The sequence below is a fragment of the Oncorhynchus kisutch genome, linkage group LG10 (genome assembly GCF_002021735.2).
Source record: "Oncorhynchus kisutch isolate 150728-3 linkage group LG10, Okis_V2, whole genome shotgun sequence".
Taxonomy (NCBI): domain Eukaryota; kingdom Metazoa; phylum Chordata; class Actinopteri; order Salmoniformes; family Salmonidae; genus Oncorhynchus; species Oncorhynchus kisutch.
In genome coordinates this window covers 15,437,101-15,725,458 of record NC_034183.2, presented here as the reverse complement: position 1 = coordinate 15,725,458, position 288,358 = coordinate 15,437,101, and the positions used below count along the sequence as shown (strand labels likewise).

The following is a 288,358-nucleotide window of genomic DNA, read 5'->3' as shown; positions in this document are numbered from 1 at the left end:
CGGACGTGACGGCCAAACGCATCAGACACCTTTGGGTGACACCAAACCACAGGAGTTAAAAGAACCTGCGATCCACGGAGGGCGCAACGGAGGTTGCAGCTGTAACCACACTGAGGGACAGGCTTCAAATAACCCTGACCACACTGAGGGACAGGCTTCAAATAACCCTGACCACACTGAGGGACAGGCTTCAAATAACCCTCACCACACTGAGGGACAGGCTTCAAATAACCCTGACCACACTGAGGGACAGGCTTCAAATAACCCTGACCACACTGAGGGACAGGCTTCAAATAACCCTCACCACACTGAGGGACAGGCTTCAAATAACTCCCACCACACTGAGGGACAGGCTTCAAATAACCCTGACCACACTGAGGGACAGGTTTCAAATAACCCTCACCACACTGAGGGACAGGCTTCAAATAACCCTGACCACACTGAGGGACAGGCTTCAAATAACCCTGACCACACTGAGGGACAGGCTTCAAATAATCCTCACCACACTGAGGGACAGGCTTCAAATAACCCTCACCACACTGAGGGACAGGCTTCAAATAACTCTCACCACACTGAGGGACAGGCTTCAAATAACCCTGACCACACTGAGGGACAGGCTTCAAATAACCCTCACCACACTGACAGACAGGCTTCAAATAACCCTGACCACACTGACAGACAGGCTTCAAATAACCCTGACCACACTGAGGGACAGGCTTCAAATAACCCTGACCACACTGAGGGACAGGCTTCAAATAACCCTCACCACACTGACAGACAGGCTTGAAATAACCCGGACCACACTGACAGACAGGCTTGAAATAACCCTGACCACACTGAGGGACAGGCTTGAAATAACCCTGACCACACTGAGGGACAGGCTTGAAATAACCCTGGCCACACTGAGGGACAGGCTTGAAATAACCCCGGCCACACTGAGGGACAGGCTTGAAATAACCCCGGCCACACTGAGGGACAGGCTTGAAATAACCCCGGCCACACTGAGGGACAGGCTTGAAATAACCCTGGCCACACTGAGGGACAGGCTTGAAATAACCCTGGCCACACTGAGGGTCAGGCTTGCATCCCAAATGGCACCCTACAGTGCCATTTGTATTCACAACTCTTGACTTTTACAACATGTTGTTGTGTTACAGCCTGAATGTAAAATTGATTACATTTAGATTTTTTTGTCACTGGCCTACACACAATTCCTTATAATGTCAAAGAGGAAATCTGTTTTTTATTTTATTTTCATTTTTACAAATTCATAAAAATGAAAAGCTGTTTTGAGATAATAAATATTCAGCACCTATGTTATGGCAAACCTAAATAAGACCAGAAGTAAAAATGTGCTTTAACAAGTCACATAATAAACCTAGTAGCCTAGCGTAGCCTAGTGGTTAGAGCGTTAGACTAGGAACCGGGAGGTTGCGAGTTCAAACCCCTGAGCTGACAAGGTACAAATCTGTCGTTCTGCCCCTGAACAGGCAGTTAACCCACTGTTCCCAGGCCGTCATTGAAAATAAGAATGTGTTCTTAACTAACTTGCCTGGTTAAATAAAGGTTTAAAAAAAATATTTAAAAAAAAAATGCATGGACTCTGTGTGCAATAATAGTGTTCAACAGTGTTTTACTGACTACCTCCTCTCTGTACCCCACACGTACAATTAAATGTAAGGTCCCTTGGTCGAGCAGTGAATTCCAACCACAAAGACAAGGGAGTTTTTCCAACGCCTTGCAAAGAAGTGCACCTATTGGTAGATGGATGATTTAAAAAATGCAGACAATGAATATCCCTTTGAACATGGTGAAGTTATTACAGTTTTGTACAATCACTTTGGCACTAATTTCGGAACCTTGATGTCATTTTTCAAAACTCTAGGCACAAAAACCACAACCAATGATCAAAATGCAAATTTTTCAAAACTCTTAACACTTTTTCCAATTGCTTGGATACAATACACATAAAGCTAAGATTACCATATTACCATTTCAAAATTAAATTCACACATTACATCTGAGATGACTGCCTATTCATTTCATTAAAATGATCTAACTATCAATTGATACAACTGATCAAAATTATATGTAACTGTTGCATTACTCTTAAAGCATAGTTTTATGGAAACTGACGAACAATATTCCATGATAAGATCATGAAAGTTTCAGGATAACGAGATCTATTGACACCAATTACCGTGGAATATGAACCAATTGGACTACATTATCTATGGATGTAATATTTCATCATCATTCTTTATCAGACACTGTTTCTATGGTCCCATGTACCACTTTCCCATGTCAGATTTGACATTACTGTACACTCACCGGCCACTTTATAAGGTTCACCTATCTATTACTGGGTAGGACCCCCTCCACAACAACCTGAATTATTCACGGTGTTGTACGTTAAGAGATGCCCTTCTGCACACCACTGTTTTAAACAGCTGTTATTTGAGCATTTGTGGCATTTCTGTTAGCTTGAACAAGTCTGGACATTCTCCTCTGACCTCTCTCATTAACCAGGTGTTTTGTCCCACAGAACTGCCGCTCACTGAATGTGTTTTGTTTATCGCACCATTCTGGGTCAATTCTAGAGACTGTAGTGCATAAAAATCCCAGGAAGGCAGCTGTTTCTGAGATGCTGGAATCACCATGTGTGGCAGCAACAATCATACCACGGTCAAAGTTGCAAGCATGGTTTCAGGCCCATCTACAATTTGCCACCCTGTACTTACCCCCGTACTCTCCTTTCTTAAAACCCGATTGAGGAATTTTTCTCCACATGGAGGTGGAAGGTATATGATAGGCGCCATGGACGAAGCATGCAATGACATCATGGCAGACCAGTGTCAGGCCTAGATTCGCCATGCCTGAAGATTCTTCCCAAGATGTATGTCTAATGAAAACATCCATTGTGATGTGGATGAGAACCTATGGCCAAATCCACAAGACAGGGTTGAGGGAAATATAGAAGTACAGTAGATTTTTTCTTTTTTTGTAGCTAATTATTTTTGCTTTGATTCAAAGAAACCTATGAGTGATTTTATTGTATTTCATCAATAAATTTCAGATTTTGTTCAATGATTCCACTGTGTCTGTAGTGTTCTCTTTACTAGTCCTTTTACAGTGATGTATTTACGTTTAGTAGTATAATGAAACATGTATCACATATTTTGTACTACAATATTTAATGATTGTACGAACAACTACACAGTGAAACTATCGGTATCTTGTGTGTGGGTGATCTAAATGAATGTTCCTATGGTATTTCATGATAAATGAGTTATTTGAACCAATGATTCTGCAAGTGCAAGGTTTCTTTAAAGATATGAATGCACAATGCAATGTTATGAACATTGGACAGCCCGTGTTACAAGTGATGACCGTTTTGAGTTTTGTGTCTAGAGTTTTGAAAAATGACCACAAGATTCCGAAATTAGTGCCAAAGGAATTGTAAAAACTGTAATTACACATTAGATGGTGTATCATTAAACCCAGTCACTACAAAGACACAGGCGTCCTTCCTAACCCATTTGCCAGAAAGGAATGAAACCACTCAGGTATTTCATCATGAGGCAAATCGGGACTTTAAAACAGTTACAGAGTTCAATGGCTGTGGATGGATCAACAATGTTATAGTTACTCCATAATACTAACCTAACTGACAGAGTGAAAAGAAGGAAGCCTGTTCAGAATACAAATGTTCCAAAACAGTGCATCTTGCTGTGGAAAAGCAATGTGGCAAAGCAATTCACTTTTTGTCCTAAATACAAAGTGTTATGTTTGTGGCAAATCAAATACTGAATACCACTCTCCATATTTTCAAGCATTATGGTGGCTACATCATGTTATGGGTATGCTTGTAATAGTAGATAGGTGAGACATTTTTTGGGTTTGAATTTTGAATAAAACAACAAAATATCAAGGGTTATGAAGGAGTATGAATACTTTCTGAAGGTACTGTATACCCTATTTACCCACAAGGCTCTGGTCAAAAGCAGTGCACTATGTAGGGAATACAGTGCCATTTGGGACGCAGACCGAGGCACTTAGCTCTGCACACACCATCTCTATCTCCCCACGGCCTGCAGGGAGCTACACGACTATACATCACACTTTAAATACAAGACATAAAAGAGTCTCAGAGCTCCATAGCTGCTGAGAGTTTCACAATGGATCCACATCCAGACCATATTTCAATATCAACAGGGTCTTAACTGGCATTAAAATACCCATATTCCCGCACAGGGAGAGGGGAAAACAGACGTTATTAATGGTTACTCTGCCAAATAAGATGGGGTGTTCAAAAGAAATGGAACCCACATAGTATTGTGTAAAGATTTCTTTTAACATCAGTTTGCCACGCCATTCTCTTGGAAATAACTCAACTGAACTATATGAAGAAACTGCCACTTGCGATCGGTTAATAATTATAGGCCCTGACTTTAAGCCCGATTTTACAGCGTTTTGCAATGTTATTCCAATGAATATGAGGTTTTTTACTTACAGTATTTCATCATCAAAACCATACCACAAACAATATTTCTTTAACCTATAAAAAACGTATGAATCTGTTCCATCAAATATAGATTTTGTAAACGTAAGACTATATTATCAATATACAAAAGCCATGTGTAGCAGGTAATAGAAGGCTTGATGGGATAAGGGAAAAGCCCGAGGACTCATAGAGGGGATTCTATTTTAGGCTCCAACCTCTCCAAGTTCAAATCAGCCCAAAACCATCGGAAACAGAATTTGGAGGCCTAAGTCTCCATCTATTTAAATGATCATATCCTGGAGCTCAAAACATAAGGTTTAACATGGGTCTCTGGTCTCTTGGAATTGTCACTTGTTTCTCTCTTTGTCCTTCTGGTCCAAATGTTCAGACTTTTTCCAAGCTGAACAAGACTCAGAGACAATTCAAAATGCCCTTAAAGTGACAAAGTCTGCTAACTGAGAATATCCTTTTTCCCCCCAGAAGTATGTTTCTTGTTTTGATGTTTTGAGACTAGAAATGAATAATTGTAAAGTTATGCAGTACTGTGGTTAGTGAAATGAATGTTGAATGTTTGAATATTTGTTTATTTCACCTTTATTTAACCAGGTAGGCTGGTTGAGAACACCTTTATTTAACCAGGTAGGCTAGTTGAGAACACCTTTATTTAACCAGGTAGGCTAGTTGAGAACACCTTTATTTAACCAGGTAGGCTGGTTGAGAACACCTTTATTTAACCAGGTAGGCTGGTTGAGAACACCTTTATTTAACCAGGTAGGCTGGTTGAGAACACCTTTATTTAACCAGGTAGGCTGGTTGAGAACACCTTTATTTAACCAGGTAGGCTGGTTGAGAACACCTTTATTTAACCAGGTAGGCTGGTTGAGAACACCTTTATTTAACCAGGTAGGCTGGTTGAGAACACCTTTATTTAACCAGGTAGGCTGGTTGAGAACACCTTTATTTAACCAGGTAGGCTGGTTGAGAACACCTTTATTTAACCAGGTAGGCTGGTTGAGAACACCTTTATTTAACCAGGTAGGCTGGTTGAGAACACCTTTATTTAACCAGGTAGGCTGGTTGAGAACACCTTTATTTAACCAGGTAGGCTGGTTGAGAACACCTTTATTTAACCAGGTAGGCTGGTTGAGAACACCTTTATTTAGCCAGGTAGGCTGGTTGAGAACACCTTTATTTAACCAGGTAGGCTGGTTGAGTACACCTTTATTTAACCAGGTAGGCTGGTTGAGAACACCTTTATTTAACCAGGTAGGCTGGTTGAGAACACCTTTATTTAACCAGGTAGGCTGGTTGAGAACACCTTTATTTAACCAGGTAGGCTGGTTGAGAACACCTTTATTTAACCAGGTAGGCTGGTTGAGAACACCTTTATTTAACCAGGTAGGCTGGTTGAGAACACCTTTATTTAACCAGGTAGGCTGGTTGAGAACACCTTTATTTAACCAGGTAGGCTGGTTGAGAACACCTTTATTTAACCAGGTAGGCTGGTTGAGAACACCTTTATTTAACCAGGTAGGCTGGTTGAGAACACCTTTATTTAACCAGGTAGGCTGGTTGAGAACACCTTTATTTAACCAGGTAGGCTGGTTGAGAACACCTTATTTAACCAGGTAGGCTGGTTGAGAACACCTTTATTTAACCAGGTAGGCTGGTTGAGAACACCTTTATTTAACCAGGTAGGCTGGTTGAGAACACCTTTATTTAACCAGGTAGGCTGGTTGAGAACACCTTTATTTAACCAGGTAGGCTGGTTGAGAACACCTTTATTTAACCAGGTAGGCTGGTTGAGAACACCTTTATTTAACCAGGTAGGCTGGTTGAGAACACCTTTATTTAACCAGGTAGGCTGGTTGAGAACACCTTTATTTAACCAGGTAGGCTGGTTGAGAACACCTTTATTTAACCAGGTAGGCTGGTTGAGAACACCTTTATTTAACCAGGTAGGCTGGTTGAGAACACCTTTATTTAACCAGGTAGGCTGGTTGAGAACACCTTTATTTAACCAGGTAGGCTGGTTGAGAACAAGTTCTCATTTACAACTGCGACCTGGCCAAGATAAAGCAAAGCAGTGCAACAAAACAAACAACACAGAGTTACACATAAACAAACGTACAGTCAATAACACAATAGAGAAATCTATGTACAGTGTGTGCAAATGTAGAAGATAAGATTAATCATTAAGACATATCACCCATTGGTCCTCAACTAGTGGTACTGCCTACATCTGTTAATTTAGAACTAGAGCTCTGAAACGGTCCTCATGAAGCTACACTACATAACAATGTATTATACAAAATTGAAATAAAAGCTCAATGACCATTTCCAAACAAGGTGATTGTGGACGTTATAGATCACCTGGTCAGCTTCCCCATCACCCAGACATGGGTTCAAAAAGTATTTATATTCCTGCATATTCTATAGCCACGCTGAATTGAGCTTGTTTAGAGCAGTGGAACCAATTCAAAAGTGCCAACACTGAGAAGCACTCTCCACATGGCACCACACAGGCTGAACCAAACCAAATTTAAAATATGTAAAATACTATATGAACCCATGTCTGTCCTCAACATGCATACACAAACTCTCAAGGGATGTCCAAGGATTCATTTTTCAGAATAAAAAGATGGGCAATTATAGAAAAGGCAAAAAGCTTTCTCTCACACTAACGTCATTCATACTGACAGGAAAACAATGACAGTGTGGTTGCGTCACAAACAAGCGGAAATCACAAATGTGTTTGTTTGTGGAAAGCCACAATCTCAATATGTCACATCTTTACTGTCACCGGCACAACACACCACATGTCCTTGACCTGCTGCTGTGGGGTTGCCAGTATGAATGTCCATGTACAGTTTACATGGAGAAACTACTGTATCCAAGTCTCAGCTCATCATTTCCTATAAAAATGTATTACTTCCTATTCCATCAACCATTTGGAACATGCTACAGTGACACACACACACACACACACACACACACACACACACACACACACCCTTAACCTAACCCTAATTCTAACCCTAATTCTAACCCTAACCCTAAACCTAACCACATAGCCTAAAATAGCCTTTGTCCTCATGGGGACCTGGGAAATGTCCCCACGAGGGAGAATTGTCCTTGTTTTACTATCCTCGTGGAGACTTTTGGGGATTTCCTGTACCCACGAGGATAGCAATATACACCAAATGAGAAAATGATACAGTAAACAGGAAACATGGGCGTAAGAACTCCAAATACATTCTGCCATTTCAGCTCTAGTCTGGCGTATGTCTGGGGGAATTGTCCTCTGTGCAATGGCATCTATTTCTGGGAAAGAATGAGAATCAAGCCAGAACTATATCGCAGCAGCAACATCAATGTAAGATGAGTGACTGAGAAGCAAGCAAGAGCTCTATCACAGCAGCAAGTGTAAGATATTAAGAATAAAAAACACTCCATAAAATTTGGTAAATAGGATGATAAAGGATAAGGTAAGAACACAGCCTGTACCGGACAGTTTCACATGCCGTTGTCATGTGCTGCCTAGTCTGTTGGAAGGAGGTAGCCTAATGTTAGGGACAGAGAACGTCTCAACCAGAACGTTCTATTCATTCTATTTCTATGGGTTGGGAGGCTTTCGCAGCTTGCAAAAGTGGTCTGCCTGCCAGCTTTTGTCCCCTTTATTATCCATGCTTTGTGTCTTAGTGATGTCTTTTGCAAGTCTTGAATAGGCAACTATTTTCCATTAAAATAATACCCTCATCAAGAGGGCTCATGCCCACACAGCCCTCTATGTGCCAAGCCAAGTTTTTTTTGCATCAAGACAGCCTGTGGGGTGCTCGCCAATGAGCAGAATTGTAATTGTTATTTGGGAATCAACTAGTTAGCCATTCAAATAGGCTGGCTAAAGACAGTTTTCCAATGAAAGATGAGGCAAGAATAGAGGAGTGAGGGGATTCAGGAAAGTTTGTTATAAATGAGTCCTCTCCAAACTAAAGCTTTGAAAAATGCAGCCTTCTTGACAAATGTAGGAGGAGAGGAAAGAACCAAGAGACATAAGCCTACTCCTTGAGGAGGGGGGAACCTTGTGATGTGAACAAAGGGAGAGATGGATCCTTTCGAGTCTCAGGGAGATTACACATTTTTACTGTCACAATACCTTATTAGCCTCTCCATGACCTTTGGGGATTGGCCTTTGACTTTTAGCCTGACACTGTTGGGCTTTACCCCCTTTGTGGGACACTGCGATGAGTCTTTTCAGGACTAGGCTACTAATGGTCTGACCGGGATGCCTCTCTTTCTGTGTGTGTGTGTTCACACCTTTGGGGGCATGATGGAGGGATAGGGGATGAGAAAGATAAAGAGGAGAGAGAAGGGTTTAATTAGAGACACAGGCACCACCGGTAAGCCACTCTCTGCCCATCCATAAAGAAAACAGGGGGAGGGGTGTCAGGGAGAGATGCAAAGTTTTATAACAAGAGGTCAGAAAAACTTTGTCCAGGAACACAGGCCTTTATCAAATCCAGTGGTAAATCGGCAGATTAGTCCATTCCATTGTTTTCAGGAAGTCCGCTCCCATCGGCCCAAAAGGCAGGAGATGGATTTAGGAACAGAGTGAGGGATCCAAGCCACTGGGCTAGAGCGAGACTGAGTTGGAGGGCTGTGTGTGTGTGTGTGTGTGTGTGTGTGTGTGTGTGTGTGTGTGTGTGTGTGTGTGTGTGTGTGTGTGTGTGTGTGTGTGTGTGTGTGTGTGTGTGTGTGTGTGTGTGTGTGTGTGTGTGTGTGTGTGTGTGCGTGTGCGTGTGTGTGTGTGCTCGCCTGTGTGTTTCAGGGGGATGACACGCCGAGGTAGAAGGTTCACGCTCATACACAGAGCTCTAACCAGAACATTCCAATGGTCACTTCTGACTTCCTGGCCACCAGGCTCAGCGTGGACAGATAGAGGGCCAGCTTCCCACTATGACCCCTCCATGGATAATATGGATCTTGGACACTGTCATCCCTCATGGTTTCATTAATACTTTTTTGACATTTGTAGCCCTGCCAATTTTGGTAAAAATATGAAATTCCTCCTTATGTAAACATCACACTATTCTTCCCAGAATGTAACACAACCAAAGTCATCATCCTTGGCGTATGATTTACATGCAATGGCCAAAAGAAGTTGTGGACATTAACTTAAAATCAACATTTGCTTCTCAATTTGTTCTATAGCATGTTCTAGCAACCTAAACACTGCTTGCCTCCTAGGAGAAAAGCCAAGGATCCATAAAGCCTCTGTTGAGCCCTGGGCAGAACCATTGTTAGCTGGCTGTACCTGCTCCCTGTGTCGCCAGTACTCTGCTTTCCATTCAGATGAGGGAAATGGGGCATTGGGGTGATGACAGGGTGTGAGAATTACTAAGCAGTGCTGAAACTGGCCGGGTCCACTCCTTCTCCTCTAAAAGTAGACTTCTGTCAACTCCAGAATGAGCTCGGAGGGGAGACAACACATTAGCAACAGGGACACAAAAGCCCAATGATTTATTATAGCTTTCAGCAGAAATACCTGTCTTCAGGTGTTTCTCCGTAGGATGAGAATGTTGGTGCTGAGAGACATGGTGGTATGAGACGACTCAGCCTGCTGTTGTTTTAGAAGAGCGTGGCTGGGTGCCCGTGGCAGTAGTGCATGCACAGGTGGGGAGGTAGGAGGGGGATGGGAGCGAGAGAGAAGGAGAGAGAGAGAGAGAAGGAGAGAGCGAGAGAGAGGAGAGATGGAGAAGTAGAGAGAGCGAGAGCTGCTGGAAGGGGGGGTGACATGTCTCTCTCTCTTGTTTTCATAAACATCTCACATTTACAGCTCACCCCACATGCTGGTGGGTCTTGCCCCTGTCTGTTCTTCCTGATGTCTATCTTAACCTAAGCATGGAGCCTTCAACTTCTCTGAATCAGAGGTGAAAAACATAGAAATAAATATTGTTTTCATGTTAGGCAGGGAAATAATTGTGGTCACATTGTCTGACAAAATGTACACAAAGCCAAAGATGAATTCTGCATGGTAGTTTGTTCAGGCAGAGGATTGGAATGGGCACTCACTTAGACAATGGAGTGAGAACAATAATCATTTCCTGCATTTACTGATTAACATTCTTGCATTTAGCATCACTGCTTCTTTCACCATAGAGACACCTTCACTGGTCTGCTCCTAAATGTGTGCCTCTCTACTCAGTTGTGTAGCCTACTATACAGTGTATGAAAGTTCCCATACACACCATCAATTATGAATTGGCCTCCGTTGGGCCTTAACGTGCCATTGTCTTCCGCCATGCTATGTGCCGAATAAATTCCTAACCATGTCACGGCGCCAAGCCCGGTTCTGCAACCTCTAACAGAAATAACTCTTGGTTGCGGGCAACTCGCTGTGTTCTGTTTATCAACTAGTCTCAAGCCATTACAGTCAGGGTAGCATACATTTGAACTTCTGTTGCCACATGGAAAAAACACAATTTGTTTCATTTCCTCCTGTATGTAAACGAGTCAGGAAGCTTCAGGTAGGACAACAGGGAAGCAGACAAAAACCATACTGCATTGTGGGATTGACCTCTGTTGATTGGTCAACCCTGCATGCTGTGTGGTGCATCACTTCCTTAATGAGTGTGGAAGACCAGAGACAGCAGAACCTTGTGTGAGTATGAAACCCAGCAACACAGAACACAGAACAAATAGCAGCAAACAATGAACTGGCATGCAGGTTTATTAAATGGATCTGAGATTGGTTTGGGTTTGGCTCTGACACCATGTTTTGTCTGTGTCTGTGTGTTTGTCAGGGGTGATTTCACCTAGTCTGGAAAGGGGGGATTTAAATTCTTATTTACCAAAAATAGACTTTTAGGTTTTGAGCTCAATGAAGTGCTTCTGCAAGAAAAAGAACCGGTGTCACGCTGGTCAAAATGATTGGAGCAAAGTGCAGCGTGCGTAGAGTTCCACCGAAACTCACCAAACAAGCACAAACCAAACGTGAAGCTACTGCTGTGCACACAGGCAACTATCTGTAGACAAGATCCCACAAATCACAATGGGGAAATGGCTACCTAAATATGATCCCCAATCAGAGACGACGATAGGTGGTTCCGGACTGTGAAATGTCGCCAGAAGCACTGGACTGGGAACTTCGCCGGAAGCTCTGGACTGTGGAGGCGCACTGGAGGCCTGATGCGTGGGACCGGTACAGGTGGCACCAAGCTGATGACACGCACCTCAGGGTGAGTGCTGGGAAGAGGCACAGGACTTACTGGACTGTGGAGGCGCACTGGAGGCCTGATGCGTGGGACCGGTACAGGTGGCACCGGGCTGATGACACGCACCTCAGGGCGAATGTGGGGAAGAGGCACAGGACGTACTGGACTGTGGAGGCGCACTGGAGGCCTGATGCGTGGGACCGGTACAGGTGGCACCGGGCTGATGACACGCACCTCAGGGAGAGTGTGAGGAGCAGGAACAGGACACACCTGACTGGGAAAGCGCACTTGAGGGAGAGTGCGAGGAGTTGGCACAGGATGCAGTGGGTTGTGAAGGTGCACTGGAAACCTGGTGTGTATAGCCGGCATCAATTGTTCCAGAACTTTAACACACTTCTTAGGACGAATGCAGGGAGCTGACTCAGGTGGCACCAAACTGACAACACGTTATTTTATTCCAAATCCGTGCATCCTCCACCAACTCAACAACTCTCCCATTTCTCTCTCCTCCAAATTCTCCTTCTTCTCCCAGACTGGCTCTGATTCACTCCTCGGCTCCGCCGACTGCTCCATGTGCCCCCCCAAAAACATTTCTTGGGGTCTCTGTGGCCTACCTCCCCGACTTCGTCGCTGTCCCTCCTTCGCTGCTTCCACCTGCCTCCATGGCAGGCTCTTCTCTCCTGCTATAATGTCATCCCAAGTTCAGGATGTTCTCTCTCTAAACTCCTCCACAGACCAGGATGCCATTATCTCCCGGGCACGCTGCTTGGTCCGTTGTTGGTGGGATCTTCTGTCACGATCGTCATAATGATTGGACCAAGGCGCAGCGTGCATAGAGTTCCACATATTTTAATAAACCGAAACCGAAACTTTGAGCTCAATGAAGTGCTTCTGCAAGAAAAAGAACCGGTGTCACGCTGGTCAAAATGAATGGAGCAAAGTGCAGCGTGCGTAGAGTTCCACCGAAACTCACAAAACAAGCACAAACCAAACGTGAAGCTACTGCTGTGCACACAGGTAACTATCTGTAGATAAGATCACACAAATTACAATGGGGAAAGGGCTACCTAAATATGATCCCCAATCAGAGACGACGATAAACAGCTGTCTCTGATTGGGAACCATACCAGGCCAACATAAACCATTAATCACCTAGATGACCCACCCTAGTCACTATCACGCCCCAACCAACATAGAGAATAAACAGCTCTCCATGGTCAGGGCGTGACAACAGGTCCAATATAAAACATAGGCTCCCGCTATGCCAAAGCGAGATTGTGTATTGTTTGTGAAAAAAAGATTAATTCATATTCTTTCAAATAAGATTATATAATGACTACTCTTACTTAAGCAATAAGGCACAAGAGGCAGGGCTATTTCATGAATATAGTCACAGGTAAATGGCGTTGTTCGGCCCGACGTGATAGTGGATGGCCAGTCAACCCGTTTACTTGTGACTGCATAGCCGCAGGAAGTAGGGGTGCTGAGGGTGCACTTGGCCTTTACTTGTTCTGTATTAGCGGACCAATATAACCGTCTGTAGCGCGGGCAAAAAAAAAAAAATTCCGACCCTGGAATGCCAGTTCACTAGCTGCATTTTAATTTGTTTGAGTTTTTTTTCTATTGCCATTTACTTGGATATGTCCGTGATAATGCCGTTGATGTGTGATTTCAACTGACTTGTGGTCTCGTATTTTCTGGGCACCGTTCACTCTGTGTGGTACTGCAGAGATCGAAATTCAAAAGTGAAACATTGTTTTCGAGGTCAGACAGGCAGACAGCAAGGCTTATATTAACCCCTGCTGTAACAAACTAAATGCTAGGCTGGAAGAAAGGAGAAATTATGTGCGAGTTGAGATAAATACAAGAGATGATTGGGACAGCAACATGAACATGATATTCTTATGTAGATGCAGTGATAATTTTGAGATGGAACTGTTAGCAGGCGTACAGTAGGTGTGTCTGTGATGGCCAATACAGCATGGCTTGGGATGCTGCTCATCCAATCAGCATCCAGAATCCAAACAACCAGTTGTATAATGCTAATGCTGGAACTCTACTCCCTCACCTGGTCCTGAAGTGGGATAGGTTTGTCTCGTGGCATAATATTACACGTTCATCCACTTTTGGTTTTAATTTCACACAATTCCCACCCGTGTCATGACAGGTTTAAACCTTTCTTACTAAAAATGTCATTGGCAACCCAAAGGAAAAGCAAATATTGAACTAAAACCCTAAAATATAAATCATTTTCCACTCTACTAACAGGACCACACACTCACACTCTCTCTCACTCTGGCTCTCACACACCCATGAATGCACACACACACACACAGAGTGACCTTCATAGCCACATTCTGAATCTCCTATCGTAGGAGTGTAGGTTTAATCTCTCTGTGGTCCTGGTAGGTGAAGCATGAGGGCACTGTGCTCTACTGTATTTACCCCCGTTTCCCCATTGCATTGTGCTCTCCTCACCACTCTCCATCATCCTTACCTTAGTCAAATATTACTGATTTCAAAGGCAAGTTGCTTTATGAAAATAAATTTTTCCACATCATATAATATCATACTGCACAAATATACAATTCATTGTGGTACGGCCTAAGGAATGTCTGAGTCTGCCTTACCCGGAGGTTAAGAGAGCATCTACATTCCCTTCACAGAGGCACAGAGAGACATAGGCTAACAACCGCAACGGAGAGGGAACGTAGAGTAGCACGGTCCAAGGTCCATTTCTGCACATTGTCTTGGCCGGGTTCCATGGGGGCTGAAGTGGAGGGTGGAGGTTAGGGTTAGGAGGGGTGCTTCACAAGGCCAGCCCAAGGCCAGGATGAGCTGGCATGGGATCCAGGTAAATTATACTCTCCCTCTCCGTCATTATGAATGAAATCAGTTGAGCCAACAGAAACGTGCTGCTGTAAACTAAGGGAGTGTTTATCGAGAGAGTCATCTCTGAAGTTAGAATGGCGTATTTGACATCTCCATGTCTTTGATTCATTTTCAAAGCAAAGAAAATCCATCTCTATTAATGGATGGTAAGTGGTCACTTAAACGGTTTAGAGATACATTGTGCACCCAGATACAGGAGGCCTCTATCGGGGAGGGGGGATTGTTATTGCGATAACAATGGCTATGAACTAAAAATAAAGATGTGCAAAGAGGCCTGAAATGCAAGACGTGAAATACTGCTTTAAAACATTTGACTATTTCCCTTTCAATATGATTGGAGGGCCCCACCTTTCCCAATAGCCACCAAACTGAACTGTAATTACTACTAAAACCCTCAAACTTAACTCTGGACCTCGAAGCCTGTTCCACCTCGTTTTTTCATTGTTCCCCTCTAATCAGGGACTGATTTAGACCTGCGACACCAGGTGGGAGCAGTTAATTATCAGGTAGAAGAGAGAACCAGCAGGCTCCGGACCTCATAAGGTAAGAATACCCCTGGTTTAGCTCCTTGCATGCAGCCAGCACTGAATCAGCTTGCACATCTTCAGCATGCATTCCTGAAGCCCTGCCCAGTGCAAAGGTCTGTTTACACTGCCATAATAACACAATTGTTACAATGGCCCGTATGAAATATGAAATGAAATATGAGAGGTACGGAATCCACTCTGATATGCTTGGTTTCATAGAGGAAGGAATCAGCTGTCTTGCTTTGTTTACCATAGGCATACAAAGAAAATCATAAATCGGACAAATGTACATTTTTCCTCCAATCTATGGGCATATAATGACCCGGTGTGGTTTCTTGCCACGTAATGACCTGGTGTGGTTTCTTGCCACGTAATGACCTGGTGTGGTTTCTTGCCATATATAATGAGCTGTTGTGGTTTCTTGACATATAATGACCCGGTGTGGTTTCTTGACATATAATGACCCGGTGTGGTTTCTTGACATATAATGACCCGGTGTGGTTTCTTGCCATATGTGACCCGATTCAGGAAACTAGGCGTATGTTGCAAGGCACAACTTCACAGGAATGCAATTTGAACATAAAAAATATATTTTTTAATCAAAATGTGTTTTTGGGCAGAAATGCCTTCTCGAACATGTAAACTTTTATGTGCCTTAATAACAAACGTGCATGCCATCTGTAAATACGAATAAAACTGTTAAATTATGAGCCTTGTTGGTTAAGCCACAGAAAAGTGAAAAAAAAGTCCTTCCCACTAGCCATGATTGGCTGAGATAATGAGTGGGCTGGACAAGCCAAGAGATGAGTTTGGATTGGTCTGCCATATAGAAGGTTTCTGTCTATTTGAGCTTGTCAGTCTGTGTTGGTAATCCTGTCGAACGTGGCTGTTTTATGTATTGTGTAGTGGAGCTGCGTACGTGTTGCTCTCTACTTTCTGGAGGATCAAGTTGTGAAGTATCTGGATTACATCTTCAAACTAAAGGCAATGGTGGTATGGCATTCCTGACAGGGAGATGCGTCCATCATGCATGATGATGTATAAAGGTAAGATAGTCTAGCATCAGCTAGCTACATTTTCAGATATTACGCATTTCTAATTTTGACAGAAAGTGGTTTAATTTCAAGCTAAAGTGTACTGTTAGCTAGCTAGCTAATACTATCTGGCTGGCTCGTTAGCTAACGTTACGTGATATGTGTGATCTTACACTTTGTTTACCTAGTTAGGTTAATTGTTTACCTAGCTAGCTAGCTACATGTATTAAGCTAAAGTATACTGTTAGCTCCCTAGCTGACGTTATTATTTGTGTGTACAACACCCATTGAATATGGCTGGTGTCAGTAAATGTCTGCAAAAAAGCGTAATGTAATTGTTGCCAGCAGAGCTGGCTAGGCTGTTTTCATCTTATCCAAAGGTAAACTTATCATCGGCCAAAGCGAAACGAGATGGTTGGGGCTAAAGCGTTAGAGGGTGTGAACGATGCTGAATGGCTGTAGTCAAAGAAGAGCTCTTCACTAGATACCAAAACATTCAAAGGCCATTTTCTCAAAAGTGAGTTAACAAGTTGATCAACTTTCAAAAAATAATTCCTTTCCCATTGTTCCTCAAATGCAGTGTATGATATACCATTTTATAGCTCTTAGTCTCTACTTTTATCCAATGTAATAAACACAATTTCAAATTTTGCTACATAAGACGCAGTTATGTACAGCAAACCTTATTCTTTGAAATAAGCACAACACAATACTGGTAACAGTGCACTTAGTGTCAAATTGGTGCCTTTTGGATAACTTTGAATATTGCTATCTGAGATATGCTGAATTTGGTATGTGTAGGTTACAATAATAATTCCTATTGATTCTGAGGATTTAAGACCTTGGAAGACCTTGAAGTATCATATAGAACCTCCTAGTGCTCTATAGAATAGACAGCACACGCATGCTTACATCTCTCTTCAACCAACTGGTACATAACTGACAAGAACCCACACAACTGGAGCACAGTGTGTATAAGACATGGGAAAAACCTAAATAGTAAATAAATATGCAATAAAAATAAGTATGTCCATTAAGAGGTATGGGGTGTATTTCTGTCTCCTTCTCATAGGAGACCTCTGTTGAAGAACCTCCTAGTGTAGTCCTGTGCAGCTGGACTCCTCTCAGTGAATACTTCAATAAAGGTTTTTAAAAAACATGACAAGAATAGACTTGAAAGGGGTCTTAAACATAAACACTTACAACAGGGAGATGTGGAAAACTAGGATTCCAGGTGTCATCTGTAGCGAAGAAGCAAGGTTTCCAGCGAATAGGATCCCACAGTACAGGGTTGGAAGCAGCAAAAACTAAAAAACATAATGGGGGATGGGTGACTTATTGAGTCACCCATCCAATACTTCAGTTATAACAACAACAACCAAAACAACTGCCTATTGTACAAAATGTAACTATTGCTGCGTTTTTCCACTCCTTTGTATTTTGACTAATCACATCAGATCTTTTCACATCAGATGTTTTTCAGAGCTGATCTGATTTTCCAAAGACCAATTAGTGAAAAAAGATCCGAATTTGGCTGCCTGTGTAAACGCAGCCTGTGCTAGACCTATATCGTAGTCATCAACAGCTAAACCAAGCCCATGCATGTGAGACACACAAAAGACCAAAGCGTGCCAATAAGCAGTCATCATGTTATAGGAAACCATTTGATTAGACTGTTTGCTCACAATGGAATGAGTCGAATGACACTCCAGGAGCCAGTGGTTTCTGGGCTGTGGCTGGTGGCTGGGGATAAACTGCAGTCAGGCCCTGTGACTGGGGACACTCTGCAGTCAGTCTGGCCCATGGACATGTCACACATCTCTCCAGCTGGGTCCCTGGTAGAGAAGGAACAGTGTGTCCAGAACCTGGCCTCCTAAAGGCTAATAAGGGAAACATCCTGGGGGGTCAGGCACTATGACCCACTGACTGGCCTTGTCCTCCAGAAAGAAGGATCTACGTTTCTTTTCCCTGAGGAAACTGTGGCTTTGGGATCTGTTTAGCTCACTAACCCACCACCCACTCCTCTCATTTGTATTACAATGGAAGTCCGGCTGGGGTGTGTGTACGCAGTGCATGATGTCGTTTTGCATTCAACAACACGTAGTGAACAGCAGAAAACCTGTTTCACCCTGAGCTGGAGATTAGGTTTGGCCCACACAGATGTCAGCTGGGTAGCTAGCCTAGTTAAATAAAGGTTCAATAAAATACAAAATGAAAAGTTTAGCCGTTGGATGGAAGTTCTTCTGACTCACATCAATGCCTTTAGAGTTCTACGACGTAGTGTCTTTGTCAAAGAGGGTCAATGTTTTAGACCAAATAATGGAACTAGGGGGCGAATCTCCACATTGACAGTATCTAGACAAACTTATTTGTATTTAGTTATCCTTTATTTCATTAGGTAAGTCAGTTAAGAAATTGTTTTTATTTACAATGACGGTCTATCCCAGCCAAACCCTAACCCGGACACCAAACCGGAACCCAGACGACACTGGGCCAGTTGTGCGCCGCCCTATGGGACTCCTAATCACAGCCAGTTGTGTGTGATACAGCCTGGAATCGAACCAGGGTCTGTAGTGACACCTCTAGCACTGAGATGCAGTGCCTTAGACCGGTTTGCCACTTGGGAGACCAATGTATGTGTCACGTGTTTCTTGTTTTGTTTTATTTTATGTTGCGTTTATTTATTAAAACACTCACTCCCTGAACTTGCTTCCTGACTCTCAGCTCACATCATTACAGAATATCGTCTCACCAAAGGGAAGCATCGGGGAGGTATTTTATTTTTTGTGTTGGAGGTGATGTCGGGTCCGGGTGTCCGACCCGGAGCTACCTGGGAGGCCTCAGCCGGTTTGTTGGGTTCCCCTGCCTCAGCTGGCTCTGCTGGTTTCCATACCTCAGCTGGCTCGACAGGCTGCCATGCCTCAGCGAGCCCGATAGGCTCCCATGCCTCAGCTGGCTCGATAGGCTCCTATGCCTCAGCTGGTGAACAGGTTCCCATGAACAGGTTCCCACAAAGGCAACCGGGGAGGTCTCAGCCGGCTCATCAGGTGCTCACGCCTCAGCTGGTTCGTCAGGTTTCTGTACCTCAGCAGAGGTGACCGGTCCACTCCTGATCCCCGGGATCGTCATTTTGGTTGGTATCCTGCGGCTAGAGCCGTGTGTCGCGGAGGGGGTACTGTCACGTGTGCTCCCTCTCCCTGGCATTTAGGTCCCCAAGTCTGTTTGTTATGGCGCACAGCTGTCACCATCGTTACGAGCACCTGCGCATCATCAGACTCACCTGGACTCCATCACTTCCCTGATTACCTTCTCTATATATGTCCCTCCCTTTGGTTCCTTCCCCAGGTGTTGTTTCTGTTCCAGTGTTAAGTCTGTGCATTGTTATTGTTTATTTTTTTGTTTTATGTTGCGTTTATTTATTAAAACATTCACTCCCTGAACGTGCTTCCTGACTATCAGCTCACATCGTTACAGTATGGTAAAATAGTGTTTGAGTCTGACTTTAAGTCGCTGTTTTAAATGTTTTCCTCTAGGACATAGCGTTCATGAATGAAAATACAGCATTTACCGTGTAAATTGAACACTATGATTCTGAGAAAAGGGTCAGTGTTCTTCTCTTAACAAGTTATGGCAAGCAAATGCAGTGCAGTAATCGTCAACCACTGAAAAATAATAAAAATAACCATTTTCATCCTTCATAAACGATATCATGGAAAGTAAGTCGGATGAATCCTTTAGCTACAAGCAGGGATTGCTAGAGAGAAGACTCAATTCATGAGGCTATAAAAGGAGAAAATTCTGGTTTGTTTTTCTAAGTCAGTTGCTTGCAACATAGAGCTCATAAAAACAACATAAAATACAATGACAGTAGAACATAATTCAGAAACTGTCAGAAAATACTTTGACTTGGTCGTCTCCATTAACATAATTCCCTAAATGTACTGGTTGTGAGCTAATAGGGCAGAGGACTGGTCCAGAATACTGACTGGACATTGGCTGTAATGGTCAGTAATAGCTGGTGGTTTGGCTGACTCTACTCGTCGTTACCCAGCTCTTCCTGTCCACACACACTCTGTATAGTGAAGGCTTCCTTACTGTGCTGAAAAGAGCTCACCATTCACCTCACTGCTATGTGAGGTTTCTCTCTCTCCCTCTCTGTCTCTTTCTCTCCCTCTCTCTCTTTCTCCCTTTCTCTCTCTTCTCTGACCTTCCCAGGCCGGCCTAGCTGTGTCTTTATATTTAAGGCATTGAGGCTACATCTGAAACAAAAGCTAAATTATGGGTATGGCTTGGCTCTTGGAGAGCACAGTGACCCCGGCGTGTGGTTTCCTCAGGCCAGACCAGAGAGAGGTGAGGTGGGGAGAAGAATCTGCATGAATCTAACTGTGTATTTGAAGAAATCCTGACCGCAGCTAATTTGAATGTGTCATTAGCAGGAGGGGGAGATCTAAACTTGGGCTGGCGGACGATGGAGCGAAAACCACATATTCTTGAAGACACCACTTGTTTTCCCTGGGTTGTTGGGAGATTTTAGGGGGAGCAGCATGGGTCCGACGGCCTCAGGGGTAAGCACTGTACTTGTCCCCTCATCAATAACAACCCTCCCCTTCTTCAAGGCATGAAGCTATTGTGTTCTAACCCAATAGGTTGGAGCTCACACAACCGTTGTCGCTTCTGGCTCGAAGGCCTGTGCACTGATGGGCTAGCCGATAGTCAGGCAGCACATTATCTTAAGCCAAGCTGAGGTAAATGTATTTTGTCTGAGGCACACAAGACAAGAAGTCAATCAAACCACAAGTCACGTCCTCATGAAAAAGTGGAATGCAGATCATCTGCTAATATTCAGGTTATTGTAAATGTCAATGGAATCCTGACAAACTTGCTACTTTGCTTGACAACAGTCAGGGAACTGTTACGTGTCAACACTGCCACCACAAGGGTACATACTGTGTGCTTCAATGTGCATGAGATGACGTCCCTTTTATTTCACTAAATGCATAGAGACACAGAGAGAAAGGGAAGCAGAGTCAGCTAGAGAAATTAAAGGAGAAGACATGGATGGGACCAAAAAAATATGGACGACTCCAAAGTAAAACAATCAGTGATAAAGGCTCAGTAGTCTCTTTCTTTGTCTCTGAGCGTTTCCTCCTGTCGCGTTGCTGTCCTACTCTATTTAGACCTGGTGGGTGACCACCGCACAAGTACACCATGTATCATTGCTGAAGCAGAGTGTCTACGTTCCAAATGGCACCCTATTCCCTACATAGTGCACTCCTTTTGACCAGAGCCCTTTGGTCACTGGTCTAACGTAGTGCACCATCAAATGAACAGGGTACCATTTGGGATGCAGAGAGTGAAATTCCTGCCAGAGCAGCAGCCCTCTGCATGTTTACCTCTCACAGAGTCTCCTCACCAGTTGTGGCAGGCACAGCACCCGGCCCCGGCATATGGTGATTGTATGATTCAGTATTAAAAAACACAATTATAACCCCATATAAGACAACCATGTTTATGGACAAATGTTGGGAGTTTAGATCCTCTAAAGGAAAAACTTACAGCTAAATTGAAAGCCGATGCCCAGATCAGACCGTTTTCAGAGGACAGACCTCACCAGTGGTGCATGCCTTCTGGTTAAGACTTGTTTGATCCAGTGACAACTTGAGGCTGTACTGTAACAGTTTGGCCATTAACTTCTCAGCCGACGGTTAGCCTCCAGTACAGTATCAGGCCCTGTATTTGTGCCGTATGTGATTATGAGCTGTGCTTACTGTATGTGGATTGTATGTATGTATCCATTGTCGAGATTGTCTTGTTTTGGTCACAGTTGTAAGCACCACAGAAGAACCACGGTCTGGTACTTCTGACGACAATGTAAGATAACTGCATTTCGTTGACACATAACGTTGAGTGAGGCTCTGACTTCAAATGTCTCAAACACAATACACTTAATCCTCTTTCTTTTGTCATAGGGGCGGGTATTGCTCAGTAAATTCCACAAAATGTCATGGCACTTGTCCCCCAAGCATCATGGTGCCACAACTCATTCAAAATCCGGGAAAGTAGACAGCTAATTATCAAAGGGCAAGACGAGAGTTCTTACATCTTACATCCACGTCTGGGTTGAGGGGAACCAACGAAAAGCCACAACGTTGCTGGAATCATGTTTAAGCCATTACAGTTACACAATGAAGACCCTCACTGCTCCTAGCTGGTCTTATAGGAGAAATCTATCATTGTAGTTCTGAGTGAGTGCTGATGGTGGGTGGGCTTGGTGAAGGCTGGGTGACATAGCTCTTGGAGTTGTGCTGCTATTGCCTCATCTGCCGGCCTCCAGACGAATGGCACATCCTGAGACTAAGCTGTAGAAACCACAATGGCCACTTAAAACCTGGCCAAACAAAAGCATTGATTTCTAAAAATTCACAAGGTGTCTTAGACCAGTTCTCCTCTCCCTCTCCTGCAATTACTAGTACCACACACAGTTCAATTGAAAATACATCCATAGAGTGCTGAAATCATCCACTAGTAGATCTATTGGTAAACCAGTCATGATTGCCAATATGCACTTTTTCAAATGATGGGTTTTGTTAAATCTACTACCTACTTCTGCTATAAAATTACCAATGTTCCCCAAGCTGAGATCTATGGTTGACCAGTGGAAAGGTTGCAGATGCTGTGATTTCTGTCTTGTAAAACATGGCTGTAAGAACACCTTACTGTAAGACCTCCATAGGTTATTATGAGCTACAGGATCTGGAACATGTAGCCACGGTACCGCTGGCTGAACTGTCTGTATTGTCAGGAAAACACAACCGGAGTGACCACTGGCTATATACAGCTGTATAACCAGACCACTTGATATATAAAGGTGTATAACCAGACCACTGGCTATATAAAGCTGTATAACCCAACCACTGGCTATATAAAGCTGTATAACCAGACCACTGGCTATAAAAACTGTATAACCAGACCACTGGCTATATAAAACTGTATAACCAGACCACTGGCTATATAAAGCTGTATTACCAGACCACTGGCTATATAAAGCTGTATAACCAGACCACTGGCTATATAAAACTGTATAACCAGACCACTGGCTATATAAAACTGTATAACCAGACCACTGGCTATATACAACTGTATAACCAGACCACTGGCTATATAAAGCTGTATAACCAGACCACTGGCTATATACAACTGTATAACCAGACCACTGGCTATATAAAGCTGTATAACCAGACCACTGGCTATATACAACTGTATAACCAGACCACTGGCTATATAAAGCTGTATAACCAGACCACTGGCTATATAAAACTGTATATCCTTCCTGTTTGGCCCTGTCCGGGGGTGTCCTCGGATGGGGCCACAGTGTCTCCTGACCCCTCCTGTCTCAGCCTCCAGTATTTATGCTGCAGTCATTTATGTGTCAGGGGCTAGGGTCAGTTTGTTATACTGGAGTACTTCTCCTGTCCTATTCGGTGTCCTGTGTGAATCTAAGTGTGCGTTCTCTAATTCTCTCCTTCTCTCTTTCTTTCTCTCTCTCGGAGGACCTGAGCCCTAGGACCATGCCCCAGGACTACCTGACATGATGACTCCTTGCTGTCCCTAGTCCACCTGGCCGTGCTGCTGCTCCAGTTTCAACTGTTCTGCCTTATTATTATTCGACCATGCTGGTCATTTATGAACATTTGAACATCTTGGCCATGTTCTGTTATAATCTCCACCCGGCACAGCCAGAAGAGGACTGGCCACCCCACATAGCCTGGTTCCTCTCTAGGTTTCTTCCTAGGTTTTGGCCTTTCTAGGGAGTTTTTCCTAGCCACCGTGCTTCTACACCTGCATTGCTTGCTGTTTGGGGTTTTAGGCTGGGTTTCTGTACAGCACTTTGAGATATCAGCTGATGTACGAAGGGCTATATAAATACATTTGATTTGATTGGATTTGATTTGATAACCAGACCACTGGCTATATAAAGCTGCAGAACCAGACCACTGGCTATATAAAGCTGTATAACAAGACCACTGGCTATATAAAGCTATAGAACCAGACCACTGGCTATATAAAGCTGTATAACCAGACCACTGGCTATATAAAGCTGTATAACCAGACCACTGTCTATATAAAACTGTATAACCAGGCCACTGTCTATATAAAGCTGTATAACCAGACCACTGGCTATATACAGCTGTATAACCAGACCACTGGCTATATAAAGCTGTATAACCAGACCACATATGGGCAGCAGGTAGCCTAGTGGTTAGCCTTGGACCTGTAACCGTAAGGTTGCTAGATCGAATCCTCGAGCTGACAAGGTAAAAAATCTGCCGTTCTGCCCCTGAACAAGGCAGTTAACTGTTCCTAGGCTGTCATTGTAAAATAAGAATTTGTTCATAACTGACTTGCCTGTTTAAATATAACAATTTAAATAAAGCTGTATAACCAAACCAGTTGCCATATAATGCTGTATAACCAAACCTGTGGCCATATTAAGCTGTGTATCCAAACCAGTGGCCATATAAAGCTGTATAACCAAACCAGTGGCTATATAAAGCTGTATGAGCAAACCAATGGTCATGTGACCAGTGTCTTCCCACACTCAGTGCACTGGTCAGAACGTGCCTGGTGCTGTGTGTGGTCCTTTGGTGCTCCCAGGACAGTGCAGTTGTCCAATGGAAACCAGTGGCCAAATACACAACGTACACAGATATGTAATAACACCTTCTCAAGTTCAGAAATCATATTTTGAGGAGTATATAGACACACTACAATACATCAACATTTTAATTTAAAGTTTGTACCTGTTTCCATGTCCTTGTTAGAACAGTAATGTTGCTAGTGTAGTCATATGTAATAACACTAATGCACATTATTTACGACATAGTAATTGCTAGGATATGACAAGTTTGTTAGATAACCCTTAAATAGATACTCGATTAATGTCTTTCACCGATGTTAAATATGTCTTATAAACTTGTATTACTAGTTATATTGCTACAATGAAAAATGTGAAATAATAAAGCAGTCAATGTTATGGATGGTTTTGCTGTTTTCTAGTCTGAAACCCAGGAGAGTTTGGCAGGGGATCTGCCTCTAGTCATTTTCTCAGAGGAGAGGAGGAGAGGGCAAGGTACGGGTTGTTTCATCTTGTGCGTTCTCCAACCCTGCGACGCACAGCGAGTCTGCTTTTAATTGTGGTGTAGAAAACATCAATGAGACTCATTCTATTCTTAATTTTGTCCCCACAGACAGACACAAAACGGGTACAGTAGTTTGTGCAGACTGCATTTTCCACGAGAAACCAGACACGAGATGAAAAAAGCTATGTACAATGTCATCACACAGGCATTTGAGAAATACCAAAAAGTCTGAGTTTTATAAAAAAAAACACATCTGTGAGCACAAACAAATGTGGAGCACAAACATGCCTTTTAAATGGAGATGGCAGATGTCTCCGGTGGGTCGTTAGGTGGTGCATCCAAGCCAGGCTCAGCCAGGAGGCCAGGGAGTGGGTCTGCTGTGGAAAACAAATCTGTGTCTGGAGCGACCACGACCCTTCATCTCTGTCGCTGCGTCTCACAGACTGGGTCTGGGGTTTGAACCCACAAGACTCAAACAGAAATCACTTGGGTTTTGGGGGGGATGTTGTTTACCCAGTTCATCATGGTTGTTGTGTTTGTCTGCCGCTGTCTGAGTTGTAGACACCCAAGGAGGAGTTTCTGGTGACTTTGAAAGTAAGGCCCCTGTAGAACCCAACCTGTAATCCCAAATGTATTGAAATGAACCAGGAGTAGATGGGAAAGTGCATTCATTATGAAAAGGAATAAACAAGGGAAACAACTTCAGGAAGTAACTTCATCATGATCTAGGCCTAGTAGCTTAAAGAACCACAGTGGCTTGAGGAATTTCCCTGGGCGTAATGGATATAGGCTATAAGTAAGAAAATAAAGTCAGTTGGTTTCGGACTGTTGTGCTTAATTCAGCCAGGGGTGAAAGAAAGGATCCAAGTCTGCCTTGAAGTTCCGGGCTCGCCGTGGTAACGTCGTGGTAATAGGATCTCCTGTTTAATCGTTTACTGCAGCGGGGGAACTGAGCGAGCGGTTTCCATTCTCCAGCACTGCTGGTAAACGTTTGTCCCAGTGACCACAACAAAGGAAAGACAAGTTGGGTGGGGGGCCCGGCCCAGCGTTGCCCCCAGTGTGACTGTGGATAGGGGCTGAGGGTTCCCCCCAGTGTGACTGTAGATAGGGGCCCAGAGTTCCCCCAAGTGTGACTGTGTATAGGGGCCCAGAGTTCCCCCAAGTGTGACTGTGGATAGGGGCCCAGAGTTCCCCCTAGTTTGACTGTGGATGGGGGCCCAGAGTTTCCCCCAGTGTGACTGTGAATTGGGGCCCAGAGTTAACCCAGTATGGATGGGGATCTCAGGAGATGATGGTTCATTGGGTCCCACAGAGTCCAATAAATCCTTGCTACCCACAACCCTTCACCCCTATCAACTATCCTAGTTTAGACTAGACATCCCTCAGCCCGCTACAAACCAAGCCCTGACCTCTGGGTAGTGTTCTAACATACTAGTAGTCTGGTGGTTATAATGTTTGAGGACTTCCCAGGTTTCACCAAGTTTACAAGCTTAGGCCATAATGTTAGCTATTTTGATGGTCAGATTGACGTCGACAGGTATTCCACACAATTCATTGTCGTCTCTCTAAAACATACTCTTACATTGTTGAAAGAGATAAAGTGTTTTGTTTATGTGGCCTGAAAAGGATAGAGCAAAAAAGGATCAGTACATTCAATCACACTGGCAGCAGCATTCATGCTCCCCACTTCAATGCTACTAAAGATTATAAGAGCCATTTCCTTCCCTTTGTTCTCACAACGAACAAACAGCTCAGCTCAGAACACTGTGACATATATTTCATCATGAACCGGCAATGGAGGCCACTGCACACTTGAGGTAGGAAACTTTGTTCCTTTGTTGAAAGGTGGTGTGTAGGGGGATCGGGGTGAGGCTGAGCTATTAGAGTCCCTAAATCAACAGGGGGGTTAGAATCCCCAGATGGACCGACAGATGGCAGCCAACGTTTGGGTGATGGAGTGGCATGGACTGCACCGTTCCCTGGCCGGCGGCCACCTTTTGACTGTAAAGGTTAACCATTAACCACGCTCACTTTGTGCAAACTGATACCAAAACAAAAACATATTGATGGATTTCCCTTGCTCCCATTATGAACAAAGAACAGACAGACATGCTTTTCAAAAGCAAATGTGGCGCATTAATAATTATGCAGCAATAGTGGGCCATGTTTTTGTTTTCAGCTTTTGTGTAGAAATTCCTCATGCCTATTTGCCAACTTCAAAGACCCTGCATTCATTAATATCAGAGACGACCTCATCCTCTGTCTCTGTGTGGTTGCCGAGGAGCTTAATAAAGACATTCTGATGCACGGAGTGAAACTAAATGTTAAGCAGTCAAAGATCTAACAATTGCAAAAGAAAAGATGGAGCGATGGGAACTCTGACTGTCATTAATGCTAAATATTTAGTTTCTGACGCCCTAAAACCCTTCCCCTAGGGATATTACTGTTGATGCCTGTGAACTATTGAGTAACACTTTGAGTCTTGATTCAGAAAATGAGGGTCTATTCGGGTGTATACTGAGACAGTGGTTTGGAACAATAGCATACAGATGTGTTGTTATGATCAGAAACTTCGCCTTAGGATACACCCTTACACTCTTAGAAAAAAAGGGTTCCAAAAGGGTTCTTCAGCTGTCCCCATAGGACAACCCTTTTTTGGCTCCAGAACCCTTTTGGTTCCTGGCAGAACCCTTTTGGGTTCTGGGTTCTGGGTTCTGCGTAAAGGGTTCTACATTGAACCCAAAAGGGTTCTGCCAGGAACCAAAAGGGTTCTACCTGGAACCAAAAAATGGTTATTCAAAGGGTTCTACTATGGGGACAACAGAAGAACCCTTTTTAGGTTGTAGATTTTCTAAGAGAGAAGATATAATGGATTTGTTCATATTACTTTGCTGGATATAAGATATTAGATTCTTAGAAATTGCTGCTTATGATGTGTGTGTGTGTAACAGCCCTACCGTGGATAGATTTCCTCTCCTATGCAGTGGGATCCTGCGTCATTAGGCCTATGTTGACAATAATAAAGATAACCTTGCTTTTTGTAACCCCTCTATTAGAGAGAACTCACAACAGTAAATCACAACATTACAAAATCTTGATAGATGTGAGAAATGTATATGTAATAAAAATCATCAAATCACGACACTGTCTTTTCTCACAACCAAAACCTTGGTGTGAAGCACAGTGTGTCCACCGGTGACCGTCACCCGTCATCGTCCTCTCTCTGTATACAAAACAGGTCATTCATTCTGCCATCCCCTAGCTTTAGCTGAAATGACACCCCTGTTAACTTCCATGGGTATAAACAGAGTGTGTGTTTGAATGTTTGAAGCGTGGCTGAAATGAAGTCTTCCCTCTTATCGTACTACCTCGTCAGTTCAAGTGCAGGTTATTATTACCGCAGCCATAGGTCTGGTGAGTGATTCGGTAAAGAATTACTGTGATTCCAGTCCGTCAGTTTAAAGTGCTGATTGCCAGTGTCAGGCGCTGTGGGCAGGTGCTGTAAATTGTAGTTCAAGACAATGACACGCCTGAGGCCAGTTATCAAAACATACAGTGTGTAATGGTTTCCTTGTAACCAGATGCCAAAATAGGACCTGCATGGTGACTCCCAGAGTGTGATGGAAATGGCACCATTTTTTAAATCCGAACCCCATAGGTCCTGACCAGAATTAGTGAACTATATAGTATACAGGATAGGGTATCATTTCAGACACAGCCCAAGTGTTCCAGGGTCAAAGGTTGACGACGCCAGCCCTATCCCTACATGGCGGACCTTCTGAGGCATGAGGACATGTTAGAGAGTACAGTGGGTCCGCAGTGGGAGGACAGTAGGGTGTGTGTATGCAGTCTCAGACAAAACAACACACTGACAGACATAGCAAACTCTCCAGTTGTTTTCACTACACAGAAAACTTAAACTTTTAGGATCAAGAGGTCAGTGATGTCAGGGGATTCTTAGTAGAGGCATGGCAGGGTGTCGCCATAGCGTCAGGGTTTACAAGCACTATTCTCATAGGATTCCTCAATGGACAAAGTGCAAATACTTACATTGCTCTCTGCTGTAGTGGGGCTAATGCTTTATTTTCCTGTCCAAAGATTACAGTTGATCAAAACCTATTCAATATAATGAACCTTGACCTTTGACTCAGCAGTCTTGTAAGATGACGCCTTGTTATCCAGCAACTCACAGTATCCTTGGCGATAACTCTGCAGTTGTGAAACTGTAAATGTTTTCTGTATCACAGATGAATTGAACCAAATATGAATATTTACATAATGTATAGTCGATTTCATTTAAATTCATAATTTTAAAAGTTTACAATGTGACCTTTATTTGACTGTCAACCTTGGAATGGGCCTCTATGCTGCTTTCATGAATGCTGTTGATACAACCCCACACACACACACACACACACACACACACACACACACACACACACACACACACACACACACACACACACACACACACACACACACACACACACACACACATACGAATAGGCCTTTTACATTTTAAGAACCCAGGCTACAGAGAGAGAAAAAAGGCTTTGGAGGAATTTTTATAATTTTCAACAGACAGCCCTTTTGAAGTGGCATTTCCCATTATTGGCTATTTACAAACCTCACAGCCAGTATGTCATTTGGCATATGGTTATTTTCTTCAATAAACAATGTGCTTTTATTCTTATGAAGAACACATTTGTTTTAAATGTCACAGCGGGCAATAAAAGCAGAATAAATCTGCATCCGTAATAAATAAAGTCATGCTAAAGCCATCCATCCTCTCACTCCATCATCCCATATGAAAAGAGCCACTTTACAACCTGATGTCACTATCTATGTTAGGGTTGCTCACAACACTATGAACCACACAGACCATCTTCCATCCATCCCTCCCTCCATATGATGTGCGTCTAGTTAAGCCCAGCGAACGTCACTGTGCGTCTCTCCTCACAAAATAAGGAGCAGCGATATTCTTTTCAGGAGCTACAACAACAGAGAGACTGTGCTCTGATTTCTCATGAGTCCGGCACAACTCCCTACTCCCCGATGTGATTGATCCAGTGTGTACTCTGGCATCAGGGTGAGTTCAAGGCTGGTTGTAGGATGGTTAAGTCAGGAGCAGTAAGTTATGGAGGGTCACAACACGGGTATTTTATGTTGTTCTTTGGGGTCAAGGTGGATCCCAGTGGCTAATTGATTAACTGTCTATAACTCAAAACCACAAAGCATTTCATTGATCATATGAGAAGCGATATTGGGAGTGCCACGGCCGGGCTCCATAAAGGCCTAAAGAAGGAATTAGCTCCATTTGTATTGAGTTGGTTTACCACCATGGTAAAACAGTTCATTCCTGGTGAAAGCAGAAGACTGGGGTCCAGTGTGGCTCAGTTGGTAGAGCATGGCGCTTGCAACGCCAGGGTAGTGGGTTTGATTGACAAGTATGACAAACGTATGCACTCACTGCTGTAAGTTGCTCTGGATAAGAGTGTCTGCTAAAGGACTGAAATGTAGACAGTGTGTTGTGTTGTATATGTCTGCCATCTATTGGACGACTGTAGAAAACCCATGAGAAGATGGATGAATTGCATGTGCTGTACTGTTTAGTTAGATTGAAATTGATCTGTTGGGGGATTTTTACTCCAATCGGTCAACTCAGGTGTTATACTTACTGTAAATTAATTCAGGTTTACAAAACTACATTTCGTATTAGATACAACCACAGGGAATTAGGGCATCATATCACTGGGTGTCAGTCACTACGCAAAAGTGTCCAAAGTTGCAAGGAATATATCTGAATGAGCTGTCAACCAAATGTCTTATTTTTTAAATCATAACAATTAACCTGTCATCTTCAGAACGGATGAAAAACTACTGTAAGGTCTAGTAACTCAAATATAGATGAGGGCAGGACATTGGCATTCTGGTAGTATCCATCTAACAGCAACATTTTTGTGTTTTCTGTAATGAGAAACAGTGGTTTGCAATCTTGAGAAAAAATAAAGAAATACCCCAACATTTATTAAAAGAACTCACTTATATCCTATAACATGTGTTGCTGTGGTGGCCAGGGTCGGTCGCCAGGAAAAAGCGGGATCAGGCGAGTGCAGGAGTCAGCCCTAGCACGTGTCTCCCTGGGCTCTTGTGTCTGTCCTGGCTCCTGCCTCCGCCTTTCTTCCTACACTGAGTCCTCCAGACCGGGCATCAGGTCACATCAGCCCCCGCACCTCTTCCTCTCTCCTCCATGAGCCAGACACCACCATGACCACACACAGAAAGCCCTGACCACCACAGTGCCACAGCAGAGTACACAAACAAACAGGCCAAACCAGTCCAGTCCACACAGGTCTTCCCTGCTGCTCTGCTCCCCTGCCATTATGTCAACTCATCAGGCCCATGGCCCATGCTAGCTGGTTAGTCATAGGAGCTTCGTCTTGGCTTCGCAGAGGGAATCTGGCAAGAGATGTTTGCTCATTTGTCCCCACACATGTGTGTGGTTTTGTAGTGCAGCAGTACAGGGAGTAGGGACTGCTGCCCCAGCCTTTCTTACTGTCCAGACTATTCAGCTTGTTGGAATCTATCCTGTCCTCCTCCTCCACGTTATACTCTGTCCAGTACAAGCTGTACAGCCTATCATACTGTACATGTTCGGATATACTCTCTCGCAGTCCATCTTCAAATAGTCCCCACGACCTTTAAATAGTCCCCACGTCAGACGGTTTGTAATGTCCTTCCAGATTGGCTAAATGCCTCTACCTCTGTGGGCACGTCTTTATAGCTTCTTGTGTCAACCATTTTGTTTCACTGTGAACCCGCTGGTCCAGGGGAGAGGGAAAGTTACACACACACACCTTGGCTGCGGTCCAAACATGTAAAAGACACACCCTCCTCCACTTACCCTTGCCTTATCCCCTTGGGGGAATCCCCGTGGCCATCTTTGCTGCTTGTCCAAACCATTAACCAAACAAGGGAGATTGGCAGCGTAAAGCCCTCGTTTTTGATCGAGAGGGCGAGTGTACTATTCTGTTCACTCCGGGGGCTGAAACGGCCAGTAATTCAATTTGCAATGATTGTACATCCGCTAAGAAAAGTCAGCCAAAACTTAATACCAACATCAAGAAATCAACATACAAGTGTGAGTAAAAACGAATGTAAATAAGTTGGAAATTGTGGTACTAATGCACGAGTGCACAAACACATCTCGTAAAAGTAATGTGATGTTTTTGTTTGGTTAACTTTTGGAAAATGTAGAAATAACCAATTTTCCTTCAGATGATCCAGCTAGGCAGGCTAACGTCAGCTAGCTAGCTATTTCATTTACTAGCTATCATAGAGCAGATGTATATATGAATAATTATATAGCTAATTTAAGTAGACATATAAGCATATTATAATTAGATAGATTGGTACTGTCAAATTAACACCCAAGGTTAATTGTATTGTGTTCTGTGTACAACATGGTCAGGAGAGGAGACCAAAACCCGCATTAACCTTCAAGCAGCAAATGAGGAGTTGTTCACAGGGAAAAGGAATGCTGAAAAGCTGGGCTGGGAGTTAGTGGAACAGTGGGATGGGAGTCAATACTAATAACTTCAAATTAAACTTTTAACACAATAACTAATAAGTAATGGATTAGCAGTGCGTTATAGTAAATGTATTATATTGGTAACAATATGGCGTATAAGGAAAAGGGTGTGTGCCTTTCACACCAGCGGCCCGGTTTCGCTTCCCTGCCCTGCCTTGTCATTTGCTACATTGGTGTCTGAAGTGGGATGGTAGCCGTGAGCCACGTTACAATTTTCACCGATTGGTGCGATGCGGAGGGTGTTAGCCTTTTATGCCAATCGACCCGGATTCGCTACCCTGCCTCGAAGTTCCCTAAAATATAATATTTGTGCTGTCTGTTTGTTAATATGTATGATTAATTCATATGTGCAAATGCTTTGTCATTATTTATAGGACAATTGTTCAGAGGATGGTGCTGGAGGGAAGGCTCAAAGGTGGGCAGGCCTCAAAGAAGTGGGAGAATTTAAAGAATAAGTACAACGTAATAAACATTGGATGGGTCATGGAAACCTTGGTGTAATTGTAATGTCATTGTTGTTTTATAATCTGCTAACTCATTGCTTTTGTTCTCCAATATTATTGTTTCAATTAATAAAATATTGAACCCAACTAAGATTATTACTGTAAGTTACAAAGTTACATTTTAAGAGAGGCCACTGCTGAGAACTGGAGGTGGTTTAAACTACTGCATGAGACTATTTGAGCAAGGGCCTCAATTTCACCACCTGTCCTGATTGCCTAGTGCATTGTAGGTCCCTCCAACTCAGCAGCAACAGAGGTAAAGCAGCCCCCCCTGGCCCTCCACCCCAGGCCCCAGGGAGATCCCAGCAAACCCTCCCAATCTACCCCAGTGCAGCACGACAAAGCATCAGATGATGCAGACAGCCCCAGCACCTCAACCTCCAAGCACGGAGCCCACATAATAACCATTACGGTTAGGGAGAGTGAAAAGGATGAAGCCAGGTTCGCATGCCAGGAGCCCAAACAGAGAGGCTCATAGGTGTCCTAGACAAAATGGCATATAAAATGTAATGCAAAATGTAATGTAAAGTGTTGGTTCCATGTTTCATGAGCTGAAATAAAAGATCCCAGAAATGTTCCATATGTACGTATAAAAAGCTTATTTCTCTCAAATTGTGTGCACAAATCTGTTTACATCCCTGTTAATGAGCATTTCTCCTTGCCAAGATAATCCATCCACCTGACAGCTGTGGCATATCAAGAAGCTGATTAAACAGCATAATCTTGTGCTGGGGACAATATAAGGTCACTCTAAAATGTGCAGTTTTGTCACACAACACAACGCCACAGATGTCTCAAATTTTGAGGTAGCGTGGCATTCTGACTGCAGGAATGTCCACCGGAGCTGTTACCAGAGAATGTAATGTTAATTTCTACCATAAGCCGCGTGCAACATTGTTTTTGAGAATTTGGCAGTACATCAAGCCAGCCCAGGACCTCTGCATCCCGCTTCTTCACCTGCGGGATCATCTGAGATCAGCCACCCAGACAGCTGATGAAACTTTGCACAACCAAAACATTTCTGCACAAACTGTCAGAAAGTTTCAGGGAAGCTCATCTGTGTGCTTGTCGTCCTCACCAGAATCTTGACCTGACTGCAGTTCAGCGTCACAACTGACTTCAGTGTGCAAATCCTCACTTTCTATGGCCACTGGCATGCTGGAGAAGTGTGCTCTTCACAGATGAAGCCCTGTTTCAGCTGTACCGGGCAGATGGCAGACAACGTGTATGGCGTCGTATGGGCAAACGGTTTGCTGACGTCAACGTTGTAAACAGAGTATCCCATGTTGGTGGTGGGATTATGGTATGGGCAGGCATAACTACAGACAACAAACACAATTGAATTTTATCGATGGCAATTTGAATGCACAGGGATGTCGTGACGAGATCCTGAGGCCAATTGTCATGCTTTTCATCCTCCACCATCACCACATGTTACGGCATTATAATGGACGGCCCCGTGTTGCAAGGATCTGTACACAATTTCCGGAAGCTGAAAATCATCTTCATGGCAATCAATAGCCTGATCAACTCTATGCGAAGGAGATGTGTCGCGCTGCATGAGGCAAATGGTGTACACACCAGACACTAACTGGTTTTCAGATTTTTTTTTAAGGTATCTGTGACCATCATCTGTTTTCCTAGTCTTGTGAAATCCATATATTTATTTACATTGACTGATTTCCATATATGAACTGTAACTCAGTCAAATCTTTTAAAATGTTTAATGTTGCATTTATATTTTTGTTCAGTGTGATTAATGCCATTATCAATCAATCAATCAAATCAAATATCACAAAGTGCTGTACAGAAACCCAGCCTAAAACTCCAAACAGCAAGCAATGCAGATGTAAAGCACAGTGGCTAGGAAAAATTCCCTAGAAAGGGAGGAACCTAGGAAGAAACCTAGAGAGGAACCAGACTGAGGGGTGGTCAGTCCTCTTCTGGCTCTGCCGGGTGGGGATTATAAGAGTACATGGCCATTAAGGCCTGATTGTTCTTCAAGATGTTTAAACATTCATAGATGACCAGTAGGGTCAAATAATAATCACAGTGCTTGTAGAGGGTACAACAGGTCAGTATCTTAGGAATCAATGTCAGGTGGCTTTTCATAGCCGACCATTCAGAGGTCGAAACAGCTGGTGCGGTAGAGAGAAAGTCGAAAACAGCAGGTCCGGGACAAGGTAGCACGTCCGGGACAAGGTAGCACGTCCGGGACAAGGTAGCACGTCCGGGACAAGGTAGCACGTCCGGTGATGCAGGGCTGTTCTGTTCACTATTTTCAGTTTTCTGTCCTGCAAACACACACACAATTGACTGTATACATACAGTACATGAAAAATATTTTTTATATATAATTGTTAATAACACGTTAAAGTGTTTAATAGGAAGTCTGCATGTACATTTTTTTGACATGTTTAAACAACTAGAATAGTTTCCTTATACTTTCTGTAAATCAAGTTTTGCATACTGTTTAGGGAAAGACTTTTGCTGTTTCAGCATGACAATGCCCCTGTGCACAAAGTGAGGTCCATACAGAAATGGTTTTTCGAGATCGGTGTGGAAGAACTTGACTGGCTTGCACAGAGCCCTGACCTCAACCCAATCGAACACTTTTGGGATGAATTGGAATGCCGACTGCGAGCCAGAACTCATCGCCCAACATCAGTGTCGGACCTCACTAATGCTCTTGTGCTGAGTGGAAGCAAGTCCCCGCAGCAATATTCCAACATCTAGTGGAAAGCCTTCCCAGAAGAGTGGAGGCTGTTATAGCAGCAAAGGGGGGACCAACTCCATATTAATGCTCATGATTTTGTAATGAAATATAGCAGGTGTCCACATACTTTGGTCATGTAGTACTACATGGTCCATACCTTTCTGTATGGACCTTGGTTTGTGAACGTGGGCATTGTCATGCTGAAAAAGGAAAGCGCCTTCGATCAAACTGTTGCCACAAGGTTGGAAGCACAGAATGCTCTGGAATATAATTATATGCTGTAGCATTAACATTTCCCTTCACTAGAACAAAGGGGCCTAGCCCGAACCATGAAAAACAGCACCAGATCATTATTCCTCCTCCACCAAACTTTAAAGTTGGTGCTATGCATCGGGGCAGGTATCGTTCTACTAGCATCCGCCAAACCCAGATTCGTCCATCAAACTACTAGATGGGGAAGTGTGAGTCATCACTCTAGAGAATGTGTTTCCTACTGCTCCAGAGTCCAATGGCAGCAAGCTTTACACCACTCCAGCCAATGCTTGGCATTGCGCATGGTTAACTTATGCTTGTGTGCGGCTGCTCGGCCATGGAAACCCATTTCATGAAGCTCCCGACGAACAGTTATTTTGCTGACTTTGCTTCCAGAGGCAGTTTGGAACTCGGTAGTGAGTGTTTTATGGGGTACACTTTCAGCACTCAGAGGTCCCGTTCTGTGAGCCCTATCACTTCGCAGCTGAGCCGTTGTGGCTCCTAGACGTTCCCACAATAACAGCACTTCCAGTTGACTGACTTGTTGGAAAGGTGGCATCCTATGACAGTGCCACATTGAAAGTCACTGAGCACTTCAGTAAGGCCATTCTACTGCTAATGTTTGTCCTTGTAGATTGCATGGCTGTGTGCTTGATTTTATACACCTGTCAGCAATAGGTTTTGCTGAAATAGTCAAGTCCACTAATTTGAAGTTGTGCCCACATATTTTTGTATATATACTGTATCTCCCCCCTCCTCCTCAGTACCTTTAGAGCTGTCAGTGTAAACAGGCACTGTCCTGTAGACGGGCTGGGATCCAGTAGAGGCTTTTATCCTGTAGATGGGCTGGGATCCAGTAGATGGGCTGGGATCCAGTAGATGGGCTGGGATCCAGTAGATGGGCTGGGATCCAGTAGACAGGCTTTTATCCTGTAGATGGGCTGGGATCCAGTAGACGGGCTGAGATCCTGTAGATGGGCTGGGATCCAGTAGACAGGCTTTTATCCTGTAGATGGGCTGGGATCCAGTAGACGGGCTGGGATCCAGTAGACGGGCTGAGATCCTGTAGACGGGCTGGGATCCAGTAGACGGGCTGGGATCCAGTAGACGGGCTGAGATCCTGTAGACGGGCTGGGATCCAGTAGACAGGATTTTATCCTATAGATGGGCTGTGATCATGTAGACGGGCTGGGATGCTGTAGACGGGCTGGGATCCAGTAGACAGGATTTTATCCTATAGATGGGCTGTGATCATGTAGACAGGCTTTTATCCTGTAGATGGGCTGGGATCCTGTAGACGGACTGAGATCCTGTAGATGGACTGAGATCCTGTAGACGGGCTGGGATCCTGTAGACGGACTGAGATCCTGTAGACGGGCTGGGATCCTGTAGACGGACTGAGATCCTGTAGACGGACTGAGATCCTGTAGACGGACTGAGATCCAGTAGACAGGCTTTTATCCTGTAGATGGGCTGTGATCCAGAATACGGGCTGGGGTCCAGTAGATGGGCTGGGATCCAGTAGACAGGCTTTTATCCTGTAGATGGGCTGGGATCCAGTAAACGGGCTGGGATCCAGTAGACGGGCTGAGATCCTGTAGACGGGCTGGGATCCAGTAGACGGGCTGGGATCCAGTAGACGGGCTGAGATCCTGTAGACGGGCTGGGATCCAGTAGACAGGATTTTATCCTATAGATGGGCTGTGATCATGTAGACGGGCTGGGATGCTGTAGACGGGCTGGGATCCAGTAGACAGGATTTTATCCTATAGATGGGCTGTGATCATGTAGACGGGCCGGGATGCTGTAGACGGGCTGGGATCCAGTAGACAGGATTCTATCCTATAGATGGGCTGTGATCATGTAGACGGGCTGGGATGTTGTAGACAGGCTGGGATCCAGTAGACAGGATTTTATCCTATAGATGGGCTGTGATCATGTAGACGGGCTGGGATGCTGTAGACGGGCTGGGATCCAGTAGACGGGCTGAGATCCTGTAGACGGGCTGGGATCCAGTAGACGGGCTGGGATCCAGTAGACGGGCTAGGATCCAGTAGACGGGCTGGGATCCAGTAGACGGGCTGAGATCCTGTAGACGGGCTGGGATCCAGTAGACAGGATTTATCCTATAGATGGGCTGTGATCATGTAGACGGGCTGGGATCCAGTAGACGGGCTGAGATCCTGTAGACGGGCTGGGATCCAGTAGACAGGATTTTATCCTATAGATGGGCTGTGATCATGTAGACGGGCTGGGATGCTGTAGACGGGCTGGGATCCAGTAGACAGGATTTTATCCTGTAGATGGGCTGTGATCATGTAGACGGGCTGGGATGCTGTAGACGGGCTGGGATCCAGTAGACAGGATTTTATCCTATAGATGGGCTGTGATCATGTAGACGGGCCGGGATGCTGTAGACGGGCTGGGATCCAGTAGACAGGATTTTATCCTATAGATGGGCTGTGATCATGTAGACGGGCTGGGATGTTGTAGACAGGCTGGGATCCAGTAGACAGGATTTTATCCTATAGATGGGCTGTGATCATGTAGACGGGCTGGGATGCTGTAGACGGGCTGGGATCCAGTAAACGGGCTGGGATCCAGTAGACGGGCTGAGATCCTGTAGACGGGCTGGGATCCAGTAGACGGGCTGGGATCCAGTAGACGGGCTGAGATCCTGTAGATGGGCTGGGATCCAGTAGACAGGATTTTATCCTATAGATGGGCTGTGATCATGTAGACGGGCTGGGATCCAGTAGACGGGCTGAGATCCTGTAGACGGGCTGAGATCCAGTAGACAGGATTTTATCCTATAGATGGGCTGTGATCATGTAGACGGGCTGGGATGCTGTAGACGGGCTGGGATCCAGTAGACAGGATTTTATCCTATAGATGGGCTGTGATCATGTAGACGGGCTGGGATGTTGTAGACAGGCTGGGATCCAGTAGACAGGATTTTATCCTATAGATGGGCTGTGATCATGTAGACGGGCTGGGATGCTGTAGACGGGCTGGGATCCAGTAGACAGGATTTTATCCTATAGATGGGCTGTGATCATGTAGACGGGCTGGGATGTTGTAGACAGGCTGGGATCCAGTAGACAGGATTTTATCCTATAGATGGGCTTCGATCATGTAGACGGGCTGGGATGCTGTAGACGGGCTGGGATCCAGTAGACAGGATTTTATCCTATAGATGGGCTGTGATCATGTAGACGGGCTGGGATGTTGTAGACAGGCTGGGATCCAGTAGACAGGATTTTATCCTATAGATGGGCTGTGATCATGTAGACGGGCTGGGATGCTGTAGACGGGATGGGATCCAGTAGACAGGATTTTATCCTATAGATGGACTGTGATCATGTAGACGGGCTGGGATGCTGTAGACGGGCTGGGATCCAGTAGACAGGATTTTATCCTATAGATGGGCTGTGATCATGTAGACGGGCTGGGATGTTGTAGACAGGCTGGGATCCAGTAGACAGGATTTTATCCTATAGATGGGCTGTGATCATGTAGACGGGCTGGGATGCTGTAGACGGGCTGGGATCCAGTAGACAGGATTTTATCCTATAGATGGGCTGTGATCATGTAGACGGGCTGGGATGTTGTAGACAGGCTGGGATCCAGTAGACAGGATTTTATCCTATAGATGGGCTGTGATCATGTAGACGGGCTGGGATGCTGTAGACGGGCTGGGATCCAGTAGACAGGATTTTATCCTATAGATGGGCTGTGATCATGTAGACGGGCTGGGATGCTGTAGACGGGCTGGGATCCAGTAGACAGGATTTTATCCTATAGATGGGCTGTGATCATGTAGACGGGCTGGGATGCTGTAGACGGGATGGGATCCAGTAGACAGGATTTTATCCTATAGATGGACTGTGATCCTGTAGACAGGCTTTTATCCTGTAGATGGGCTGAGATCCTGTAGACGGACTGAGATCCTGTAGACGGGCTGGGATCCTGTAGACGGGCTGGGATCCTGTAGACGGGCTGAGATCATGTAGACGGGCTGGGATCATGTAGACGGGCTGGGATCCTGTAGACGGGCTGGGATCATGTAGACGGACTGAGATCCTGTAGACGGGCTGGGATCCTGTAGATGGGCTGGGATCCTGTAGACAGGCTTTTATCCTGTAGATGGGCTGGGATCCAGTAGACGGGCTGAGATCCTGTAGATGGCCTGGGATCCAGTAGACAGTCTTTTATCCTGTAGATGGGCTGGGATCCAGTAGACGGGCTGGGATCCAGTAGATGGGCTGGGATCCAGTAGATGGGCTGGGATCCAGTAGACAGGCTTTTATCCTGTAGATGGGCTGGGATCCAGTAGACGGGCTGGGATCCAGTAGACGGGCTGAGATCCTGTAGACGGGCTGGGATCCAGTAGACAGGATTTTATCCTATAGATGGGCTGTCATCATGTAGACGGGCTGGGATGCTGTAGATGGGATGGGATCCAGTAGACAGGATTTTATCCTATAGATGGGCTGTGATCCTGTAGACAGGCTTTTATCCTGTAGATGGGCTGGGATCCTGTAGACAGACTGAGATCCTGTAGACGGACTGAGATCCAGTAGACAGGCTTTTATCCTGTAGATGGGCTGGGATCCAGAATACGGGCTGGGATCCAGTAGATGGGCTGAAATCCTGTAGACGGGCTGGGATCCAGTAGACAGGATTTTATCCTATAGATGGGCTGTGATCATATAGACGGGCTGGGATGCTGTAGACGGGCTGGGATCCAGTAGACAGGATTTTATCCTATAGATGGGCTGTGATCATATAGACGGGCTGGGATGCTGTAGATGGGCTGGGATCCAGTAGACAGGATTTTATCCTATAGATGGGCTGTGATCATGTAGACGGGCTGGGATGCTGTAGACAGGCTGGGATCCAGTAGACAGGATTTTATCCTATAGATGGGCTGTGATCATGTACACGGGCTGGGATGCTGTAGACGGGCTGGGATCCAGTAAACGGGCTGGGATCCAGTAGACGGGCTGAGATCCTGTAGACGGGCTGGGATCCAGTAGACGGGCTGGGATCCAGTAGACGGGCTGGGATGCTGTAGACGGGCTTGGATCCAGTAGACAGGATTTTATCCTATAGATGGACTGTGATCCTGTAGACAGGCTTTTATCCTGTAGATGGGCTGGGATCCTGTAGACGGACTGAGATCCTGTAGACGGACTGAGATCCTGTAGACGGGCTGGGATCCCGTAGACGGACTGAGATCCTGTAGACGGACTGAGATCCTGTAGACGGACTGAGATTCTGTAGACGGGCTGGGATCTTGTAGACGGACTGAGATCCTGTAGACGGACTGAGATCCTGTAGACGGACTGAGATCCTGTAGACGGGCTGGGATCCTGTAGACGGGCTGGGATCCTGTAGACGGGCTGGGATCCTGTAGACGGGCTGAGATCATGTAGAAGGGCTGGGATCCTGTAGACGGGCTGGGATCCTGTAGATGGGCTGGGATCCTGATGGATGGCCCTCCTTCCTCCATTGTCTTTGAAGCATTTGGAGGCTCTGCCAGGGCCTCAGCCAAACTGATGAGTACAGCCTCATCGTTAGACAATTATCTGCTCTGTTCCACTGCTCTGTGTTATGTCCATTAGCCTGACTTAGAGGGAATAGAGTAGAGACCCCTTCTGGTTCAGTGAAAAACCTAATTGGGGATGTGGTCCCTGGTTCCTATGTACCCCTCCTCTCTCCACCGACTCCCCCTTTTTCAACCAATGTACCCATAATGAATTCTGTCCCACTTCTCCTTCAAACGTACACAAGTTAAATTCATCAACCAATCTGAAGCCTTCACTTAAAAACACACAAATAAAATGCTTCAAAGAAAAAAACAAGATGGTTTATTTAGTACCGAAACACCTTTCGCAATGTATACAGTAAGATAATGAAATGTAATGCACATCATTACTCATGGGTTAGTGTTACATTCAACTGTTGAATCCTCCAATGGTTTTTCACATCTCCATGTCTACGCATGCACTTTCAATTCACAATCACATTCTATAGTCTTGGGCATGACAGCATGCTTACATTATATGATACAGTTTATGAGTCTTCACGTCAAGTTCCGTAGGCCAGATGCATGCATCCACTCATGGCTTGGCTTGTTACATCTACTTATATTACAGGTAAACTTACTGGGAAGTGCTTTAGTTTCATACAATAACAAAAGCAACTAAGCAGCTAGTGGTCTGTTTATCTTCATCGAAAAGGAATGAAAGTTAAAAGTTATGTGTGTTGGTTGTATCAGGATATCCCTTTATTGGACCCTCCAATGGTATTCATATCCTTTTAGTTATACACCTAAATAATCTTCATGTTCTCCTCCATGCACTCAGCAATCTCCTTTCTCTTCATGCTAGGAGGGTAAAGTTATAGGACTGTGGTTGTACTGTGTGGTAGTAGTGTGTAAGTGGTAATACTTTATGGCTATGTGTGGTGGTGTTGGTAGTACTGTGGTAGAACTGTATGGCTATGTGTGGTGGTGTGGGTAGTACTGTGGTAGAACAGTATGGCTATGTGTGGTGGTGTGGGTAGTACTGTGGTAGAACTGTATGGTTATGTGTGGTTGTGTTGGTAGTACTTTGGTAGAACAGTATGGCTATGTGAGGTGGTGTTGGTGTGTGTCCTGTACTCAGAACCAGAACTCGGAGACGAAGATGTGGACGCTGACGATGTTCCGATGAGACACCACCCCAGAGGTGACGTAGTTCATAGCCAGCTTCAATACCATGTTCAGCGGGCCAATCAGAGGCTTCACTTGTCGGACCACACCTAAGGGAGACAGAGGGATAGTCAGAGAGAGAAGTGTACCAAAGGTATTGAAGGAGGATGTAAAGAGTGATGGCTCACCATCAAATTAGAATAATTTGGGGGTAGGAAACATTTTACAGGGAGTAGGAATGACAAGTGGTGGCAGGGATGGATAGATATTGTTTTCTTCTCATCATGTGCAGCAGTACTATTATTGGAATCTAGTGACGTGCTGCGCTCGTATACCATGATTTCTACAAGCATAGGTGACATTCAGGTCCAACATCTGTGACATGGGATGTTTGAAAAAATCTGTTTGACAAATATTTTGTTTGATTTCCATCCCCTCACGTGCAGGCTTTGATGTTATTGATCATAAATTGTTACTGAAGAAACTCACTTGCTATGGCTTTACATCACCTGCCATCACATGGTTGGAGAGTTATTTATCCAATAGAACCCAGAAAACGTTCTTCAATGGAAGCTTCACTAACATCAGATATGTACAGTGCGGTGTCCTTCACTGGTTTTCCTGGTTTTCACACATGATTTGCCACTGGTCTAACATAAAAGCTAGAATGACTATGTATGAGGATGATTCCACACTCTACATTTCAACACCCAAAGCCAGTGAGCTCAGTGAAATAAGGAGTTACAGTCAGTATCAGAATGGGTGATTAAAAATAAACTGGTCATAAATACATTAAAACTAAAAGCATTGTATTTGGTTCAAAACATTCTCTAAGACCTAAACCTCAACTGGAGTTGTACATAAAGGGTGTGACCATTGAGCAATTTGAGAAAGCTATACTCGTAGGAGTGACATTGCATGGTCAATTATCATGGTCAAATCATATTGACAAAGTTGTTGTGAAGATGGGGAGAGGTATGTCTGTTATAAAAAAATATGCTCTGTGTTTTTGACACCAAATTAACTGTACTAGTTGTTCAGGTTATGGTCTTCCATCTTGATTATTGTCCAGTAATATGGTCAAGTGCAGCACAGAAAGACCTAGCAAAGCAGCAGCTGGTTCAACACAGAGCAGCACACCTTGCATTTAACTGCACATACAGACCAACATCAACAACATACATGCCAGTCTTTCCTGGTTGATGGTTTACAAGAGATTAACTGCTTCTCTTCTAGTTTGTATGATAAGTATTACTGTGACAAAAATTCCAGATTGTCTGCATAATGAAATAACATTCAGCTCAGACACCCATACATACCCCACAAGACATGCCACCAGGGGTCTCTTCAGACACCCATACATACCCCACAAGACATGCCACCAGGGGTCTCTTCAGACACCCATACATACCCCACAAGACATGCCACCAGGGGTCTCTTCAGACACCCATACATACCCCACAAGACAGTCTTCAAGTCCAAAACGAATTCATGGCAAAGCGCAGTATTATACAGAGCCATGATCGCATGGAACTCCCTTACATCTCTAATTACTCAAGAAAAACAGCTAAATTACCGTTAAAAAAAAGAGTTAACAACATTTCATGGACTGGCAAGGACTGTAAGGGGATGCACAGAGACACTCTAACACACACATGATTTGTTAAGTTGTTTGTATATCAGTGTTTTTTGTTACTTGTCATGTTGTGTTTTTTGTGTACTCCAGAAAGAATAGCTGCTGCTTCTGCAAAAGCTAATCGGGATCCAAATAAACCAATAAACCAATAAACCTCATATGATGAGAGGAATGTCAAACCTCTTCATGTGAATCTGGCTTTTAATTCTCTCCTCCATCCTTCTCTCCCTCCATCCATCCACCCGTCCCCACCTTCCTCCTTCCACCCTTCCCTGGAGGACAAGAGAGAGAGCGAGAGACTCTCCTGTCACCGTAACAACGTGGGGAAAACACACCATGACCACTGCTGACTGAGACCCAAGAATGACCGAATGCACATGGAATTTGTTGGAAGCTCTTTTTAAGTGAACATGCGATTACAGGGTGAAAGAACGACACTGTTTATCCAGGCTGTCAGCGGGCCCTTTTCTCTGTAGAGGGCTGGTGACATTTCAGCTCAGTCTTGTTTGAACAGCCATCGTCCAGCGTGCAGCCAGGCAGCACAATCACTGCACTGTCCATTCCCTGTTTTCACTGTTGTCTTTCTCTCTCTTGTTCTCTCTCTCTTGTTCTCTTCTTTCTGTTTCTCACACACAGGGAGACAGGTATTAAATTAAGTAGGTATTGGTCTCAAAGTACTAAATGATATTGAATGCTATAAAGTCCATCAAAACTACAGCACAATGAATCATCTTAAATGAAATCAACAAGATGTCACGGCATCATTCAATGTGATCCATGGAATGCCTTTGTCCACAATTGTCATAAACCAGTGATATTTTGTTATGTTCACCATGCATGTTCATGCAAACTATACTAGCTGGTTTCTGCAAAATGTCCTCTGGGATGGACACTGACATGGTTTGATGCTAGAATCAAGATCCTCTCTCCCATTCTTTTCTCTTCTCCTCTCTTCCCTTCTCCCTGTCTCCTCTTCCCTTCTCTTCTCTTCCTGAGGGGGCCTGCCTGATGTTTGTGGCACCATCTTTGTGGCCCGTGAGGGTAAATTAGTCCCATGTGTTGGATGATGGGAAGCGGAGCAGTCTCAGTCACGCAATACAGCCATGGAGGCAGGCAGGCATTTTTTCAGGGATCCATCTTTAGGATTCAGTTAGAGGAGCTCAACCAGAGTCAGTCTCACTGAGCCTCCCCTCTCATTCCTTCTTCCCTCACCCGTCTCCCAGTCAGTCTGGATCCCTGTGGCCACACAGAAGATTCCAGAAGATTCCAAGAGATAAACGCCTGAAGAGTGTGGAATAGGACCCTTTTTAATAGGGTTGCCCCCTTGTTTTGGTGTTTTGGGACTCTGTTGCATAGTGACACAGGGCTGAAGGGCTGAGGGGAGGGGGACGAGGGTTTTATTGTTTCCTAACCGTCAGCACCATCAGAGGAGAAACCTATACATGAACTCAATGGCAGTAATGTTCAGAAAAGTAAAGGACATGGAAAAACAGATTGGGGCTTGCGTATGAAAAAACAATATCATCATCACTAGCAAATGAAGGTGTCATGCTGATCGGTAATATGGCGCCATATATTCACTCAATACAGAGAGATCATTCAGACATAAAGTTGACTGAGTTTGGAGTTGTGGTCCACTGCATGTGAGTAGTTGACATGCAACAAGATATACTACCAATGCAATATATGCACTGCGTGAGATGCCTGTGAAGCAACAGTTCATAAAGTTCAAATTCGTTCATGTAACTTCGAAGTAAATCAGTTCACAGAAGACCCAATGAAGATGAGCGAGGCGAACAAAATGAAACATATCATTATAAATACAGTATGGAGTACCACAATACGGCCTGGATCTCCCAATAGCCCTGTTTTATTGGGAATGGAGTGATGGTTTCAGATCATAAATGTGACCCGAATCCAATCGAGGCTCTAGATGTTTTCCATTACAGGGGTCAGCTGGGGCCAAGTTCGCCACTGACGCAAACAAAGTCTCACGAGGACAACGTTTAAATTCAAATCAGAGGGACAAACAAGCAAAAATGTTTCATAATTTTTACATTTCCATTATATAAAGATATACAGTTGAAGTCTGAAGTTTACACCTTAGCCAAATACATTTAAACTCAGTTTTTCACAATTCCTGACATTTAATCCTCGATAAAATCGCTGTCTTAGGTCAGTTAGGATCACCACTTTATTTTAAGAATGTGAAATGTCAGAATAATAGTAGAGGGAATGATTTATTTCAGCTTTTATTTCCTTCATCACATTCCCAGTGGGTCAGACGTTTACATACACTCAATTAGTGTTTGGTAGCATTGCCTTTAAATTGTTTAAGTTGGGTCAAACGCAGCCCCCCACAAGCTTCCCACAATAAGTTGGGTGAATTTTGGCCCATTCCTCCTGACTGATTCAGGTTTGTAGGCCTCCTTGCTCGCACATGCTTTTTCAGTTCTGCCCACAAATTTCTGCCCACGGGGCTTTGTGATGGCCACTCCAATACCTTGACTTTGTTGTCCTTAAGCCATTTTGCCACAACTTTGGAAATACGCCTGGGGTCATTGTCCATTTGGAAGACCCATTTGCGACCAAGCTTTAACTTCCTGACTGATGCCTTGAGATGTTGCTTCAATATATCCACATAATTTTCCTCCCTCATGATGCCATCTATTTTGTGAAGTGCACCAGTCCCTCCTGCAGCACAGCACCCCCATAACATGATGCTGCCACCCCCGTGCTTCCCGGTTGGGATGGTGTTCTTCGGCTTGCAAGCTTCCCACTTTTTCCTTCAAACATAACAATGGTCATTATGGCCAAACAGTTCTATTTTTGTTTCATCAGACCGGAGGACATGAAAAAAGTACGATCTTTGTCCCCATGTGCAGTTGCAAACCGCAGTCTGGCTTTTTTATGGTGGTTTTGGAGCAGTGGCTTCTTCCTTGCTGAGTGGCCTTTCAGGTTATGTCAATATAGGGCTCGTTTTACTGTGGATATAGATACTTTTCTACCTGTTTCCTCCAGCATCTTCACAAGGTCCTTTGTTGTTGTTCTGGGATTGATTTGCACTTTTCGCACCAAAGTACATTAATCTCTAGGAGACAGAACGCATCTCCTTCCTGAGCGGTATGACGGCGGTGTGGTCACATGGTGTTTATACTTGCATACTATTGCTTGTACAGATGAACGTGGTACCTTCAGGCATTTGGAAATTGCTCCCAAGGATGAACCAGACTTGTGGAGGTCTACCATTTTTTTCAGAGATTTTGGCTGATTTCTTTTGATTTTCCCAAGATGTCAAGCAAAGAGGCATTGAGTTTGAAGGTAGGCCTTGAAATACATCCACAGGTACACCTTCAATTGACTCAAATTATGTAAATTAGTATAACAGAAGCTTCTAAAGCCATGACATCATTATCTGGAATTTTCCAAGCTGTTTAAAGGCACAGTCAACTTAGCCTATGTAAACTTCTGACCCACTGGAATTGTGATACAGTGAATGATGAAAGTGAAATAATCTGTATGTAAACAATTGTTGGAAAATGTACTTGTGTTATGCACAAAGTAGATGTCCTAACCGACTTGCCAAAACAATAGTTTGTTAACAAGAAATTTGTGGAGTGGTTGAAAAACGAGTTTTAATGACACCAACCTAAGTGTATGTAAACTTCCGACTTCAACTGTACAGTGGCAAGAAAAATAATGTGAACCCTTTGGAATTACCTGGATTTCTGCATAAAATCGTCATCAAATTTGATCTGATCTTCATCGGGGCGGCAGGTTGCCTAGTGGTTAGAGCGTTGGGCCAGTAACTGAAAGGTTGCTAGATTGAATCCCCGAGCTGACAAGGTAAAAATCTGTCGTTCTTCCCCTGAACAAGGCAGTTAGCCCACTGTTCCTAGGCCATCATTGTAAATAAGACGGTTGAGCTAACGTAGGCTAATGCAATTAGCATGAGGTTGTACGTAACAAGAACATTTCCCAGGAGATAGACATATCTGATATTGGCAGAAAGCTTAAATTCTTGTTAATCTAACTGCACTATCCAATTTACAGTCGCTATTACAGTGAAACAATACCATGCTATTGTTTGAGGAGAGTGCACAATTTTTAACATAAAAAGTTATTAATAATCAAATTAGGCATATTTGGGCAGTCTTGATACAACATTTCGAACAGAAATGCAATAGTTCATTGGATCAGTCTAAAATTGTGCACATACGCTGCTGCGTTCTAGTGGCCAAAATGTACATTGCACCTAGGCTCTATTGCACATACATTATTGCATTTCAAAGATGATGGTACAAAAAAATACAAAAGAACAGTCGATTTTTTTTTGTATTATCTTTTACCAGATCTATTGTGTTATATTCTCCTACATATCTTTCACATTTCCACAAACGTCAAAGTGTTCCTTTCAAATGGTACCAAGAATATGCATATCCTTGCTTCAGGGCTGAGCTACAGGCAGATTGATTTGAGTATGTAATTTCAGGCAAAAATGTTTTTTTTTAAAGGGGCGGATCCTTATTAACTGACTTGCATAGTTAAACTAAGGTTCAAATAGAAGAAATCTAAGTCACAACAATAGACAAACACAGTGTGCTTAAACTAATATTTTTCTTGTCTGTATTGAATACATCTTGTAAACATTCACAGTGTAGGTTGGAAAAAGTAGGTGAACCCCTAGGCTAATGACTTCTCCAAAAGCTAAGAGCTTGGAGTCAGGAGTCAGCTAACCTTGAGACCAATCAATGAGACGAGATTGGAGAGGTAGGTTTGAGCTGCCTTGCCCTATAAAAAACACTTATAAAATTTGAGTTTGCTATTCACAAGAAGCATTGCCTGATGAGAACCATGCCTCAAACAAAAGAGATATCAGAAGACCTAAGATTAAGAATTGTTGACTTGCATAAAGCTGGAAAGGGTTACAAAAGTATCTCTAAAAGCCTTGATGTTCATCAGTCCACGGTAAGACAATTTGTCTATAAATTGAGAAAGTTCAGCACTGTTGCTACTCTCCCTAGGAGTGGCTGTCCTGTAAAGATGACTGCAAAAGCACAGTGAGTGCTCAATGAGGTTTAGAAAAATCCTAGAGTGTCAGCTAAAGACTTAAAGAAATCTCTGGAATATGCTAACATCTCTGTTGACAAGTCTATGATACGTAAAACACTAAACAAGAATGGTGTTCATGGGACGACACCACGGAAGAAGCCACTGCTTTCTAAAAAAAACATTGCCGCACGTCTGTGGTTCGCAAAAGAGCACCTGGATGTTCCACCTGGATGTTCTACTGGCAAAATATTCTGTGGACAGATGAAACTACAGTTGAGTTGTTTGGAAGGAACACGCAACACTATGTGTGGAGAAAAAAGGCACAGCACACCAACATCAAAACCTCATCCCAACTGTAAAGTATGGTGGAGGGAGCATCATGGTTTGGGGCTGCTTTGCTGCCTCAGGGCCTGGACAGCTTGCTATCATCAACGGGAAAATGTATTCCCAAGTTTATCAAGACATTTTGCAGGAGAACGTTAGGCTATCTGTCCGACAATTGAATCTCAACAAAAGTTGGGTGATGCAACATGACAACGACCTAAAACACAGAAGTAAATCAACAACAGTTTCACGGATCCCTCCGGAACTCTCATTGCGCACACCTGGCCCCAATTCCCACTGATTTTATTTGTATATATGTGCCCTTTGTTCACCATGGTGGTGTTGATTATTGTTACTATGTCCGTTGGTGCGTGTGAGTACCTGTGCTGTGTGTTTTGGGCTTTTGTGCCCTTGTGGATTGCGCAGATGATTATGGGACTCGGCCCGTGTGATAATCATTGTGCGCTTGTGTTATTTATTCGAGGTACTCCTCGCTCTTTTGTTTGGGTTTCAACCCTGTGTTTTGTTACATGTGTGTTTGGTCTTCGTCCCCTTGCCTTTACACGGCATGCCGTCATTAGGGCTGAATAAAAAACATTACACATTACTGTGCTTGTCTCCCGAATCTTCTCATACCAGCGTGACAGAATAATCTAATATTCAGGGAGACCGCGCAAATGACCCGTCCAACGACGCTGCGACTGGTCCGTCCGGCACCGCTGCAATTTCGGCAGCTGCAACTGTGTCGTCTGACTTCACCACAATGGGTCCGTTCGATGGCACAACTTCAGCAGCTACAACTGGTCCGTCCGACGATGCCACAACTGGGGCGTCCGACGCCACTGCTACTGGTCCGAACTACGCCGCCACAACTTTGGCAGCAACAACTAGCCCGTCCAATGACGACGCAACTTCGGCAGCTGCAACGGGTCCTGATTGACCCGCACTGCGTTCCTGTGAATGTCCTCGAGGCCGGTGTCATTGCATTGCTTGTGCAGTGCGTCGGGGGGGTACTGTCACGGGGGTACTGTTAATGCAAATAGTCTGGTTAGCCATTTGAGTAGCTGTTCAGGAGTCATATGGCTTGGAGGTTAAAGCTGTTTAGAAACCTCTTGGACCTAGACTTGACGCTCAGGTACCACTTTCCCTGCGGTAGCAGAGAGAACAGTCTACGACTAGGGTGGCTGGAGTCTTTGACCATTTTTAGGGCCTTCCTCTGACACTGCCTGGTATAGAGTTTCTGAATGGCAGGAAGCTTGGCCTACTAGGCAGTACGCATTACCCTCTGTAGTGCCTTGCGGTCGGAGGCCGAGCAGTTGCCATACCAGGCAGTGATGCAACCCGTCAGGATGCTCTCGATGGTGCAGTTGTAAAACCTTTTGAGGATCTGAGGACCCATTCCAAATCTTTTCAGTCTCCTTCAGGGGAATAGGTTTTGTCGTGCCCTCTTGACGACTGGCTTGGTGTGCTTGGACCATGTTAGTTTGTTGGTGATGTGGACGCCAAGGAACTTGAAGCTCTCAACCTGTTCCGCTACAGCCCAATCGATGAGAATGGGTGTGTGCTCGGTCCTCCTTTTCCTGTAGTCTACAATCATCCCCTTTGTCTTGATCACGTTGAGGGAGAGGTTATTGTCCTTGCACCACACAGTCAGGTCTCTGACCTCCTCCCTATAGGCTGTCTCATCGTTGTCTGTGTTGTGTCATCGGCAAACTTAATTATGGTGTTGGAGTCGTCCCCGGCTATGCAGTCATGAGTGAACAGGGAGTACAGGAGGGGACTGAGCACGCTTCCCTGAGGGGTCTCCGTGTTGAGGATCAGCGTGGCAGATGGGGTGTTACCTACCCTTACCACCTGGGGGCGGCTCGTCAGGAAGTCCAGGATCCAGTTAAAGAGGTGTTTAGTCCCAGGGTCTTTAGCTTAGTGATGAGCTTTGAGGGCACTATGGTGTTGAACGCTGAGCTGTAGTCAATGAATAGCATTCCAACATAAGCATTCCTATTGTCCAGTTGGGAAAGGCAGTGTGGAGTGCAATAGAGATTGTATCATCTGTGGATCTGTTGGTGTGGTATGGAAATTGGAATGAGTGGGATGGGGTTTCTGGGATAATGGTGTTGTGAGCCATGACCAGCCTTTCAAAGCATTTCATGGCTACAGACGTGAGTGCTATGGGTCGGTAGACATTTAGGCAGGTTACCTTAGTGTTCTTGGGCACAGGGACTATGGTGTTCTGCTCGAAACATGTTGGTATTGCAGACTCAGACAGGGAGAGGTTGAACATGTCAGTGAAGACAATTGACAGTTGGTCAGCGCATGCTCGGAGTACACGTCCTGGTAATCCATCTGGTCCAGCGGCCTTGTGAATGTTGACCTGTTTAAAGGGCTTACTCACATCGACTGCATAGAGCGCCATAACACAGACGTCTGGAACAGCTGATGCTTTCATGCATGTTTCAGTGTTACTTGCCTCGAAGCGAGCATAGCAGTTATTTAGCTCGTCTGGTAGGCTTGTGTCACTGGGCAGCTCTCAGCTGTGCTTCCCTTTGTAGTGTGTAATAGTTTGCAAGCCCTGCCACATCCGACAAGCGTAGGAGCCGGTGTAGTACGATTCGATCTTAGTCCTGTAATGACGCTTTGCCTGTTTGATGGTTCATCAGAGGGCATAGCGGGATTGCTATTAGAGTCCAGCTCCTTGAAAGCGGCAGCTAAACCCTTACCTCAGTGTGAATGTGGCCTGTAATCCATGGCTTCTGGTTGGGGTATGTACGTACAGTCACTGTGGGGACGACATCCTCGATGCACTTATTCATAAAGTCAGTGGCTGGTGTACTCCTCAATGCCATCGGAAGAATCCAGGAACATATTCCAGTCTGTGATAGCAAAACAGTCATGTAGTTTAGCATCTGCTTCATCTGACCACTTTTTTTATAGACCGAGTCACTGGTGCATCCTGCTTTAATTTTTGCTTGTAAGCAGGAATCAGGAGGATATAGTTATGGTCATATTTGCCAAATGGAGGGCGTAGACAGCTACGAAAAATACAGAGGAAAACTCTCTAGATAGATAGTGTGGTCGACAGCATATCATGAGATACTCTACCTCAGGCAGCAAAACCTTGAGGCTTCCTTAGATATTGTGCACCAGCTATTGTTTACAAATATGCACAGGCCCCCGCCCTGTGTCTTACCAGAGGCTGCTGTTTTGTCCTGCCGATAGAGTGTATAACCCGCGAGCTGTATGTTCTTAATGTCGTCGTTCATCCACGACTCGGTGAAACATATTACAGTTGTTGGTAAGATATACATGCTTTCAGTTCGTCCCATTTATTTTCCAGCGATTGAACGTTAGCTGGTAGAACGGAAGGCCAGGGCAGATTAGCCACTCGTCCCCTGATCCTCACAAGACATCCTGATCTCTTTCCACAAAACCTTTTCCAGCGAATCATAGGGATCTGGGCCTGGTTGGGTGTCTGTATTATATCCATCCCACCCAACTCATTGAAGAAGAATCGTCCAATTTGAGGTGAGCAATTTCAGTTCTGATGTCCAGAAGCTCTTTTCGGTCATAAGAGACGGTAGCAGCAACATTATGTACAAAACAAGTTATGAACAACACGAAAAAACAATCAAAAGTGCATGGTTGGTTAAGAGCGGATAAGACGGCAGCCCTCCCCTCCGGCGTCATTATGTGACATCGGAAGAACAGTTGAGTCTAGAAACACAACTCATGTATGGGATCGTTCAGCAGAAGCACACGATGAACGCAAGCCTACACGTGACCATGTGAAATTAACTCTTCACAGTGAAAACTTCACAGAGAACAAGGCCTTCTTCCATAGAAAGTTTTACATACAACCCTCACATAACCTTGAACCCCCAAAAGACTGCGATTGTGCTAGCCAACTGTCCTTCCGAACAACCCATTGGGACCTTATAGGTATGCCCTCTGTTTAGGTTCAGCTTCCTGTGGCTATGGGAAGTGGCTTAATTCATTCTCAACATGGTCCTTCATTTTCTCCCTGCAGTTACACAAAAACACTTGATTCAACCCTCTGTAGAACAGTAAATTCAGGGTATTGTTGAAGAATGTACATTGTGGGCCTTGCATTGTATTTCCGCTTCCTATGAATAAATGAAGGGACTTAAATGGCGGTGAAAGGGGCATTTCTGAAGGGTTAAAAAGGTTGCATATTGCTAAGTATTACATATTTGTTACCAGAGGATGGTCATGACCCGACATATGAAATATGAATTCAATTGGCCCAAAAGCACTTGAAAATGTAGAGACTAAGAGCCTTATAAAGAGGATATCATTCACAATATTTTAGATTGACTTGGTGAAACTGTTTGCCTGCCTGCTTGTCTATGAGTGTGTCCGTCTGTCAACCCTGTGACACTCATCTTTTCAAATGGAATGCAATGCATGAACAAAAACGTCAACTCGGTGACACTCATTTCTTCCCAGTGAATGCAATGCATGAACAAAAACGTCAACTCGGTGACACTCATTTCTTCCCAGTGAATGCAATGCATGAACAAAAACGTCAACTCGGTGACACTCATTTCTTCCCAGTGAATGCAATGCATTGACAAAAACATATTGTATATTGTGATGTTTTAATTTTTGCAAAAACGTGACAAGATTGTGTTTTGAAGCTGATGCTGCTCAGTCCTTTCTCAGGTACTGTGCTCAGTTCTACTGTCAGCAGCTTACTTGTAGTCATTTATCAGTGACGTGCAGCAGCTCTCGGAGCTGTAGATTCTAGTTGTTCCTCTCAATCATCCCATGTTTTAATTGCGCAATCAGAGCAGTTCAGATTTGACACTCTGAAGTAGGAGCCTCATAAGGGCTCTGTCCATCGGCATGTTTCACATCCACAGCACACAGACTAATGTATCCTCCATGAAGGCAAGGCATCTACAGTGACAACTGGAGCTCAACATACTAGCTATGAACCTGATGTGAAACCAAACCACCAGAGCCACATAATCATTGCAAATATTTCACTCAGTCACGAGCTGTGGTGAGGTGAAAGCCTGACCACAACGCTAACAGGTTTCACTTTGATGCAATCCTATCGTCATTAATTGAGGTGCAGGCCTGTACAAGTTTTAAAAAATGAAAATACCAAATCGCTCACTGATATCATCTCTCCTCTACTTTGTGTATGTAGTTCATTCCAGGATCTGATAGTAGGCTTACAGTATGTCTGAAAGCACTCTGCTCCGGTATCCCTGGGAGTCGGGATTGCGTCGTTCTGTTGCTGAGGTAGTTTATCTGCAGCAGGGTGCAGAGGTGACCCCACCATGTTCCAACCTCCATCAAACACACAGCCGCTCAAACTCCCTGTTCCCCAGAACATTCCACCACACCATAAAATAGCCCGTAATTAGAAAATAACCTTAAATACATGGTAGAAGCGCGAGACAACACTGCCACAAAACAAAATGAAGCAAATGCCAGGAGGCATTTGTCATCCTCTATGGCTGCGAGAGCTACAATATTGAAGGGTTACATGTAAACAGTACAATTTCAGGGTTTTCTGGTTTCTACAACTCGGCGAGGAAGTGTATGTTTCTACAACTCGGCGAGGAAGTGTATGACAAAATCCTAAATGAACGGGTTTAACACCAGAAAACAAAGTATGCGTCGGCCTCGCCACATTATTGTATAATCACACGCTGGCCGTGGTGTGATGCATGCTCAGTGCTGTAAAACCATTGGAAAGGGGCCAGGCAGAGCACAGCTTTTCCCAGGCCCAGGCCCAGTCCGCTCTGAGGGAAGCCTAGGATTAGCATACAGGCTCCTTGGGGACCGGACTATAGGGCACGGGCCTGACTGGCCTTTCTTGTGTGTTTGGTATAGCTCCTGACCACTCCAAAGGGGACGTGAGAGCTGCACAACCCCGGTCTGAAAAGCGAGCTTGTGTGGTTTGGTATTTCAAGGTCAATTAGCGATGACTGAGTCATAGTTACAGATCTCTCCCAAATGAACCGTGGGACCGTGCTGGACGCATGTAGTCCTTCTCCACTGTTGTGACATCATTGAAAAAGTTGCTAGCTGGAAGGAAAAGAATTGAGCTTTTCTTGGACTTTCTATTTTCCGTGGTTGTTTGATGAATGAGTAACATTGATGATATAGTAGCATATAGGCAAATTTCAAGGTAACAGAATGATGCTGAGACAGATGCAAAGTTCGGTAACAGAATGACAGAACAAACCGCACAAACTGTCATTCTGTTACCAAACTTTACCAAACCAATCTGCACTGTTCTTCAAGTAAATGTGTTTTTGTACATTATTATTGTTATTATTATTCACTCCGTTTCCGTGGAATTGCCCATGTAGCATTATCTCCATCGTGACCTTCACATCGTAATAAAAGTGACCTTATACAGTAACCTAACCACCGGACACAGTAGACGATAGCACTCAATCTACATCTCAAAACATGGCATTAAAACATCCAATGTCAAAGATGATGCTGGATTTGGTAGACTTGGAAACAGATTCCTCAACACGCGTATATCCTTTTTTGGATCCATTTTTGATAAACAGATACGTTATGCCAGAATCTCCTGATACCTTTTATCTGTATTAGTCAAAAAGACATAAAGTTTAGATAAAGTGATAATAAATTACTCAAATATAAATATTCACAATAAAACTGAAAATGTAGCAGCGTGGCTGTGGAGATACTTGGGAGGGATGATGAACAAGTCAATACAAATCAAGTGGAAAGCAAAGGGGAGGAAGAAAAGTACATAGCTAGCTATGTATGGCAAATTATTTGTATACACTTACAGCAAGAATCAATGGTGTGTCAATGTGTGTGTACAGGTTCTCGGTCAACTGTGTGTGTGTGTGGGGGGGGGGGGGGGGGGGTGTAGGCACACAGTGTATGTGCAGGTGTTTTCAGAGGAGTGCAAATATACATGCAGTATATTCGGAAAGTATTCAGACCCCTTGACTTTTTCCACATTTTGTTACGTTACAGCCTTATTCTAAAATGCATTAAATACGTTTTCTTCCTCATCAATCTACACACAATACCCCATAATGACAAAGCAAAAACAGGTTTTTAGAAATGTTTGCAAACTTATAAAAAATAAAAAACCTTATTTACATAAGTATTCAGACCCTTTTCTATGAGACATCCTGTTTGCATTGATCATCCTTGAGATGTTTCTACAACTTGATTGGAGTCCACCTGATGTAAATTCAATTGATTGGACATGATTTGGAAAGGCACACACCTGTCTATATAAGGTCCCACAGTTGACAGTTGTCCGTAGAGCTCCGAGACAGGATTGTGTCGAGGCACAGATCTGGGGAAGGGTACCAAAAAATGTCTGCAGCATTGAAGGTCCCCAAGAACACAGTGGCCTCCATCATTCTTAAATGGAAGAAGTTTGGAACCACCAAGACTCTTCCTACAGCTGACCGCCCGGCCAAACCTGAGCAATCAGGGAGAAGGACCTTGTTCAGGGAGTTGACCAAGAACCTGATGGTCACTCAGACAGAGCTCCAGAGTTCCTTCCAGAAGGACAAGTATCTCTGCAGCACTCCACCAATCAGGCCTTTATGGTAGTGGCCAGACGGAAGCCACTCCTCAGTAACAGGCACATGACAGCCCACTTGGAGTTTGCCACAAGTCACCTAAAGGACTCTCAGACCTTGAGAAAGAAGATTCTCTGGTCTGATGATACCAAGATTGAACTCTTTGGCCTGAATGCCAAGCATCACATCTGGAAGAAACCTGGCATAATCACTACGGTGAAGCATGGTGGTGGCAGCATCATGCCGTGGGGATGTTTTTTCAGCAGCAGGGACTGGGAGACTTGTCAGGATCGAGAGAAAGATGAAAGGAGCGAAGTACAGAGAGATCCTTGATGAAAACCTGCTCCAGAGTGCTCGGTACCTCAGAATGGGGCGAAGGTTCACCTTCCAACAGGATAACAACCCTAAGCAGACAGTCAAGACAACACAGGAGTGACTTCGGGACAAGTCTCTGAATGTCCTTGAGTGGCCCAGCCAGAGCCCAGACTTGAACCCGATCTCTGGAGAGACCTGAAAATAGCTGAGCAGCCATGCTCCCCATCCAATCTGACAGAGCTTGAGAGGATCTGCAGAGAAGAATGGGAGAAACTCCCCAAATACAGATGAGCTAAGCTTGCAGCATCATACCCAAGAAGGCTCGAGGCTGTAATCGCTGCCAAAGGTGCTTCAACAAAGTACTGAGTAAAGGGTCTGAATACTTATGTAAAAAAATACGTTATGTGGTATTGTAGTTAGATTGATGAGGGGGGGGATATAATTTCATATATTTTAGAATAAGGTTATAACGTAACATAATGTGGAAAAAGTCAAGGGGTCTGACTACTTTCCGAATGCACTGTACATTCTGTGTGTGCATGTGACGTGTAACACTATCAAACATCAGTGTAGACCACCCCGGGAAGAGAAGGCCTTGTGTGTTTTGCTATGCTGTGGGGTTGTCGGGTGGAGAAGACACTGTTTTGATTAGCTGTACTAATCCCCTCAGTGACAGGCAGGCAGGGATTCCTCATGGGCTTGGCCCGCTCTGGTGGGCCTGCTGATTCCATGTCATAATTCATGATCATCCCCTGACAGACAGATAACCTCTCTCTCTCTCTCTCTCTCTCTCTGTCTCTCTCTCTCTCTGCCGCGAGGAGGCTTTCTCTGCTTATCACACTATATAATCTGCAGATTTCTGTCCTTAGCTCCCTTCATTCTAATACACTCAACCACAAGCTAGAGTTCGTCTGAAATGTCACCCTATTCCCTATATAGAGCATTACTTGTCTTTCGACCAGGTAACTAATAGGGTGCCCTTTAGGAAGCACACCTAGACTAGAGCCTCAAGCCCCACTGTGTCCTTAACACCTGCTCTGACACACCAGGCCCAAATTCCACTAGCTGCTGTGAACGGCTCCATTGACCGCCACCAGCACAAAGTACCTGACCAGACACAGACAGTGAGCTCACTCCTTCATTCATGGAGCTAATGGACATGGTGAGCCTGTCACCTCTGTGCCAATGACATCGTAAATAGGCCTTTCATATTATCTGTGTATAACTCAGAACCACAGAGGCATATTTCTACCTGCGTTCTAGAATGGTTGGAATCTTGCTGTGGCGTCTCAGTCTTCAGTCCAGTAAGTGGCCCATTGACGGAAGGTTTGATTTACTAACGGAACATACCAGATTCACCAAAGGATGAGGTTTAGGAACTTGCCTGTGATGGTTTGCTCACTTCCCCACTCTCACGGTGGCCAGAGGAAAAATTGTTGCCCTTCTGTGAAGAAGATGCTACTTCTTCTAGCATCCATCCTTATCCTTATTCTTCTCCCACATATTTCACACGATGCTACATTAGCCTCAGCCCCATTCCCACCCACAGTCACAGCCTCAGCCCAAGTCCCACCCACAGACCCATTCAAACCATAGCTACCTCTGCCTGCTAACAGGAGCATGACGTGAGCTCAGTCCATCCACACCATGCGTTCACTGGGAGTGTTGTTAAGACAATATTAATCCCACTGTGAAAGCGTGGCTGGGCAGACAAAGTCAAACAGGGGGAACCACCAACACCATGGAGACAAATGGAGAGACCACCACCAATCTGTAGCACGCCACACACACACACACTACCACCACCGCATGCTGCATCACAGGAAAGCCCCTGATTCCGGACCACCTGCTCCTCGTGCTGTAGACCACAGAACTGTTGTTTTTAAAGGGAGTAGCTCTGCAGTTCTGGCTGGCTGCCAGAATCAATCATCCTATTATCATCATGTCCCTTCAAACAGACGTCGTCATCAAACAGTCTGCCCTAATCAGATGACAGTGCAAGAGAGTCTGAGTAATGCATACCTTTTCCCTCACTGTTTGTCTTTCCCAATATGCATCATCTGATGTGCCAGAGATGTTGTCTTAGTGATGACATACCACCAAGCTGGATCTACTTCAGCTCTACCTGGAGGGCTGTAGACTCAGTAAGACATCTGCTGTGTGGTCCTGGCTGTACGTGGTGCTAGGCTAGTTACTGGGCTCCAGGACACTGGATTCTGTGAGTGTATGATTGGTTGTGATCATGTTTTTCCCAAGCGTTGACGGGCTGTTGTGTTTGCACAGATGCGGCTGGCTGTCAAGGCTGTCACCCAGACGTGACAGAGCTGGGAAAACCTCTCGCGTGACACTGATGGATGACTAGGGAAGAGTTGTGCGGCTCTCTCGCAGTGTGTGAGTCGTTGTATATCCAGTGTGTGTGTGTGCATGGGTGAGACTGTGCATCAGTGTGTGTGTGTGTGTGTGTATGGGTGAGACTGTGCGTCAGTGTGTGTGTGTTTATGGGTGAGACTGTGCGTCAGTGTGTGTGTGTGTGTATGGGTGAGACTGTGCGTCAGTGTGTGTGTGTTTATGGGTGAGACTGTGCGTCAGTGTGTGTGTGTGTGTATTGGTGAGACTGTTCATCAGTGTGTGTGTGTGTGTGTGTGTGTGTGTGTGTGTATTGGTGAGACTGTGCATCAGTGTGTGTGTGTATGGGTGAGACTGTGCGTCAGTGTGTGTGTATGGGTGAGACTGTGCGTCAGTGTTTGTGTGTGTGTATGGGTAAGACTGTGCATCAGCGTGTGAAACAGAGAACAAACTCAATCATTCTCCCAAAGTAGCAGTGTACCAAACTTAAACGGCTTACCCTGGTCAAAGTGGTCAGTCTATTAAAAGCGCTATTGGTGAATATAAAGGAGGATTTTCCTCTTGTTCATAAAGTAGATTCATATGCAACTCTTACAGATAGTTTACACGTCAGCTAGCTACAGAGCTAAGCCACAGCCACCAGCCAAAGGAACCAGCGCGGAGCACCACCACTGAGTTGAATAAAACAAACCCTATAGCTGATCACGACATGGACACCAGACTTCACAGCAGACCGTTATTGACCAAAGCCTCGTCAGCAGAGCCACTCAACATGGACGACTATGGCTAACATGCAAGAGCTGCATCCAATAAGCACCCCAAGGGTTTGGGAGAGAAGAGCCTCCTCACAAACAAGGCAGCGAAGCCTTTCATGTGGTAGCCATTTAAAGCGTTCTAATGCTCGACGAGACACTGAGGGCTGGTGTGGGGAAATGGAACAATACATTTAACCACATGAATCACTAGGGCCCAGGATTACTTCTGCACATATTCGTACACACACTCTCTTGCACATGCACGAACACACACAAACACAGAGAGAGAGAGAGGGAGAGAGGTCGAGAGGGAGAGAGAGAGACAGAGAGAGAGACACAGAGAGAAAGAGACAGAGAGAGAGAGAGAGACACAGAGAGAGAGAGACACAGAGAGAGAGAGAGAGAGTCACACACATTCTCTCACAAACATGCACACACGTTAAACCTCTGAGGATGGGTGACGTAAGTCCCAAGTACCAAAGTACCAAAGGGTAGCTCAATTATACCCCCGCCACCCCCCACCCCAATTATACCCCTTCCCCGTTACCCCAGTAACAAAATGATAACCACAAAACTCAAAAGATGGTATCTGTACTCTACCCACTGGGCACACACTGGTTGAATCAACGTTGTTTCCACGTCAGGTCAATGTAATTACATTGAACCAATGTGTAATAGACATTGAGGGTTGACATCTGTGCCCAGTGGGTATTGTATGGTTGTTAGACTAATAATCTTTGTGTACACTCACCACTCTGTTTACTCTCTCTTTCTCCCTCTCCATTCTGGGAAGAGACAGATGTACGTAGCACAAGAGGTTGGTGGCACCTTATTTGGGGAGGACCGGTTTGTGGTAATGGCTGGTACAGCAATTAGTGAAATGGTATCAAGTACATCAAAAACATGGTTTCCATGTGTTTGGATGCCATTCCATTGACTCCGTTCCTGCCATTATCATGAGCCGTCCTCCCCTCAGCAGCCTTGTGTGGTACGTAGTGACAGGCCATCCTTTCATCCATCAGCACAGTATGTATCTCTCACTCTCTCCTTCCACTGCCCGCATCCCTCCATCCTCCCATCGCAGAGCCAAAACAATAACATCCAGGCAGGCCCAACTATGCGTCATCCCCGGGCCGAGTACACCCCCATCCTCCTGGAGCCAGGCTTCGGTTCATCTCCCTCAGACACAGTGAGCAGCGCTGGATCCTCACCAGACCAGTGGAGGCTAAAGGGATGTGCTCCTACACTACAGAGGCTCCACATGCAGTCACACCCACCAAGGCTCCTCTCTTCTCTGTTCTACAGCAACAGACTGGATCTGATCCTTGATTGTCGGGTTAAGTAGGGTACCATTACTATCTCAAAGTCTGTATAAGGAGTAGCGTTGCACAGCTACCGGTAATTTACCAAAGTTTCCGGAATATTCAAGAATTTTGGTCATTAACAGAAAATCTGTCACTCTATCGTAACTTTGGTAATTTATACTTGAATAACTTTTAAAAACGTTATTCATATATAGTATTAATTTGTTCTGTGTCCATATTGTCCATGAGTTTCTAATATATAGACCATATGGTTCAAGAATAAATAGCCTAATTAATGAAAAAAGCATCTAATCAATAAGGCATTATTTTCAATCAACTCTGCAACTCTTCCAACTATTGACTGTGTTCACAACTGCCACCAGTTTGACGGCAAAACACTGACAACAAATACATATTGACACGGTGAAATAGATAAGTGTGTCAAAAGGATATTTCATGCTGAAACCCTCATCTCAAACGTCAATGGTTTTCACTAAATTGATTGTTTGTAAATTTAGGATAATGTTTTACAGCTCTGTCATTATATATATATATTTTTTTAAATAATATTATTTCATTATTTCATATATTTTGCATGTGATAAGGCAACACAGAGGGCCAGAGATTATTACAGACACCAGTAATAAATCCTCATTTTGCAACCCTAAAAAGGACAGATATTCATCATATAAATTTACATACGCACATGAAAATATATTATGCCCATCCAGACTTCTTCATATGCAAAAATATAAGCCATCTCTGTACATCGTAGCCACAATAATCTGTTGAGGAGAAGAAGGGCTTTGTTGCTTAAGGAATGGAAAAACATGGCGGTCAGTAAGTGAATTAAATGGTGCAGAACAGTGGAACAAACTGATGCCAAAATGTTTGGTGGAGAAAGAAGAGAAAGTCGTCCTTCATTGGTCTCCGAGGACAACCCAAAGGACAGCTTAAGGTGCAAATGGCATTGGAAGTGATTGTCAGATGTACTTGTGTCACGGGAGCATCCTTATGATGGAGAATTTCATGCTTCTCAAACCAAAGCTTCTCTTTCTTCTTCTTCTTCTTCTTCTCTCCACTCAGCTCTCACATGGACACACACACATGCGTTTGGTTTGTATATATAAAAAACGCAATGCAAAATTAGGTCAGAAAACCGCTTGTTTGAAAGTCTATCCAGGGAGGCCTCGGGACTAGTGATTGCCTGCTATTGTTATTTGACCCTTGTGACTTGATGAGTTACTCAGATCTCAACTCAAGTCAAATGGCATATGGCTTAGCTAGCTGCATCCCTTCGCTCCTTCTTTCTTTCCACTCACCCACGATTATGCCGTGCTCCTCACGTTTGACGATGTCGAAGGAATTCTGGACATTTCCCTCCAGGATGTCGAACACGATGTCGGAGCTGATGTGGGGGGAGGAGTGCGCCATCGACATGGTTCTCAGGAAAACTATCTCTGTTGGAAGAAGATAACAATTAGAGACAAAAGAGCTTTACAGGGCTTTAAACCCTTATAATCAGGCTGGGATTGAATCGGCCAGGCTCGTGCCAACTTCTCCTCGGAGGAAGACAATAAAATGGGAGGCAGCTAAGCTCTGGGTTTATTGTGTGCAGAGGGGGTCATGACAGGGATGATGGGTGTTCAGTGCTGTTGTTCAGTTAAAGGCCTGCAAGTCCTAAACACCCCGACGAGGAGCTTATGAGAAACAACAAGGACTTAACTTCCCATGAAGTTGAGAATGAGGACTAAGGACTAAGTTTGTCTCGGTTTGTATGGGTGTGATTACAGTGGTCAGTCAGTCAGATCCATCCTAAGTGACACTTAGACATTGGTTTTGGTCTAGCGGCTAGGCAACACTTAACGGTGTTACCAGCACACCAACCTTGTCCCCCAGGGTTTGAATGCACACAGCTCATATATATATATTGAATGTTAAGGAGGAAGTGTCTGATGCACGAATTACCACTACACTGTCAACAACACACTTAAAGAGCCACTAATGTTGCCCATTAGAGAAACGAGATTTCAGTCTTGGAGGTTTGTTTTCTGACCGATTCCACATTTGGTGTAATGATGTTGGGGAGGCAGGGTAGCCTAGTGGTTAGAGCGTTGGACTAGTAACCGGAAGGTTGCAAGTTCAAACCCCCGAGCTGACAAGGTACAAATCTGTCATTCTTCCCCTGAACAGGCAGTTAACCCACTGTTCCTAGGCTGTCATTGAAAATAAGAATTTGTTCTTAACTGACGTGCCTAGTTAAATAAAGGTTAAAAAAATGCCTGTAGATGAGGAAGCCTAATTCACTTTCTCAGAAGAAATCTGTTTTGCTGAGGATGTTCTAGTTGTGCAATTTTACATCTAACTAAGGTGTTTGGTGCAGTATTTCTCAATTTTACATCTAACTAAGGTGTTTGGTGCAGTATTTCTCAATTTTACATCTAACTAAGGTGTTTGGTACAATAACTGTTTCTGACTCATAATGATGCCACATAGGTTGTTTTCAAAGGAATTAGTTCATTAGCTGATTTTTGGCAAGTAAGTAAGTAGCCTTGCAAGAGCCTTGGATTTCAGCTCATGGGAGCAGGAGCATAACTCCTCATTATGTAGTGCGAGGCAGCTTGATGTATAAGCACACCCCCTGGACAGGAGGCTAGTCTATCACAGGCTTTTTTGGTCAACAGGTTTTGGACAACAAGATAATATAAAAAGGAATATGTATGTTTTCACGTAACATGCTGTCAGTGAAAAAAAATGTGCTGTAATCTAAATAAGTGCATGAGAGATCACCCCTACCTTCAGGCCTGGTGAACTCCCTGAAGGTAGGCATGGAGATGACAGTGTGGGAGACGGAGTGTACAGGGTCCAGGACACAGCTGATGTCATTGGGCTGGCACGACTTCACACAGCGGACGGTGTCTGAGCGCTCGACCCTTGCCCTGGTGAGAGAGGACACACACAAATGCACACACACAACTTCTGACCTTTAGGGAGAGATTATAAAAAGGCACAAACCGCCTTCGGTTCCTCCCCTGAAGCTCAAATGACAGGGCATCCTATTCCAAGGGAGAAGTGCACTGCACAATCAAGAACTCAGCAGACCCTGTGGAACAACCGCTACACAAACACGATCTGTCCAACTACAGCGGGGATGCTGGATAAAGTATTCTACATAAAAAACATTGGTACTGTATGTGGCTAGCAAGAATGATAAAACAACGACAGCCAAAGATCACACAGTAGCCAGAGTGTAGCTGGCTAGTGGAGGCTCTGGTAGCCATTGATGGTTTGGTTTCTGATGCACTGGTTGTGTTGTGTGGGGAGAAGAGAAGTGAAATATGAAATACTATGAGGAGAGAATGATGCATGAGTTGCTCGCAGCAAAATATTTGGATTTGTTGAGCGTGTCCCCGGCTTCATATCAGATAATCTCTTGAGGAGAATTTATGGGACAAGGGGGGTTCTAAAATTCTCCTAAATTGTGAAGAACATGACTAGACAACTCCCCAAGCGCTCCGAGCTGCTCTCATCCCATTATTTAAGACTCTGTTTATTTCACAATCTAATCAGTGGCAGCTTAGGGTGAGGGGAGACCTCTCTGAAACAAATGCCACCCACCCACATGCCTACAGCAACAGGGCTGCTATGCTGCCAGGAACCTGTCCTGCAATCTGAGAGGAACTGTTTCTCAGCAGGCTTTCACCCACAAGCACCAGGGACAGAGACCTCTATTTAAATCATCAATGCCCTGGGGAGGTCCTGGTTACGAAACATATCAAGACAAATTCTACAACTCAACGTCAGCCATAATCTCCTCTGCTTGGTGGGGATGTGCCATGCTCTACCGAACGAACTCTGCTTCTCCATGAGCCTATTCTAAACAGACAAAATACCATACCTGCAGCTTATACAGTTGATAATGTCTGGTGTGGATGGGATTCAAAAGGAAGGTAATACCAACAGACAAGTAGCTGGCCAGTGCATACATGATTTGGCTCTGGTTCCCAAGAGTACCATGTATAGGGTCCAATGAACGTCCACCACTGCTCCAGTGTAGTGTATAATATAGCTACATCATGGCTCTCTGTCTCTCCTCGTGGGGCCTATAGGCTGCAGCTCACCCCCAGCCAGAACCCCAGGCCAGAACCCGGCTCGGGTTGCACAGCTCCTTTCATGGAGAGAGTGGAAAAGCCCCTGACAAAAAGTCAGGGGCTTGTAATTAGCAATTAACGCCAGGGTACAAGTTTTGCTTTGGTTCAGGCCAAAGCCGCAAATGTTCTTCTAGTTTATAATACCTCAGCCTGCAGCAACAGCAGCAAGAGGAGAGAGCAGGCCCTGGAGGATGGGGTGAACGCTCTGCTCCACTAGGCCACAAAGTGAATTTACAAGATTATAATGACCCAGGGTGAATGGGCCCTCACACAGAGCAGGGTACATCAAAGACTAGACAGCAAGTAGAGAGAAGGGCTAATTATGCCCTTTGTGTGTGTGTGTGTGGGGGGGGGGGGGGGGGGGGGGGGGGGGGGGGGCACAGGAGGGCCCTTGTATTCTCCTGTCCTCTCATCACCTCACGTGGCCCAGAGAGACCCAGCCCTACAGAAAAAAACAATACTTCAAGACCAGAAAGGAAAACAGACTGTTGGATGGAATGGAAGTCCTCTGGTCAAGCGCTGCAAAGTCCTTTTATTTTTGGGGTAATTATTATTTATAGTCAGTAGATTGATAACGCCCCAACACAAACACTGCAGGGCATCATTCATTCTCCAAGCGGTGATGTTGCTCCGCCACAAATTGTTCAGACCACCAGCCAGAACCCAGATCCCCATAACTCACTGTCAGAGTAGAGAAAAAAAACGAATTGTGCTTTACAGATGTATGATCTTCATTTGAGCCAGTTTGCTACAGAAGGAAACTAATCTTGCAGCAACAGGAAATGTGAATTATTTTGTGGATTATAATTAATAGACATTTTTGAAGAGGTTGATGCATTTTTCATGAGGAAAAATCAAGTCTGAAATCTCAAAGTGGAAATTACAAACTTCAGAAGCCTTTTTAAACCTCAAATACACTACAGGTTTTACATTTCCTGAGTTACAGGAATGTTGTCCTGCAACAGGGTGATCAAATTAAGATACTATATCTGTAGCTGTGCACAGACCACCATGTTTTATTTTATGGATTTCCCGACTAGACAGGTGCATCCTTACTGCCCTGACAGGTCGGGAGGAACCTGGGACCCATGGTTGAATTTACAGTTATTGTAAGCCGCAGCCCAGGCAGGCTCTGACTAGTGGCCTAACAGCATGTTTCGGCCTTGCATATTTCCTAGTCTTCCACGACTGCATCCCATTGCCTGTCACTTACTCTGGCTTGCCTTTGAGTCACTGTCTGCTTGATTTTACACCCGCAGTATGCAGTGCAATATGTGCATTTCACATTATTCCTAAAATATCAAGTGGGCTAGGTCAGGATGTGAGACCACATTAGAAGGATGTGGATCCACCAATGAACTGCTTCAACCAAATCAACTATGACTTGGCAGTGCTAATATGCTGTTTAAAATGCTATTTACTATGCTATTTAAAACACTGATACTCACCTACTGGAATATCACAGTTCTATTCAAGAGATGTACCTATGTCACTGAAAATATGTTTTCACCAACCACATAAACTTACCCCAAACATGAAGTGCATACATGCTTTACAGGTCATAGTTCCCCCAGCGATGTAATATTCTAATAAAAAATGAGATCTCTGGTACTGTCCAGTAAACATATGTTAAAAGAATATATATCCGGATTGAACGTCTATTGTGTCTAGTCCAATTTTAATAGAAAACATTTCATTAAACAAATCAACCATAAGATCCTGTAGGACTCCAGACTACACCATTACATACAGTAATCAATAGGCATCCCCAGGCCACTACCTCAATACCCTGCCCTAGAGTGCCACCTAGCTGCTATTCAAATGCTGTACCTCCAAGTGAGTACATTACATTTGGCCTATTTTGCAGACCTATACTTAGCTACAGTAATCACAAAAACTACAATAAGACCAAAAACAAGGAGACAAATGACAGAATGCTGCTTCTGGTCTATGTCAACTGTGTTTGTGCTTGCTTATCATGGCAGTGTTTGCTCTTTTTTGGCTGTCATTGTTGTTGCCGTATTCTTGTTGCTATATGCTACTACCCTCTACTCAGGGATAGCGTTATATGGTAGGATGGGCTGCTCCTGGACAACAAACACCAGGACTTTGGCTAGGTAGGTGCTGGTGGTGCCGTAACGCAGAAGTCTCATCTCCAGAGACAGTTCAAAGTCCTGCGGCTCCGTGATGGGCCGCGTCACAGCCATCTCGCCACCAGAGGGCACTCTCTGCATGCCGAAGAAGTCGCCCTTGTTGCCGCCGACGATGGCAATCTGAACATGGTCTCCGGGCACGGTGTTGGACGGGCCCATGCGGAAGACGTTGGTGGGCACGGGGATGTTGGTGGGGAAGGTGAGGTGGTAGTAGGTTATTCTCAGAGGCAAGGCCAGGCACTCGCTAGTCTGATTGCAAAGCAAGCGTTCACAACGACTGTAAAGAGAGACAGGGGCCAGAGACAGGACAGGACAGGACAAGACAAAGACGGACAGATAGAACAAACAGAGAACAAAAGAGAGGTATAAGTTTGATTTGCCGTGCATGGCATGCTGCTAGCTGGGTGGGGCTAGGTGGGTAGGGACAAAGTCAGCCTCATGTGTTTCTGTGGACCAGCATGTGTCACACTGCCCCCTGTAGGGTCATGCAAGAACATCTCAAGGAAAATATTAAATTTCGTCATTCGACTGCCTTCACAGAACATGCCTTTGACTGAACCCTAAAACTGAAGCCATTAAGAGTCCACATTGGGGGGCATGCACAGCTTCAATAGAGAGGTAGGGGTTGGAGTTGGGGTTGTGTATACACTGTAGAGCAGGGGCCATAAAATAACTTGTGCCTGATCCACACTTTAGGACCGACCTGACCATACTGTGCTGGCTGGGATATTTTTCCTTTCACATTGCGGAGCCAGACCAGCCCAGTAATACTCGGCTTGACTGCACTCGGTTTGGCTCAGTAGTGTGAAAAGAGTTCTTCTCCTGATTAACAAGGAGTTACATAAAGTCATCCGCCTTGGTCAATGACAACTTAACTGAGAACACCATACCTGGCGACCTTGGGATACTGTGAACTAAAAACCGGTATACTGTATAGCCCCAGTACTTGAGAGAGAGTCCTCGGGTAGGTAGGTAGGTAGGTACTCACTTCTCTCCTGCTCGGCGATAGTTTGGCGGACACTCAAAGGACAAGCATCTGAATCCACCCTGTACATTGAAGCAGCTCTCTGTCTCAGAGCAGGTGTGTGTCCCTGTCACACACTCATCAACATCTGGACAGGAAGAGAAATTAATCAATTCAGAACCATAAACATTTTAAATATGAAACCTAGGTTCAAACCTCGTCCGCTGCGTGTCACGAGACCGCTGAGCTAAAGCCTATAGGCATTAGCTCGGGGAGATAATGCAAGTCTTCAGGTATCAGGCAAGGTTACTCATTACGGAAGTTTGGTTCACAGAATCATCAGTGTTACGTTTTATTCACTCCCGCAGACGCTCTTATCCAGAGCAACTTACAGGAGCAATTAGGGTTATGTTGCTTGCTCAAGGGTACATCGACATATTTTTCACCTCAGGGATTCAAACCAGCAAACTTTCAGTTTCTGGCCCAATGCTCTTAACCGCTAGGCTACCTGCCATCTTTACTGGTATTTGTCTTCTGATCTGAAGAATGACCACAACCCCCCTGCTGAGGACCCCTACATCCCCATAAGGAGCGAGGACTTACCCTGGCAGCTGCGTCCATTGGGGGCCAGAGTATAGCCGGTGGCGGGGCAGTTGCAGTGGAAGCTCCCGGGGGTGTTGTGGCAGCGGTAGGAGCAGATGTGACCCCCGGTGGGCAAGGCACACTCATCAATGTCTGGAGATAAGGTGAAAGATCAAACAATAGAGGATGTAAAGGGTACAGGAAGTCGAATCAAATAATACCTGGGTAATGGGGCTCCTGATTAGGTTACACCATAGGCTATGGCTCATTAGATGTGTTTTAGCATCTCCTACCTTCACAGTTGATGCCATCCCTGTCACTGAGCTGGTAGCCACGGCGACAGTAGCACTGGTAGGAGCCGTACACGTTGGCACACTCTTGACTGCAAGGGCTGCTCTCACATTCGTTTAGATCTACACACAACAATATAACTCAGTTAGATAAAACTAGTCATCTATAGCCAGGAGAGAGACAGAGAAAGAGAGAGAGAGAGAGCGAGAGAGTAAGAGAGACAAAGAGAGAGAGACTAAGAGAGAGTGAGAGAGAGAGTGTGAGAGAGAGACAAAGAGAGAGAGAGAGACAAAAAGAGAGAGAGACAAAGAGAGAGAGAGAAATACATCTATAAAACACATGACCACAAACTTCAGTAAGGCAAAACAAGAGATGGCCAATGAGGGAAGCTCAGATTTAAACAACTCTTAACATTGGAAGACTGCCTTACCATCACAGTTCCTGCCGTCGCTGGCCAGCTTGAAGCCTTGGGTGCAGCTGCACTTATAGGACCCCACGGCATTCTCACACTTGTGGGCACAGAGGCGCCCAGGGTAGTGCCTGCACTCATTGATATCTAAGACACAGAAGAAAAGGACACTAAGTTGAATATCTACAGCAGGGTTCCCCAACTGGCAGTTCATTTTTTAAATATATTTTTTAACCCTTTGTCATAAGACCTACATAACGCTGTGATTACGATGACATACCAGATGTCATAAACAGTCAAGACTGTTGGTGTCCTGCTTATGTCAACTAACACGACACTGTAACTACTAGGTAACTACAAGGAGTAAGAAGTCAGTATGTACCTTCGCAGACGCGGCTGATGCTGTTGAAGATGAAGCCAATCTTACACTCACAACGGAACGATCCTACCAGGTTGATACAGCCGTGGCCTGCACACTCTCCATCAGGACCTTTACACTCATCAATATCTACACCAGGGCAAAGAGAGAGAGAGCACAAGATATTACAGGAAGAAAAAAACCGCATCGGTATGCAGAGAGATAGCGAGGCCACGAGAAACACATGGAAATGTAGGCTACAGTGTAAGATTCCTAATGCTAAGCAAAGGAAGTGAACGTGGTAGAGAAGCACGTCTATCAGTGCTGCGGTGGTTCCAGGGGATGTTGAGGTTGTCTACTATAGCACAGGACAGAGACCTTGAGGGGGCCTTATGCCCAGACTGGAGCGATGAGGCCTCAGTACGTAAGTGAGGCAGCCGTACGTACCCACGCAGCGGTTGCCGTTGTCGTTTAGGTGGTATCCCCGGCCACAGTTGACAGAGTTCCTCTGGCAGGTGAAGGAGCCCACCGTGTTCACACACGACTGGCCAGGGTGGCAAGGCCCAGTCTGGGCCAGACACTCATTGATGTCTAGGGTAGAGGTCAGAGGTTATACATATGTCATGTACAGTTGAAGTCGGAAGTTTACATACACCTTAGCCAAGTACATTTAAACTCAGTTTTTCACATATCCTGACATTTAATCAGAGTAAAATATTCCTGTCTTAGGTCAGTTAGGATCACTACTTTACTTTAAGAATGTGAACTGTCAGAATAATAGTGGAGAGAGTGAATTATTTCAGCATTTCTTTCTTTCATCACATTCACAGTGAGTCAGAAGTTTACATACACTCAATTAGTATTTGGTAGCATTGCCTTTAAATTGTTTAACTTGGGTCAAATGTTTTGGGTAGCCTTCCACAAGCTTCCACAATAATTTGGGTGAATTTTGCCCCATTCCTCCTGACAGAGCTCCAATACCTTGACTTTGTTGTCCTTAAGCCATTTTGCCACAACTTTGGAAGTATGATTGGGGTCATTGTCCATTTGGAAGACCCATTTGCGACCAACCTTTAACTGATGTGATGTCTTGAGATGTTGCTTCAATATATCCACATCATTTTCCATCCTCATGATGCCAACTATTTTGTGAAGTGCACCAGTCCCTCCTGCAGCAAAGCACCTCCACAACATGATGCTGCCACCCCCGTGCTTCCCGGGTGGGATGGTGTTCTTCGGCTTGCAAGCCTCCCCCTTTTTCCTCCAAACATAACGATGGTCATTATGGCCAAACAGTGCCATTTTTGTTTCATCATACCAGAGGACATTTCTCCAAAAAGTACGATCTTTGTCCCCATGTGCAGTTGCAAACCGTAGTCTGGCTTTTTTATGGCGGTTTTGGAGCAGTGGCTTCTTCCTTACTGAGCGGCCTTTTAGGTTATGTCAATATAGGACTCGTTTTAATGTGGATATAGATACTTTTCTACCTGTTTCCTCCAGCATCTTCACAGGGTTCTTTGCTGTTGTTCTGGGATTGATTTGCACTTTTCGCACCAAAGTACGTTCATTTCCAGGAGGAAGAACGCGTCTCCTTCCTGAGCGGTATGACGGCTGCGTGGTCCCATGGTGTTTATACTTGCATACTATTGTTTGTACAGATGAACGTGGAACCTTCAGGCGTTTGGAAATTGCTCCCAAGCATGAACCAGACTTGTGGTCTACAATATGTTTCTGAGGCTGATATCTTCAGATGTTCCCATGATGTCAAGCAAAGAGACACTGAGTTAAAAGGTAGGCCTTGAAGTACATCCACAGGTACACCTCCAATTTACTGAAATGATGTCAATTAGCCTATGAGAAGCTTCTAAATCCATGACATAATTTTCAGGATTTTTCCAAGCTGTTTAAAGGCACAATCAAATTAGTGTATGTACACTTCTGACCCACTGGAATTGTGATTCAGTGAATTATAAGTGAAATAATCTGTTTGTTAACAATTGTTGGAAACATTACTCGTGTCATGCACAAAGTAGAATTCCTAACTGACTTGCCAAAACTATAGTTTGTTAACAAGAAATTTGTGGAGTGGTTGAAAAACTAGTTTTCCGTCCTCATGACCCCAACCTAAGTGTATGTAAACTTCCGACTTCAACTGTATGTATGTATGTATGTCGGAGGGCCCTGTGGACTGTACTTTGAAGTTACTGTGTTTTGGGGTATATGTGGGATGGATGGGGTGATGTACTGTCCTGGTGATGTGTTGCCATGGTAACATGATTCTGATGCTCACCGATGCAGCTGCCCAGGGCATCCTGGATGTATCCATCACCACACTGGTTCTTGGGCCGACAGCGGAATGACCCCTGAGTGTTCTGACACATAAAGTCCGGGGCGCAGTTGTGGGTGCCCGACTCACACTCGTCAATGTCTGGGGGAAGAAGACATGTTGTACGAAAGCATCAGCAGATTTACATGATATTAAAATGTATGTGATTCAAATGTACTCTTATAAATACTCAACAATAGCTACATTGTCAAAGTCAGACATACTGTAAATCTGACAGACAGGCAGACGGACAGACGGACAGACGGATAGACGGATAGATGATTAATGGATGGATGTTTATCAGTTTATCATGGATTTGTTTTACAGTTTATCATGGATGTATGAATCATACATATTGATCTTTACATATTCCCTCTCCCCTGTAGGAGGTGTTGTGTTGTGACCTCTGACCTTTACAATTGTTGCTGTCGGTAAGCTCGTAACCGGTACCACAGCTGACCTCTCTTTGGCAACGAAATGACCCCAGCGTGTTGATGCAACGCTCACCTCCTCGGCAGTTACTGGCACCCAGCAGGCACTCATTTATATCTGAGAGAGAGAGAGGGAGAGAGGAAGAGGAGAGGATAATATGGAAGGCGTATCTAAGAAGTAAGATATCCTAGTCCTGTGGAGATACTAGATGGATAGTGATTTATTCCACCTCATTTACTATTCAACAAGATATGACTGCTGCCTCCTGTCCACTCACCTTCACAGTTCTTCCCATCTGGTTTGAGTTTGTAGCCTTTGAAGCAGGCACAGGTGCCGTTGCCCACACATTCCTGTGCACACTTCGCTAATCCGGTTGAGAACAGAAAATGTGCACATTAAAGTAAATGATTTTTGTTTCTGTTAGAGTACCTATGTTTCTGACTTTCTCTGTGAGGACAGTCAGCTAATAACATGTGACAGTGATGTGAAGAGGGGAAGTTAGTACCATTACTGCACTCATTCAGTAACGGATTATCCTTGCCAGTGAGGGCCTCGTTGTCTTTGTCAGGAACTGTGGGGGATAAGAATTCAAATATTCACCAGTACAGGCAAAAACTGAGAGTGTTGAAACTATTCGTCATGACAATGGAGGTCTTTACTAAAACTACAGCAAGAGCCAAGGCTCCTGATGACCACCAGAGGGCAGTGTAGAACTAGATTAAAAATAGTCCATATATCCTCTCCACTCTACTCCATCTTTCCCCTTCTCCCTCCTCCCTGCCCTCTCTATTACAACACCTCCCATTCCCCTCTCTCTCCACCCTTTCCTCTCCCTCCACCCTCCTCTCCTTCTACCCTCCTCTCTTACCCAGAGTGTTGGTCTTCACATCGGGGGCTCCGTCATCGCAGCAGGCCCGGGACACCAGGCCACACTGGTAGCCCAGAGACAGGCTGTGGTCACAGGGCAGACCCTTCTCCTGAGCAGCCCGGCCCAGCAGACAACAGTCACAGCACATCTGGAGGAGTCAGACCATAGACATAATTACTCAATGTGTTAATATGCATCATTTGGCCAGACGGACATACAGAGGGAAATTACACCACCACTTCACAACTTCACCAATCACCATCGTCTGAAAGGGAACAGTCTGGGCTTGACTCGGGGGAGGGGTCAGGTTTCCACCAGTTACCACAGCCACAAAGTCAGAATTCGCTATATCATAAAAATTAATGAAATCAAAACTTAGCTTTTTGGTCTTAATTTAAGTTTAGGGTTAGGTATGAGGTTAGCAGTGTTGTTGTGGTTAGGTTTAAAATCACAAATAGGCAGGGTTTATCACTTTGTGGCTGTGGTAACTAGTGACGACCGAGGAGTCTAGTCTAAGTGTGTCTGTATCTTCTGTGTGTGCATGTCTTGAGGATGTCATAACGTGGGTGGTGGGGTTGTAGTCTGGTAGTGTACTGAGAGATTTTAGAGGGAGCTAGAAAATGAGCATGCTATGGTTTATCCCCCATTCTAAACTCATCCTGTACCTCTTTTATCCCATTCATAAATGCAGCACACCTTAATGCAATCAGCCAACACCTGCATTTCACGGAGGTGGAGGTTCAAGTTAAGACATGTTGCTGGCTGCACTAACAACGATCTCATTCTTCTGGGCAAATGTACTGTGGATCCCTTGGCAAAGCTCTGCAAGGGTCTTGACTGCCGCCTTGATGTGCTGTGGTATGTTGTAGTGATATGGTGGTGTAGGATCCTGAGGAAGAAGACAGCCGGGTGTAGAGCACCTATCTTGGCAGAGAGCCTGTAGTAGACAGTATCTTATGTGAATGTATAATCTACCTGACAGCAACAAGCTCCATTCCTCATTTCTCCCCAGAGTGACATGTTTCATCCTGCTCAACAGGATCGCACACACATACGTCCACACACACACACACACACACACACACACACACACAATCACATTCACTCTCCTGCAGAAATTGCACATTGATGCTCAACATAAGGTTTTTGAAGCAGACAATGAATTATTCTCTGACATTCACACTTTTGATACACACACACACACACACCTGCAAACACAAGTATTTGTGCAATGTATGCACATATGCACAAACACACACACACACACATACTCTCTCACAGACACACACACCTTTGCGGTCTTGGTCTCGCAGGTGCTTCCAGGAAACTGGGTGTCACAGCCCCCCTGGTCTTTGGCCATGTTGATGCCGTTTGTGCAGATGGAGTCCTCCAGTACTGTCGCACAGCACTGCTCCTGTACTATCCTGTCAGACAGGAACAGGAAAGACACAGGGAACACAGTTTATTCTGAACTCCATCACTGGGCTCCTTAGTGGAATAGAGAGCTGTCTCAAAGTGCTTCCTGTTAAGAAGAGCCCTGGGCATGCCTAATAGGGATCTATTCATAGTCCTGCCTGCTGCAGCTGCTGTACGTGGTTGAGTGATAAAGGAAAACCCTGTGTGAGCTCAAGGTGGATAAAAAGTTGTCTATGTATAAAATCTTCAATTTAACTGTTGTGTAAATTCACCACTGCCTTCATTTGGCTTACCACACCCACTGTTATGGGTACAGTGAAGCCAACTTAACAATCGATTATTTACCGTAACTATTGTAACCCACCCACCTCCCCATTGGATGTTCCCCCCCTGATTGTCACAGAGGGGTGCAGAGCTGCAACACTTCCTGGATAAGGTTTGAACATTTTTACTTTCCCCAAATTCCCAGGTTTTCCAGAAATCCTGGTTGGATTTTGCATCCCTATTTCCTGGACAACATTACTGGAATTACATTCCTCTGGGGGAAGGCCAGGCTGAGTCTGGATTGGAACCAGCCTATCTAGGATGCCTGAGCACTTCCAGGCAGTTGGAGAACCAGTGATATCCACCTCTCTGACCAGTCTGTCCAGTTGGAGAGGCTTGATTAGCTGTTTTACAGTAAAACCAGAAACGGTTGTAGTACTGTAGACAAAAAGCTTGCTGTAAATAATCAGATCTGAAATGAGAGTGAGTGCAGGCAGCAAATCAAATCAAATCAAATCAAATTTATTTATATAGCCCTTCGTACATCAGCTGATATCTCAAAGTGCTGTACAGAAACCCAGCCTAAAACCCCAAACAGCAAGCAATGCAGGTGGAGAAGCACACCTCTTTACTGTAGACAAGCTTTATCAGACCATCAACAGTCGGGTTGCTGTGCTTTGCCTCCAATGGTCTGCTCCTCTGAGGGACTTTAATAAGTTAAGGGCTGTTTGTGTTTGTCTGCCTCTCTGTCTGGTCTGTTTCTGGTCTGTCTCTCTGTCTGGTCTATTTCTGGTCTGTCTCTCTGTCTGGTCTGTTTCTGGTCTGTCTCTCTGTCTGGTCTGTTTCTGGTCTGTCTCTCTGTCTGGTCTGTTTCTGGTCTGTCTCTCTGTCTAGTCTGTTTCTGGTCTGTCTCTCTGTCTGGTCTGTCTCTCTGTCTAGTCTGTTTCTGGTCTGTCTCTCTGTCTGGTCTGTCTGTCTCTGTCTTTGGTCTGTCTGTCTGATCTGTCTCTCTGTCTCTGTTTTTGGTCTGTCTGTCTTTCTGTCTGGTTGTCTCTGGTCTGTCTGGTCTGTTTCTGGTCTGTCTTTGGTCTGTCTGGTCTGTCTCTGCTCCGTCTGTCTGTCTATCCGGTCTGTCTGCTCCGTCTGTCTGTCTATCCGGTCTGTCTGGTCTGTCTCTCTGTCTGGTCTGTCTGTCTCTGTCTTTGGTCTGTCTGCCTGTCTCTCTGTCTGGTCTGTCTGTCTCTGGTCTGTCTGTCTTTCTGCCTGGTTGTCTCTGGTCTGTCTGGTCTGTTTCTGGTCTGTCTCTGGTCTGTCTGGTCTGTCTGGCCTGTCTCTGGTCTGTCTGTCTGTCTGGTCCGTCTGTCTGTCTATCCGGTCTGTCTGCTCCGTCTGTCTGTCTATCCGGTCTGTCTGGTCTGTCTCTCTGTCTGGTCTGTCTGTCTCTGTCTTTGGTCTGTCTGCCTGTCTCTCTGTCTGGTCTGTCTGTCTCTGGTCTGTCTGTCTTTCTGCCTGGTTGTCTCTGGTCTGTCTGGTCTGTTTCTGGTCTGTCTCTGGTCTGTCTGGTCTGTCTGGCCTGTCTCTGGTCTGTCTGTCTGTCTGGTCCGTCTGTCTGTCTATCCGGTCTGTCTCTGTTCTGTCTGGTTTCTGTCTGTCTGTCTGTCTGTCTGTCTGTTTGGTCTGTCTGTTTGGTCTGTAGGGAGGGAGTGAAATCCATTGTCTGTTTTACGAGTTTGAGTGTATATAGAGTACTGTACAGCACTTAGATCCCCTCTCCACTCCACTCCTGTAACTTGCTCCAAAAAGCCTCTGTCTTTATCAACCCTCTTACCAGAAATTATCTCTTTTTCCTTATAAACTACAACCACACTCACGCCGCCTCCGCAGGTCCTTTTAAGGGCACAACCGGGCTCCTGTTTTTCTTTTCTCTTCTTCTCTTTTTTCAGTGTCTGAAATAATCCCTCTGATTTCCTGTTCTTCCCCCTCTCCAGTCCTCTCTTTGAGTATAGTTTCACCTCAGTGGTATTTCCTGGATTTGGCAATACCCCTCTCTCTAAACCCTAAACCCAACCCCCCACTCAACCAAAAACCCTCACCCTTCCCCCCTCACTCTATAATTTGAACAAATTCTCTATCACTTGGGTAGCCAATGTAAATACATGTGCCACCAGAGAGCAGATTGAGCAACAGATCTCCTCCTTATTGGCCTTGAACCTGTGGCAACACACCTTCTAATATTACTACCAGAGCTGTTATTACTGTCATTATTATTAGTGTAATGTACCCTGCTCTCACATCAAGTCAATAATGTGGCTGGGGATTTATGACCGGGGGTAAGGTAAAGTCATCTCACATTATGGCCACGATACATATTGCCCTATAGTCTATCTTTACAGCATTAAATGAACCCATGGGACTAATACTGAGGTAAGCACTTCCTACTATGGGCACAGAGGTAAGACCATAGAAATACAATCCATGTTCTATCTATTGTAATCATGACATTTCTATGGATACGAGAGCCCAGTAAGTCCAGTAGTGGGGCCTCAGTCACCTGCATGTGGTGGACTCGGAGATGAGAGGGAGGGCAGTGCAGTCCTGGTTATCAATGCCCCGGTCCCGACCATCCTTACAGCACTCATCTATTGACATCTGATTTCCACCTGTGGTTGGACAAAACCACAAACAAACACTGGGTTATAGGCTTATGTTGTATGCTGTGACTGGCCCTACTGAAGAGTGGGGTGGCAGGTAGCCGAGGATTGGGTCAGTAACCGAAAGGTTGCTGGTTTGAATCCCCGAGCAGACTCGGTGAAAAATCTGCCCTTGAGCAAGGCACTTAACCCTAATTGCTCATGTAAGTTCTTCTGGACAAGAGTGTCTGTTAAAATGTAATGTAACAGATTGCTTCAGTGTGGTAGAGATCGAGAGACCCCAAAAGGGGTGTGACTATAGCAGTTGTATTTATATGGCTTTAGCCTGCTGAGAGCTAACGTTAGACTTCAGGGCCCAGGCAAGATAGCTCATAAAGCACAGAACCACCTTCCATGTTACATAAGGTAACAGTCAATCTGAGGGATAAGAAACTCTCTAACATTACTTAGGACTACACTGATAGAGCAGAATGGAGTCTATTCTCTTGCAGGAACAATACAACATGATTTAGAATGATTATGCAACGCATGTTTACCAAATGTGCAAAACTCTTAGCCAAACAAAATCTATTGTTTTACCCAATGCCACTCACACTCCCCAACTATTAACAACGTGTCTTCCAAGTGATTGAAAATGAAATTCAGAGCTGTAATAGGAATGTGTTTAAATGCCCATAAGCATTTTGCCAGCGATACTGAATGATGGATATGTTGTGTAGAAATAAGAGAGGCTTTACGACTGGAGCTGGACCAACTCTGTGGCGCTCTGTCTGGCTTTTCATGTGGATTAAAGAGCTCGGAATGCCTCAACTCTGTAAACAATTCAGCCATCGCAATCAGATCAAATACATTCATTTCCTTGTGGTTACTGTGATTTGCCAAACGTGAAAGAACTCTGGCAGGTTGGCTGGTCCTTTCTTGCCTTAGGCATAAACAAAGCTCTGCCTGCCAAATTGGTACTATGGATATAAATCCTCCAGAAGAACACTCAAAGTCATCTTAGTTCATCCAATAAACCTGATGTTGATTCGTAGCCTAGTCGGAGACTAGAGGAATAATAGTGAATACAACAACTGAAAATAATAACAGACATTGTAGAGGATCATAGGCATGTCTAACTTCAAATTCTAGCTTGGCAGACGAGTCAACAAAATAGGATCAGAGGTTTCAACTAAGGCAAGATGTGTCACCTTTAATTTATAGTTCCAATTATTTCTGCCAGAGGAGCTATGGAACTTGTTTTATATCTTTTAATATGGGAAGTACAGATAGGGGCCAAAGGTGTGAATAAATTAACTTAAAAAGAATATGGTCATTTATGCGAAGGAAATCACATAACTGTCAACATTGACCTTGAGAGATACAGATATGAAAGTTAATTTGGGCAGATTCATAAAAAGTAGTTAAATTATGTAGCAACCATGCAGATAACTTATGCTGAAAATCAAGAGTAAAGTGTATCATCAAACAAACACAGACTAGGTAGTCAAGATGGATTACCATGCCAACAAACACAATTTTTACATTTTTAACTTTACCCCCTTTTCTCCCCAATTTCGTGGTATCCAATTGTTAGTAATTACTATCTTGTCTCATCGCTACAACTCCCGTACGGGGCTCGGGAGAGACGATGGTCGAAAACCATGCGTCCTCTGAAACACAACCCAAACAAGACGCACTGCTTCTAATCACAGCGCGGCTCCAACCCGGAAGCCAGCCGACCCACTGCGCCCGGCCCGCCACAGGAGTCGCTGGTGACCAGCTAGACTAACAACTGCAGCAGTCGAGCTCCTCGTTCCACCATGTCCTAACTGAGTCATAACCCACTGGTCACAGACGTCAGTCCAGAGTTTGGATTTACATTCACTAAGGTGAATTCAACACGAAATCAAATCAAAATGTCACCATGTCATTGGATTTAGGTTAAAAAGTAGGTGAAAAAAAGTCTAAATTCTCTTATGTTGATGACTTTTTTCAAATTCAATCAGTTTTCCCACGTTGATTCAATGTCACCACAGAATTTTGGGGTTGAAATTTCGTGAAATCAACGTTGATTCAAACAGTTCTTGTCCGGTGGGAAAGCTTTTAGTAAAATACTTCACATGGGCCTCTGACTAGACTAGTGCCACTCTCTTCAACAGTGATAAAGTCTATCTCAGCTTTCATCTGAGGGCTGAATCCAACACCAGGATGCTCTTGGAGAGTGACAAAAGTGTTGCTTGGAGGGAGAACTTAGTTACGCATGTAAAAGTGAAGACAATACATTAGCTGGAAGAGCGGGGAATAGTAGGAATGGTCAAAACCTCCTGTGGTGAATAATTCTCCCTACTCGGCTGTCCCACAGGCCAGTTTTGGCCGGTCTGGCCTTTCTTCTTTTTCTTGACCATTACCCCTGGCATTAACTGACGTCTACTTGCCAAAACACCCTGGGAGCTGGGGCCCTCACTATGTCTTTAGAAAGAGCAGACAAACCCCCAGAATGCATCTCACCAGCTCCCACAAAGCTCCATGAGGCTCCCTTCCCAGCTCAGAGGAGGCATAGCATGAGAATATCATAGAATCTCAGTTTCATCTGATGGTCACATGACTCACGTCCTGCAGTTCTGGTGTATTCTCCCTCCACTCTATACTGATAACTAATCCTAACCCACAGTGCATGACAGGACCATTCCATAACCACCATAGTCCACAGCCTGCCCCCTTTCCCAACTAATTGAATGAGCAGAGCGTCTTAAATCTACCCTCTACTATTGTATCAAACGAGTCTACCCGCCTGCCTGTCCGTATGATGCATTGTCTGTCTACATAAAAAGCTGATTTCCATCTTGGAATGTGGTGCTGGTGGTGAGGGCTGTCATGCCTCCTGTCTGGGTCTGGGCAGAGAGAGAGAGAGAGAGAGAGAGAGAGAGAGAGAGAGAGAGAGAGAGAGAGACAGAGAGAGAGAGAGAGAGAGAGACAGAGAGAGAGAGACAGAGAGAGAGACAGAGAGAGAGACAGAGAGAGAGAGACAGAGAGAGAGACAGAGAGAGAGACAGAGAGAGAGACAGAGAGAGAGACAGAGAGAGGGACAGAGAGAGAGACAGAGAGAGAGACAGAGAGAGAGAGAGAGAGAGAGAGAGAGACAGAGAGACAGAGAGAGAGACAGAGAGAGAGACAGAGAGAGAGACAGAGAGAGAGACAGAGAGAGAGAGAGACAGAGAGAGAGAGAGAGACAGAGAGAGAGAGAGAGAGAGAGACAGAGAGAGAGACAGAGAGAGAGAGAGAGACAGAGAGAGAGAGACAGAGAGACAGAGAGAGAGAGAGAGACAGAGAGAGAGAGAGAGAGAGACTAGACTCCTCCTGTAAACAGTGCTTAATGAGCTCAGTGGTGCCCCAGTCCCTCAGCCCACAACAATGGCCCATCAGACAAAGCCAGACATTGTAGCAGAACAGTCCACTTCCATGGGCCACATCCTTTAACTAACACACTTTAGTCAGTTTACCTAATGGCATCGAAGTTACACAAATGATCTTGCTGAGAACATGTCACAAAAGTCTGTCATTGACACATTTCACTCAACCTAATACGTATTTGGCTGATGGTTGAGTCTATGATGGTTGAGCTGATACAAAAATGTCTGAATGAGTGATTAATGTACATGGATGTTCCATAACCTGGTCGGATGGGGCCATCTTCAGATCTTCAGTCAGTCTACTCTGACACCATACCAGGATTCTCTCCCGTGGAGCATGGAATCTGAGAAGAGGAGCTAGGGGTGCTGATAGGTGTTGGGGGAGGGTATAGCTCCCGTGTGACATGCCCAATGACATTGGATTCAATGGATATGGGGTGATGTCAACTTCTTTCCTAGGCACACCACTGTCAGGAGCACGGCAGGCTGTGAAAGTGGCCCCATGTGTGTCCAGTGGACCCTAATCTGGGGTATATGGGTTGTCCCAAGCTTCTGTGACCCCTGGAGGGGCCCTTAAAGGTCTAAATCAGAGCTCCTCCCCCCTGACCAGCAAACGCTCAGTGGGGTACTGCTTAAGTGCCTCCAGACTCATTTGACACACCATCATAGAGTAAGGAGAAACCTGGCCTGCGTCTGGCTGGCTGTCTGAGCATCAAACCTCATGAACACATCTCTGTACTGCATATTTTAAACGGTAAAGCCTTGTTACTGTTAGCTGTTGGGCAATCATTTCCATCTGTAATATTGTAATCGGCAGGTAGTCTAGAGGTAAAGAGCATTGGGCCAGATACCGGAAAGTTGCTGGTTTGAATCCCTGAGCCAGCCAAATCTGTCAATGTGCCCTTGAGCAAGGCACTTAACCCTAATTGCTCCTCTAAGTCCCTCTGGATAAGAGGGATGTAAAATGTAAATAGCATAATGACCGCTCACTGATTACAAATATCAGTCCTGGCAGTAGTCTGACCAATCTCTACCAATGAAATTAGTCCATATTAAAAACTACGCACAATGCATTTCATCACTGTCAAATCACCTTAGGACAAGTTGAGAATGTTGAAACCATCCTTTAAGCTAGTAAACATGGGCAGATGTTTTACTGGCAAGATACACACAAACACACATGGCACACACACTCACAAATCAAATCAAAATCAAATGACACACACTGAACAGCATGTGACACAATAGGCTACATGTTTGTTCTGTAATATAACTGACAGAGTGTTCATAAAATGACATCTAAAACTTATTGGTTTGTTATCTCTAGTGGTACCCGACCTAATCTCTGCCCACACAGTGATAGTGCAGTAAACTGGTAAACTTGAAATATCTACCATGCCTATGTGTACTTACAGGAGTATTTTGTCTACTGTATGTCTATACCAGTGGAGGCTGCTGAGGGGAGGACAGTTTATAATAATGGCTGGAATGGAGAGGATGGAATGGTATCAAAAACATTCCATTCCATCCATTATACTCCATTCCAGCCATTATTATGAGCCGTTCTCCCCTCATCAGCCTCCTTTGCGTCTATACAGTACGCGGTACATCACGCATGGGCATGGATTGATTCTCATGGTTAGAATTACATCAGTAGGCTACTATCCTGAAGCAGAAAGGTAACTTACCTTGTCCGTTGAGAACTCCGAACAGAGAGAAAAGTATAACTATACCGGGACCCATTGGAAGGAGGAGAGATTCTTGCTAAACTAAAGAAAGTGTACAACAGTCAGATCTGTAATATTCTGCCTTAGGTGTGAAACAACAGCACAGTTTCTCACGGACACGCAGATTTTCAAGCGAAAGGTAGACAGACTGTGAGCTCACGCTGGGCAGGAGTATGCGTGTGGGTGATGTGGCTGAATGAATCGCAGCGTGACTGTCTCAGAACGAGCGTCTAATTATCTCGCTCAGAGGGGCGGGCGGGGGCCATCGCAAGTGACGAGTAAAACATTTTTAAATCAAAAGTTCAGAAACCTTAAATGGAGTGTATTGATTTTGACATTACATTATTATACTTCCTCTTATTAACTACCAGGTTCTTATATGACACAATTACATTTAATTCAAGTCGTTTTAATGACTTCCATTATCTAGGCCTACTGACAGATTTAAAGTAGCCCTAAATATCATTTTCTTCTTCTGACTGAAGAATACGACACGTAATGGCGACATTGATTAACTTTCATTCAGACGTCTGTCTGTGGCAGAATGATCACACTGATTACTTAAGACCTGGACTCCACTCCTTAGAGATTCTCTGGTTATCTAAAAAAATATGTTGTGGCCATTTCCAGACTGCAATACATAAAATCTTTAGAATTTGTATGTTTATTTTTTTGTATACTTTTTTTGATCTAATGCATATTCCATATTTTGCAACATTTACGACCATACTCCTCCACGACCATACTCCTCCGCAGACATACTTGATATTGGAGGTTGACAAAATTGTTCCTCAGGAAAATGATTGATTTCATTGAAGCGTATGTTTTTTCATCCTCAGACTGTCACAGACGTGGGGTTTCTTTTTCACCAAGTGGAAGAGATACTGTATATGGACCATTTCCTCTCGATCTGAACTGCCAGTGTTAGCCTACTGTTCTATAACAGCCAAGTGTTGCGTAAATGTGGTTAACTCAATGCATGGATTGCCAATTAGCTTATAAGGGGGAAAATGCGTTAAATGATTAGTTGATTAGTTTACACGCTAAAAATCATAACATGTAATTGCGGCAGAGGCTTTTTATAAGTGTGTTCACCACACATTTTCTGAATGACTAATTATTTTATTTTCCACATAATGCCTCTGGACAGCTTGCCATGGGCACTTGATTAACCACTCATTAGGTTTCTCAAACTGTTAGAGGGCACAATCCCTTTGAAAGCTACTCACACGCGCGTGCGTGCGCGCGAACATACACACACCCTCTGCCATGTGCCAAAATTTGCAAGGAGGTAAATAATTGATAGATGGCATTATAAACCTTTTATACCAAACTAAGTCTTTCTGCAAATTCAATCAGTCATCTGGCGTTGGGTATGCATGGTGAGAGAGCCAAGAGTAAACAATCATCTAATCAGAGCCATGTGTGTCCCCCCTCCCCCTCACACACACCACATCACACAGCCCCTCTAGAAACATCTCGAGTGGCCATGCATGGCTAATACTAGCACTCTTCTGGATGGGCCTCCCTGTGCTGCTAAGGCTAGTTACCATCGAAATTCTCTGTACCCTTGCTGAAATGAGGAGAGTTGGAAGTGTCAACTAAGTGCATCCTGGCAACCTTTTTTTGGTGGGGGGGGGGGGGGGGTACTGTCGTCTTGTAGAACAATTAGTTCTAAACAAGAATCTTAGACAGCAGTGGCAAAATATAGAGGCAAGTTTATGGTGCACTGTTACACAATAAGAGTATCACGTTTCCACAGACTGAATTCACATCACTCAGGAAAGTAGAGCACAAACTCAATTCATCTTTAGATATCAACCAGAAGGTAACACTTATACTGCTGGTATATCTCCTTATCTCCTCTCTGGGTTCATGTGTGTGGGGTGGTGGGGGTAGGATCACAGGACCAGTGTAAAGATATGGCCATAAAAGGCCCAAGAGGATGCCTTGTGATGAGGACCAGACTCAAACCCAGATCAGTGGGATTTCTTTGAGATACTATTCAAACAGGTAGGGTTTCATACGTTTTCGGAAGATGAGCAGGGACTCCACTGTCCTGACATTATGGGGAAGCTTGTTCCAACATTGGGAGCTTTGACTGGGCTGCGTGGGAGCTGCCCTCCGGTAGGGGTGGGAGGGCCAAGAGACCAGAGGTCACACACACACACCACTTTCCCCTCCCCTCTCCTTTTCACCCTTTAACGAGAAACAGCAGCTCAGGACAAACTCAGATCTCTTAGGTAGAGGAAATTAGAGTGGCTGAGGTCACTTTTAAATGGTGCTAATCTTCTAGAGGGCACTGAAGTTCTTTTGAACCACAACCAGACTTGTCTTACACTCTCCATGTCACCCAGCATCAGGCCACTAACATGTACAGTACTGTTGGTTATCTGGACCTGCCCTTTGGGGCCCCATGTCATGATGAATTACTAGTAAACTTAAAGAGGATGAGCTATTATTTAACTATTCCAACTGTGATAGACATTTCCTCACCCTATAAAACATGTCTTACTGTAAATGCTGAATGAATACCACACAGACCCCAAACAGCAATAAGAATCATAAGGTAAGATATTGGATGTTGTTTATTTTACCCTGTAAACAGCTGCAAGTAAACTTGCATGCAAGAAGTCTTTTTTATTGACACAATATTTGGGTTTTCATAAGTAGCGATGGTATGAAGTCATGAGAAAACATAGCAAATGAGGTTATTTGGGACTGCATTTTGTTGAAGATTTACTTGCCTGGTTTAAGTTAATGATCATTGTAAATATTTACATACACTGCATAAAAACCACTACAACAATGTCAAATATAAATACATGACACATTGAATGGCTCAATGACAAAACAATGAGGGAACAAAGATGAAGTTCTATTGTTGCGATTAATAAAGTAGGCCTCGTGTCATGCTACCAGCCATCACACTGTAAACTAGAGTCAAGGCTACCGTAGGCCTGAACAACTAGACCTCGCACAGCTGACATGTTCATGAAACTAACACTTCATACAGTCTTGCAATAACAACTGAAATAGTCTTCTGTTTTATCAGGCTGGTTTGATACCTTTGATGTGTTTTCACTTTATTAACCTTGTAACAGTTCCTATTCCCCAAAATGATTCGATCACAGAACATTATTTTGGCACATTTAGAAAATCAGACTTTCTCAGAGAATCAGATGAATTACTAGTATAGGCTAGTACTGGCAGTGTTATTGACTGATACAAGTTGATGAGACGACGATGTGCACGCTTATACGGCCTCTTCCTCTCCCTTTGGTGAGCTTAGCTGAGCAGGAGTACACAACTCCTGGGTCTCAGAGCACCTGCGCTGATGCTTTGCATGCTGGGAGCTCTCCTCATCAGGGGTTGTGGGAGGGGGAGGAGAGACGGGAGGGGTCACAGAACTGATGACCTCGGACTTGACCTTTGGAAAAATCCGTTCAGGGTAGAGGAACTTCAACTGCTCCTCAAAGAACCTCTCCAGGTTTCTCCCTGCAGTGGCAACCTCAGTGTCAGCCTGGCATGGGAGGAAAGAGACAAGATGTATGTGGTTGTTTTACCTACCTTAGTTGAATGCACTGACTGTAACTAATTCTGGATAAGAGCATCTGCTAAAACTAACATGTAAATGACAAACATTGTAAAAACTGTCCATCCACACACATTAAGAGCTTAATTAACACATCTGTGTAAACTAAGATAAAGGACTCTTCTGGAAAACGTTAGTGCTGTCTAGTCTACCTCATTGAATGCTGCACAGTTCCTGAAGATGAGTCGGATGTCTGATACAAACTCAGACGGTGTCTGGTAGCAGGGGCTCTGCCTGGATTCCAGCTTGCTCTTCACAATGGACAGAACCATCGGTGTCTTTTGGGTCTCCTGGTTCTCTGGTAATATCTACAGCAAAAGACAGAGGCTATCACAATATACAAAACAACAAAAAGTGTTTCTCTCAATGTCCCTCATTATGGCTATACAGTGGATGATAAACCAAGGAGACAATTCAATCCAAAAACAGACCCCTCATAACCTCTCTATATTGATCCATAGACATCATTTGGTACAGTAATGGTAAGCCAATGTCAATGTTTCTCCTATATTCATTTAGCAGCGCCACAAAAATATGATTACAAAAAATATTGTCATATTTCTACCCAGATACGCTTTTAAGATCACAGTGACAACATATATTTGTAGCATTTGAGGCATTCAATGTCTTTTCGAGTTTTCAATGAGGTAAATGCAGATGGGAAACACTGACTCAGCAGATTTACTTAAAGCCACTATGCTGCATTAGTTGAGCAACTGGTTTTAATGCTTTAAAAAAGGGAAAATTCTATTTCAGATGGCGTCAACATAAATAATTTTGGTGTAGAGTGCCTATTTAAAAAGTCACCAGAAACGAGCTTCTCACAGTTTTTGTACAAACATTCCCCGGGGGGGGGCGTACCTCCTAGCCTATGCACTGAGAGACTTTTATCGGTATAAGAGGCCAAAGAGCAAGGTGGAGATATTACAATACCAATACCATATTGTTTTTACAGATGTTGGATCTTAATTCGACCTATAATTGTCGCAGCAAAATAATCCTGCAGCAACACAATTTAAAAGTTTAGTCCATAATGTTGCTTGATAGATAGGTGGTTAGGTAATTAGCTGGCCAAAAGTAGACTACATGAAAAGTACATGAATACTGTGAATATAACCATATGTAAGTGTGGGTTTTCAGTGAATTTATGTAAATCAAAGCTCATCTGCATTTCATGCGGTGCAGGGAAATTATTAGCAACAAAAGTGTGATCAAATTAAGATCCTCATCTGTACCTATTAAATTCTGTTTATCACCACATGGACGTAAAGGTAAGGAGTTAATTTTTGCGATTGAGCGTTAGTCTCTCCACTCACCAAGGAGGATCCAGCCTGGGATTGGGCATTAGTCTCTCCACTCACCAAGGAGGATCCAGCCTGGGATTGGGCATTAGTCTCTCCACTCACCAAGGAGGATCCAGCCTGGGATTGGGCATTAGTCTCTCCACTCACCAAGGAGGATCCAGCCTGGGATTGGGCATTAGTCTCTCCACTCACCAAGGAGGATCCAGCCTGGGATTGGGCATTAGTCTCTCCACTCACCAAGGAGGATCCAGCCTGGGATTGGGCATTAGTCTCTCCACTCACCAAGGAGGATCCAGCCTGGGATTGGGCATTAGTCTCTCCACTCACCAAGGAGGATCCAGCCTGGGATTGGGCATTAGTCTCTCCACTCACCAAGGGGGATCAAGCCTGGGATTGGGCATTAGTCTCTCCACTCACCAAGGGGGATCTAGCCTGGGATTGGGCATTAGTCTCTCCACTCACCAAGGGGGATCTAGCCTGGGATTGGGCATTCCTCTCCACTCACCAAGGGGGATCTAGCCTGGGATCGGGCATTCCTCTCCACTCACCAAGGGGGATCTAGCTTCCTGGAAGTCAGCACTGAGCTCACTGCAGTACATCTTCAGCAACAGTCGCTCACATTTCTGCAGAGAGAGAGAAATACAACACACCTTTACATTATATCAACCCCAGAGATGATGTATTGTAATAAGATAAAACTAACACCTTAAACACCTCAGGTAGGCCAAGTACAGTACAGTACAATACTGACCCGTTTGTCCACAGGGCAGAATCCTCCCTCAGAGTCTGGTTCCTCCTTCACTGTTCTGGGCTCTAATCTGCTGATGTCACAGTCATACACCACCTCAGGCACTGACAGGTCACGGCAGAATGAGCAGAACCACTCCCCACTGAAATAAAAACGACAGCAAACCAATAGATCCATTTCATTTAATCCCATTTTAGGGCAGTGCATTAGATACAGTAGGCAATCTGACCCGGTGAGGGCCGATGTGAGTGCAGGCTTTTGCTCCAACCAAGCAGAAACACACCTGATTCTAATTACCATAGTATTTACAATCATGTGTGTTTCTGCATGGATGGAGAAAAAGCCTGCACCCACTCAGGCCCACCAAGGGTAAGATTGTCCACCTCTCTCCTAGGGCCTATAGTACCTGGGTAATCTGAAGAGGGTGGGGATGTGGCAAGAGAGGTGGAAGACTTTGGGACACTTGTCACAACACAGCAGCAGCTCTCCTCCATTCTGACACACAGCACACCAATCCTCATTAGGGTCCTCTTCTGGAGCTGGGACCTGACTGCCTAGCTGCTGCTCTGCCCCCAGAGAGTGGCTCTGCTGTGGGGCTTGACTCAGGTCCCCTGAAGGCCCTGGAGGCTGTGGTGGGGCCTGGGCCTTTTCCTCTGTGCTCTGACGAGAAATCTGGACTTGTGGTTCCCCTCCATCTTGCTGACAGGGTTGGGCCTGGACCCCCGTGCTACTGTCTGGGAGGTTGGCTCTCAGGTTACCCTGTACCTGAAACACACACAAACACACTTACTTAACAGAACACTCAAAAACAGATCAGTGACCTCTCAGGGACCACCCAACAGCAATCCTGGTATTGAACACTATTACGACATCACAGTATATCATTACTGTGCTGTTACCATCTATAAATACTGTGGCTCAAAGACAAATAAATCACCCATACCATTTCAAGTAACATGCAATAGGATGTACATGTAATCATTATTATAACATTGTAATGATCAGTTATGAACATTTGTCTATTTCCAGTCCATCCGTCCTCTTACACAGCTGATGTCGTCCTCTGGCTCATCTTTGATGATGATGATGGGTCCAGGCGATGCCCTTCGTCTCCTCTTGGCAGCTGATCCCCCAGCTCCATATGCCTTCTGCTGTGTCTCCAGAGGTTTCCAGGAAACAGTCCTTCAATCAGCCAATCAGAAGGAAGGTGAGAGAAAGAGAAATATAAAGATTTATTTTTATATATCAAAACGTCATGCCTGTATAGAATTCACAAAGAATGTGAAATCATTATCTTACCCTGGTTTCTCTTCACAGGATATAGCAGTTAGTCCTGCATGATGGTGTCCTTGTGCTAAAGGAAGATAAATTGTATTCCTCATACATTTTACGGGGATGGAAATTAATCTAGCCTGCTTGACCGTGACTAGTACTTTTCAGACCGGGCTAGTAGAAAATGTGCCAATCTAGCCTGCTGACTGATGTTTTGTATTTTCAAATATGCCATAGAACAGATTTTGAACCCGGGCTAGTAAACATTGACGTCTACTAGCCTGGCTGGACACTGTCCAAAATCCTGAACTTCGATCCCTGGTCATATATACACGAAGCATTGGATTTGTTTTCTTATATTTTGTTGTGTAGTATTAGTAGAGTAGTACACAACACCAATACATACCAGTTCTGTATGGGAGGGAAGCTGGTAGGGTCTGAGGGAAGTTGGGTCTTATTATCTGGACAGGGCCTCCAGGGTGCTTGTTGTGATATGCAGACTCCATCTAAAAGGTTTCACAACATCAATTAAGCTGCTAACAATCTGATTCTGAACAACATCATGCTACAGAGTGATATGTGGATGTGAAATAGAGCTACAGTTGTGATGAAGTATACTGCCACCCTTGCACGAGTCACTATTTCATCTTAAATAAGTTGACGTTTAGAAAATGTTTAGTGTACTTCACATGTATATTTTTGATTTTCACCTGCACAGGGCCCCCCCAAAAAGTATCTAAACTGGCTTTTAGATTTTTCAATTCAAAGTTTTTATTTTATTGCCTGGACTAAATGATTCAGAATTCAAATGGATTGGTTGGAGGCAGGTGATTGTCCTTTATTGTGTGAATTTATATCACCTGTGGTAAGTGGCAGGTGCCTACAGGGTAGAAAATAGCCATTCAACTCCGTTTTGAAGAGAGAAAACAGAACATTCTGCTCCATTACACTCCATTGTGAAGTGCAAGGGTGCCTGTTTATTTGAGCGCAGCTGTATGTACCTGTTGCTGTCGCAAGTGAGGAGAACTGAGGCTGCCGTTGCTAGACAGTGGTGCATTGTGGGAGAAGTGAGGCATTGGGTTGAATATGTCCATGTGTTTGAGTGCATAGCTGCTGGGGCTGCTCACCAGGCCTCTCAGTGATTGGACAGCCTGTGAGTGAGAGAGACAGACAGACAGTTGGAGACAGAGTCAGACAGAGCTATGCCATCAACAATCAATGTCATATCTATTCTTATGAGTCAATGGTAGTAACAGACATATTAAATGCTGTATCGTCAGTCTGTAATTGGTTTTGTCTGGGAAAGTAGCCTGTGATAGGTTATGTCTAGGATAGGAGCCCCTGGCTTAACACAGCACAGAGCAAAACAGAAGACAGAACACAAACAAGCCACTTGTAAATGTTCCAGAATGCTTTACTTAAGCACTTTCTTTTGAAACGGCCTTCTTTGTTTGGTCTAGATCCAAGCATGCAGGTTCAACAGTCAATGGCGAACAGTTTTTACATCAGGGGAAAAATGCATAGAAACTTGAATTTTGAGTTCCACAGACAATATGATAAGGGGTTATATAACTAAAGATGTTATACACTGTTTTGTCAGAAATGTACTCATGAAATAATGAGACTAGACATTGCCCTGACCAACCATTCCCTCCTGAAACTGTATATAATTCAAAACAGTGATGACACATTATAAAGTCAAACTGAACACAAGGCCTAGCGTATTAATGATCTATAACGTGGCTGTTAAAAAGAACAGTGCTTCCAGGCTCCACCTCAACAGCTTGTTCACATCAGCCGTGACGCAACTCTTGTCTGAAATCTACAGGCCAGTGGATTGTCCTCTTGATCTGCCTGTATTTTAGAGCTCGTGTAAAACAGCCTCAGACTAAACACTGTAGACCATACATATCTATCATCATCTCTGGAGGCTTTGGGTCTGTTCTGTATCACACGTGAGCAGCTGCACTGAGATTTAGACTATTTTTTTCTATACATGTAGTTTTTTTTTTAATGGTACCTTATGACTCAAAATGATCTTGACAAGTCAAGACATAAATTGCCCAGGATGTGAAGGCTGTCTGCTCCATTTGGGAAGACGTCATCCACTGTCTGCGCCTGTTAAGAATCCCTGTCAATCAAACTGACACACACACACACACACGAGCGTGCACACTCTTTCCCACCTGGGGAGGATATCCAGGACTTGGCAGGGTGCTGGTGGGACTGAGATGGATTGCAGGGGGGGCAATGAACCTCCGGCCCTGCTGGGGCATGGGGGGGAGACTCTGGGAGGGAGAGCCACCCTGGAGGGGCCCTGGAGGGGGTCTCTGGAGCCGCATGCTCTGGTACCAGGCCCAGGGTGGGGTCTGGGGCTGCCAGTGAGGCTGTTGGGCTAGTTTCTCCACCTGCATCTGGAGCTGAGCCAGGGTGTTGTGGTTGTGGGGGGCCAGGCGGGGCTGGGAGAGGCCTGGGGGCAGGCTGTTGGGGGAGCCTGAGGGGCCCTGCCCAGGATGGGGGAGTTGATGAGGGATGCCCTGGAAGCTGCCCAGCTGGGGGCCTGGGACATTCTCCACCACTAATGAGCCTGAGGGAACAGGAAGAGAGACGGCTTCAGCATAACGGAAGAGGTAATACACTGACCTGGTACAGATCTTTTATTTCAGAAACAAACTGCACCATACCAAACACATCCAGTATAACTAAGATTATTACAATGCTACAACCTCAATTAGTGCAAACTGCAACTGCTAATTTAAAACCACTACAAGAATAACTACTACTCCTTGTCCAACAGATCATTTTCTCCGCCAACATAAAACACTATTTTAAATTTTTCAATGAAATAGAATTGTAAGATATCAGTGTAGCCACTCTCATTGTGCTTTCTCTCTTACCCAGATCGACATTTGAAGACCAGAAGCCTGACCGACACTGGAAACGCACAGTGCTCTGCGGTACAAACGAGGTATTGCATTTAGCCCGCAGGAGGTTTCCGATCTGAAACAGAATCTGCAGCAGAAGGGATGTTATTAATAATTTGGAGAAACTGAGAAAACACAAGGCATATGTTCTGCATTTCATCTATGCTTTACACCATGGGCTCCTGTCTGGCTTTAGGGATAGGGGATGCCTGGGAGTCAGTGGACCGAGGGAGAGTCTGGGAGGGAGGTCTTACCAAACGTTTGCAGTACAGGAGAGCTGTGCCGCCGTTCCTAGCTGTCGCCCATTTTGTGAAGTTGATCACGTGATCCAGGTGTCTGGACAGATAGCCAATATCCTCCTTCTGCTTCTTCAGACCGCTCTCATGATCCTTTGTCAGGCCCTTCGGGGGATAGGAAATAGATGGAGAAGTCAGAATCTGGAGAGAGGCTATAAGGACACTCCTGACCTCTAAAACAACTAACCAAAATCTAAAACTGACCCCTACTTTAACCAAACCCTAACCTAATTTTAAACAATTCTGGAATTAAATATTGTTTTGCAGGTCAGGAGTATCCGTATAGCCTTTTCCCAGAATATGTGGCATTGTAACACTGCCTTCAGGGTAAGCTCCTGTCATGACTAGGGCACATGACAATCAAAACATTTGTAGGCCTTGCCATTTCCTCCTGCTCTCTGCACTCATAATGAATACAAAGAAACCTGACAAATCCTAGAGTCGGAATAGCTATGGAAACGTGAGAATAAACAGAATCATCCTAATGTTAGAGATGTGATTGTGATCATACTGTACCTCAAGCTGATTGACAAGAATCTTTCCCTTTCTGTTGATCTCTAGTATCAGACTACAGATGGACTTCTTGATTTCATTGTGAACTGATATGCGGTTCTCATCAACTTGAAGGAGTCTGACAAACATGAAAGACAACAGACATGAACAAATTCATCTTACTAAACAGAAAACGTATTTGGATGCACGATGGAAGGACATAGTGTTCACATTTCACTATACATCGTGTACATGTATACAGCAAGCATAGAGATTCCTAGATGCTAAAGAAGATGCATTGTTTACCCATTGTTTATGGAGTTTGACACATCTTCAATGATCTTCTTTTTTTCCAGCAGTTGACGATTCATATCCTCCATGTAATGTTTGTGATTCTTATAGGCATCCTCCAGAAACTGGTAACTAAGTAACATATCATAGTTAGTTATTTAATTGTTACAAAATCATTCAAATCCACTCTAATAAAGGACAGCTTTAGTCACTATAAATTAATTAATTAATTGATATATAAATCAATATTTATTTAAATAGCAGATTTCGCTTTTAGATATATATTTTTTAAATCAATAGTGGCACATCAGTATTCAGTACTTGTGGTCCTTGTGCTTGAGTAGCTGACAGTCTCGACAGGTTGGTAGATCACAGGTTTCACAGAACAGCTTCAGGGGCTCCTGCTTGTGGACTTCACAGAACACTGGCCTATGAGTGGAAACACCCACATACTCTGGAAAACCAATAGGAAAGCATTTAAAAGCCAGAAGTTAATCTTACTGTAACCAATTCCAATCTGTCAGATACAGTACAGGTATGCATTTTCTCTCAGGCTTTCTGTACTGTGTAGGAGGATGTGAGCATTATTTTCACTGAATCAACAAGAATATAATGTAAATAGGGCTTCTGCTTGTTGTACTGTAGGTATTTCCTTGACAATCGTTGCTGCCTCAGTCAGACTGGAAGCTGTACTGCACCTTGAGATACATCCCCCTTCTGTCTGATGGTGTGGTCTTTGGTGAACTTGACCCTCTGGTGGGCCTCCACGCAGGTGGCACACATGAACTCCACACAGTCCACACAGAAACCTGTAGTCTCTGTGTTGTCCTCACAACTCATACATAGCTATGGACAGGGAAGAGAGTTCAGTCAGACAAACATCAACAGAGAGACAGGTATACAGACCAGTCAGACACATACATAGCTACTGGCAGACAGGTAGAGGGACCAGTCAGTCATATTACTTTCCACGAAAGTTAAGTCAAATGTGAATTTGAACTTATTATGCCTCAGGAGAGAGAATATCAGTTAGAAAGTAAACGTTAGAATTTAGAGCCTGAAATGTGCCAAAAACTGTGTGTCTGTGGTAATGACATTAAAATATATATATATATTTAACCTTTATTTAAAGTCAGTTAAGAACAAATTCTTATTTTCAATGACGGCCTGGGAACAGTGGGTTAACTGCCTGTTCAGGGGCAGAACGACAGATTTGTACCTTGTCAGCTCGGGGGTTTGAACTCGCAACCTTCCGGTTACTAGTCCAACGCTCTAACCACTAGGCTACGCTGCCGCCCCACATTGATGTTGGAGATAATGCCAAGCTTCAGCTTTACATCTGTATAATGCTCATGGGCTACTAAGCTGAAAAACACCCGGCATCTTGGTGAAATGGCTTGGTAAATAACAGAGATCCAGGCTGCTGAACAAGCTTTGCTTGGGTTATCCATATGTACAATCCAGCAGTAAATTACATTGACCAGTATTTCCACCCACCTGAACAGTCCTCTCCACGGTGCTGCTGGAAGCCTCCACTGAGTCCCTCACAAAGAAGTTCTCCATCACGTCCACCTCCATACACTCCTGTCTGCACACCGGACAGCGAATCACATTCACTGTAAATGGGAAGATGGGCAGACAAACACAACATGCATACATATTGAATGAAGTTGCACACACAACTGAAATGATTAAATATCTCCAAGAATGCACAAGAACATGAGATAAGACTCCCTCCCTCAAACCCCACTAAACACATGTCTGAAATTGTAATCTGTGCATTAAATTCCTCTTGGTAGATGCAATGACTTCCAATACAGTTTCATTGTTTTAAATACATCACAGACAATTGCAAATCACACGATAGCATCCTATCTTGCACAGACTGCAATTTTACACACCCGGATGCACCTCCCCTTATACAGTCATTGGGATGCACTGTCTCGCGTATCTATAGTTTGTAAACATGAGCAGCTCACGTGGTTTCGTCGAGCTGTTAGTGTCTGGCATGGCCAAATTCCTGGAAGCCGACGGCAAACACTTCTTACAAAAAGAGTGGAGACATGGCAGAAGTTTTGGTTCTCGACTGTGAAAGTTTAAATGACACACGGGACAAGTGTCCAGAAAATTCAAGGTGCCTGTCCGCTCGTTGCAGGCGTTCGTGTTCTCCTGAACTGGCATGCTCTCTGCTTCGTTCTCCACAATAATGACAGCATCATCGGACTCTGCACCTTCATCCATCGCTGCTTCACTTTTATTAAAACAACAGATAAAGAACAACCCCTGTTTATCTATGTCACCTGACAGTGAGCTATCCAAACATGCAGCTATTCCCAAAAATGTCCATTCAAAAGAATATAACTAGTCTAGACATCCTTCGTTCTCGTCGGTGTTGTGTTGCCTCCGGAACACTCCAATGTCTTCTTTGGTCAACATCCGCGTGCAGATGAGATCCTTTTTGTCAAATGCTTTCAGATATTCAGCATCAGCAGCACTACGCATTTATAACTGAATTAAATCCCTCGTTTGCAAACACACAACAAATATATAAGCAATTTATATGATTGTTTGCAGGCTACAGTACTGCACAACAGCGCGTATGAATTAAATCAAATCCAGATGCTTGTATATTTCTCCCAGACTGCTCCTCGGCGCGCAAGCTGCGGTATCTGAGATGGGTGGGGTCAGGTGCAGTAAAGCCCTGTGATAGGAGGGAAATGTGTGCTCCTTTCAAGCGCGCGCTTGTTCCAATAAATTGAATCAAATTTAGGGACAGATCCATCACAGAATTTCTAAACCATTGTCTCGCGTCTGATAGCGCAACCGCCGTCTGCACTGATGACGTGTCGCGTTAGAATGACGCCATCTGACGGAAGACAATGGAGACCGTTCATATGTGGGAGGGTCTTTTGTTTTTATATTGGTCATAGGAGACACTGTACATGTATGATGTCCCTGGGACATTGCACATTAAAATGTAAATACAAATGAAAATATAATAATATTGAGCGAATCACCCTCAACTGCAAATGTTTATTCCATACTGTGATTGTATTTTAAAGGTTGCAGAAAGTAAACAGCATAGTGGGTCAATTTCTGCAATAACTAAGAGCGTGAGGCTCAACTGCTCTGCTGTTTTGGTGCGTGAAGGGAACCTGTGCACATGCGCAGATACTGTGTGAGAGCTCAGTCTTTGCATCTCGCTCAACTCAATATCCGCGTTTCTGCTTGTGGCAGCACCGTCATTTAGCTGAGTCTAGCTTAAAGGCCTTCCGACACTGTACATCTGATTCAGTCTTTTACAATTATTGCATGACACCCTGTGCGCTTTTACCAAATTCAAATCTTGATATCAACCTGGCCAGATTGTATGCTTTGTTTCAGTTTTGTCATTGAAATCTGCAATTGGCTTGTGAGGCTAGCTAGAGTGTCTTCATATGTGTCACTCAGCATGGGTCATATGAATATATATATATATTTTTACAAACAAAATTCCACTATTGTATTGTGTGTTGATCAGTGAAACAAAACCTAAATGTAATCGATTTTAAATTCAAGCTGTAACAACAAAATGTGTAAAAAGTAAAGGGGTGTGAATACTTTCTGAAGGCACCATACATCAGCCAACAGAGTCAAACTGCAGAGGTGCAGATGTGTATATGATCTCTGCTAGCACCAGCAGCACAAGCCTCCTATGCTTATGTACAAATGATGTGAGTTTGGAAAAGCTGACAGTATGCATCTTAGAAATAGTTTTCACGTACAATCTTTATATGTCTGAATTTAGAATCAAATAGGCTTCCCAAAAATAACATAATCGCTGTGGTGGAATGGTTATTTTGATTGGCGATTTTGTGCATTTATCAAATTCCCATCAGGTAACCTAATTTCAGATGTGTCATGTAAACAAGAGTTTTAGGTAAATCGTTCTTCTTGCAAAGCATGAGCAGTGGTGTTGAACTCATTTTGCCCCGGCGGGTCCATTTGGTCTTCAACAAGGTCCATGGGGCCGCACTGAATATTTGTTATACCTGTATTTCCTCAACATCAATTTTTTGTTTTTTTTACTCAAACCACCCGCAGGCCGGATTGGACCATATGTTTGACATGCCAACTATTATATTAATCTGACTATTCACAATAATCATATTGTTCCTATTGGTCAGTCAACGGGATCGGCTCATAACACCAGCCACGTTACACGATAAAGGCTCCAAATGTCTGACACTACCAGAACTTTATCAGAGCCTTTGTCAGAGCATACGACCGCATGTAGTGGTACTTTATCGGCAGACCTAGACCCTGTCACACTGAATGAACCAAGACATCCGACAATCGTTTCCGACAATGTGGCCATTTTTCCTGAAACTGCAAAATCGTGGCATAAGGCGGCTAAAATCGTACAGTATGTGCAGGCCTTTAGTTGAATAACCAAAAGTGTACTATGTCATCATTCACCCTACTTTGTGGGTTTTCTAGTCCGTTTTTCTCAGAGAGCAGAGCACTGAGTGACACAGAGAGCAGAACACTAGGCGGGTCATTTTGCTCTGAGTGACAGAGAGCAGAGCACTAGGCGGGTCATTTTGCTCTGAGTGACACAGAGAGCAGAGCACTAGGCGGGTAATTTTGCTCTGAGTGACACAGAGAGCAGAGCACTAGGTGGGTCATTTTGCTCTGAGTGGCACAGAGAGCAGAGCACTAGGCATGTCCTTTTGCACTGAGTGACACAGAGAGCAGAGAACTAGGCGGGTCATTTTGCATTCTGGATTAAAGGTAATCTCAGTAGATAATACATCAGCCATTACGTTTCCTAGATAGGTAAGCCCCAGCCTCACCTCTCCCATAGTCCAGAGACCAGGGATGGGCAACTTTGATAGGGGTGGGGGTGTAAAGGGAAATTTTAATTGTATGTGTCCACATAACTGAGTAAGTAAGTGACTAACCTTGTGAAACTGTCCTATTATAATCTCCTGTTCTTGGGAGTATCACCATGTGTTGCAAACCAGCTTGCTCCTGTGCCCTTTTATAGATAAAAGGAGAACTGAGAGTCCCGCCCAAGAAATACAACTCATCATGAGTGGCCGCAGTAGCTTGCAGGTCTGGTTACCCACATCCATACCTACACATGCAGTCAGAGCCAGCCCTAGCCTTTTGGTGGGGCCTTTTGGTGCCCCCCACCCCACCCCACACACACACACACTCTAGCAGCCCCTAAGTTTTATAGTTAATTTCCTGCAATTCTATACATTTTGCCATAGGGTGGAGAGAAATATTTGCAGTTTTTAATACGATATCTGAGTGAAGGTGACACATTTATTCTATTACAGACACTTTAATGCATACTTTTAAATTATATTATGTGAGCTAAACATAAAAATATATAAAATATTTATTTTTTATTACTAAAGTTACTGTCCCCACTACAACAACAAAAATAATGCAATACATGTACAGTCGTGGCCAAAAGTTTTGAGAATGACGCAAATATTAATTTACACAAAGTTTGCTGATTTGGTGTCATTAGATATTTTTGTCAGATGTTACTATGGAATACTGAAGTATAATTACAAGCATTTCATAAGTGTCAAATGCTTTTATTAACAATTACATGAAGTTGATGCAAAGAGTCAATTTTTGCTGTGTTGACCCTTCTTTTTCAAGACCTCTGCAATCCGCCCTGGCATGCTGTCAATTAACTTCTGGGCCACATCTTGACTGATGGCAGCCCATTCTTGCATAATCAATACTTGGAGTTTGTCAGAATTTGTGGGTTTTGGTTGTCCAACTGCCTCTTGAGGATTGACCACAAGTTCTCAATGGGATTAAGGTCTGGGGAGTTTCCTGGCCATGGACCCAAAATATCGATGTTTTGTTCCCATAGCCACTTAGTTATCACTTTTGCCTTATGGCAAGATGCTCCATCATGCTGGAAAAGGCATTGTTCGTCACCAAACTGGTCCTTGATGGTTGGGAGAAGTTGCTCTCGGAGGATGTGTTGGTACCATTCTTTATTCATGGCTGTGTTCTTAGGCAAAATTGTGAGTGAGCCCACTCTCTTGGCTGAGAAGCAACCCCACACATGAATGGTCTCAGGATGCTTTACTGTTGGCATGACACAGAACTGATGGTAGCACTCACCTTGTCTTCTCCGGACAAGCTTTTTTCCAGATGCCCCAAACAATCGGAAAGGGGATTCATCAGAGAAAATGTCTTTACCCCAGTCCTCAGCAGTCCAATCCCTGTACCTTTTGCAGAATATCAGTCTGTCCCTGATGTTTTTCCTGGAGAGAAGTGGCTTCTTTGCTGCCCTTCTTCCAAAAGTCTTCACCTCACTGTGTGTGCGCCCTAAAGCCTTCTTCACAACAATTGAACCGCTCTCCTTGAAGTTCTTGATGATCCTATAAATGGTTGATTTAGGTGCAATATTACTGGCAGCAATACCCTTGCCTGCAAAGCTCTTTTTGTGCAAAGCAATGATGACGGCACGTGTTTCCTTGCAGGTAATCATGTTTGACAGAGGAAGAACAATGATTCCAAGCACCACCCTTCTTTTGAAGCTTCCAGTCTGTTATTCAAACTCAATCAGCATGACAGAGTGATCTCCAGCCTTGTCCACATCAACACTCACACTTGTGTTAACGAGGGAATCACTGACATGATGTCAGCTGGTCCTTTTGTGGCAGGGCTGAAATGCAGTGGAAATGTTTTTTGGGGATTCAGTTAATTTGCATGGCAAAGAGGGACTTTGCAATTATTTGCAATTCATCTGATCACTCTTCATAACATTCTGGAGTATATGCAAATTGCCATCATTCAAACTGAGGCAGCAGACTTTGTGTAAATTAATATTTGTGTCATTCTCAAAACTTTTGGCCACGACTGTAATTTAAGCCTTGAAATATTTGATTGAAATACTGTAGAATTCCATTCATTCCTTTGGAGGTCTGCTGTGTGCCAATATGGCCGACCGGTGGCTTCAAAGCCTTTCATTGGCCAAAACATAGCATCAGCAATCCAGGCTTTATATACATCATTGGTCCAGACAGACAGACTCAGAGATGAACCTAATGCTGAGAACCACAGTGATTTTCTCAGTGATGGGAACCAGATTCCCCTCTTGGGGCTAGGGACTTATGGAGGTCCACGGACGGTAAGAGAAACCTATTTTTTTTTAAAGAGCACCAAGAGCATGATTTGATTTGACTTACTTTATTATTATAGTGTCTTGCATGTTTAGGATGCGCATGCTCCCTGTGCATGGGAGAAAACTATTTGACAAAGAGAAACTCCAGCATGAATACTTTGCACATCATTAATTATTAACTATTACTAGTTATAAACAGAGAAGGCCCTAGATAATGTCCCTGGATTCAACATATAAATCAACTTGATCATTGTTTTTTCCTTGTAAATTCAGTATGTTAACTATGTTTTTTGACAGTCACCCAGAGGCACAGAGTTAAACTGTGTGAAGGATACAATAGATATGGGATACAGACACTGATGAGGCTTTGATGTATTTCAACGAGCACAAAGTAGGTCAAGCCATGAGAGAAATTTGCAGATGGAACCATCAAAAGAGAAGACATATTTGTCTATGTAAAGGTGATGTTCTTTTACCGCTTGTTGATTTAAACACTTCAATATCACTTAAAACGTTCTATCGCAGAACAATAGTATACTTTAAGGATCAGTTTCCCTGGCACAGATACCTAGTCCTTGACTAAGAATTAGAAGCATGTTCAATGGCGATTCATAATTGAAAGTCCTTTTTAGTCGAGGAATAAGCGCAATCTTTGTCCGGTAAACTTGTCCTAAATGTATTTCAAATATATCAGATGATATTCCTTTGTATTTGTTTGTATTTTGGGGACCTTTCTATTGGTTCCATTGCAGCAGGTAAGCTCAATCAAGCACAGCTAAAGTATTTGAAATATTTAAAAATAGTATTTGAACCTAGGTCTCGTTGGTCATATTGAACTACTACCTACAGTGCATTCGGAAAGTATTCAGACCCCTTCCCTTTTTCCACATTTTGTTATGCTACAGCCCTATTCTAAAATACAATAAAATCCTCATCAATCTACACACATTACCACATAACAACAAAGTGAAAACAGGTTTTTAGAAATTGAAAAACTGAAATACCTTATTTACAAAACTATTCAGACCCTTTGCTATGAGACTCGAAATTGAGTTTCCATTGATCATACTTGAGATGTTTCTACAACTTCTACATTCAATTGATTTGAAATTATTTGGAAAGGCACACACCTGTCTATATAAGGTCGCACAGTTGACAGTGCATGTCAGAGCAAAAACCAAGCTGAGGTCGAAGGAATTGTCCGTAGAGCTCAGAGACAGGATTGTGTCGAGGCACAGATCTGGGGATTTTTGCAGCATTGACGGACCCCAAGAACACAGTGCCCGTCATCCTTCTTAAATGGAAGAAGTTTGGAACCACCACAACTCTTTTTAGAGTTGGCCGCCATGCCAAACTGTGTCATGTCTAGAGGAATCCTGGCACCATCCCTACGGTGAAGCATGATGGTGGCAACGTCATGTTGTTGGGATGTTTTGCAGCGGCAGGAACTGCGAGACTAGTCAAGATCTAGGGAAAACGGAGCAAAATAAAGTGAAATCCTTGATGAAAACTGGGGCAAAGGTTCACCTTCCAACACGACCACAACCCTAAGCACACAGCCAAGACAACCCAGGAGTGGCTTCGGGACAAGTCTCTGAATGTCCTTGAGTGGCCCAGCCAGAGCCCGGACTTGACCCTGTTCTAACATCTCTGGAGAGACCTGAAAATAGCTGTGCAGCGACGCTCCCCATCCAACCTGACAGAGCTTGAGAGGATCTGCAGAGAAGAATGGGAGAAACTCCCTAAATACAGGTGTGCCAAGCTTGTAGCGTCATACCCAAACCTCGAGGCTGAATACCTATGTAAATGTAATATTTCATCATTTAAAAAAATATACATTTGCTAACATTTCTAAAAACCTGTTTTTGCTTTGTCATTATGGGTTATTGGGTGTAGATTGATGAGGGAAAAAAACTCTTAAGCCAAAACAGTAGGTGTGTTGTTGTTTTTTCCCACAGGTGGAGTGACCATCCTGAATACCCATTTCACAATGAATATTTAGCCTGCCAATAGAATTCCATGTATTCCTTTACCCCTATTATATTTTTCATATGATTTTGTATTTATTACATTTATTTGTCAGGGACAATGTACAACAAAACATACATTTCAGAGTCTTGGAAGTGATGCGTTGCACCAGAATTAGATGACAGCCAAGTTATATCTGCTGTCCCTGAACACTGAACATGTTTCATTGTTTTTGTGTAACCATATTTTAGTAGTCTATATTTCTTTGAGTTAAAGTGGCAATCTGTGCAAAAATAATTTATTATTTTTTGTATTTTGTTCAAATTTCTATTTAATATTATCTATAATTGAAATTAGATTCTGATTCCATCTCTTTAGTTTGTGTTGGAAAGGGAAAATTTAACCATAGAAATAAGAATGAACGCTATCATAATGGGTGGACTGGCGGACATTGCGAGTGTACCCATAGGAAGTAAAAGCAGGAAGTAAAAGCAGGAAGTAAAAGTAGGCAGAGTACCCATCAATCTGTGCTGTGATTTGTTGAAACAACTCAAATAACATTGCAAAAAAATACATTCCATTGCATAAGCCACATCAGTTGGCATCATTTGAATGAACATTCTACATTACCATGGAAATTATGCATAACAATACTAGAAAGCCATTGTGAGTGTACCCATGAGTTTACCAGTCAAATTGCCAGGGTTAGAGGTTCCAAGCCTGTTCTATTCATTCTTATTTCTATGGGTTAACTCTGAATAGAAAAAAAAGATCCTATCAGGATTTTTCTTTGGTGGTCTATGGGGGAAAAAAATCTAGCTAGCTAAGTCAGTAATTGGCTAGGCCCTCATAATTTAGACAGAAGGCATCTGACATTCAACTGTATTAGTGCAGAATTTTGGAGTGACAGGGAAATCAACCAATCACATTTTGACTTGGGGTGATGGGTGAGACTGTTTTTAGAATATTTTTGCAGCTCTCTTGCTGTTAGCTATCTCTTTGAAGAAAATATTTGTGAAACATTGTTGCATTTAAACTTTAGATCACCAGTTCCTTTGTGTGCTGAAAGTGATAAAATATGTTCGCAATTGGACGTAATAGTTGAAAGGACAGCGACTGTAATTGGCATATTGTTAAAAGCAACCCATTCATAAGCCAGTTGGCACCAATCACTACAAAAACACAATCATTTAGCATTTCCAATTGGAATTAAGGTAGCAGGTTAGGAGACAGTTGGGAAAAGGGTTATGGTTAACGACAATGCTCTCCTAACCTGCTACAAAATTCACTTTGTATCAAAGTGGCGTGAAAAGAGGGTGTCCCAGTTGTTTAGGCGGTTATTGTTGCTTGTTGCATTATTCCGTGACTGGTACGACAGACAGCCCGATGACTGCCTCAGGCATTCATTCTTATTTCTATGGGTGTTTGCCTAAGGACTGTTTTGATTCATTCATGATGTCGTCAAAAAGCTTTGCTACTTCTGCATTAGTGCTAGGTATTATTTTGTGCGCATTAAGTGATGATGCTTCTGTTATTTTTCTTGATTTTAGATTTTGAAGTTTGACATTTTGTAAGATTTTTTTCATCATCATGGATGGTCAGTTCTTGCATACATAGCACTGCATATGAATTTGAGAGGGGTTACATTTCTCTGGCCCCTTCCCTCAGCTGTTTACCAAAAACAGTGGAGGGGTGTCTGCTTTGTTATTGTTTGAACTGCATATTTGGGCTTTAATACAGTCATTTTGACAGTAACAAAAGGCCACCAGGGGGCTCTATTTGACAATGAATGAAAACCTATGACTAGACATGCTGATTATCCCATCACTCTGTACTTTGCCACTAAAAACTGTGCCTTAGTTGTATTTAACACATTTAGCAAATAATTACAATAATCAGAGACTGCAGAAGTATCCCTAGTTTTAGTTATAATAATAGTCTTAGGTATAACACTAGTCTTAGGTATAATACTAGTCTTAGGTATAATACTAGTCTTAGGTATAATACTAGTATTAGGTATAATACTAGTCTTAGGTATAATACTAGTCTTAGGTATAACACTAGTCTTAGGTAAAACACTAGTCTTAGGTATAATACTAGTCTTAGGTATAACACTAGTCTTAGGTATAACACTATTCTTAAGTATAACACTAGTCTCATAACATTGTTAACCGGCCACATCACAGCCCCTACTGTTTGTGTTGCAGACCAATAAATGCACTTCAAGTTGACTTCTGAGTGAGAACTCTGGTGTAGTGTCACTCTCTTGACATATCAGTAGATATCTGGCTGTACAGATTCATGCAATTCTGTAAGGAGATGGGAGTGTATCAGCACGACCGGTTTAGTGTGAGAGAGTCAATTGTAAGCATAACATAACCTGACATAGATAGGTATGAATCTTATCTTCCACTTAAATCGTATTTCACTTAATCATTCACTGACGTCAGTGGGAGTATAAATTCAGTTGACAATCTGGTTCGCCAAATATCATAGGTGTTGAACTGTCCCTCAAAACAGTTTTGGAATCTTTACCCCATCCTGCCTTATCATGTTGGGTAAGTCAATGCAGGTATTACGTCAATGCAAACATTTGACAGTCTCTGTACCTTAAATGGCCCTATATGACGTTGGTTGTTTGTTTTTCAAGTTGACTCAGTTGATGCTGATGCTGAGCAGTGTCATGCTATCTGAATGTTTGTAACTGTTTGTTCTATTACACTACCGTTCAAAAGTTTGGGGTCACTTAGAAATGTCCTTGTTTTTGAAAGAAAAGCACATTTTTTGTCCATTAAAATAACATTGAATTGATCAGAAATTTTGTTTGCATTGTTAATGTTGGAAATGACTATTGTAGCTGGAAACGGCAGATTTTTAATGGAATATGTACATAGGCGTACAGAGGCCCATTATCAGTAACCATGTTCCAATGGCACGTTGTGTTAGCTAATCCAAGTTTATAATTTTATAAGGCTAATTGATCATTAGAAAACCATTTTGCAATTATGTTAGCACAGCTGAAAACTGTTGTGCTGATTAAAGAAGCAGTATCTGGAACAACAGCATTGTGGGTTCGATTACAGGCTCAAAATGGCCTGAAACAAAAAACTTTCATTCCGAAACTCGTCAGTCTATTCTTGTTGTGAGAAATTAAGGCTATTTCATGCGAGAAATTGCTAAGAAACTGAAGATCTCGTACAACGCTGTTTACTACTCCCTTCACAGAACAGTGCAAACTGGCTCTAACCAGAATAGAAAGAGGAGTGGGAGGCCCCAGTGTACAACTGAACAAGAGGACAAGTACATTAGAGTGTCTAGTTTGAGAAACAGACGCCTCACAAGTCCTCAACTGGCAGCTTCATTAAATAGTACCCGCAAAACACCAGTCTCAATGTCAACAGTGAAGAGGTGACTCTGAGATGCTGGCCTTCTAGGCAGAGTTCCTCTGTCCAGTGTCTGTGCTCTTTTACCCATCTTCATTTTTTATTTTTACTGGCCACTCTGAACTATAGCTTTTTCTTTGCAACTCTGCCTAGAAGGCCAGCATCCTGGAGTCGCCTTTTCACTGTGGACGTTGAGACTGGTGTTTTGCGGGTACTATTTCATGAAGCTGCCAGTTTAGGACTTGAGAGGCGTCTGTTACTCAAACTGGACACTCTAATGTACTTGTTCTCTTGCTCAGTTGTGCACCGGGGCCTCCCACTCCTATTCTGGTTAGAGCCAGTTTGCGTTGTACAAGATCCTCAGTTTCTTGTCAATTTCTCGCATGGAATAACCTTAATTTCGCAGAACAAGAATAGACTGACGAGTTTCAGAAGAAAGGTTTGTTTCTGGCCATTTTGAGCCTGTAATCAAACCCACAAATGCTGTTGCTCCAAATACTCAACTGGTCTAAAGAAGGCCAGTTTTATTGTTTCTTTAATCAGCACAACAGTTTTCAGCTGTGCTAACATAATTGCAAAAGGGTTTTCTAATGATCAATTAGCCTTTTAAAATGATAAACTTGGATTAGCTAACACAACGTGCCATTGGAACACAGGAGTGATGGTTGCTGCTATTGGGCCTCTGTACGCCTATGTACGCACATATTCCTTTAAAAATCTGCTGTTTTTTAATGTTATTTTAATGGATAAAAAATTTGCTTTTCTTTCCAAAACAAGGACATTTCTAAGTGACTCCAAACTTTTGAACAGCAGTGTATGTCTGTATTGATAGTTCTTCTGTTATGTCTATTGTTATAATAGTCTGTTATGTCTATTGTTATGATAGTCTGTTATGTCTATTGTTATGATAGTCTGTTATGTCTATTGTTATAATAGTCTGTTATGTCTATTGTTATGATAGTCTACTATGTCTATTGTCATAATAGTCTGTTATGTCTATTGTTATAATAGTATGTTATGTCTATTGTTATAATAGTCTGTTATGTCTATTGTTATAATAGTCTGTTATGTCTATTGTTATAATAGTCTGTTATATCTATTGTTATAATAGTCTGTTATGTCTATTGTTATAATAGTCTGTTATATCTATTGTTATAATAGTCTGTTATTTCTATTGTTATGATAGTCTGTTATGTCTGTTGTTATAATAGTCTGTTATGTCTATTGTTATGATAGTCTGTTATGTCTGTTGTTATGATAGTCTGTTATGTCTATTGTTATGATAGTCTGTTATGTCTGTTGTTATGATAGTCTGCTATTATGATAGTCTGTTGTTATGATAGTCTGTTATGTCTATTGTTATGATCGTCTGTTATGTCTGTTGTTATGATAGTCGGTCATGTCTGTTGTTATAATAGTCTGTTATGTCTATTGTTATGATAGTCTGTTATGTCTGTTGTTATGATAGTCTGTTATGTCTGTTGTTATGATAGTCTGTTATGTCTATTGTTATGATAGTCTGTTATGTCTGTTGTTATGATAGTCGGTTATGTCTGTTGTTATAATAGTCTGTTATGTCTATTGTTATGATAGTATGTTATGTCTGTTGTTATAATAGTCTGTTATGTCTATTGTTATGATAGTCTGTTATGTCTGTTGTGATCGTCTGTTATGTCTGTTGTTATGATAGTCTGTTATGTCTGTTGTTATAATAGTCTGTTATGTCTATTGTTATGATAGTCTGTTATGTCTGTTGTTATGATAGTCGGTTATGTCTGTTGTTATAATAGTCTGTTATGTCTGTTGTTATAATAGTCTGTTATGTCTATTGTTATAATAGTCTGTTATGTCTATTGTTATGATAGTCTGTTATGTCTGTTGTTATAATAGTCTGTTATGTCAGTTGTTATGATAGTCTGTTATGTCTGTTGTTATGATAGTCTCTTATGTCTGTTGTTATGATAGTCTGTTATGTCTGTTGTTATGATAGTCTGTTATGTCTGTTGTTATGATAGTCTGTTATGTCTGTTGTTATGATAGTCGGTTATGTCTATTGTTATAATAGTCTGTTATGTCTATTGTTATGATAGTCTGTTATGTCTGTTGTTATGATAGTCTGTTATGTCTGTTGTTATGATAGTCTGTTATGTCTGTTGTTATAATAGTCTGTTATGTCTATTGTTATGATAGTCTCTTCAACACCATAGTACCCTCCAAGCTCGTCATCAAGCTCGAGACCCTGGGTCTCGACCCCGCCCTGTGCAACTGGGTACTGGACTTCCTGACGGGCGGCCCCCAGGTGGTGAGGGTAGGCAACAACATCTCCTCCCCGCTGATCCTCAACACTGGGGCCCCACAAGGGTGCGTTCTGAGCCCTCTCCTGTACTCCCTGTTCACCCACGACTGCGTGGCCACGCACGCCTCCAACTCAATCATCAAGTTTGCGGACGACACAACAGTGGTAGGCTTGATTACCAACAATGAGGAGACGGCCTAGAGGGAGGAGGTGAGGGCCCTCGGAGTGTGGTGTCAGGAAAATAACCTCACACTCAACGTCAACAAAACTAAGGAGATGATTGTGGACTTCAGGAAACAGCAGAGGGAACACCCCCCCATCCACATCGATGGAACAGTAGTGGAGAGGGTAGCAAGTTTTAAGTTCCTCGGCATACACATCACAGACAAACTGAATTGGTCCACTCACACAGACAGCATCGTGAGGAAGGCGCAGCAGCGCCTCTTCAACCTCAGGAGGCTGAAGAAATTTGGCTTGTCACCAAAAGCACTCACAAACTTCTACAGATGCACAATCGAGAGCATCCTGGCGGGCTGTATCACCGCCTGGTATGGCAACTGCACCGCCCTCAACCGTAAGGCTCTCCAGAGGGTAGTGAGGTCTGCACAACGCATCACCGGGGGCAAACTACCTGCCCTCCAGGACACCTACACCACCCGATGCTACAGGAAGGCCATAAAGATCATCAAGGACATCAACCACCCGAGCCACTGCCTGTTCACCCCGCTGTCATCCAGAAGGCGAGGTCAGTACAGGTGCATCAAAGCTGGGACCGAGAGACTGAAAAACAGCTTCTATCTCAAGGCCATCAGACTGTTAAACAGCCACCACTAACATTGAGTGGCTACTGCCAACATACTGTCAATGACACTGACTCTACTCCAGCCACTTTAATCATGGGAATTGATGGGAAATTATGTAAATATATCACTAGCCACTTTAAACAATGCTACCTTATATAATGTTACTTACCCTACATTATTCATCTCATATGCATACGTAGATACTGTACTCTATATCATCGACTGCATCCTTATGTAATACATGTATCACTAGCCACTTTAACTATGCCACTTGGTTTACATACTCATCTCATATGTATATACTGTACTCGATATCATCTACTGTATCTTGCCTATGCTGCTCTGTACCATCACTCATTCATATATCCTTATGTACATATTCTTTATCCCCTTACACTGTGTATAAGACAGTAGTTTTTTTTTTGGAATTGTTAGTTAGATTACTTGTTCGTTATTACTGCATTGTCGGAACTAGAAGCACAAGCATTTCGCTACACTCGCATTAACATCTGCTAACCATGTGTATGTGACAAATACATTTGATTTGATTTGATTTGTTATGTCCGTCGTTATGATAGTCTGTTATGTCTATTGTTATGATAGTCTATTATGTCTGTTGTTATGATAGTCTGTTATGTCTGTTGTTATAATAGTCTGTTATGTCTGTTGTTATGATAGTCGGTTATGTCTGTTGTTATAATAGTCTGTTATGTCTATTGTTATGATAGTCTGTTATGTCTATTGTTATGATAGTCTGTTGTTATGATAGTCTGTTGTTATAATAGTCTGTTATGTCTATTGTTATGATAGTCTGTTATGTCTGTTGTTATGATAGTCTGTTATGTCTGTTGTTATGATAGTCTGTTATGTCTATTGTTATGATCGTCTGTTATGTCTGTTGTTATGATAGTCGGTTATGTCTGTTGTTATAATAGTCTGTTATGTCTATTGTTATGATTGTCTGTTATGTCTGTTGTTATGATAGTCTGTAATGTCTATTGTTACGATAGTCTGTTATGTCTGTTGTTATGATAGTCGGTTATGTCTGTTGTTATAATAGTCTGTTATGTCTATTGTTATGATAGTCTGTTATGTCTGTAGTTATGATCGTCTGTTATGTCTGTTGTTATGATAGTCTGTTATGTCTGTTGTTATAATAGTCTGCTATGTCTATTGTTATGATAGTCTGTTATGTCTGTTGTTATGATAGTCGGTTATGTCTGTTGTTATGATAGTCGGTTATGTCTGTTGTTATGATAGTCGGTTATGTCTGTTGTTATAATAGTCTGTTATGTCTGTTGTTATAATAGTCTGTTATGTCTATTGTTATAATAGTCTGTTATGTCTATTGTTATAATAGTCTGTTATGTCTGTTGTTATAATAGTCTGTTATGTCTGTTGTTATAATAGTCTGTTATGTCTATTGTTATGATAGTCTGTTATGTCTGTTGTTATAATAGTCTGTTATGTCTGTTGTTATAATAGTCTGTTATGTCTATTGTTATAATAGTCTGTTATGTCTATTGTTATGATAGTCTGTTATGTCTGTTGTTATAATAGTCTGTTATGTCTGTTGTTATGATAGTCTGTTATGTCTGTTGTTATAATAGTCTGTTATGTCTGTTGTTATAATAGTCTGTTATGTCTGTTGTTATGATAGTCTGTTATGTCTGTTGCTATGATAGTCTGTTATGTCGGTTGTTATGATAGTCTGTTATGTCTGTTGTTATGATAGTCTGTTATGTCTGTTGTTACGATAGTCTGTTATGTCTATTGTTATGATAGTCTGTTATGTCTGTTATGATAGTCTGTTATGTCTGTTGTTATAATAGTATGTTATGTCTGTTGTTATAATAGTCTGTTATGTCTGTTGTTATAATAGTCTGTTATGTCTGTTGTTATATTAGTCTGTTATGTCTGTTGTTATGATAGTCTGTTACGTCTGTTGTTATGATAGTCTGTTATGTCTGTTGTTATAATAGTCTGTTATGTCTGTTGTTATGATAGTCTGTTATCTCTGTTGTTATGATAGTCTGTTATGTCTGTTGTTATAATAGTCTGTTATGTCTGTTGTTATGACAGTCTGTTATGTCTGTTGTTATGATAGTCTGTTATGTCTGTTGTTATGATAGTCTGTTATGTCTGTTGTTATAATAGTCTGTTATGTCTATTGTTATGATAGTCTGTTATGTCTGTTGTTATGATAGTCTGTTATGTCTGTTGTTATGATAGTCTGTTATGTCTGTTGTTTTAATAGTCTGTTATGTCTGTTGTTATGATAGTCTGTTATGTCTGTTGTTATGATAGTCTGTTATGTCTGTTGTTATGCTAGTCTGTTATGTCGGTTGTTATGATAGTCGGTTATGTCTGTTGTTATGATAGTCTGTTATGTCTGTTGTTATGATAGTCTGTTATGTCTGTTGTTATGATAGTCTGTTATGTCTGTTGTTATGATAGTCTGTTATGTCTGTTGTTATGATAGTCTGTTATGTCTGTTGTTATAATAGTCTATTATGTCTGTTGTTATAATAGTCTGTTATGTCTGATTTTGTTGTAGGTGAGATGAGGTGAATGTCAGTTCTTTCTCACTTGATTGATCAAAGGGATTTGGGTCGGATTCAATCAAATCTACCATAGCAATGTTTACGCAGTGTCTTTGTGTACAAAACAGCTGCCACCCACACCACGCACACTTTATTCTAAACACTGGAAGCACCTGTGAGAGGACTACTGCCTAGCCTCGCAAGCCGCCTGATCTCCCGAGCTTATACAACCCAAAACCACTTGGTTTCACAACAGAAAAATATATGTTTAATGACTATAACCACTCGTCTGAGTGCTGGTCTGCTTCTGCTCTCTTGACAACTTCTTATGGAATTGTCATGCTAAACATGTAACAATGAGTGACAAGGAGTTGGCAAGAAAGCAGAAAGAGACTGGCACTCAGGGCAGGCTACATAACCACTAGCTTAACCGTTACCAATCAATGTGTAACTGACACTCTGACTAAGCTATAGAACCCTCAAACTCAACTCTTGACCTCAAAGCCAGTTCCTCTGCATTCTTTCATTGTTCCCCTCTAATTAGGGACTGATTTAGACTGGGTGCAATTAACTATCACGTAGAACAGAGAACCAGCAGGCTGCAGACCTTGTCGGGCAGGGTTTCCCAAACTAGGGATGTGGGGTCGCCTGGTTTGAAAATGGGGTTGCGAGAGAAAATGCGCGCTTCGTTCATAGAACTGGGGTTAGGTCAGTAACCTCCGCTAGACATGGTTGTTATAAACAGAGCGCAGTTTTTGTTTTCTTCCTTCAAATGTGGATCTTTTCAATGGTTAAAGCTAAAAAATATTATGACCCCATCACTGAAAGATAAGACTCTGTTTCCCTCTACTATGCCAACAATCCATTGGAACCTATTGGGCAAGACCAGGCACTAAATCAAACTGGGGGAAAAGATTAGCAAAGATTCACTATATATGCATAATCATGACCTCTTGGTGCAACAAACTAGTTAAATTAAGATAAAGCAGGGCTCTATGGGAATCCTTCTGAGCAAACCTTCCAACTGTGTCTCACAGTCAGACTACAGATCAGGCCTAAACTGCCTTCCTTCACGACAGGAGACCTGGAGCCGCATGCTTAAACCTCCTAATGAACAGCATGGTTGTTATGAACAGGACAGGCTGATTGTAACAAGGAAAGACAGGGCAGCGTCTTCAGCCTGGCGGACAGACACAGAGTCCCAAATAGCACCCTATTCCCTATATAGTGCCAAATAGCACCCTATTCCCTAGTACCAAATAGCACCCTATTCTCTATATAGTGCACCACTTTTGACCAGAGCCCTGTGTGCCCTCGTCAAAAGTAGTGCACTGCATAGGGAATACGGTGTAATTTTGAGACTCCAATCAGCGACCTGTGGCAGTACAGTGAAGAACAGCAGGAAACTAACTAAAATGGGGGAGGATGAAGGGAAATACAATTCATTGTTGTTGGACCGTTTTTTACTCTTTATGTTGTTTTAGACCGGTGGAAATCATCAAGTGTGGCAATTATTTTGGACAAGGACTTGGGCCATTTTTTAAAGAATGGAATGTGTGGGCAATTAATGAAGCTTTCCTTGTAAACAGGACTGAACTATGATGACCTGAAGCAGTTGTTTTTGCTTTGATTTTGCAAATCTAGGCCTGACACTGTCTTGAGTCCCTTTATCATGTGTAAGTCGACCTTCAAAACATATTATACGACCTGATCATGTGCACTTGAGGAAGTGGATGGATTATGTTGATATCATGGTCATTCTATATTTGATAGATCTGGGCATACCTATGGTTTGAAGGCGGGTAAGCGTAGGACATGAAACCACCTTGTCCAACCGACAATGCTCTCAATTGTACCTGTAGATGTATCCTGTTTAGATTATTAGGTCCTTGTATAGGGAGTCATGGTGACACAGCATACAGTTTAATGATAAGAGGAACGATCCAATGTCAAGCTACTACAAGGAGCATGCTTTAGGATAACTCTGCCAAAGGTTACAATTACTGATGAAACGCCATCCCATCCATTTGGCAGAAAAATGTGGTGTTGGGTAACACAATTTCATTGACAACAGTATTGGTTATGTTAGTTAAAGGTCAATGCTGTCTTCTGTAAAGCTCTATAGGGCTGTCTACTGGTCATTATCTCCACTGAGGATCTGTTGCAAATCATTTACAATGCACAGGACCTCTATGCCTACAGTATGAACTAGATGCAGTTTGGTGGTGGAAGGGTTGAGCTACCCCCCCCCCCCCCATACAATGTAAAGCACTGGGAGTAATCGTTAGCATAATTAAAGATGTAGATTATAAATGTAGTCAAATCTATTATGCAGATAGGTCATTTGTTGATTTCACATGGGGTTAATTCCTGGAAAGCTAGATAGTTATCTGGCAAAGCCAAGCTGTATCTCTAATTTACGGTCGCTCCAAAACCCTGAATACAAGTACAACTAAGTCAAACAACTGCAGGTTGAGGGAAAGCAAACTTCTGTCTTTGACTAGAATACTAATACAATTTGAAAAAGAAAATGGAGGGAGGGAGAAACAAAATGCCCTCACCCCAAAAGAACCTGCAAGGCAGAAAATGCCAGAACACGTCAACCCCAGAAAAGGCCTCTGGATTGTTAAGGCCCACAACCTTCAAACAAATGCCCTGAACTGGGCCACTCTAGCGGTGGGAAAATGTTGTGAATGGGGTGCTGGGCCTGTGAGGAAGGGATCCGGTCTATTTTCCGGGGGATGAATCGGGGATGTGTTTGGGAGCAGGGGCTTCACTAAGCAGGAGTGATGTTTTAATTATAATCAGTCAGTGCAGACAGCTTAGAAATCTCACTTGACTGGAGGAATATATGATGGGGTTGGATGGGGCTCTTTGGGGTGCGACGGTGTGTGTGTGTGTGCCTGCATGCCTGTGTGTGTCAGTCTCTAATGTATTTAGGGAGATCTATAAGGCTGAACACAATATTGAACCCAGTCCCACCTCCCCCTCCCACTATAGACCGAGAGAGAGACCCTGGGAGAATGTGTGTTTCCAAGGTTATGCAATCGACCAACCACACAGAGAAGGCACAGACCTCTAGTGTGCTGCATTGAGTGTGTGTGTGTGTGTGTGTGGGGGGTGGAAGAGGGGGGGATGTGTGTGGGAGTTTCTGAATGGAACTAGAGGAAGGGGGGCTAGAAGAGGGTGCAGAGAAAAGTTGACGAGAAGCTCATTGAAGGCTGAACTAAAGTTTGGAGTTACAGAGATCCCCGCCCCTCCATGCACATTATATAGTGCAACCTGGACACCAACAGGCCAATATCTGGCTAACCATTCAAACCATAAGGCTGTCTTTACATCACTATGAAAGGTGAGTACGCACTGGGTGAAAAAAATATGCTTACTTTTCCATGCATCTGTACTGGTGAAATCATCATACACAATTACAGTGGCATATTTCCTGCTTCATTTTAGGTTGGCATGAGTTTGCACTCTTCTAAAAATAACTTTTTGTTGAATGGTTAAGTTTGATGAATATTCAGTGAGTATTGTTGAATCCTAGATGTTGGCTCTGCGCCATGCTTGGTTTGTCTTTATGAAGATATCCCATCTGGCCTGACGATGCTTCCTTATTGAGACATATGGGGACCCATTATTTGGCACTTTTTTGATTGTGTAATAATGAAAACTGTCACTGAGGTTAGGAATAGTCTAGATGTTGATCTATTGAGAGGAGCTAATGTCCATGGATCTTATCCAGTCTTTATGACATGCAAGTCATGGATATACTTTAAGAAGGTTGACAAGTCATGGATATACTTTAAGAAGGTTGACAAGTCATGGATATACTTTAAGAAGGTTGACAAGTCATGGATATACTTTAAGAAGGTTGACAAGTCATGGATATACTTTAAGAAGGTAAGGTTGACAAGTCGTCTGTTGTTGACAACCTTTGGTGATGAGGTCCATAATCACTCTGTTGACAGGTTGCTTAACAAACGTGTGTAGATTCAGTTGGATCGATACAAATGCATTGAACATCTAAACCAATTTAAATGCAATGTGTTACTGTATCATTAGAAACAATACCAACTGCCCTGGTTAACCTTGGCTAATGAATAACATAAGAATCATGCATGACTTGCCTTGCCCTTTTGTCTTTAGAGTTAAATGTATAGTGGTTTGGGTTATGTTCCATTTGTTTATGCACCCTACATGAGGAGCTGTTATGTCACCCTACATAAGGAGCTGTTATGTCACCCTACATAAGGAGATGTTATGTCACCCTACATAAGGAGATGTTATGTCACCCTACATAAGGAGATGTTATGTCACCCTACATAAGGATCTGTTATGATACCCTCTATAAGGAGCTGTTATGTCACCGTACATAAGGAGCTGTTATGTCACCGTACATAAGGAGCTGTTATGTCACCGTACATAAGGAGCTGTTATAGCACCATACATAAGGAGCTGTTATGTTACATTTTATACACCATTTATATAGTATGACACCAGCTTTTAGATGATTTGTTATGGATCCATGCCATGCTTGTGTAGGCGTTTGTGCTATATAAAACATTTATAAGTTATAGTTAGTTTGAAGTGGGACCATCCCCTCAACTCCATTATGCAATTACAAAATAATTACTAAACTACTGTAGTATGTAAGTCCATGTTAATGCAATATTGTTGCTAGAGTTACTGAATCAATTCTAAACATGAATACAGTGAGATCATCCATGTGTTACCATGATAGATGCAGCCAGAGCCACAGGAGAAGTCATTCCTACTTTATGTTGGCTATACTTAGCTGATGCAGGTGTCTGGATAATGGGACCGGTCTAGAATATTCTTGTTTTTTCAGCTTTTTTTGTTTTGTTAAACGTGGCCCTACAGTAGCAACCCAGCAGATCTGATCCTGTGGTGGAAATCAATGTCATTGTTTACATTTTCACTGGGAGTTTTCACTCAGTTGTGTCCTTAACTCATCCAGGACCTTGTGCCTTGTACATTCTGACCACAATCAGTATGATGGGTTTTCACCCAGTTGTGTCCTTAACTCATCCAGGACCTTGTGCCTTGTACATTCTGACCACAATCAGTATGATGGGTTTTCACCCAGTTGTGTCCTTAACTCATCCAGGACCTTGTGCCTTGTACATTCTGACCACAATCAGTATGATGGGTTTTCACCCAGTTGTGTCCTTAACTCATCCAGGACCTTGTGCCTTGTACATTCTGACCACAATCAGTATGATGGGTTTTCACCCAGTTGTGTCCTTAACTCATCCAGGACCTTGTGCCTTGCACATTCTGACCACAATCAGTATGATGGGTTTTCACCCAGATCCAAGTGTTGACTTGACTTATCTCAGACAAACAAAGAGACTCAGATATTGGAGAATTTAAACATGTACGTACAGTATCACACTCAGTGTTAATGTAAACATAATTTCAGACAGATGTGTTGAATCATTTGATCAGAGATGTTAATTTATCTAACATTTTTATAATTTCGTAACGTGTTTGGTAATGGGTTGCATCAAATCGAATACACCTGCCAGGCAATCTGAAAGTGCTTCATTCTTCTAGTATGTTGGAATATGTCAGGTAACTGTGATCATGCTTTGCATTTTTCACTGTACTGACGTTGACAGTTAACGTTTGCATTAACCTGATGTTTGGAGACCTTACAGTGTCATCTGTCAGCGTGTCTAGAACTGATTGACCACTTAAATCGTTTGTCTTGCCCATTCACCCTCTGAATGGCACACATACACAATCCATGTCTCAATATTCTCAAGGCTTAAAAATCCTTCTTTGACCTGCCACCTCCCCTTCATCTACACTGATTGTTCCCAATGTGTTGTACACACAGTGTTTTTAATGCAGTCATAGCATTGCCTCTGTGCATCTGCATTAAGAGATGTCCTAACATAATAATACTCAGTCAATCAGTTCTAGACACGCTGACAGATGACACTGTAAGGTCTCCAAACATCAGGTTAATGCAAACGTTAACTGTCAACGTCAGTACAGTGGAAAATGCAAAGCATGATCACAGTTACCTGACATATTCCAACATACTAGAAGAATGAAGCACTTTCAGATTGCTGAACGGGGAATGATTGTAGGTGCAAGGCGGACAGGTTTGAGTGTGTCAAGAACTGCAAAGCTGTTGGGTTTTTCACGCTCGACAGTTTCCCTTGTGTGTCAAGAATGGTCCACCACCCAAAGAACATCCAACTAACTTGATACAATTGTGGGAAGCATTGGAGTCAACATGGGCCAGCATCCTTGTGGAATGCTTTCGACACCTTGTAGAATTCATGCCCTGATGAATTGAGGCTGTTCTGAGCGAAAAAGAGGGTGCAACTCAATATTAGGAAGGTGTTCCTAATGTTTTGTACACTCAATGTATATCAGTTGGTGGTTCAAACCACCTAAAACCAATTTAGGGTTAAATTATGTTAATACGAGCTAGAGCAGGATCTCACCACTGGTGGGTGTGATGACATACTGTAACATCCTCAGACAAGTTTATGAACATCTAGTTCCAAAATTCAAATACTTTTCTGTTTTGTGTGTCAACGGAACGTATCGTACGGAGCTTTGGTGCATACCTGTGCCCCCTAGGCAAACACTGGGATGAAAATAGGTTTGTTATAAATAATGGTGATTCAGGTTGGAAGTTGCAGTCTAAATCCTCTGACTATCTTTGTATGATGCCAAGAATCATAATCACTTATATTCACAACAGCCATGATTATTTCACAATGTCATGAAGCAAATCTTATGGAGAACATTTCCCAAGATGGCAGTGTAGGTGAAAAAGATCTGAGGTCCACCATCAATCCACACCTGCAGTAGGAACAGCACGTGATTTAACAGACATGAACACACACGCATTCAAACCCACACATAGATTCTCACACATAGGAACACAACATGAACACAAACATATATGTGCACAGTCAAATAATAACCCCTGGGTTTTCTGGGAAAAGAGTAGAAATTGTGATATCCCCTGACCATCTGTACATTTTTAAAACAAGAAAATTCTGCCGTCTGGTTTGCTTAATATAAGGAATTTGAAAGTATTTATACTTTTACTTGTGATGCTTAAGTATACTTTATCAATTAAATTTACTTTTGACACTGAAATTGGTTTAAAACCAAATACCGAAACTTTTGCTCAAGTAGTATTTTACTGGGGGACATTCACTTTTACTTGAGTCATTTTCTATTAAGGTATCTTTACTTTTACTCAAGTATGACAACTGGGTACTTTTTCCACCACTGGTAGTCAGAAATAGTGATATCCAGTATTCAGACAGAAAGAGTGATATCCATTAGGCTGACAGAAAGAGTGATATCTAGTAGTTAGACAGAAAGAGTAGAAAGAGTGATACCCAGAAGGCTGCCAGTAAGAGTGATATCCAGTAGGCTGACAGAAAGAGTGATATCCAGTAGGCTGACAGAAAGAGTGATATCCAGTAGGCTGACAGAAAGGGTGATATCCAGTAGGCTGACAGAAAGAGTGATACCCAGTAGGCTGACAGAAAGAGTGATATCCAGTAGGCTGACAGAAAGAGTGATATCCAGTAGGCTGACAGAAAGAGGGATATCCAGTAGGCTGACAGAAAGAGTGATACCCAGTAGGCTGACAGAGAGATTAATATCCAGAAGGCTGACAGAGTGATATCCAGTAGGCTGACAGAAAGAGTGATATCCAGTAGGCTGACAGAGAGATTAATATCCAGAAGGCTGACAGAGTGATATCCAGTAGGCTGACAGAAAGAGTGATATCCAGTAGGCTGACAGAAAGAGTGATACCCAGTAGGCTGACAGAGAGAGTGATATCCAGTAGGCTGACAGAAAGAGTGATATCCAGTAGGCTGACAGAAAGAGTGATATCCAGTAGGCTGAAAGAGTGATATCCAGTAGGCTGACAGAGTGATATCCAGTAGGCTGACAGAAAGAGTGATATCCAGTAGGCTGACGGAAAGAGTGATATCCAGAAGGCTGACAGAGTGATATCCAGTAGGCTGACAGAAAGAGTGATATCCAGAAGGCTGAAAGAGTGATATCCAGTAGGCTGACAGAGTGATATCCAGTAGGCTGACAGAAAGAGTGATATCCAGTAGGCTGACAGAAAGAGTGATATCCAGTAGGCTGACAGAGTGATATCCAGTAGGCTGACAGAAAGAGTGATATCCAGAAGGCTGACAGAAAGAGTGATATCCAGAAGGCTGACAGAAAGAGTGATATCCAGAAGGCTGACAGAAAGAGTGATATCCAGTAGGCTGACATAGAGAGTGAAATCCAGTAGGCTGACAGAAAGAGTGATATCCAGTAGAATGACAGAGAGAGTGAAATCCAGTAGGCTGACAGAAAGAGTGATACCCATAGGCTGACAGAAAAAGTGATATCCAGTAGGCTGACAGAAAGAGTGATACCCAGTAGGCTGACAGAAAGAGTGATATCCAGTAGGCTGACAGAAAGAGTGATATCCAGTAGGCTGACAGAGAGAGTGATATCCAGTAGGCTGACAGAAAGAGTGATATCCAGTAGAATGACAGAGAGAGTAATATCCAGTAGAATGACAGAGAGAGTGATATCCAGTAGGCTACCCACTGTAGTCAGTCAGTGAGTCTGTTGAAGTGCAGTCTTTTATGAGAGAGGTGAATGCTGGCCCAGTGACTTGGCTTGAGACTTTATGAGAGAGGTGAATGCTGGCCCAGTGGCTTTGCGTGAGGCTTTATGAGAGAGGGGAATGCTTGGCTTGAGGCTTGGCATGCTCAGTTCTCCTCAGTCTTGGCCTTCATTTCAGACAGCCCCCTAGCTTCTGTATAAACACCTATCTGCAAAGCAGCTGTCCTGTTACTAGAAATGAGGCAAATATTTATTCTCACCTAGTAAAAAAAATCATTGGGGCCTGCGTCCCTGGACTGGAGTCTGGAGAGGTCTCAGTGTGGAGGAATTTGGCTTGTGGGTCACGCTGCTCCCGTGGCCCATACTGAGCCTGTGAAAAACCAAGGTAAAGTGTGATCAGGCTCCCTGGCAGCCTGGAGATCTCCTCTCTATGCCATCCCAGCAGCACAAAGAAGCCCCTTGCCAATAAGAGGCTCCAGTCCTTTATGATGCCAAGCCTTCATTCCCACCAAATACCTTCTGAAAACAAGGGGCTCTATTTTTACCGCTGGCCACAATTTGGCCCAGGCTCAGAAGATGTTGGCTCATCTCTCCCCTCCACCCCATCCACCCTGCCCTGCTCTGCCAGTGATAGGCTGAGCTAAGAGCACATTCCCAAGCTTATGGCACAGCGGGGTTGCCATCTCTCCTATTGTTGCAGACCTAAATTCAAGTCTCTCTGCCGAGAAAACAGCCATCTTATTAGACCCAGGAGAGCCAGGTCAGAATGGCCCTGGTGTTTTGGGTTAAGGGGGGGAGGACTCTTGGAACAGTCCTCTCCCGCAGGCCGAACATTAATTTGTTTTGTTTGATCTGTGACAGGAGGGGCTACTGGACTAACCAAGTTGAGAGAGGGAGACAGGGGGGTCAGAGAGAGATAGAGTGAGGGAGAGAGAGAGCGAGAGGGAAGAAGAGAGAAAGGGAGAGAGGGAGTGAAAGAGAAAGAAACAGAGAGGGAGAGGGAGGGGAGGGTGATGAGAGGCCTTGTTAATGAGATATGACAGGAGTGAGCACGGTCAGTGAGCTGTCTGTTTCCTCTTTCAGCATCACTGGACCTAAACACCGTCCGGCCATGAGTTGTGAAGCTCAAAGAAGCCGTCACGTAAGACCCAATTTTCAGTGACTGGACCCCTTCTAGACAGGGAGGGACAGAGTGTACAAAACATTAAGAACACCTTCCTAATATTGAGTTGCACAGGGATGCTGGCCCATGTTGACTCCAATGCTTCCCACAGTTGTGTCAAGTTGGCTGCATGTTCTTTGGATGTTGGACCATTCTTGATACACACAGGAAACTGTTGAGTGTGAAAAACCCAACAGCGTTGCAGTTCTTGACACACTCAAACCAGTGCACCTTGCACCTACTTCCATATCCCGTTCAGACACTTACATCTTTTGTCTTGCCCATTAACCCTCTGAATGGCAAACATACACAATCCATGTCTCAATATTCTGTCTCAAGGCTTAAAAATGATTCTTTAACTTGTCTCCTCCCCTTCATCTACACTGATTGAAGTGGATTTAACAAGTGACATCAATAAGGGATCATAGCTTTCACCTGGATTCACCTGGTCAGTCAATGTCATTTAAAGAGTAGGTGTTATTAATGTTTTGTCAATGTTTGACTCTTTCTTGCTTGCGGTAAATTGTGTGTGAGAACTACAGAATGTCTTGAAATTCTTCCTTCTCTCACACCTCTTGCTACTTGACCTTTGTTCCAAACACTCAAAGGGGATATATGCACAACTGAAGGGCCCCTATAACCCCCATGTCCTCGAGGCTTGCACTCCTCCCATTGTTCATTTCCAGGAGATAGTCCCTAGGGACTGTAAAGCAGTGTTTGCTTTAAGATGAGCCAGTTGATCTGGGAGTGGTGTGATAAAGGTATACAGATACTACAGGAGAAACCCCTTCCCTGCTCTATACCACCACACAGTAAATACAAGACTGTAGGCTGTGGGGTTAGCCTATATAATTATGTAAGGTAGTGTTACTCTCGCTCCTAGTGTCTCACCTCTCCTCCACTCACTCTAATGTGTTGCTTCTTCAGGCGACATGGAGAGCCTGCCCAAGATGGACCCCTCCAATGACCACAGTCGGCCCCTGGACATTGTGCCACAGAGCGATGAGAAGATGAAGGAAAGGGGTCAGTGGGGAAACAAGGTGGAGTTTGTCCTGTCTGTCGCCGGGGAGATCATAGGACTGGGAAATGTGTGGCGCTTCCCTTACCTGTGCTACAAGAACGGAGGCGGTAGGTGTTAACCTTTTACTGCATTGGGCTAAATCTAGGTCACTCAGAGTGTTTCTTGGTAGTCTTAAACACATATATTTTGAAACAAAAGTATATACACCTCACACACATGGTTATGGGCTAAAAGAAAAGAAGACACATGTACCATGTCAGATATAGAGTTGAAATGTATTCGATGTTGAGTTTGCATCCTAATATGACACTTTATATAAATCACTGAAGACTGAAATATAACAAAACCGTTTCACATAGTAAGACCAGATTTTTGGCCGTTTAAAAAATATATATTTTTTAATAATGTAATTATGAAAAATATTAATATCATTCCACCCATGAGGCCACTAGGTAATTTGAGTGCAGGGAAGGGATACCATCACAGTGCTCAATGACAACATGTCACATCCTTTTGTTCATATCGGTTCATAATTGTCCTTCAGTACTATTGATCAGGACAGCTGTGACTGATGTCATATCCATATCATTAAAGAAATGTAAGTTTACCTACTATATTACCTTTAACTGACCCAAAGCCTGTTGTTATGAACTTAAATGGCACTGGAGCCTTTGAGTGCATTGTGTTTTAATGCTAGAAACAGTTATGAAGGGCTTCTGTGCCGCCTGCCAAGCCCAGACACATAAAACATATTAATCATGCAGTACAACAGTAGCAAACAACACACTCCTGTTTGGAATGTATTATATCCCACAATATTATGGAGGTACCAATTAAAACCAGCTTTTCAGAATGACAGGGTTGATGTCTTTTAAAGGTAGTTCTGGGTTTCTTAAACTTCATTGTTTTTATATCTGTAGAACTTTAGGGTGAAGATAATGTATCATTTTATCAGAAAACAATAATTGATGTATTATGTCTAACCCCCATTTCTCATATCTTGGTAAAATGTTATCGTAATAGCATTGTAACAGCAAGCTCGCCATTGTCCAAATGATTTACATTATTATACAAATGACAGTAATTTGATCAACATTGTCAAATCATTTGGAAAATAAATCAACTTAATACACACAGTTCACAAAGTTACTCCTCATTCTTCTGGAGAATGTTCTCCAAATGGGGGTCTTCCGTTCACCATTAATTGTAACGGAAGTTGTGCTGCAAGATCTGTGGAAACGTGGGATGCTGACTTTAAAACTGGCCAAATCAAGGCATAGCATTTTAGAGTACCTTTAGGACATCCAACCTTGAAATGTTGCCTCAAAAAGCATCATCCTTGTTGATTGCATATGTCATCTGACCTCATATCAAAATGGTGTTCTAGTGCTCGAGTCGACACCTTGATAACTTCTCTCCTCTCCCCTTCTCCTCCCAACAGGTGCTTTCTTCATCCCCTACCTGATCTTCCTCTTCACGTGTGGGATCCCAGTATTCTTCCTGGAGACAGCTCTAGGACAGTACACCAGCGAGGGAGGTGTCACCTGTTGGAGGAAGATCACTCCACTGTTTGAAGGTGATCCTCCACTAATGTCTACGGTCTATGAAGCAATGCCTTTCTTCACGGATTTGCTCATTTGGATGTTCCTGTGAAACTACTGGCTTTTTGGTTATATTACAGTTACAAAACATTTTGTCAGAACTATATTTTGTTTAATGTGCACTGCATTTGAATGTGTTTCAAGGACAGGATTAAAGGGAAAAATCCGCTCAAAAACGATCACGTTGCTTCTTGAAAGGGCAAAACATTTTGGGACTATATCAACAGTGGACTAATTATAAAAAATAACAAAATATAGTTTTTTTGTGGATTTTACCTCTATCTACAGCCATGTCTACTACTTGTATGCATAACGGAATTGAATAAGAGAGACATTTTGAGAACTTTTTGCTTAGTGCGTGTGTGTTTGTGCATGCTTGTCTGCCAGTATGTAGTAGGAGGGGGTTGATGTAACGGTTGGCATGCCTCTGACACTGGCACACTATCAAGTATCCAACGCTTTCATCATTCAATTGGCCCCTAATAAGGACAATATAACTGTAGACATTCACACAGGAGCCAGAGAGGCTACCGGATGGGAAATGGTGGAGTCGGCAATGTGAATGAAGACATGGTTTTCATGCGTGTTGTTGTATTCAACATTGAAAGGCATTGTCATAGCCAACCACAATGCTCCACTTGTCCTTGGTTCCCGCTGCAGGAGTGGGCTATGCCACACAAGTCATCGTGGCTCTGTTGAACTTCTATTACATCATCGTCCTGGCCTGGGCCATCTTCTACCTGTCCTACTCCTTCACCTGGGACCTGCCCTGGGCCTCCTGCAACAACACATGGAACACAGGTCAGAGATCCACCATAGGCTCAGTGGACGTTTTCCTTATTCAATCTTGTCAAAGCTCTTCCTCAAGGGCAGAAGGAATATGATTGGTTGGAGGAAATGGCTCCATGGAAATGTTGCTGGTTCAAATGTTACCCAACCCCTAACCCTAACCATTTGAGATTACTTTAACTGAACCAATCGTATTTATTGCCTAAACATTCACATTGTTTCTGCCCTCAAGACACGATCGAATGGGGAAAACTCCAGTATGCCACCATATACAGAGAGAGGTTGAGCAGAAACATACAGGACTATACTCAATTATTAATCAAATGTATTTCTAAAGGCCTTTTTACATCAGCAGTTGGTGGTGTCCTGTGTAAGTCTTACCTAACGTTAGAATATGGTTGGGTTCCCAAGAGAAACCATATAGCTGGTGTCCTCACTGAGCTTGTGCAAACTTGTTGTGCATTTCTGTTCTCAAGATTCTTGCATGGAGTTCCAGAGGAGGAATGACTCGTTCAATCAGCCACGTCTGAACGCCACGTCTCCTGTCATTGAGTTCTGGGAGTAAGTACTAAGAGTCTATTGTTTCTCCATCTCCTTAAGGAGCCTGGGTGGCCTACTGTTTATTCCTCAGCCAACTGGCCGTTGTCTTGCCAACTGGTGTTGCACTACTGAATACAAAAACACGATGGCTTGAAGAAAGTCTTCTTTATGGGTGATTTTAAGGGCTGTGGTGTCCTTACAGATACCTCCATAATGTACATGTTTGCTCTGTAATTTCAGAGCTTACTAATCATGTTTGGTTATCTGTAAATAGCAATCACACATGTATGCACTTATAGTTATCTCACGTTATCTGTTCCCTTGTGTGTTTGGGATTTTGTAGGCGGAGGGTTCTGCGTATCTCCTCTGGCATAGACAATATAGGATCTCTCAACTGGGACCTGGTTCTGTGTCTGGCCATAGCCTGGATACTGGTTTACTTCTGTATCTGGAAGGGAGTCAAGTCCACTGGCAAGGTACTCTACATTCTGTCTCTGTGAGCCTCCCTAATACAGTTCCTGACCAGGAAGAACCTCTGAGCCCTATCCTGATTGATTGAGTGATTTTATTTGGCAGTTTAAGAAATACAATGATTTATTTATATTGTGGTCCCTTAAAGTGCATGGTGCAATAAATTATATAGAAACAGACATGAAAATGGTTCTACCGTTCAGTCATCAGAAAGCTTTTGACATACGTTTAAAAATAGGTTTTGGTCGGTATAGCTTTAAGTTGTTGTGGTAGTTTAGTCCACTTAACAGCACCGGTATATAGAAAGGTACCGGAAAGGCTCTTACATTTGAAAAAGTCAATAGCATAGTCTCTGGCAATGAATAGGACCAAGAGTTGCTCCTGGTCTGATCTGAATATGTTCAGGACATATTCTAAGTATTTATACGCATTTCTCAGCGTTGTTAACACCTTTGAACAGCCAAGTACTCTAGGTATGTGGTCCTGTTGAAGTCTGGCAGATAACGTGATACTGTAGCTGAGATGACTACACTCTTAGAAAAAAGGGTTCCAAAATAGTTATTTGGCTGCCCCCATAGGAGAACCCTTTTTGGTTCCAGGTAGAACCCTTTCTACAGAGGGTTCTACCTGGAACCAAAAAGGGTTCTCCCTATGTTGACAGCAGAAAAACCCTTTTACGGTCTAGGTAGCTCTTTTTTTTAGAGTGTGTGGTAGAGACCATTCAATGACTCTTTTTCTTCTTATTATGAATAGACACCTGCTTAACCCACTGTGTTGTACATTGCTATCTGTGATTCTTGGTGCTGTACTGTTTTTCACTGTGCATACCGTAGCCGTGTGTATGTACAGTACAACCCTAACCCTGTTCCCTCAGGTGGTGTATTTTACAGCTACCTTCCCCTACATCATGCTGTGTATCCTGCTCATCAGAGGGGTCACCCTACCGGGAGCCTTCATAGGAATCAAATTCTACCTCTACCCAGACCTGAGCCGCCTGTCCGACCCACAGGTACGCACACACAAACACACACGCACACATCCCGACCATCACATCTGTGGGAAGTGGAAAAGCCCCACAGTGTGTGTGGACAGTGGTTGACACGATGACCCTATAGACTGACTGACCCAGCACTCCTCTGACCTCTGACCCAGCACTCCTCTGACCGAATCTGTAAAGTTGCCAGCCCCTAGAAATATTTGACGAGTGAGAGGATCTGGAGAGAAGAATACCGGTGTGCCAAGCTTGTAGTGCCATACCCAAGGAGAATTGAGGATAATCGATGCCAAAGGTGCTTCAACAAAGTACTGAGTAAAGAGTCTGAATACTTAAAAATAAATAAATAGGCAAACATTCTAGAAACCTGTTTTTGCGTTGTCATTATGCGGTATTGTGTGTAGAATGATGAGGGGGAAAAACGATTTCATCCATTTTAGAATAAGGCTGTAACATAACAAAATGTGAAAAAAGTCAAGGGGTCTGAATACTTTACAAATGCACTGTATACACTACCGGTCAAATGTTTTAGAACACCTACTCATTCAAGGGTTTCTTTATTTTTGCTATTTTCTACATTGTCGAATAATAGTGAAGACATCAAAACTATGAAATAACACATATGGAATCATGTAGTAACCTATCAAGGCACAAGCCGAGACCCAGCTGCAGACACAGGAGGCAGATGGTTGGAGTCCTACACGGAACCCAAACCGGCTGCGCGCGTGCGCCATCGTGCATAAATTTATTTTGCCCCCGCACACCAAACGCGATCACGACATGCAGATCACTACACGCCAAGAGTGTGCAAAGCTGTCATCAAGGCAAAGGGTGGCTATTTGAAGAATCTCAAATATAAAATATATTTTGATTTGTTTAACACTTTTTTGGTTTCTACATGATTCCATGAGTTATTTCATAGTTTTGATTTCTTCACTATTCACTGTAATAGCTACTGTAAATTGAACAGCGCAATTTAAGCTTTCTGACCATATAAGACATGTCTATGTTCTGGGAAATGTTCTTGTTGCTTACAACATCATGCTAATCACATTAGCTCAACCATCCTGCGCAGGACACCGCTCCCTAAAGGCCGACATTTGTTTCTTTTCAGTTAAATCTGGTCGTTTCAATTCAAATGTAACTAGTTACATTCTCCATTCTCTTTTTTATATTATATCCTGGCGATTCTTTTTGTTGTAGCCCGTTCTCCAGTTCACAGTGCTGTATGGGTTTTGACTGACAGCTGTTATAAACTTCAGCACATTGGCGCAACAAGAAGATGCCCCCACCTCTCCCACTAATTGGGGTACTTTTGCACATTTGTTGTTGTGAGTGAGGGAAATGCTGTATATCGAGATGTCACCAAATGCTTCTTTCTATTGTTGTTATCTATTCGGTAACATTCCATAATCATTCATTAATTCAGAAGGTGCGCTCACTTATGTCCTCACTCAGATGACTGACCGGCAACATCTATCCGTAGCCTAAACTGAATTTTCACACCTAGCCAAGCTATTAGACGATCCTTTTGTAAGTTATTGGAGGTGTGAATGTTTCTGTCCAAGAGCCTCTCTTCTCTCGCACTATAGAGTCCTGCATGGGCCAAAAAAATCAGCTGGTGGGTAGTCCCGGAGTTGAGAGAGAACTTGGGTATTGACGCAATTGCACTTGATGTGGCCCGAAGATTTTCCCGAAACAGGATACTTGTGCCTTACAGCCCATTACATAAACAAAGAGTGTTGGCTCGTGGAGTGGTGCTATTCAGCACATAGTGGGACAGTTCCCAATTCAAAACTGCAGACAACAGAAGGCCAGCCGTTCTGAAAGAATAGCCATACGCAGGCCATGGGCCATCTGCCATGGGCCATCCGCAGGCCATAGGCCATCCGCAGACCATGGGCCATCTGCATGCCATAGGCCATCCGCAGGCCATGGGCCATCTGCGGGCCATAGGTCATTCGCAGGCCATGGGCCATCCGCAGGACATAGGCCTAAACTGGTGCAGCTGGTAAAAGTTTCAGTAGGCTTATACTCAATACGTAGGATTTTTGCAGCCTATATTCGATTCCAGGAATTGTTTTTTAAGTTACAATTAAATAACGGTGTTATCTAAACTATATTGAATGTAATATCTTGTTTTGTTATGTCGGCTATAGGCTTTCTGTAGGTTAAGGCTCTTTCAAAGTCATTTGAGTTGTCAATATGCCGCATTGCATTGTGAAAATAAAAATAAATCATTCTTAATTCATGGCATGATTTATTTTATCCAAATGTTGAATAGACGTGCAGAGGGGGGGGGGGGGGGTCTGTGCACATTTGTAAACAACAGCTGGTGCACAAAATCTAAAGAAGGCTCTAGATTTTGCTCGCCTGAAGTAGAGTATATTGTAATAAATTGCAGGTCACACTACTTGCCTAGAGAGTTCTCAGCTATACTTTTCGTGGCTGTTTATTTACCACCACAAATAAATGCTGGCACTAAGACCACACAATTTTATTTGTCACATGCGCCTAATACAACAGGTGTAGAATTGACAGTGAAATGCTTACCTACAAGCTCTTAACCAACAAAGCTTTAAGAAGTTAAGAAAAATAAGTGTTTAAGTAAAATATAGACAAGTAAAAAATAGAAAATAAAAGTAACAAATAAGTTAACAGCAGGAGTAAAATAACAATAGTGAGGCTATATACAGGGGGTAACGGTACAGAGTCAATGTGCGGGGGCACTGGGTAGTTCAGGTAATTGAGGTAAAATGTACATGTAGGTAGAGTTAAAGTGACTATGCATAGATAATAAATAGAGAATAGCAGCAGCATAAGGAGGGGTCTGGGTAGCCCTTTGATTAGCTGTTCAGGAGTCCTATGGCGTGGGGTGTTTAAAGCTGTTAAGAAGCCTTTTGGACCTAAACTTGGCACTCCAGTACCGCTTGCCGTGCGGTAGCAGAGAGATCCGTCTATGACTAGGGTGGCTAGAGTCTTTGACTAGGGTGTCTGGGCCTTCCCCTGACACCACCTGGTTAAGAGATCCAGGATGGCAGGAAGCTTGGCCCCAGTGATGTACTGGGCCGTACGCTCTACCCTCTGTAGTGCCTTGCGGTCGGAGGCCAAGCAGTTGCAATACCAGGCAGCTAATCTGAAAACAAGGCTCCCTAAACCTTATCAGCATATCGAATGCGCGAAAATATTAAGAAAATATTTACAAAATAAACGAAAGAAAAAAATAATACATGTTTTTTAACTTGCATTTGGAGTTCTTAAAATTTAATGACATATACATTATTTTGGAAAAGTAATGCATCTCCTCCTCTGACGAAGAGGTGTAGCAAGGATCGGACCAAAATGCGGCGTGTAGATTGCGATCCATGTTTATTAAACTGAAGCAACACTAACAAAACAATCAACGTAACGAAAACAGCCTAATATTGGTGCACATAAACTCAGAACAAGGACATCACGACACTAAGGACAATCACCCACGAAACACTCAAAGAATATGGCTGCCTAAATATGGTTCCCAATCAGAGACAACGATAAACACCTGCCTCTGATTGAGAACCACTTCAGACAGCCATAGACTTAACTAGAACACCCCACTAAGCTACAATCCCAATACCAACACACCACATACAAAAACCCATGCCACACCACACACAAAATAATTTGACCAGGGCGTGACACTATGTTTGCTAGGCTTAGGTGTGTGGCTGAGTGGAGACTCTTGGACAGAAACAAATTAAGTTGTGTAGTGTGCCACACCCTTCATTGGTGTGTGTGAACCCCCACCCACCCACCCAACTGTTTGTGCCTGTGTGTCTACAGGGAGCATTGGTTGTGTAGTGTCACAGCCTCCATTGGTATGTGTGACCCCACCCCAATAATTGCTTGTGCCTGAGTGTCTACAGAGAACATTGGCTAAAGACTATAGGTCTAAAAGAATATCCACAGTTGGGACATGTATACTTTTTACAATTATTTGAGATGGAATTCACATTCAGCCATTTATTTCTCTGCTCCCCTCACTGCATCAAGAGGACATTGTCTGCTTCATATAAAGGCTTTAGTTTAGGAAGGTCATAAAATATGATACTAAGACAATGTATTGCAAAAGAACAGAACAGCATGTTTTGAGTTTTTATTTATCTGTGCTTAGTAGCCGAGGCTATATGTCTGCGCCATGAATGCGTTCATTTAGCAGACATCACTTGCGTATATTCAGTCAACACACATACAGTTGAAGTCGGAAGTTTACATACACTTAGGTTGGAGTCATTAAAACTTGTTTTTCAACCACTCCACAAATGTCTTGTTAACAAACTATAGTTTTGTCAAGGTTAGGGCATCTACTTTGTGCATTACACAATTAATTTTGCCAACAATTGTTAAAAGACAGATTATTTCACTTATAACTCACTGTATCACAATTCCAGTGGGTCAGAAGTTTACATACACTAAGTTGACTGTGCCTTTAAACAGCTTGGAAAATTCCAGAAAATGATATCATGGCTTTAGAAGCTTCTGATAGGCTAATTGACATAATTTGAGTCAATTGGAGGTGTACCTGTGGATGTATTTCAAGGCCTACCTTCAAACTCCCTATTTTGCTTGACATCAGGGGAAAATCTAAAGAAATCAGCCAAGACCTCAGACAAAAATGGTAGACCTCCACAAGTCTGGATCATCCTTGGGAGCAATTTTTAAACGCTTGAAGGTACCATGTTCATCTGTAAAAACAATAGTACGCAAGTATAAACACTATGGGACCACACAGCCATCATACCGCTCAGGTACTTTGGTGCGAAAAGTTTAAATCAATCCCAGAACAACAGCAAAGGTCCTTGTGAAGATGCTGGAGGAAACAGGTACAAAAGTATCTATATCCACAGTAAAATGAGTCCTATATCGACATAACCTGAAATGCCACTCAGCAAGGAAGAAGCCACTGCTCCAAAACCGCCATAAGAAAGCCAGACTAGGGTTTGCAGCTGCACATGGGGACAAAGATCGTATTGTAGAACTGTTTGGCCATAATGATCATCATTTTGTTTGGAGGAAAAAGGGGGAGGCTTGCAACCGAAGAACACCATCCCAACCGTGAAGCACAGGGGTGGCAGCATCATGTTGTGGGGGTGCTGTGCTGCAGGAGAGACTGGTGCACTTCACAAAATAGATGGCATCATGATGCAGGAAAATTATGTGGATATATTGAAGCAACATCTCAAGTCATCAGTCAGGTTAGTCAGAAGTTAAAACTTGGTCGCAAATGGGTCTTCCAAATGAACAATGACCCCAAGCATACTTCCAAAGTTGTGGCAAAATGGCTTAAGGACAACAAAGTTAAGGTATTAGAGTGGCCATCACAAAGCCCTGACCTCAGTCCTATAGAAAATTTGTGTGCAGAACTGAAAAAGCGTGTGCGAGCAAGGAAGCCTACAAACCATTGAGTACATTGCTAGATAAATTAAGTTATTGTTGGTGTATAATGAGTTGAGGTGATCTGTAGAATTGAGAGATATTGTTGTAATTTATTTGATTGTTGAATAGCCTGGGCCAGGGCCTCTAGGAACTTATACAAATTGCAGATGTGAGATGGGGTCACCGAGCCTGCTACTTGTACTTGTTCTGAACGGAACTGAGCAGGTATTGCCTTTTATTTCTGTGGCAGGGGGATTGGTATACAGTGTAATTGGAAATAATTCAGACCCCTCGATTTCCCCCCCCCCCCCCCCACACATTTTGTTACTTTACAGCCTTATTCTAAAATGGATTAAATATTTTTTCCCCCCTCAAACTACCCACATCAAACTAAACAAAACACCCTTAATGACAAACCAAAAATTTGTTTTTAGAAATGTTTGCTAATATATTAAAAATTAAAAATTGAAATATCACAATTACATGTAGTACCAGTCAAAGGTTTGGATACATCTACTTATTCCAGGGTTTTTCTTTGTTTTTTACTATTTTCTACATTGTAGAATAATAGTGAATACGTCAAAAGTATGAAATAACACATATGGAATCATGTAGTAACCAAAAAAGTGTTAAAGAAATCAAAATATATTTTATATTTGAAATTCTTAAAAAATATATATATATTTGATTTGATTTAACCTTCATTTAACTAGGCAAGTCAGTTAAGAACAAATTATTATTCACAGTGACGGCCTACCAAAAGGTAAAAGGCCTCCTGCGGGGACGGGGGCCTGAGACAAAAAAATAATAATTAATACAATGTAAATATAAATATAGAACAAAACACATCACAATAAGAGAGACAACACAACACTACATAAAGAGAGACCTAAGACAACAACATAGCAAAGCAGCAACACATGACAACACAGCATGGTAGCAACACAACATAACAACAACATAGAAGCAACACAACATGGTAGCAGCACAAAACATGGTACAAACATTATTGGGCACAGTCAACAGCACAAAGGTCAAGAAGGTAGAGACAACGATACATCACAAAAAGTAGTCTTGACAGCTTTGCGCACTCTTGGCATTCTCTCAAATCAAATTTTATTTGTCACATACACATGGTTAGCAGATGTTAATGCGAGTGTAGCGAAATGCTTGTGCTTCTAGTTCCAACAATGCAGTAATATCCAACGAGGAATCTAACCTAACAATTCCACAACAATGACCTTATACACACAAGTGTAAAGGAATTATTAAGAATATGTACATTAAAAAAATATATGAATGGTATAGAACGGCATGGCAAGATGTATAGAGTACCGTATATACATAAGAGATGAGTAATGTAGGGTATGTAAACATTATATGAAGTGGCATTGTTTAAAGTGGCTAGTGATACATTTATTACATAAATGTATCCATTATTAAAGTGGCTGGAGTTGAGTCAGTATGTTGGCAGCAGCCACTCAATAGTGGTTAGTTATGGCTGTTTACCAGTCTGATGGCCGTGAGATAGAAGCTGTTTTTCAGTCTCTCGGTCCCTGCTTTGATGCACCTGTACTGACCTCGCCTTCTGGATGATAGCAGGGTGAACAGGCAGTGGCTCGGGTGGTTGTTGTCCTTGATGATCTTTTTGGCCTTCCTGTGACATCAGGTGTTGTAGGTGTCCTGGAGGGCAGGTAATTTGCCCGCGGTGATGTGTTGTGCAGACCTCACTGCCCTCTGGAGAGCCTTACGATTATGGGCGGAGCAGTTGCCATACCAGGCGGTGATACAGCCCGGCCAGATGCTCTCGATTGTGCATCTGTAAAAGTTTGTGAGTGTTTTTGGCGACAATCCGAATTTCCTCAGCCTCCTGAGGTTGAAGAGGCGCTGCTGCGCCTTCTTCACCACGCTGTCTGTGTGGTTGGACCATTTCAGTTTGTCCGTGATGTGTACGCCGAGGAACTTAACTTTCTACCCTCACCACTACTGTCCCATCGATGTGGATAGGGGGGGTGCTCCCTCTGCTCTTTCCCGAAGTCCACGATCATCTCCTTTGTTTTGTTGACATTGAGTGTGAGGTTATTTTCCTGACACCACACTCCGAGGGCCCTCACCTCCTCCCTGTAGGCCGTCTCGTTGTTGTTGGTAATCAAGCCTACCACTGTAGTGTCGTCTGCAAACTTGATGATTGTGTTGGAGGCGTGCATGGCCACGCAGTCGTGGGCGAACAGGGAGTACAGGAGAGGGCTGAGAACGCATCCTTGTGGGGCCTCAGTGTTGAGGATCAGCGGGGTGGAGATGTTGTTACCTACCCTCACCACCTGGGGGCGGCCCGTCAGGAAGTCCAGGACCCAGTTGTACAGGGCGGGGTCGAGACCCAGGGTCGAGTTTGGAGGGTAGTATGGTGTTAAATGCTGAGCTGTAGTCGATGAGCAGCATTCTCACATAGGTATTCCTCTTGTCCAGATGGATTAGGGCAGTGTGCAGTGTGATTGCGATTGCATTGTCTGTGGACCTATTGGGGCAGTAAGCAAATTGGAGTGGGTCTAGGTTGTCAGGTAGGGTGGAAGTGATATGGTCCTTGACTAGTGTCTCGAAGCACTTCATGATGACGGAAGTGAGTGCTAGACATTTAGCTCAGTTACCTTAGCTTTCTTGGGAACAGCCCTCTTGAAGCATGTGGGGACATCAGACTGGGATAAGGATTGATTGAACATGTCCGTAAACACACCAGCCAGATGGTCTGCGCATGCTCTGAGGACGCGGCTGGAGATGGCGTCTGGGCCTGGAGCCTTGTGAGGTTTGACACGTTTAAATGTTTTGCTCACGTCGGCTGCAGTGAAGGAAAGCGCGCAGGTTTTGGTAGCGGGCCGTGTCAATGGCACTGTATTGTCCTCAAAGCGAGCAAGTAAGTTGTTTAGTCTGTCTGGGGGCAAGACATCCTGGTCCGCGATGGGGCTGGTTTTCCTTTTGTAGTCCTTGATTGACTGTAGACCCTGCCACATACATCTCGTGTCTGAGCCGTTGAATTTCCATTCTACTTTGTCTCTATACTGACGTTTGATTGTCTTGAGGAGGGAATATCTACACTGTTTGTATTCGGTCATGTTTCTGGTCACCTTGCCCTGACTAAAAGCAGTGGTTCGCGCTTTCAGTTTTGCGCAAACGCTGCCATCAATCCACAGTTTCTGGTTTGGGAATGTTTTAATAGACGCTGTGGGGACGACATCGCGGATGCACTTGCTAATAAACTCGCTCACCGACTCAGCGTATTTAGTTGATAGCCGCAATGCGGAACATATCCCAGTCCACTGATCGAAGCAATCTTGAAGAGTGGAATCTGATTGGTTGTGCCAGCGTTGAACAGACCTGAGCGCAATCATCTTGGTAGCTCAACAATCTTCATGAGGTAGTCACATAGAATGCATTTCATTTAACAGGAGTGCCTTGTTAAAAGTTCATTTGTAGAATTTCTTTCCTTCTTAAATGCATTTGAGCTAATAAGTTGTGTTGTGACAAGGTCGGGGTGGTATACAGAAGATGGTCCTATTTGGTAAAAGACCAAGTTCATATTATGGTAAGAACAGCTCAAATAAGCAAAGAGAAATGGCAGTCCATTACTTTAAGACATGAAGGTCAGTCAATGCGGAACATTTCAAGAACTTTAAAAGTTTCTTCAAGTGTAGTTTCAAAATCCATCAAAAATCTCTCTTGAGGCCCGCCACAAGAAAGGAAGACCCAGAGTTACCTCTGGTGCAGAGGATAAAATAATTAGACCAACCAGACTCAGAAATTGCAGCCCAAATAAATGTAATCACAGAGTTCAAGTAACAGACACATCTCAACATCAACTGTTCAGAGGAGACGGTGTGAATCATGCTTTCATGGTGGAATTGCTGCAAAGAAACCACTACTAAAGGACACCAATAAGAAGAGATATGCTTGGGCCAAAAAACAGGAGCAATGAACATTAGACTGGTGGAAATCTGTCCTTTTGGTCTGATGAGTCCAAATTTGAGATTATTGGTTCCAACCGTCGTGTCTTTGTGAGACGCAGAGTAGATGAACGGATGATCTCCGCATGTGTGGTTCCCACCGTGAATTATGGAGGAGGAGGTGTGATGGTGTGGTGGTGACATTATCTGTGATTTATTTAGAATTCAAGGCAAACTTAACCAGCATGGCTACCACAGCATTCTGCAGCGATACTCCATCCCATCTGGTTTGCGCTTAGTGTGACTATAATTTGTTTTTCAACAGGACAATGACCCAACGCACATCCAGGCTGTGTAAGGGCTGTTTGACCTAGAAGGAGAATGATGGAGTGCTGTATCAGATGACCTGGCCTCCACAATCACCCGACCTCATCCCAATTGAGATGGTTAGGGATGAGTTGGACCGCAGAGTGAAGGAAAAGCAGCCAACAAGTGTTCAGCATATGTTGGAACTCCTTCAAGACCGTTGGAAAAGCATTCCAGGTGAAGCTGATTGAGAGAACCTGAAGAGTGTGCAAAGCTGTAATCAAGGCAAAGGGTGGCTACTTTGAAGAATCTCAAATATGAAATATATTTTGATTTGTTAAACACTTTTTTGGTTATTACAGGATTACATATGATGTGTTATTTAATAGTTTTTATGTCTTCACTATTATTCTACAATGTAGAAAATTGTAAAAATAAGAAAAACCCTTGAATGAGTTGGTGTGTCCAAACTTTTGACTGGTACTGTAAGTATTCGGACGCTTTACTCAGTACTTTGTTGAAGCACCTTTGGCAGCGATTACAGCCTCGAGTCGTCTTGGTTATGACACTACAAGCTTGGCACACCTGTATTTGGCGGGTTTCTCCCATTCTTCTCTGCAGATCCTCTCAAGCTCTATCAGGTTTGAATGGGAGCGTTGCTGCACAGCTATTTTCAGGTCTTTCCAGTGATGTTAGATCTGGTTCAAGTCCGGGCTTTGGCTGGCCCACTCAAGGACATTCAGAGACTTGTCCCGTAGCCACTCCTACATAGAAACATCTCGAGAATGATCAATGGAAACAGGATGCACTTGAGCTCAATTTCGACTCTCATGGCAAAGGGTCTGCATACTTATTTAAATAAGGTGTTTTAGATTTTTAATACATTTGCAAAAACATTTTTTTCGCTTTGTGATTATGGGGTATTGTGTGTAGATTGATGATGATTTTTTAAATCTTTTTAATATATTTTAGAATACAGCTGTAATGTAACAAAATGCGGAACAAGTCAATGGTTCTGAATATTTTCCGAAGGCACTGTGTATTATTTTCATCATATTAATTAGTCCAATGGCTCTGAGATACGAATAATATTACTACACAGAGAATACAAGTAACCTTAGCCAGCGAGCCAGCTAGCCAACGTTAGCTAACTAGCTAACAGTACACTTGAAATGAAAACAACTTTCTGACAAAATTAGAAACATGTAATATCTGAAAATGTAGCTATTTTAACTGTATACCTGGTTGGACGCTTCTCCCTTAGTTTAAATATGTAATCTGGAGAGAGGTGTTTTTAGCTATCATACTCTAATTCCACTGATTTCAAAACTCGATCTCTCGGCATTTCCAGCCCCCTCATTATCTCAGCCAATCAAGGCTAGTGGGAAGGTTTTCTGTGGCTAAATGAACTAGGCACGTCATTTAAAAAAAAATATTCGTATTTACAGATGACATACAAGTTTGTTATTAAGGCACATGAAGGTTCAAATGTTCAAGAAGGCATTTCTGCCAAAAAACGCATTTTGATTTTAAAAGAAAGTTTACCTTCAAATGAGTCTCCTGTGAAGTAGTAACGCGCGACATACGCCTAGTTTCCTGAAATGAGTCACATTTGAAATTGATTTCAAGAATCAAATCAAAGTATATTTTATGTGTCACATGCACCGAATACAACAGGTCTCAACTTTACAGTGAAATGCTTACTTACAAGCCCTTAACCAACAATGCAGTTTTAAGAAAAACAAGTGTTAAGAAAGCATTTACTAAAATAAACTGAACTTAAAACAAATAAAAAATAAAAATAAAAATAAATAAATTAGAAAAATAAATGATTTAAAGAGCAACAATAAAATTATAACAAATTAACACTACATACTGTCCCAACCAGGTAATTTGCCTACTCATGTTATCCAATGCCCCATGAGTTCATGGAGAAAGGTTTGGGCTCCCAGGAAGCCGGCTTCCACAGTTGAGAGAAGAGGAGTTCTTATTTCTTTAATAAAAGGATGGTGTGGATTTACAATCAGAAGTGTACAATTCTTTATAGAAACTGAAGAATCTTTGGTTGATTCATTTGGGTTCTGATAGTAATTCACCTGATTCAGATTCAATAGCTTGTTAGCCAGTAGATAACTGGGTCGATTACCATGGGAAGTAATGGTTGAGTCTAACTCGATGGATTGCAAATGATGTTCTCTGTCTTATCAATAGATTTAGTTCTGTCTTGACTTTCAAGTGAGTAGTCACTACATGATCTCAAAAAAGTGTTTGTTGAGAACGTTCTAACGTTGTTAACAACTTTTCCAATTCTGATATCTTCTTTAATTGTGATTTGTTCAGCCCAGATGCAAATGCAGTTGCTTTGTTTTTAATAAAACCTTTAATGGCGTGCCATAAAATCGGAGGATCGTCGACTGAATTTTTGTTAATCATTATGAATTCATTCAATTCCGTTTCAAATTCTTCACAGAAAATATGATTTTGTAGTAAGTAACATTAAAGCAACATCTTGTGGCTCTTTTAGGATATTCTGATATATGTATCTGGCCGTAATAAGCATGATGATCAGACAGGCTCATATGTTGAATTTCCATTTTCTTGATTAAATCAAATAGAGGAGTAGATAAGAGTACGAAATTGATTTTTGGAGAATGTTTTGTGCCGGTTTGAATAGAAAGTGTACTCTTTTGCTTTAGGGCTATGAGCTCACCAAGCATCAATCTGGTTGTAATCAGAGAGTACATGTTGGAGAACCTTGGTTTCCTGTAGATTGTAGCTGGTCTTCAGTTAATTCCAACAACATGCTGTTCAGAGAATCATACAACTTAGGATCATATGAATTTGGAGCATACACATTAATAAAGGCTATTTTCTTTCCATTATGGATACGTTTAAAACCTCGTAGGGATCCCTTACGGCTAGAATCCCGTTACCAGGATCGATTTGACAACATCCGGTAAATTGCAAAACACTAGAGTCCACCTGAGTGACACTTAGAAAGAATATGAATACTTCTTCATTTTTCAAAAAACAAAACATTGAACAATTTCGAAGGACTGTTGACATCTAATGGAAGCCATAGGAACTGCAATCTGGGTCTTAATAATGAGGCTTTCCCATAGAAAAGCATTGGAAAATCCAATGACCTCAACAACAACAACAAAAAATCCTGGATGGATTGTCCTCTGGGTTTCGCCTGCCAGGTGCTGTTCTGTTATACTCACAGACATTATTTTAACAGTTTTAAAAACGTTAGTGTGTTTTCTATCCAATACTACCATGCATATGCATATCCTAGCTTCTGGGCCTGAGTAACAGGAAGTTTACTTTGGGCACCTCAGTCATCCAAACATGCCTTTACCAAGGACTGTGATTTTGAGTTTCTTCTGTATCATTATGATTACACCCGTAGTTTTGTTTGGGGCTGATGAAAAAGCAGCCAGTTTGCAGAACTGGTTCTTATTCCATGTGCGTCATTTTGTGTGTTTCTTGGAGCATTTCTATATGGTTTCTTGCTAGAATATTATGACAGCTGGAACATTTGACAGGAATATTTAGGCCTTTCAAATTTCACGAGAGAATAGTTAGTGTTGCCATTGTTTTTCTAAAACGTAATTGTTATCTTTAGTGTTGATAAGCCCATGGATGTAAAATAAAAAGCAGGACCCATAGGGAAATCTCCCCACCCAGAAGACGCTCTCTATAAACCATTCCCCTTCCCCCTACTCCCTAGCCTCCAGCCCTCCCTCCCCGGTTCCCCTCGCCCTGCAATATAATTACATGGTTGTAGTATAATGGCTAGTGGCAGCCTTACATATGAAATTCCTTAAGCAGCATATTTTTGGTATTAAGGTATTCATAAAAATAATAATAATTAAACTAAATAAGTAACCAATTCAGACCTTTTACAATTAAGTTAGCAGACTTGAAGAGTAAGGGTGGGTAATGAAGAAAAAAACATGAAAATTATAACAAGAAGAAACTATGTGAGATATGCTATTCTAATGCCTAAACAGTCAAAAATAGGATAGCTGTAAGATCCATATATTGTCCATTGTTCATTAATATGCATGGTGTCATCACTGTGTAAATGTCCTGGACCATAGGCAATATAATGACAAGTTCAATGCTCAGCAATAAGATTCCAAGAACACAGGATGAGATGTTACTATCCTTTGTGCAAGTTCAATGCTCAGCAATAATAGTATCATTGTTCCTTATACCCAAACATGAGAGGTCTCCTCATCATTGTCTTATGCTGAGGGCAGCATACAATTGTAACCATAGGCTAGGCAGCATGATTGTGCATGGATAGCATACCAGAGTAAAGAGCCAGTCATGGGGTTCCATCTGTTGGCTTGTCCCCTTGTGTGTTGGGTTTGATGTGCTTCTCCAAGAAGTCTTGAGCTTCCTTGGCAGTGGAAAACATGTGTTGCTTGGTGGATGAAGCCGCATCTCAGGTTTAGCTGGCGTAGCTGGGATCTCACCTCGTTGTAGGTCTTCTGCTGTTTTAGCAGTTCAGCACTCAGGTCTGGGTAGATGCTGATCCTCTTCCTTCAATCAGATGCCCGGATTCCGCTGCAAGACGAACAATTCGCTGCTTGACTTCAAAGCTGTGGATCCAACAATCATACAACAAGTCGTTGTGGAGTTGACCCGTGCAATGTGCAATGTTAATCAGCAGCATGGGACCCAGCAGCTCCTGTCTGAACAGTTCATAGAAAATATTAATCATAAAGGAAGTTGGGTTGCCTGCTTCCATGCTAGTTTCAAGTCCTGTGATTTTCAAATTATTATGTTTCTCTTTTAGGAGTTTGATTTTCCTTTTAACTTACTGTTTCCAGGTCATGGATAAAGATGGTGCTGAAGAACATGGCTGATGTTTTACAGATTTTTTTCTTGTTTTTTTCTTATTTTGTAACTTATTGTGTACATAATGTTGTTGCTACCGTATCTTATGACCGAAAATAACTTCTAGACTTCAGAAAAGCGATTACTCACCGTGGACTGGAATAAACTTTTTCCTTTAACAAGTCTGACGAGAAGGATGGCCGAGACGTGGCTGAACGAAGAAATGGACAATATAGAGCTGGCGGGATTTTCCATTCACCGGCAGAACAGAGACGCTACCTCTGGTAAGACGAGGGGTGGGGTTGTGTGTCTTTTTGTCAATAACAGCTGGTGCACGATGTCTAATAGAGGTATTGCTCGCCTGAGGTAGCGTACCTTATGATAAACTGTCGACCACACTATCTACCAAGAGAGTTCTCATCTGTATTATTCGTAGCCGTCTATTTACCACCACAAAGTGAAGCTGGCCCTAAGACCGCTCTCAACCAACTCTATAAGGCCATAAGCAAAGAAGAAAATGCTCACCCAGAAGCGGCGCTCCTAGTGTACGGGGACTTTAATGCAGGCAAACTTAAATCAGTTTTACCAATTTTTTACCAGCATGTCACATGTGCAACCAGGGGAAAAACAATCCTAGACCACCTTTACTCCACACACAGAGATAAATACAAAGCTCTCCCCGCTCTCCATTTGGCAAATCTGACAACAATTCTATCCTCCTGATTCCTGCCAAAAACTAAAGCAGGAAGTACCAGTGTCTCGCTCAATATGTAAGTGGTCAGATGGCGCGGATGCTAAACTAAAGGACTGTTTTGCTAGCACAGACTGGAATATGTTCCGGGATTCATTCAATGGCATTGAGAAATACATCACCTCAGTCATCGGCTTCATCAATAAGTGCATCGATGACGTGGTTCCCTACAGTGACTGTACGTAGGTACATATTCCAACCAGAAGCCATGGATTACAGGCAACATCCCTATCGAGCTAAAGGCTAGAGCTGCCGCTTTCAAGGAGCGGGAGACTAATCCGGACGCTTATAAGAAATCCAACTATGCCCTCAGACAAACCATAAAACAAGCAAAGCGTCAATGCAGGATTACGATTGAATCCCACTACACCGGCTCTGATGCTCGTCGAATGTGGCAGGGCTTGAAACAATTACGGACTACAAAGGGAAACCTAGACGCGAACTGCCCAGTGACGCAAGCCTACCAGACAAGCTAAATGCCTTTTATGCTCGTTTCGAGGCAAGCAACACTGAAGTATGCATGAGAGCACCAGCTGTTCTGGATGACTGTGTGATAACGCTCTCGGTAGCCGATGTGAACAAAACCTTTAAACACCTTTAAACAGATCAACATTCACAAAGCTGCTGTGCCAGACGGATTATCAGGACATGTATTCAAAGCATGCGCGGACCAACTGTCAAGTCTCTTCACTGACATTTTCAACCTCTCCCTGACCGAGTCTGTAATACCTACATGTTTCAAGCAGACCACCATAGTCCCTGTGCCCAAGGAAGCGAAGGTAACCTGTCTAAATGATTAGCAACCCGCGGCACTCACGTCAGTGGCCATGAAGTGCTTTGAAAGGCTGGTCATGGCTCACAGCCTCCTCCCGGACACCCTAGATCCACTCCAATTCCCATACCGCCCCAACAGATCCACAGATGACGCAATCTCAATCACACACCACACCGCCCTTTCTCACCTGGACAAAAGGAACACCTATGTGAGAATACTGTTCATCGACTACAGATCAGCATTCAACACCATCGTGCCCATGAAGCTCATCACTAAGCTAAGGACTCTGGGACTAAAGACCTCCCTCTGCAACTGGATTCTGGACTTCCTGACGGGCCGCCCCCAGGTAGGAAGAGTAGGCAACAACACGTCTGCCACGCTGATCCTTAACACTGGGGCCCCTCAGGGGTGTGTACTTAATCTCTGCCTGTATTGCCTGTTCACCCACGACTGTGTGGCCAAACATGACTCCAACACCATCACTAAGTTTGCTGACAACACAACAGTGGTAGGCCTGATCACTGACAAAGATGGGACGACCTATAGGGAGGAGGTCAGAGAACTGGCAGTGTGGTGCCAGGACAACATCCTCTCTCTCAATGTGAGCAAGACAAAGGAGCTGATTGTGGACTACAGGAAAAGGCGTGCCGAACAGGCCCCCATTAACATCGACGGGGCTGTAGTGGAGCGGGTCGAGAGTTTGAAGTTCCTTGGTGTCCACATCAACAACGAACTATCATGGTCCAAACATACCAAGACAGTCGTGAAGAGGGCACAACAAAACCTTTTCCTCCTCAGGAGACTGAAAAGAATTGGCATGGCCCCCAGATCTTAAAAAGGTTCTACAGCTGCACCATCGAGAGCATCCTGACCAGTTGCATCACCACCTGGTATGGCAACAGCTCGGCATCTGACCATAAGGTACTACAGAGGGTAGTACAAACGGCTCAGTACATCACTGGGGCCAAGCTCCCTGCCATCCAGGACGTATATAATAGGTGGTGTCAGAGGAAGGCCCATAAAATTGTCAGACTCCAGTCACTGAAGTTATAGACTGTTTTCTCTGCTACCGCACGGCAAGCAGTACCGGAGTGCAAAGTCTAGGACCAAAAGGCTCCTCAACAGCTTTTACCCCCAAGCCATTGGACTGCTGAACAATTCATAAAAATCGCCACTGGACAATTTACACCCCCCCCCCCTTGTACACTGCTGCTACTTGCTGTTTGTTTGTTACCTATGCATTGTCACTTCGCCCACACCTACATGAACAGATTACCTCAACTAGCCTGTACCCCTGCACACTGACTCGGTACCGGTGCCCCCTGTATATAGCCTTGTTATTGTTATTCTTATTGTGTTAATTTTTATTATTACTTTTTATTTTTCTCTACTTGGTAAATATTTTCCTCTTCTTGAACTGCACTGTTGGTTAACCTGTCTAGGACTGGGGAACCCCGTTCCGCTAGCAGAACCCCTCGCCAACAGCCAATGAAATTGCAGGGGGGTGCCAAATACAAATCAACAGAAATCTCATAAATCTAATTCCTCAAACATACAAGTATTAGGCACCATTTTAAAGATAAAATTCTTGTTAATCCAGCCATAGTGTCTAATTTCAAAAATGCTTTACAGCAAAAGCTCCACAAACGATTATGTTAGGTCACCACCAACTCACAGAAAAACCCAGCAATTTTTCCAGCCAAAGAGAGGAGTCACAAAAAGCACAAATAGAGATAAAATTAATCACTAACCTTTGATGATCTTCATCAGATGACACTCATAGGACTTCATGTTACACAATACATGTATGTTTTGTTCGGTAAAGTTCATATTTATATCCAAAAATCTTATTTTACATTGGCGTGTTGTGTTCAATAGTTCCAAAACATGCAGTGATATTGCAGAGAGCCACATGAATTCACAGAAATACTCATTATAAATGTTGATAAAAATGAAAGTGTTATGCATGGGACTTTAGATACACTTCTCCTTAATGCAACCGCTGTGTCAGATTTAAAAAAAACTTGACGGAAAAAGCATCATCTGAGAACGGTGCTCAGAGCCCAAACCAGGCAAAATAAATATCTGCCATGTTGCGCAGTCAACATTAGTCATAAATAGCATTATAAATATTCACTTACCTTTGATGATCTTCATCAGAATGGACTCCCAGGAATCGCTGTTCCACAATAAATGCTTGTTTTGTTCGATAATGTCCATAATTTATGTCCATTTATGTCCAAATAGCTTCTTTTGTTAGGGAGGTTTGGTAAACAAATCCAAAAGCGCGTTCAGATCCAGTCGTACGAAAAGTTCAAAAAGTTATATTACAGGTTGTAGGAAACTTGTCAAACTAAGTATAGGGTCAATCTTTAGGATGTTTTTATCATAAAGGTTCAATAATGTTCCAACCAGAGAATTCCATTGTCTGTAGAAAAGCAATGGAACGAGAGATACCTCTCATGTGAAAATGCGCGTGACTGAGAACGAGGCTGCTGGCAGGTACCCCTAGTCAAACAGCTCCCATCCGGACCCCCTTCACATGAGAAGCCTGAAACAACGTTCTAAAGACGGTTGACATCTATTGGAAGCCTTCGGAAGTGCAACATAACCCATATCCCACTGTGAATTCGATAGGGGCTGAGTTCAAAAACTACAAACCTCAGATTTTCCAGTTCCTGTTTGGATTTTTTCTCAGGTTTTTGCCTGCCATATGAGTTCTGTTCTACTCACAGACATCATTTAAACAGTTTTAGAAACGTCAGAGTGTTTTCTATCCAAAGCTGTCAATTATATGCATATTCTAGCATATTTTCCTGACAAAATATCCCGTTTAAAACGGGAACGTTTTTTTTCCAAAAATGAAAATACTGCCCCCTAACACCAGGATTTAAAGACCTAGTAATATTTTACATCAATAGCAGTCAATATATAATTGTCACCTTATTTCAGTCTCATCTGAAAGTTGTAAACTTTTGGTTATCTTCACGAACCCTGGCTAACAAGTTGAATCAGCAATACAAAATTGGATTTAATTATTTATTTACTAAATACCTAACTAATCACACAGAATTACATATGCACAGAATGAATCATACCTTGATTACAAATTGTATCATAAAGGAAAACGTCCCTAGCGGAGGGAACAGATATGACAGCTGGTTACACGTAGAAAAGGGGCTGGGTTTGAGTGAAAGAGAGGGAAGACTGAGGAACAAAGGGAGAAGCGATGTCTCTATCGTAAATAGAGTATCTTATGTATTCTAAATTACCGCCCATTTGGAAAAGGAAAATGGAATAAATATTTACTCTGAGCTGCGCTTCGGTAGGTTGGTGGTAGATGGAAGGCCGTGTTGCCCAACCGAGTCCTTTGAAGAATGTCTCTGGTGGTCAATTGAATACGTTGTAGTAACGTCGTTGTGTGGTAGACGGGATACTCTGTCTGTTCTTTCCTAGCCCACGTTTGCAGCTGCGGTTGCTAACTCAACGGCTAGGAGGTATCACGTCTGTAGTGAATAAGAGTTCAAAGTTCATACCATTCGCAACCAAAGCTTAGTTCTGTAGTTGACATGTTAGTCCTTTTAACGTACGGACCATCGTCCTCACATCCTCGGAACAGGAGGTTACATTTTCGTCAAGGCTTTATATAGCGGAGCGAGAAGGGTGTGTTTTATAACCCATGTTTCTTCACAGGGGCGGGCCACTGATTGAGCAGAGCCCTAACCTTATGAAAACCCAAATCTCTCATTTGGAAGCTAAAATTACATTTAATCTCTTCACCAATAATTGAACAACAATTCCATGTGAATACGATAACTACAATCTGCAGACTTTCCGCTGTAGAGTTTGTCATCCTATCATTGATGAGAATGTCTCAGATGACAATCGAACTCACATCATATTCATTAAGTACTATACTACCTCAGCCTAAACATCAGCACCACAGGTAACTTCCACAAAGCTGTGAACGATCAGAGAGACTAGACAAGAAGGGCCTTCTATGCCAAAATAAACATAACATTTGACATCCCAATTAAGATCTGTCTAAAAATACTTGAAGCAGTTATAGATCTATTGCCCTTTATGGACAGTGAGGTCTGGGGTCCACTCACAAAGCAAGAATTCTGTATGCAAAAACTTCCTCTGTGTACAATGTAAAAAAAACAAATAATGCATGCAGAGCAGAATTAGGACGATGATCAAAATCCAGAAAAGACAACCACTTAAAAGGAAGCAATTCCCCAAACTTCCATAACAAAGCCATCACCTACAGAGTGATGAGCCTAGAGAAAAGGTTCCTAAGAAAGCTGGTCCTGGGGCTCTGTTAGCAGAGAGAGCGCGGAGAGAGCGCGGAGAGAGCGCGGAGAGGAGAGGAGAGGAGAGGAGTGTGTTTTATTAGAGTACACCAGAAAACAAAATGAGCGCCCTCTTCAATCCACTGACAAGCTACTCCAAGAAGCCTGTACCATGAGAACATCTGCCTTAGTGGCTATGGCCCATAGGCCCTGGTGAAAAGTAGTACACTACATAGGGTGCAACCAGAAGTCTTCCTGGCTGCCAGGCAGCCAACTGAAATGTGCCCCCATTGCTTCAGCACCACTTTGCCGAATGGAACAAAAAGCACCCTCATTTAAATTGGAACTGTGTTGTGCTGGTCGTTCAGAGTCTGTGATGGAAAATTACCACACTTGGCGTTGAGGAGCCATTGAGATGGAGAACCAGCGTGCCAGTGACATTGTCAGGGTGGAGAGGGTGGGCTTAGGACTGAAAAGGGGGTATGGGGTCTATAGACAGAGATTACTGGGGGTTGTATGGTGAGTGGTGATGACATAATAAGTGACGAGAAATGGGGTGACCGTGTTTACCACAGAGTGAGGAGCATGTAGGTAATTATTTGGTCATAAAATGTCTCACCAGTATGGGTTTATAGCTGTCTTTCTGTAATGTGTTTCATAGAAGTAAATGTATCAGCCAGGAACAATGCCATGGTTTCTCCCAGCAAATGAAAAGGCTGGTTGGTTTGGTTTCTTCCTGTTCTTTCTAGGTATGGATGGATGCAGGGACTCAGATCTTCTTCTCGTATGCCATCTGTCTGGGGTGTCTGACTGCCCTGGGGAGCTACAACAAGTACAACAACAACTGCTACAGGTCAGGGCTCACCTCAGAACACACACTTACACCTCTACCTCCCAGTCTACTCTGCTCTACTGTACTGTACTCTGTTCTACTCTACTGTGCTGTTCTATACTGTACTGTACTCTGCTCTACTTTACTGTACTCTGCTCTACTCTACTGTGCTGTTCTATACTGTACTGTACTCTGCTCTACTTTACTGTACTCTGCTCTACTGTACTGTACTCTGCTCTACTCTACTGTACTGTTCTATACTGTATTCTGCTCTACTCTACTGTACTGTTCTATACTGTACTGTACTCTGCTCTACTTTACTGTACTCTGCTCTACTCTACTGTACTGTGCTGTACTGTACTGTACTGTACTCTGCTCTACTTTACTGTACTCTGCTCTACTGTACTGTACTCTGCTCTACTCTACTGTACTGTTCTATACTGTACTGTACTCTGCTCTACTTTACTGTACTCTGCTCTACTCTACTGTACTGTGCTGTACTGTACTGTACTCTGCTCTACTTTACTGTACTCTGCTCTACTCTTCTGTGCTATACTATACTGTACTCTGCTCTACTTTACTGTACTCTGCTCTACTCTACTGTACTGTTCTATACTGTACTGTACTCTGCTCTACTTTACTGTAGTCTGCTCTACTCTTCTGTACTGTGCTATACTGTACTCTGCTCTACTCTAATGTATTCTACACCCCACCTCCTACCTCACCTAATGATCTAACCATCAGTTCTGTATTATACCCTAATGACCTAACTGTCAGTTCTGTATTATACCCTAATGACCTAACCATCAGTTCTGTTTTATACCCTAATGACCTAACCATCAGTTCTGTTTTACACCCTAATGACCTAACCATCAGTTCTGTATTATACCCTAATGACCTAACCATCAGTTCTGTATTATACCCTAATGACCTAACCGTCAGTTCTGTTTTATACCCTAATGACCTAACCGTCAGTTCTGTTTTACACCCTAATGACCTAACTGTCAGTTCTGTTTTACACCCTAATGACCTAACTGTCAGTTCTGTTTTATACCCTATTGACCTAACCATCAGTTCTGTTTTATACCCTAATGACCTAACTGTCAGTTCTGTTTTACACCCTAATGACCTAACTGTCAGTTCTGTTTTATACCCTAATGACCTAACTGTCAGTTCTGTTTTATACCCTAATGACCTAACCATCAGTTCTGTATATTGATCTGCATTCTGACAGTATCTGATTCTACTTTGAAGCTGTAAAGTTTTAGTGATTCTGTTTTGAAGTTTTCAAGGGGTTTGTGTGGTACAGTGTCTGTTGTTATGGTCTACGTCTTCCTGACGACTGCCTCTCTGGGTTTACAGAGATTGCTTGTCGTTATGCTTCCTGAACAGTGGGACCAGTTTCGTGGCTGGCTTTGCCATCTTCTCCATCCTGGGCTTCATGTCTTATGAGCAAAATGTGCCCATCTCAGAGGTGGCAGAATCAGGTTAGTAGTCCTTGTAAAAGAGCGTTACACACAAACCATTCTAGACAGTCAATTTCTACATCATCGTTGGGAAAGAATGTATGGTTTTCCACAATTGAAAAAAGTGTACGTGCTTGTGCTGTCAGATGGAATCATCTGTTGAATTTCAACAATACAACTAAGTATGTCAAAGTAGAATTGCTACCCCAAGTAAGCGGCTATTGACTGTAAATTCCCCACACTGTTCAAAAGAAAAACCCTTTACTGTGCTGTATTGGTGCTTAATGGTGTTTAAGAGAAAACCCCTTTACTGTGCTGCATTGGTGCTTAATGGTGCATATTGGTGCTTAATGGTGCTTAATGGTGCTTAAAATGGTGCTTAATGGTGTTTAATGGTGCTTAATGGTGTGTAATGGTGCTTAAAACCTCTTCAGGATTGGACCTATTTTTTTTTAACACAATAGATCTGGTAAAAGGTAATACAAAGAAAAAAACAACCGTTCTTTTGTATTTTTTATACCATCATCTTTGAAATGCAATCGAAAGGCCATCATGGATTTTTCCAGCCAAGCTGCAATTTAGATTTTGGCAACTAGATGGCAGCAGTGTATGTGCAACGTTTTAGAGTGATCCAATGAACCATTGCATTTCTGTTAAAAATGTTGTATCAAGACTACCCAAATGTGCCTAATGTTCAAAACTGTGCACTCTCCTCAAACAATAGCATGGTATTCCTTCACTGTAATAGCTACTGTAAATTTGCAGTTAGATTAACAAGAATTTAAGCTTTCTGTCAATATCAGATATGTCTATGTCCTGGGAGATTTTCTTGTTACTTTCAACCTCATGCTAATCGCATTAGCCTACGTTAGCTCAACATCCCACAACATAAGCACAACCGTGGTGCTTAATTATTTTTTTTACTAGGCAAGTCAGATAAGAACAAATTATTATTTTCAATGACAGCCTAGGAACAGTGGGTTAACTGCCTTGTTCAGGGACAGAACAACAGATTTTTACCTTGTCAGCTCGGAGATTCGATCTTTCAACCTTCCGGTTGCTAGTCCAACACTCTAACCACTACACTACCTGCCTCCCCTCTCTCGCTCTCTCTGTAATGGTGTGTAATGGTGTGTAATGGTGCTTGGTGGTGAGTAATGGTGCTTAATAGTGCGTAATGGTACTTAATGGTGCGTAATGGTACTTAATGGTGAGTAATGGTGCTTAATGGTGAGTAATGGTGAGTAATGGTGCCTAATGGTCCTTAAGATGGCGGCGCAGAGTAGGGCGCACGTCTAGCCAGTTCCTGCTCGCCTTGAACTTGATGATTAGACATGTTAATATTTAGAAGTCAACTTTCAAGGTTCAGAGATGACCTAATAGTTTAGAATACAGTCGGGTAGAGGTTGTTGTTGCAATATGGATCCAAATTCCTGCTCGTGGAATGACAAGTCTGTAATGACCTGTTAGGACTCCTCTATGACCTGTTATAACCCTCTGTGCCCCAGGTCCTGGTCTAGCCTTCATAGCGTACCCCCGTGCTGTGTCTATGATGCCCTTCTCTCCTCTCTGGGCCTGTTTCTTCTTCATCATGATCGTCTTTCTGGGGCTGGACAGCCAGGTGAGACTAGAACAGCTCTGTCTCCTCTCTGTCTCCTCTCTGTCTGTCTCTCTGTCTGTCTCGCTCTCTCTCTCGCTCTGTCTGTCTGTCTTTCTCCTCTCTCACTGCCTGCCTGCCTGCCTGCCTGCCTGCCTGCCTGCCTGTCTGTCTGTCTGTCTGTCTGTCTGTCTGTCTGTCTGTCTGTCTGTCTGTCTGTCTGTCTGTCTGTCTGTCTGTCTGTCTGTCTGTCTGTCTGTCTGTCTGTCTTTCTTTCTTTCTTTCTTTCTTTCTTTCTTTCTTTCTTTCTTTCTTTCTTTCTTTCTTTCTTTCTTTCTTTCTTCTTTCTTTCTTTCTTTCTTTCTTTCTTTCTGTCTGTCTGTCTGTCTGTCTGTCTGTCTGTCTGTCTGTCTGTCTGTCTGTCTGTCTGTCTGTCTGTCTGTCTGTCTGTCTGTCTCTCTCTCTCTCTCTCTCTCTCTCTCTCTCTCTCTCTCTCTCTCTCTCTCTCTCTCTCTCTCTCTCTCTCGCTCTGTCTGTCTGTCTTTCTCCTCTCTCACTGCCTGCCTGCCTGCCTGCCTGCCTGCCTGCCTGCCTGCCTGCCTGCCTGCCTGCCTGCCTGCCTGCCTGCTGTCTCTCTGTCTGTCTCGCTCTCTCTCTCTCGCTCTGTCTGTCTTTCTCCTCTCTCACTGCCTGCCTGCCTGCCTGCCTGCCTGCCTGCCTGCCTGTCTGTCTGTCTGTCTGTCTGTCTGTCTGTCTGTCTGTCTGTCTGTCTGTCTGTCTGTCTGTCTGTCTGTCTGTCTGTCTGTCTCTCTCTCTCTCTCTCTCTCTCTCTCTCTCTCTCTCTCTCTCTCTCTCTCTCTCTCTCTCGCTCTCTGTCTCTCTCTCCCTGCCTCGGTCTGTCTGTCTCTCCACTCTCTGTCTCCTCTCACTCATAATCTGTGTTGCTCAGTTAGTAGAGCATGGCGCTTGTTATGCCAGGGTTGTGAGTTTGCTTCCCACGGGGGACCAGTATGAAACTACTGTAAGTTGCTCTGGATAAGAGTGTCTGCTCAAGGACTCAAATGTAATTTCTTTCTTAGGTTTTCGCATTCTTCATCAAACCATTTGTCACACACACACACACACACACACACACACACACACACACACACACACACACACACACACACACACACACACACACACACACACACACACACACACACACACACACACACACACACACACACACACACACACACACACACACATACACACACACACACACTCGGCCCCTAAAAATGTCCACAATGATGTTTTTCTTTATCAGTAACAAAGCATCCCCTCTGTTCTCTCCCCTCCTGCAGTTTGTGTGTGTGGAGAGTCTGGTGACGGCCATGGTGGATATGTACCCTAAAACGTTCCGTCGTAAGAACCGCAGAGAGCTCTTCATTCTGGCGGTTGCCATCTTCTCCTTCCTCATGGGTCTCATCATGCTGACCGAGGTATGGCACTGTCCACAGTGCCCCCTAGCACCCCAATTGGTCAAGGGTAGCTGATAAAATGGCTGACCCTGACTCTGACCCCAACTCTCCGCTCTGACCCCAATTACCTATGATCACTTCACTGTGCAGTCTCAGAACTACACAGTGGCAGGAATTTTCACCTGTCTTCATAAGCAAAAATGAAATCCCAAAGGCTTTCATTAAGGGCTTTGAGTGTCTGGTCACATGTATTGAAAGTTACTACACTTGCTAAAAGAAGAGCCATTCGACCATAAGATACTGACATCAGGAATACAATTAGCTCCTTTTGGGGAACATTCAGTCTGTGTATGAAGTATAGCCTCTCTAATTATGCTCTATAACGTATATTGTTACATAAATCGTAGACCATATACGAAGGCTAAACTTCATAATCAGAATGAATGTTCCCCAAAAAGAGCTTCATGTTTTCTTGCATCTGCATGTTGCTGTACGTGTGGCCTTGATAAAACAGAGAGAGAGTCCCTAGCTGCCCTGCCGTAACGTAACACATGTTTCTCTCCAGGGAGGCATGTACGTCTTCCAACTCTTTGACTACTATGCTGCCAGTGGGATGTGCCTCCTCTTTGTGGCTGTCTTTGAGACAGTTTGCATTGCTTGGATTTATGGTGAGTGTTTAGCCAAGTTATGTGGGTATGTGTTGAGGGGGGCATTAGCATGACAAATGGGGTATTTTAATTGACGACATAAGCACTGTTCATCCATCCTCTGGGCTCCAGCAGTAGTCTTCTCTCCGTAGAAGTGAAAGGGCTTCTGGGAGTGGAACAACTAACTGAATGTGATATTATTGGACCATTTTGAACACTTTTTTGATGAGAATTAGTACTATTTTGAGCAACCAGTTAGATGCCTTACACATTCCCACAGTACTCATTTGTATCTGTCCCTTTCCTCACTGTTCCTGTAGGTGCTGACCGTTTCTATGACAACATTGAGGACATGATTGGCTACCGCCCTGGGCCTATTATCAAATACTGCTGGATGTTCTTCACTCCTGCTACCTGCTTAGTGAGTCTTTTAGTTTTGAACTAAAACCCTGTTCTGTCTTTTGACTGAGGATTGACCTCTGGTGGTTACTATTGAAAAAGCATCTACCTTTGCACAGCAAGGCTCATCAAATTTACTAAGATTTTTTAGAAAGTGGTAAGATCTCAAATGAAAGCAAGTCACAATTGTTATTTTTAAATAAATGAAAAAAAACCATTGAATAAACCTAGGACGTAGCAAACAGTGACTGCCAAGAAGACAGAGGTGATGGACTATTTACCTCCGCAGGGTACTTTTGCCTTCTCCCTGATCAAGTACACCCCTCTGAAGTACAACAATGAGTATGTGTACCCCTGGTGGGGCTATGGCCTGGGCTGGCTCCTGGCCCTGTCCTCCATGCTCTGTGTCCCCCTCTGGGTGGTCATCAAAATGTGTTCTGTGGAAGGTACCCTGAAGGAGGTAAGTCCCACACACCACCCACTGTTTTCACTCCTTACCCCCACCGACTTTTTTCTCTGTTTCCTATTGTCAATTTTTTGTGCTTAAGCTACTGTAACTTAGAAATATATACAAACCAATACAACAAACCAATCTTGTCTTGTCTATTTCCTCTGTTGTTCTGTAGCGCTTTATAATCCTGACCACACCGTCCACTGACTTACCCAAAACCAAGAAGGAACAAGAGAAGCTGCTGGCCATCTTTGCTGCTGATGGGGACAGCCTCCGTCAAAGACACCCTCCCACCAAGGAAGGCTACTTCCCCGTCAACGAGAAGGAGTCCAACTGCTAGAGCTGGGAACGTGTACCCAGGCCTTGTGAGGTCCCATGTCCCTCCCCTCGACATGGCATCTGCCTTGGGCCCGTCCCAAACCTCTCCTCAACGATACCTCATAACTGCACAACTGCGGCTAAATGAGCACAGATGCAGAGAAACTGGTGCTGCTGTGCCCTGGCTCTTTCTCTCCTACATGGTCTCTCAGAGACAATATAGACTACTGTTTCAGGTGCTGTTGTTAAATCGTGTATGTACTGATGTTCACCCACTCAATGCTACTGGCTCTTCCATCTACACTTCCATCCACGGGACAGTAGCTCGCCACATCTGCCTCACACTGTTGCCTGAACAACCAGGAACTCTAGCTGGGTTGTGCTGATTTAGTTCGCCAATGACAACGTGTAGCAGACATTGAAATGGTGTGATTCAGTGATTTGTTATATGTCCATTGTGGTTGAGACTTGAGAATGTTTGTCTGATGATCACATCTGCTTTCTAAGGATGTGTTTTTTGTTTTCCTTTTTTCCATGGACATCTCTGATGTTCAGCTCGGCACATGTTGTACGAATACTACTTCAAGTTGTTTTTCAGTTAGTTCTAGCTTCTGGCGGAATGAAATGTTTCCTTCCAAGCACAGTCGTAGAGTTTCAGTTGAATACAGTCCAGTTACATTGTGATGTTTATTTCAGGACTTAGTTGAAAGGACTGCCTCATACAGCACATCGTAACAGTGCTTTACAACATAATCCCTCCGTCTGTCCTCCCTCTACCACGTTCTCATGTAGGGTCGTTCCTGATTTCTATTCAGCTGTGAGAGACACTGTGATGAGGTATTATTTTAGTGCATTATGTTGAACCTGTTACAGTCATATCAGTTGATATAGTAAATACATCAATCTAATCCATATGTTAGTTCATTTACCCCGGGATGCTAAACCTTCGCTGACAACATTTTTAGACGACAAATAAAGGAACAAATAAAGGAATGCGATAACCGCATGCCAACTAAAAGCACCATGTCATTGTGGTTACAATAAGCAATGCAGAGTTGAACAAGAATTCAATGTATACTTTTTTTGCCTCCGAATACTATGATTTTAGATTAATATATTGGCAAGTGCCAATATGTTACACACAACCTATACAGTTTAATTTCCAGATTCATGTCAGAAGAATTGCATCAAAAATACATCTGAAGCCCAAGTGTCTGTCTCTATTATAGTAATCTAACATAGCAGGAGTAAAATAAACCTGTAGAAAACAGACTGAATAGGCTTTGCTAGCCTAAGGTTGTTGTTTGAGTTTAGGATTAAGTCAGGCATACTATAAATGTATTGCTTTGATTCAAAAGCTTACTTGGACATATAATCATTGCGTATTAGCATTTTAATCATACCCACTGGGCACAGACGTCAGTTCAACGTCTAGTTTTGATTTACATTTTGTTGAGTTGTCAACTAACGTGAATTCAACATGAAATCAACAACAATTTTCAACATGTCAATGGATTTAGGTTCAAAGTTGGGTGACAAAAAGACAAAATGCCCCTATGTTGATAATTTTTTGCAAATCCAATAAATTCTCCTCATTGATTTAACATCACATACATTTTGGGGGTTGAAATGATGTGTAAACAATGTTGATTCAACTATTTGTTTTGCCCAGTGGGTAGTCCTATGTTAGGTTTTTAAGTACTTTGAATTGTAAAACCAGGATATTTGCATTGCTCTCATCCTTGGCTTGATAAAAAAAAAAAAAACTGTATACAATCGTATATATATATATATATATATTTCTAAACTGTATACCAAGTCCAAAATGTGATAAAGCACATGACAAACATAGTTTAAAAACTAGTGAAAGTATGGATTGTGTTAAATATATTTTTGTTGTACAGAATTTTGGCATTTGAAATCATTGTACAGTACACTACATTATACCATCATAGCGAGCAGCTTAGAGGTGAGAAGCTGGAGAGAAAGAGTTTTCCGGTAATACTGAACTTGAGTTTCATACCTTTTACCTTGGAAATATGAAATGTCTCGGAAAGTCTGTTATTTGCTTATATTGTGGCCTATTCATTAATTAATTATATAATCATCTACTTTGCCATATCATACAATAACAACTTTGAAAAGTATACGCTCTTCCACTTCCAGTATGTGTTCGTCAGTATTGCCAATGACATGTCCAGTGAAGTATAAGCTCTTACACTTCCAGTATGTGTTCGTCAGTATTGCTAATGACATGTCCAGTGAAGTATAAGCTCTGACACTTCCAGTATGTGTTCGTCAGTATTGTCAATGACATGTCCAGTGAAGTATAAGCTCTGACACTTCCAGTATGTGTTCGTCAGTATTGCCAATGACATGTCCAGTGAAGTATAAGCTCTTACACTTCCAGTATGTGTTCGTCAGTATTGCCAATGACATGTCCAGTGAAGTATAAGCTCTGACACTTCCAGTATGTGTTCGTCAGTATTGCCAATGACATGTCCAGTGAAGTATAAGCTCTTACACTTCCAGTATGTGTTCGTCAGTATTGCCAATGACATGTCCAGTGAAGTATAAGCTCTGACACTTCCAGTATGTGTTCGTCAGTATTGCCAATGACATGTCCAGTGAAGTATAAGCTCTGACACTTCCAGTATGTGTTCGTCAGTATTGTCAATGACATGTCCAGTGAAGTATAAGCTCTTACACTTCCAGTATGTGTTCGTCAGTATTGCCAATGACATGTCCAGTGAAGTATAAGCTCTTACACTTCCAGTATGTGTTCGTCAGTATTGCCAATGACATGTCCAGTGAAGTATAAGCTCTGACACTTCCAGTATGTGTTCGTCAGTATTGCCAATGACATGTCCAGTGAAGTATAAGCTCTGACACTTCCAGTATGTGTTCGTCAGTATTGTCAATGACATGTCCAGTGAAGTATAAGCTCTGACACTTCCAGTATGTGTTCGTCAGTATTGCCAATGACATGTCCAGTGAAGTATAAGCTCTTACACTTCCAGTATGTGTTCGTCAGTATTGCCAATGACATGTCCAGTGAAGTATAAGCTCTGACACTTCCAGTATGTGTTCGTCAGTATTGCCAATGACATGTCCAGTGAAGTATAAGCTCTTACACTTCCAGTATGTGTTCGTCAGTATTGCCAATGACATGTCCAGTGAAGTATAAGCTCTGACACTTCCAGTATGTGTTCGTCAGTATTGCCAATGACATGTCCAGTGAAGTATAAGCTCTGACACTTCCAGTATGTGTTCGTCAGTATTGTCAATGACATGTCCAGTGAAGTATAAGCTCTTACACTTCCAGTATGTGTTCGTCAGTATTGCCAATGACATGTCCAGTGAAGTATAAGCTCTGACACTTCCAGTATGTGTTCGTCAGTATTGCCAATGACATGTCCAGTGAAGTATAAGCTCTTACACTTCCAGTATGTGTTCGTCAGTATTGCCAATGGCATGTCCAGTGAAGTATAAGCTCTTACACTTCCAGTATGTGTTCGTCAGTATTGCCAATGACATGTCCAGTGAAGTATAAGCTCTTACACTTCCAGTATGTGTTCGTCAGTATTGTCAATGACATGTCCAGTGAAGTATAAGCTCTGACACTTCCAGTATGTGTTCGTCAGTATTGCCAATGACATGTCCAGTGAAGTATAAGCTCTTACACTTCCAGTATGTGTTCATCAGTATTGCCAATGACATGTCCAGTGAAGTGCAAAGCTGAATACCGTTCACATGTATCATTACAACTGACATTGTAAAATAAAAACATTTATATTAAAAGTTTAAAAACATTATGTGTCATACTTTCATTATTTTCCACCAAGATTTTTGAAGACTGTTCCATGAGAGAGAGAGAGAGAGAGAGAGAGAGAGAGAGAGAGAGAGAGACTGTATGTATCCTGATGGCCAGCAGATGGAGGCAGAGTATTATCATCAAAGACACAAGTTATTTCAAGCCATGTGTGTGCTGTAGGCCTTTCATTTTTCCTCTAAAGAAATCTTAAAACATGTTTACTATTGAGCACTGCCAAAATAAAGGAAACACCAACATAAAGTGTCTTAATGGGGCGTTGGGCCACCACGAACTGCCAGAACAGCTTCAATGTGCCTTGGCATAGATTCTACAAGTTTCTACAAGCTCTATTGGAGGGATGCAACATCATTCTTCCATGAGAAATACTCCATAATTTGGTGTTTGGTTGATGATTGTCAAAGCACTGTCTCAGGTGCCGCACCAGAATCTCCTATAAGTGTTCAATGGGGTTGAGATCTGGTGAGAGAGAGAGAGAGAGAGAGAGAGAGAGAGAGAGAGAGAGATAAAGCCCTTACATTGAATTGAGAGAGAGAGACCAACCCCCTTTCAACCCTATGCTCTTTTGAGACCCCTCTTTCAACATCACTGAGTTCTCTTCTTCTAACCATGGTACCCACAATAATGAGCAACTGGGCATTTTTATACATGACACTAAGCAAATCAAATCAAATCAAATTTTATTTGTCACATACACATGGTTAGCAGATGTTAATGCGAGTGTAGCGAAATGCTTGTGCTTCTAGTTCCGTCCATGCAGTAATATCTAACAAGTAATATAAAATCAAATCAAATCAAATGTATTTATATAGCCCTTCGTACATCAGCTGATATCTCAAAGTGCTGTACAGAAACCCAGCCTAAAACCCCAAACAGCAAGCAATGCAGGTGTAGAAGCAATTTCACAACAACTACCTTATACACACAAGTGTAAAGGAATGAATAAGAATATGTACATAAAAATATTTGAATGAGCGATGGCTGAACAGCATTGGCAAGATGCAGTAGATGGTATAAGATACAGTATATACATATGAGATGAGTAATGTAGGTTATGTAAACATTATATAAAGTGGCATTGTTTAAATGGCTAGTGATACATTTATTACATACATTTTTCCCTTATTAAAGTGGCTAGAGATGAGTCAGTATGTTGGCAGCAGCCACTCAATGTTAGTGGTGGCTGTTTAACAGTCTGATGGCCTTGAGATAGAAGCTGTTTTTAAGTCTCTCGGTCCCCGCTTTGATGCACCTGTACTGACCACGCCTTCTGGATGATAGCGGGGTGAACAGGCAGTATCATCCAGAAGGCAAGGTCAGTTTGTTGTCCTTGATGATAGTTATGGCCTTCCTGTGACATCGGGTGGTGTAGGTGTCCTGGAGGACAGGTAATTTGCCCCTGGTGATGCGTTGTGCAGACCTCACTACCCTCTGGAGAGCCTTACGGTTGTGGGTGGAGCAGTTGCTGTATCAGGCGGTGATACAACACAACAGGATGCTCTTGATTGTGCATCTGTAAAAGTTTGTGAGTGTTTATGGTGACAAGCCGAATTTCTTCAGCCTCCTAAGGTTGAAGAGGCGCTGCTGTGCCTTCTTCACCACGCTGTCTGTGTGGCTAGACCATTTCAGTTTGTCCGTGATGTGTACGCCGAGGAACTTAAAACTCTCCATCTTTTCCACTACTGTCCCGTCGATGTGGATAGGGGGCTGCTCCTTCTGCTGTTTCCCGAAGTCCACGATCATCTCCTTTGTTTTGTTGACATTGAGTGTGAGGTTATTTTCCTGACACCACACTCCGAGGGCCCTCACCTCCTCCCTGTAGGCCGTCTCATCGTTGTTGATAATCAAGCCTACCACTGTAGTGTTGTCTGCAAACTTGATGATTGAGTTGGATGTGTGCATGGCCACGCAGTCATGGGTGAACAGGGAGTACAGGAGGGGGCTGAGAACGCACCCATGTGGGGCACCAGTGTTGAGGATCAGCGGGGTGGAGATGTTGTTACCTATCCTCACCACGAGGGGCGGCCCGTCAGGAAGTCCAGGACCCAGTTGTACAGGGCGGGATCGAGACCCATGGTCTCGAGCTTAATGCCGAGTTTGGAGGGTACTATGGTGTTAAATGCTGAACTGTAGTCAATGAACAGCATTCTTACATAGGTTTTCCTCTTGTCCAGATGAGTGAAGGCAGTGTGATTGCGTCGTCTGTGGCATGATGAGGTGTTAATTATGTAATTAACTCAGGAACCACACCTGTGTGGAAGTACCTGCTTTCAATATACTTTGTATTTTTCATTGATCCCTCATTTATTTTGGCAGTTACCTGTACATTGCCTTACAAAATACTACATTCATTTTTTTGTATTACTCCACTAGAGGACGCTGGAATTATTCTGCTGGAATCCGGTCATGTTTACCTTAGTGCAAGTGACGTGTCACTGGGATGGTCTCAAAAGTTATACTCACGTCCTCGCTACTCCTCTGCTACTCAAAAGCCATTGGATGAGAAAGCCAGAGTTCCCGCCCCTCTGACATTCTTCTCCAATGGGTTTTGAGAAGTAGAAGATGAGCGAGGAGAGAGGCGCAAGGAGAATACAATTGAGATTTTCCCAATGTCTACCAAAGCATTGTGGGATTGAAACGGTGCTTGCAATGGTGACTGCTGGAGCCGTAAGAACTACGGGTGAAACTGAGAAATATTAACCATATAAATGTCACTAGAATTGTGCTAGTGATGATAATCTATGACACCACCGTCTAGGCGTTTTTGTTGTGGACAAGTTTATGCCCGTGTCATCCCCTCCATTCTGTATGGGCAAAGTAGAAAACTGGAATATTGACTTGTGTCAGTGGACGCTTGCTGAGGTCCATACGGTTTTTCGTTTTCAAAGGGGCTGAATAAGTAGGCCGGGAACCAGTATCTTACGATTGCATTCATTATTATTTCAAGATTTGATATTTGGGTCGAATACATAATCCAAAATGTCGACTAGTAGCCCCGAAGCGGTGAAGAAATTACTCGAGAACATGCAAACGGATCTGCGGTCCCTGTCAATGGAATGCAAGAAGAAATTCCCCCCAGTCAAAGAGGTAGTTATGGCTGTCTGACGTTATAGCTAGCAATTCCTCTCTTGCTTTCGCTCAGTTTCACTCTACTGTATGTTATGTGATGTTTTGCCACCTCACCACTGATTATACATTTCAATGCAACTGCTGATGTTGTGATGCGAGCGCTCGCGACATGTATCAGAAATAGGAAGTCTATATTGTTCCTTGTGACGTTTCAATCTGACGTCACTTAATTGAAGTAGACATTTAAAACTGGTTGGATTAGGTAAGGGTTATTGTTAAGGTTTTACCATCAGAAATAATAGGGTGATACCCAGTTGTGAAGGCTGCATGGATGCTAGCCAGCAGATCCGTCCCACTTGCTTACATCTGCACTAGGGTCAAACAGCATTCCTGTGTATATGAAGACATCCACCGAGCCGGCACAAGCTATGGCTTGGAAAATGTACCTCAATCCAGGGATGGGAAATGCGTTGTACTCCGAATCGTCCCATTATTCCAACTGTTACATCAAGAAGATTAAAAGACTACTAGTTTTCTGGAAAACTGGCTTCATAAAACTGGCCTCATACTAGGTAACAGCAGCCATTTTGGAATGGCAGTGTCAGCCAATCAGCTTCTTTGTTGTTCAACCATACATGCATTCCATAACAGCTGCTGTTCCTACTGCTAGCTAGCATGAGGATGAAAACAGCAGTTTACTTAAACTAGCACTTGTTCAATCTTCTCGGTTTAACACTTAATTTGGGATAATGGACAAATTTGAGTACAACGCATTTCTCATCCCTGGGATTGAGGTACGTTTTCTGAGCCATATCCCGCACTGGCTTCGCAGTGTCTTCATATACACAGGAATGCTGTAAGACTCTAGTGCAGCTATAAGCAAGCGGGTTGGATCTGCTGGCTACATGGATTGGATGCCAAAGATTTTTATAACTAAGCCAAAGATTTTGGGATGCTTTTCCAAGGTCTAGGTGTAAACAGTAGCCAGTTGTCAAATACTCACTTTACATTCTATGATGGGACGTCCATAGTTTTGTGTGCATGTCAGAATCAGCTTTTTCACAATTTTGAGCTTCAATTATTTTCAAAATGAAGATGGTTAGTGTTGCCATTGCATTGGTCAGAAATGCTACATCCCAAGTGTTGTGATTAACCCGGAAAATAAACATTCTGCCATTAATCTGCTGACAATTTGTGAACTCTGTGCGGTTCGCTTAATTTTTCGTGCAGTGTGAACATCCAAAGGAACTCAGACCCCTGAAAGGAGCCCCCGAAGCTAACCGAACTGAGATCATCTCAAGAGGGAGTCTAAGTTCGGTTTGCTTGGCTTGAATTGCCTGGTCTGGTTCACTTTTTTTTAGGGGAATGTGAACACAAAGCTCCCCAGGTTGGCTTATCATTATTCCCACACCACACACTAGACTACTGCAACACAATTGCCCCTGCCATAACCCAGCACATTGGTGCCATGAAAGAGAGATGTTGATGTCCAGGTTCGTGGATTAAAAAAACGTGCCTTTTTTGGATATTGATTAGCAATTGTCAAGGATCCCAAAAATGTCATTCTGGAAGAAAACCTGATGGAGTCTGCAAAAGACCTGAGACTGGGACGGAGATTTGTCTTCCAACAAGACAATGATCCAAAACATAAAGCAAAATCTACAATGGAATGGTTCAAAAAGAAACATATCCAGGTGTTAGAATGGCCAAGTCAAAGTCCAGACCTGAATCCAATCGAGAATCTGTGGAAAGAACTGAAAACTGCTGTTCACAAATGCTCTCCATCCAACCTCACTGAGCTCGAGCTGTTTTGCAAGGAGGAATGGGAAAAAATGTCAGTCTCTCGATGTGCAAAACTGATAGAGACATACCCCAAGCGACTTACAGCTGTAATCGCAGCAAAAGGTGGCGCTACAAAGTATTAACTTAAGGGGGCTGAATAATTTTGCACGGCCAATTTTTCAGTTTTTGATTTGTTAAAAAAGTTTGAAATATCCAATAAATGTCGTTCCACTTCATGATTGTGTCCCACTTGTTGTTGATTCTTCACAAAAAAATACAGTTTTATATCTTTATGTTTGAAGCCTGAAATGTGGCAAAAGGTCGCAAAGTTCAAGGGGGCCGAATACTTTCGCAAGGCACTGTATATATATATATATATATACACAACAGTATGTCGACACCCTTCAAATTAGTGGATTTGGCTGTTTCAGCCACACCCGTTGCTGACAGATGTATAAAATTGAGCACACAGCCATGCAATCGCCATAGACAAACATTGGCAGTAGAATTGCCTTACTGAAGAGATCAGTGACTTTCAATGTCGCACCATCATAGGATGCCACCTTTCCAACAAGTCAGTTCGTCTAATTTCTGCCCTGCTAGAGCTGCCCCGGTCAACTGTAAGTACTGTTATTGTGAAGTGGAAACATCTAGGAGCAACAACAGCTCAGCCACGAAGTGGTAGGCCACACAACCTCACAGAACTTGACCGCAGGGTGCTGTGGCGCGTAAAAATTGTCCGTCCTCGGTTGCAACACTCACTGCCAAGTTCCAAACTGCCTCTGGTTTCAATGGCTGAGCATCGACACACAAGCCTAAGAACACCATGCACAATGCCAAGAGTCGGCTGGAGTTGTGTAAACCGCCATTGGACTCTGGAGCAGTGGAAACGCGTTCTCTGGAGTGAGGAATCATGCTTCACCATCTGGCAGTCCGACTGACAAATCTGGGTTTGGAGGATGCCAGGAGAACGTTACCTGCCTGACTGCATTGTGCTAACTGTAAAGTTTGGTGGAGGAGGAATAATGGTCTGGGGCTGTTTTTTATGGTTCCAATGAAGGGAAATCTTAACACTGCAGCATACAGTGACATTCTAGACAATTCTGTGCTTCCAACTTTGTGGCAACAGTTAGGGAAAGGCCCTTTCCTCTTTCAGCATGACACTGCCCCTGTGCACAAAGCGAGGTCCATACAGAAATGTTTTTTTGTGATCAGTGTGGAAGAACTTGACTGGCCTGCACAGAGCCCTGACCTCAACCCCACTGAACACCTTTGGGATGAATTGGAATGCCGACTGCGAGCCAGGCCTAATCGGCCAACATCAATGCCCGTTCTCACTAATGCTCGTGGCTGAATGGAAGCAAGTCCCCGCAGCATTGTTCCAACATATAGTGGAACACCCAGAAGTGGAGGATTAAAGGGGGAACCAGCTCCATATTAATGTCCATGATTTTAGAATGGGATGTTCGACGAGCATACCTTTTGTAGTATGTGTTTTTAGCCTACTGACACAATGTTCAGATTATTTGTTTGCAATATGTGATCTTTAAGCTAAGAGAGGTTCATAAGCTGTTTATCGTTTGTGGGGTTTGAATAGTGTGAGGACACACCATATGTGGTTGGAATTGCAACTAAGGGTACAAAATCAATGCTAGTTCTTAGGCAGTAGCTTACATTGGGTGTACAATTTTCAGTTACAGCATTATTTAATCTGCAGTATCCCTCTGCTATTTATTTTGTTAATATTATCTTCTGATTATAATTATTAGGTCATATTTGAACTACATGCAATGTATTAGCTTCCAAAATGTGAGTAGGTATATTTAGCTGTCCGATACGTTCTGATCAAATGTCTTGCCCTGCACTAAAAACCAAGAGTATTTGAGGTAATGTGAGAAATATCCTGGTTCCTTTTTCTAAAGAGCAATGTGAATGCAAAGAGGACTCGGACCAGAAAATAGGTGAAGTGAACTGGCAAATGAGTTGAGTCCTTATTCAAAAGTAAGGTTAGTGTTAATAGAATAAGGACCAAGATTGGTTCTTTTAAGAGGACTATATGTGAAAACAACTATGATGCCTGGTCTACTTCATCTAGCTAAATATTTTCCATATGGGATGAAAGATTTGCCTTTCAAACTGAGAATACTGCTATCTAGCATTCCTCTCTGTACTAGCTAGAGATAAGCTGCTCCAATTTCCAGATCTCACAAACTGTCCAAGGTTAAGCTGATGCAGTTTTTCAGTAGAAATTGGAATTATGCTCTTTTTTTTAATTGCATCTAGCTTACATGCTGAGTACTGACTGTCTCCATTTTACCACAGGTGCTTGGACTACACCTTGCATCAATTGGCTTAGCATGAGAACAATGCTGTGGAGGAGGTTATGTTCGTGCTTTGTGTTTTACAGTACAAATTCCTGAAGCATTGCTACAAGCATTTACCTAGTCCTCTGGTAAGCCAAATGTAGACACTTGTTTACACGATGTCACTTTGCCTAAACACACCAGACCTGTTTTGTTACTTAACTATTTGCTTGATTATATGTGACTAGTTTCAGGAAACTAGGTGTATGTCGCCCTTCACTATCTCACAGGAGAGCCATTTGAGTGTAATGTTTTTTATTTATACCAAAATGCGGTTTTTAGGCAGAAATGCCTTCTGGAACATGTGGACTTTCATGTGCCTTAACAACAAACGTGTATGCCATCTGTAAATACAAATAAAATTGGTATATTACAAGCCTAGTTGGTTTATCCATGGAAAAAGTCAGCAACCTTCCCACTAGCCATGATTGGCTGAAATAACGAGTTGGCTGGACAAACTGAGAGATGAGTTCGGATTGGTCTGCCATGTAGCACGCTTCTGTCTATAACATGAGCTCGTCAGTCTGTGTAGGTAATCCTTTCTAACGCAGATTTTTTGAAAGATATCACGTAGTAGATCGGCATAAGTGTTAATATCCACTTTCTGGAAGACCGGACTTTGAAATCTGTGGAATTAGAGTATGACAGCTAAGGCGTTTGATTGCAAATATACAGATGGAGTAGAAAAGAGAACACACAGTAAGCTGTTGTAATCCGGAGACAGGTGTTTTTACATCTTCAAAATAAGAGCTACCATGGCATCTATGACAGAGGGAGTAGCGTGCGTCCATCCATGTATATGGGTAAGATAGTCTAGCTAGCTACATTTTCAGATATTACATGTTTCTAATTTTGTCAGAAAGTCCTTTTTAATTTTAAGTTAAAGTGTACTGTTAGCTAGCTAGCTAACATTATCTGGCTGGCTTGCTAGCTACGTTACATGTATGATCTGTGTAGTAATATTATTTGTATCTCAGAGCCATTTGTAGGCTAGCTAACATTGAACCTGGTTGGTTGGTTACCTGCAGATTCATGCAGGGTAGTAATGTTATCAGTTGGGATTATGGTTTATTCTTTTGCTAGCTAGCTACATGTCTAAACTAACCACCTCTGCTAGGGTGAGTAAAAGGGCCAGTGAGCTGTTCTCTCATTTGTCTCTGGAAGTAGCTAGCCAACGTTAGCCAGTTAGCTTAGGTGCTTGTTGTTAGGTCAGAACGCTCTGATTAACCCTACTCCTCGGCCGGAGCGTCCAGTGTGCGCTCTGAACGCACTGAATTTACAAATGGAAAATCTGACAATGCTCTTAGTTTACAAATGCCCAGAGCACACTCTGGCGCTCCAGATTACAATTACAAACACACCCATAGTATAACCAGCTTTTAGTCTTGAAATCTTTGGTTGTTTAGTACATGGCCTCACATGTGAATCCTTAAAGAGATGGGTGGGGCTAAAGCTTAAGAGGGTGTGAATGATGCTGAATGCATGTAGACAAAAGAGCTCTCCAGTAAGTGTACCAAATATACAACTTGATTGGAGTCCACCTGTGGTAAATCCAATTTATTGGACATAATTTGGAAAGACACAACTCTCTATATAAGGTCCCACAGTTGACAGTACATGCCAGAGCAAAAACCAAGCCATGAGGTTGAAGGAATTGTCCGTAGAGCTCCAAGACAGGACTGAGCAATCAGGGGAGAAGGGCCTTGGTCAGGGAGGTGACCAAGAACCCAATGTTCGTTCTGACAGACCTCAAAAGTTCCTCTGTGGAGATGGGAGAAACTCCCAGAAGGATAACCATTTCTGCAGCACTCCATCGATCAGGCCTTTATGGTAGAGTGGCCTGACCAAGCCATTCCTCAGTAAAAGGCACATGGCAGCCCACTTGGAGTTTGCCAAAAGGCACTTAAAGGACTCTCAGACCATGAGAAACAAGATTCTCTGGTCTGATGAAACCAAGATGGCCTGAATGCCAAGTGTCTTGTCTGGAGTAAACCTTGCACCATCCCTACGGCGAAGCATGTGGGTGGCAGTATCATGCTGTGGGGATGTTTTTCAGCAGCAGAGACTGGGAGATTAGTCGGGATCAAGGGAAAGATGAACGGAGCAAAGTACAGAGATCCTTGATGAAAACCTGCTCTAGAGCGCTCAGACTCTGGCTGGGGTGAAGGTTCACCTTCCAACAGGACAACGACCCTAACCACACAGCCAAGACAATGCAGGAGTGGCTTTAGGACAAGTCTCAATGTCCTTGAGTGGCCCAGCCAGAGCCTGGACTTGAACCCGATCAAACATCTCTGAGACACCTGAAAAAAGCTGTGCAGCAACGCTCCCCAGCCAACCTGACCGAGCTTGAGAGGATCCGCACAGAAGAATGGGAGAAACTCCCCAAATACAGGTGTGACAAGCTTGTAGCGTCATACCCAAGAAGACTCGAGGTTGTAATCGCTGCCAAAGGTGCTTCAACAAAGTACTGAGTAAAGGGTCTGAACAATTATGTAAATGGAATATTTGTTTTTAAATTGTAATACGTTTGTAAACATTTCTAAAAACCTGTTTTTGCTTGGTCATTATGGTGTATTGTTTGTCGATTTGATGAGGGGGGAAAACTATTTCATCAATTTTAGGATAAGGCTGTAACGTAACAAAATGTTATGTCAAGGGGTGTGAATACTTTCCAAATGCACTGTATGTTTTAGTGCAATGCACAAAATGCCTGTATCGCAAGAATCAAGTATATATCTATATATATTTTTTTGTATTGAGTTGGTCTTTTTGGTCTCGTCTCCTTTGCTCCTGTTGTGCTGTGTGCACTCTGCACCTGCCTACCCCCCCAACACCAGGGCTGTAACGTAACAAAATGTGGAAAAAGTCAAGGGGTCTGAATACTTTCCGAATGCACTGTACATTCAAGTTAATCAAATTAATTGTATTTATTGCCCAGCGATAGATGCAGGGTGGTATACTGCAGTAGGCCTAGCTGTCAGAGAAATGATGCTGTCTCAGTCAGTCTCCACATTTGAGATGACTGCTCCTTTATGCTTAGCCTGTGCCCTTTCAGCTTCCAGTCCAGAGTCAGCAGGCAGGAAGGCTTTGTTTTGTTTCTCCTCAGATGTAGTCACACAGAAAGACTCAGCTCTGGGGACGATACCTCTACAGCAGGGATGGGCAACTGCCGCAGCCTTTTGTAGACCCGCGGACCAAATTAAAAACATTTAATAAAAAAAATGTAAGATGGGGGTGGGGCTCAGTGGGGGTCGCAACATACTGTTGAGAGTTAGAATACACAAGCTGCAATTTTGAAATTTGGCTGTGCATCAGCAGTCACTCAATTAGCCAATGTCAGCAACAAATATTATAAGTTAGTCTAGCAGCCAGCTATCTAAGCATGGTCGAATTACTGACCGAAGTGGGGCCCATTGATCATCAGTTATCACATTAAAAACGGCAAACATTTTCCTCCACCCTATGGCAAAATATGTAGAATTTAAGGCAGGGCAATATGACATCTATCATATCACAGAGAAATCTTATGTGCCTATTTAAGATTTCTCTGTTTTTCGTACGATGTACCCAATGACTAATGAAAACTTGCTATGTCCTCATTGTGATTTTACAGACGTGTTTTATACGTCTTATTTATACACTTTTGTAATATTTATGAAATGCATATTGATATATTTGGCAGCACTTATTTTGTTTTCCCTTTGCCCTCAACCCCATTCGATGTGTGGAACGGATGTGGCTGGGGCTAGGTCTACATAAGGGTGCAAATTTTTTACAAATTCACAAAAACTCTGACGAAGGCCGTGAGGCCGATACGTAAGCTTATTAAATATCAGTGATACTATCAGGAGCATCTTCATCTAAGTCACAACAATAGACAAACACAGTCTGCTTAAACTAATAACACACAAATTATTGTATTTTTCTTGTCTATATTGAATACATAATTTGGTGTCGGTTGTAAAAAAGTATCTGAAACCCTAGGCTAATGACTTCTCCAAAAGATAATTGGAGTCCGGAGTCAGCTAACCTGGAGTCCAATCAATGAGATGAGATGAGATTGGAGATGTTGGTTAGAGCTGCCCTGCCCTATTAAAAAAAAAAAAAACATAAAAAATGTGAGTTTGCTATTCACAAGAAGCATTGCCTGATGTGAACCATGCCTCATACAAAAGAGATATCAGAAGACCTAAGATTAAGAATTGTTGACTTGCATAAAGCTGGAAAGGGTTACAAAAGTATCTCTAAAAGCGCTTTATGTTCATCAGTCCACAGTAAGACAAATTGTCTATAAATTGAGAAAGTTCAGCACTGTTACTACTCTCCCTAGGAGTGGCTGTCCTGCAAAGATGACTGCAAAAGCACAACACAGAATGCTCAATGAGGTTTAGAAGAATCCTAGAGGGTCAGCTAAAAACAGAAATCTCTGGAATATGCTAACATCTCTGTTGACGAGTCTACAATATGTAAAACGCTAAATGAGAATGGTGTTCATGGGAGGACACGGAAGAAGCCACTGCTGTCCAAAAAAAACATTCAGCAATGTCTGAAGTTTACAAAAGTGCACCTGGGTGTTCCACAGCGCCACTGGCAAAATATTCTGTGGACAGATGAAACTACAGTTGAGTTGTTTGGAAGGAACACACAATCCTATGTGAGGGGGAAAAAAGGCACAACAAATCAAAACCTCATCCCAACTGTAAAGTATGGTGGAGGGAGCATCATGGTTTGGGGCTGCTTTGCTGCCTCAGGGCCTGGACAGCTTGCTATCTTCGACGTAAAAATGAATTCACAAGTTTATCAAGACATTTTGCAGAAGCATGTTAGGCTATCTGTCCGCCAATTGAATCTCAAGAGAATTTGGGTGATGCAACATGACAACGACCCAAAACACAGAAGTAAATCAACAACAGAATGTCTTCAACAGAAGAAAATACGCCTTCTGGAGTGGCCCAGTCAACCTGATTGAGATGCTGTGGCTTGAGCTCGAGAGCAGTTCACACCAGACATCCCAAGAATATTGCTGAACTGAAACCGTTTTGTAAAGAAGAATGGTCCAAAATTCCTCCTGACCGTTGTGCAGGTCTGATCTGTAACTACAGAAAACATTTGTTTGAGGTTACTGCTGCCAAAGGAGGGTCAACCAGTTATTAAATCCAAGGGTTCACATACTTCTCCCACCCTACACTGTGAATGTTTACATGGTGTGTTCAATAAAGATATTAACATGTAATTGTTTGTGTTATTAGTTTAAGCAGACTGTGTTTGTCTATTGTTGTGACCTAGATGAAGGTCAGATCAAATTGTATGACCAATTTATGCAGAAATCCAGGCAATTTCAATAGGTTCACCTACTTTTTCTTGCCACTAGGGCTGGACGATATGGGCAAAACATCTAGATCTTATTTTAACCAAATGCTGCGATTTGACTTGACTTGGAAGTCAGTTAATTTTAAATAAATAAATAAAACCCTAATCTATGGATTTTGCAGGACTGTGAATACAGATATGCATATGTTGGTCACAGATACCTTAAAGCGGTGTGAATCAGAAAACCAGTCAGTATCTGGTGTGACCATTTGCCTTATGCAGTGCACGGCCCCATGTGCATTATCATGCTGAAATATGAGGTAGATGAAGGGTACGACAATGGCACTCATTATCTCATCATGGTATCGCAGTGCTAAAATGTTTTGCTTTCAAGGTGTTGTGTGGGGGGGGTGGGGGGTGGATGCAGGTATGCAGACCCACGAGCCACTGAGGCACCTCACTTGACTTTTTGTTCTTCTTGTGGCCCCTGTAGAATCTGGCTATACTAAGCCTGTCCTTTGCTGGGCTTTCTAAGTGGTCTCTTTTACATTTTGATCAACATCTGAATTATCTTACTATGGGAAATGAGAATGTCAGTTGTGCCCTTGAGTCTTTTTAAAAATCTTTTCACTCAGATAGCCAGGTACGAGACACCTTGACCAGTCTTGCACACCCCTCTCCCATTCATTTACTTATTTTACTGCAGTGCAGCTGTTTTCTCTCAGGTTTGTCTGGGTTAAGAAGGGCTGAGAAGAATCCTGTAGATTTTTCTACATCACAGCTTCACGCTCTAGACCTTTCCTTCTATTGAGTGACAGCCAGCTAAATCAGTGGGAGCTTCTCTGTTGTGCTATGATTGCAGGTCTCTCTGTTGAGGAGTTACAGTGCTGTATTTGTCGACTGTCTGAAACGTGGCTCCTCCTTCATACCCCGTCTGTATGGCTGACTTTGCCACACAGGTGTCATACAGTCTGAAGAAATAACAAGCTGAAAAGCAGAAACTTAAGTAGAACTGACAGAAGGTGAGACTAAGGTTTGGATTAATTGAATAAGCCCCTTCAATGTAGGCTATGCAGCAGCCGAATCAATGCGAAAAGCTGCAGTGTGAGTTGCTTTCTCGACATCTTCTGAGACAGCCTATAAGCGGCTGAGCAAATGATGCTGGGCTTTAGGAGAAGTAGTGAGTTTGCATTCAGGCTGGTGCCCAACTTCATGAATAATTCTCCCCTAGGATAAAACAAAAAGTGAAGCTAGGCCTATGAGTGTTACCTGGTCCTTCCACTATGTGTCTTCATGCTGCTGTAGTGTGGATGAACCTTCGCATTCAGTGGCTTCATATGCCCTCCACAGTGCGGTTCGCAGAAATAGTTCTAAACTGCCAGCTTGTAATTTTGACTCCTACTGATTCAGACTGAAGCTTCTCAGTTCTATTGTAAAGGGGAAGAAAGTCATGCAGTGTCAGGCCTTTTTGGGCTCAGTTAGCATTTTACTGCATAAGAGTGTGGGTGTGGGGAGGGTGGACTTGGTACAGAAAGACTACTGACTGAGCTAGCATGAATAGACTGGAGTGGTTTCATACAGTGGTTGGTCTGTCTGATGACCTAAATGACTCATAGCAGATCCATTCCACTCTCATCACAAACAAGAAGAACGAGGAAATGAAGCCAGTTATTTCAAATGTGAAAGTGTGAGGATGCACAACAAGCATCCAATAAGCATCAATAGGCTAGGCTAAATGTTGCCCTCTCCTATTGGTAAATCCTCTCCATTGACCATTTAAAGGTTTTCCAAAGGCCCTAAGCCTACTAATTGCACATCTGGGGACAGTGTTTCAGTGGTTTTCCATGTGCATGTCATCAGGTCTAAACACTCAGCCTTGACAGTGCAGTGTTATCAATGTTCAGGTTGGTAAGAACAGAAGGACACATGGTTTCACTCAAGGTTGAACATAGGAAATCCCAGCAATCTGCTTCTGATTCAAGGCTCTCGGACATGCTTTATTGTCTTATGTGACCAATTGATGCCAGTTATTGTGTTTGTAGGAAGTGGAGTGCAATGATCTTGTTGGCATTCCTTTACTTAAGATTTCTGTAGGCAGGTCAGCATTTACCTGGATTCTAAAATCCACTTGATTCTACAGCAATATGAACTAAATAATTGTATTTAATAACAAGGCAAGTTCAGTATTGCCGTCATGCTCATCAGCAGAATTAGGCTTATCCTTGTTGATAGTATTATAGCCTGGGCTTTATGGATATCTGCAACATTGTAATTCATCTGTTTCCTTAAAGACCATGGACCATCCCTTATGGTGTCATCTTTAATCATCATCACCACTATCATCTTCCTTCCATAATAGGCTCCCATTCACATTGCATACTGGGTCCATTCACTGTGGCTCCTCTGAGCCCTGCTAGTGCTAGGCCCACCTAACCACAATGGCTGCTGTATGAGGAGGGTTGGAGAAGGACCTTTTTAAGGCTATTTATAACAAATTTAGTGCAGCGTTGCCTTTTGCGCAACAGCACTGTGGCGAAATTAATTTGGAATGAATGTCAGTTGTGTGCCACAATCGTATACAGCCAAACAAGGAACATCAAGGGTGCTAGAATGGAATATATAGGTCTAGTAGCCTTGTATATGTTCAGTTCTAGAGAGTGTGCTTATGGTCAACCTGTTATGTGTGACGCGAACCCAAGTGCCGAGAAACACTACCTTCATTAGCCAAGGGGCATTTCCATGGTAAGAGTCATGTCACTTTAAAATGTATGTCAAACAAAAACCAATGATTGCAAAGTTAAGCAATCCATACAACTCTATGCACAATGACTACTTTTTTAACAGTTTACTTGAACAGTGCAGATGCAACATTTTGTTACAGAATCACAGTTTGCTGTCATTCTGTTACCAAACTTTGCATCCACGCTGTTCTAAATGTGTTTTTGTAAAATTTTCTGTGGAAATTGTTAAAAGTAGTTTGATTTGTTTAACTTTGCAGTCATTGGTTTCTGTTTGATGTACATTTTTAACGTGAAAATTGTGAGTCTCAGCATCACTCTGTTATTGTGGATTTGTCCCAAGATAACAAGAGTAACTTCAGGATGAGAAAGCCTCTGCACTAAAGTTGCGGCCTATCAACGACACCTAGAATAAGAACCTAAACGGCCCTTTCCCCCAACAGACTGTCTGTTTGTGGAAGCCTAACCTTGTTTGTGCAAGAGATGTTCTCAACAACAACAACAAATGTATGTCACCCTGCCTGCCTCTCATTTTGAATAAGAGCAACAGCCAAAAATAATGGAGGACCAAGGCACTCATCATATAATTAAAATGCCTTTATTTGTATGGCATGTTCAATGGAAACAAATATGAATAACTGTTTTGGCTGCATGACCTTTGTCAGGGAATACATGAGCCAAAGTCAATTAGTTGTCTTCGCTGTTCTTCGTAGCTTCTAGGGCTATATTGATATCTTCGTCTCTACACCAGCAGGATCGGAATGATTATTAGAACAAGTTCTGTGTGATTTTAATGCCCTGTTATCCCTCCACACTGAGGACACAGGAGAGGAGGGAGACTTGCATTTCTCTAGATTATCTTTAAGTCGATGTGTGGGGTTACGATAGGGCCTGTAGTTCTACACAGTTTGGCCCAGTCCACACTCTGCAGTATTAAGGCCCTGTTGCCGGGTAACCAAGAGGTTCAAGAGGTCGCATACTGTCCAGTTGACTCCCACCTCTGTGCGGCCTTGTGGCAGGTCAAATGAAATATGAAGTGATGACTGTATACCAGGTCAAACACAGCAGCATAGCACAGCAGGTCTGGCTAGAACAACAATAACAGGAAGTGTTTCCCACCCAGGCTGTCTTCCTACGTGATTTTACATCATACGAAGAGGGTTTGACTGGTGGTTTGACTGGTGGTTGTTATTCATATCAAATGAATTACCTGCTGGAGTGTTGCACACTGTTCTTAAGCTAGACCCTTTGTGGTCCGATTTTAACTGAAAGAAACCCTGCTAAGTTATGTGTTTCAGTTCTAGAACAGGTTAACTGAAAGAAACCCTGCTAAGTTATGTGTGTTTCAGTACTAGAACAGGTTGTCTTGTGCTCACACCAATCCAATATTTCTTCACTTTAGCTTGGAACAAGAATTGTGGGACAGGAATAGCCAGGAAACAATTTGACACTGAAAGTATGTTTATGTAAGCTATAGGGAATGAAGTGGAGGGTGCTCAACCAACTGGAGTCGAGGTACAACCCAAAAAGGTTCATCATCATTGAAAAGACGCGACACTCGCTCACCATTTTAAATATTCATTGTTTTATTCAAGCAAGGTTAAAAGTTGTTCTGATAAAGGCCATTGAGGGCTGAAACGTTAATCTTTTAACCTTGCTTAAACAAAACCTTCTCTATGTAGGTTATAGGCCCAGTCTGTATCACAGTGCACAGTCAGAGCTGCAGCTGCTGTAGAGTGATAGAGACCTCTGTAGACTGCTAAAAGCACAGCATGATCTCACTGTCAGGCAACAGAGCTCCACACAAGAGAAATCACTGGCTCCCAGTGTCTCCTCTCCGGTAACTCAAGGTTAACTGATTAGTGTGTCTGGCCATGAGGATCATTAATAAGGACAAGGAGACGTCTACCTCAGTTATAACAGTGCATATAGAGGTGGTAACGTATCGTCAGCTGTCTTATCATAAGGAATGTATAGGTGCAGTAAATGTAAACTTAATGTGTCTCTGTTCTGTGCTTTTCTAGGCTGCTGAGTCTGGGATAGTCAAGATCAAGACCATCGCCGCGAGGAATTCAGACATCTTGGCAAGTGAGTGAGTGATTGAGGGAGGGGACACTCCTATGCCTTGTGTGTGTTTGTTTGTGAGCGATGTTTTGGCTGAGTCAATATCCAATCACATACAGAACAGTGATTATACCTCATTAAAACAAGCAAAGGAAAGGAGGGGGCATTCTAACAGAGTAGTCCTATTGTAGATGTTTGTTTTAGAACAGCCGTCTAATGTGTTAACTGCATGCCCATGTATTGTCTCCTCCTCAGCTCTGAAGGAGAACAGCTCGGAGGTAGTACAGCCGTTCCTGATGGGCTGTGGCACCAAGGAGCCCAAGATCACCCAGCTGTGTCTGGCTGCTATCCAGAGACTCATGTCCCACGAGGTGGTGTCTGAGGTGAGGAACACAGGACCACTAACAAAAGACTGATATGCTTTCATTCTAAGGATATTTGTCTGGATGTAAGGCATACATTTGAAGTCAGGGCAGGGGGAGAACGTTATGATGATCCTGTCTGGGCTTCTACTACTTTACATTCAGTAGTGCCAGTATCTCTCACTGAGAGAGTATCTCTCACTTTAGGCCTCACATTGCAGTGCAAAGCCTCATCTCTGTAAAACTGCTTGCTGCACCTCAATATGGAGCCCAGGCTATTGTGACTGGCCCTTTAACCGCTACCTCTCAACATGGAACCCAGGCTATTGTGACTGGCCCTTTAACCGCTACACCTCAACATGGAGCCCAGGCTATTGTGACTGGCCCTTTAACCGCTACACCTCAACATGGAATCCGGGCTATTGTGACTGGCCCTTTAACCGCTACACCTCAACATGGAACCCAGGCTATTCTGACTGACCTTCCCTGACCATGGCTTGATCTGCCTGGTGTTAGCAGGGACACCTTGACTGATCACTGACCACCTAGCCAGCCACTCCTACTGTGTGAATAAGAACACCCTGGCTAATTCACTCCCTGCCTGACTGAATGTGTACACCCTGCCTTCCTGATTGGCTGACTGACTGTACAGCCTGACTGGCTGGCTGGTTGTGTTTACATGATATCAGCAGACTCCCTGCTTGTAGCCTTTCAACGGAGGCTTTCTGCCACGCTCCAGCGCCTCCCCTCTATCTCTGTCTGTCTGTAAGCCCAGGGCTTAACTACTGGGACAGGGATGGGGAAGAGGAACCAAGCTACCACGATATTGATTAAATGTGTTGTTTTATGTGAGTGAAAAGTGTCGGTTTTGCCGTCTGAAGGACAGGTTCTTTCTTCAAACTAAACTTCCCCCAGTTTCACTTGGTTTTGTACGAGTTCTGCAGAGTTGTTCTGACCTCAGGAAGTGACGCGAGGACAATGGCTCAATCCCAATACCCCCGCCTTAGCCCTCCCCCTCGTTTTCGAGTGTCCCTCGGTGGGGGAGTGGCACTCAAACGGAGCAACTAGAGGAAGGGAGAGATGAATAACTCTCGGGAATGGGACGTCACTCACGTACATCAGAAGCCGCCGAAGGATAGCCTACCACAAAATTCAATGACGTCGAGCCTTGTTTTCACTGTTCTGGAGGCGGTAATAGCTTTCCTTATATTTCTCATGCAACAAATACGTACAGTACTTACCGAATGATAACAGCCAAATAACAATGTGCCCACAATGTACCAATCCTCTGGTTGTGATTCAATGTGGAGTAGTACTGAAGTCAGGACTTTCATTCCATAATAGCAGTTTGACATGTAACAGTCGCATTTCCCTTCACTCAGTCATTTTCTGCATTTTCTTGGGGATTAATGATTAACCAGTGGAAGCATTGTAAAAAAGTTTCATCCACTGTTCTGAACTAATATTTAGTTGGAGGTGGATATCTAGCTGCACAACATTTTTAACAAACCGATCTCATGGAACTATATTTAACTACTGTACATTTTCGTTATAGTCCTTCAAATACTTGTATTAATTAAAACACAGAAATGGATAATCACCCTACAGTTTTCTTAATCTGAGCCGAAAGGTCGTTTCAGAATCACCCACGTTTGGTAGCCTATGCTGTTGAATGCTCATGGTTGTTCATGTAGTGGTTACAATGTATCTCTGATCAGCGTTTTGATTATTGAAATATCAGCCTCAATTTTACATGTTGCTCTTTTATTTTTGAGGGCTAATTGGGGACATTTTACAGCGACAGCTGTAGTCAGGGACAGGCCACTAAAATTGGCCACTTATTTTATCCTCCACTACACAATAAGCAAGAAAATACCCCATAATGTCAAAGTGGAATTATGTTTTATACAATTTTTTGTTAATTAAATAGGAAATGTCTTGCGTCAATAAGTATTCAACCCAGGCTTGCATTATGGCAAGCCTAAATAAGGTCAGTAGTAAAAATATGCTTAACAAGTCACATAATAAGTTGCCTGTACTCACTCAGTGTGCGATAATAGTGTATAACATGATTTTGGAATGACTCATCTCTAACCCACATACAATTACCTGTAAGGTCCCTCAGTTGAGCAGTGCATTTCAAACACAGATTCAACCACAAAGACCAGGAATGTTTTTCAATTTCTCATGAAGAAGGTCATCTATTGGTAGATGTGTAAAATTAAATTAAAAAAATAGAGCAGACTTTGAATATCCCTTTGAGCATGGTTAAGTTATTTACACTTTGAATGGTGTATCAATACACTGTCACTACAAAAATACAGGCGTCCTTCCTAACTCAGTTGCTGGAGAGGAAGGAAACCTGCTCAGGGATTTCACCATGAGGCTAATGATGACTTTAAAGCAGTTAGAGTTTAATAGCTGTGATAGGAGAAAACTGAGGATGCATCAACAACATTGTAGTTACTCCACAATACTAATCTAAATGACAGAGTGAAAATAAGGAAGCCTGTACATAATACAAATATTCCAAAACATGCATCCTGTTTGCAATAAGCTACTTAAGAAATGTACTTTGCCCCAAACATAGTGCTTTGTATTCAAGACAAACACAACACATCACTGAGTACCACTCTTCATATTTTCAAGCATGGGGGTGGCTGCGTCATGTTATGGGTATGCTTGTCATCAGCAAAGAAGTGGATGCAAAGAAGTGGAATTAAACTAAGCACAACCAAAATCCTAGAGGAAATCCAGGTTGTCTGCTTTCCAACACTGGGAGACAAATTCACCTTTCAGCAGGACCGTATCCTAAAACACAAGACCAAATATACACTGGAATTGCTTATTAATATGAAATTGTTATTGTGTGTAGATGGGTGAAGTAAAACATATATATTTTAAGATAACAGCTGTAACAAAACATGTTTTTTTTTTTACCTTTATTTAACTAGGCAAGTCCGTTTAGAGCAAATTCTTATTTACAATGACGGCCTAGGAACAGTGGGTTAACTGCCTTGTTCAGGGGCAGAACGACAGATTTTTGTCAGCTCAGGGATTGTATCTAGCTCGGTTACTGGCCCACTAGGCTACCTGCCGCCCCAACAAAATGTGCAGTAAGTCCAGGAGTATGAACACTTTCTGGTGGCACTGTAGCTTCAATCTCTAACATTACTACAATAAAGAGCAATGGCAAGTGATTGACTTTTACATCTTTTTTTATGAACAGCAAGGCAAGCTTTCACAATTGTACCTAACATTTGCAGTAAATGCTTTAGCTTTTTTTGTTTGTAAATTACCTTTATGACAAAAAGATATGCATAGGCCTAATCATTTCTCTACATTAACTAACATATTCCTCTTAACTGTACATTTTTTTATCATGAAGTTGTAAGAAATGATATTTGCTTCCATCCTAGTATTTTTGTCAGCCATCTTTCCTGAAGCAACTTTCTAGCCTTGGGTCGCAGAGCTTCATGGGAGTTTTGAGTACCACTCGTTCGCAAGTTAGCAACTCGATTCGCTTCATTTGGTGTTTAGAGGGCTGAATAGAGGGCTGAAAAGGCACTATGCCTCGCTTAAGGTTGTATTGGGATGCACATTCCTCAATAGTTAACACAGCCACAAGTCTAACCAATAAATCGTGCCTATTTCTACAATTTATCTTAAAATCAGATTTTAAACCAAACCTTAACCCTTGCCACACTGCTAACCTTATGACAATTTTTATGATCTAGCCAAATTTGGACTTTGTGGCTGTGTATCTAGGAAACTGGACCCCATTCCGACTTGATGCGATTCGAGGGATCGTTGTTAACGAAGGGGGAGGGTTAAGGGGGTGGTGTTGGTATTAAGCCAATGTCACTGGAGTGCCACAGTGGCTGGGTTTGGCTGAAAGAATGCCAATGTGACTCCCTGACCCTGATGTGGTGTTGGCTGGTCCGGTCGGCCACTGCCGTGTGTCTATCTGTGTGTACATGTCTATGACCTCTAGAGCTCCTCTCACTTCCTCTGTTCTGTCACATTCCAGTACATTGTGACTGTCGCTGCCTCCTGGGTGTACAAGTAGGCTACATGTCTAACCATGTGTTGTGTGTGTTCATCAGGCTGCAGCAGGGAACATCATTAACATGCTGTGGCAGTTGATGGAGAACGGGCTGGAGGAACTGAAGCTGCTGCAGACTGTGTTAGTGCTGCTCACCACCAACACAGTGGTACATGACCAAGTCCTGTCCAAGGTACCGTACACTCAGCACACACATTGCAGACACTTTTATATATTCAAGGTACAGTCAGATAGTACATGCTGTGTCCCAAACACGTCTCATATTGCCTAGGGAGTTGGTTTCCACGTACATGTTAATCCAGATGTGTGCCTTAGTAAATCTGACTATGTTCCAATGTTCATACTAGCATACCACTTAGAATGTATTCCCCAGTACATGGCTTGATTCTTGGTGGGAGGCTATGTTAGGCTGGCTATTGTAACAGAGCCTGTGTCTCCTCTCCGCCTCCCTCCCAGGCTATCGTGCTGTGTTTCCGCCTGCACTTCACCAAGGACAACATCACCAACAACACAGCCGCCGCCACCGTCAGACAAGTAGTCACCGTGGTATTCGAGAGGATGGTCGCGGAGGATGAGCGCTTCAAAGGTCTGAGCAGAGTGCTCATGGGAAATGGAGTTCCCGGGCTCTACTGTTTTCTTTTTGCCATTGATTCAGAGTTGAGTCATTGTTAGATCCACAAAGGGAAGTGCGCAAGTGTACACTTTGGATGAAAGGTGGAGGTTGCAGCCACAGAACTTTACATCAGTATTCTAGCATCCCACTTCCTCTCTCCAACCCTCCTCTTTTCCTCTAACTTTGACCATGCCACAGAGGAAGGGAAGGGAATTTGTTTCTCCTTAGATTGCCTAAAGCTGCTTATCCCATGACTTCAGTGAATATAACATGACTTGTTGAGGTTTTGGTTTGGCCCCTTTAGTTTTCACACTGCTGTCTTACCACTCTACGTCTTAGTTTATTATAACTGGGATTGGAAATCACAATTTAATTGCGTGACTTTTCCCTCCTGAGGTAGGTTTTGGACCGGTCTTTTCTGAGTGTTTGTTTGTGTCATTGTTTGATGAGAGATAGATCCCTCCAGGCTTGTAGCCACAGCTGTTTCTAAAGTTGTCTCTCCCTCTCCTCCATCCCTCTCTCCTCTCCTCCAGACATCGTGGACCAGCCTCCTCCAGTCCAGGGTAACACTAACCGGAGGTCTGTTAGCACCCTGAGACCCAGTGCTAAAGACGCCTACATGCTGTTCCAGGTACGTCCACCAGGTGGAGACAGTCCTCCATACCTCTCACTGTACCCAACATTCACCCTCTCCCATCAGAAGAGGAGGTGTAGCTAGGGTAGAGTAAAAGTGGTATGGGAGGGCCAGGGCAAGGGAGGGAACGAGGGCCAGGGCAAGGGAGGGAACGAGGGCCAGGGCAAGGGAGGGAACGAGGGCCAGGGCAAGGGAGGGAACGAGGGCCAGGGCAAGGGAGGGAACGAGGGCCAGGGCAAGGGAGGGAACGAGGGCCAGGGCAAGGGAGGGAACGAGGGCCAGGGCAAGGGAGGGAACGAGGGCCAGGGCAAGGGAGGGAACGAGGGCCAGGGCAAGGGAGGGAACGAGGGCCAGGGCAAGGGAGGGAACGAGGGCCAGGGCAAGGGAGGGAACGAGGGCCAGGGCAAGGGAGGGAACGAGGGCCAGGGCAAGGGAGGGAACGAGGGCCAGGGCAGGGGAGGGAACGAGGGCCAGGGCAAGGGAGGGAACGAGGTCAAGGGAAGGGAAGGGGGGGGGGGGGGGGATGAGGTGAGGGAAGTGGGGGAACGGGGGTAGGGCTAGAGGTGGAGGGGTGAGGGTAGGGGAAGAGGGAAACGAGGATAGGGAAGGGGAAGGGCGGGAACGAGGGGGAGCGCGAGGAAGGGGGGGGACAGAGGGAACGGTGACAACGAGGGGGAGGGAAGGGGTGAGGGAATGAGGGTTGGGGAAGGGAGGGGGGAGGGGAACGGAGTGAAGGGTTAGGGGAAGGGGAGAACGAGGGTAGGGGAAGGGGGGGAACGAGGAGAAGGGGGAGGGAGGGAACGGGGGAAGGGAGGGGTAGGAAAGGGTAAGGTAGGGAACAATTTTGTGGAATGAAATAGCCATGCTGTCATAAGATATGTGCAGCCCATACTTCCAGACTGTATCACAGAGGCAATGCTAGTAGGTGTCTCCAGCTGTCCTATGTCTACATCCCCATTTCCGTGTGTGTCCCTCCAGGACCTATGTCAGCTAGTAAATGCTGATGCCCCCTACTGGCTGGTAGGGATGACAGAGATGACACGGACGTTTGGTCTGGAGCTCCTGGAGTCGGTCCTCAATGACTTCCCTAGGGTCTTCCTGCAGGTGAATACACAGTACAGTACAGTATTATACTTTACAATGCAATACAACTTAATACAATATGATGCAGTAAAGTATGGTCAAATGCAATACAACGCAATCAAGTATTATCTGCATTGAAATAGAATACAATACAACATCTCATCTCACTGTAGGTGTCTTGTATTTGGACTGTGATCCCCAACTCTGTGGGGGATTGCCCTCTAACCATTGCCCTCTAACCTCTGACCCCTGTGTAGCACCAGGAGTTCAGCTTCCTGCTGAAAGAGCGCGTGTGTCCGCTGGTCATCAAGCTGTTCTCCCCCAACATCAAGTTCCGTCAAGGCAACAGCAGCGCCGCCTCCCCAGCCCCTGTAGAAAAACCCTACTTCCCCATCTGCATGAGGCTGCTCAGAGTGGTATCTGTGCTCATCAAACACTTCTACAGCCTACTGGTGAGAGTCAGTTACAGCTATCTACTACCAAGTACTGTGTTCTCTGTACTTACATCATCAAACACAACTACAGTCTAGTGGTGAGCGCCAAAGCAGGAACCATAGTTAGGGTCAAGTCCATTTGAAATTATGAAGTAAGTTGAAATTCCAATTTTCCACAAATCCTGTTGTCTTATTGTAGAGCCAGAAATGTGTGGATAGTTAGCTTGGGGAGCTGAGGTGTGTGTTTGTCTGTGTTGCTGTAGGTGACAGAGTGTGAGATCTTCCTGTCTCTGCTGGTGAAGTTCCTGGATGGAGAGAAGCCTCAGTGGCTTAGAGCTGTGGCTGTGGAGTCAGTCCACAGGCTGTGTGTGCAGCCACACCTGCTACGGTGAATAGGAGGAGTGCACACTGACTTTACCCTACACACACACCTTCATCACTAAACTTACCACATAACTTCAACATATCGCCGTTGATAATGGCTGACCCTGGCCATGAACCCCACTCTCCAAGGGTGTCTCAGGGGGAGTTGGGATTTGCAGGAAAACATTTTCAGTTCACACATGCATATAATACATGCTTGTGCATGTGTGTAAAAGGACAAATACAATCACCCACTAAATAATAATAATAATTATTATTAGATTCTATGTTCTACCCAACCTCCCATCCACTTTTCTAAGTCCCTTCATCTCCCCCTCTCCTCTCCCCCTGTTCACCCAGGTCTTTCTGCTTGTCCTATGACATGAAGCAGCACTCCACCAAGGTGTTCAGGGACATCGTCAATGCTCTGGGCTCCTTCATCCAATCCCTCTTTATTGTCCTCAACACAGGAAATCCTGCTGCTACCAACACTTCCACCGGTCAGTAGTGTTGACCTTTCGTGTTATAGCTTTTGACATATAATGTAGTGGAACTTATGGTGAGGTAAAGGAAGGAGTCTAGGATAGGAGTGGTCAACTCAGGAGGGTGCAGGAGAGTGTGGTCTGCAGGGTGCAGGCTTTTGTTCCAACCCAACACTAACAGCCCACTCTTTTTCCTCCTCTCTCTCCCTATCTGTCTCTCTCCCTAATCTCTCTGTCCCCCTTCCTAGGTGGGTCAGGGGCCCAGGGGGCTGCCCAGGGGGCTGCCCAGGGGGGTCTAGGCGCAGGAGGTCAGGGTGGGAGTCTAACCACACAGGCTGCCTTTGAGTACCGCGGTACCTGGATCCCCCTCATGACCGTCAGTGTTCAGGGCAGCGCCAAGGCTACCTAGTCAGTAGTAATATACACACACACATACACTAGATATCTAGCTATTGCTGTCTAGATAGAAATTATCAATCCAATTATTACACACAGTAACCATGTTTCCATCCACAGTTTTTATCCAAGTAAAGTCCATATAAAAGAAAAACAAGACAGTTGTGATGGAAAAAGGAAGTTTCGGTACAATTTCATAAATGCCAACAGATCATTTATTCGCTCGACATGGTGGGATCTTATTTGTCAGTAAAATTAATTATATTGGAAATAGTGATGGAAACAATTATTTATATCATAATCTGAACCTAGAGGCACTGTATCTGAACCTAGAGGCACTGTATCTGAACCTAGAGGCACTGTATCTGAACCTAGAGGCACTGTATCTGAACCTAGAGGCACTGTATCTGAACCTAGAGGCACTGTATCTGAACCTAGAGGCACTGTATCTGAACCTAGAGGCACTGTATCTGAACCTAGAGGCACTGTATCTGAACCTAGAGGCACTGTATCTGAACCTAGAGGCACTGTATCTGAACCTAGAGGCACTGTATCTGAACCTAGAGGCACTGTATCTGAACCTAGAGGCACTGTATCTGAACCTAGAGGCACTGTATCTGAACCTAGAGGCACTGTATCTGAACCTAGAGGCACTGTATCTGCACGTTGTTGGCTAGAGAGCATGTGCCAAGACCAGAGTGGGCACATTCGCTATTTTTAACTATCGTATAGCTGAAAATGCGAGGGAGGGAGTAGCATCTGTTGGCTGTAATTATGAGGAGATGAAACAATGCTGCTGTTTTTATGTTATAGACGCTGGTTTGTTGATGCAGGAGAAAGAGTTATTAGAGTTGTCAGTCAACATCTACCTCAACATTGTGTTTCTGTAATGGACAAATGGTCAGGGACAGCTGATCCTGCAGGTGTTTAATACAGGAACAAATGGTCAGGGACAGCTGATCCTGCAGGTGTTTAATACAGGAACAAATGGTCAGGGACAGCTGATCCTGCAGGTGTTTAATACAGGAACAAATGGTCAGGGACAGCTGATCCTGCAGGTGTTTAATACAGGAACAAATGGTCAGGGACAGCTGATCCTGCAGGTGTTTAATACAGGAACAAATGGTCAGGGACAGCTGATCCTGTAGGTGTTTAATACAGGAACAAATGGTCAGGGACAGCTGATCCTGCGGGTGTTTAATACAGGAACAAATGGTCAGGGACAGCTGATCCTGCAGGTGTTTAATACAGGAACAAATGGTCAGGGACAGCTGATCCTGCGGGTGTTTAATACAGGAACAAATGGTCAGGGACAGCTGATCCTGCGGGTGTTTAATACAGGAACAAATGGTCAGGGACAGCTGATCCTGCAGGTGTTTAATACAGGAACAAATGGTCAGGGACAGCTGATCCTGCAGGTGTTTAATACAGGAACAAATGGTCAGGGACAGCTGATCCGGCAGGTGTTTAATACAGGAACAAATGGTCAGGGACAGCTGATCCTGCAGGTGTTTAATACAGGAACAAATGGTCAGGGACAGCTGATCCTGCGGGTGTTTAATACAGGAACAAATGGTCAGGGACAGCTGATCCTGCGGGTGTTTAATACAGGAACAAATGGTCAGGGACAGCTGATCCTGCGGGTGTTTAATACAGGAACAAATGGTCAGGGACAGCTGATCCTGCAGGTGTTTAATACAGGAACAAATGGTCAGGGACAGCTGATCCTGCGGGTGTTTAATACAGGAACAAATGGTCAGGGACAGCTGATCCTGCGGGTGTTTAATACAGGAACAAATGGTCAGGGACAGCTGATCCTGCAGGTGTTTAATACAGGAACAAATGGTCAGGGACAGCTGATCCTGCAGGTGTTTAATACAGGAACAAATGGTCAGGGACAGCTGATCCGGCAGGTGTTTAATACAGGAACAAATGGTCAGGGACAGCTGATCCTGCAGGTGTTTAATACAGGAACAAATGGTCAGGGACAGCTGATCCTGCGGGTGTTTAATACAGGAACAAATGGTCAGGGACAGCTGATCCTGCAGGTGTTTAATACAGGAACAAATGGTCAGGGACAGCTGATCCGGCAGGTGTTTAATACAGGAACAAATGGTCAGGGACAGCTGATCCTGCAGGTGTTTAATACAGGAACAAATGGTCAGGGACAGCTGATCCTGCAGGTGTTTAATACAGGAACAAATGGTCAGGGACAGCTGATCCTGCAGGTGTTTAATACAGGAACAAATGGTCAGGGACAGCTGATCCTGCAGGTGTTTAATACAGGAACAAATGGTCAGGGACAGCTGATCCTGCAGGTGTTTAATATAAGCAGCAGTCCAGTTAAAAATAGTTTGTTTGTAGGAGCTTAACAAGAGTGATTGCACGCAGCTCCTTTTGATGTAATATACGCACATTCATGCGCCTCAACAGGGTAGAGAAGTGGTTCTCAGCAACTGCACACACACTAACACACACTGATTCACATCATTACTCTCTCTTCTCTCGCCAGTCTGGAGATGTTGGACAAGGTGGAGCCCCCGTCTATCCCAGAGGGTTATGCTATGTCTGTGGCCTTCAGCGCCCTGCTGGACCTGGTCCGAGGCATCACTTCCATGATAGAGAGAGCGTTGGCCAAGGAGGAGGAGGAGGCTGTACGCAGGGAGGCCAACCCAGACCAGAACACCCAGCTTGAGCCTGGTGAATAGAGGGGAGGGGGATGAGGGTCAGGGGTTAGGAAAGTGCTGAATCTTAGCTTGGCATTCTGTAGGTGTGCAAATCTTGACCTTTGAAGCACTTTTCTGACCTCTAGTGGCCAATCCAGTACCTACACTTCCTGAGGGAGTTTATCAATGTAGGCTTACCACGGTGATGCACTCTGTCATCCCTATGCAAAAGCTTATGTAGCATTTTTAAATATAGATATCTGTACAAATGTATATTGCTTTTCCACTCTGTTGGTAACTAGTGTTTCTCTGTCAGGGGCCCATCTGGTATGGGAGGAGATGGTCAGTGCGTGTTGGTGTGGTCTACTGGCTGCGCTCTCTCTCCTGCTGGACGCCAGGTAAACAACCCTTCTTATAGATCACCTCAAAGTAAATGTATTTAGTATCCCCTCAAATGTATTTAGTATCCCCTCAAATGTATTTAGTATCCCCTCAAATGTATTTAGTATCCCCTCAAAACAAAGGTATTTAGTATCCCCTCAAAATAAAGGTATTTAGTATCCCCTCAAATGTATTTAGTATCCCCTCAAAACAAAGGTATTTAGTATCCCCTCAAACGTATTTAGTATCCCCTCAAAACAAAGGTATTTAGTATCCCCTCAAAATAAAGGTATTTAGTATCCCCTCAAAATAAAGGTATTTAGTATCCCCTCAAATGTATTTAGTATCCCCTCAAAACAAATGTATTTAGTATCCCCTCAAAATAAAGGTATTTAGTATCCCCTCAAAACAAATGTATTTAGTATCCCCTCAAAACAAATGTATTTAGTATCCCCTCAAAATAAAGGTATTTAGTATCCCCTCAAAATAAAGGTATTTAGTATCCCCTCAAAACAAATGTATTTAGTATCCCCTCAAAACAAATGTATTTAGTATCCCCTCAAAATAAAGGTATTTAGTATCCCCTCAAAACAAATGTATTTAGTATCCCCTCAAAATAAAGGTATTTAGTATCCCCTCAAATGTATTTAGTATCCCCTCAAAACAAATGTATTTAGTATCCCCTCAAAATAAAGGTATTTAGTATCCCCTCAAAACAAATGTATTTAGTATCCCCTCAAAATAAAGGTATTTAGTATCCCCTCAAAATAAAGGTATTTAGTATCCCCTCAAATGTATTTAGTATCCCCTCAAAACAAATGTATTTAGTATCCCCTCAAAATAAAGGTATTTAGTATCCCCTCAAAATAAAGGTATTTAGTATCCCCTCAAAATAAAGGTATTTAGTATCCCCTCAAAATAAAGGTATTTAGTATCCCCTCAAAATAAAGGTATTTAGTATCCCCTCAAAATAAAGGTATTTAGTATCCCCTCAAAACAAAGGTATTTAGTATCCCCTCAAAATAAAGGTATTTAGTATCCCCTCAAAACAAAGGTATTTAGTATCCCCTCAAAATAAAGGTATTTAGTATCCCCTCAAAACAAAGGTATTTAGTATCCCCTCAAAATAAAGGTATTTAGTATCCCCTCAAAACAAAGGTATTTAGTATCCCCTCAAAATAAAGGTATTTAGTATCCCCTCAAAATAAAGGTATTTAGTATCCCCTCAAAATAAAGGTATTTAGTATCCCCTCAAATGTATTTAGTATCCCCTCAAATGTATTTAGTATCCCCTCAAATGTATTTAGTATCCCCTCAAATGTATTTAGTATCCCCTCAAAACAAAGGTATTTAGTATCCCCTCAAAATAAAGGTATTTAGTATCCCCTCAAAATAAAGGTATTTAGTATCCCCTCAAAATAAAGGTATTTAGTATCCCCTCAAATGTATTTAGTATCCCCTCTAAATAAAGTTATTTAGTATCCCCTCAAATGTATTTAGTATCCTCTCAAATGTATTTAGTATCCTCTCAAATGTATTATATATATTTTTTTAACCTTAATTTAACTAGGCAAGTCAGTTAAGAACAAATTCTTATTTTCAATGACGGCCTAGGAACAGTGAGTTAGCTGCCTGTTCAGGGGCAGAACGACAGATTTGTACCTTGTCGGTTCGGGGATTCGAACTTGCAACCTTTCGGTATTTAGTATCCCCTCAAAGTAAATGTATTTAGTATCCCCTCAAAATAAAGATATTTAGTATCCCCTCAAAGTAACTTGATAGTTTGACAGGGGAAACTCAAGGTCAGTGTTAAGTTCAGGAGCAACAAAAGTAGTTGAAACTACTGCGCCCAGCAACTAAGGTCCCTAGACCATAAGTTGCTGTGTAAGGGGTCTGCAGATGAAACGGTTTTATGATGCGGCAAAAAGTGAAGACGTTGCGGCAGTTAGGTTTGTTCCAAACCCATAACCCCCTCTGTCTCGTCCCCCTCCAGTACAGATGAGACTGCGACAGAGAGCATCCTGAAGGCAGAGCTGAACGTGGCGGCGCTGTGTGGTCGCCTGGGCCTCGTGACGCCCCGCGACGCCTTCATCACAGCCATCTGCAAGGCCTCGCTGCCCCCACACTACGCCCTGACTGTCCTCAGCAGTAATACAGCCAACCTTAACAAGGGTCAGTCGTGGATGCTAAACCGACACTGCAAAAAAACATTTTTACTAAACATTTGGGAAGGTAAAACGTTTTCAGTGTAAACTTAAACCACTAAAACAAGATATCAAGTATAAAGAAAATATTATGGTGCTATATACTTTTAAATAATATCATCTGTGAGAACTAATAATCACCAACATGAAAACTAGACAGTCAGGGAGAATCTCAAATTTAAAAAATGTGATGACATGGGACCCCCAATGATTTTGTTGTAATGTTTAAGCCCGATAGCATAAGAACAAGGCATAAGCCATGGCCAAATGTGCAGAAGTTAAGGGAATTTGCTTTAAAACTGAAAATATTCTCTCCGCTCCGTGGCAAAATGTGTAGAAGTGCAGGAAATTAGCTTTAAAACAGCAACGTTTTGTCTCTGCAGCTAAGAAGACAGCCTCTAAAACCGCGCCATTGGCCAAGGCCACTACCACGCACCCGCCAAAAATGTCTAGGGGAAACACTGGCGCGTGTACGTCAGTACCCTGCGTGTGTGGGGGTGGTGGGTGCATGCATGTGTGAGCGCGTATGTTTGTGTGCGTTCATAGCAGTCTTCCCTCATGGCTTTGCTGCATCAGCTCTGTGGTAATTATCCACACGTGCCTCTGAGGAACTTGACAAGCCGGTGGTAGTTAGTTGTTTATTTGTACACTTAATGTGCTTTTCACCCCAAGTCTCTCTGTATACGTTTGTGAGAGTGTGAAGCTCTAGAGCCCTGGCTGTGTGTGATCTCCATACTAACCACTGTGATGCCCCACTTATATGTCATTAATCCTGGCTGTGCCTCAACTGTTTTCTTGTTCCTTCTAATTAGTAACACAAAGATTAATGTGTCGGGGAGGTCACAGTCTCACACACACACGCTATTTGCATATTTTCTGTGATAGATCGAGCATGCAAAATGGCTTCAGCAGGATCGATGTTTGCTAGGGAGTTAATAAATCAAGTCTCTGTAGCATGTAGCTGGCTTGTCACAGTCACTCAGTGAAGTATATACATGGAAATGACTGGCTTGTGTTTTATTATCAGGGGTGTTTGCCTGTCTGTGAGATACATCATGAAGAAGAGAAAATAACAAAGTCATCGTGGACCAAGGAGTCTAAATATATTTTTGGACCTACAAAAGATTTGGTCCTTGTGATCATTACTTTAGTTGTGGACTCAAATAAAATGTGTTTTCTCCTGTCCTCCTCAGCCTACTCCATCCAGGGCCAGAGTGTTCAGATCATCAGTTCCTCCAGTGAGTCTCATCAGCAGGTGGTGGCTGTGGGACAGCCTCTCTCTGTACAGCCCCAAGGCACTGTAGTGGTAAGATTACCTCTACTCAACATTACTACAACACCACATCTAAAGGCCACTGTGGTGGTAAGATTACCTCTACACAGCATTACTACAACACCACATCTAAAGGCCACTGTGGTGGTAAGATTACCTCTACACAACATTACTACAACACCACATCTAAGGCCACTGTGGTGGTAAGAATTACCTCTACACAGCATTACTACAACACCACATCTAAAGGCCACTGTGGTGGTAAGATTACCTCTACACAACATTACTACAACACCACATCTAAAGACCACTGTGGTGGTAAGATTACCTCTACACAGCATTACTACAACACCACATCTAAAGGCCACTGTGGTGGTAAGATTACCTCTACACAACATTACTACAACACCACATCTAAAGGCCACTGTGGTGGTAAGATTACCTCTACACAACATTACTACAACACCACATCTAAAGGCCACTGTGGTGGTAAGATTACCTCTACACAACATTACTACAACACCACATCTAAAGACCACTGTGGTGGTAAGATTACCTCTACACAACATTACTACAACACCACATCTAAGGCCACTGTGGTGGTAAGATGACCTCTACACAACATTACTACAACACCACATCTAAAGGCCACTGTGGTGGTAAGATTACCTCTACACAACATTACTACAACACCACATCTAAAGACCACTGTGGTGGTAAGATTACCTCTACACAACATTACTACAACACCACATCTAAAGACCACTGTGGTGGTAAGATACTTTTGTATATTTAGTGTTTGTGGACACCTTCAAATTAGTGGATTCGGCTATTTCAGTCACTCACATCGCTGACAGGTGTATCAAATTGAGCACACAGTCATACAATCTCCATAGACAAACATTGGCAGTAGAATTACTGTAGCATTACTGAAGAGCTCAGTGACTTTCAACGTGGCACCGTCATAGGATACCATCTTTCCAACAAGTCAGTTCGTCAAATTTCTGCCCTGCTAGAGCTGCCCCGGTCAACTGTAAGTACTGTTATTGTGAAGTGGAAACGTCTAGGAGAAACAACGGCTCAGCCGCGAAGTGGTAGGCCACACAAGCTCACAAAACGGGACGGCCAAGTGCTGAAGCGCGTGAAAATCGTCTGTCCTCAGTTCGAACTCACTACTGAGTTTGAAACTGCCTCTGGAAGCAACGGCCGGGACACGAACTGTTTGCCGGGAACGTCATGAAATGCGTTTCCATGGCCGAATAGCCTCACACAATGCTAAGATCACCATGCACAATGCCAAGCGTCGGCTGGAGTGGTGTAAAGCTTGCTGCCATTGGACTCTGGAACAGTGGAAATGCGTTCTCTGGAGTGATGAGTCACGCTTCACCATCTGGCAGTCTGATAGATGAATCTGGGTTTGGAGGATGCCAGGAGAACTCTACATGCCCCAATGCATAGTACCATCTGTAAAGTTTGGTGGAGGAGGATTAATGGTCTGGGGCTGTTTATCATGGTTCGGACTAGGCCTTAGTTCAAGTGAAGGGAAATCTTAACGTTACAGCATACAATGACATTCTAGACGATTCTGTGCTTCCAACTTTGTGGCAACTTTTTGGGGCCCTTTCCTGTTTTAGCATGACAATGTCCCCATGCATAAAGCGAGGTCTGTACAGAAATGGTTTGTTGATCGGTGTGGAAGAACTTGACTGGCCTGTACAGAGCCCTGACCTCAACCCTATTGAACACCTTTGGGATAAATTGGAACGCTGACTGCGAGCCAGGCCTAAACTCCGAACATCAGTGCCCGACCTCATTAATGCTCTTGTGGCTGAATGGAAGCAAGTCCCTGCTGCAATGCTCCAACATCTATTGGATAGCCTTCCCAGAAGTGGAGGCTGTTATAGCAGCAAAGGAGGGACCAACTCCATTTTAATGCCCACAATTTTGGACTGAGATGTTCGATAAGCAGGTGTCCAAATACCTTTTGTCATGTAGTGTACCTCTACACAACATTTACTACAACACCACAACTAGAGGGCACCGTATGAGCAAATGTTAGACGTTCACACATACAAACTGTAGTGTTGCATAACTCCATCTCTCCATCTATCAGCTGACAGCTAAGAATATCCAGTGTATGCGGACCTTGTTGAACCTGGCCCACTGCCATGGGGTGGTGCTGGGAACCTCCTGGCAGCTGGTGCTGGCCACGCTGCAGGTACACTTCCACCATACTGTATCCACCACACACCAGAGGAGGCTGGTGGGCGAAGCTGTAGGAGGACAGGCTCATTGTAATGGCTAGAATGGAGTAGATGGAACAGTCAAACTTGGTTTCCCTGTTTGATGTGTTTGATACCGTTCCATTTATTCAATTCCAGCCAATACAATGAGCCTGTCCTCCTCCTATAGCTCCCCCCACCAGCCTCCTCTGCCACACACACACACACTGGTACAGTTTTACACTGTATTATAACCAAGCTGGGATTTTTTTATTGTTGATATTGACAAGCCTAAATATTTACATTCATAAAAACATTTTTTGTTGTTGTTCTGATTTATATAGTGGAAGTAGTCTGAGTGAATCACTCTGACTTTTCTCACCACCCACTCCACTCTTCCTGTTCTGTCTATCTCCCACCTTCCCTCTCCTCTCCCAGCACCTGGTGTGGATCCTAGGTCTGAAGCCTGGGGTTGGAGGTGCTCTGAAGCCTGGTCGTGCAGTAGAGGGGCCAAGCACGGTAATACAAGACCACAAATCGATCGCCTTGCCTTACACAGTCACACTGTAATTAGTTAAATTCTCTGCATCAATTAGCAACAGCCTCCGTAGGGTTTCATTGGCTATTCAGCCTTCAAAGCTAGACACCACACTAAGGTACGTAGCTCTGCTGGATCCTAACAGACAAACTTGACTCCTCTGATGTCTGTTGGTTACAGGTGCTGACCACGGCTGTGATGACGGACCTGCCAGTCATCTCAAACATCCTGTCTAGGCTCTTTGAGAGCTCCCAGTACTTAGACGACGTGTCACTGCATCACCTAATCAACGCACTGTGCTCCCTCTCTCTGGAGGCTGTGGAGATGGCCTATGGAAATAACAAGGTAACTACTATACGTGCATGTAGCCAGAGCAACAACGTATGACATCCCCATCTTCTGTATGTGCCGCCTTGTGTTACTAAATGTGTAATGCTTATATCCACCGAACCAGTCACTCATATGTTCTGTTCTCGTCCTGTGTCCAGGAGCCGTCTCTGTTTGCTGTTGCCAAGCTGCTGGAGACCGGCCTGGTCAACATGGACCGTATAGAGATCCTGTGGAGGCCCCTCACTGGACATCTACTGGAGGTACGTCTTCCATTCACTATTATAGATCACCTGTAGACCTTTATATACCATCATAATGGAAGAGGTGGGTAGTGAAGTCCAAGGTTCAAATAATATTTTTTTATCATTTCAAATCTGTACTTGATTGAGCTTGCTTGCTTTAAATGGACCAGTAGAATAATCCCAATGCCTGGAACTACCCATCTCACATTCCAGGCAGGCTCAAGCTAACATTGAAAGTATTTGAACCCAGGTCAATTGAAGTGGTATTTTGGGAAAACTTCAATAGATACTTCTCGAGCCCTTTCATTTCGTGGTAATGGTAGTAACTCCCCCGTTTCTAATTCCTTGAGTGGCATCTGTCCTCTGTGTAGTAAAAGTAATACACCTGTTGTGTGTGTGTGGTCTGTCTGAAACGAACCGTTCTCTTTTCTCTATCTCCCTCTCTTTTGCAACCCATGTCTGTTTTGCAGAAGGTAAGCTCGGAAACTTCTCCTCCCAATCATTTGCTTTCGCTCTCATTCCCTGTGCCTCTGCCTGGTAATCAATGTGTTGGAGCTGAGAGTATGCAATGTGTTGGAGCTGAGAGTATGCAATGTGTTGGAGCTGAGAGTATGCAATGTGTTGGAGCTGAGAGTATGCAATGTGTTGGAGCTGAGAGTATGCAATGTGTTGGAGCTGAGAGTATGCAATGTGTTGGAGCTGAGAGTATGCAATGTGTTGGAGCTGAGAGTATGCAATGTGTTGGAGCTGAGAGTATGCAATGTGTTGGAGCTGAGAGTATGCAATGTCTTGGAGCTGAGAGTATGCAATGTCTTGGAGCTGAGAGTATGCAATGTCTTGGAGCTGAGAGTATGCAATGTGTTGGAGCTGAGAGTATGCAATGTGTTGGAGCTGAGAGTATGCAATGTGTTGGAGCTGAGAGTATGCAATGTGCAGCTTGCAACACATTTATGTTTGCTTCGCTGTTATGTTTGATCTAAATTTCCTCGCTTGAGTTGCATTTTTGGAACTTTGTTTTTGTTTGTATGCATACTATACAGTAGTTGTCACCAACCTTTTCTGAGGACAGATCACGTTCTGGGTCAAAAAGCAGACCGAGATCTATTGCTTCAATTATACTTCCCTTTTTCACACTTTTTTCAAACATAATCCTATCCAACATTAACCAATTGTAAACAGTTCTGTAGCAATGAGGTTTGTGCAGTAGGCTATAAGCCCAATACATTATCATTGCATATTGGCTATGCTTGAATTGTCCTGCCATTGTTGTTCTTCTCAGACTATTTAGAAATTATATTTAAAAATTGTAGGTATATGATCACACTGTAATAGATAATTTGTTGTATTTCTTGAGGCACAGCTGAGTGAGCATAACAATTAGCTTTTTATTAAATTTTTTGAACTGGACTGATGACCTGCTTCTGATGGTCAGTCTGAGGTGAGGGAGGGAGCAGCTGTGAGGCTGCCTGTCACCTGACTCACCATCTTCCAGCTGATGGCATCACTGCATGAATATTCCTCGATATTAAAAAAGACACAAGCCGCAAATAATAGCAATAAAAGTTTATCGAAACATGCATTTTATGGCCTATAAAAGTGTTGAACAAAGTGTTGACAGGGCTGAATAACAACTTAAACAGGAACTTACTCATAAAAACAGCTCTTTGCTGTATTCATTCAGTATCTCTCGTCATGGTTTTGAAACCTCACATTATCAACTTTGCTGTGTGTTACGGTCTATGGCTCCAGAAAACTGTGCAGACACAGTGATATGAGCTATCTGATTGGCCAGCAGTAGGCCTATAGGTGCACTAGATTTGCTCTCTGGGCCTGCTGGGTAGACTGAGTTCTACCTTCAGGCTCGTGAAATCGTTCAAAATGGGAACACGTTGCCTTCCCCAGGACACAAGGGCTACTGAATCAAGTGCACCTACCGTCAACAGCGCGAAACAATAAATAATAGGAACTCAAGGCTTTATCATTGGGTTTTGTACAGAAATGTTTGGTGATTGATTAGGAATGCCTTGGAGATGGACCAGTTGGTGACCACTGCTATACAGACATCTGAATATATACATCAGCTGTAATGATATGCCAGCCTTTCTAGACAAGTCACATACTTGTTTCATGTTGGGCAACGTGTAGATAACAGACGCTTGTGGGGTGTAAAGGATGGTGCTAATATGGCGTCTTAATCACTGTTGGTGTAGCTGTCCAGGGGAATAGTGTAATGAGCAACAATGCAACTCGTTGAAAGCCAGCTGATCTCACCACAGCGTTCATGATTATCTGTCTGTCAAATGGAAGGACATTATTTCATTCATCACAGGCATAGTGTTTTAACCACCGGGTGGACATACTGTTTGAACAGCCCTGACCCAGATCCCTTTCGCTCTCTCTCTACCCCCCCTTCCTCTTTCTCCCTCTCCATGCTCGTGTACCGTGTGATCTCCCTCTCCATGCTCGTGTGATCTCCCACTCCATGCTCGTGTACCGTGTGATCTCCCACTCCATGCTCGTGTACCGTGTGATCTCCCACTCCATGCTCGTGTACCGTGTGATCTCCCTCTCCATGCTCGTGTACCGTGTGATCTCCCACTCCATGCTCGTGTACCGTGTGATCTCCCTCTCCATGCTCGTGTGATCTCCCTCTCCATGCGCGTGTACCGTGTGATCTCCCTCTCCATGCTCGTGTGATCTCCCTCTCCATGCGCGTGTACCGTGTGATCTCCCTCTCCTTGCTCGTGTACCATGTGATGTCCCTCTCTGTCTGATGTCCCTCTCTGTCTGATGTCCCTCTCTGTCTGATGTCCCTCTCTGTCTGATGTCCCTCTCTGTCTGATGTCCCTCTCTGTCTGATGTCCCTCTCTGTCTGATGTCCCTCTCTGTCTGATGTCCCTCTCTGTCTGATGTCCCTCTCTGTCTGATGTCCCTCTCTGTCTGATGTCCCTCTCTGTCTGATGTCCCTCTCTGTCTGATGTCCCTCTCTGTCTGATGTCCCTCTCTGTCTGATGTCCCTCTCTGTCTGATGTCCCTCTCTGTCTGATGTCCCTCTCTGTCTGATGTCCCTCTCCATGCTTGTGTGATGTCTGATGTCCCTCTCCATGCTTGTGTGATGTCTGATGTCCCTCTCCATGCTTGTGTGATGTCTGATGTCCCTCTCCATGCTTGTGTGATGTCTGATGTCCCTCTCCATGCTTGTGTGATGTCTGATCTCCCTCTCCATGCTTGTGTGTGTGTGTGTGCCTACCCTCTGTTCCCTGCTGCAGGTCTGCCAGCACCCCAATGCCAGAATGAGAGAGTGGGGGGCTGAGGCTGTGACCTCCCTAATCAAAGCTGGCCTGGCCTACAAACACAACCCCCCTCTGGCACAGAACCAGGTACTACTACTACCCCATCTCTCATCTTCACCCAGTAACCCAAACACAGGGGATGCTGGAACATTTCCTGTCTAGAAGTTGGAAGACTGTTACAATGCAATGGAAGGTGATAATAGCTAGATGACTAGCTATTAGTCCGCTTCACCATGCCAACCCACCCACACATAGTTGGCATGTTTAGATCTTAAGGCCACTCCCTGCCCTCTTTCTTCCTCTCTGTCCCCATCTCTCTCTGTCTCGCTCTGTCAATTCCATTTTAATTTATTGGCATGGGAAACATGTTTACATTGCCAACGCAAGTGAAATAGATAATAAACAGGTGTGAAATAAACAGTAAACATTACAGAGTTTCAAAGGAATGGAGACATTTAAATAAACGTAAATATGGATTATATTTACAATGGTGTTTGTTCTTCACTGGTTGCCTTCTGTCCCTCCGTCAGAGGCTGCAGCTCCTGTTGTTGAACCCGCTGAAGGAGCTGTCCAACGTGCTCCATGCAGACATCCGTCAGAAGCAGCTGGAGAGCGTGCTGCAGATCCTCCAGAGCCAAGGGGACAGTCTGGGGCCCGGCTGGCCCTTAGTGCTGGGCGTAATAGGCGCCATCCGCAACGACCAGGGGTGAGAGAGCAAGGGAGGGATGAAAGTATAGATGGGAAGAGGGATAACGTTGAAGCGGTGCAGAGATGATGTGCTTCTTTACTATTTTAGCAGTAGTAACACTTAGAGGTAATGTTACTTTTTGGGTGACCCGACCAAATGTGAGTTCTAGATTTTTCATTGAAAGCAAGTCTAAGAAGCTGTAGATCAGTTCTATATGTGCTATTGCTATGTTTCCAGTTCTTAAGTTTTGTTTTGTACGTCTTCAAACAGCTGAAAATAAGAATTTGTGTTCTTAAGAAGATATTTCACAGTGGTTTAGATGGTACAATGATTCTCTGCACTATGCATTGCTTGTTTTGTCACATAAAATGAAATGAGGCAAACAATTTTATTTATTTTAGAGTGATTTCTGCGTAGTGCACCTTTAATTGATCTCACCTGCTGTATTTCCTCCTGTACCCCAGAGAGTCATTGATCCGAACAGCCTTCCAGTGCCTGCAGTTGGTGGTGACTGACTTCCTCCCCACCATGCCTTGCGCGGGCCTCCAGATCGTAGTGGATGTAGCTGGCAGCTTCGGCCTCCAGAACCAGGAGCTCAACATCAGCCTCACCTCCATAGGACTCCTGGTGAGACTGAACACACAATGACTAATGCTAACCCTAACCCAACATCAGCCTCACCTCCATAGGACTCCTGGTGAGACTGAACACACCATGACTAACACTAACCCTAACTCAACATCAGCCTCACCTCCATAGGACTCCTGGTGAGACTGAACACACCATGACTAACCCTAACTCAACATCAGCCTCACCTCCATAGGACTCCTGGTGAGACTGAACACACCATGACTAACACTAACCCTAACTCAACATGAGCCTCACCTCCATAGGTCTCCTGGTACGACTGCAGTATGTGGCATATATTGTTTTATATCCTATATAGTATTGAGTTTGTTGATACTGTTATAATTGCTGTTGCGTTCCCCCAAGGTATTACTTTTCTATTATTTCAACAATGATTTTTGAAAGTGACTGCCTGCTAGTGATTTCAGTCAACCTCTCTCCCTCCCCCTGTTTTCCCCCACAGTGGAACATCTCCGACTACTTCTTCCAGAGGGGCGAGGCCATCACCCAGGAACTAGAGAGGGAGGAGGCCGCGCTGCAGAAGCAGGCTCAGGAAAAGGGTGAGCCCTTGAACAGGCCCTTCCACCCGGCCCCTCCCTTCGACTGCCTGTGGCTGTGTCTGTACGCCAAGCTGGGCCAGCTGTGTGTGGACCCCCGGCCCGCCGTCAGGAAGAGCGCCGGTCAGACCATGTTCTCCACCATCGCTGCCCACGGCACCCTGCTGCAGCAGCCCACCTGGCACATCGTGGTCTGGAAGGTACCGTCTAGTCACTAACAGTAATCACATGAATGATGCATGGCTGTAGACTCCTATGGCATACTGGAAGCTATTCCATCGTTCAGTCACTGGCCGTCGTCAAGGAAACATGCGGTCAAATAGGATTGTACGTTTGGGATCTGTCAATTTGAACCTGATCATACGTGATTAAGTCCTGCTGCTAATACTTGAAACCTCCCAGTATGATTTTAACAACCTTATTGGTCATCTGCCCTCTGGCGGTCCATAAAACCAGGTTCTGTTCCACCTGCTGGACTGTGTGAGGAAGTCTTCCACTACGGCCGATAAGGAAAAGATTGAGTCGGGGGGCGGGAACATCCTCATCCACCACTCACGGGACACAGCTGAGAAACAGTGGGCGGAGACCTGGGTGCTGACGCTGGCAGGGGTGGCTCGTATCTTCAACACCAGGAGATACCTGCTGCAGCAGCTAGGTGTGTGTGTCCCTGTCTGTGTGTGGTCATGTGTTTTTATTTCAAGCTTTTTTCATTCATCTCTTATGTCTATACTCAATGACAGGAGGAGGAAGACTAGTGATTTATGGACAGTGCTCCTCCTCCTCATTGCCCTGTCCCCACGCATGTGCAAAATACAAATTTAATGAATAGGCCCCAATACTTTCCTCTTCTTACCTGGTTCTGTGTCCACTCCACAGGTGACTACTTCAAGGCGTGGGAGGTTCTGTTGGACCACATCCAGTCTGCTGCCCTCAGTAAGAACAGTGAGGTCTCCCTGGCCGCGCTCAAGTCCTTCCAGGAGATCCTCCAGATCGCCACACCCGTCAAGGACTCCGCCATGCCCAACGACGCTCTGGCTGCCATGGGTGCCCCCGTCCTCATCGACCCCCTCAGCGCCCCGGGCCCCGGCAGACCCCTGCTGCGCTCCGACTCGATGCTGGAGAGGCTGACGAGCTACAACTGCGCCGAACTCCAGGCCCCTCCCCCAGGGGAGGAATCGGCACTGGAGGATGCGGCGCTGTGGTGGTCGGCGTGGAACACCTGGTACCGGACGGGCACAGACAGCACGAGGCCCCCTAGTGGCGGGACGGGGACAGACAGACCCTCCTTCGTCCCCAGCCAGCCCTTCCTGACAGCGTTAGTCCAGATCTTCCCTGCCCTCTACCAGCACATAAAGACTGGCTTCAGCATGGAGGACCTGAGGAAACTGGGGGTGATCCTCCACGGGGCCGTGTCCATACCCATCAGCAGTGACGCCTCGCCCTTCATCCTGCCCTCTTACACAGAGGCTGTCCTCACCAGCCTGCAGGAGGCTGTGCTCACCGCGCTCGATGTGCTGCAGAAGGTGGGTGGGCCGCAGCACAAACATTGTAACATTTTTAAAACCAATCCACACACACACTTAAATGCTCTCAAAGTTCCCTTTTTATTAGATGGACACGGTTGCTATTCCTTTGTTGTCCTCTGGAAACTAGCACATTGATTTAAAGGGTCATTGTTCCTTTTCTCCTGACCTACTAATGGACAGAGTGTGAGTGAGATCCCTGGTTCTAGTGAGGTCAGTAGTGAGTGAGATCCCTGGTTCTAGTGAGGTCAGTAGTGAGTGAGGTTCCCTGGTTCTAGTGAGGTCAGTAGTGAGTGAGGTTCCCTGGTTCTAGTGAGGTCAGTAGTGAGTGAGGTTCCCTGGTTCTAGTGAGGTCAGTAGTGAGTGAGGTTACTGTCTCTTTGTCTGCAGGCCATCTGTGTGGGCCCAGAGAACCTGCAGGTCATGTACCCAGCCATCTTTGAACAGCTGCTCCTCTTCGTCGAGTTCTCCTGCAAACCCCCCCAGTACGGCAAGATGGAAACCAAACATGTGGCCAACGCTAAATACAACCAGGTAAAGAATCACAATCTCCCTCTCTCTGCCGTTGTCTTTCTGACGCTTTGTGTGCAAGTCTGTCTCTCTCTCCCTCCTCGATACCACAGATATTTTCCATTGATGGAATGTTGAAACATTTTCTATCCCAGTCATCCGTTTCTTTCCAGGCTTTCTGAAAATGGTCATCTCGTGACATTAATTAAGCCCCTCCCCTTTCCTTTGGCTGGTCCTCATTTGCCACGCCCCCATTGTTCTAATCAAAAGACACAGCTAGGTCTTTTAAACCGCATCAGCAGCCATAAACTATCTCTCTTCTTTCTCTCTCTCATTCCCACCAGCCCCTCAGGCTGGCAGCACGCTAGCCCCTCAGGCTGGCAGCACGCTAGCCCCTCAGGCTGGCAGCACGCTAGCCCCTCAGGCTGGCAGCACGCTAGCCCCTCAGGCTGGCAGCACGCTAGCCCCTCAGGCTGGCAGCACGCTAGCCCCTCAGGCTGGGAGCACGCTAGCCCCCCAGGCTGGCAGCACGCTAGCCCCCCAGGCTGGCAGCACGCAAGCCCCCCAGGCTGGCAGCACGCAAGCCCCTCAGGCTGGCAGCACGCTAGCCCCCCAGGCTGGCAGCACGCTAGCCCCAGGTGACCTTTTTCCGGCTTTCGGCAGGTATCAGACAAGTTCATAATTCTTCCCTTTTGAAGGACAAGTGAGATTCACTTAACTCGTACAACCCTTTTTCTTTAAGTAGGCTATTGGATGATACCTGCTTTGTTCACACTGAGTTTGTAACAGAAGGGAATCTTTAAAACAAAGCTAGGATCTCATCTCAGTGTTATCCTCACTTGTTTGTATTCTCACACTTACATAAAAAAAGCCTGTCAAACAGTCTGGTCTTTGATGAAATCATCTGGTGTAGCAGCTGCTGATGCAGTATGTTGTATTGATGAGTGGTTTTGATTTCATGGTGGTGGCTGAATCAGCTATGCTAATTAATGCTATCGCTACTCTCACCAGTAAAAGCTCCAAGTCTGTCTGTCACTTGATCTGTCAGTCATTCATACTGTCAGTCAGTTTTGTTGTTCAATCAAACCGTTAAGAAACATGATCGCCACTGTCAGTCAATTGGTCAGTGGCGACAAGTTGGTATAATAACACCAGGCACCAGCAAACAAGTTAACTCCAACCTTCTTCTCGTTGTTCTGTTTTTGTCGTACTATCCATCTACTCACTGGATCAACCTTTAGATCCAGCTGTTTACACCGGTGAGTTCCACCTCCCCCTTCAGCCTCCTTTAGTACTGTACTCAGCTGTGTTACTGCTCAATGGTCCCATCACTACTACAGTAGATGAGGCATTTCACCCACCACATGCATGGTAAGACGTTGTCTACATCATCTCACTCCATGTTACCTACCTACCTCTATCTGTTCTGTCCGTCACTAACCAGTCCCTCCAGGATTTCGCTTGGATTCTTTGTGAAATTTGCAGGCCCAAATTCTTGATTTTGCTGCTGCAATTTGGACATTTTGCATGGCGATATGCAATGATGTTTTTGTCCGATTCGTCGCAACAATTCTGTCAAAAAGTTTGTTGACATGTGAGTTGATTGAACCATATTATGTGGTAAATGTCAGTTGAATTGTTGAAATTGCGAGCCCTCTTTGTGTTCTGTCGTCATGGATCAGTTCTATGTGATAATATTGCGATGGTTTGACTGTTTTATGCGGAAATAGTGCGACGATTGGTCAAATCTTCAAGGCCTCGAATCATATGCTGGGAATTGTTGATTTTGCTAAAAGAAAATGATCACGGAATCCTGAAGAGGCTGACTAACCAGTGGATATGCCGCTCTCTCTGAATCTACTACCTACCTATCAAGTCCCATCCTCCTATCACTTATCTTACTGACTGTTTGTGTCATGCTGTCCATATTTGCACATGTACAGTAGTTCTACAACAAGTTATATGGTTCTTTGCTCCTCTTAGTGTTTGAATGTAGGGATGTTTTCAGCTTTAGTTAACCCCCCCCCCCCCCCCCTCTCTCTCTCTCTCTCTCTCTGTCTCTCTGTGTGTCTCTGTACAGGCAGAATGGGTTGCCTTAAACTACGTGCCCTTCGCTGAGAGGTCCCTGGAGGTGGTGGTGGACCTCTACCACAAAACAGCCTGTCACAAAGCTGTCATCAACGAGAAAGTCCTACAGAACATCATCAAGGTGCTGTCTCCAACATCACCAAGACATGTTATTTTGTTTATACGTGTTCATGTAAAAGGAGTTTCTCGGAAACTTGAACTCCTAGTTCTGGTTGTGAAACTACAACTCCTTAATTTAAAGATTCTAAAAATCTTTCATATCTCCCATTAGTCTATCATACTCCAGTGACTAGTGTTTCTGTCATAAACAAGCTGCTCTTTGTCGTGGGAAACAACATCTCTTTACAAAGCTGTCAGGTGTTCCTCTATTGTTTCCTGTGGGTCAATGACATACCAGGTTGTTTCCCAACAAGCCCTGGTCTGGTGTGTGTGGGACGATCTGACTCCCATTATCTTCTTAAAGCAACTCCCAGAACTACTACTCTGCTACGACTTCATTAGAGTTTTTCTATGGATGGGTTCAAACCAACCCTCCTCTCCCTCTCCTGAGAACGGAGGTCATAGCCATAAAATCCTAACCTTTGGGAGGCCAGCTGTGTATGGAAAGAGGGAGCCGTTTCTGTTCCGTTGCTTATTCTTTCTGGTTTTGAGACTAAAATGCATAGACATCGATGGCTCAAGACCATCATTGTTTAGATGTGTCTGTGATTGATGTTATACCTGCAGGTCTCTGCGTCATTAGTGAGTCACACACACAAGACCATCAGGAATAGTTTTTCTGCTCTAGCAGATCGAGCACCAGGCAAGTCCATACGTTGAAGACTCCCATTGTGTTTCCAACGCCACTTCCCCTCTCATTACAGAGAATATGCTACACATTATCTCAATCACACTACATCTAAATATGAACCTTTGTGATCTTAATTTCCCCGTTACCCTCTCTCCTTTCCCCCATAGATCCTGAGGAAATAGCCTGGAAGTCGAGCCTAGGTGTTAGCTAATCCACTAGCAGACCTGTCACCCAGGCTGGTCCATACATTGAAGACTCCCATTGTGTTCCAACCCCACTATTTTTCTCCTTCCTCCACAGACCCTGCGGATGCCCCTGGGCCTAAAGTATGGGTGTCCGTCAGAGAGCACGTGGAAGCTAGCTGTGTCATCCCTGCTCAAGGTGCTGTCCACCGGGCTGCCCGTGGCCCGTCAGCATGCCTCCTCTCGAAAGTTTGACACAATGTGGCCAGAGCTGGCCAATGCCTTCAAAGACTTCCTTTTCACCAAAAGGTAGGTACACCCTTTCTCAGACAGTTCGTAAAAAATACGTGGAGCGATTTCTACATATTGCACCTTAAAATGTAATTTATTTATGTTTAATTTTTTTTGCCGCACCTGAATGTTCCTCAGATTCTGGGAAACAGGCGTTGATTCAGTATTGACAATGGATGGAGGACTGGGTCTTATTAGCCATAAAGCTGAAGCTCATTGCGTTTCTGTTTCTGTTTTACAGCACACCTCCAGACAATGTGTCCATCCAGGAGTTCCAGAAGAATGAAGCCATTGACGTTGAGGTAAAAACCTGACCGACTTACCACATTTAAACCAATCTTTGAATTGTATTACTGCCTTCATACCTGCCAATCTCTGAGGTCTGTGTGTGTCCTCTCTCTGAAGGTGGTGCAGTTGATCAGCACAGAGATCTTGCCGTTTGCCATCTTCATTCCCAAAGACTTTGTTGGCCAGATTATGGCCATGCTTAATAAAGGATCCATTCACTCACAGTCCTCCTCATTCACAGGTAAGGAAATAACACCAACTCTTATTCCAGTCCCTTTTGCTTTTCCCCTAACGATATGTTAACATAGTCCATACACTTCTGTTGGTCACAATGTATAATTTCAACATTTTGGATTTTCCTTTTATTAATGAATCTATAGTATATAATGTTCGTTAAGGGCTTGTAAGTCAGCATTTCACGGTAAGGTCTACACCTGTTGTATTTGGAGCATGTGACAAATAAAATTTGATTTGATCAAAAACATAGAAAAAACTATTTTCTAGCATCACCTCTGAAACTATGTTTTGTACGTTTCTCATTCTAGTTATTTAGTAGATGCTCTTATATCACAGTGACTTACAAAAAGGGCATTCAAATAGGTATGACAACCACATATCACAATCTTTGCAAATACAACCATATTTCCCTCCACAGAGGCAGAGGTAGACGTGCGGATGCGGGAGGAGTTCTCCAAAGTGTGTTTTGAGACGCTGCTCCAGTTCTCTTTCAGTAACAAGGTGTCCACGCCACAGGAGGGCTACATCTCCCGCATGGCCCTCTCCGTGCTCCTCAAGAGGTCCCAAGACGTGTTGAGGCGCTACGTGGACGATGAGAGGCTGAGTGGACGCTGCCCACTGCCCAGGTGAGTCCACTTACATCACTAAAATTATTTCTAGAACGGGGATGGTGAGACCACGACCCCTGTAGTAGACGCACCAAAACGCAACATATTTAGTGCTTTTATGCACCTTTTTACACAATTTGCATTCAACTTTAACAAGAGAGTGCTTACACTGGTAAGTACTTCAGCTGAGAACTGGCATCAGTTTCTCCATCCATATTCCTCTAGTCTCATAATTTTTCTTCCCCCTAGTCTCTCTCGTCCTTTCTCTTTCCCCCTTTCTCTTTCGTTCTCTTGGTATTCATACAGTGCCTTCGGAAATATTCAGACCCCTTGACTTTTTCCACATTTTGTTAGGTTACAGCCTTATTCTAAAATGGATTAAATATTTTTTTAAATCTCATCAAAGCAAAAACTGTTTTTTAGAAATGTTTGCTAATTTATTAAATATGCATTTAAAAAAAAATCACATTTACATAAGTATTCCAACACTTTATTTAGTATTTTGTTGAAGCACCTTTGGCAGCAATTACAGCCTCGGGTCTTCTTGGGTATGATGCTACAAGCTTGGCACACCTGTATTTGGGGATTTTCTCCCATTCTTCTCTGCAGATTATCTTATCTGCTTGTGCTTCTAGTTCCGACAATGCAGTAATAACCAACGAGTAATCTAGCTAACAATTCCAAAACTACTACCTTATACACACAAGTGTAAAGGGATAAAGAATATGTACATAAAGATATATGAATGAGTGATGGTACAGAGCGGCATAGGCAAGATGCAGTAGATGATAGAGTACAGTACATACATATGAGATGAGTATGTAAACAAAGTGGCTAGTGATACATGTATTATATAAAGATGCAGTAGATGATATAGAGTACAGTATATACATATACATATGAGATAAATAATGTAGGGTATGTAAACATTATATTAAGTAGCATTGTTTAAAGTGGCTAGTGATATATTTTACATCAATTCCCATTATTAAAGTGGCTGGAGTTGAGTCAGTGTGTTGGCAGCAGCCACTCAATGTTAGTGGTGGCTGTCTGATGGCCTTGAGATAGAAGCTGTTTTTCAGGACTTGATGATTGAGTTGGAGGTGTGCGTGGCCACGCAGTTGTGGGTGAACAGGGAGTACAGGAGAGGGCTCAGAACGCACCCTTGTGGGGCCCCAGTGTTGAGGATCAGTGGGATGGAGATGTTGTTACCTACCCTCACCACCTGGGGGCGGCCCGTCAGGAAGTCCAGTACCCAGTTGCACAGGGCGGGGTCGAGACCCAGGGTCTCGAGCTTGATGATGAGTTTGGAGGGTACTATGGTGTTAAATGCTGAGCTGTAGTCGATGAACAGCATTCTCACATAGGTATTCCTCTTGTCCAGATGGGTTAGGGCAGTGTGCAATGTGGTTGAGATTGCATCGTCTGTGGACCTATTTGGGCGGTAAGCAAATTGGAGTGGGTCTAGGGTGTCAGGTAGGGTGGAGGTGATATGGTCCTTGACTAGTCTCTCAAAGCACTTCATGATGACGGAAGTGAGTGCTACGGGGCGGTAGTCGTTTAGCTCAGTTACCTTAGCTTTCTTGGGAACAGGAACAATGGTGGCCCTCTTGAAGCATGTGGGAACAGCAGACTGGGATAGGGATTGATTGAATATGTCCGTAAACACACCAGCCAGCTGGTCTGCGCATGCTCTGAGGGCGCGGCTGGGGATGCCGTCTGGCCCTGCAGCCTTGCGATGGTTAACACGTTTAAATGTTTTACTCACCTCGGCTGCAGTGAAGGAGAGTCCGCATGTTTTGGTTGCGGGCCGTGTCAGTGGCACTGTGTTGTCCTCAAAGCGGGCAAAAAAGTTATTTCGTCTGCCTGGGAGCAAGGCATCCTGGTCCGTGACTGGGCTGGTTTTCTTTTTGTAATCCGTGATTGACTGTCAATCCACGGTTTCTGGTTTGGGAATGTTTTAATTGTTGCTATGGGAACGACATCTTCAACGCACGTTCTAATGAACTCGCTCACCGAATCAGCGTATTCGTCAATGTTGTTGTTTGATGCAATACGAAACATATCCCAGTCCGCGTGATGGAAGCAGTCTTAGAGCGTGGAATCAGATTGGTCGGACCAGCGTTGAACAGACCTCAGCGTGGGAGCTTCTTGTCTCTCTGCTCTGTTGATCTTTGCCTCGATCCTGACTAGTCTTTCAGTCCCTGCTGCTGAAAAACATTCCCACAGCATGATGCTGCCACCACCATGCTTCACTGTAGGGATGATGCTAGGTTCCCTCTAGACATGACGCTTGGAATTCAGGCCAAAGAGTTTAATCTTGGTTTTCTCAGATCACGTAATCTTGTTTCTCATGGTTTGAGAGTCTTTAGGTGCCTTTTGGCAATCTCCAAGCGGGCTGTCATGTGCCTTTTATTGAGAGATAAAAGAGATGGTTGTCCTTCTGGAAGGTTCTCCCATCTCCACAGAGGAACTCTAGATCTCTGTCAGAGTGACCATCGGATTCTTGGTCACTTCCCTGACCGAGGCCCTTATCCCCTGATTGCTCAGTTTGGCCGGGCGGCCAGCTCTAGGAATATTGGTGTATTGGTGGTGTATTGGTGGTTCCAAACTTCTTCCATTTAAGAATGATGGAGGCCACTGTGTTCTTGGGGACCTTCAATGAGGCAGATATTTTTTGGTACCCTTCCCAAGATCTGTGCCTTGACACAATCCTACGGACAATTCCTTTGACCTCATGGCTTGGTTTTTGCTCTGACATGCACTGTCAACTGTGGGACCTTATATAGACAGGTATGTGCCTTTCCAAATCATGTCCAATCAATTGAATTTACCACAGGTGGACTTCAATCAAGTTGTAGAAACATCTCAAGGATGATCAATGGAAACAGGATGCACCTGAGTTCAATTTCAATTATCATAACGAAGGGTCTGAATACTTATGTACATGGTATTTCTTTTTTTGTTTTTAATACGTTTGCAAAAATTAGACATGAGTTATTGTGGGGCTAAAAAAATTTTTTACATGTTTTATCCATTTTAGAAAAAGGTTGTAATGTAACAAAATGTGGAAAACATCAAGGGTTCTGAATACTTTCCAAAGGCACTGTATGGGGTAGATTCCCTGGTAGGTGTACTGTCATCCTAGAATGTGTTTGTTTACCATGGTGGCATAGTGTAACAGTCTTTTCACTGTCTTCCATAGTGGACAGAGGATGAAGCTTGATTGCCAACTTCTCAGGTTAACAGCATAATTACATTTGCATCCTTCAGATACACACCTTTTTTCAAACTGCTTCTGTTCCTTTTCTATGTGTTTTTTCTCTATTCCCTGAGCGAATTCCACACAGACTGATACAAATTATATACAGTGAGTATACAAAACATTAGGAATACCTGCTCTTTCCATGACAGACTGACCAGGTGAAAGCTATGATCCTTTATTGATGTCAATCCACTTCAGTCAGTATAATTGAAGGGGAGGATACAGGTTACATTTGTAATACTTGAGACATGGATTGTGTATGTGTGCCATTCAGAGGGTGAATGGGCAAGACAAAATATTTACAGTGGGGCAAAAAAGTATTTAGTCAGCCACCAATTGTGCAAGTTCTCCCACTTAAAAAGATGAGAGGCCTGTAATTTTCATCATAGGTACACTTCAACTATGACAGACAAAATGAGGGAAAAAAATCCAGAAAATCACATTGTAGGATTTTTTATGAATTTATTTGCAAATTATGGTGGAAAATAAGTATTTGGTCACCTACAAACAAGCAAGATTTCTGGCTCTCACAGACCTGTAACTTCTTCTTTAAGAGGCTCCTCTGTCCTCCACTCGTTACCTGTATTAATGGCACCTGTTTGAACTTGTTATCAGTATAAAAGACACCTGTCCACAACCTCAAACAGTCACACTCCAAACTCCACTATGGCCAAGACCAAAGAGCTGTCAAAGGACACCAGAAACAAAATTGTAGACCTGCACCAGGCTGGGAAGACTGAATCTGCAGTAGGTAAGCAGCTTGGTTTGAAGAAATCAACTGTGGGAGCAATTATTAGGAAATGGAAGACATATAAGACCACTGATAATCTCCCTCGATCTGGGGCTCCACGCAAGATCTCACCCCGTGGGGTCAAAATGATCACAAGAACGGTGAGCAAAAATCCAGAACCACACGGGGGGACCTAGTGAATGACCTGCAGAGAGCTGGGACCAAAGAAACAAAGCCTACCATCAGTAACACACTACGCCGCCAGGGACTCAAATCCTGCAGTACCAGACGTGTCCCCCTGCTTAAGCCAGTACATGTCCAGGCCCGTCTGAAGTTTGCTAGAGAGCATTTGGATGATCCAGAAGAAGATTGGGAGAATGTCATATGGTCAGATGAAACCAAAATATAACTTTTTGGTAAAAACTCAACTCATCGTGTTTGGAGGACAAAGAATGCTGAGTTGCATCCAAAGAACACCATACCTACTGTGAAGCATGGGGGTGGAAACATCATGCTTTGGGGCTGTTTTTCTGCAAAGGGACCAGGACGACTGATCCGTGTAAAGGAAAGAATGAATTGGGCCATGTATCGTGAGATTTTGAGTGAAAACCTCCTTCCATCAGCAAGGGCATTGAAGATGAAACGTGGCTGGGTCTTTCAGCATGACAATGATCCCAAACACACCGCCCGGGCAACGAAGGAGTGGCTTCATAAGAAGCATTTCAAGGTCCTGGAGTGGCCTAGCCAGTCTCCAGATCTCAACCCCATAGAAAATCTTTGGAGGAAGTTGAAAGTCTGTGTTGCCCAGCAACAGCCCCAAAACATCACTGCTCTAGAGGATATCTGTATGGAGGAATGGGCCAAAATACCAGCAACAGTGTGTGAAAACCTTGTGAAGACTTATAGAAAACGTTTGTCCTCTGTCATTGCCAAGGGTATATAACGAAGTATTGAGATAAGTATTTGGTCAATAACAAAAGTTTATTTTCCACCATAATTTGCAAATAAATTCATTAGAAATCCTACAATGTGATTTTCTGGATTTTTTTTCTTCTCATTTTGTCTGTCATAGTTGAAGTGTACCTATGATGAAAATTACAGGCCTCATCTTTTTAAGTGGGAGAACTTGCACAATTGGTGGCTGACTAAATACTTTTTTGCCCCACTGTAAGTGTCTTTGAAGGGTGTATGGTAGTAGGTGCCAGGCGCATCGGTTTGTGTCAAGAACTGCAACACTGCCTGGTTTTCCGCGCTCAAAAGTTTCCTGTGTGTATCAAGAATGGTCCACCACCCTAAGGACATCCAGCCAACTTGACACAAGTGTGGGAAGCGTTGGAGTCAACATGGGCCAGCATCCCTGTGGAATGCTTTCGACACCTTGTAGAGTCCATTCCCCGATGAATTGAGGCTGTTCTGAGGGCAAAAGTGGGGGGGTATAACTCAATATTAGGAAGGTATTCGGTATACTCAGTGTATATATTCATGCCTCCAGCTGCAAAAAGGGGTTTTCATTAAAAAAAAATGTTTTACCTATGATTTGTTTGTGAAGATTTGAAGGTTGGTACTCATTGTATGTCCCCTTGTTTGGTTCTTTTTTTATGCACTACATGAATATGTAAGTATAATTATTCCAATCATTTTATTTTATTTTTAGGCAACAAGTGACGGAAATCATCTTTGTCTTAAAAGCTATCAGCACTTTGATGGACTCACTTAAAAAGACCCAGCCAGAAAACGGTGAGTAGAAATCAACTACTTAGGAAACACACTGACACTTTCTTTACTATATCGAGCTCCGTTTCCATCCAATAGGCGACAGATTTTCGTGCAAATATTCCAAAATCTGCATAAAAACATGGGCATTTTCCCCCAACTTGTTCATATCAAATGTTATTTGTCACATGCTTCGTAAACAACAGGTGTAGACTAACAGTGACATGCTTACTTACGGTGGGCCCTTCCCAACAATGCAGGGAGAAAGAAAATATGGAAATAGAAAAATAAAACACGTAATAATAAATCCACAATGATGAACTATAAATTGGCTACCAGTACCAAGTCGATGTACAATGTGACTGAGGTAGATATGCACATAACTAGGAATAAAGTGACTAGGCAACATGAAAGATAATAAACAGTAGCAGCAGAGGATGTGATGAGTCAAAAAAAGTTCGTGAAAAAATGGTAACTATTAGGTTAACTATTTAACTAAATACTACTTTTTGAGGATCTGAGGGCCAGATCGTTTGTCTCCTGAGGGTAAAGAGGTGTTATTGTGCCCTCTTTACAATTGTGTTGGTGGGTATAGACAATGCTAGATCCTTAAGCCTCCAATAGCTTCCAACACTACTCAACAAACTGGATGCAAAGTCTATCACAGTGCCATCCGTTTTGTCACCAAAGCCCCATACACTACCCACCATTGCGACCTGTACGCTCTCGTTGGTTGGCCCTCTCTTCATACTCGTCGCCAAACCCACTGGCCACAGGTTATCTACAAGTCTCTTCTAGGTAAAGCCCTGCCTTATCTCAGCTCACTGGTCACCATAGCAGCACCCACTCGTAGCACGCGCTCCAGCAGGTATATCTCACTGGTCACCCCCAAAGCCAATTCCTCCTTTGGTCGTCTTTCCTTCCAGTTCTCTGCTGCCAATGACTGGAACGAACTGCAAACATCTCTGAAGCTGGAGACTCATATCTCCCTCACTAGCTTAAGCACCAGCTGTCAGAGCAGCTCACAGATCACTGCACCTGTACATAGCCCATCTATCTATCTACCTACCAAGTCCACATACTGTATTTATTTATTTATCTTGCTCCTTTGCACCCCAGTATCTCTACTTGCACATTCATCTTCTGCACATCTACCATTCCAGTGTTTAATTTGCTATATTGTAATTACTTCGCCACCATGGCCTATTTATTGCCTTAACTCCCTTATCTTACCTCATTTGCACTCACTGTATATAGACTTTGTTTTCTTTGTTCTACTGTATTATTGACTGTATGTTTTTGTTTATTCCATGTGTAACTCTGTGTTGTATTGTGTCGAATTGCTATGCTTTATCTTGGCCAGGTCGCAGTTGCAAATGATAACTTGTTCTCAACTAGCCTACCTGGTTAAATTAAGGTGAAATAAAATAATAATAACTGTCAGCATGCTTCAGTTCGGCTGGCGCCTAGCCAAACTTGGCTAACCGAACCGAATGAGTGTGTTTGCATGCTTCTTTAAAAGACCTTCGGTTGAAAAACAAGACAAAAGCGGCAATAGTGCTGTTTGTCTATTTTGAGACCCCGTAGTCAGAATTAATCTAAGATAGCTCAAGAAATCTGTCATTACAACTACCTATATAAGATGTTTGGTGCAGTATTTTTCAATTAAAACATTTGCATGAAAATGAGTCGTCTCTCTTTGAATGACATCAAAGACTGATCAACAGTATGGATTCTTCACTAATCATCGACGATGGGGCGTAGACTTGCGTAGACTTTGTTTCCAGAAAAAATGTGTCCTCGAACAGCTGAAAAACCCCTCACCGAAGTGCAAAACGAATGAAAAAACATCACAAAATGTCGCCATAATATACAGTGCATTTGGAAAGAAATCAGACCCCTTCCCTATTTCCATATTTTGTTACGTTACAGCCTTATTCTAAAATTGAGTAAATACATGTTTTTCCTCATCAATCAACACACAATACCCCATAATGACAAAGCGGAACATTTTTGCGAATGTATAAATAAAGTAAATATATCTTTACATAAGTATTAAGACCCTTCGCTATGAGACTCGGAAATTTTGCTCAGGTGCATTCTGTTTCCATTGATCATCCTTGAGATATTTCTACAACTTGATTGGAGTCCACCTGTGGTAAATTCAATTGATTGGACATGATTTGGAAAGGCACACACCAGTCTTTATAAGCTCCCACAGTTGACAGTGCATGTCAGGGCAAAAACCAAGCCATGAGGTCAAAGGAATTGTCCGTAGAGCTCCGAGACAGGATTGTGTCAAGACACAGATCTGGGGAAGGGTACCAAGACATGTCTGCAGCTTTGAAGGTCCCCAAGAACACAGTGGCCTCCATCATTCTTAAATGGGAGAAGTTTGGAACCACCAAGACTCTTCCTAGAGCTGGCAGCCTGGCCAAATTGAGCAATCGGGGGGGATAAGGGAGGTGACCAAGAACCCAATGGTTACTCTGACAGAGCTCTAGAGTTCCTCTGTGGAGATGGGAGAACCTTCCAGAAAGACAACCATCTCTGCAGCACCACCAAAAAGGCACTCTTCAGTAAAAGGCACATGACAGCCCGCTTGGAGTTTGCCAAAAGGCACGTAAAGGACTCTCAAACCATGAGAAACAAGATTCTCTGGTCTGATGAAACCAAGATTGAACTCTTTGGCCTGAATGCCAAGCTTCACATCTGGAGGAAACCTGGTGAAGCATGGTGGTGGCAGCATCATGCTGTGGGAATGTTTTTCAGCAGCAGGGACTGGGAGACTAGTCAAGATCGAGGGAAAGATGAACGGAGCAAAGTACAGAGAGATCCTTGATGAAAACCTGCTCCAGAGAGCTCAGGACCTCCGACTGGGGCCAAGGTTCACCTTCCAATAGGACAATGACCCTAAGCACACAGCCAAGACGATGCAGGAGCTGCTTCGGGACAAGTCTCTGAATGTCCTTGAGTGGCCCAGCCAGAGCCCGGACTTGAACCAGATCTGAGAGACCTGAAATAGCTGTGCAGCTGTAAGGATGTAACGTAACAACATATTGAAAAAGTGAAGGAGTCTGAATACTTTCTGAATGCACTGTATGCATGAACTCTACCGAACTGTTTTTGCTGGGAAGTATGCGGACACCTTTAGTGATTTGTACACAGAGAAACTTGAAGCTATTGGCCCGTTCCACTACAGCCCGTCGATGTGAATGGGTGCGTGCTCAGCCCTCCGTTTCCCGTAGCCCGCGATCAGATCCTTTTTCTTGTTGAGGGAGAGGTTGTTGTCCTGACCTCCTTCCTCCCTGTAGGCTGTCTCATCGTTGCCAGTGATCAGGCCTAACATTGTTGTGTCGTCAGCAACTTAATGCTGGTGTTGAAGTCGTGCACAGCCACGCAGTCATGAGTGAACAGGGAGCACAGGGAGTGACTAAGCACGCACCCCTGCTGGCCCCCAGTTGCAGTGGGAGGTGGTCAGTCTAGGTTAGTGATGAGCATGAAGGGCACTATGGTCTTGAAGACTGAGCTGTAATCGATGAACAGCATTGTCACATAGGTGTTCCTCTTGTCCATTTGGGAGAAAGCAGTGAGGAGTGCAATAGAGATTTGTTATCTGTGGAACTATTGGAGTGGGTCCAGGGTTTCTGGTATGATGGTGTTGATGTGAGCCATAACCAGCCTTTCAAAGCATTTAATGGCTACAGATGTGAGTGCTATGGGGCGGTAGTCATTTAGCCAGGTTTTTGCTGTTCTTGGGCACAGGGACTACGGTGGTCTGATTGAAACATGTAGGTATTAGACTGGTTCAGAGAGAGGTTGGAAATGTCAGTGAAGAAACATTCCAGCTGGTCAGCGCATGCTCCGAGTACTCATCCTGGTAATCCGGCTGGGTTTCCCTTTGTAATCCTTGATAGTTTGCAAGCCCTACCACATCCGACAAGCGCTGGTGTAGTAGGATTCGATCTTAGCCCTGTGTTGACGCTTTGCCTGTTTGATGGTTCGTCGGAAGGCGTAGCAGGATTTCTTATAAGTGTCTGGATTAGTGTCCCGCTCCTTGAAAGTGTCAGCTGTCGCCTGCAGCTCAGTGCAGATGTTACCAATAATCCATGGCTTCTGGTTGGTATATGTACCTACGGTCACTGTGGGGACGACGTCGTCAATGCACTTATTAATGAATCCGGTGACTGATGTGGTAAACTCCTCATTCCTTCGGATGAATCACGGAACATATTCCAGTCGTTGCTAGCGAAACAGTACTGTAGTTTAGCATTCGCTTCATCGGACCACTTCTGTACTGGGCACATGTTAGCTTTGTATGCGTTTCTGTGTTTTGGAGTAAAAGATGTCACATCTAGCCTCTAGTTGCGCAGGTGACAGGCTGGTAGAAATGACATAAAATGGATTTCAGTTTCCCTCATTAAAACCCCCGGCCAATAGGAGCGCCGCCTCTGGATCAGCATTTTCTTGTTTGCTTATGGCCCTATACAGCACGTTGACTGCGGTCTTAGGGCCAGTATCAGTTTGTGGTAGTAAATAGACAGCTACAAAAATAGTAAATACACTGCTCAAAAAAATAAAGGGAACACTAAAATAAAACATCCTAGATCTGAATGAATGAAATATTCTTAGTAAATACTTTTTTCTTTACATAGTTGAATGTGCTGACAACAAAATCACACAAAAATGATCAATAGAAATGAAATGTATCAACCCATGGAGGTCTGGATTTGGAGTCACACTCAAAATTATATTGGAAAATCACACTACAGGCTGATCCAACATTGATGTAATGTCCTTAAAACAAGTCAAAATGAGGCTCAGTAGTGTGTGTGGCCTCCACATGCCTGTATGACCTCCCTACAACGCCTGGGCATGCTCCTGATGAGGTGGCGGATGGTCTCCTGAGGGATCTCCTCCCAGACCTGGACTAAAGCATCCACCAACTCCTGGACAGTCTGTGGTGCAATGTGGCGTTGGTGGATGGAGCGAGACATGATGTCCCAGATGTGTTCAATTGGATTCAGGTCTGGGGAACGGGCGGGCCAGTCCATAGCATCAATGCCTTCCTCTTGCAGGAACTGCTGACACACTCCAGCCACATGAGGTCTATCATTGTCTTGCATTTGGAGGGACCCAGGTCCAACCGCACCAGCATATGGTCTCACAAGGGGTCTGAGGATCTCATCTCGGTACCTAATGGCAGTCAGGCTACCTCTGGCAGGCACATGGAGGGCTGTGCGGCCCCCCAAAGAAATGCCACCCCACACCATGACTGACCCACCGCCAAACCGGTCAAGCTGGAGGATGTTGCAGGCAGCAGAACGTTCTCCGCGGCGTCTCCAGACTCTGTCACGTGCTCAGTGTGAACCTGCTTTCATCTGTGAAGAACACAGGGCGCCAGTGGCGAATTTGCCAATCTTGGTGTTCTCTGGCAAATGCCAAACGTCCTGCACGGTGTTGGGCTGTAAGCACAACCCCCACCTGTGGACATCAGGCCCTCATACCACCCTCATGGAGTCTGTTTCTGACCGTTTGAGCAGACACATGCACATTTGTGGCCTGCTGGAGGTCATTTTGCAGGGCTCTGGCAGTGCTCCTCCTGCTCCTCCTTGCACAAAGGCGGAGGTAGCGGTCCTGCTGCTGGGTTGTTGCCCTCCTACGGCCTCCTCCACGTCTCCTGATGTACTGGCCTGTCTCCTGGTAGCGCCTCCATGCTCTGGACACTACGCTGACAGACACAGCAAACCTTCTTGCCACAGCTCGCATTGATGTGCCATCCTGGATGAGCTACACTACCTGAGCCAGTTGTGTGGGTTGTAGACTCATGCTACCACTAGAGTGAAAGCACCGCCAGCATTCAAAAGTGACCAAAACATCAGGAAGCATAGGAACTGAGAAGTGGTCTGTGGTCACCACCTGCAGACCCACTCCTTTTAAAAAATAAACATTTACCTTTATTTTACTAGGCAAGTCGGTTAAGAACAAATTCTTATTTTCAATGACGGCCTAGGAACAGTGGGTTAACTGCCTGTTCAGGGGCTGAACGACAGATTTGTACCTTGTCAGCTCGGGGATTCGAACTTGCAACCTTTCGGTTACTAGTCCAATGCTCTAACCACTAGGCTACCCTGCCACCACCCCTTTATTGGGGGTGTCTTGCTAATTGCCTATAATTTCCACCTGTTGTCTATTCCATTTGCACAACAGCATGTGAAATGTATTGTCAATCAGTGTTGCTACCTAAGTGGACAGTTTGATTTCACAGAAGTGTGATTGACTTAGAGTTACATTGTGTTGTTTAAGTGTTCCCTTTATTTTTTTGAGCAGTGTAGTATGGTCTACAGTTTATCATGAGTGAAGACTTCCTTAATATTAGAGATTGCGCACTAGCTGCTGTTAAGACACCCCTGCCCTTGAGCTTACTCGACGCTGCCGTTCTGTCTTGATGATGCATATAAAGCCCAGCTAGATGTGGTTGAACAAGGACAATATACAACTCTACAGTTCTTATGTTGCTGATCAAATTCTGTGCATTTAATGCACATAACAGTTTTGCGGTTAAATTCCCATGTACCGAATAAAGAATACAAGTTAAATGGGTTTCCATCACATTTTCAACTCTACTGATGGTTTTGCCACCTTGCTAAACCAAGGTGGCATAGCAGTTCAGACGTCTTTTGTCCTCGTCTTGTCGTGTCCTGTATATATATATATTTACAACTTTTTCACATACATTTTATTTTTATTTTCCATCAACTCATCTTCAAAACACTCTCCTGCAACCCGCCTCACCAATGTATATTTATAAAAAAGTATTATTTACCTCAGATCTGTAATCCTCCAAGAAGCTAGCCAGAAACTCCAAGAAGCTAGCCTGAAACTAGCCAGAAGCTAATCCAGAAGCTAGTTCAGAAGCTAGTTAGCTCCTTTACTGGCAAATCGTTAGTATTCAGCTAACCACGGTTTGTGGTCATCAGCTATCCTTTAGCTCGAAAATCTATCGCCAGTTCTGTACGGCGCGGCTCGGAACGGAACATACCGGACCAATTTTTCTCTCCATGTCCCTGGATTTCGACTGCTCTCTGGACATTCATACCCGGATCTCACAGCTAGCTAGCTGCTATCCGTGTGACTATCGGCCTTCGTCGATTCCGGAGCAAACATCAATTATTCCGGAGCTAGCAAGCTCCGTCAATCACTCCTGAGTTCCATCAATCACACCTGGGCTGCAGTCACCTATCCGGACCCGTTTTACTGCTTTCGCGGAGCCCCACCGGGCCTTCACAACTGGACTGCCGACGTTATCTACCCGAAGGAGTTATTCGGCTGGCTCCTGAACGCCCATCTGCGGCCTGCTAACCGTTAGCTGTCTTACCGGCTGCTATCTGAATAGACAATCGGACAATTTTTTTTATATATATATTTTTTTATTTTTTATTATTATTATTATGTTTTCTTCTTGGGCCTCTATAACTATATCTATTGTTTTTATTTTTGTTGTTGTTGTGTGATTTGGATTAATCCCCTCTACCACACGGAACCCCACTAATCTACTGACGGAACGCAAGAGGTAGCTAACAACAGACCTCCATCCTATGCTAGCTTGCTACCGATGCCCTGGCTAGCTGTCTAAATCACCAACCAACCTCTCCACTCACCGGACCCTTTTGATCACTCGACTAAGCATGCCTCTCCTTAATGTCAATATGTCTTGTCCATTTCTGTTCTGGTTAGTGTTTATTGGCTTATTTCACTGTAGAGCCTCTAGTCCTGCTCACTATACCTTATCCAACCTATTAGTTCCACCACCCACACATGCAATGACATCTCCTGGTTTCAACGATGTTTCTAGAGACAATATCTCTCTCTTCATCACTCAATACCTAGGTTTACCTCCACTATATTCACATCCTACCATACATTTGTCTGTACATTATACCTTGATGCTATTTTATCGCCCCCAGAAACCTCCTTTTACTCTATGTTCCAGACGTTCTAGACGACCAATTCTCATAGCTTTTAGCCGTACCCTTATTCTACTCCTCCTATGTTCCTCTGGCGATGTAGAGGTGAATCCAGGCCCTGCAGTGCCTAGCTCCACTCCTATTCCCCAGGCGCTCTCTTTTGACGACTTCTGTAACCGTAATAGCCTTGGTTTCATGCATGTTAACATTAGAAGCCTCCTCTCTAAGTTTGTTCTATTCACTGCTTTAGCACACTCTGCCAACCCGGATGTTCTAGCTGTGTCTGAATCCTGGCTTAGGAAGACCACCAAAAACTCAGACATTTTAATTCCAAACTACAACATTTTCAGACAAGATAGAACTGCCAAAGGGGGCGGTGTTGCAATCTACTGCAAAGATAGCCTGCAGAGTTCTGTCCTACTATCCAGGTCTGTACCCAAACAATTTGAACTTCTACTTTTAAAAATCCACCTCTCTAAAAACAAGTCTCTCACTGTTGCCGCCTGCTATAGACCACCCTCTGCCCCCAGCTGTGCTCTGGACACCATATGTGAACTGATTGCCCCCCATCTATCTTCAGAGTTCGTGCTGCTAGGCGACCTAAACTGGAACATGCTTAACACCCCAGCCATCCTACAATCTAAACTTGATGCCCTCAATCTCACACAAATTATCAATGAACCTACCAGGTACCTCCCCAAAACCTTAAACACGGGCACCCTCATAGATATCATCCTAACCAACTTCCCCTCTAAATACACCTCTGCTGTCTTCAACCAAGATCTCAGCGATCACTGCCTCATTGCCTGCATCCGTAATGGGTCAGCGGTCAAACGACCGCCACTCATCACTGTAAAACGCTCCCTGAAACACTTCTGCGAGCAGGCCTTTCTAATCGACCTGGCCGGGGTATCCTGGAAGGATATTGATCTCATCCCGTCAGTAGAGGATGCCTGGATATTTTTTTAAAATGCCTTCCTAACCATCCTAAATAAACATGCCCCATTCAAGAAATTTAGAACCAGGAACAGATATAGCCCTTGGTTCTCCCCAGACCTGACTGCCCTTAACCAACACAAAAACATCCTATGGCGTTCTGCATTAGCATCGAACAGCCCCCGTGATATGCAGCTGTTCAGGGAAGCTAGAAATCATTATACACAGGCAGTTAGAAAAGCCAAGGCTAGCTTTTTCAAGCAGAAATTTGCTTCCTGCAACACTAACTCAAAAAAGTTCTGGGACACTGTAAAGTCCATGGAGAATAAGAACACCTCCTCCCAGCTGCCCACTGCACTGAAGATAGGAAACACTGTCACCACTGATAAATCCACCATAATTGAGAATTTCAATAAGCATTTTTCTACGGCTGGCCATGCTTTCCACCTGGCTACTCCTACCCCGGACAACAGCACTGCACCCCCAACAGCAACTCGCCCAAGCCTTCCCCATTTCTCCTTCTCCCAAATCCATTCAGCTGATGTTCTGAAAGAGCTGCAAAATCTGGACCCCTACAAATCAGCCGGGCTAGACAATCTGGACCCTTTCTTTCTAAAATTATCTGCCGAAATTGTTGCCACCCCTATTACTAGCCTGTTCAACCTCTCTTTCGTGTCGTCTGAGATTCCCAAAGATTGGAAAGCAGCTGCGGTCATCCCCCTCTTCAAAGGGGGGGACACTCTTGACCCAAACTGCTACAGACCTATATCTATCCTACCGTGCCTTTCTAAGGTCTTCGAAAGCCAAGTCAACAAACAGATTACCGACCATTTCGAATCTCACCATACCTTCTCTGCTATGCAATCTGGTTTCAGAGCTGGTCATGGGTGCACCTCAGCCACGCTCAAGGTCCTAAACGATATCTTAACCGCCATCGATAAGAAACATTACTGTGCAGCCGTATTCATTGATCTGGCCAAGGCTTTCGACTCTGTCAATCACCATATCCTCATCGGCAGACTCGACAGCCTTGGTTTCTCAAATGATTGCCTCGCCTGGTTCACCAACTACTTCTCTGATAGAGTTCAGTGTGTCAAGTCGGAGGGTCTGCTGTCCGGACCTCTGGCAGTCTCTATGGGGGTGCCACAGGGTTCAATTCTTGGACCGACTCTCTTCTCTGTATACATCAATGAGGTCGCTCTTGCTGCTGGTGAGTCCCTGATCCACCTCTACGCAGACGACACCATTCTGTATACTTCCGGCCCTTCTCTGGACACTGTGTTAACAACCCTCCAGGCAAGCTTCAATGCCATACAACTCTCCTTCCGTGGCCTCCAATTGCTCTTGAATGCAAGTAAAACTAAATGCATGCTCTTCAACCGATCGCTGCCTGCACCTACCCGCCTGTCCAACATCACTACTCTGGACGGCTCTGACTTAGAATACGTGGACAACTACAAATACTTAGGTGTCTGGTTAGATTGTAAACTCTCCTTCCAGACCCATATCAAACATCTCCAATTCAAAGTTAAATCTAGAATTGGCTTCCTATTTCGCAACAAAGCATCCTTCACTCATGCTGCCAAACATACCCTTGTAAAACTGACCATCCTACCAATCCTCGACTTTGGCGATGTCATTTACAAAATAGCCTCCAATACCCTACTCAACAAATTGGATGCAGTCTATCACAGTGCAATCCGTTTTATCACCAAAGCCCCATATACTACCCACCATTGCGACCTGTACGCTCTCGTTGGCTGGCCCTCGCTTCATACTCGTCGCCAAACCCACTGGCTCCATGTCATCTACAAGACACTGCTAGGTAAAGTCCCCCCTTATCTCAGCTCGCTGGTCACCATAGCATCTCCCACCTGTAGCACACGCTCCAGCAGGTATATCTCTCTAGTCACCCCCAAAACCAATTCTTTCTTTGGCCGCCTCTCCTTCCAGTTCTCTGCTGCCAATGACTGGAACGAACTACAAAAATCTCTGAAACTGGAAACACTTATCTCCCTCACTAGCTTTAAGCACCAACTGTCAGAGCAGCTCACAGATTACTGCACCTGTACATAGCCCACCTATAATTTAGCCCAAACAACTACCTCTTTCCCAACTGTATTTAATTTTAACTTATTTATTTATTTTGCTCCTTTGCACCCCATTATTTTTTTATTTCTACTTTGCACATTCTTCCATTGCAAAACTACCATTCCAGTATTTTACTTGCTATATTGTATTTACTTTGCCATCTTGGCCTTTTTTGCCTTTACCTCCCTTCTCACCTCATTTGCTCACATTGTATATAGACTTGTTTATACTGCATTATTGACTGTATGTTTGTTTTTACTCCATGTGTAACTCTGTGTCGTTTTATCTGTCGAACTGCTTTGCTTTATCTTGGCCAGGTCGCAATTGTAAATGAGAACTTGTTCTCAACTTGCCTACCTGGTTAAATAAAGGTAAAATAAAAAAAATATTAAAAAAATAAAAAAATAAGACCCTCAATATTTATTGGAAGGAGCATCAAGCTCATCGTGCACTTTTACCACCCGTTGAAGTTCATCATACCTTATTTAATCTGTAGCCTAATAAATTGCATGCTTTCCTGAGTCGTAGTCGGACGACCACACGAGATGTCATTGCGTGACTTCCAAGTTTACTTTCGATATGATGGTTATTATATAAATATTTGCAGATAAAGATGATTCCACCACCATTTTTTCACATAATTAATTTTACAGACACATAAAGATCCCGCCTTGTCTAGCGTATTTAGTGTTGTCGACATTTGGAAAGTTTGCCTGTCGTGAAATGTTTTATCCGAAATGTACTTTAATCACATAATAAGGTTGGATGGAAACCTGGTTTCAATCATTATTAATTTGTGTCACAGTACAATGGGGAATGTTTGCAAATGCAATTTATATCTGATTTGTGTGTACCCTGTTAGGTCAATTTACAATGTTTGATTTTTGGAATCAGAGGCAAAAGTAAGGCATTCAAAGTGCCCTTGAGGTTGTTTATAACCTCATTTATCCAGACAAAAAGTCATTTATATTTCCCTCTGGCTTTCCATAAAAATAATGATTTATTTAATTGCTTTCTCTCTCACATCTGTCTCTGTGGCTCTCTCCTTTCCCCTCCTCTCCCTTCCTTCTCCCTCTGCGTCTTCTTCCCTTTCCTCTTCTCCTCTGCCATCCTCTCCATTCCACTCCTCCCGTCTTCTCCTCTGCCCTCCTCTTCTCTCCTTCTCACTCTTCTGTCCACCTTCCTCTCCTCTGCCCTCCTTCCTCTCCTATCCCCACATTGCATCTCTTTTGCCTTTCCCTTTCCCCACCGCATTCCATGCTGTGTGTGTGTTCTACAGTGGATGGGACCACGTGGGCCCAGGTCATTGCACTGTATCCTACCCTGGTGGAGTGCATCACCTGCTCCTCCTCTGAGGTCAGCTCAGCGCTGAAGGAGGCCATGGGGCCCTTCAAAGACTTTATGCAGCCCCCTGTCTCCAGAGTTCCAAACGGAGAGTCCTGACTGTTCCAACCCCTTTTTATAATGAAGGAATTCATAATGAATGTGTCCTCCTGAGACCCAAACACACACTTCTTCACACAAGTGGATGGAAGGATAGACGGACAGACTCTTTTACTTCATATGAGCCCATCTAACAGACAGTAACCAGTGGCAACTGAACTCCCCCGGCAACTGCTCGGTCCACAACGACAACTCTGACTTGCTACACACGACATCATCAATGTATGCTTCTAATACACGCTGGTTGATACCACCTCTCATTCTGACTGGCTGGACTTGTGTATTAACTGCTACAGTAAAACAATTGCAGTGTTTTCGTTTGTTTTATTTTGATTTCTTGAAAAGAGTCGATGTACAGTGTGTGGTTAGTGTTGATGTAATTAAGAAAAAACTAAAAGTACTGGGGCTATATGGACCTTTAAAAAGATTGAGAGGGGGAAAGATGATTACCTTTTTGTGAAGTTTTTAACATCTAGGATTTTATTCCAAGTCTTACTGTAACATTCCATGTCATCTTTTAGCTGACCTGAGAAGGGTACTTGTCTGTATAAAATAAATGGGAGAGTTCTACAAACAATTAAATTATTTATGTTTGTGCCTCTGTGATGTCCTGTCCTTAACCCTGTAATTGACTTGTATGTTGCTCTGTGTCATTTTCTTAAGCATCTGAGATTGTGGCAGAGCTTGCTGACTTGAGTGTAGAAAATACATTTCCCACAATCCTAAACGACTAACCTGAATCATTTTTTGGGAAATGACATATCAGAGGAATTCTGATGAATGAGTGTGGACATAGAATGAGGACTAAGAATACTAGAAGGTCAGGGAGATGGTCATCCATGGTTTGCCAGTGATGTGATAAGATATTGTGTAAAATAATTCATATTAAAAATATATCTTCACTGTATGTTTGTTAGCTAGCTAGTCAGACAGTTTTAGGAATAATTCCATAATTAGAAATATCAACTGCAAATATGCCTACATTCCATTCAAACAAATGCTGTCAATCTACAGCCATACACTGGCTCAAATCAGTTGTCTAAGTCCTATCACCAAGTTGTAAATGCAACAAGTCCTGATATTGTATCATATAACACTCAACGCTTTCCAAGAAAGACCATAAAATGTTACGTTTTTTGTTTACCATATTTTAGAATCTTTTTACAGAAAATGTGTATACAACCTGTATAAACTGTATTTATAGTTATATGACAATATTTTAGGTTGACAATAATTCTATTAGACACATTTTTGATATTACTTTTATTTTTCTGCATAAGTAAATCAGGATTGTGCCTCTACTGCCTTCATTCCAATGAGACTGGTTTGGATTTCTCCCTAACCAATATGGCTGCCATTTTCAGTCCTTTCTGGAACTTTGAGGGTTTATGACAAATCCCCTCTAGTAATTTAATAGTATAATGCTATGTATAAAACTGCACATTTTCTCTGTTCCCCGAGCCAAAAACAATAAGATATCCCGATATTATCGAGCAACGCAAGAATTATATTTGGTTGCGACCATGTACCTTCTTCCTCACGGTAACAGTCGCGAAATGCTTGTGAAGTCTTCCATTCTTGCGACAAACTGGATCTTGAGGTTAGGTCATATGAGGGAAACGACCGCAGGTTGTCTGGTGCACAGGGGAAAGGGGAGGAGTAGACTGGGGGAGGTCTTGGGCGGGGTTTCCCCTCATATTTCAACTCTGCCCATGATACGACCGTCTGCTCACTGCTCAGGAGATCAGATGAACATAACCAGCCCCAAGCGCCTGGAACCGTACGTATAAGGTCGGAATTATAGAAGAAAAATGTATTCGTTATAATTGGCAGTTGTGATTTCTGCTATTTCAGTGTGTTTCTATCGGCATTTGACCATGTACTGGCTGAGGTAGTAGTTTGTGCTGTTGGTTGGGTTATGACATTTCCCGCTATGGAGATGACTGCGCAAGCTACTGCCTTGCCAGTGCTGGTATTCGACTTCACGCCGAGGATTTTCCTGTTTATTTGCTTTAAAAGGTAAATCTAAATATATGATGTTAATGTTATAACAGCTACGTTGTTACAATGGAGCTGTGAAAGTGGTCTAGCCGCTGTATTGTTATATTGTTGCAACATTCCTTCCGTTTTGTCTTGGCTATGAAGGTTCCAGAAGTGGCAGCAGTTATGGTTTTTAACTCAAATAAAATGCTATTCAAGGGGGGAAAGCTGCCTGTGTGTAATTTTGAGCATTTCACATTTCATCGATTTAAAAAAAAAAATAAAAAAAAGATTTGGTTGCATTTTTAAAATGTGATATTATCTAGGCTGCCATGAATGCTTTTCCGGCAAAAATAGATACTCATTTTCAATAAAGGGTGATTGTACACCAGGGATAAAAATGTGAAGCAAAGAAGTATTTTTATATATACAGCTATTTGGTTTTACCCTTAGGCAAAGTGCTGCGTCTCTCTTCAATCTGGAAAGCATGTATGATGGGTGATGGATAGTGCTGTTGCTATGAAGAGAGAGCGAGTTGTGACGTGGCTCCTTTACTGCCCACTGGTAAAACTGGCCTGCTTACAGCCTACAGACAGCCAGCCAGAAAATCCTAGGTATATGGCTAACCATGACGTCCTTTGTTGATGTTTAGCATACGTTAAGTCACTGGTGAGTGGTAGATATACTCCAACACGTGACACCTTATTGTACGTAAACGTCTAAAGGCAGTTGGCCAATTTTAGCCAAGGCACGTTGATAGAAAAATGTGCAGCGTTATACAGTGTTGTTCCTTTGGCACAACTGACTGACCTCGTAGTCTGATGACTCAATTAAATCATCATCAGATGTGCCACAGACAGGCACAGTATGTAAACTACTGTACGGAGAACTTACGCATGATCCAGCTTGCTAATGCTGCTCAGCACAGGCTTTACCATGTGTTTCTAAACTGAGTTGTGACTGTCTGGCTGGCTGCAGTTTACTGATATGGGTCATGCATTGTGAGTTACCCTTTTAAACCCTAACTGAGATAGCTAGCTGCTGGCCAACTGTACACAGTATCATCTGCCTGCCCTGTGCTGTGCTGAGTCCTGAATCAGTATGGCAGCCGAGTCTCGTGGTGGATGGGGATGGAGACTGGCCTGGGTAATGCGTCCCTGAAACTGCAGGAGTTCAGAGCTGCCAGTCTCAGCCGAGACCGTGGCTGTGTGAAATGGCACCCTATTCCCTATATAGTGCACTACTTTTGACCAAAGCCCAATGGGTCATGGTCAAAAGTAGTGCACTATATAGGGAATAGGGTGCCAGACAGACTGTTTTGCTCTGTGAAGCTGCTGTGCTGACTGAAGATTGGATCCTACTACACTTGACCTTCCTACACTGACAAGCTGCAATATTTACCTGGGCAGGTTTATGTTAACAACTTGGGGCAATTTCTTTTCACACCAGCACCTTTTTAGTATTGGGGCTTTGGAAGGGTAGTGTGTGGAGAATACAGTATTCTGCAGGGCCATGACTGGCTGCCTCCCTTTGCCCATTTCTGTCCCTTCATGATCCCCAGATGATGTCGTCCACTTCAGAGGTAACAACAACTATATTGAACACTCATTTACTTGTCTTGACTTATGTAACCCTTAGTTTCCATCTCTTTTGCATACACTGACTGAGCTGGCTGCACCATTCCCATCAGTACTGATATAACATGGAAGAAGTGTTGTGAGAGCAGACTTTCCCCTTGTCCTGAGTGTGTCTCACAGATGGTACAGTGAGTGAAGGAGCAGTCAGAAAGAAGCCGTGAGGATAGCTGTATGGTAATGTAGGAGTTATGGAGCCTCTCTAGCTTGGCCTATCCAGACCCAGTCATCCATCTTGTGTGGAGGTTCCCATTTGAGTCGGCTGCAGATAAATCCGCTTCAGGCCGTTCAGGCCCCAAGGCAGTAAATTAGAGCCACTTCCCGGTGGAAAATCAGCCTGCTCCCTCCGATGATTATCGTCACAGCTGCATCCTGGAACGGATCCGGCTGCCGCAGCCTCCACTGCCGCACCTTCCTCTGTCGGACCGGACAGGACCATCTGCCTCTGGGTGTGAACTACACACCCCACATGCCTTTACATTGCACAACACTGTAACACTAGTCAATGAAAAATGTTTCCTAAGACAAGTCCATATGGACTGTTCCTCTCAAAGCACCAAAATAACAAGGGTTACACATAGACAAAAGGAAAAACCGTGGCGGCAATCCAAGAAAAATGTGAAGTCTATCATTTTTAAAACTTTTTTGTAAGCTGTAGTTCCTTTCTGGCCTTGTAGCTGATTCTGCAGGTCGAGGCAGTGGTTTCATGCCTTCACCAGAGTATAGTGCTACATCAACACTGGTACTGTAACTCATGTCATTTGCAGTGCATCATTACCACTTACAGGGTGAGAAGGGGGATGCTGGTTTTCCCAGCTGCTAATGCCTCAGCTAGGCCGTGAACCTGTAGTGTGTAGCGTTGACTTACAGCACAAACCCAAGTGGACGTAATGATATAGTGCATCTCTCCTGAACAAAAATATAAACGCAAGATGGAATGTTATCCCATGTTTCGTGAGCTGAAGTAAAAGATCTCAGATATTTTCCATACGCACAAAGAGCTTATTTCACTCAAATGTGCATAAATTTGTTAACATCCCTGTGAGTGAGCATTTGATCCTTTGTCAAGATAATTTCTCCATCTGATAGGTGTGGCATATCAAGAAGCTGATTAAACAGCATGGTCATTACACAGATGCACCTTGTGCTGGGGACAATAAAAGGCCACTCTAAAATATACAGTTTTGTCACACAACACAATTCCAGAGATGTCTCAAGTTTTGAGGGAGCATGCAATTGGCATGCTGACTGCAGGAATGTCCACCAGAGCTGTTGCCAGATATTTAAGGTTCATTTCGCTACCATAAGCTGCCTTCAACTTCATTTTAGAGAATTTGGCAGTACATCCCACCAGCCTCACAACCGCAGACCACATGTAATCACGCCAGCCCAGGACCTCCACATCCAGCTTCTTCATCTGCAGGGTCGTTTGAGGGGGGTTCTGAGGAGTATTTCTGTCTGTAATAAATGCTTTTTGTGGGGAAAAATGTATTCTGATTGGCTGGGTCTGGCTCCCAAGTGGATGTGCCTCTGCCCAGTCATGTGAAATCCATAGATTATTAGGGCCTAATGAATTTATTTCAATTGACTGGTTTCCTTATATGAACAGTAATGCAGCAAAATCTTTGAAATTGTTGAATGTTGCATTTTTGTTCAGTATAATAACTCAGTGAAACAATAAGGAACTGTAAACACAGTCTATCTACTCTTACTAAATGATTCTGCTCATAGCTCACATGCCTTACATGTGAAACATTTGGTCCTTTACACCAACTCTGCTCCTATTTCCCTTTAGCTTTCCTCTCAATATCTACCCAGTTTCCCTATACAGTCATTGATCCAGTTATTGGTGGTAAAGGTGCTTACTGTGTGTGCTTACTACCTCATCGCATTCACAGTGGCAGGCAGGGATGATGAGTATGGACCCTTGTCTTGCCCAGTCAGCTAACTACTATCTTGGTTACTTCTGTCCTCTGCTTCGGTGCCATGTGATGACCTTGGAAAAAACAACCCACCCACAGACAGGGCTGACTAACTGTGTCATCGCTGCCTTACAATCTGGACCACACACATACGCGTGGGGAGAGTAGGAGTGGACTGCCAGATCAATGCTGGCCTGACTATGGGAATTGGTGGGAATTTGTGGAGTAAGGGTTGTATGGACCAGATGGCTCTCAGACTCCTGCAGAGGACCTGGGAGTGTCAGACACAGCACTTTGAGATCCACTACAGATTGCGTGTGTTTGCGTTCGAGCATGCGTGCATGTATACGTGGGTGGATGGGTGTGTGTTTCTTTTAATCACTGTGGCCAGATAAGACTTCTGGAATACAGTTATGCAGTGAGTTAATTCCACAAGAACAATACTGTTATAGTAATGGTCACTGGTGGTCCATAAACCCTCACTACTCTCCACAACCTCATTCAATATGATTCCACTAATCAAACATGCATTTACTCAGAAACAAGATGGCAGCAAGCAGTGAATTAAGTGTATGCTTTCTCAAAAAATGAATGATGTGTTTGATAATACAATATTTAGAGGGTTAAAGATCCATTATGATAGGCTGCCTCAACATTCCAGAACATTTCCTGGAGTGTTCAGTTCTGAATAATAACTCACCAGCCAGGTGGAAAACTTGCAGTTCAGCAAAGGCTGACTAATTGGTCTAAAGTCTAAACTATTCCATCTACGAACTTCAGGTGTGGTAAGACTCCTTTCTCTTATTGCCACACTCTCTTCAATCCTGTATTAGGCTGCGTTTACACAGAGCCCAATTCAAATATTTTCCACTAATTAGTCTTTTGACCAATCACATCAGATCTTTTCACATCAGAGCTAATCTGATTGGTGAAACAAAAACTGAATTGGGCTGACTGTGTAAGTGTACAACTTGGCTTGTTCTCTGGAATACAAAGCGGAATTTTCTGAATCAGTGGAATCCATCCAAATTGAATATTAGCCTTCATCTCAAATGCAGTTGGACTCAAGTACATTTCCCATTTATGAATATTGACATATGTGGAACTTTACTTTCAGACAGGTCAAGGACATAATATTCTAAACTTTCTCTCTGTGGTGTAGTATGCTCAGACAATACGCTTTATAAAGCTCAAATGTATGTACACTGAACAAAAATATGAACACAACATATAAAGTGTTGGTTGCATGTTTTATAAACTGAAATAAAAGATCCCATAAATGTGCCATATGCACAAAAAGCTAATTTCTCTCAAATGTTGTGCATAAATTAGTTTACATCCCTGTTAGTGAGCATTTATCCTTTACCTAGATAATCCATCCACCTGGCAGGTGTGGCATAAGAAGCTGATTAAACAGCATGATCATCACACAGGTGCACCTTATGGTGGGGACAAAAGGCCACTCTAAAATGTGAGGTTTTGTCACACAACACAATGCCACAGATATATCAAGTTGAGGGAGTGGGCAATTTGCATGCTGACTGAAGGAATGTCCACTAGAGCTGTTGCCAGAGAATTTAATGTTACTTTCTCTAGCGTAGCCTAGTGGTTAGAGCGTTGAACTAGTAACCGGAAGGTTGCGAGTTCAAACCCCCGAGCTGACAAGGTACAAATCTGTCGTTCTGCCCCTGAACAGGCAGTTAACCCACTGTTCCCAGGCTGTCATTGAAAATACAAATGTGTTCTTAACTGACTTGCCTGGTTAAATAAAGGTTTAAAAAAATATATATATATATATATATATAATATGTTAAAAAAAAATATATATATATAAATAAGCCACCACCAACTTCATTTTAGAGAATTTGGCAGTATGTCCAACCGGTCTCACAGACCACGTGCATCGTGTTATGTGGGCGAGCGGTTTCCTGATGTCAACGTTGTGAACAGAGTGCCCCATGGTGGCTGTGGGATTATGGTACGGACAACGAACACAATTGCATTTTAGATACTGTGACGAGATCCTGAGGCCCATTGTCATACTATTTATCCGCCGCCATCACCTCCTGTTTCAGCATGATAATGCACGGCCCCATGTCGCAAGGATCTGTAAACAATTCCTGGAGGCTGAAAAAGTCCCAGTTCTTCCATGGCCTGCATACTCACCAGACATATCACCCATTGAGCATGTTTGGGATGTTCTGGATCAACGTCTACGGCAGCGTGTTCCATTTCCCGCCAATATCCAGCAACTTCGCACAGCCATTTTAGAGGAGTGGAACAACATTCCACAGGCCACAATCAACAGCCTCAACTCTTTGAGAAGGTGTGTCGCACTACATGAGGGACATGGTGGGCACAACAGATACTGACTGGTTTTCTGATCACACCCCTTCATTTTTTATTTTTTAAAGTATCTTCGATCAACAGATGCATATCTGTATTGCCGGTCATGTGAAATCCATAGATTGGCCATTTGAAATAAATGAATTCTGCCCTATTTCCATATATGAACTGTAACTCAGTAAGTCTTTGAAATTGTTGTATGTTGCGTTTATATTTTTGTTCAGTATAGACATTGACAAAAATATATTACATACAAACCCGAAGATGTGGGCAGTTGCATGGGTATCATACGATCCCCCAGTCTCTCACAAGCCTTCCTTTCTCCCTCGCAGAAGCTTCATCTGCCAGTTGGGGATTTGTTCTAACTGATCGGCCTACCCATCACCCCATGGGACTCTGACAGGGAGTTGAGTATCATGACACTGTGTCACAATGAGTGCACTGAGGGCACAGACACACCAGGGTGCCCCTGCTAAGCTGCTCTAGTTCCCTGGCTGTGTGTGATTGGTGGTGGTGGGGAGGCGGGGGCAGTGCTGTGATGGGTTATTTCTCAATTCATATTCCCCTCGATTCCTCAAATGCATTAGAGAAAAAGGTCTGAGGGGAGGGACCTTGAACCTACTCTTCCAATACAGGTAAGAAAAAGGCAAGGAGTCACCATGTGAGGAATAACAGAAAGACAAATGGAGAGCCCTGGTAACAGAGCATCCAGCCAGTCGACCGCCTCCCTCCCTCCAGATGTCTGCTCCCCCAGGGGCCCAACCTGCCATACAGGGCTCACTAGAGCACTGCTCTACCCAGGAATCAATCACCCCCTCTTGTAGCACCTTCCATCTGTCTAAAGCAAAACACTTAGTGCAGTCTGGGGATTGAGAGCTGAACACTAGACAAAGGCTTCCGACATCAGTATGTCTACTGTATCCATCTGATATATAGAACTATCTAAATCTGTTGTGGTAAATACTGTAGACACAATGGTACTTTGTGTTAATGAGTGTACCCTTTGTAAACAGTTCCTTATGAAACATTTACAAGAAAAGGCTTCAGAATCAGCTCATAGTATTTTTAATCCATTTGAAAAGCAATCCTTCAAATTATTTTCTTTGCATTTTCCAAAACATTACAAATGCCTGTTTCCTTCATTTCTTTACTTGGGGCTTAAGAACCATGTAGAGCACATACAGTAGTACAAAGGAGAGAATTGTTCTAGAAGTATCCTTTACATTTTATTTACAATTATGTTTACATTCTGCTTCAGGCTCTATTCAATACATACAGTTGAATTCGGAAGTTTCCATACACTTAGGTTTGAGTCATTAAAAATCATTTTTCATCCACTCAACAAATTTCTTGTTAACAAACTATCGTTTTTGCAAGTCGGTTAAGACATCTACTTTGTGCATGACAAGTCATTTTTCCAACAATTGTTTACAGACAGATTATTTCACTTAATCACAATTCCAGTGGGTCAGAAGTTTACATACACTTGGTTGAATGGCTTTAGAAGCTTCTGATAGGCTAATTGACATAATTTGAGTCAATTGGAGGTGTACATGTGGATGTATTTCAAGGCCTACCTTCAAACTCAGTGCCTCTTTGCTTGACATCATGGGAAATTCAAAAGAAATCAGCCAAGACCTCAGAAAAAAAATTGTAGACCGCCACAAGTCTGGTTCATCCTTGAAAGCAATTTCCAAACGCCTGAAGGTACCACCTTCATCTGTACAAACAATAGTACGCAAGTATAAATACCATGGGACCGCGCAGCCCTTATACCGCTCAGGAAGGAGACGCGTTCTGTCTCCTAGAGATGACCGTACTTTGTGGCGAAAAGTGCAAATCATTCCCAGAACAACAGCAAAGGACCATGTGACGATGCTGGAGGAAACAGGTACAAAAGTATCTATATCCACAGTAAAACGTGTCCTATATCGGCATAACCTGAAAGAACGCTCAGCAAGGGAGAAGCCACTGTTCCAAAACCGCCATAAAAAAGCCAGACTATGGTTTGCAACTGCACATGGAGAAATGTCCTCTGGTGAAACAAAAATAGAATTGTTTGACCATAATGACCATCGTTATGTTTGGAGGAAAAAGGGGGAGGCTTGCAAGCCGAAGAACACCATCCCAACCGTGAAGCACAGGGGTGGCAGCATCATGTTGTGAGGGTGCTTTGCTGCAGGAGGGTCTGGTGCACTTCACAAAATAGATGGCATCATGAGGCAGGAAAATTATGTGGATATATTGAAGCAACGTCTCAAGGCATCAGTCAGGAAGTTAAAGCTTGGGTCGCAAATGGGTCTTCCAAATGGACAATGACCCCAAGCATACTTCCAACGTTGTGGCAAAATGGCTTAAGGACAACAAAGTCAAGGTATTGGAGTGGCCATCACAAAGCCCTGACCTCAATCCTATAGAAAATGTGTGGGCAGAACTGAAAAAGTGTGTGCAAGCAAGGAGGCCTACAAACCTGACTCAGTTACACAAGCTTTGTCAGGACGAATGGGCCAAAATTCACCCAACTTATTGTGGGAAGCTTGTGGAAGGCTACCTGAAACGTTTGACCCAAGTTAAACAATTTAAAGGCAATGCTACCAAATACTAATTGAGTGTGTAAACTTCTGACCCACTGGGAATGTGATGAAAGAAATAAAACATTCCCTCTACTATTATTCTGACATTTCACATTTAAAAGTAAAGTGGTGATCCTAACTGACCTAAGACAGGGAATTTCTACTTGGATTAAATATCAGGAATTGTGAAAAACTGAGTTTAAAATGTATTTGTCTAAGGTGTATGTAAACTTCCGACTTCAACTGTATTGAGTAAGTTTAGCGTTACAGTGTGATTGAAATGTAAAGCCAATGTTCCCACGCTAGCAGAGACTGCATTCACGGTAAACACTGCTTAAATCGGCTCAATTGGAAATCATCTTTACATTTCTATCACACAATCTGTAACGCTTCTGTGATCCAGACTGAATAGAGCCCTGGGCCTCTTTCTGCAATGTTTTGAGCAGGTCAGTCATAGAGAAATAGATGAGTAAAGTTTGTGTTATCAGAACAAAAACACTTTGAAACAGATTTAAAATAAACATGCCAAATACATTAAAAGGAACAGAGACACATTAACATGGATTAGGCCATGACTAGACTAGTCACAGTGCAGTCAGCGACACACACATCGGACATCAACACCTCCCTAACAACGTAAAGGAAGTTCACCTGGCATTACATCCTCCATTTTCTAATCCAGAAAATGGAAGAGGTAGAAACACAAGAATACACTGTACATCCTTCATACTGTATCTGAACAGCAATCGATTCAGGTTAATGCCCTAAATGGTTAGTTTGCAGAGTATTGTTCAGCAAAGTGTAAATACCAGACTGCATAATAACAAAAGGATTCAGGATAAATTAAGAATTCCTGTACAGAGCAGAGGAGGCTGGTGGGAGGAGCTGTAGGACAGGCTCATTGTATTGGCTGGAATGGCATTGAATGAACAGCGTCAAACCTGGTTTCCATGTTTGATACCGGTCCCTTTATTCCATTCCAGTCTGTACAATGAACCGGTCCTCCTAAAGCTCCTCCCACCAGCCTCCTCTGGTACAGACACATTTTCTGTATAGCATCTGGCATGAGAATTGGTCACATAGCTCCCTGAGTTGTGACACATGTTCAGTAAACTACAAGTAAAGATCACTTAAAAACAAAAAAAAACAGAGAGCCACAGTTTTCATACCAGCATTCAATTTAATCTCATGTGTTTCTCCCAAACACTTGCTAATCAATGCATCTGCTTAAGGGATGTAATTCTAGCCTTCAAGAACTAAATGTTCATATGAGAGATCCACACTCGTAACTTGAACTTTTGCATAAATCAAGCATAAATCAAGCATTTGTCTCAATAAGATAAAATGACAACCATGTCTCAATTTAGGATTCAGCTGTAAGAACATTCAGTAAACCCATTTTACATCCTATTCATGTCTCTATACAGAACACTTTCCCTCATATTTTGTTAGAGCTAAACTAAGCTATATTTGTATGAAAACTAGTGACAATTAAGGAATGTCTGTTTCATATTTGAAAAGTAAACGAGCACGTAAACAGGATGATGAGACAAATAGGAAACTAAAAGGTTCAACTGGGGCAAGGGATTGGATATCTGGTTTAAAACAAAGCAAAAACATGAGCTAGCTGTTTCACAATTATGTATCAAATGTGTTTCTTCACATCCTTTAAGTAAATCCAATTTCAGGGTCATCGCAATGACAAAGAAAAAACAAACCTGTCAAAATTAAGAAAAAATAAACAATGAGAGATGAACATTGTCACTGGCAATAAAACGACCATAAGACTGACTTCATTCACCTTACACTTGGGGAGGAACACCCAAACAATAGTTCTGAAAGCTGAACGCTATAGTTTGTCTGTGGTAGGATTGTAGTCTAGGTCAGTGACTTATGTACGCAATGGATCATAGGGACAGGAGAGGTTTCATAACGTACAGTATATACAGACAACTCAAAACAGGTTCTTTACACTGTACATCATGGATATCTAAAATCCATTCATTTCTAAGCATTTTTACTTGTTCATAATCAGTAATATAGTAACAATATCTCATCTAAAAAGGATAAAAAATAATCCAATAAAGCATTGCACTTTGAAAGAGAGTCCCTTTGTCTTTCCCCATGCGATATCCATAAGAAAAGTATTGCCTTTGTGAAAGCAATACTCTTCCATTGCATCAGAAAATATTTGGCAATGCAGAAGCCGTAGCCTACTGAAAAACAACAAAGGGTTGGTTATGAATTACTCGAAATACATGGCCCCGGTGGGCCTTTAAATCCAGAATTGTCCTTTGTTCCCTTGCAGTACAGAAACCCAAGAAGAAACTGAAGGTACTGTATATTGGAACATCCTGAGATTTTCCTTCCTTTCACAAGAGACAAGAACAATCATGCTACCCTGTACTGTACAGCAACCAGCAGCCATTTTGTTTCCTCAGGAAAACCGTTCGGGATGAAGCACTGTGTGAGCACCAGGGCATTGATTTTAGGACAGAGCAGATAGATAGATGGTAGAGGGGGGCAGCCTGTCTAGAGTCCCATGGTGGGTGGTGAGCTGGACCTTAGCTAGGTCTGCCGGTTGGGAGAAGCCTACAATTGCACCCTATTCCCTACAAAATGCAATACTTGTCATGGCCTTGGCCTAAAGTAGTGCACTATATAGGGAATAGGGTGTCATTTTGGACACAGACCTGTCTAGAGTCCCATGGTGGGTGGTGGTGTGGTGAGCTGGGCCTGGGCTACGGCTAGGTCTGCAGGTTGCCGTACCTCAGAGGGATGATGTAGACAGAGATGTCGTCTCCGGAGCCCAGACGTTCGTTGGCTATCCTCCAGCCTCGGTCCTTCAGGACCCCCCGTGCCCTCATCACCAAGTCCTGAGCTGCCATCGTGTACCTGGGTCACAATGGAAGAGACAAAAGACAGTTAGAAGACACTATGAACAATATACTTTGACATAGGGCAGACAGTTAGTTGTAATCATCTCCATACAGTGTGTGAACAAAGAGCAAGAGAATGATGACACTATAACCTACACTTTAGAACGTCTCTATTCTCTATACTCTCCCACCAGTCATCTGGAGTTTACTTAACCCCAAACTAAGAAAGGGGTAGGACATTTCAGAAATGATTTCAATGTTGTTATCACTTAAATCACCATCATGCCATGGGATCCTCAAGAAAGGAATCTTTACATTACTAGTCTCAAACTCTTCATCGACTTCAGAAAATACTTTTAAAATGTGTGTAATTACAGCAAGATACTGTAAGAAGCATATCCTCTCCAAATAAGAGCGAGGTGAGTGTGATTTGACCACAGCATCTGTCTGTTAGCAGCTGGGCTACAGTAGTATGAGCGGAACATGGAACGTAGAACATGCCTATACTGGTCGTCAGGGCCACAGTTGGCAAGAAAACCAGTGACTGCCTCGGCAACGTCCTGGTTGGATAGGACGTCCCACAGCCCATCTGTCCCCATCACCAGGACGTCATCCACCCCATGTTCATACTGCATCAGAGGGTACACTTTGACCTGTGGATGGAGAGAGAGAGGGGGGTAATAGTGATGTTATTACAGAGAAAATAGAAGATCAGACACACATCCGGTCTGCACTTTAGGCCATTAATGGTGATAGAAAATCAACATCATTCAGAGGTATGCACTACACAATTTGTAACACAGTCTCCCTCCACACAATATCCCTTTAAGACCGGTGTGGTCTTAAAGGGATACTTCTGGATTTTGGCAATCAGGCGCTTTATCTACTTCCCCAGAGTCAGAAGAACTTGTAGAAAACATTTTTATGTTTCTGTTCCCAGTATGAAGGAAGTTAAAGCTACACACAATACCCCATAATGGCGAAGGAAAAAATGGCATTCATAAATCTTTGCAAATTGAAATAAATAAATAACTGAAATATCATATTTGCATAAGTATTCAGACCCTTTACTCAGTACTTTGTTGAAGCACATTTGGCAGCAATTACAGCCATGAGTCTTCTTGGGATATGATGCTACAAGTTTGGCACACCTGTATTTGGGGAGTTTTTCCCATTCCTCTCTGCAGATCCTGTCAGGTTGGATGGGGAGCGTCGCTGCACAGCTATTTTCAGGTCTCTCCAGAGATGTTCGACCATGTTCAAGTCCAGGCTCTGGCTGGGCCACTCAAGGACATTCAGAGACTTTTCCTGAAGCCACTCCCGCATTGTCTTGGCTGTGTGCTTAGGGTCGTTGTCCTGTTGGAATGTAAACCTTCGCCCCAGTCTGAGGTCCTAAGTGCTCTGGAGCAGGTTCATCAAGGATCTCTCTGTACTTTGCTTCGTTCATCTTTCCCTCGATCTTGACTAGTCTCCCAGTCTCTGACGCTGAAAAACATCCCCACAGCATGATGCTGCCACCACCATGCGTCACCGTAGGGATGGTGCCAGTTTTCCTCCAGACATGACGCTTGGCATTCAGGTCAAAGAGTTCAATCTTGGTTTCGTCAGACCAGAGAATCTTGTTTCTTGGGTCCTTTAGGTGTTTTTTTGGCAAACTCCAAGTAGGCTGTCATGTGTCTTTTACTGAGGAGTGTCTTCCATCTGGCCACTCTACCATAAAGGCCTGATTGGTGGAGTGCTGCAGAGATGGTTGTTCTTCTGGAAGGTTCTCCCATCTCCACAAAAGGAACTCTGGAGCTCACTCAGAGTGGCCATCAGGTTCTTGGTCCTCCCTGACCGAGGCACTTATCCCCTGATTGCTCAGTTTGGCCGGGCGGCCAGCTCTAGGAAGATTATTGGTGGTTCAAAACTTCTTCCATTTAAGAATGATGGAGGCCACTGTGTTCTTGAGGACCTTCATTGCTGCAGATATTTTATGGTACTCTTCCCCAGATCTGTGCCTTGACACAATCCTACGGACAATTCCTTTGACCTCATGGCTTGGTTTTTGCTCTGACATGCACTGTCAACTGTGGGACCTTATATAGACAGGTGTGGGCCCTACCAAATCATGTCCAATCAATTGAATTTACCACAGGTGTTGTAAAAACATCTCAAGAATGATCAATGGAACCAGGATGCACTTGAGCTCAATTTCTGGTCTCATAGCAACGGGTCTGAATACTTACGTGAATAAGGTGTGTGTGTGTGTAAATGCATAGATCAGCGCTACTCCATCTACTAGCACTGCTACAGCACACGCTCTTCAAGTATCTGGTATAATGAAAAGGCATCCTGCAGTATGTCACAATCAGAGAGCACTAAGTAATGTCCCTGGCTTTGGTCTTTGTACAAAGTGCCATGGTTTTGAAGTATTGTTGTTTCAATGTGCTGGTAGAGGGAGTACTGTTATGGTGATAACCATGGACATGTTGCTATGTTGTTCCTCCATAGGAGGCATATCACGTCACCTCAAATAACCTGGCAGTGCTAGTCAGTCACTGAACAAACACTACATGAAGACGGTGTTGTAATAGTGGTTGTGAAAGAATCAGTCGAAAGGCTATAGGCAAAAAATATTGTCTTATCAACCTCTGACTGGAATAATAACCAGCAATGGGAGACACAATCTTAAGAATCTGTTTCACAATACAGTTCAAGGGAGATTTCGAAATTGAGACATCATACTGTAAAACAGTGATGACTCTCCCACTAACCACATCTTACTTTTGACCCACAACAGGAAGTGATTAACAGGAAGAGCCTTGACCTTGGGTTCACCCAATGGGAAACCGTGGAAACCACTGACCGCTGGATTCCATAGCAATTTTATAACCTCCATCTTATATACATACTGTCTGCACATGTATTTACTGTGACTTTAAAGCAACAGCAAGGGCAGATAGACGGCAAGGAAAAAAGGTTCAAAAGAAGAGATCTTCAAAAAAAAGCTAATCTACTGTAGTAGTTGCATACTGCCTGAACCATGACTGAACTCAGAGGGTGATGAATTAAAGATCAAGAGAGTGTTGAGAGCTTCCTGACTATCAGGAGGCAGGAGGTACGTGTTCAGTGGAGGGTTGGTTGGGAGGTGAGAGCTTCTTTTAAGACTTGATGGGCCCTGGTCAAAAGCGGTTAACTATAAAAAGGGATAGGGTGCCATTTGGAACACAGGCATGGCTTCCTCTCATTGTATCATGATGATCTGAGGTCAATAAGGATTGATGCACTGGAATGTGATTACAGCACTATTAAAAAACCCATCAGGTTATTGATAGACAGGAAATAGAAAATGAGGAGTACAGTACTCTACCTCGGGACAGCAGGACAGGAAGGGCTTGATGTAGATGTTGGAGTCATGCACTTTGAGCTCGTGGTCTCCCAGGCCCCTGGTGACCCCGATGGTAGCCAACACACGGGCCTGTGGAGGGATGAGACCATCAAAGAGAGGAACTATAATCACCTCCCTCTGACCCCATGATCCTCATTCCCCAACTCTGTTTTGGCAACAACAATTATTTCAAACCAATGTTTGGAATCATTTGATCCATTGAAGTCTTTTGATGTGTTGACCTCAGGGTCAATTCTACCATTTTTTCAACTCTGTCAACTCAGCGGGATAGGGAATTGAAATAACAAACATGAATTGAAAGAATCCTCTTAAAATAATCTACTAAATTGAAATTCTATTTACCCTGGCCCAGATAAATCAATCATACTCCCCTCTGTGAGATTCCTTATTCATCAGGGCAGAACTGAAAACTGGACCAATGATGGCCTCATGACCTTAATAATGATGACCTCCAAGGATATGTTCTCTCTGAGAGCAAATCTGATCTTCATAAACACACACAATCCTTAACGATTTCTCTCCTCTCTCCCTAGTCTGAGATGCCGGCACAGTCTACGGTCTCCCTCATTTGTACTCTGTGTGAAATTCCTTTTGATTGCTACTGTCTGCACATATCGCCTCTGTCTCTGAAAAGGGCTATCGGCTCGGAGCTGGGGAGCAGTACTAATTGAATCTATATCAAATAGGAGCCATGTGAGGAGAAGAGAGAGAGAGGAGGGAAGCGGTGAGAGTGAGGAGAGAGGAAGATGAGAAAGAGAATGGGAGACCGAGGGGGGCGAGGAAAGAAAGAGGGGGTAAGAGTGAAGGTAGAGGAGAGATTGAGGAGGCAGTTGTACAGTCCGTTGGCCTGACCTTGGATCAGTGTGCAGTGCAAATGCCGCAACTAGATGAAAAGAGAGACTAGATAATGATGGAGAGAGACAGGGAGAGAGGGAGTGAGAGAGAGCTCCTCGGGCGGAAGGAGAAACATCCTGCGATTAATTGTTGAGCGTATGTACGGACCCAACATGCTGTGCCAGGCTTTGAACTGCTCTGGCGTTCCTCTCCAGCAGATCCCCATGCGCTCCCTTCTATCGCCATATCTACCCATCTCTTGCCCTCTCTCCATACACTCTATTGCCCGATCTACCAATCTCTCTCTCCCCCACTGTAAAGGGGGGACAGGCCTCGGCTGGCACTTGAACAGCCGACTGTGATAGGAGAGTTAGTGTGGTAACAGACTGCACTTGGGGGATATCTTCTTGGTCCTCAACTAACGACACAGCCCTCTACTGCCTACATGTCAGATGATGGGCATAGTAGCAAACTGTGATAACCAGACTTTGGCTTGGCATCTCAGGAACCACATTAACAAGATATAGGCTAGCAATCTTATCGTGTGTGCAGTGTGACTGTTATAAAGATGGTCTGTAACGCCACCATAGTGAGCCTTCCTGCAGGCTGAAACTGCTCCTTCCTCCAGTGTGACACTGGGTTGACTAATGGTGCCCTGGTGGAGCTTTGATTACAGCTTAGCAACACAAGGCTGTGGGAGTAACCCTATCAGCAGGCAGGGAGCAGGGAGAGAGGCAGGCGGTTAGGCGAGAGCAGTCTTACCTTCTTCCCTTCGCCGTAGATTAGGGGAAACTTCAGGTCGTCGTCCTCAATGGTTTTATATGCCCTGCACACCGGAGAGAAGAGACTTTAATGGGTTTTTGTTTTATGGCAGCCAGGCAGGCAGGCAGTGGTTCGTACGCAGTGTGCCCGGGAGATACACCACCTCCCTCAGGGCCTGTAGACGAGACGAGCTGAGGAGACAGAGTTAGGAAGAAAAGAGAAACACCCAGACAATACAAAAGAGAGAAAACATATCTTCAAAAAAAATTTCGCGAAAGTATACCCTTGTGACAAAGTGGGAAATACCAATGAATGTATGAGATGGTTTTCCCGTTTCAGATTGTTTGTGTGTGTGTGTGTGTAGAGAGGGGTGATTGATTGATCCCCCCCCCCCCTGTATAATCCCCCATATTCTCAAAGCAGTGCTTAAACAACCCCCACTCATGCATTTTTCAACAGCATGTGACTTGGGAGTCGATGAAGATGCAGTACAAGAGATCAGACTGGAAAATATTACACACGTGCTAAGGAAAGGTCTTACATTTGAATCTGGGCATCGATAGTACATTCAATGTAAAAACGTCTGGCTCCTTAAGAAAGACAATGTACTAATGCACATTCTTTTTCAGTGTTAAACATTCCACCTTCCTTTCTAAGCAGCAGTTATGACCACATCGAAAGTAACCACCCCATGGTCACAAATCACACACCATTTATACTGGATTTTCTATTCTATATTCACACCTGGTCCTGCATGTGAATGTGATAAACACCAGCTTGGTAATGAAAGCCATCATACCATATCTTGTCAGATGCATTTCAGCTGTGCTGGTGTAGAGAGAGGAGGGTTAGACAGGACTGGAATGGTTTTTAGATTACTGGTTCCACTCGGAGACCATATGCTTCCACCCTGGGCCAGCAGGACTCACACACTCAGCACTTTCTGCAGCATGCAGAGCTAGATCTGAGGCCATGCTATCCATCCATCTACAGTATTTATCTATCCACAGTATCCATCTATCCACAGTATCCATCCATCTGCAGGTATTCCCAAACTGGGGTACGTGTACCCCTTGCCGTCAGAGGTACGCCAAATAAAAATGTGAATCACATTTTTAAAAAAATTTAAACATTTTTTTTCTTCACATTTTCAAAACAGTCCATTTATATTTTCCAACGGGGCCGGGCCATACATTTGGGTGTTTTTTCCCCCCCTCGCCTGAGTAGCCTCGTTTCACTGCCAAAAATAAAATTAAACCATCTAGAGTTCAGAGAAATAACAACAATGCCAAATACAGGTAACCTAGTCAAATAATTAACATCCAGTCACATTAACCATTACTCTTTCGCAGGAATTCCACTAACCGTCCGTATGTAACCTACCATAGCAGCTGCTCATGTTGGTATCTGTACTAATGGCGCAAAAGCCATGACAGGGAGACATAGTGGAGTGGTAACTCGCATGCAAGCAGTTGCTCCTGACACCACTTGGGTACACTGCAGAATCCACCCAGAGGCCCTTGCTGCCAAGGGAATGCCTGACAGCTTGAAATACGTTTTGGACACTACAGTGAAAATGGTTAACTTTGTTAAAGCAAGGACCTTGAACACATGTATTTTCTGCACTATGCAATGATATGGGCAGCAACCATGTAACGCTTTTACAGCATACAGAAGTGTGCTGGTTATCAAGGGGCAAAGTATGGACACACTTTTTTTAAATTGAGAGACGATCTTAAAGTTTTCTTTCCTGACCATAATTTCACTTGTCTGACTGCTTGCATGATGATGAGTTTCTCACACGACTGGCCTATCTGGATGATGTTTTTTCCTCACCTGACTGATCTGAATCTCGGATTAAAGGGACTCTCTGCAACTATATTCAATATGCGGTACAACATTTAGGCTGTTTAAGTAGTTGGAGCTCTTCTCGGTCTGCATTAACAAGGACAACACACAGGACTTTCCATCATTGTATGATTTTTTGTTTGCAAATGAACAAGCTTACGGACAATGTCAAACGTGATACAGCGAAGCACCGGAGTGACTTGGGTGCTCAATTATGCAGGTACTTTCCTGAAACGCATCACACAAACAACTGGATTCTTTATCCCTTCATGCCCTGCCTCCAGTCCACTTACCGATATCTGAACAAGAGAGCCTCATCTAAATTGCAACAAGCGGTTCTGTGAAAAATGAATTTAAATCAGAAGCCACTGCCAGATTTCTGGATTGGGCTGCGCTCAGAGTATCCTGCCTTGGCAAATCACACTGTTAAGACACTGATGCCTTTTGCAACCACGTACCTATGTGAGAGTGGATTCTCAGCCCTCACTAGCATGACAACTAAATACAGGCACAGACTGCGTGTGGTAAAAAGGCTGAGACTCTCTCCAATACAACCCAACATTGCAGAGTTATGTGCATCCTTTCAAGCATACCCTTCTCATTAACATGTGGTGAGTTATTCACAATTTTCAATGAACAAATAAGGTTTAATATGAAAGATGGTTAAATAAAGAGTAAAATTATTGATTATTATTATATTATTATTTGTGCCCTGCTCCTGCATGTGAGCCGGGTTGTGACAAAAACTCACACTCATTCTTATGTTTAATAAATGTATTGTATAGTGTGTGTGTGGCAGGCTTACAATGATGGCAAAAAACATTTGAGAGTGTGCTGACCCTGGTGCTAGAGGGGGTATGCAGCTGGAGGTTGAACGTTTGAAGGGGTACGGGACTATGAAAAGTTTGGGAACCACTGATCTACAGTATCCATCCATTCATCCATCCGTCCACAGTATCCATCCATCCATCCACCCACCCACCCACCGTATCATCCATCCATCCATCCACAGTATCCTTCCATCCATCCACAGTATCCATCCACCCATTCACAGTATCCTCCATCCATTCACAGTATCCTCCATCCATTCACAGTATCCTCCATCCATTCACAGTATCCTCCATCCATTCACAGTATCCTCCATCCACATCTACAGTATCCATCCACATCTACAGTATCCATCCACATCTACAGTATCCATCCACATCTACAGTATCCATCCACATCTACAGTATCCATCCACATCTACCGTATCCATCCACATCCACCGTATCCATCCATCCACCGTATCCATCCATCCACCGTATCCATCCATCCACCGTATCCATCCATCCACCGTATCCATCCATCCACCGTATCCATCCATCCACCGTATCCATCCATCCACCGTATCCATCCATCCACCGTATCCATCCATCCATCCACCGATCCATCCATCCATCCATCCACAGTATCCATCCACATCTACAGTATCCATCCACATCTACAGTATCCATCCATCCACAGTATCCATCTACATCTACAGTATCCATCCATCCACAGTATCCATCCACCGTATCCATCCATCCACCGTATCCATCCATCCACCGTATCCATCCATCCACCGTATCCATCCATCCACCGTATCCATCCATCCACCGTATCCATCCATCCATCCACCGTATCCATCCATCCATCCATCCACAGTATCCATCCACATCTACAGTATCCATCCATCCACAGTATCCATCTACATCTACAGTATCCATCCATCCACAGTATCCATCCATCCACATCTACAGTATCCATCTAGTGTTATACAAACTTGTAAGGCTGAGCACAGAAATACTGTCCTTCACTTTAGCACTTAAATATGATCTATGGTCCTTTCTGACTCATTCTGTGGGTTTCTTTTCATTCCATCATTTCACCTACAAAAACAAAGCTTTATACTGAAAAGCCCCAGCAGCCTTTATGATTTCAAAGGACATCTAGCAGACATCTTCAGACTAGTCCCTATGGGGACTGAGTCAGACTCCCAGTGAAGTTAGTGTTTTACCAGGACGCTCCCAGTCTCAGAGCTCGGTCTCTCTCTGTCTAGCTGGAGATAAAGCATTTGTGACAGCGTGACATACACACATTAATCCCCTTATAATACCTGCTCCCACTCATACCTCTGGGACTTTCAGGGACAACACTATGGTCGCTGCAAAAAGCACCAGACATTCACAGGCTCATTTTCCTGACGAAGACTCAGCTTGGGGTTGAAACATTGTCCAATGAACCTACCCCTGGGAGCATGTACCAGTGTGTGGATTTCATTGTTCATTAGACCATGGTTTTATACAGTGTGGTGGTCTATTTCAGACAACCACACTGTAGTGTGTGACAGAGGAGAGGGGAGGAGAGGTGGTGGGTTTAGTAACTGCTAGCCTGTATCCTCCACTCTGCTGGTGATGAGAGATGGAGAGATGGGCAGGAGAGCAGTGATCTCATCTCTTACGAGTGGGCAGGGCCACTGCTCAGTGTACTGGGGTGATAGAGAGAGACATTAGCGTTACGTGCTCAGTGTACAAACCACGACTCAAACACACACAGGCACTCACACATCAATAAACTGTGGGGTGACATTGAGGGGCCGTCAGCTGCAGTCAGACAGATTGCGAAATTAGAGAGTAAAGGCAAACCTTAAGACAACCGTTTGCCCAAGTTTGATAGACTATAAATCGATGCAGTGTGCGTTCAGAATTAAAACAGGGCCAAAGTGGACAGGGGTGTGGGCCTACAGTATCTCTCCAAAACTAGACTATTTATATCACACTGCCATCGTAGGCAAGAAAGAGGGGAGTGCATGTGGAGAAGGAAGAGAGAGAAAGACAAAAGAGAGCAGTAAATAAATGTGTGACACTGATGAACGTTCTAGGATTCGCCCCTCTCTCCTCTCCTTTGTCTCGGAGAACAGGAGTCCAGCGAGACAGCTTGAGTCCCTTGATCTCCTGCTCCTCTCTCCCTCCTTGTCTCCCTCCCTCCCTCCACTGTTGGCTGCCGGGGTGTTTGAACATGTAGAACATGCGTGCTGCTAAACATCCATCAACTGAACACAGCCCTGAAACACCACCGCCTGCCATCCTTAACAATCCCCCCCCCCCCCCCCCCCATCTGCACTATCAACTCACTGCCAACTGGGCATGAGAGGGAGGAGATGGTGGAGGGAGTGAGGGAGCACAGACAGACACACACACAAATGCAGTTACATCTTTTTGTCTGTTATGGTACACTAGTGGCCAGTTGTAGTCCTGAGAAGAGGCCACTTTTAAAGGAATCTGTTTAAAAATACATCACAGGCATGTCTGAGTCAGTGAGACAGATCCTCAGTTCTGGATTCAATAAGGAGCAGCACGGCTCTACCTCGGCACATCTTAAAAGCACAGACAGAACCGCATTGAGAAAAGCTCCAGCACCAATAAACCTCCCCTCAATCACCTCTTGCTCGTTCACTCCTCCCTTCAGTCTGCCTCTGTAGCAAAGATGTGGAGCTGTGATGGGCCCTAGTTCTGTCCAGATCACTGATGAGCTGAAATGTCCCTGTCATTGATACAGACAACACAGAATGTCTGGGTCTATCAGAGCATTCCCCGTCATTGATACAGACAACACAGAATGTCTGGGTCTATCAGAGCATTCCCCGTCATTGATACAGACAACACAGAATGTCTGGGTCTATCAGAGCATTCCCTGTCAATCAGCTTTACTGAGTGCCATGGATGAGAATGAGAGTTTCAGATAGAAAAAAAGACACAGAGAGACAGTTGGGTAGAGACAGACCAGACAGATAAATAGATACCCACCAGCCAGACATAGTGAAGTCCCGGTAAAGCATCCTCTTCCCCACCTCCTTCCTCTGTACACGTCTCGGGAACTCCAGATGTGTAAACTCGCCTCCTAACAGGTGCGGCTGCATGTAGGCCTTTACAGAGAGAAGAGAGAGAGACAGAGAGAGAGAGGGGGAGAGAGAGGAGAGAGAGGGAGAGAGAGATCCACTGGGCATTTCAATCACACAGTCTATTAAACCAACCAAGACACCAGGCAGGAGAGTTAAGCCTAGTTACTGTCTGTACAGGGAGTCATATGTTGTGATAACTGACAGCTGTGCTTAATAAGAACAGAGCAGACCTGGGTTCAAATACTATTTGAAATCTTTCAAATACTTTGATCGTTTTCTCTGCCTGGAATGTTAGATGGCTGGGGTTTGCACTTTTGCGACTAGCCTATTGGTTCCATTGCTCCAGTCAAGCACAGCTAAAGTTCGCTATGATTCAGGGGGTTGTAGTCGAGTTCCTCCACTTCCCGGGAACTGTGGGAGCTATTACGCAGACCTGAGCAAAAAATATTAGCATTTTGTAGTTTATTTCCAAATATCAAGTTCTCAAAAATGTAGTCGAATATAGAGAATCAACTGAAGGCAATTATTTCCCTTGATATTCAAATAAAGGTCTCAGAAAAACAATTAACATTTAAAAGTATCCTGAATACCTTTCAGAAAAAAACTAATAATAATATTTGAAGCTATTTGAATATATGCAAGTTATTTGAAACCCCCCCAAAATGATGGCTGCTAAATATTTGATGAAGAACTAAAAAACTACAATAGTTTGTTTGGTCTAAAATACTGTATATGATCATTAGGGTCGAGGTCAATAACTGGATCTACACAACAAATGACCTGGGACATGGACTTATGTCCCTTTCAGGCTTTTAGCTAGATCTAGGAAAACATTTGTGAGGAGCATTGACTCAAACAATAGAGCAGAACACTTTTGCAGTTTAAAATAATGACAAAAATACATGTACATAATGAGTGAGACATATACATATGTAGTGACTTTGTTGTGATACAGTAGTTTAATTCTTGCTCTTACCAGGAACTGCAGGCGTTGCCTCTCTGACTCTGGTGTGAACTCTGTAGACATGGGGATGACCTCTCCACCTTGGATAATGATCGCTCTGAAGGGCAAAGCAACAAAACATGTGTTTATTTCTGTTAGTGTGTGTGTGTGTCTGTGTGTGTGTAAATATAATGGCTCTCCCACACCACATGTCCCTGCAAGAATGGCCTTAATACTAGTAGACAGCATGTTTTCTCTGTTAGCCAAATTGCAAATTAAAGACTTTTTAAAATAACCACACATTTGTGAATCATTATATTAATCAAGTGTGCAACACTATGTGCAATGTGGTTTAGATGAGAAGCTCCTGTATAGTTTGAATTGGTATCCTTATTTTGTTTGTCTATATACTATTACAGTATGCTAATAGCTGAACTCAAACCTGAAGCCGGAATGTGGCTTTGGCCACACCACATCCAAGGCTAGTGTAAACAGAAAAGTTGAGAGAGATTGATCTCACTAGACATATTTTACTCATCGAAATCCACCCGTGTGCGTGTCTCACCTGCTGTCCCCGGCATTTCCAACATAGAGCTTTCCCAATAAAAAGAGTGCACACAGAGCAGTACAGCCTCCTGAGATGTTAAACACAGCCTTGTCTCTCTCAATCTGGGCATCCTGAAAACACAACCCAACAAACACATAAGTACACACACAGCAAAAAAGCTTGGTCTCTAAACATATATTTTCCAATTACAAAGTAGCACGAAAGAAGGACCTCATGTGGATTAAAGACCTTGCTACAGTAACATACCATATAACATTTGCATTTATAATAGTTCCCGATTAGCTGATGCCAAGGCAGTAGCAACTCTTCCCGGGCTCCAAACACATTAAGGACGACTCACAGTAAGAGCATTATGTCCAGGAGCAAAAACAATACATGAAAACCTAAAGATGAGGGGAGGTTTGAGGGAGTACTCATTATTACACGGCTTAATTAGGTTGATTAATTTAGCACTAATTAAAACAGAGAAAATTATTTTAAAAATCCATGATGTTAATTCATTAATAAGGTGAATAATTAATCTGTCACTGAATTCATCAAAAAGCTAACATTAATTTTTTTTTACCAATCAACCAACCAACCTATAGCTCCACCAAAATGATATAATATTTCACAAGTTAACCCTTTCTATTCTATACAAGTGAGAGAGTCGTGGAGAAGTTAAAATGGTTTGAAGCACAAACCAGAGTATGTAGCCTTGTCCGAGCAAGAACAACTCATAGGGCAGCAGCCAATCTCATGTTTCTGTAGCGTGAAGCAGCTTGATGTACATGGTAAACCCCCATGGATAGGATGCTCGACTATCGCAGGGTCAACAATCCTACTGTGACACTGGCTGTATGAATACGGGTCCAGACCAGGAATTGATGAGTGAAAATGTGTATCCTGGGTTACAGCAATGTCATGAGTCTCTAGAGATATGTTAAGAGTGAAGAAATAATGCACGCTAATACATGTACTCTGTCCCTAGCATGTAGTCCGCTGTGGAAAACACACACGGTTACTTTTACAAGACTGTGTGCGTGTGTGGTTTGTGTCAAATAAAATTGTATAGGGCCGAATACAACAGGTGTAGACTTTACAGTGAAATGCAGAATACAACAGGTGTAGACTTTACAGTGAAATACTTACGAACCCATTCCCAACAATGCGTTGGGTTAAAAAGTAAAGCAAATTTGCTAAATAAAAATGATTTCTTTTTTACAGTTACAGTTCATGAGGAAATCAGCCATTTGAAATAAATGAATTAGGCCCTAATCTATGGATTTCACATGCCTGGGAATACAGATATGCATCCTTTGGTCACAAATACCGTAAAGTAAATGGGATCACACTGGGCCTCATCACTACATTCTGTGCATTCAAATGCCCAATTGATAAAATGCAACTGTGTTCGTTGTCTGTAGCTTATGCCTACCCATACCATTGCCCCAGCACCACAGGGAATTCTGTTCATAACGTTGACATCAGCAAGCTGCTCACCCACATGACGCCATAAACGTTTCCTCACAACTTGAGACATCTGTGGCATTGTGTTGTGACAAAACTGCACATTTTAGAGTGGCCTTTTGCCCCCATCACAAGGTGCACCTGTGTAATAAACATGCTGTTCAGCTTCTTGATATGCCACACCTGTTAAGTGGATGAATTATCTGGGCAAAGGAGAAATGCTCACTAACAGGTAGGGGTAAAAGTGTCTAGGCAATCAGGATATATAATAAACAGAGTAGCAACAGCATATGTGAAGAATGTGAAAGTGTGTCTGTCTGTGTGTGTGTGTGAGAGTGTGTTTTGTGTGTTGGACTGTCAGTGTTGTATGTATGAGTAGAGTCTAGTGAGTGTGCAGAGTCAGTGCAAGAGAGTCAGCGCAAAACAATTAAAATAATTAAATAAATAATAAAAACAGGGTCAATGTCCGGGTAGCCATTTGATTAACTAATCAGCAGTTTTATGGCTTGGGGATAGAAGCTGTTCAGGTGCCTTTCGGTCCCAGACTTGACGCTCCGGTACCGCTTGATGAACGGCAGAAGAGAGAACAGTCTATGACTTGGGTGGTTGGAGTCTTTGAAACATTTTGAGCCTTCCTCTGACGACGCCTGGTATAGAGGTCCTGGATGGCAGGAAATTCGGGCCCAGTGATGTACGTCGGATGTGGCAGGGCTTGCAAACTATCACGGAGGATTATAACGGGAAGCACAGCCGAGAGCTGCCCGGTGACATGAGCCTACCAGGCGAGCTAAATGGCTTCTATGCTCGCTTCGAGGCAAGCAACACTGAACCATGTATGAGAGCGCCAACGGTTCCGGATGACTGTATGATCACACTCTCCATAGACGATGAGAGTATCATTTACAAGGCCGCACAGCCAGACGGATTACCAGGAAGTGTACTCCTGGAATGCGCTGACCAGCTGGCAAGTGTCTTCACTGACATGTGTGTGTGTGTGTGTGTAAAACTCTCCTGTAACAAGGCCCTAGTGACACGCCAGCAACCGTTTCCCACCACTGTTGTCGGCTTGGAGGAGAAACACATTTCTCAGGAGATGTGTGTGTGTGTTTGTCTGTGTGCTCGTGTGTGTGTGTGTGTGCTCGTGTGTGTGCTCGTGTGTGTGTGTGTGTGTGTGTGTGTGTTACGAAGGGGGAATGACGTGAACAAACGTGTCCTTCACCCAGGGTGAGTTTTGAATCTGTAGCGGTGCATACATATTCATCCTGTCAAACGCCTGTGGCTGCAGGGAGGGAAGCTTTCAATAATAAATATTTTCCTCATAAACAACTAGCTACACCTTTCTTCCCTTATGGCATCTGATAGGCACAATGAAAAAAACTATTTTACAATTAAGCATACAAACAGTCAATGCAAGACAACAAGTTAGGATTCGGGTTTTTACCCCATTACAGGCATAATTGACTATAGCTTTAGTGGGTTAAATGCATGTATTTCCAGAGCAGCAGAGAGGAAGACTGGGCTTCCCAAAGATCTGATCTTCCCCTGTTATTTCTGTCCTTCTGTAAACAGATTGCTGATAAGGCCGTCGTGAGCCATGTTTCTTTTTGATGTTTACTTGTCTCTGTGTGTTTATCAGGCTCTGGCAGCCTCCTCCAGACACGGCCCGTTTCCATAGGAATGTGGTGATTCATGTCAGCCTGAGAACTAGACTCCGAGCCGGTGGTTACCCCAGATAAGAGAGGGGTAAACTAGTCAGACAGAGTTACTGGCTAATTTGCACCACCACCCCAATAATGATGACAGATTTACATTTATTTGAGAATTAGGTTAATTAAAATAAGAAGCGAGAAGAGATGGGGGAGCAGAGGGACAGAAAAGTGTTGCCTTGTCCCTGTGAAGAGAGAGTGACAGAGATAAAGAATGAGCACGATAGAGAGGGAGAAAAGAAAAGAGAGCAGCTTTATCACGTTATGAAATCAAGTATGTGAATAGTGTGGAATATCACTGTACGGGTTTAACATCTAAAATTCTCCATAATAGACTGCTGTTGAATCAAAGCCAAAAATGTGTGTGACATCCACTCACCTGTATCGGCATGACAGTGTACTGTTATTTGATGAAATTCTGGATTTATATATAGATGTTTAATCTTAAATTCTTGTACATCACACTTTCATTATAACACAAACGTTAAGCATAAACACAGTCTGAAATGTGTACAGGTGCATGAGGTATGGTGTATTATTATTAGTCTCGATAGATTGGGTTGACAGTGACAATAGGCTGGGAAAATCACTAACTCTCAATAAATGGCTGCACGCTGCCATCTAGTGGTGATGTAGAGGAAACAGCTACCGCCGCAGTACCCAGGTTTGTCTGAAGTTATGCATCTTAATGTCAGCAGTTATATGGAACAGGTGAGATCAGAATGCATTTTGGCACTCAGATATCAGCATTTCAGGCTTAGATGTTATCAATTAGCTAGACACCATGAGGTGAACTCTCTCTCAGATGTGTAGATAGGAAACATCAGCTGAAGTCAGCAGGGACAAAAACAAGAATCCTCAATAAAAACGTTAGACAACGAGGCTAAAAACCCACAACCTTCGTGACCCCTCATTGGCCAATCCTGTCATGACCACTCTTTTGATTGGCTCCGTGTGTATGACCACTGGGCTGCTGACGGAGCTGAATTTAAGTCCACACATCCACTTACAGCCCCACAACCAGATGTTGAGCAGCACAGACATTTTTGGAGGGCCTGCGGGTTGGAAGGGAAGAGTCCACCAATTGCGCTACTGTGGATTGACTGGCACCATATGCTGCTGATTTGAAGGGAACAGTCACAGATAATGGATTAAAGCGATGGGGAGATAGAGAGGGGGTAACACGCCTTATCACTGGCAGCCAGCTGTTAAGACACCCACTCGTCTTAATGCTGAGGAGCTGCCGGAAGAACACAGACACAGCTGAAGATGGAGCAAATAAAAATCAAACCTGGAGTTAAGAAAAATTGTTAACTGGGTGGTTCGACCCCTAAATGCTGATTTGCTGGTATATTAGACCGTATACCACAGGTATGACAAAACATATATTTTTACTGCTCTAATTACATTGGTAACAAGTTAGAAATAGCAATAAGGCACCTCGGGGGGTTGTGGTACAGTTGAAGTCAGAAGTTTACATATACGAGTTTTAGTGACTCCAACCTAAGTGTGTTTCAACCACTCAACAAATTTCTTGTTGACAAACTATAGTTTTGGCAAGTCGGTTAGGACTTTGTGCATGACAAGTAATTTTTCCAACAATTGTTAGCAGACAGATTATTTCACTTATAATTCACAGTACCACAATTACAGTGGGTCAGAAGTTTACATACACTAAGTTGACTGTGCCTTTAAACAGCTTGGAAAATTCCAGAAAATTATGTCATGGCTTTAGAAGCTTCTGATAGGCTAATTGACATCATTTGAGTCAATTGGAGGTGTACCTGTGGATGTATTTCAAGGCCTGCCTTCAAACACAGTTCCTCTTTGCTTGACATCATGGGAAAATCAAAAGAAATCAGCCAAGACCTCAGAAAGAAAATTGGAGACCTTCACAAGCCTGGTTCATCCTTGGGAGCAATTTCCAAATGCCTGAAGGTACCAAGTTTTTCTGTACAAACAATAGTACGCAAGTATAAATACCATGGGACCACACAGCCGTCATACCGCTCAGGAAGGAGACTCATTCTGTCTCCTAGAGATGAACGTACTTTTGGGCGAAAAGTGCAAATCAATCCCAGAACAACAGCAAAGGACCTTGTGAAGATGCTGGATGAAACTGGTACAAAAGTATCTATATCCACAGTAAAACGAGTCCTATATCGACATAACCTAAAAGGCCGCTCAGTAAGGAAGAACCCACTGCACCAAAACCGCCATAAAAAAAGCCAGACTACGGTTTGCAACTGCACATGGGGACAAAGATCGTACTTTTTGGAGAAATGTCCTCTGATGAAACAAAAATAGACATGTTTGGCCATAATGACCATTGTTATGTTTGGAGGAAAAAGGGGGAGGCTTGTAAGTTGAACACCACCATCCCAACCGTGTTGTTAGGGTGCTGTGCTGCAGGAGGGACTGGTGCACTTCACAAAAGATGGCATCATGAGTCAGGAAAATTGTGGGGATATATTGAAACAACATCTCAAGACAGGAAGTTAAACCTTGGTTGCAAATGGGTCTTCCAAATGGACAATGACCCCAAGCATACTTCCAAAGTTGTGGCAAAATGGCTTAAGGACAACAAAGTCAAGGTATTGGAGTGGCCATCAACACAAAGCCCTGGCCTCAATCCTATAGACAATTTGTGGGCAGAACTGAAAAAGTGTGTGCGAGCAAGGAGGCCTACAAACCTGACTCAGTTACACCAGCTCTGTCAGGAGGAATGGGCCAAAATTCACCCAATTTATTGTGGGAAGCTTGTGGAAGGCTACCCAAAATGTTTGACCCAAGTTTAAAAAATGAAAGGCAATGCTACCAAATACTATGAATGCATGTACACTTCTGACCCACTGGGAATGTGATGAAAGAAATAAAAGTTGAAATAATTATCTTTATTATTCTGACATTTCACATTCTTAAAATAAAGTGGTGATCCTAACTGACCTAAGACAGGGAATTTTTACTAGGATTAAATGTCAGGATTTCTGAAAAACTGAGTTTAAATGTATTTGGCTAAGGTGTATGTAAAATCCCGACTTCAACTGTATATAGCCAATATACCACGGCTAAGGGCTGTATCTAGGAACTCTGTGTTGTGTCGTACTTAAGAACAGCCTTAAGGCATGATATATTGGCCATATACATAATATTTTATTTGTCACATACATGCGTTTAGCCAATGTTATTGCGGGTGTAGCGAAATGCTTGTGTTTCTAGCTCTAACAGTGTAGTAATATCTAAGTGATTTCTAACAATTTCACAAATACCTAATACACACATCTAAAGTAAAGGAATGGAATTAAGAACATATAAATATTGGGTGAGCAATGTCAGAGAGGCATAGACTAAGATACAGTAGAATAGTATAGGATACAGTATATACATGTGAGATGAGTCATGCAAAATATGTAAACATCATTAAAGTGGCCAGTGATTGGATGTACCACACCCCCTCATGCCTTATTGCTTAATTAACCCACTTCAGACATATAGGCAGAGTATGTCTGTATGTACATTAACCAGACAGTTATTATTAGAAAGAAAGGAGGAAGCTGCATTCATACAATGCTTACTAGTCCTATTCCCAGTGGGTTGCGATGTTGATCTCCGTATGCCAACTGCTTATAGAAAAATCGGCAGAAAAAAATACTAATTGCCGAGAGGCCGCTGATCAATGTCCATCAATTGAGCAGATAATGAACGGATAATGGATAGTTAAAGTGTGCTGTGATGTCTCTTAAAGTGAATGTGCTGTATTTAATTGATGCTGTGGTGTCCCTTATGCTATAATTAATGTCTAATTAATGCATGGTTAATATATGTAGAGTCCCTTACTCCCAGAACGTCACTCAGCACAACTGAAAATGCATTCCTTCAGACCGGAGTTCAACAGGCCACAACATAGTCGTTCAGATAGAAATAGATGTAGAACAAATATGCCGGTCTCTGACATGTAAAAAAAGGAATCACATCCACTGTTTTCATTACACTTCCATCTACAATGTTCGCCTACTGAACATAGCCCTGAACTCACCATCTCTTTAAAGGCGTTCTCAATGGCTCCCATCACCATGCTCTCGTGATGGATCTTCTTCTCCGTGAAGAACCTGGTGGGCGGGGGGTGGCTGGGGGAGCCGGGGGCCCCTGCAGCCCCCCGCAGGGAGGCGGCCCTGGTGATGCCCCGGTGGGTGGTGGGGGTGAGGTGGTAGTTGGTGGGCTCTTCCCCCTGGATGATGGGGGCCAGCTGGGCCGGGTTCCTCAGGACATCCAGGACCTCCTGGAGGTGTTCTATGATGTGGTGTTGGAGCAGCTTAGATGCCACCACCGCTGCCCCTGAGCCCGCGTGGCCATCAAACAGACCCCAGTAGTGGAAGGTCAGTCCGGGCTCCACGTCCTGGACACACACACACAGTATTTCAGAAGGAAACAGATATTCCCCAAGCACAAACATATACCGTTTTTTTCTTCTTTTTTCTGTGGTAGACCTGAAAACTGTAGCACACACATAGGAAGCTTGTGTACATCTCAGAGACTATCAAATATACATATATTCCTGTGTGGTCCGGCATGCAGACACACACGGGAATTTAAGTAGAACAAAACAAACGCATACAAACCACATGCATAAAAATACATCCCTAGACTTCATGTACCTAAATCACTTTCATATCCCACTGTAGCTGCAAAACTATTGTTTGCAAGCAGTCTGCAGTGACAACATAAAGCATGCCAAAAACAGTACATCATGCTGGACTCTACACTGGTATTATTTCACTGTCTGATGAAGTGATTAAATGGGGCACTTGTGTAGGTGTATATTGGTGTAGGCTTTGAGTGGGCCTGAGTAGGGCGGGTTGAGAGGGACAGGAGGCTAGACATACAGCAGAGGGGGTAGATACTACAGCTCTGGAACCAACCCTGGTCCTGGTCATCTACAGGAACACAGCTATTAGTCTGCAGCTCTGGAAACAACCCTGGTCATCTACAGGAACATAGCTACTAGTCTGCAGCTCTGTAACCAACCCTGGTCATCTACAGGTACACAGTTACTAGTCTGCAGCTCTGGAAGCAACCCTGGTCATCTACAGGAACACAGCTACTAGTCTGCAGCTCTATAACCAACCCTGGTCATCTACAGGAACACAGCTACTAGTCTGCAGCTCTGTAACCAACCCTGGTCATCTACAGGAACACAGCTACTAGTCTGCAGCTCTATAACCAGCCCTGGTCATCTACAGGAACACAGCTACTAGTCTGCAGCTCTGTAACCAACCCTGGTCATCTACAGGAACACAGCTACTAGTCTGCAGCTCTGTAACCAACCCTGGTCATCTACAGGAACACAGCTACTAGTCTGCAGCTCTATAACCAGCCCTGGTCATCTACAGGAACACAGCTACTAGTCTGCAGCTCTGTAACCAACCCTGGTCATCTACAGGAACACAGCTACTAGTCTGCAGCTCTGTAACCAACCCTGGTCCTGGTCATCTACAGGAACACAGCTATTAGTCTGCAGCTCTGTAACCAACCCTGGTCATCTACAGAAACACAGCTACTAGTCTGCAGCTCTGTAACCAACCCTGGTCATCTACAGGAACACAGCTACTAGTCTGCAGCTCTGTAACCAACCCTGGTCCTGGTCATCTACAGGATCACAGCTACTAGTCTGCAGCTCTGTAACCAACCCTGGTCATCTACAGGAACACAGCTACTAGTCTGCAGCTCTGTAACCAACCCTGGTCCTGGTCATCTACAGGAACACAGCTACTTGTCTGCAGTCTTTTGTTCCCATCCATCACTTACACTCCCCTTTCAGCTAACCATCATTTGGCAGATTAGTTGACATGGTCAAGTGTGTTAGAGCTGGGCTGGAATATCAGTCTTCATATCCTGTGTGTTAGTGCTGGACTATCACAACCCTGCACACCGCACCCTGCAGCTCGCTCTAGAACCAGGCTTAGCGACCACTGCTGTAGCTGGAAGGCAGTAGACTGTAGCCTCATTTCGCCTTGCTTACCAGGCTTATATGTCAGGCAGGATAAGAGACTATGGATGATGTGAGGCCGGGGAATATAAGAGTCTACAGGTCCTGATGTGATAGAATGAGGGGGAAGGCCCCAGGGTATTAGACTACATCTGGAAAGGGGGGGCTACTCACAGTGTTTTCCCTGAGCCCCAGCCCCTCTCCATTGGGCAGAGAGGACCTCCTCCGGGTGGTAGGGGGCCTGTTGGAGGTGGAGTTGCCCCCGGCACTGGGTCTACTCCTCACCACCACCACCTCACAGCACGCCTGGTCTTCGTTCAGATGGCTCTTCCCCGCGTTGATCACCCTGTGGGAGAGAGAGGCCAATGGGAAGCAGACACACATTCATTTCTCTCGTAAAGTAAGGGCAGCAGGTAAATCTGAAGCAGTGGATACTTTATGGAAACAAACAACTCATACAATGCAACAATAAATGAGCAAGAATTGGAGGGAGGAAGCTGTGTGCATTCTGGAGAGCTGAGCACCTGATTTCTGGAGAGAGATATAGGTCTTCGCCATACACCTCTCCCCTTCTTGCCTCAACATTTTCAATTACACTTCAAGACACATTATCTTCAAAACTATTTCAGTGGTCACAGTGGTATCAGTGGTCACCAACCAGTCCATCACGGTTGACTGGTCGTTCTCCAAGGCATTCCTAGTCGATCACCAAACATTTCTGTAAAAACCCAGCAATAAAGCCTTGCATTCCTATATATTCTTTTTTTTTCTTCATTTCATGTTGTTGGAGGTAGCAACGTGTTCCCATTTTGAATGATTTCATGTGTGAAGGTAAAACTTCACCTACCCGGCAGGCCCAGAGCTATTTTTTATTTTTACAGAAGCTAATGATCCTCTGTGACTAAGTCATGCTCTCTGGTGAAGTATTTTCAATGGCTTTATTTGGACATGAGTAATTATATCATTTTGGCAAAACATACATTTACTTTAGGGGAAGCCAGCATTCAAACTTTCCTTTCCAAATCACAAGTGGCTAAAACCAGAGATCTGTAAGGTATGTAATGACAAGACGCTCATGTCTCCACCCTAACAATGAGAGGCATTGTTCTAAAGGCGCGAAGGCAGGCAACAAGCTTAGGTCTGCATAGTATGCCCATAGAAACACAGGCTTATTCTGGACAGATTTTGGTGAGAGTGAGCCCTCTTGCTTCGCCTCTTCCTCTCTGCTGAAACTCTCTTACTGGAGAGAACAGCACAGCGAGCAAATCAGTGCCCCTCTGTCTCAGTATGTGTAGACCATGTATCTGATGCGGTCTGGACAGAAATAGTATGACATTCCATCCTCTATTTGTCCAGACAGCATCAGATACATGGCCTACACATATCGAGACAGAGGGGGCACTGTTTCGCTTACTCAGCTGCTTTATCTGAGATTGATGTGTCTTTCTGGTGGAGGCATGGATGGGCTTTTCCTTTGGCATAGACATGGGTGGGCCTCCCTTCTCAGATTGAGCAAAAAATATAATACATTGTTATTAAGATGTCTTCAATAATATTGTGGATAATCATGTTCTGTTCAAGGTTGAAAGGTAGATCGAATGCCTGGTAAACTCTGGCATTATCAGAAGTCTTTCATAAAAGAGATGATGCTTGGGTCAATGCCAGGAACACAGGGTTAGGCCCGGACTCGCAAGCTTTTAAGCAACTGAGGAATCATTGTGCAAGACAAATCAGAAAGGCTACATCTGATTATTATGTAACCATTCTTTCAGATTGTAATGGGAACCTGGCTATATTCTGGAAAACTGTCAAATCACAAAAAAGGGTTCTACTGCCACCTCTTTGCCACAACAAATTAATTCAGACACTGGCCTCATTACAGGAAAAATACCATCATTGATGCTTTTAAAGAACATTTTATTTCAGCAGGCTCTCTTTGAAATAACTTCTAAGCCAATTCACAATGATATTGGGCTGGAAGCTGGGGAAACCTAGTGAATGAGAAGAGAAATTATAGTCAAACCTTTTCTTTTAGGCTATTTACAGAAAAAAAGTTCTGGACGCTTTGCTACAGCAATAGACAACATGAAATCCACAGGGGCCGACTAATTGGATCCCGGTCTGCTTAAGCGTGCAGCGCCCATCATTATTTGCTTAATAACCCAGATGTTTTATTTAACGTTGTTATCATGAAATTTTCCAAAAGTATGGAAATCAGCTCTTCTTGCCACTCCATAAGGACGGGAGAGTAGTTATCTTAATAATTAAAATCGCTACATTTCAAGGCTTCTTTGTCTTGAATTCTTAGTAAACGCACAACTTTACTATTTTTTAATCTGAGAAATGTATTTTCAATGTAAACCAATCAGGGCATTGCACTATTCAAGCCACCACTTTAGCTGTTAATGATCTTGTCAATGTTTCAGTCAATGCTTTGCTTGTGGACCTGTCAACAGCTTTTGATACTGTTGATCATGTTATTTTATTGAATAAGTTGTCCTCCACAGGCCTGAGCTTTGACGCCAGTTAATGGTTTCATGATTATCTTCGTGACAGAACTCAGGCTAACGGGATTGATGGGGATCAGAATTTCCCCGACGGCATCCCTAGCCGCATCCTCGGAGCATGCGCAGACCAGCTGGCTGGAGTGTTTACGGACATATTCAATCTCTACCTATCCCAGTCTGCTGTCCCCACATGTTTCAAGGTGTTCACCATTGTTCCTGTACCCAAGAAAGCCAGGTAACTGAACTAAATTACTATTTCCCCGTAGCACTCACTTAGGTCATCATGAAGTGCTTTGAGAGACTAGTCATGGATCTTATCACCTCTACCTTTCCTGACACCCTAGACCCACTTCAATTTGCTTACCACCCCAATGGACTATGCAATCGCACTGCACAATGCCCTATCCCATCTGGACAAGAGGAATATCTATGTTAGAATGCTTTTCATTGACAAGCTCAGCATTCAACACCATAGTACCCTCCAAGCTCATCATTAAGCTTGAGGCCCTGGGTCTGAACCCCGTCCTGTGCAACTGGGTCCTGGACTTCCTGACAGGCCGCCCCCAGGTGGTGAAGGTAGGAAACAACACATCCACTTCGCTGATCCTCAACACTGGGGCCCCACATGGATGCGTGGTTAGCCCCTCCTGTACTCCCTGCCCTCCTGGATACTTACTGCACCCGATGTCACAGGAAGACCAAAAAGATCATCTAGGACTACAACCACCCGAGCCACTGAATGTTCACCCCGCTATCATCCAGAAGTGAGGTCAGTACAGGTGCATCAAAGCTGGAACCGAGAGACTGAACAACAGCTTTTATCTCAAGGCCATCAGACTGTTAAATAGCCATCACTAACACAGAGGCTGCTGCCCCATATACATAGACTTGAAATAGTCACTGGCTACTTTAATAATGGAACACTAGTAACTTTAAATGTTTACATATCATCTCATATGTATATACTGTATTCCATCCTATTCAACTGTATCTATGCCGCTCTGACATTGCTAGCACAAATATTGACATTCTTAATTCCATTCCTTTACTTCACATTTATTTGTGTGTATTGTTAGATATCTAAGTAATATTACTGTACCGTTGGAGCTGGAAACGCAAGCATTTCGCTACACCCGCAATAACATCTGCTAAACACGTGGCAAATAAAACTTGATTTGATTGGGAGAAACTCCCCAATCAAAGACTCGCTGCTGTAATCACTGCCAAAAGGTGCTTCAACAAAGTACTGAATAAAGGGTCTGAATACTTAAGTAAATGTGCTATTTCAGTTTATAAATTAACAAACATTTCTACAAACCTGTTTTTGATTTCTCAATATTGGGTATTGTGTGTAGATTGATGGGGGGTGAAAAACTTTTTAATATGTTTTAAAATAAGGCTGTAACGTAACAAAGTGTGGAAAAAAGGCACTGTTGACTCATCAGATGGTTCTCCAATCTAACATATTCCTGCATATATATATATATATATATATATATATATATACACTTAGGCATTTGTATTGATATGGATTTGAAATTTTAAAAACAAATGACTGGTTAAGAAGCTAAGATTTAAATGTGGCTTTTTCTACACAAACATATTGTGCTCTCCCTAAGCAGTAGTAAACAGATTATTCAATCAACCTTATTATCTGTTCTTGATTATGGTGAAATTATTTATCAAAGTGCAGCTGCTATTACTTTTAAACCATTGGATGCCATCTACCATAGTGCCTTTGTTACACGTAACAGTTTTGAGACTCACCACTGCATCAAAATGTTGACTGGACTTTGCTAAAGACCCGCAGATCACCACATTACTCCTTTTTGTTTACAAGGCCCTATTTCCGTCTTAGCTAACTTTGCTGTCGAGTAGATACACCAGAGTTGCCTGACCTGTTCACAGGATTGGTTAACTCGAGGTTCATAGAGTCTCCACTGAGCTAGGTAAAGCTGCTTTTAATTCTAATGCACCGTATTTTTGTAAACAAAATTCAAAGTACATTTCATCTTGATGTTCTGGTACCGTTCAGGCAATTTAAAGCATTAATTAGAGACTTATTTGTGGAGAAATGTAACAGTTTTTCTAGTTGATTTCCCATGGCTGTTTTTGTATTGTAATGTATGTGTATGTATGTATGTATGTATGTATGTATGTATGTATGTATGTATGTATGTATGTATGTATGTATGTATGTATGTATGTATGTATGTATGTATGTATGTATGTATGTATGTATGTATGTATGTATGTATGTATGTATGTATGTATGTATGTATGTATGTATGTATGTATGTATGTATGTATGTGTGTGTGTGTGTATGTGTGTGTGTGTGTGTGTGTGTATGTGTGTGTGTGTGTGTATGTATGTATGTATGCATGCATGCGTGTGTGTGTATGTATGTGTGTGTGTATGTATGTATGCAATTAAGGTCACAGTTATGAAAACTTAGGACACTAAAGAAGCCTTTCTACTGACTCTGAAAAACACCAAAAGAAAGATGCCCAGGGTCCCTGCTCATCTGCGTGAACGTGCCTTAGGCATGCTGCAAGGAGGCATGAGGACTGCAGGGCAATAAATTGCAATGTCCGTACTGTGAGACGCCTAAGACAGCGCTGAACCCACCGTTGCTGGACCAGACAGGACTGGCAAAAAGTGCTCTTCACTGACGAGTCGCAGTTTTGTCTCACCAGGGTGATGGTCAGATTCGCCTTTATCGTCGAAGGAATGAGCGTTACACCGAGGCCTGTACTCTGGAGCGGGATCAATTTGGAGGTGGAGGGTCCGTCATGGTCTGGGGCGGTGTGTCACAGCATCATCGGACTGAGCTTGTTGTCATTGCAGGCAAGCTCAATACTGTGCATCTCAATCCAATGACTGGAACGAACTACAAAAATCTCTGAAACTGGAAACACTTATCTCCCTCCCTAGCTTTAAGCACCAACTGTCAGAGCAGCTCACAGATTACTGCACCTGTACATAGCCCACCTATAATTTAGCCCAAACAACTACCTCTTTCCCAACTGTATTTAATTTTAATTTATTTATTTATTTTGCTCCTTTGCACCCCATTATTATTATTTTTTATTTCTACTTTGCACATTCTTCCATTGCAAAACTACCATTCCAGTATTTTACTTGCTATATTGTATTTACTTTGCCATCATGGCCTTTTTTGCCTTTACCTCCCTTCTCACCTCATTTGCTCACATTGTATATAGACTTGTTTATACTGCATTATTGACTGTATGTTTGTTTTTACTCCATGTGTAACTCTGTGTCGTTTTATCTGTCGAACTGCTTTGCTTTATCTTGGCCAGGTCGCAATTGTAAATGAGAACTTGTTCTCAACTTGCCTACCTGGTTAAATAAAGGTAAAATAAAATAAATAAATAAAATCCCATTGAGCACATCTGGGAACTGTTGGATCGGAGGGTGAGGACTAGGGCCATTTCCCTCAGAAATGTCCGGAAACTTGCAGGTGCCTTGGTGGAAGAGTGGGGTAACATCTCACAGCAAGAAATGGCAAATCTGGTGCAGTCCATAAGGAGGAGATGCACTGCAGTACTTAATGCAGCTGGTGGCCACACCAGATACTGACTGTTAGTTTTGATTTTGACCCCCCCCCCTTGTTCAGGGACACATTATTCCATTTCTGTTAGTCACATGTCTGTGGAACTTGTTCAGTTTATGTCTCAGTTGTTGAATCTTGTTACGTTCATACAAATATTTACACATGTTAAGTTTGCTGAAAATAAACGCAGTTGACAGTGAGAGGACGTTTCTTTTTTTTGCTGAGTTTATATATATATATATATATAGTGTATAATGTTATATTATACAGGGCACATTTGAAAAAGAGACCTGTCTCAAAATGTCTTCCCTGTCAAAATAAACATAGATATATTTTTAAGCACACACCCCTGGGGGGCCCATATTAAGAGTCAGCATGGTGGAGGTTTTGTTGACTACCCTCATCACCTGGAGTCTGCCCGTCAGGAAGTCCAGGGTCCAGTTCCAGAGGGAGGGGTTTAGTGTACTGTATGGTTGAGGATACTTTTAGTTTAAATAGTGTTTCTGATACCAGGCAGATTACACAAAATTACCTCCACCTCAGCAGTTTCCCATAGATCAGGGATTCCCAAACTCGGTTATGGGACCTCCCATGGGTGCACATTTAGTTTTTTGCCCTAGCTCTACACAGCTGATTCAAATAATCAACTCATCATTAAGCTTTGATTATTTGAAAAAGCCATGTGCTAGGGTCAAAAATCTAAACGTGCACCACTGGGAGGCCCCAGGACCGAGATTGGGAAATCCTGCCACAGATAAAGATACTGTAATGAATGATCCCTAGGTGTTTGAGCCCAGACTGTCTGAGATGGAGCTACAAGGAGGCGGAACTGCAGAGCTGGACTCCCGACCATCAAGTGTTACACTTTTTATCTTGATAGGTATTTGATCTGAGTGGAATGGGCAGCCAGGTCAGGCCTAAGGGATGAACAGCATCTTCTGAGACAGTGATTGTGGTATTCAGTTGGTTACCTCATTCCACTTCCTCTATATTTGGCCTCACTTACTCGGTCTGACCTTAAATAGACCCGAATGCATTTGGACCCGTCATTGTGTACCATTGCCTGGTCCTAATAATAGGGCAGTGGCTGTGTTCCAATATCAACAGTCAACACGAGCATATCACGTCAAAACAAGCCAATGTATTGGACATTGCTAAGTGTTGTGCTTGTGTGGGTTTGGGAATGTAGCCAGTGATATGCTTGGCTTTGAAGTCAGAATTGGACTGTTACGCAGTAGAATACTGAATACTGAATCAATGTGCATCAGTGTTGGGAAAGCTACTCAAAATAGTTTACCAAGCTACAGTACCAAATACTTCACACTGGAGGAAGTTAAGCAACACTAAAGCTACCCATAAGAAAATATAAATCAAATCGTATGTCACATGCTTCGTAAAACAGCTGTAGACCAACAATGCAGAGAGCAAAAAAAATATGTTTGTTACTTTGAAAAAATAAAAACGACTTTGTGAAAAATTAGATGTAAATCTGAAATGTCAGACTACAAATTCTAAGAACCAATCACTTTGAGGTCATATGTTAATAGGCCAAATTACACCTTCTGTTAAAACAAAAATAAATGTTTCAAGTGGGAATTAGACAGGTCTGAACCCAAAAAGGAAAGGAAATGATCGCCTACCCATATTTTATTTTTGCAGAAGACAGTGTGTAGTTCCAGTAGTTAGCTACACCGCTACATTGTAAAAAAAAGCAACTGTAGTTAAATTACTAATTGAACTACATGTAGTTTACTACTCCCCAACACTGATGTGCATGTGAAGGGTGTGATTGTGTAATCAGTTATAGTCTGAACAAAGCCGGTGCAGAGAAGAGCAAACCATCAGTCTCCATTGTGAAAATTGCATCTGAGGAGAAGTACAATTCTCTTATCACCAGTAATCTTACTTCACAAGCAGACCTTGATCATTCGACAGAATAGACATTTCTCGTGTAATCTAATTTCTCTCTTATACATTCTGATTATATTGTCAGGATCTATTTAAATGACAAAGGCACGACTTGCTTGATCATTCGAACCCAAAGTGAGTGATTAGATCACATTTAAGTCACGCTCAAACCATAACATTATATTAGGAAAGGAGAACACTTAAAATGATGACACTGATGCAGTTCCTGTGTATAACAGTCGCCGTGATTGGTGGACAATTGACCTGAAACTGCTCTCATTTTCTTGTGGACATCTGCCTTGTTATGAGATAGAAACTATGTACAGTAGAAACATTATGCTACTACATCATGTGCTACACCATCCACTATCTATGTGAGTACAGTGATATGTATGGGTACTCTGAAGTTGACCGACATCCCCTTAGACATGCATGTCCGCCGGCCTCCAGTCATCAAAGTAGCAGTGTTCATGCTACATAGAAACACATATCGACTGATGTATTGATCCTTATCCATTCAGTTCATGAGTGCTATGTAAAGGCAGGACAGGAAGCAGGGAGAGAGGAAGAGAGAGAGGAGGACTCTCTGCCCTTCTGAAATGTTAGCGCTAACAAGACCTGACAGCAGACCGGGAGAGAGCGTGCGAAGCGGCCGGGTCAGAGGAGGGATGCTGCTTTAGTTTAGACTGCAATATCCATTATATTCTTTCTCCATCCATCAGTTAAATACAACAGCCTGCATCCAGCTCTTATAACACAGCCTATGACTAGGTTATCACAGTTAGAGGGTGATTCCTTGGCACAGGACACTGTTTATTCTCTCCCTAAGTGGATCAGTAGATATCACATCATCTCAATATGGCCTGGCTTCCGGCTGGGAAGAGATAGGCCAGGTCTCACCACAACAACACGGCCTGCTGGTCAACCAGCTGTTGACAAATCCACTGCAGTGTAGCAGTGCCATGCCTACACGGAGAGCTGGCAGAGGCATGTTGGGCATAGCCTCACATGGACTAGATTGTTTTTATTTGTAGTGGCGTGTAAACTGGTGCTTTGCCGCATGCATGCTGAGTAGGTGCTGAATGACCATGGTTGTCCAAATGGGATCTTCCGCTGTCCCCATAGAATAACCTTTTTTGGTTCCAGGTAGAACCCTTTTGGGTTTCGTGTAGAACCCTCTGTGGAAAGGGTTCTTCATGGAACCCAAAAGAGTTCTACCTGGAACCAAAAATAGTTTTTAGAAGGGTTCACCTTCGACCTTAGAGGTCGACCGATTATGATTTTTCAACGCCGATACCGATTATTGGAGGACCAAAAAGGCCAATACCCATTAAATCGGCCTATATTTATTTATTTATTTGTAATAATGACAATTACAACAATTCTGAATGAACACTTATTTTAACTTAATATAATACATCAATAAAATTTATTTAGCCTCAAATAAATAATGAAACATGTTCAATTTGGTTTAAATAATGCAAAAATAAAGTGTTGGAGAAGAAAGTACAATATGTGCCATGTAAGAAAGCTAACATTTAAGTTCCTTGCTCAGAACATGAAAGCTGGTGGTTCCTTTTAACATGAGTCTTCAATATTCCCAGGTAAGAAGTTTTAAGTTGTAGTTATTATAGGAATTATAGGACTATTTCTCTCTATACCATTTGTATTTCATTGACCTTTGACTATTGGATGTTCTTATAGGCCCTTTAGTATTGCCAATGGAACAGTATAGCTTCAGTCCCTCTCCTCGCTCCCCCTTGGGCTCAAACCAGGAACACAACGACAACAGCCTCCCTCGAAGCAGCATTACCCATGCAGAGCAAGAAGAACAACCACTCCATGTCTCAGAGCGAGTGACGTTTGAAACGCTATTAGCGCGCACCCCGCTAACTAGCCATTTCATATCAGTTACACAAGCCTAATCTCGGGAGTTGATAGGCTTGAAGTCATAAACAGCGCAATGCTTGACGCACAACAAAGAGCTGCTGGCAAAACGCACAAAAAGTGCTGTTTGAATGAATGCTTACGAGCCTGCTGCTGCCTACCACCGCTCAGACTGCTCTTATCAGACTGCTCTATCAAATCATAGACTTAGTTATAACATAATAACACACAGAAATACGAGCCTTAGGTCATTAATATGGTCGAATCTGGAAACTATCATCTCGAAAACAAGATGTTTATTCTTTCAGTGAAATACGGAAACGTTCCGTATGGGGTGGCATCCATCAGTCTAAATATTCCTGTTACATTGCAACCTTCAATGTTATGTCATAATTACGTCAAATTCTGGCAAATGAGTTGGCCCAAACTGTTGCATATACACTGACTGCGTGCAATGAATGCAAGAGAAGTGACACAATTTCACCTGGTTAATATTGCCTGCTAACCTGAATTTCTTTTAGCTAAATATGCAGGTTTAAAAATATATACTTCTGTGTATTGATTTAAGAAAGGCATTGATGTTTATTGTTAGGTACACGTTGGAGCAACGACACTTTATCAGTTGAAGTTAGCATACACTTATGTTGGAGTCATTACAACTCGTTTTTCAACAAATTTCTTGTTAACAAACAATAGTTTTGGCAAGTCGGGTAGGACATCTACTTTGTGCATGACAAGTCATTTTTCCAACAATTGTTTACAGAAAGATTATTTCATTTATAATTCACTGTATCACAATTCCAGTGGGTCAGAAGTTTACATACACTAAGTTGACTGTGCCTAATCAGCTTGGAAAATTCTTCAAAATGATTTCATGGCTTTAGAAGCTTCTGATTGACTCAAATGATGTCAATTAGCCTATTGGAGGTGTACCTGTGGATGTATTTCAAGGCCAAGTCAGAACAGTAGGCGAAATGAAGAGGGGTAAATAGACCAAATTATTAAGGTGAGGCACATGGGCTACTAACAACATACACTTAGTATTACGTTCATAGCTACAGTATACATATCTCCCTGGCATACTACACCATTTATGCAGCAGCATAAAATACATTTTTGGATCACCTTGTTGTGCTGTGCTCACAGGAAGGTGGCGGTCATTTGTGGGCAAATTTTGTCGTCAGTCTGGCATTCTCAGGATTTATGGTGCATTCAAAACAACTGGGAACTCGGAAAAATGCAAGGTTGAATCATTGATATTCAGGTCGTAGCTCTAGAAAGAGGAACGAATTTACAATTCCGAATTGGATGACCTTTCAAACCGTATTTTCCCAGTCGGAGCTCCTTTATTCCCGATTTCCCAGTTGTCTTGAACTCACTGAAGTCAAGTTTTCGCAGATCCGAGTTAAATTGTTTTGAGTGAGGCACAAATCATGCTTCATTGACAGCATGGCCAATTTTGAATGTTTATTATTTTAAACTTGGAAAAGAGCCCCTTACTCACAGATTTCAGACCACACAGCAACTCCACTAAATAGCAGGCTAGTGTTACTTTACAATGCTACTTTCACTGATTCCTTTCAACCAACTCATTGTTGAATTTGAGATTTCCAACTTGTTGTGTAATGTTTACATCCAATGGCTAAGATTGAAAGTATGATGTTGACATGATCAGTCCAATCAAAGCGACTGTACATGTAACATGATTTGACAATTTTATCTGTGGCCAATGACTTTTTATTTTACCTTTATTTAACTAGGCAAGTCAGTTAAGAACACATTTTTATTTTCAATGACGGCCTAGGAACAGTGCCTGTTCAGGGGCAGAACGACAGATTTGTACCTTGTCAGCTCAGGGATTTGAACTTGCAACCTTCCTACTAGTCCAATGCTCTAACCACTAGGCTACCCTGCCGCCCCGACCTTCTTGGACAGGTACTTCTAATGAAACTATGGCAGCACCCAAGAGGCTAGAATTTTCGAGCTCTACCCTTAGACTTGGCAGTGATGTAGTGTCCTAATGGGTGACATAATACTGGGTAGGCAACTAAATTAAGCTGCTGGACGATTTTTGTCTGAATGGATGGTAGGGTCAGAACATAATTATAATAATTTGTACACTACAAATTGACCATAACAAAGCCCAAAAAGAGATTGTTTTTGAAAATAACAATAATTTCAAACATTGATTACATTGCGACACGATCACGTCTCTTGGGAAAATATTGCCTAATTTAAACAAATGTTTAACAATCTTTGATTTAAAAAAACGTAAATCCTAAATAAATAAATATCACTTGCGGGCAAGTTTTGGCACAAGGGCTGCCTGTTGCCAACCCATTGCACTAGTGTGGCAGGCTACGCTGACAGACGCAATTATAGCCTATTCCCATGGAACTAACCGGGGCACAATCAAATGAGGCTGATGTTTACGCTTCCTCTGGTGCAGGTAGTGCAATGTGCATGCTGTAACCTGCTGCGACTTAATAAAGATGGACGCATACTTACTCTGCATAACCAGTGGCCCACGGCAGCCTCTTCGTCTCTTTCAGAATGAGTATCGGCCGAGCAATATGATCCGCCGAGCACTCGATTTCATCCGGTGACAGTCCCAGAAACTCCGGTCTTGTGTACGGGTATTTCAGCGGTAAATCGGAGCCACCGAGAGGTTCACTGTTCGAACTGCCAGCCATCATACCGCCCATAAAATTGGCCACAGCTGATTTCACCCGGGTGAGCATGTTCTTGCTGCAGCGTGTGTCCAAGCAATGCTAATGCCGGGCTCCCCTCTCTCAGAATATCGCCTTGGCTCGGCGGCGCGTTTTGCGGACCGCAACGGTTCAGGTATGCACCTCTCTCTATCAAATCATTCTGTACCGAATGAACGCGGAAATAAATTCATGGTGAGCACAGTCATGTGACAAACCGTTTGCTTGCTGGATTAGGTCGCGTACCTATCGCGCTATGACAGTGAGCAGCTGTTATTGGCAAAGCGCCAGTAGGTGAAAAATTTAGGCTAATTATCCTGGAATACCGTGGCAGGTAGGCAACAGTAGACTGCTACAACAAGAACCGAAGGCAATGTACAGTGAAAGACACTTCAAACCAAGTGTTTGCTTGCCCTGAAATGCTCCATGCTCAGACCCTCAAAATATGGCGAGTGAAGTCAGCTGACAGATAGCCTATATCCTCTTTGGGATAGCCTACATCCTCTTTGTAGTAGCCTAGTTGGTCTCCTTTTCTGCACGACAAAGCATTTTTGCTCATTCTATTTGAGACTCTCCCACATCACATGCTCTTCTCAGTCATGTCAAAGTTGTCCTTGTCCCATTTTCATTTTGTGTAATGGGAATAGAACTTCCACTAGCCTATGTGTCTTTTAATTAGGCTATTATGGAATAACCAGGTAAATACCAATGTTATAGTAACCATACCTATCGAGGTATGATGTTCTATGATCAATACATTTGTTTTGCTGTGACTAGGTGATGGGAAGATTTGACTATATTAACTCATGTATTATGCTAGTATTTTCCAGATCTAGTTTCTCATTATGGAAGGAGCCTCTCAATGAGAAATAAGGAACTCCTGAGACACTGCAGATGCCAAACTGGCAGCATAGATCGATCTTTAATTCATGGGTTTGTCTTTTAAGAGGTTCATTGACCTAATTACAGACAGCCAATCAGAGAAAATATATCAGACAATCTAGAGGTATATATTTCTATGTAGACAGTCAAAATGATGCTGTCTGTGATTATGTTATATATAAAGCAAGTGTTCGTCCCTATACAGTGCCTTCAGAAAGTATTCATATCCCTTGACTTTTTTCATATTTTGTTGTTACAGCCTGGGTTTAAAACTGATTAAATTGGAGGGGGAAAAAATCACTGGCCAACACACAATACCCCATAATGTCAAAGTGGAATTATGTTTAAAAACAATATATACAAATTAATTCAAAGTTAAATGTCTTCAGTCAAGTATTCAACCCCTTTGATATGACAAGCTTAAATAAGTTCTGTCGTAAAAAAGTCAGATAACAAGTTGCATGGACTGAGTGCAAAAAAGTGCTTAACATGATTTTTGAATAACTACCTCATAACTTCCTCAGTCGAGCAGTGAATTTCAAACACAGATTCCATCACAAAGACCAGGGAGATTTTCCAATGCCTCGCAAAAAAAACAACTGACATTTTAGCATGGTGAAGTTATTCATTAAACTTTGGATGGTGTATCAATACACCCAGTCACTACAAAGATACAGGCAATTTTCGTAACTCAGTTGCCAGAGAGGAAGGAAACCGCTCAGGGATTTTACCATGAGGCCAATGGGGACTTTAAAACAATTAGTTTAAAGCTGCAACATGTAACTTTTTGGGGCAACCCAACAAAATTCACAGAAATGTGAGTCATAGATCTGTCATTCTCATTGAAAGCAAGTCGGAAGCGATAGATCTCTTCTATGTGCTACAGTATTTCTATGCTTTACGTTTTTGTGTCTTTTGCAGAATTTTTTTTACATTGGCTTTAAACATCTGAAAATACAATATTTTATTATAAACATGCATCCTGTTTGCAACAAGGCACTAAAGTAAAACTGCTAAAAAATTGGCAAAGAAATTCACTCTGTCCTGAATACAAAGCATTATGTTTGGGCCAAACACAACACATCACTGAGTACCACTCTTCATATTTTCAAGCATGGTGGTGGCTGCATCATGTTATGGGTATGCTTGTCATCGGCAAGGACTGGGGAGTTTTTCAGAATAAAGAAACAGATTGGAGCTAAGCACAGGCAAAATCCTAGAGGAAGACTTGGTTAAGTCTGCTTTCCACCAGACACTAGGAGATGAATTCACCTTTCAGCAGGGCAATAACCTGAAACATAAGGCAAAATCTACACTGGAGTTGCTTACTAGGAAGTCAGTGAATGTTCCTGAGTGGCCAAGTTGACTTAAATCTACTTGAAAATACAGTACTGTATATGGCAAGACCTGAAAATGGTTGTCTAGCAACGATCAAGAACCAATTTGACAGAGCTTGAAGAACTTTGAAAAGTATAATGGGCAAATGTTGCGGGCTGGTGTGAAAAGCTCTTAGAGACTTAGACGAAAGAGATATTATATCATTTTCAATACATTTGCACAGAAAAAACATGTTTTCACTTCGTCATGGGGTATTGGGTGTAGATGGGTAAGCAAGAAAATCTACCTAATCCATTTTGAATTCAGGCTATAACACAACAAAATGTGGAATAAATCAAGGGGTATGAATACTTTCTGAAGGTACTATATATCCTAGTTTCAAAAGGAAGTCTGGATGATTTCTTTTCGTGCTGCTGCCAGACACTTTATCAGAAATATCAGAAACATGAAAAATCAATTATTACGGACTTCTGTTGTCTGCAAAATGAGCTCAAATCAATCAGGCTCTTCTTTCCTCTGACAGACAAGTATTGAAATCCAGAATCAACCCAGTCAACTCACTTATATTGCTGGTTGAATTTAAAGGCTAAGCATCTTCAGGATTGTTGTTTTATATAATACAATAGAGGAAAAAAAGTATATATACCGTGTGTGAAAATGAGGTAAGGCAATAAATAGGCCATAGTGGCAAAATAATTACAATTTAGCAATTAAACACTGGAGTGATAGATGTGCAGAAGATGAATGTGCAAGTAGAGATACTGCGGTGCAAAGGAGAAGAAAAAAAAACAGTATGGGGATGAGGTAGTTGGGTGGGCTGTTTACAAATGGGCTATGTACAGGTGCAGTGATCTGTGAGCTGCTCTGACAGCTGGTGCTTAAACTAGTGAGGGAGGTATGAGTCTCCAGCTTCAGTGATTAAAAAATATATATACTGTATATTATTATTTTTTTGCAATACGTTCCAGTCATTGGCAGCAGAGAACTGGAAGGAAAGGCGGCCAAAGGAGGAATTGGCTTTGGGGGTGACCAGTGAAATATACCTGCTGGAGCGCGTGCTACCGGTGGGTGCTGCTATGGTGACCAGTGAGCTGAGATGAGGCGGGGCTTTACCTAGCAAAGACTAAAAGATGACCTGAAGCCAGTGGGTTTGGCGACAAATATGAAGCGAGGGCCAGCCAACGAGAGCATATAGGTCACAGTGGTGGGTAGTAGATGGGGCTTTGGTGACAAAACGGATGGCACTGTGATAGACTGCATCCAATTTGCTGAGTAGAGTGTTGGAGGCTATTTTGTAAATTACATTGCCAAAGTCAAGGATCGGTAGGATAGTCAGTTTTACGAGGGTATGTTTAGCAGCATGAGTGAAGGATGCTTTGTTGCGAAACAGGAAGCCGATTCTAGATTTAATTTTGGATTGGAGACGCTTAATGTGAGTCTGGAAGGAGAGTTTACAGTCTAACCAGACACGTAGGTATTTGTAGATGTCCACATATTCTAAGTCATAACCGTCCAGAGTAGTGATGCTGGACGGGCGGGTAGGTGCTGCTAGCGATCGGTTGAAGAGCATGCATTTAGTTTTACTTGCATTTAAGAGCAGTTGGAGGCCACGGAAGGAGAGTTGTATGGCGTTGAAGCTCGTCTGGAGGTTAGTTAACACAGTGTCCAAAGAAGGGCCAGAAGTATACAGAATGGTGTCGTCTGCGTAGAGGTGGATCAGAGAATCACCAGCAACAAGAACAACATCAATGTATACAGAGAAAAGAGTCAGCCCGAGAATTGAACCCTGTGGCACCCCCATAGCGACTGCCAGAGGTCCGGATAACAGGCCCTCTGATTTGACACACTGAACTGTCTGACAAGAAGTTGGTGAACCAGGCGAGGCAGTCATTTGAGATACCAAGGCTGTTGAGTCTGCCGATAAGAATGTGGTGATTGACAGAGTCGAAAGCCTTGACCAGGTCGATGAATACAGCTGCACAGTATTGTCTCTTATCGATGGAGGTTATGATATCGTTAAGGACCTTGAGCGTGGCTGAGGTGCACCCATGACCAGCTCTGAAACCAGATTGCATAGCGGAGAAGGTATGGTGGGATTGGAAATGGTCGGTGATCTGTTTGTTAGCTTGGCTTTCGACGACCTTGGTAAGGCAGGGTAGGGTAGATATAGGTTTGTAGCAGTTTGGGTCTAGAGTGTCTCCCCCTTTGAAGAGGGGGATGACCGCGGCAGCTTTCCAATCTTTGGGGATCTCAGACGATACAAAAGAGAGGTTGAACAGGCTAGTAATGGGTTTTGCAACAATTTAGGCTCATAATGTGTTTTGCCTTCCACCCAGGACAATGGATCGGATCCCAGCCGGCGAACCAAAACAACATTGCGGTAAAAGGGGCAAACGAAGCGGTCTTCTGGTCAGGCTCCGGAGACGGGCACATCGTGCACCACTCCCTAGCATACTACTCGCCAATGTCCAGTCTCTTGACAACAAGGTTGATGAAATCCGGGCAAAGGTAGCATTCCAGAGAGACATCAGAGACTGTAACGTTCTTTGCTTCATGGAAACATGGCTCACTCGAGAGACACTATCGGAGTCGGTGCGCAGCCAGCTGGTTTCTTCACCCATCGCGCCGACAGAAACAAACATCTCTTTGGTAAGAAGAGGGGCAGGGGGGTATGCCTTATGATTAACGAGACGTGGTGTGATCATAACAACCTACAGGAACTCAAGTCCTTCTGTTCACCTGACTTAGAATTCCTCACAATCAAATGTCGACCGAATTATCAAACAAGAGAATTCTCTTCGATTATAATCACAGCCGTATATCCGTTCTGAGCCCTCTCCTGTACTCCCTGTTCACCCACGACTGCATGGCCATGCACGCCTCCAACTCAATCATCAAGTTTGCAGACGACACTACAGTGGTAGGCTTGATTACCAACAATGACGAGACGGCCTGCAGGGAGGAGGTGAGGGCCCTCAGACTGTGGTGTCAGGAAAATAACCTCACACTCAATGTCAACAAAACAAAGGAGATGATTGTGGACTTCAGGAAACAGCAGAGGAAGCACCCCCCTATCCACATCGACGGGACAGTAGTGGAGAGGGTTGTAAGTTTTATGTTCCTCGGCGTACACATCGCGGACAAACTGAATTGGTCCACCCACACAGACAGCGTTGTGAAGAAGGCGCAGCAGCGCCTCTTCAACCTCAGGAGGCTGAATAAATTTGGTTTGTCACCAAAAGCACTCACAAACTTCTACAGATGCACAATCGAGAGCATCCTGTCGGGCTGTATCACCGCCTGGTACAGCAACTGCTCCGCCCACAACCGTAAGGCTCTCCAGAGGGTAGTGAGGTCTGCACAACGCATCACCGGCGGCAAACTACCTGCTCTCCAGGACAGCTACACCACCCGATGTCACAGGAAGGCCATAAAGATCATCAAGGACAACAACCACCTGAGCCACTGCCTGTTCACCCCGCTATCATCCAGAGTGCGAGGTCAGTACAGGTGCATCAAAGCAAGGACCGAGAGACTGAAAAACAGCTTCTATCTCAAGGCCATCAGACTGTTAAACAGCCACCACTAACATCGAGTGGCTGCTGCCAACATACTGACTCAACTCCAGCCACTGTAATAATGGAAATTGATGTAAAAAAATATATATCACTAGCCACTTAATATAATGTTTACATACATTACTCTTCTCATATGTATATACTGTACTCTATATCATCTACTGCATCTTGCCATCTTTATGTAATACATGTATCACTAGCCACTTTAAACTATGCCACTTTTATGTTTACATACCCTACATTACTCATCTCATATGTATATATTGTAATCGATACCATCTACTGCATCTTGCCTATGCCGTTCTGTACCATCACTCATTCATATATCTTTATGTACATATTCTTTATCCCTTTACACTTGTGTGTATTAGGTTGTAGTTGTGGAATTGTTAGGTTAGATTACTCGTTGGTTATTACTGCATTGTCGGAACTAGAAGCACAAGCATTTCGCTACACTCACATTAGCATCTGCTAACCATGTGTATGTGACAAATAACATTTTATTTGTAATTGTAGAAAGAGAGGGTCCAGATTTTCTAGCCCTGCTGATTTGTAGGGGTCCAGATTTTGCAGTTCTTTAAGAACATCAGCTATCTGGATTTGGGTGAAGGAGAAATGGGGGAGGCTTGGGCAAGTTGCCCAACTGCCTGTGTATATTGGTTCCCTTCCCTGAGAAGCTGCATATCGTGGGGGCTATTCGATGCTAATGCAGTGCGCCACAGGATGTTTTTGTGCTGGTTAAGGGCAGTCAGGTCTGGAGTGAACCACAGGCTATATCTGTTCCTGGTCCTACATTTTTTAAATGGGGCATGCTTATTTAAGATTGTGAGGAAAGCACATGTGAAATGAACATCAATGTCTGCTGTCTCCCACAGATATGGTATGGAGTTTTGTCTGCAGTCACCAAGAGAACTGGCATGTAGTGGAACACATGAGAGAAGAATGCCCGAAACAGTCTGTGTGTGATGAAGAGGAGATCTCAATTGCCAATGATAAGTAATAGTGTTTAACATCTGGTGTTTGAGGTTTGTTACAGAAGTTAGATACAGTACAGTAGTAGATTTGCTCAAGGGGTTTATAGTTGACTTCTTGGCATTATGGGTGTGTGTTATTCCCAAGGGAAAATAATACCTTTGCTACCTTCCTGTTCTACCAACCTGAATGAACATAAGGCTATACCCTAGATGTGTTGGTTTCAAAAATAGAGGCATTTTTAAGTCTTTTTCCATTGTCAGCCAAGAGTGTCTGAAAATGTTCCTACTTTTTGACATTATAGTCATTTAGCAGACACTCTTATCCACACCAGTGAACAGTGACCTGACTGACAAACAGCTGGATGATTGGTCAGGCAGCTTGTGTTGTTGTTTTGTGAGTCGTGTCTTGTTGGCTGTGATCCCATCTCCACACTAGAGCTTTATTTATTTATTCTGGTCCAGCAGAAGGAGCTCTGGCTGATTTTATCATCAATGTTTTTTTCCTTCAATTTGAACGCTTTTAACGGCTTTTCTTGCGTCACAAGAATGTTATTTTTCCATTAATTTAGGGTCAAATCCTTACTTAACCTCATCAATGCCTAATGCACCTGAAAATCAGTTCTGTTGAATACTGTATTCACACTATAAAAACATCTCATCAGATTTGTGATTTCTCTGTGTTTTGTTTGAGTTGGAGGTCTGTCTTCAGAGAAGGATAGACCATCTCTGTTTTGTCATGAGTGGATTATGCCTGTGATGAGACAGTGAGGGGATTGAGGGAAGAAGCCACTGGCCTGGCCTGCCCTTGTCATAAGGTGTGTGTGTGTGTGTGTGTGAGAGAGAGAGAGAGACACCAGAAGCCCCCACAAGAATAGTAAACAAACAAAGCATTTACCAATGGGGACATTTTGTTAGTCCTCACAAGGTAAAATTCTATTTCTAGGGGGGGTTAAGGTTAGAATTAGTGTTCGGGTTAGAATGAGGTTTAGGGCTAGGGTTATTGTTAGGTTTTGGGGTTAATGTTAGTGTAAGGGTATGAGTCAGGGTTTAGGGAAAATAGGATGTTGAATGGGACTGAATTTTGTGTCCCCACAAGCTTAGCTGTACAAGAGAGAGTGTGTGTGTGTGTGTGTGTGTGTGTGTGTGTGTGTGTGTGTGTGTGTGTGTGTGTGTGTGTGTGTGTGTGTGTGTGTGTGTGTAAAGAGAGGAGGTGGGGGGCACTAGATATCAGCCCACTAGGCCTAAAGATGGGCGGGACACAGATGGATGGACAGACAGACTGTCATCCACTCATTCAAGAGCCTTAACTACACCATCAGATTATCCATTGGGATTTTCTGTGTGTGCGTATCATGAGTCATGGTAATGACTCGACAAAGCTCAGAGCTTTGCACAATGCTTTGTTCAGCTGATTAGAGGATCTGACCAGCTGTGCATTAAGAAGAGGAGAAGGTGGTAATGGATCAGCATACCAGGATCACATTGAGAAAATGCATCCAGGTTTCCCTCCTCCAGTCCTCCGGTCCACTGGCTCCAGGTCATCTACAAGTCCATGCTAGGTAAAGCTCCGCCTTATCTCAGCTCACTGGTCACGATGGCAACACCCATCCGTAGCACGCGCTCCAGCAGGTGTATCTCACTGATCATCCCTAAAGCCAACACCTCATTTGGCCGCCTTTCGTTCCAGTACTCTGCTGCCTGTGACTGGAACGAATTGCAAAAATCGCTGAAGTTGGAGACTTTTATCTCCCTCACCAACTTCAAACATCAGCTATCTGAGCGGCTAACCGATCGCTGCAGCTGTACATAGTCTATTGGTAAATAGCCCACCCTTTCTCACCTACCTCATCCCCATACTGTTTTTATTTATTTACTTTTCTGCTCTTTTGCACACCAATATCTCTACCTGTACATGACCATCTGATCATTCATCACTCCAGTGTTAATCTGCAAAATTGTAATTATTTGCCTACCTCCTCATGCCTTTTGCACACTGTATATAGACTCCCCCTTTGGTTTCTACTGTGTTATTGACTTGTTAATTGTTTACTCCATGTGTAACTCTTTGTTGTCTGCTCACACTGCTATGCTTTATCTTGGCCAGGTCGCAGTTGCAAATGAGAACTTGTTCTCAACTAGCCTACCTGGTTAAATAAAGGTGAAATAAAAAAAATAAAAAAATAAACATCCAACATACAAATTTTTATTGTTGCCGTGGACAAAAAAAGTGACTGAACAAGGGCTTGATGATTAGTTGACAAGTAGAATCAGGTTTGCTTGTCTGGGGCCACAGCAGAAATATATTCTGTTGGGGGTACCACTGGGCAAGAACTGAATTAATGTTGTTTCCACGTCATTTCAACCCCCAAAAATATAAGTGATGACATTGAATCAATGTGGAAAACTCATTGGATTTGCAAAAAGTCCTCAACGTAAGGTCATTTCATGTTTTGACCAAAATCACGACATGGTGACATTTTTTGTTATTTTCACGTTGAATTCACAATAGTTGACAACTCAACCAAATGTAAATCAAAACTAGACGTTGAACTGACGTATGTGCCCAGTAGGTAGACCAATATTCAGTTAGTGGAATCAGGGAATTTGTTGGTAAAACAGTTGTGTTAATAATATCAGTGACGGAGACTTCTGTCTTGGATTTAACCTGGAACAGCTCAAATGCACTCTTCCTGACTGTCCGGTGTTGTTCTAACAGCAGCCATAAGAACCTTGCACTCTGGAAAAATCTTACTGCTGCCCATGTGCCACAGCCATGTCACAGTAAAGTAATAGCAGTTTTAGTGTAAAGTGTGTGTGTGTGTGTGTGTGTGTGTGTGTGTGTGTGTGTGTGTGTGTGTGTGTGTGTGTGTGTGTGTGTGTGTGTGTGTGTGTGTGTGTGTGTGTGTCAGTTAAATAGTAGTAAATTCCTTGTATGACCACCAGGTGTCACCAAGCTCATTCAGAATCTTCCAAGGAAATTCGTCTGACATGTTCATCTGGCTTCATTCACACCAGAGATCCCAGTAGTTATCAGCAGTGGATTGAGTAAGTGTGTTGGATTAGATAAAAGCATGGCGGGACTTCACAAACAACCCCTTTGAGACTTTTTTTGTTGTTGCTTTTTGCAGTCCTTGACCTTTTGTCTTAGCTGATAGGGCCCTTGGCTTTTAATAACATGACTGAATGAGTATGTCTAGTGTGTTTCTCATCACACCCAACGTGATTCTGTGTGGCTACAGGGACCTGTATTGGAGGCAAGCTGTGAGTGTGTTGATAGAGATTTAGTAGGAGCAAACTGGCATCCGATTCCTTTCCCATCTGCTGAGTTTCAGGGTTAAGCTGTGGATGTTCTAACAGACTCCGCAGGGATCCAGTCCTGGGCCATTGTTATTTTTATTACTGTGTGTGCGTGTGGTTATGTGTTTCTCTGTCTGTCTGGAAAACTGGACAGTGGAAAACTCCACTTTTCACTCACTGTTAGAAGTTGCAATATTGTACTAACAGAGGAAACCATTTATTTTCTGAGAATATGGCCACAAATGAGTATTCAAAGAAGAAGAATTCAACAAAAACCTGAATTACTGTGTCTGATCTCATCACTGCCCAGTCACTATGCAGAGGATATCTGGCATCCAAGCCTTGGCTGCAGTCTATGAACATCCACAAGAAGGCAGGCAGTGAATAACTGAGCCTCTGTAGAGGAGCCAGCGCTGAGAGAAGCCTGTGCTGTGCTTACATTTATTAACCTCATATTACATTTTCTCACCTCCACTATGTGTTTCATACTCCTATGCCAGGACATTCACGAAGGCCAACCCTGTAAATATCCATCTTTATCAGTCCTAATTCCTTTTTACAAAGTAGAAAATATAAATGCAGCACTTCCTGCCACGCTGATAACTAATGTACTGTATTTCTCATGGAGGGATGTCACACATTCTGTGTGTGGGTGCAGTATGTTTAATTGAAGACATTCCCCGATAAACCCATCTTCACACAAATGCCAGGGAATCTTGAAATAACCCAGGAGGTTGCTGAGGGAAGGAGTGCTCATAATAATGTCTGGAATGGAGTAAATGGAATGACATCAAACACATGGAAACCAAGTTTTGATACCATTCCATGAATTCTGTTCCAGATATTACTATGAGCAGGTCCTCCACAGTTAAGGTGCCACCAGCTGCCTGGGGACAGTACCACAGGAGGTTGGTGGCACCTTAATTGGGGAGGACGGGCTCATAGTAATTACTGGAGCGGAATCGGTGGAATGGTACCAAATACATCACACACATTGTTTCTATGTGTTTGATGTCGTTGCATTCACTCTGTTCTAGCCATTATTATGTGCCGTCCTCCCCTCAGTAGCCTCCTGTGGACAGTACATATTCTAAGTTAACTAGGCAGGTGAAGGTGGACTGAGTCAGTTACAGTGAGTAGCTCCCTGATGGATTGCATTGGTTCCCATTCACCTTAACTGGGTAGGTAAAGTCTATTTACTGAAGTCATTACACAGTAGGTGTGAACAGGCCTACTGTAAATCCATATTTTAATGACTGGGGTTTAAGTAATCTCACATAATTACGTTAGATTATTTATGCACATTCATTTGGATTGTGCCCAGGTATACCTGTGCCTTGTTTATGGTAGAAATGTGAAAACATATTCCTGTCCCTACTGTATAACTGAGTGTAGAACACAATGCCAGGGTAAGCCACTGACTGTAGTGCAGACATGTCTAACACAACGATGTTCCCCAAGAGAATTTGAAGGTTAGATCAATTCCATTAAGCACATCCTAGACTTGCCTCTCTCTGTGGATGGCATTGAGCAGCAGTCCATCTTATATCAGCTTCGTAACAATCAATGTTTCATTTTATTCTCCGATTCTATGATCCTGTAAGGTAAAATGCAGGCATGCTCACAATACTGCATGCCACAACAATATGGAAATAGATAATTTTTAATTAATCAATAGTTATGTTCCCACAGGGGTTGTTCTATAGATCATTTGGCCTAATGAAGTACACACGGTACATTTCACCACATATGGGCTTTCAGGTTCTGTTCCAGTGAAATGTTATGACACACAATATCATAAACTATGAGAACTAACTCAGACTAACATCAGAACAACACCTTGTCATTCATTCAGGTCCGATTAGTATTAACCGATTATACCATAATGTTATTTAAACAACTGGAAGGCTTGTCTGTCTCAGGTTGCGTCCCAAATTGTACCCTATTCCCCATAGAGCCTGGTTAAACGTAGCACACCCTCAATCTGTTCATTAATCATTAGCGAGGACATGCCAATTTGGTTGGGGTTTCCAGGTAACCACAGAGCTGTGGAAGAATAGTTTATGCGTGTTACTCTTGTTCCCTGCATGTTTTACTCTGTTGCTGCTGAATGCATATGAAGACCTTCCACATTGTTGTGTTATTTATCAATGGTGTTGCTTTGAGAGGCTTGAGCTACTGTTTCTGTTTCAAGTCTTTAGGTACATACTTTGTTTCCAAACTTCTGTTCCCGCCCAGTTAGGCTGGCTGTCTCTGGCTGTGTGGGCTGACGGTGTGCCTGGTAGCCTCCATCTCACTTTCCTGGCTCTGCCTTTGATTAGTGGTTGCGCGCCTGGCCTCTGAGCTCACTGAGAAAGACTATTGTTGGTCAGTCGGGCCGGTCGCGGTGGCATCCACAGGCCCTTCACCCTGTGTTTCCAGACACATTAAAGCACCGCTTTTATTAATACACTTCAGATATGACATTTTATTTACTCTTCCTGGAATTCTTCTGTGAAATTCACCCCCTTCACCCCCTAAGGCCCCTGCAAACAAAAGTCAAACCACCACGGACAACGATATGTTTCACCGTCTCCAATTAACTTATGTTCGATTGTATTTCCAGGTGACCCTGTTCTTAAAGGGATAGTTCACCCAAATTACGAAATTACATATTTTGACAATTGGATCCTGGACTTCCTGATGGGCTTCCCCCTGGTGGTGAGTGTAGACAACAACAACTACGCCACGCTGACCCTCACCACGGGGCCCCTCAGGGGTGTATGCTTAGTCTCCTCCTGTACACCCTGTACACCTGTTGTATATAGTCAAGCTATCCTTACTCATTGTCTAGTTATTATTACTTTTATTATGTGTTTTACTTTTCTATTATTTCTCCTTTCTTTCTGCATTGTTGGGAAGGGCCCGTAAGTAAGCATTTCACTGTTTAGTCTCCACCTGTTGTTTACAAAGCATGTGACAAATAAAAATGTGCTTTCCTTACCAATCCATGCTTATTTAAAAAAATGTTTTTAGTTGCACTGTTTCAAAATGCTAATGTTTTAGCATTTGTGGCACAAGTCCCAGAACCAATATTAGCATTTTTTGCACATCATATCCAAAAGTTTCTAATATGTATGCCTGAAAAAAGCTCAAATCGGTACCATGACTTTTAGGCTTTTGTGGTACAAATCCCATTTTAAGTTATGGTAAGCATATCATTTTTCACGCATCATGTTCAAATCATCTGTGGCTTTCTTTGAGCTTTCAGATGATTTGGACATGATGTGCAAAAAATGCTAATATCAGCGCCAGGACTTGGATGGGATTTTTGCCACAAATGCTAAAATGTTACCATTTGGAAACAGTGCCATGTAAACTAAACCAAAATCACAGATTGCTGTCAAACCATGCCCATAGACTGCTTACAGGCTATGGAAACCTATGTCATTTTGTAATTTGGGTGAACTATCCCTTTAAGAAATGGCAAATGTTTAGTTTCACAACACCGGCATGTTTTGTGGAATCTCTGTATATATATTCTGCTCATCTCTTGTAACATCCACTTCTGTCCCAGGAAACAACAGCCTAGCAGCTGTGTTACTTTGGAAGTTCTATGTGTTCCAAGAGGTCATTCCTACGAAGAATTCTGACCCACAGTTCTAGGAACAGATGACTTATGGGTATAGAGTAAGCTGACTTAAGAGCATGTTGACAGTTTAGATTAGCCATCATAATGAAAGTACACTTCAGCCATGCACTGCCCCATATGTGCATTGCAGTTGGTAGTGAGAGAGAATAGCCAACCAGTGGTAAATCAGTACTTCGCTCTGACATTTTTACTGTATTCATTCTTGTGAATTGGCAACAATGTGGGGTATTTAAAATGCTATTGATAAATAGATTACAATGTTATAGTTCACTTGACCTGTGGCGAACAATAGCACAGGAAGGGGAGACTGTTGTTATAGTGTGGAAGTGGACATGTTGCAGGAGAGCTTGGTCTCTGGGAGGTCCTCTTCATGAAGCTGTGGAGGCATCCCAAATGGCACCCTATTCCGGTTAAATTGCACAACCTTTGTCCAGTAGTGCACTATAGGGTGTCTTTTGGGATGCAACCCATGGGTGGGTGAGACACTTCCTTTACAATTGAAGGGCTTGTTAAAAACACACTCCGGTCCTCTTAACTTTACTACCTAACTTCCAGATTGAAGTGTGTCAGAGACTCATCTCTCCTGTTATAGCTCATGTTATCTTGTACAGTATGTCATAAAATGTAACATTGAACTAAGATTTTCACCCCAAAAATAAACGTCATTATTTGTATTGTAAATCTTGAATAAATAGTAAGGTGATCTGCTGTACCCCTGGCCATTACGTTAAGCAGAGGGGGAGAGAATTCCTCCTACAGCTTTTCTGAACCTAATGGTCTCATATATATATATATATATATATACACTGCTCAAAAATTAAAGGGAACACTAAAATAACACATCCTAGATCTGAATGAATGAAATATTCTTATGAAATACTTTTTTCTTTACATAGTTGAATGTGCTGACAACAAACTCACACAAAAATGATCAATGGAAATCAAATGTATCAACCCATGGAGGTCTGGATTTGGAGTCACACTCAAAGTGAAAGTGGAAAACCACACTACAAGCTGATCCAAAGTTGATGTAATGTCCTTAAAACAAGTCCAAAGAAGGCTCAGTAGTGTGTGTGGCCTCCACATGCCTGTATGACCTCCCTACAACGCCTGGGAATGCTCCTGATGAGGTGGCGGATGGTCTCCTGAGGGATCTCCTCCCAGACCTGGGCTAAAGCATCTGGATGGAGCGAGACATGATGTCCCAGATGTGCTCAATTGGATTCAGGTCTGGGGAACGGGCGGGCCAGTCCATAGCATCAATGCCTTCCTCTTGCAGGAACTGCTGACACACTCCAGCCACATGAGGTCTAGCATTGTCTTGCATTAATAGGAACCCAGGGCCAACCACACCAGCATATGGTCTCATAAGGGGTCTGCGGATCTCATCTCGGTACCTAATGGCAGTCAGGCTACCTCTGGCGAGCACATCAAGGCCTGTGCGGCCCCCCAAAGAAATGCCACCCCACACCATGACTGACCCACCACCAAACCGGTCATGCTGGAGGATGTTACAGGCAGCAGAATGTTCTCCACGGCGTCTCCAGACTGTCACGTCTGTCACATGTGCTCAGTGTGAACCTGCTTCATCTGTGACGAGCACAGGGCGCCAGTGGCGAATTTGCCACTCTTGGTGTTCTCTGGCAAATGCCAAACGTCCTGCACGGTGTTGGGCTGTAAGCACAACCCCCACCTGTGGACGTCGGGCCCTCATACCACCCTCATGGAGTCTGTTTCTGACCGTTTGAGCAGACACATGCACATTTGTGGCCTGCTGGAGGTCATTTTGCAGGGCTCTGGCAGTGCTCCTCCTGCTCCTCCTTGCACAAAGGCGGAGGTAGCGGTCCTGCTGCTGGGTTGTTGCCCTCATACAGCCTCCTCCACGTCTCCTGATGTACTGGCCTGTCTCCTGGTAGCGCCTCCATGC

General features: G+C 43.4%; 5 protein-coding genes across 14 annotated transcripts; 2 read left to right on the top strand and 3 right to left on the bottom strand.

Annotated features, from left to right (window-relative positions):
* Nucleotides 1-42,223: 42,223 nt before the first annotated feature.
* Nucleotides 42,224-84,583, bottom strand: LOC109897819 (fibulin-1-like). 2 transcript variants are annotated; one of them, XM_020492414.2, is made up of 17 exons: nt 84,307-84,562; nt 79,127-79,235; nt 76,187-76,319; nt 74,896-75,043; nt 74,533-74,598; nt 74,305-74,391; nt 74,007-74,144; nt 73,560-73,697; nt 71,717-71,860; nt 71,294-71,419; nt 70,933-71,058; nt 70,505-70,624; nt 70,233-70,364; nt 69,654-69,777; nt 65,158-65,300; nt 63,684-63,821; nt 42,224-43,180 (listed from the first exon to the last, which is right to left on the bottom strand). In XM_020492414.2, the coding sequence occupies exons 1-17, from the start codon at nt 84,359-84,361 to the stop codon at nt 43,041-43,043; spliced, it is 2,067 nt and encodes a 688-aa protein (XP_020348003.1). In that variant the 5' UTR covers nt 84,362-84,562; the 3' UTR covers nt 42,224-43,040. The 2 variants fall into 2 exon arrangements, with proteins under 2 accessions (XP_020348003.1, XP_020348005.1); XM_020492416.2 differs by lacking the exons at nt 42,224-43,180; nt 63,684-63,821; nt 65,158-65,300 and adding an exon at nt 67,030-68,942 and having other exon boundaries at nt 84,307-84,583.
* Nucleotides 84,584-86,915: 2,332 nt separating this feature from the next.
* LOC109897818 (E3 ubiquitin-protein ligase TRIM33) lies at nt 86,916-98,103 on the bottom strand. 2 transcript variants are annotated; one of them, XM_031833215.1, is made up of 18 exons: nt 97,247-98,103; nt 96,765-96,883; nt 95,966-96,113; nt 95,589-95,721; nt 95,283-95,399; nt 95,001-95,115; nt 94,443-94,589; nt 94,162-94,276; nt 93,451-93,851; nt 92,392-92,415; nt 91,671-91,770; nt 91,292-91,346; nt 91,039-91,174; nt 90,399-90,757; nt 89,996-90,134; nt 89,793-89,867; nt 88,093-88,248; nt 86,916-87,868 (listed from the first exon to the last, which is right to left on the bottom strand). In XM_031833215.1, the coding sequence occupies exons 1-18, from the start codon at nt 97,506-97,508 to the stop codon at nt 87,602-87,604; spliced, it is 2,868 nt and encodes a 955-aa protein (XP_031689075.1). In that variant the 5' UTR covers nt 97,509-98,103; the 3' UTR covers nt 86,916-87,601. The 2 variants fall into 2 exon arrangements, with proteins under 2 accessions (XP_031689075.1, XP_020348001.1); XM_020492412.2 differs by having other exon boundaries at nt 92,266-92,415; nt 97,247-98,102.
* Nucleotides 98,104-116,620: 18,517 nt separating this feature from the next.
* On the top strand, nt 116,621-159,935 carry LOC109897816 (sodium- and chloride-dependent GABA transporter 2). Its single transcript, XM_020492411.2, has 15 exons — nt 116,621-116,756; nt 124,134-124,334; nt 125,669-125,803; nt 126,489-126,629; nt 127,094-127,178; nt 127,501-127,633; nt 128,503-128,637; nt 149,700-149,803; nt 151,145-151,269; nt 152,757-152,869; nt 154,192-154,329; nt 154,874-154,976; nt 155,276-155,376; nt 155,644-155,814; nt 155,981-159,935. Exons 1-15 carry the CDS (start codon nt 116,750-116,752, stop codon nt 156,143-156,145), a joined length of 1,857 nt encoding a protein of 618 aa, XP_020348000.1. The 5' UTR covers nt 116,621-116,749; the 3' UTR covers nt 156,146-159,935.
* Nucleotides 159,936-162,577: 2,642 nt separating this feature from the next.
* Nucleotides 162,578-226,001, top strand: LOC109897815 (protein MON2 homolog). Of its 8 annotated transcripts, XM_031833210.1 has the most exons (36): nt 162,579-163,042; nt 177,245-177,308; nt 177,540-177,667; nt 181,753-181,884; nt 182,169-182,298; nt 182,859-182,956; nt 183,938-184,063; nt 184,300-184,494; nt 184,740-184,864; nt 185,200-185,339; nt 185,570-185,729; nt 188,230-188,417; nt 188,700-188,781; nt 190,758-190,936; nt 192,162-192,274; nt 194,355-194,459; nt 194,902-194,982; nt 195,182-195,346; nt 195,490-195,591; nt 196,044-196,046; nt 198,843-198,953; nt 199,397-199,572; nt 200,019-200,181; nt 200,645-200,938; nt 201,195-201,393; nt 201,615-202,261; nt 202,652-202,795; nt 204,013-204,030; nt 204,852-204,980; nt 205,950-206,140; nt 206,364-206,424; nt 206,528-206,651; nt 207,066-207,273; nt 210,461-210,496; nt 212,905-212,987; nt 225,237-226,001. In XM_031833210.1, the coding sequence occupies exons 1-36, from the start codon at nt 162,935-162,937 to the stop codon at nt 225,398-225,400; spliced, it is 5,172 nt and encodes a 1,723-aa protein (XP_031689070.1). In that variant the 5' UTR covers nt 162,579-162,934; the 3' UTR covers nt 225,401-226,001. The 8 variants fall into 8 exon arrangements, 7 of the variants coding, with proteins under 7 accessions (XP_031689070.1, XP_031689071.1, XP_031689072.1 ...); XM_031833211.1 differs by lacking the exon at nt 196,044-196,046; XM_031833212.1 differs by lacking the exon at nt 204,013-204,030.
* An 11,014-nt stretch (nt 226,002-237,015) lies between these two features.
* LOC109897814 (protein phosphatase 1H) lies at nt 237,016-272,764 on the bottom strand. The gene is made up of 10 exons (XM_020492406.2): nt 272,532-272,764; nt 260,318-260,489; nt 258,194-258,553; nt 251,000-251,112; nt 250,468-250,552; nt 249,397-249,515; nt 243,722-243,785; nt 242,087-242,194; nt 239,236-239,387; nt 237,016-238,750 (listed from the first exon to the last, which is right to left on the bottom strand). Exons 1-10 carry the CDS (start codon nt 272,762-272,764, stop codon nt 238,603-238,605), a joined length of 1,554 nt encoding a protein of 517 aa, XP_020347995.1. The 3' UTR covers nt 237,016-238,602.
* Nucleotides 272,765-288,358: the final 15,594 nt, after the last annotated feature.

Bases quoted from the DNA above. Each gene is read 5' to 3' on its own strand.
- LOC109897818 (XM_020492412.2), bottom strand. From the start codon at position 97,508: ATGGATGAAGGTGCAGAGTCCGATGATGCTGTCATTATTGTGGAGAAC. The intron at 95,722-95,965 runs GTGCAGTACAGC...TTGGTTTTCCAG, and splicing joins GAAGGGGGATGTATCTCAAG to AGTATGTGGGTGTTTCCACT. The intron at 87,869-88,092 runs GTAGACTAGACA...CTCCCATGCCAG, and splicing joins ACTGTGCAGCATTCAATGAG to GCTGACACTGAGGTTGCCAC.
- LOC109897819 (XM_020492414.2), bottom strand. From the start codon at position 84,361: ATGGGTCCCGGTATAGTTATACTTTTCTCTCTGTTCGGAGTTCTCAAC. The intron at 70,625-70,932 runs GTAAGGCAGTCT...TGTTGTGTGTAG, and splicing joins CGACGGCAGGAACTGTGATG to ATCTAAACGAATGTGAGAGC. The intron at 69,778-70,232 runs GTAAGTCCTCGC...CTTCCTGTCCAG, and splicing joins CAATGGACGCAGCTGCCAGG to ATGTTGATGAGTGTGTGACA.
- LOC109897814 (XM_020492406.2), bottom strand. From the start codon at position 272,764: ATGCTCACCCGGGTGAAATCAGCTGTGGCCAATTTTATGGGCGGTATG. The intron at 260,490-272,531 runs GTAAGTATGCGT...TCTCTCCCACAG, and splicing joins TGGGCCACTGGTTATGCAGA to GGTGATCAACGCGGGGAAGA. The intron at 243,786-249,396 runs GTGGGTATCTAT...TCCGGTGTGCAG, and splicing joins GACTTCACTATGTCTGGCTG to GGCATATAAAACCATTGAGG.
- LOC109897815 (XM_031833210.1), top strand. From the start codon at position 162,935: ATGTCGACTAGTAGCCCCGAAGCGGTGAAGAAATTACTCGAGAACATG. The intron at 184,064-184,299 runs GTGAATACACAG...ACCCCTGTGTAG, and splicing joins TCCCTAGGGTCTTCCTGCAG to CACCAGGAGTTCAGCTTCCT. The intron at 184,495-184,739 runs GTGAGAGTCAGT...GTGTTGCTGTAG, and splicing joins AACACTTCTACAGCCTACTG to GTGACAGAGTGTGAGATCTT.
- LOC109897816 (XM_020492411.2), top strand. The intron at 124,335-125,668 runs GTAGGTGTTAAC...TCCTCCCAACAG, and splicing joins GTGCTACAAGAACGGAGGCG to GTGCTTTCTTCATCCCCTAC. The intron at 155,815-155,980 runs GTAAGTCCCACA...GTTGTTCTGTAG, and splicing joins TGGAAGGTACCCTGAAGGAG to CGCTTTATAATCCTGACCAC.